The 258171-nt window shown below is 47.1% G+C and overlaps 10 protein-coding genes, 3 long non-coding RNA genes and 1 other non-coding gene across 32 annotated transcripts in view; 8 read left to right on the forward strand and 6 right to left on the reverse strand.

Annotated features, from left to right (window-relative positions):
* Window positions 1–1589, reverse strand: part of LOC118219392 — a 1949-nt gene extending 360 nt beyond the window's left edge. The window contains exons 1-2 of the long non-coding RNA XR_004763755.1: window positions 1457–1589; window positions 354–451 (exon numbers count right to left, since the gene is read on the reverse strand). This is a non-coding gene — a long non-coding RNA (uncharacterized LOC118219392). The remainder of the gene's footprint in view (window positions 1–353; window positions 452–1456) is intronic.
* A 16210-nt stretch (window positions 1590–17799) lies between these two features.
* LOC118219126 lies at window positions 17800–20713 on the reverse strand. The gene is made up of 5 exons (XR_004763663.1): window positions 20409–20713; window positions 19932–20020; window positions 19292–19437; window positions 18680–18754; window positions 17800–18116 (listed from the first exon to the last, which is right to left on the reverse strand). It is a non-coding gene; the product is annotated as an uncharacterized LOC118219126 (long non-coding RNA).
* Window positions 20714–40278: 19565 nt separating this feature from the next.
* Window positions 40279–85905, forward strand: LOC118219125 (protein O-mannosyl-transferase TMTC2-like). 2 transcript variants are annotated; one of them, XM_035402040.1, is made up of 12 exons: window positions 40279–40699; window positions 62547–63123; window positions 69797–70622; window positions 72397–72511; window positions 72821–72906; window positions 73241–73425; window positions 73902–73980; window positions 76164–76285; window positions 78217–78298; window positions 79868–79982; window positions 83284–83347; window positions 83677–85905. In XM_035402040.1, exons 1-12 carry the CDS (start codon window positions 40617–40619, stop codon window positions 83854–83856), a joined length of 2514 nt encoding a protein of 837 aa, XP_035257931.1. In that variant the 5' UTR covers window positions 40279–40616; the 3' UTR covers window positions 83857–85905. The 2 variants fall into 2 exon arrangements, with proteins under 2 accessions (XP_035257931.1, XP_035257932.1); XM_035402041.1 differs by lacking the exon at window positions 40279–40699 and adding an exon at window positions 49375–49431.
* Window positions 85906–100711: 14806 nt separating this feature from the next.
* LOC118218823 lies at window positions 100712–112299 on the reverse strand. 2 transcript variants are annotated; one of them, XR_004763556.1, is made up of 10 exons: window positions 112165–112299; window positions 110722–110844; window positions 107527–108632; window positions 107345–107416; window positions 106634–106717; window positions 106256–106316; window positions 104976–105076; window positions 101755–101872; window positions 101317–101433; window positions 100712–100747 (listed from the first exon to the last, which is right to left on the reverse strand). It is a non-coding gene; the product is annotated as an uncharacterized LOC118218823 (long non-coding RNA). The 2 variants fall into 2 exon arrangements; XR_004763555.1 differs by lacking the exons at window positions 110722–110844; window positions 112165–112299 and having other exon boundaries at window positions 101704–101872; window positions 107527–107749.
* Window positions 103584–108322, forward strand: ankrd16 (ankyrin repeat domain 16). Of its 2 annotated transcripts, none has more exons than XM_035401520.1 (7): window positions 103584–104235; window positions 105695–105915; window positions 106285–106327; window positions 106624–106732; window positions 106864–107025; window positions 107369–107447; window positions 107743–108322. In XM_035401520.1, the coding sequence occupies exons 1-7, from the start codon at window positions 103898–103900 to the stop codon at window positions 107922–107924; spliced, it is 1134 nt and encodes a 377-aa protein (XP_035257411.1). In that variant the 5' UTR covers window positions 103584–103897; the 3' UTR covers window positions 107925–108322. The 2 variants fall into 2 exon arrangements, with proteins under 2 accessions (XP_035257411.1, XP_035257412.1); XM_035401521.1 differs by having other exon boundaries at window positions 103586–104235; window positions 107764–108322.
* On the forward strand, window positions 104563–104648 carry trnay-gua. The gene is given in 2 exon segments: window positions 104563–104599; window positions 104613–104648. It is a non-coding gene; the product is annotated as a tRNA-Tyr (tRNA).
* Window positions 108578–118731, forward strand: LOC118218818 (rab GDP dissociation inhibitor beta-like). The gene is made up of 11 exons (XM_035401519.1): window positions 108578–108734; window positions 112740–112847; window positions 112932–113031; window positions 113292–113426; window positions 114066–114264; window positions 114365–114496; window positions 115051–115150; window positions 115775–115946; window positions 116332–116476; window positions 116730–116784; window positions 117090–118731. The coding sequence occupies exons 1-11, from the start codon at window positions 108690–108692 to the stop codon at window positions 117237–117239; spliced, it is 1341 nt and encodes a 446-aa protein (XP_035257410.1). The 5' UTR covers window positions 108578–108689; the 3' UTR covers window positions 117240–118731.
* Window positions 118732–119728: 997 nt separating this feature from the next.
* tasor2 (transcription activation suppressor family member 2) lies at window positions 119729–143364 on the reverse strand. 5 transcript variants are annotated; one of them, XM_035401517.1, is made up of 23 exons: window positions 142696–143364; window positions 141104–141252; window positions 140638–140733; window positions 139527–139599; window positions 136222–136313; window positions 135828–135959; window positions 135511–135641; window positions 135170–135225; window positions 134748–134847; window positions 134488–134582; window positions 133617–133720; window positions 132638–132710; window positions 132226–132294; window positions 130196–131935; window positions 129160–129862; window positions 127971–128505; window positions 127186–127851; window positions 123880–127140; window positions 123507–123632; window positions 123008–123161; window positions 122311–122416; window positions 121740–121921; window positions 119729–120770 (listed from the first exon to the last, which is right to left on the reverse strand). In XM_035401517.1, exons 1-23 carry the CDS (start codon window positions 142736–142738, stop codon window positions 120664–120666), a joined length of 8793 nt encoding a protein of 2930 aa, XP_035257408.1. In that variant the 5' UTR covers window positions 142739–143364; the 3' UTR covers window positions 119729–120663. The 5 variants fall into 5 exon arrangements, with proteins under 5 accessions (XP_035257408.1, XP_035257407.1, XP_035257405.1 ...); XM_035401516.1 differs by having other exon boundaries at window positions 123880–127851; window positions 135209–135222; XM_035401514.1 differs by having other exon boundaries at window positions 123880–127851; window positions 135170–135222.
* Window positions 143365–146634: 3270 nt separating this feature from the next.
* Window positions 146635–151086, forward strand: LOC118218821 (ankyrin repeat and SOCS box protein 13-like). 2 transcript variants are annotated; one of them, XM_035401524.1, is made up of 6 exons: window positions 146635–147630; window positions 148278–148465; window positions 148679–148835; window positions 149111–149245; window positions 149449–149640; window positions 149836–151086. In XM_035401524.1, the coding sequence occupies exons 1-6, from the start codon at window positions 147582–147584 to the stop codon at window positions 149961–149963; spliced, it is 849 nt and encodes a 282-aa protein (XP_035257415.1). In that variant the 5' UTR covers window positions 146635–147581; the 3' UTR covers window positions 149964–151086. The 2 variants fall into 2 exon arrangements, with proteins under 2 accessions (XP_035257415.1, XP_035257416.1); XM_035401525.1 differs by lacking the exon at window positions 149111–149245.
* Window positions 150422–155629, forward strand: LOC118218822 (ankyrin repeat and SOCS box protein 13-like). The gene is made up of 6 exons (XM_035401526.1): window positions 150422–150560; window positions 152222–152409; window positions 152686–152842; window positions 153097–153231; window positions 153865–154056; window positions 154271–155629. The coding sequence occupies exons 1-6, from the start codon at window positions 150518–150520 to the stop codon at window positions 154396–154398; spliced, it is 843 nt and encodes a 280-aa protein (XP_035257417.1). The 5' UTR covers window positions 150422–150517; the 3' UTR covers window positions 154399–155629.
* On the forward strand, window positions 154475–159412 carry LOC118218820 (ankyrin repeat and SOCS box protein 13-like). Of its 2 annotated transcripts, none has more exons than XM_035401523.1 (6): window positions 154475–154548; window positions 156307–156494; window positions 156826–156982; window positions 157338–157472; window positions 157885–158076; window positions 158175–159412. In XM_035401523.1, the coding sequence occupies exons 1-6, from the start codon at window positions 154533–154535 to the stop codon at window positions 158300–158302; spliced, it is 816 nt and encodes a 271-aa protein (XP_035257414.1). In that variant the 5' UTR covers window positions 154475–154532; the 3' UTR covers window positions 158303–159412. The 2 variants fall into 2 exon arrangements, with proteins under 2 accessions (XP_035257414.1, XP_035257413.1); XM_035401522.1 differs by lacking the exon at window positions 154475–154548 and adding an exon at window positions 155091–155229.
* Window positions 159413–160585: 1173 nt separating this feature from the next.
* Window positions 160586–165392, reverse strand: LOC118218724 (E3 ubiquitin-protein ligase Hakai-like). 5 transcript variants are annotated; one of them, XM_035401357.1, is made up of 6 exons: window positions 164952–165392; window positions 163977–164096; window positions 163759–163856; window positions 163506–163589; window positions 163106–163179; window positions 160586–162172 (listed from the first exon to the last, which is right to left on the reverse strand). In XM_035401357.1, the coding sequence occupies exons 1-6, from the start codon at window positions 164962–164964 to the stop codon at window positions 161149–161151; spliced, it is 1413 nt and encodes a 470-aa protein (XP_035257248.1). In that variant the 5' UTR covers window positions 164965–165392; the 3' UTR covers window positions 160586–161148. The 5 variants fall into 5 exon arrangements, with proteins under 5 accessions (XP_035257248.1, XP_035257247.1, XP_035257252.1 ...); XM_035401356.1 differs by having other exon boundaries at window positions 160586–162187; window positions 164952–165389; XM_035401361.1 differs by lacking the exon at window positions 164952–165392 and adding an exon at window positions 164560–164945 and having other exon boundaries at window positions 160586–162187.
* Window positions 165393–192122: 26730 nt separating this feature from the next.
* On the forward strand, window positions 192123–231112 carry LOC118219149 (plasma membrane calcium-transporting ATPase 1-like). 6 transcript variants are annotated; one of them, XM_035402093.1, is made up of 22 exons: window positions 192124–192772; window positions 201910–202411; window positions 209260–209457; window positions 209977–210234; window positions 212225–212350; window positions 212753–212914; window positions 214349–214387; window positions 215893–216042; window positions 216333–216547; window positions 216896–217138; window positions 217275–217516; window positions 217866–218103; window positions 219741–219920; window positions 220194–220281; window positions 220383–220489; window positions 220633–220824; window positions 221479–221692; window positions 221981–222192; window positions 222372–222479; window positions 223055–223243; window positions 226069–226216; window positions 229246–229408. In XM_035402093.1, exons 2-22 carry the CDS (start codon window positions 202222–202224, stop codon window positions 229269–229271), a joined length of 3525 nt encoding a protein of 1174 aa, XP_035257984.1. In that variant the 5' UTR covers window positions 192124–192772; window positions 201910–202221; the 3' UTR covers window positions 229272–229408. The 6 variants fall into 6 exon arrangements, with proteins under 6 accessions (XP_035257982.1, XP_035257984.1, XP_035257986.1 ...); XM_035402091.1 differs by lacking the exon at window positions 226069–226216 and having other exon boundaries at window positions 192123–192772; window positions 229246–231112; XM_035402095.1 differs by lacking the exons at window positions 226069–226216; window positions 229246–229408 and adding an exon at window positions 223712–223858 and having other exon boundaries at window positions 223055–223283.
* A 12403-nt stretch (window positions 231113–243515) lies between these two features.
* LOC118219030 (protein BTG1-like) lies at window positions 243516–250885 on the reverse strand. The gene is made up of 2 exons (XM_035401826.1): window positions 250464–250885; window positions 243516–246909 (listed from the first exon to the last, which is right to left on the reverse strand). The coding sequence occupies exons 1-2, from the start codon at window positions 250606–250608 to the stop codon at window positions 246554–246556; spliced, it is 501 nt and encodes a 166-aa protein (XP_035257717.1). The 5' UTR covers window positions 250609–250885; the 3' UTR covers window positions 243516–246553.
* Between the last annotated feature and the right edge of the window lie 7286 nt (window positions 250886–258171).

The following is a 258171-nucleotide window of genomic DNA, read 5'->3' on the forward strand; positions in this document are numbered from 1 at the left end:
ATGGACAGAGGCATTGGTCAATCAACCTGATGAAAACAGTCACTGAGGGCTGGGAGACATACACGTGTGTGAAAGGATGTAACAGCATCAGGACATGGGTCACCTGTAACATGCCATGAGAATATCCCTGCAGAATACATTTCCCTTGGCCTTGCCTTTGAGTTGAACAGAGCTTACCAATGCACTAATCTGTGTACAGAAACTATTTCAAAATTCAAGTGCAAAGAATCCTGGGTGCATTACAGGACTATTTATGATGGATACTGCAAAATAACACAGTTGTTTGTAATAATTCTTCTTGTAAAGTACACAGTTTACAGAAATGAGCAGGATTACGTTCATGTGTGTCTCACCATCAACATGTTGATACCACAGTCATTCCGTACTGTTTGCTTTGGAAGTTCCTGATTCACAAAAAAGCATCTGCTACAGGCCCCGTTGTACAGACAGTCTGAGTAATACAAGAGTGGCAGCATAATCAGCCACAATCTTCTGGGAAAAGCAACAAGCAACATAAAAAAACTAATCACTGGTATATGATGAGGCCTATTGGTAGTGATAGTCACACTTACCCTGCTTCTGTTCCCTTGAAAAGCCAATTTAGATTTCGTATGAAACAATACATGTAACAAAGCATGCACAACTTTGCAAAAGCCACAGAAACATGGCCTTTTAGTTATAAAATACACAACACATCGCTGACCAAAGGAACATGATCTTATACATGCGTGACACATGCACTCTGTCAAAGGTCAGGGGAACAGGACACTCTGATTTTAACATTAACATAACATGGCATGACATAACATAACATAACGATGAGAACAGGCCATTCTGCCCAACAATGCTCGCCATTTATTGACTAAATTGTGCCTAGTGCTCTTATTTCCTACAGACTAGACAGTATCTAGCACCGTATCAAGCCCAGTCATGAAAATCCCCAGAGTTTCTGCCTCTACTACGTGACCTGGCAGGCTATTCCACACATTGACTACTCTCTGCGTGAAATAATTCTTCCAAATGGCTGTACGAAATTTACCTTTTGCTCATTTTCATGCATGTCCCCTCGTTATACTAACAGAACTCAACCTGAAGGATCTAGTAGTTCATTTTGTTAATCCCCTTCAAAATTTAAAAGCCTCAATCAGTCATTTCCATGCTTAACACAGTGCCTAGCATCTTAACTAGATAAATTTGTTTCACTGTCTAAAAGACGTGCGTTTAAGATTTAACCCAACATGAAATCTGAAAATGATGTTTACATTCAGACCATAAACGGAAATCAAAAAAAGCACAAGAGTAGCACTTGACAACCAAAAGCCAAAGTATTTTTTTGCAAAATACACATACACCGATCACATACAAGAAGTCTTTACGTAAACACAACAATGTCACTGCTTCAAAATCAGAGCAACATTAGAACAGATATCACGTGCATAGATATATTAATACTTACGATTAAATGAGTCCGGAATAATCGAGCATCGTCATTATTAACCTCTGAAAGCCAGTATCAGTTTATTTGCCAGTCAGAATCTATGACTACGCGGCTATATATCTTCCTGGCATTAACTAGGGACATTAGTATTAATCGGGGGTTTGGAAAGCAAAGCAAAGGAATGGATTGGCTGAATTGGCGTTGTGCTCTACAATTAATAGATTTGGCTCGCTCTAGTGGACATAAAACTTATTTGCAATAAAATTACGTTATTGTATCAAATCACACTACACATAGATCTGACTTTACACATTTTGATTTGATTATCAGTTTGTTTATTTTATCATTTTTAACGGCATGTTTTAATTGGGCCCATTTTTGCTTCACTGAGTCAGAAGGAGTGCTATGTGTAATGATACGCAATATGCCTTGCTGTAGGTGATCTGAACATGTACATTTACACGGCTATGTACACTATCTGTTCGACTTTAACTAGGGCGATCAGTATTAATCGGGGGTTGGGAAACTATGAATTTATAAATTGAACTGTCCCAGAGCATTGCAGTGAATAGATATGGCTCCCTCTTGTGGACACAAAACGCATTTGCAACAGAATAAGTGGTTGTGTATGATCCAACTAAATTACATATATTACGTTCAGTTTCTGTAACAAAATACAGTATACGTATATCTGACTTAACACACTTATGTTTTATTGTCAAATAGTTCGTTTTAAAAATGTTGAAATGCTTGTTTTAACAGGAACCACCATTTGAGTGCATCGGTAGAATGAGTGTAGGTGCTACAGGTGTCTCCCTCTTGTGGACAAGAAATGACATTACATCAGTATAGGTTGAAAAAAAAAATAACAGCACTTACTGTGTTAGAAAATGTTTTTGTTTCTTTATTTTTTTGTATGGTTGTCAAATGTAAACGAATCAGAAATGTTACACACAATTTTTCCTTCGGGGACAATAAAGATCTATCCAAACTAAACCTGCTCTTATTGCATATTATTTTTGTTGAGCAATGAGAGCACAATTAAAATTTTCAAGGCAGATATTTAACGTTGGAATACAATTCCAAAGTACACGCAGCACAAATCATATGGGGTGCATTGGAGATTCAGAATCCTTCATATTCTAGCAAGACAAGATCCAGTATTCCCATGTTCAGGCGAGTGGCTGCATACTTTCTGGGGAAACGTGATGTTTGAATGGGGAAGAGGATGGGCACCACAGGATTTGGCCTGTTCAGACTGAGCGATGTAAACGAACCCTTCCCTGGGAGTGATAGTTTACATTCTCCTGCCAACATCTTAGAATGTTTTTCATTCAGAGTAAGAGTGAATGGAGTGTTTGCTGAGATAAACAGCATGGTGCCCTCCTCAGCCCCTGCCTGTCATGCAGTGAGGAGAGAAGTGAACTGGGACAGGTACCATCCCCAGCAGCTCTGTTTCTGCTGCTCCCCTGCATGCTCACGGGGTAAAGGAGAATAAGATCACACCTACACACCCCTTAATTTACAGTTTATCACACATGCTGTGTGTGCGCATGTGTGTGTGAATATGTTGTGTGTGTGCATATGTGCGTGTGAATGTGCTCTACGTGTACACATAGGAAAGGAGTCACATAGGGAAAGAGTATAACACATACTGACACGCATTGTCACAGGGCAAGTGTGTAACACACTGAGACACAAGGAAACAGCGTGAAACAGAGAACAAATATTACAATAGAGCAACTATTAGTACATGTTGTTGGAATTTTTTTGTTTTTCCTGAAATGTGTGAAACTGCAACACCATGTAGTGACTTCCTGCTGTATCCTGTGCCCTGTAATTCACAATAATGAAGATGTTTAATGGCATAGTTGCTCCCAGAAGTTCTGAGCATATTGTACATCTGTCATGACGACAAGCCTTGTATTAATGACCGCCATTTGGGAAGGATTCTCTTGACATCTCTCTTCTCCAGCAAATACTTAACAGGGTTATCTTATTTTTGTGGCTAACTGTTATGAATATATATGCATAATTTGTTCTGATTCACCACTATGCTTTTCTTGTTTATCACACACCATGAATGTGATTGTATGCCATTTTATGCATATGCCAAAGAGTCAAACTCAACTCAATAGCAAAGCAACAACAATGTTTGATGCCTAGTTGAAAGATGTTATTGAAAATGGGCAACATAACAAAAATAATTGTAGGTATTTAGGATCATTTCTTCAGGGGGGAAAAAAATGTATGTGTATTATTTTACCAGAAGGCATTTTGGGCATTTATCGCACAACCATGAATGAAACCTACAGCATTTTCGGTACATGCCAAAAAGTGATATTTTCCTGTTTATTTTGTCACTCTAGTGTACTGTCTATATTTTCTATTTTGCTTGTTTACTAAAATAGATTTCTGAAAGACACAAATTATAATAACTTTAAGATGTCTGTTTTATAGTTGAATCACTTGTTTTGTATGCAAAAAAAACAAATTAGAGGATATCAGTATTTTTTTTTAAGTTAAAAATTCACACAATACCACATGTCAAATTTTGATTAGACCATGAACAGCAGTGGCCCCAGAAAATACTATGGAGAATCACTTATTGGGATCCCTATAAAATACCATATTGTTCCACCCATGGTTTTGCGACAAATACCCAAAATGCATTTTAACTAATATACATTCAATTATTCCGATTGGTTTATTTTGAATGTCCACAATGCATTGTGTATATTCTCACACAACCATGGACAGAACAATATGGTCTTTTTTAGGGATCTCACTAAGTAATCTTTCACAGTATGCTTGATAAGTTTCCCTTTTGTGGGGCTACTGCTGTTTGGTGTCTAATAAACAATAAAGACATCAATGGCTGCATTAAACATACAAAGTTAATTGTGGATATTCAGAACAAACCAATAAGAAGAATATTATGCATAGTAGTTAAAATGCATTTTGGGTATTTGTCACACAACCATGGATGAAACAGAAGGGTCTTTTTTGGGGTCCCAATAAGTGATCTTTCACATTATAGTTAGTCAGTTCCATTTTCTGAGGCTATTGATGTTTGGTGTCTAATAAACAATGAAACCATCAATGGTTGAGTTAAACATACAGAATTAATTGTGGATATTCAGAACAAACCAATAAGAAGAATATTATGCATAGTAGTTAAAATGCATTTTGGGTATTTGTCACACAACCATGAATGGAACAATATGGTCTTTTTTAGGGATCCCAATAAGTGATTTTTGAAAGTATGCTTGGTAAGTTCCATTTTGTGGGGCCACTGCTGTTCAATGTGTAATCGAAAGTAGATAGGCTATATTTTGAGGATCCCTATTTTCAAAAAATAAGGATATTCTCTGTCCTGCTTATTTATCAAAACAAGTGACTTCATTCTAAAACACTCATCTTAAAATTAACTTAAGATGTCAGTTTTAGAGTTGAATCATTTGTTTTAAACAAACAAGCAATACAGAGAACATCCTTATTTTTTGAAAATAGGGATCCTCAAAATATAGCCTATCTACTTTCGATTGCACATTGAACAGCAGTGGCCCCACAAAATGGAACTTACCAAGCATACTGTGAAAGATTACTTAGTGAGATCCCTAAAAAAGACCATATTGTTCCATCCATGGTTGTGTGACAAATACCCAAAATACATTTTAAGTATTATGCATAAATTGCTTCTGATTGGTTTATTCTGAATATCCACAATGCTTTTTGTATATTCTCATGCAACCATGGGTGTAACAATATTGCATTTCATAGGGATCCCAATAAGTGATTCTCCATAGCAGTTTCTGGGGCCACTGCTGTTCACAGTCTAATCAAAAGTAGATAGTAAATCAAATGATTTAATGACACTAACTAAACATATTAGGCAATATTTAGTGAATATCCATCAGAATGCTCTAACTGGAATAACTCAAGACATTTATTTTTGCATAAATAAAAATGCTCATTTTTACATAAACAATTAAAACTGTTTGTGCAATATAGATTGACAAAATAAAGTTGGCATTTTCTACATAATAAAAATACTCCAAAATAATTTAACACACCTGTTCTTTTTTCCATGACATTGGTTGCTCTTATTGCAGAATAAGAATCAACCAAATGTAACACTGAATATGACTTGTTAGAGTGCCTATAAAATACTATATAATATCATTCATGGTTGTGTGATAATATACAAAAGGCATTATGGGTAGCAACTTGGCATATATAATATTAGACCAGTTCTACCCACATTTTAACAAGCTCCCCATTGCTTTTCTAACACAAAAGTAATAACAATTACATTAATACACCCTACAGACATTCTGAATCATTATAACATAAACTTCTTGGTTACACTTTTTTTTTATTGTATTGTAATCACTACAAAACAGTTCATAATGATTTTTTTATAAGTGGATCACAAAAAGTAATCCAATAGCTATTGATTAACATGACATGTTGAAATGCATAGAAATGACTAAGAGAATCACATTCATGGTTGGGTAATACACAAATGCATCATGAGTACTTCATTAGATTATGTATATGAAAATGCTTGTATAGATCATCAGATGTTTCAATATGAGCACACTGGGAAATACTCCTCTTCTTGTACAGCAGGGTATATGGATGTATACTTCTGTATGAGGATGAGATTCATTATAACCACAGCACTGTATCAGAACAATAAAGGAAATCGCATTTGCAACCCGGAGTGTCAAACCACAGCTAGCTTTGCTCGGCTATATTATCTGGAGGTAATGGTCCAGCTTTCTGAATTCAGACATTTGCAATATAAGGCCAACTGATTATATATTTATTTACTTGCCATTAATTTACCTGTGCATCTTATAAAGCTTCAACTGTCATTTCCCAGTTTTTATAAATACACAATTTTTCCCTTACTCACACATTAAAACCTTGCTAAAGAAGTACTGACCGATAAATGTTGGTGAAGGCCACTGGTGTGTTGGGTTAAAATTCAAAGAAAACTATGGTGTCACCTGTTTCCCAGCTTCTTATCCCCAAATAAATCAGCTCAACACTTGCACTTGCTTCCTGCTTACATTACACACTGCAACAGAAATGCATTTAAAGGATCCTCAGTGGCTGAGCAAAACTCCTGGCAGGACTCCTGTTCTTCCTTGCATTTGTTGCTTCTGGTGATGTGCTGGTCAAAAGACACTGTCTGAAAGAAAGACAAACACTTTCCGATTTCTGGGTCCATGGACAGAGGCATTGGTCAATCAACCTGATGAAAACAGTCACTGAGGGCTGGGAGACATACACGTATGTGAAAGGATGTAACAGCATCAGGACATGGGTCACCTGTAACATGCCATGAGAATATCCCTGCAGAATACATTTCCCTTGGCCTTGCATTTGAGTTGAACAGAGCTTACCAATGCACTAATCTGTGTATAGAAACAATTTCAAAATCCAAGTGCAAAGAATCCTGGGTGCATTACAGGACTATTTATGATGGATACTGCAAATATAACACAGTCGTTTGTAATAATTCTTCTTGTAAAGTACACAGCTTACAGAAATGAGCAGGATTACATTCATGTGTGTCTCACCATCAACATGTTGATATCACAGTCATTCCGTACTGTTTGCTTTGGAAGCAGGCCCCATTATGCAGACACACAGAATAATATAAGAGTGGCAGCACAATCAGCTGCAATCTTATGGGCAAAGCCACTAGCAACTGAAATAAAACAAATCTCTGGTATATGGCAAGGCCTATTGGTAGTGATAGTCACACTTACCCTGTTTCTGTTCTCTTGGGAAGCCAATTTATGTTTAGAATGAAACAGGACTATTGTCACAAAGACATGTAATAAACCATGCACAAGTTTGCAATAGTCACAGAAACATTGCCTTCTAGTTATAGAACATGCAGTACATCGCTGGCCAAAGGAACATAACCTGATACATGCACGACACATGCACTCTGTCAAAGGTCAGGGGAACATAACATTCTGATTTTAATACAACATACAATAATGAGGAGAACTGGCCATTCTGCCAAACAATGCTCGCCTTTTTCCAGGCTAAATTGTACCTAGTGCTTTGATTTCCTACAGACTAGATGTTATTTAACACCATATCAAGCCCGGTCTTGAAAATCCCCAGAGTTTCTGCCTCTACTACATGACCTAGCAGGCTATTTCACACATTGACTGCTCTCTGTGACCTCACTATATTTTTTGTTCTGCATTGAATCAGGAAACAGTTTTACTCCCTGGGCTGGTTTCGCCACATATCTATAGATAAATTGGTTTCCATGACTAAAAAACGTTCCTTTGGGATTTAACCCAATACGAAAGCTCAAAATGATGTTTACATTCAAACCATAAACGGAAATGTTTTTTAAAAAGCACAAGAATAGCACTCGACAATCAAAAACAAAGCAGATTTTTTTTAATTTTTTTTTTATATAATAATACCAATACCACTGCTTCAAAATCAGAGCAATATTAGAACATACTCCGCATACATAGTACTTACGATAAAGACAGTCTGGAGAAACCGAGCATCATCATTATTAACCACTGAAAACCAGTACAGGAAGAAGAGTGATTGTTCAATATTTTGCGTATAGGCAAACAGGACAACCACGTTTGCGGGTTGGTAATGCACAAATGCGATTGTCGTAGCTAATTAAAACGTTACATTCAAATGCTAGTATAGATCATCAGATGTTTCAAAATGAGCCTGTTGAGAAATATTCCTCTTCGTGTGCAGCACAATATGCATTTGGGTGGTCAGAACACGTAAATTTACACGGCTAGTTCCACTACCTGGCTGGCTTTAAGGGCCGCCAGTATTAACAGGGATTGGAAAGGTAAATAATGGATTATTTGAATCAGCACATGGCACTACAGTGAATAGATTTGTCATAAAACACCTCTGCAAAAAATAACCGGTTGTGCATGATGCACTGATTTTTTGGGTTAATTTATTCTGTTAGCAAAATGTTTTACTCATAAAATTCAATTATCTGAGCAAACTCTTAAATACAGGGTTCTGGTTAAATTAAATAGTTATCCCACGCCACTGCAAGGTATAAAAAATAATAAATCTGCGTAGTGCATAAAACTAAAAAAGCTTTCTGTGAAGTGCAGCTGTATATTGCAGTCCCCTAGTCGTTGTTCTATATTGTTTTTCTTACGTTTTGTATTTTTTTTTCCTCTGGCAAATGTAATTTAATTGTTTCCGTATGTGTTCTTGTTAAACTATGTTTTCTGCAATCAAATATTTTTTTCTAATTAAACGGGGGTTTGGATTAGCTGAATTGGAGCAGGGCGCTAGAATATTTAGAATATATTAGATTCCTCTAGTGGACATAAAACTCCTCTGCAATAAAATGTGTATGATGCCAAATTACACATATTACGTAATTGTCTGTACCAAACTACAGCATACTTAGATCTGACTTTACATATTTTGATTTGTTGATTAATTTGTTTATTTGATCATTGTACGGGCTTGTTTCAACTGGGCCCATTTTCGCTTTCCGTGAGTCGGAAGGAGTACCTCAGTGGAATGAGTGTAGGGCGCTACAGGTGTCTCCCTCTGGTGGACAGAAAATTGTAGTGCAGCAGAGTAAATTGGATTAAAAAAAGAATCGCACTGCTATGAAGTATTTTGATTTGATAACCAGTTAGTTAATTCTATAATATATGAATGCATGTTTTAACTCGGCCCATTTTTGCTTTCAGTGAGTCGGAAGGAGTGCTATATGTAATGATACGCAATATGCCTTGCTGTAGGTGATCTGAACATGTACATTTACACGGCTATGTACACTATCTGTTCGGCTTTAAGTAGGGCTGTCAGTATTAATCGGGGGTTGGAAAGCTATGAATTTATAAATTGAACTGGCGCAGAGCATTGCAGTGATGAATAGGTATGGCTCCCTCTTGTGGACACAATACGCATTTGCAACAGAATAAGTGGTTGTGTATGATCCAACTAAATTCTATATATTACGTTCAGTTTCTGTACCAAAATACAGTATCCGTATATCTGACTTAACGTACTTACGTTTTATTGTCAAATAGTTAGCTTTAAAAATGTTGAAATACTCGTTTTAACAGGGACCATCATACTTTACATATTTCGGTTTGTTGATTAATTTGTTTATTTGATCATTTTACGGGCTTGTTTGAACTGGGCCCATTTTCGCGTCTCGAGTTGGAAGGAGTGCAGCAGTGGAATGAGTGTAGGGCACTACAGATGTCTCCATCGGGTGGACAAAAAATTGTAGTGCAGCAGAGTAAATTGGATTTAAAAAATAATCGCACTGCTATGAAGTATTTTGATTTGATAACCAGTTAGTTAATTATATAATATATAAATGCATGTTTTAACTCGGCCCATTTTTGCTTTCAGTGAGTCGGAAGGAGTGCTATATGTAATGATACGCAATATGCCTTGTTGTAGGTGATCTGAACATGTACATTTACACGGGTATGTACACTATCTGTTCGGCTTTAAGCAGGGCTGTCAGTATTAATCGGGGGTTGGAAAGCTATGAATTTCTAAACTGAATTGGCGCAGAGCATTCCAGTGAATATATATGGCTTTCTCTTGTGGACACAAAACGCATTTGCAACAGAATAACTGGTTGTGTATGATGCAACTAAATTCTATATATTACGTTAAGTTTATACAGTATCCGTATATCTGACTTGACATACTTAAGTTTTATTGTCAAATAGTTCGTTTTAAAAATGTTGAAATTCTTGTTTTAACAGGAACCACCTTTTGAGCGCATCGGTAAAATGAGTGTGTGCTACAGGTGTCTCCCTCTGGTGGACATAAAATGGATTTACACCAAAACAGGTCGGAATAAAAAAAAAGCAGCACTTACTATGTTAAAAAATGTTTTTGTTTGTTTTTTTTTTGTATGGTTGTCAAATGTAAGCGAATCTGAAATGTTGCACACAATTTCTCCTTCGGGGACAATAAAGATCTATCCAAACTGAACCTGCTCTTATTGCATATTATTTTTGTAGAGCAATGAGAGCGCAATTAAAATTTTCAAGGCAGATATTTAATGATGGAATACAATTCCAAAGTACACGCAGCACAAATCATATGGGGTGCATTGGAGATTCAGAACCCTTCATATTCAAGCAAGACGAGATCCAGCATTCCCATGTTCAGGCGAGTGGCTGCATACTTTCTAGGGAAACGTGATGTTTGAATGGGGAAGAGGATAGGCTCCACAGGATTTGGCCTGTTCAGACTGAGCGATGTAAACGAACCCTTCCCTGGGAGTGATAGTTTACATTCTCCTGCCACATCTTAGAATATTTTTCATTCAGAGTAAGAGTGAATGGAGTGTTTGCTGAGATAAACAGCATGGTGCCCTCCTCAGCCCCTGCCTGTCATGCAGTGAGGAGAGAAGTGAACTGGGACAGGTACCATCTCCAGCAGCTGTTTTTGCTCACAGGGTAAAGGAGAATAAGATCACACCTACACACCCCTTTATTTACAGTTTATCACACATGCTGTGTGTGCGCATGTGCGTGTGAATATGTTGTGCGTGCATATGTGCGTGTGAATGTGCTCTACGTGTGCACAGGAAAGGAGTCACATAGGGAAAGAGTATAACATAATACTGACACGCATTGTCACAGGGCAAGTGTGTAACACACTGAGACACAAGGAAAGAGCGTGAAACAGAGAACGAATATTACAATAGAGCAACTACTAGTACATGTTGTTGGAATTTTTTTGTTTTTCCTGAAATGTGTGAAACTGCAACACCATGTAGTGACTTCCTGCTGTATCCTGTGCCCTATAATTTACAATAATGAAGATGTTTAATGGCATATTTTCTCCCAGAAGTTCTGAGCATATTGTACATCTGTCATGATGACAAGCCTTGTATTAATGACCACCATTTGGGAAGGATTCTCTCTTGACATCTCTCTTCTCCTGCAAATACTTAACAGGGTTATGTTATTTTTGTGGCTAACTGTTATGAATATATATGTGTAATTTGTTCTGATTCACCACTATGCCTTTCTTGTTTATCACACACCATGAATGTGATTGTATGCCATTTTATGCATATGCCAAAGAGTCAAACTCAACTGCGTGCCTAAAAATAGCAAAGCAACAACAATGTTTGATGCCTAGTTAAAAGATGTTATTGAAAATGGGCAACATAAAAAAATGAATTGCAGGTATTTAGGATAACCTCTTTAGGGAAAAAAAATGTATGTGTATTATTTTACCAGAATGCATTTTGGGCATTTATCGCACAACCATGAATGAGACCTACAGCATTTTCTGTACATACCAAAAAGTGATATTTCCTTGTTTATCTATTCAGTGCAGTGCACTGTCTAGTCAACAGAAAATAAGAAAAGTTTTGTGAATATCTGTTTATGAAATAAAAGATATTTTCTGTTTTGCTTGTTTATTAAAAACCAAAGGATTGAACTCTAAAAGATAGCTTAAAATAACCTTAAGATGTCTGTTTTATAGTTGAATCACTTGTCTTGTACACAAAAAAAAGATTGGAGAATATCTATATGTGTTAAGAATTCACACAATACTACATGTCTAATTTTGATGAGACATAAAACTGCAGTGGCCCCAGAAAATGCTGTAAAATATTACTTATTGGGATCCCTATAAAATACCATATTGTTCCATCCATGGTTTTGTGACAAATACCCAAAATGCATTTTAATTAATATACATTCAATTCTTCCGATTGGTTTATTTTGAATATCCACAATGCATTTAGTATATTCTCACACAACCATGGACGGAACAATATGGTCTTTTTTAGAGATCCCAATAAGTAATCTTTCACAGTATGCTTGGTAAGTTCCATTTTGTGGGGCCACTGCTGTTCAATGTGTAATCGAAAGTAGATAGGCTATATTTTGAGGATCCCTATTTTCAAAAAATAAGGATATTCTCTGTCCTGCTTATTTATCAAAACAAGTGACTTCATTCTAAAACACTCATCTTAAAATAAACTTAAGATGTCAGTTTTAGAGTTGAATCATTTGTTTTAAACAAACAAGCAATACAGAGAATATCCTCATTTTTTGAAAATAGGGATCCTCAAAATATAGCCTATCTACTTTCGATTACACATTGAACAGCAGTGGCCCCACAAAATGGAACTTACCAAGCATACTGTGAAAGATTACTTATTGGGATCTCTAAAAAAGACCATATTGTTCCGTCCATGGTTATGTGACAAATACCCAAAATGCATTTTAACTACTATGCATAATATTCTTCTTATTGGTTTGTTCTGAATATCCACAATTAACTTTGTATGTTTAATGCAACCACTGAGGTCTCAATTGTTTATTAGACACCAAACAGAGGTAGCCCCACAAAACTGGAACTTACCAAGCATACTGTGAAAGATTACTTATTGGGATCCCTAAAAAAGACCATATTGTTCCATTCATGGTTATGTGACAAATACCCAAAATGCATTTTAACTACTACGCATAATATTCTTCTTATTGGTTTGTTCTGAATATCCACAATTAACTTTGTATGTTTAATGCAACCATTGATGTCTTTGTTGTTTATTAGACACCAAACAGCAGTAGTCCCACAAAATGGAACTTACCAAGCATACAGTAAAAGATTAGTTATTGGGATCACTAAAAAAGACCATATTGTTCCGTCTACGGTTGTGTGACAACTACCCAAAATACATTTTAAGTATTATGCATAAATTGCTTCTGATTGGTTTATTCTGAATATCCACAATGCTTTTTGTATATTCTCATGCAACCATGGGTGTAACAATATTGCATTTTATAGGGATCCCAATAAGCCAGCGTCTACATTTTCTGAGGCCACTGCTGTTCGATGTCTAATTGAAAGTAGATGCTGTATAAAAGGATTCTCTATTTTGCTTATTAGATGTTATGGTTATATTAAACAAGTTTAATGTATGCATTTTAGAATAAATCATTTGATTGTTAACCCAGTTTAACAGAACAGCAGTTGTTGGTGTTCCACATAAGCAACCAAATACACTATGAAATGTGACTTCTTAGAGTGTACATAAAATACTAAACAATCACAGTCATGGTTGTGATAATATACAAAATGCACTGTGGGTAACAACTTTACATCTATGCATTTAGACCAGGGAAAATAAAAATTGCAGATTGTCAAGATTAGTATGTAAATGTTATGTATATGTTTTCATTCTACAAAGACATGCAAAAGCAAGAACTTGTCAGTGTACAGATAGAATCTGCAGAGTTCACCTATGTATACTGTTTATAATCTTAGCATGCCTTTTTAGCCTCTGGAAGCTTTCAGTGCATGCTTTAAACCACTGGGGCCTGCGTTGTCCGTACAGCCAAAACACACCAACGCCAGAACACCAGTATCAAATCCACCATACTCAGAGCATGGGATTCTGCCACACTGTGAGAGTGCCAGGCGGTGCATCGAATGCGTTAGCAAACCTGTTCGTGGTTGTCGCAAAAACTAAAAATGAAAACTACACAAGCTGTGGAAACGTGGTTACCCTTAGCAAATTTCTGTTCCAAAACTCCTAAAGAACTTGAAAGCAACTTTTTTTTTTTAGTGCAGATGGTTAATTTGCACTCTTCACTCTGAAAGTTGCCAATTACAGAACCAATCAGAAGTTAGTTCACCCAAGATGAACATTGTTGCTTTGAAAGTATGGACATTTTCCACATAAGAATTTCAGTTCTCTACCCTTCACAGCATTGTAACTAAAACAGAGACTACACACATTAAATACCAAAGGAAAAACAGAAACTCAACTTCATTTTAGTGCAATCACAGGACATTACAATAAAAACATTTTTAAAAATTTATATATGCTGTTATTGATACAATAGATTCTGCCTTTAAAGAATTCACCTTTAATTTCAACCAAGCCACACCATTCCTAATTTTTAGATGCTCACTCATAAGAGCTTCGAGGAGCTCATGGTGCATGTTTTGGACCAATACAGTCTGAGAGACCCATACAGCAGACGTACTGAAAACCAAACTTCTAGACTAAATACCACACCCTTTAGAGAACATGGAATTCTGCCCTACTGTGAGGGAGCCAGGCTCTGTTCATGGTTTCAATGCAAAAACTAAACAAATGCATTGTGGGTAGTAATTAAAATGTGCAATATGAAAATGCATCAATGTTAAATGTGCATCTCTGCAAGATAACAGGTTGTATATGACACCAAATTACTTATTACACAATTAGCTATATCAAAATACATATCTGACTTTAAATATCATAGTTTGAATATCAATTAGTTCATTATTGAATTCTTTACATGTTTACCATGGTCCATCTTTGTTTTGAGTTGAGGGGGCACATCGGTAGAAGTCTGTTGTTTGTGTTAAGTTTGTAGCTGAACTGAACCTGAGCCTGTTCTTACTGTATATTTTTGAGCAATGACCACACAATTCAAAACTTTAATGTCACAAAGTTCCAAAGCACACACTGAACTCCAGCAATATACATCCAAAATTATACAAAAAAACTCCAATAGGACCTCCAAAACCACACAAAATAATCTTTTCAAAAGCCAGTAAACACCATACAACAACCCACAACCAGTAATAAAACCACACTAAAAACAAAAATAAAAGGACAGTACATATCAAACAAACTCTGTTCTTTCCCACTCCATCAGTTCAGCAAAGTCCAGTCCCATCATTCTCCACAGTTTCTCTCCATTTGTGCTTTAGCAGTCTCAGTCCCCCACTTTCTGCGGTCCCGCCCCATGTAGTCCTCAGGCAACAGTGGCAAGGAAAAACTCGGTGGCAGATGGGAAGAAACCTCAGAAGGAACCAGGCTCAAGGGGGGGGGGCACCCAACCTCTGGTCGGCTCAGGGTGCAGATCGGTGGATGAACACGGTCAGTCAGTGTTTACCTCGTTCATATTGCGGCTCAGATGATGGGCGGGGCCAGGTGGCGGTGGTGGGGCGCAGCGGGTGGCGACAGATGTGGGCAGGGTGGAGGTGCTTCGGAAAGAGGGGCTGGACCGCAGTGGTGGGGGAGTCCAGACAACTCAATTTGGGGCAAAAGCCCCGCCGGCAGCATGGGGAAGAAGGTATAAATGGCGATTAGGGAGTGCGCAGTAGAACAGACAGTGGGTAAAGTGGCAGTGGGATGAATTGGGGATTACAAAGTGGCCCCAAAAGATACCAGACCAACCTCCCCCTGCTACCTGGGACCTGTAATCCCCTAATCCAGGTTTTGAACATGCTCTATTTATTATTATTATTATTTTTTTTTTTTTTTTTTTTTTTTTTTTTTAACTTTTTAATGGTGTGCGATCTTGGCCAGGTCTCCCTCGAAAAAGATATTTTAATCACAAGGGATTTCCTGGTTAAAGGTTAAATTAAAAATAAATTAAAATTAAAAATCCCTTCTCAGGACAAGCAATTGGTTCTAGACAGCGCACAAACGGCAGTGGGGATAATGGACATCCCGGGCAGACACCGCAGGGTACACAGCTTTTGTTTGGTACCCATTAAACAGAAACACTCTACCCCAGCATACAGAACTCCCACCTGAGCCAAGATGTCAATATGTGGACTAGCCTGCCAGGTCACATAGTAGAGGCAAAAACTCTGCAGGTAATCAGAGCACTAATTTAGTCAGGAAAATGGCGAGCATTGTTGGGCTGAACGGCCTGTTCTCGTTACCTTATGCAACTGACTGCACTGAATTGTCAGCAGGCAAGCTTCTCCACTCTGATTGGGCGAAGCCGTAACGGGGCTGGGCTTCTGTACAGGTATTAAACATTACCAACCAATCAGCAATCCCTCACAGGCATTCCGATCTTCATTCAGGAAGACACAGCCATTTCAAGGTACACTCCTTCTTCCTTGACAGTCTCATCCTAAAATAAGTAAATGCATACCCGTATCAGAGAGAGGCCACACGCTTACAGCTTACATTTTAGTACCTCAGCTCAGCATTAAATCAGCATTTTCAATAAGGACTAACTGCTGAGATACTGATGTATACAGACTAAAGTAAATCAAACTCTGTTGCTGCACAACATGCTTCAATGATAATGGTGATATCGGACTTACCATCAAATGCGTCGGCCAACCTAACAAACCAAAATAACTTCCTGTGTGATACAGCTGCCCATAAATACAACAGAACGTAGTTTTAGTGACAACCCTGCTGAGAACAGCATGAATTGCTGAAATGTCAGTCTAAAACTCAAATTTTTTTTGTATAGCGTATTTTACAGCAGTTGCCACAATACGCTTTAGACAACCCTGGCCTAAACCCCCACAGGAGCAAGCCTAAGGCAACAGTGGCAAGGAAAAACTCTGTGGCAGATGGGAAGAAACCTCGGAAGGAACCAGGCTCAAGGGGGAAACCCATCCTCCTCTGGTCGGCTCTGGGTGTTGACTGGCGACCAGCATGTCAGTCAGTTTTACAGAGTTTATAATGTGGCTCAGATGATGGGCGGGGCTGGGCGGCAGTGGTGGGGAGCAGCAAAATTCATTCTGTGACAAAATATGCATCAGAGAAATAAGTGTGGTAATCCATCGGGGGGGGGGGGGGTCACAATTATGACAATTACCACACAACCACCTACAATTTTATACTGACTACTACAAAAGATAAGCGAACCTGCTCCATGGCTGCCGTGATGTCGGCCATTTTGCTTCCTGCAGATCCTCCGTCCTTCTTCATGAACACTTCACTGCGCTGTGTGGACTACACGGGTCACGCTGTGAAAGGAACTTCGACAGCAGGGGGACTGCAGCAATTCTTAAACTCTGAAAATGAGTTTCCACCTGAAAATGTTCAATGTGTACACACAGAGTTATAATGGAGGGAAGACTAGGATAGTGAGTTAAGTTTTACATAAAATTGAAGTAAAATACACACAGCCTTGCTCAATACCAGGACCCACCTCCCTTTCACTAGGCTAGAGAGTAAAGACCCTACCATTGTTCCTAATGGGTCACTCCAGGAAAATGAATCAACTTCCAACAACTGTGAAGAGTAAAGCAGCCCATCTGCTGCAGACTGCTCATAGTGCTCATAGTGCTCATAGTGCTCATAGTGCTCATAGTGCTCATAGTGCTCATAGTGCTCATAGTGCTCATAGTGCTCATAGTGCTCATAGTGCTCATAGTGCTCATAGTGCTCATAGTGCTCATAGTGCTCATAGTGCTCATAGTGCTCATAGTGCTCATAGTGCTCATAGTGCTCCCTGTCCCATGGTTACATTTAACCTTTGTGCTGCCCTCCGGTTTAAAAAAATAATAAAAATAAGACTTCAGTTTAACAGCAGTACACAAGGGCGATGGGAGGCAATTAGTACACAAGGGTGGCAGGAGGCAACTATCATACACAGGGGTAACAGGAGATAAGCAAGTGCTGAGGCCTTATGCTAGGGGTACAGAGTGCTAATTCAGCAGGTTACTCAATACCTTCTTATGTAAGGATCTCTTAAATGTCACCATTCGAATGGGTCCAACGAAGTAGTCAGAAGGTACTGGATACCCGCCGGCCAGTTCAGCCGTTGTCATCAGGAGAATCATACCAAACTGGACATGGCTGCAGACTGAAGGCCCGGCAGTGCGCCCTAAACCAAGCAGAGCGCCTCTTGACAGTGAAATTCCATTTGTTCTGCAGGATACATACTGTAATTATTTCTCCATATTCAGGTAGCCCTTCAGTAAATCCACAGAACCATCATTCCTTTTCTATAGGGGGTGCCCTTGTAATCAGCACATGTAGCTAGATTTACTTTTGTAATGTTTAGGTATATCTGATGACATCCTCTTTCAGTACCTCCACAGGAACTTCAAATTCAGATTTCGCAGGACCTAATGAAAACAAGTGAAAACCAGTTTACACTGCCACATTCAAAACTGGGGGGTAAATAAAGTTCCAGTAAATAAACAGTGACTATTGTAAAAGAACAAAAAATGTTTCCAAACATCTTTAGATGACGTTGATAGTGAATATCTCTAATGGGCCAAAGCAGGCACAGTAGCCAAAAAGGAGAGCCAAGAGCAGAAATATAATCAATTCATAGATTAATTACAAGTAAATAAACTAAAGAAATAAAATCAACAATACGAGTCTATACAAAACCAGGAGATGGGGGTAAAGCTGTCAGCTAGACTATTTTACAAGAAAACAAAATTCCATTAGAAACATGTGGAAAGGGTGGATTGTCATCATACCTCTTTTGAGGCCAAAGTGGAGTCCATGTCCAAGAGGTGAAAACAGGGAGCTGAAGTGCCACAGCAGGATCGCTTCTTTAATAAAAAAAAATAATAAAAATGAACACATATATACACACACACACACACATATATATATAAACTGCAGGTAAAGTGGGGAAATCCCCATCTGAGACTAACTGCACTTACAAGTGCTAAGCAACGAAAAAGTTTCAAACCGTAGCTAGGTAGGCAGCTAACAACTGTGTTTTCCAACCCTGGTCCTGGGGACCCACTGGCCTGCATGTTTGACATGTTTCCCTGCTCCAACACACCTGATTCAAATGAATGGGTCGGTCATCAAGCTCTGCAGAAGCCTGATTACGACCCATTCATTTGAATCAGGTGTGCTGGAGCAGGGAGACATCTAAAACATGCAGGGCAGTGGGTCCCCAGGACCAGGGTTGAGAAACACTGATGTAGCCCTACCGTTACGCTACTACATGAAAACGGTTGTATTTAAGAGCACAGGACCAACAAACATTTACATATTAAGCAGCCGTATTTGAGCTTTCACACCATTTAAACATGTTTTTCTTCTGTCAAACCCGACGTTAAGTTTGCCACGTGCACCTTTGCAACCAACAGCAGGAGCGACCTCCTCGCAGGCACGTGTAGTTCTGTGTAACCTCATTTTATAGGCCAACCTGGACGTTTCTTCCGCCATGCGTTCCCCTCGGAGGATTTCCAATGATCTCTACCCACAGGGATATCGATTTCTGCAAACAATAAAGCTTTTGTGGTTAATACAATCTTCAGAGTTTCACGTTCTCTTAAAGCACGTAACAGCTTAATTCACAATTGAAACATTAAAAATGTGTAATTTATGTCGTAAAAATACACGTCGAACTCCCTTAAGCTTCTATTAACCACAAGCCTTAGGGGTGGTCAATAATAAGTGCCCTCACTCGGTTCATAAACGACGTTTTTGGAAAAGGCTAACCATTTATATTTTAATTCTTATATTCATCAAAACCGGCTAGCCAGCTAGCTTTAGTGCCGTTTGCGCCTCCGTTTCGATCACGAGTTTTGTCCACCAAATCTAGCTAACGTTAGCGAGCTAGCACATCACGTTGCAAATGTAATGTTTGAAAGGTCAAATATGTTAAATATGCCATGCATTACAAAGAACAAAAGTATATTGTTAAATGGCACTACAGTTCTCACAAACAAGTTAACGGATGGTACAGATAATTCATAGATATAATCCTACCTTTCACAATTGCTTAAAGGAGAACGTTGAGTCAAGTTCAGGAAATGGTCACTTACATCCGGTCGCACTTGCGCAGTATAGGAATAGAACTGAGAAATAAACATTAGAAAAATATTTTAAAGCAACAAATGTATTTTTTACATAATCTGAATACAAACATTTTAGAAAAAGGACAGTCCCCAAATTTCACTTTTTTGCATGTAGGCCTACATGAAGACACTGTTCCAAGTTCCTTTAAATCATTTCGGGAAAATTGGGTAGCAGCATTGCTATGAATTAACTGACTTTCCACTGACTCCGGTAACATCGATAGCTAACTGTTAGTTAGCAAGCTAGCTAGCTAGCTAACCTCCTTCCATGTAGTCAGCGAACATCAAAGCAAGTCAGGTAGAACTTAATTAAATAGACGTGTGATAAGCACTTCATGGTTTAGAAAATATTTTGACTAGCTAGATATAAAAATATAACTTCTCTTACCTTCGTAATGTTACAAACACAAATATTCATTGTGTGAGCTGTTTGACGCCGCTTCGTTGCCTTCTAATCTTCCCTCAAAAATGCAGATCAGTGCGAAACCGTCGGAAGGCTTGTAGTCGTGCAGTCTACTCCCACGCACAATCTACATGGCTAAGGTAAGGAAAACCAATTAGTTCACCCTACAGAAACGGATATTATAATATCAGCATATTCCGGGTTAAAACGATCCTTAATGCGTTTGATTTTGGGGGGTGATTTCGTTCGCCCGCCATGCTTCGCAGCGCTACTGTTCAGCACATCTCATTCCACAGCTGAAGATGTCCGTTGAGCTGCTAATTAGTTGCGCCAGGTGTGCCAAATTAGGGTTGAAATGAAAACCTGCAGGATGGTAGATCTCCAGGAACGGGGTTGGTAACCACTCATTCTTCATTTACTCATTCTTTAAGAAAATCTCTGGGTCACGATAGAAAAATAAAAAATCTTGGAGCTAAACAGACTGATGTCAGATTTAGATAAATTGAAGAATAAACTATATTCACGTAAATCAAAGTTTTAGGGCTGTAATTCTTTTAGGCTTGACTCAGTGCACTTTAATTTTTATTTTTGTCCTTGACCTTATGTCTAGCATAGAAGAAACTATGTCCCCCCCCCCCCCCTGGCGATCCTCAGGCAAGTCTTTGTTAGCCCTGGGATCTACTCTGAGGCACACTGCCTGGCCTCCTCTTTATTGCAAAAGCCTTTCAGTGAATGGGTTACCATAAAAAATAAAAATAAAATTATTATTATAGAACTTGGACGTTAAGCAGCCGGGAGTGTTTCACTCCTAACTCGAGGGACTTTCTTCTTGGCATTGTCCTTTTCTTCTATTTTTGGTTTTATGCAATTTTATGTTTTTCTAGGCCAAGGTATTTGCTGGCTCGGCCTGGGACACACAGTTACACATGGTGCAGTGCAGCTAGGCGTGTGATGCGAGTGCGCGATCCAAGAACAAGTCAACGTGTGAGCCTCACGCCGGATTGGCTGTGACAGGTGTGAGTGACGACGGCTGCTTTCACGTCCTGCCCACGGCCAGAGTTTCCCCAGTTCCTCTGCCGACACCTCGGATCTGTGACATCATACATCCACACGACAGTGAGTCATTTGATCGCCGCTCATACATATTTCCTATATTTTACTATTGGATCTGTTTCGAATTGACAGCATGATGTCATTAGTGGAGGATGAAAGGGATTCTAGATTTCCATGTCTCATAACTAAGACTCTTGAGTTTGGGTGGAGTTGTAATGTTAAATAGTACAGCACTTGGGACAGACCATTTAGTATATGAGTTATTACCTTTAAAATGAAGTATCATTGGTATAATTAAGTTAGAAAGTAATAAGTAATAGTATGTGTAAAGTGTTTTTAAAAATCTTAAGATATTTCTTGAGTGCAGATGTTTCATCCCAGTCAAAATGGAGAAGTCTACAGTGTTGGGTTAGAGATGGAGAAGTCTACAGTGTTCGGTTAGAGATGGAGTAGTTTTTAATATCACAGAAATGCACTTCCTGGAGCTTTATTGTCATGAAAGTAATGAAACAATATTACCCAAGCCATAGAGTCGATGTACATGAATAAAATAAGATTTAACGTTTGAGTGGTTACAATAGTGAGATGTAAAGATTATTTTACAAAGCTTATTTACAGGTACCGGACTCCCTTGCTCTGTGTTATTTCATGACATATCAGAAGAGGCATTTATTTCCTTCACCCACAGCAATTTAGAGTCTCCTTCAGCGTTTAGGTGTATTTTTGGTGTGTTCTTGATTAGCTGTGCGGTGAGTTAGTGCTTTTCGTATTATTCTGATGCTGTAGCCCTATCTGACCCTGCTGTTACATCACAGCAGAGCTTTGCGCGTGCGCTATTCTCACGGTGTCTTTCTGTCGCATACGTGAGTGATTTTGACTTGTGTTTCTAGGTGGGTGTGTTAGCAGGACCACACGGTGCTGTGGGTTTGCACTTTTATGGTTCCTGGTCACAGAGTTTTGCTGCGGATGACATATGGTATATTAATAAGAGGAGCACGTAAATAATGTGATGTCACGGTGTCGGAAAGCAGCACTTTTGGGAAGAGGATTATTCACACGTCTGTACTCTCAGTCCCTGTCCTCTCCTTTATAAGTCCCCCTTACATCAGCACGTACGACAGCACAATGATTTGCACCAGTTTTTGTTTCTTTGCGTGTGTGTGTGCGTGCAGGCTTTGACCTTTGACCTTCGGCACGCCCGACAGGCGTGGGCTGGGTCCGTTTCGGTTCCTTCGGCCCTGTCAGCTGACCTGGAGAGACGCTCAGCATTACGCTTACTTCCTGTCGTACTCATGAAAATGTCAGACAGGAATGTCACAGCTATAAATTCTCAAATATGTGTGACCAAATTGGGGGGAAAAACCCTTATAGTTGTACTTTATTGTTAGAGTGTAGAAATGTCTGCTTTTTTGTGCTTTGGAATACCTTCGTGATTTACTGTATGATACAATGATGGAGCGTTTTTCCCTTTATAAATTCTTAGTAAAAAAAAAACAGGCGTCCAGACTGCCTTAAAGTTGGAAGCTTCATGAAAGGAAAAAACTATTTGACTTTAACATGAACTGCAAGCTGTTCCAGGAAGGGCTAAAGCAGGTGAGCTCTTACAGGTGCCTTTACCTGCTGGAGTTCCTCACCTTCGCCCTCTTCTGAGGACACAGCAGACATAAAACCTTATTTCATTCTCTTAGATGGCTTTTACCTGGTTATTTAAATCTGCGCTGAGCAGCCTGTTTAAAATGAAAATTCACACAATAGTTATAGTTTTATCTTGCATTATTTTCCGGTAAGATACAATTTCCTGGATTTATATATATGTATATATTTTCCTCATAGTAACTGCAAGTTGGTTTGTGTTCAGTGATTTTTAGTCGAGCAGTTCTGCATGATTTATTGAATGGAACGGTTACCCTGGAGTTTTGGCAGTTGGTGTGCAGCAGACAGGCAATAATAACGTATATTTAACAGAATATATTTATGGTTGGGGACTGCAGAGTGACCCATCCTGGCTCTGCTAAGGCACTCTTCCAGTGTGTGGATCATCTGGATCATGAGAAATGAGAAGAATTGCAGGGTGGTGGCTTACTGGTTGAGAAGAAAGCCACAACTGATGTTTTCCATCTGTTTTTTGAATAAAGCATTTCATGCAGGAAGAGCTAATATTTTAGTGGCCTATGGCTGATCAGAATGCTTTGAAAGCATTTCTTTTGGTCTGAAGTTCTAAAATCCCAGTCCAGTAAGGCACTCAAACGTCAGTGTTTTAGGATAGACAATAAAACTGGACAGAAACATACTTTCAGAAACGGTTCCAAAGTATTGGGAAACATTTGAGGGTTTGAGGGCAAAATATGCATTCATCTTTATTCTGCGAATGCTATGATGTGTTGGAAAAACTTTCAACTTATCTGAAACTTGGACAAAGTCGAAGTTTACCTACAAATGCATATAAATGCATTTGACATGCGATGCCTGTCTCTCTGTTTCGTTCACTGTCAAGATCGGCAAATTAGACTTATTCCAAAAGTGTGTTTTCACCTCAGAGGAGAGAAGAGAACTCAAGAGTTATAGAAGAAGAAGAATTGTAGTGTTAAAATTTCATTTTGAAGCCACAGGATGTTGTTCCATAATCAGAATCTCAATCCACGGGGTGCCGGGCTTCTGTTCTGAAATCCTAACTGGGAAATGTGTAACTACCAAAGATTGTAACGCTGCAGAGTTACAGTCGATTTAGCTGCTCCGGCTGCCTCTGGGAGAGGCTGCTGCACGAATGTGCACACTGTTCATTCAACTAAATGTAAAACATCAAAAAAAAAAACTATTTCTGTCAGCATGTGTTTTGCATTATTCTCTATGCTCCGCCGGGTAGTCCTGCTCTTGCTCATTGGCCTAATGTGTTTCTCTGAGAGAAACTGAGTGCTTTTCAGCTTCAGACGTTCCCAAAAGGACTAAAGCGAGCTTCAGAAGGCGTGATTCAGCGCCTGCTCTGGTGTGAACTCGGTAGGTCCTACACTCGCAGGGACACGAGCCTGAACGGCTGCTTCGACAATATTTGACGTCATTTGCAGAGGCTGAAAATGTTACCATAGGAGACTGCTAGTCCTTCCCATAACCCTATCGCTTTGAACTCCAGCTCTAAATATTAAACCTAGATGACATCTCCCCCAGTAGTCTCAGTAGTTCACGTAACTCAAAATGTGCTCTTGGGGTTCAGTTCTGGTCCTAAAATACTTTGCCGGATTCAAACACCAGACCACAATCTCGACTGCCAAACCCATATATTCCTTATTTCGTCCCAAAACGTCCTTTTCCCTTCAGAGCTGTAGGTTCTGCTCTGCGACGGCTGTTTCTGTAATTTGCCCTGAAAATATACAGAATCCACATCAAAAACACAACAGACGCTTAGTGGGTTGCTGCATTAGGAACTTTAATGCAAGTAGCATGAATTCTGCATTACATGTTTTCCCCCCAAATCTCCACCTTAATTTTGCAGTTTGCCAAGCCTCACGCTCTCAGTACAGCTCACCTCTCAGTACAGGTCAACTCTCAAAGCATAGGTCGAATGTTTCAGGAGTATAAATGTGCATTTATATTTTGATTCTTAAACATCTGATCCTCCTCCATATGTAGTTAGTGTGTTACACTGAAGCCCTCAGTATGGCTCTCTGTGTTTAAGGGGGCTGTGTATGGCCTGGCCCGGTGGTGTGTGTTGTCTTGTGTAAATCCACACGCGGCTCATGACTGCGGCTCATAACTGCGCACGGTGTGGCAGATTGATGCATCGGACCGATGACACGCGGGCCGGGGGGAGGGCAGGAGACGGGGGGCCGCTCGGCCGGCTGCCAGGGGTCCATGTGTTTCCAGGCTAATTCTGGGGTTGGGTTTTTAGAGAAGCGATGGAAGGCCACTGAACTAGCACAGGCCCGTCCATCTGACAGAGCCAGCTGAGTGGGCTTAGATCAGTACCCGGGCACACCACGTGGGCGTGAATCTGTACCCGTGCTCATCGGTGATGGGTACACACTCCTCTAACCCACTCTGACACCAAAACCCACCCCCTCTCCCAGAGATAACCCACCATGGAAAACATCATGTGGGTTTTAAACACTTTTTCCTCATCCTTTCCTCTGTAGAGCTCGGGAAGTTTGGTTTTGGCTCGCATCCAGTAAAACTTTATTTTTGCTTTATAAGAGTTGTGGGGGTCACACTGCACCATTTTGAATAGGAACTAATGAAACCCCTTATCAGCGTATGTGCTATAATTATACCCGTGTGATGAAATTAGATGTAGTGTGACTGTATTAATCCCCCTGGGAAAGATGGGTCTGGCAAACATAGTCACAGTGTGTAAGTAACTACAGTAAATATATGAGCATGGACACGCATACAAATTCTAATCGATTACAGAATAAAAATGAGGAAGTTCTGAACTTGACTAAACTCACGAATCTGTGCGATAGTAATAATTTAAGCCGTTCCAGCTGTGCCGGGATGGGGTGCATGTTACAAATACTCGTATCGCAGAAATAATAATTTCTTAAAGGTTCAGAAGCAGATGCGGAAACAGGCTTATGGGTTCTCTGCAATCTCCTGGGCAGACCCTTGTTATAAAAAAAAGTATCCCCCGATATATAATAAGTATGATGACAGCTATGGATTGTTGTGATGTATTTATACATTTAACCGCAGGCTGACCCCTCCCACCCCTGCCTTAAGATTCGAGCCTGAAACCCCTCAAGGATCAGCAGGCTGTTTTTCCCTTAATGAAAGGCAGCCAGCTGAATATGAGCACGATATGTGATCATAAATATATGAATAGAGGATCTTTTCAGCCTGACCTGTACATGTAATCTGTTTTTCATTGGAGTGTTCTTAGGGATTAGTGTGCACTGTATTCTGATGTTGTGTGTGTGTGTGTATCCCCACAACCTCTGCATATATCTGCCTATATGTATTTATATTTGTATTTTAATATGTATTTAGCTATTCTTCTGTATATTTATTTTGACGTTGCTGCACCTTGCAAAGCGTATTGATAGATGAAAAGTGCTCTATAAATACTGTAGTTTGATTTGCTTTTGTGATGTATTTGTATGTGTTGTCTCGTGTGTGCTGTCGATGTGGAAAGTTAATTATTGATTATGGAAAAAGTAGTCGTTTGAGGTCTTTTAAAACCATCCCCACTGGCTGTAGGCTGTTTTTTACCCTCATTATCCTGGCTTCACACCCTGAAAATATAAATGCCTTTGATAATAATACAATACGTTATTTTATTTGAATGAGTAATTTACTAATATGCATAATTATTTAATATCACAGCCCCAGAGCTCTGTATTTAACCATGTAAACATCAAGCTAAATCACCCTCAGCCATAGATGAACACATCCAAAATCCACATGCTTACATTAACAGTTGAACAATGATCCCCTCGATCTCATTACAAAGATGTGTAACTTGGTGCATTTTGCAGGTATACAAAGTGCATCACAGACATTTTAAAACCACACAAACAACACAGAAGGCACAAATGGTTTTATTAAACATTCATTTAAAGAAATAAACTCACCTAAATAACAGTAAAAGAACATTCAAGAGCCAATAACACAGTGAAAAGCATGTTTATAAAAAACAGAGTAAAAACCCAATTTGGCTCCTCATCTCAAGTAATACTGAGATGGTGTCTTTTCTGGACATTAGCTTGGTCTCTGGAACAGTCAGAGGGACTATGTTTTTGTTTTCTCTAGATATTCTCATTTAAATATGTATGTATAATAAGCTTTAATCCCCATTTTCATAAACTCCCTGTAGGGTTAAGTGTGCATACTGCCTTACAGGAGACTGATTAACTGGAATGTTTCCAGGTGTGTCTAATTGTGGGCCTAAGATCAGCTGTGTGGATTAATAGAGGGGTGATCTTTTTGCAACTACATTTGGACTGTATGCTTTTGCCAAAGGATCCATATAATTTAGATGATTTAAATGTCCAACAAATATGTAGAGTCTCAGTGCTTGCATTTCTGGCTTGTGTGTAAATAAACTGTTTTATATATTTCTGAGAGGTCATTTTTTAAAAACCTTTGGTTGTCCAAAGAATCGGTTGGCTTTGTGACAGCGCAACATAAATATTTAACCAATCCCTTTCCTTTAAAGTAATAAATACGTTTCTGAAATCTGCTCCAGAAAGCAACAGTAAGTCATACGGTGTGTATACTGTAAATGAATGGGATCCATGGTTCCCCGCTGGAAAGACCTTGGCTGGCGTTTTGGAAGGAGTGCAGTCGTCCGTGTGAGGGTGAATACAGAGAGGATGAGTATGACGTAGCCTCTGTGACCCTAACCCTAACCTCTGTGACAAGCTCTAGGTGTCTGACGGGGCTCCATTTTGCTGAAATGGTCTGATTTTAAACTATAAAGATATTCTACGCATCGAAGCTTGAGAGTGCAGCAGCCTCGCTTTATTTAGTATGTGCTCCATTTTGAGTGCCCTGCTTTATGTATTTAAGTGTGACAGTTGCATTTCAAATGCATTTCAGATGATTCCAGAACAACACGCTGGGTGCCTGCTGAAAACATCATGTAAGGCAGAACGCTTTTATCCAATCAGAAGTGCAGGTGGAATGCTTTTGTCCAATCAAAAATGCAGGTGGAACGCTTTTGTCCAATCAGAAGAGCAGGGTGCCCTGTTTCTCCCGTGCCAGTCGTGGTACGAGGGGATCTGGTGTAACTCAGTCTGGGGTAAACGTGCGGTTATTTGAGCAAGCTGAATGGGGGCAGGGAGGCTGGAAAAGCAATCAAATAAAAACAAAACCAAATCACCGTTCTTTCTTCCAAACTGCTCAGAGCAGGTCAACGCAGCACTTTACCAGGGAGTCTAGACTGCAATTTATCCGTGTCTGTTGTGCATCGACGTGGTTACAATATTGCAGATTTTATTTCATGTAATATATGATATTAATATAAATGTGTTATTTTTGGATCGTTTCTCCTTCATCTTTTTAATCTTTTTAGTTTATAGAGTAGCACATATATGGTCGCATTTGAAGCGGGAGTTCAACATTGTGGAATTTTAAGTAGGCATTAAGATTGCATGGCCTGGGTAATGTTGGTATCTGGTGATATTGCTCTGCATCTGAAGATATCCTGCGATTATGGAAAGCTGTTTTTCTTCAGTGTTAGCAGCGTGCAGGCAGACAGTGGATACAGAGGCATGCGATGCTATGCTCAAAGCCATGAGAGCTTTCAGCAGAGGATTTATTCAAGGCAGGAAGAATCGATTTCTCTTTGCATGCTGTATGTGAAAGGTTTTTAGGCTAAAGGGAGGTTTTATTCACTAAAAAACATTTGGTGGTTTTTCTAGCATTACCACCCCCATTCCCCCCCCCCCCCCCCCCCCCCCGCCGAAATGGAGGTATGTGATGCGATGCAGACACACTTGATGTGTTTCTGAGTGGGCTGCTCAGAGTTTGGATTTCTCCTGCTGCCGCTTTTGCCATCAGGCAACTTGAGACAAAATGGCCTCTGGCCAAGCCCATTACCGTCTTCCCCTGGTACCCTGGTAGCACGTGCTCGTACGCTACGGCTAAGAGGGTCCGTACTTATCTGATTAGCTCCGAGGTCATCCTGACGGACGTGGCTCTATGGAGGGAAGTGAGTGACTCTTTGATTTAAGTGGGCACTTTAATGGCTGTAACCAAAGTGGAGTTTTCAAGGCCCGCCGCACCCCGGTGTAAAATGTGTGGATTTTACTCAGGTGGCCTGAAGATGTCAAAGCATGAGGATGCGTGGCATGCAGTCTGCGTTTGCAGAATGAGATGTTTCATTTGGCCGGGGGGCTGTTGAGATGAAGGGAGGTTTTGGCGTGACCGTGTCCTGTAGAGCGGGACCTTCTCGCTGAGGGGTGTGTGGTCCCCTGCTAGATCAAAGCAGCCACATTTACCCAAAAAAAAAAACAATGACTTTGCATGGACTGTGTGTCGGTTACTGCTCAAGTCTGTAGGTATATGTATATGAATATTTACACAGGAGGCCTGTGTCAGAACCAGCTGCTCTCTGTTCTGTCTCACTGGTTACGGTGTCAAGCGGTGATTTCAGATTAAAATTTTATGTCAGGGAAAAATAAATCAACGCTTTGCTTTGATACCGGGTTCTCCCACCGAGCACTTTAAACACCACGGCAACCACATGGGTCAGGAATTCCAGATATGTCCTCCAGTCCGGATTTTTGCACGAAAAACCCAAAGGACCGGCGTAGTTAACCAAAAGATGATAAAGCGCTAATATTTCTTTTTCAAAGATTAACATGGGGGGAAATTTTTGCGATCCTTAAAAGCTGGATAGTTTCCTCTACATTTGGTTGGAACTTATATGGAACAAAAATGAAAAACTAAGAAAATAAAAAAAGCAAAATTGTAGCAGGAGCAGCAGTATCAGCAGGAGCAGCAGGAGCAGCAGGAGCAGCAGTATCAGCAGGAGCAGCAGGAGTAGCAGGAGCAGCAGGACTAGTATCTCTGTACAGGACAGGCAGGTTCATGCCTCCCGGGGATTGCATTTCCCTCATTACGATGCCTCTGAATTTCAGCCTCGACTCAGGAGAACCCTCTAAATGGTTCTGCGCTCCAAAAGGTTAAAGTACTAAATTTATCATTTTTCCATTAAAAAAAAACACAAAAAAAACAAAACCACCGCTGATGCCGTAGGCATTCCAAATGATTTACGCGTTTGTCTTCTCATTTCTGTGTTGGAGCGTAACTGCTTCCACATGCTATCTCCTGATAAAAACGTGTTCCACCGCAAAGTCCCGTGAAAACGTTCGAGAGGCAGCCAGATTTACCGATGCTGTGCTCTCTGACGGTACTGCTGCAGCTGCTCTCTGACGGTACTGCTGCAGCTGCTCTCCCGTATCTATGAGGACATTCGGCTGGAGACACCACAGACTTAATATTTAATGCTGAGCCTCATAAATCCCCCCCAGGCCGCTGAGGGGTCACTGCGTTGCGTTTGGGTTTGATTTTCAGAGGCTGCTTTGCCGTAAATAAACAGCGGGTCGTTTTCGGGCCTTCCACTCAGAAGGTCAGAAAGGTCTGAAAAACAAAGACCTTCTATGATATCTGGTGGCAGAAGATCTACTGCTCCACGTTGTGGGACCCCTGTCCTCCTCCCGAAAAGCCAGCGTTGGGGCCTCTTTGTGGAGGGGGTGGGGGGGTCCAGGGCTGGGGCCTTCTTCTGGAGGGGGGGGTTCCATCGTTGGGGCTTGTTTGTGGAGGGGGGTACAGGACTGTAACCTCTCTATAGAGGGGGGGGGTCCAGTGCTGTGAACGCAAATGGTACCGACATTGACAAACGTTACCCCAACAAGTGGTACAGGATCTGTGCATTTCTGATGTGGGCTGCATCCTGCTAGATTGCAGGTTCTGTGCCATGTTCCAGACAATGACGCCATTGTACGCGTTAAAACCTCCATATAAATTAGCTCCTGTGACAGGGCTACTGTTTTCATTAGCATTAGCCGCTATTAGGTTTCAGCTGTAATTCCCATTAAGAGTAGCATTAGCCACCCATAAAACGGCAGACGGCACTGCTGTTTGACCAAACCATTCATCCTGGTGAGAGTTTTATGAACTTGAAATGCTTTCGATGTAGCTGCAGATTTGTAAGGAGCAGTTCTAAATGGTAAAACCTTTCGGGTTGCTGGTCTCAGGTCGCAAACGTGGCTGCACCTGCTTATTGTTTGACTTGTAATTTGAATTGCAGCTATTCATCATAAATGAGCTGGCTAACTTCTGCAGGTGTGTTATGTTAAGGAGTGAAATTTATTTTAAATTCCTGATTTCCTGATGCTGGTTGTTCTTATGGTTATAGCAACGGTAATAGTCACAGTAACAATGTAACTTAGTACAGGGCTTTAAATGGCCTTTTGTTTCCATAGTGATTTTGTAACTGATTCTAGGTGGACATTTCAGTCATAATTCTAGTAGAAATAGCAATTATGAATGCACTCATGTAAATTGAGTAGTAGACATTTCCAGAAAAATGAATGAATACCTCATGGTTTTGGAATGATTCCAGGTGTCCTCCCCAGCGTTGATACTGTTTTTACTGCCTTGCTTACATCCAGATTTGGCTTGTGATTTGCAATGCAGTGACTATTTCTGCCTAAATGAATTATTAAACGTGCGAAACGCGTATGTTTTCCAGCACTGAAAGGTTTACAATAAAATCAGTCATTTGCAGGGAGCTTATTGTTCTGGTCACTGTGCTGGGGTCACAAAGGCTCACTGCCAGAGACTGGGAGTGTCTATCTGCTGTGGGGGACTGAAATATTGGCCCTTTGTTGGATTATCATGGTTGTGTTTTGATGCGTACGGGGTTCTGCACCCCAAAGATCAAACCCCAACTCCCTGTTTATATGGAAATAGGGGCCTGTTAGTGATATCCCCCCACCCCACACAATTATAGTCAGGGAGTTTACATCTGATTCGTTTCTTTTTTTCTTCATTGTATTACAATAACCTGGCAGGCGGTCGTATCCAATGTTACTTGCACAGGTCAAAAGTACCACTGTATCTAATTAGAACTACAAATGAATTTTAAGATTTTCATTCTGGGTGTGTACAGACCAGACCTCAGGGACTTGTGCGGTTGGAAGTATGTACCCAGAGAATGCTGATGGGAGGCGACAGAGAAACATAAAAGTATCAGTGGTGGTTTATGCTGTTGTGTCACACGGTAATATAAATGCTTGGGAAGGTGTCCTCACCTGTTAAAGTGATTTCTGCTGCGTTTCACCTCTCGGTTGTATTGAGTTCATTATTTACACTGACCCCGTAAGCACATTAGTCATGCTTCAGCATCCAGGGACTGTTTTTAAATTCAACCCCCCACCCCCACCTCCCCACATCCCCACCTCCCCCTCCACCGCCCGTCTCAGGCTGGAAATGCAATCACCCATGGCCTTTAATTCTGCTGTAATCGCCCCACCCCACTTCCTGTTCTAATCACGGAAAAGGCTCTGTGACATCACAGACGCCCGTTCTTGATGGGAGCTCAGCCACAGGAGCCTGTGGCAATTACACACGCGTCTTAAATTCATCCCGTCGACTCTGGCCGCTGAGTTTGCTCTGTTTAACAGATGATTTCGTAATTTTAGTCTTGATTGATTGCCTTATTAGAGCATCAGAAGTGTGTAAAGTGGCTTTGCGTGTCCAAGGAAAGGGGTTCCCAATTTCAGGAAGTCCCCCCAGTCTCAACAAATGAATATAAAAAAATTCCGGTCTGCTTCCAAATTTTATCTGTGACTGGTACACACAGTATGCATGTGCGTTTCACTATGTCTGTGCGTGTGCGCGTACCCCACACACAAATTGGCCTGGATTCAAGACATTTGTACTTATCTCTCAAGAGCTACATACATGTGTTTTCTGTTCACAAACATCGCTGGGTGAATCCAGCGATCACCAAAAATGAACCCGCAGCTGCGTTTGTGAAGAAAAACATTAGCAGTAAATCATGGGTCAGAATTAAGGGCCAGTGATGAATGATTCCAGGCCATTCCTGGGTTTTTTTTCTGTGGCACCAGGATTCTCTTCATTGTTCCTAAAAATCTGGCATATACTCACTTTAAACATACCAAGGTAAAATTAACTATGGTTTTCTCCCATAGTTTTCACTGGTCACAATTTATTTTGTTCAAATCATGAAAATAAAAAATTTTCCAAACAATATTCTCCATTTATACGACTACATATGAATGGCTCTAGAAGTGTATAAAATTAAAAGTGTTTGCATGCAGTGTTCTAACAGCAAAACATAGACCTTGGCAAAGCATAGACCCTCGATTTCAGGAGAATTTCAGTGTGTACTATTTCAGAGTTAGTGCGCAGAGTTTTAGTATGTACTACTTCAGAGTTCATGCATGGAGTTTTAGTATGTACTATTTCAGAGTGTGTAGAGTTTTAGTGTGTACTACTTCAGAGTTAGTGCGTAAAGTTTTAGTATGTAGTACTTCAGAGTGCGTAGAGTTTTAGTATATACTACTTCAGAGTGCGTAGAGTTCTTCCCGTTGAATGCCAAGTGTGATATACTGCACCATGGGCTTGTACATGACCTGCAGTAGTCGGGTCAGTGTGTCTGAGAGGAATTTGTAGAGATCAGATCCATGTGTTGGGAGGTATATGGCTGAACAGTGGCTGTGTAACGTGAGTGTGTGGGATGAGAGCTGCGAGTTTGAATCCGTCTCCCTCACTGCATGCCTGGGCCCAGGTGTAATGTTAGCTCCTGACCTGAGCCGTTATGTCATGTACATTTACTCAGGAACTTTGACAGCTATACCTCCCTGTACCCTTCTGATAACGAACTACTGAAGCCAAGCAGCCATACCACCCTGTACCCTTCTCATATCAAACTGCTGAAGCCAGGCAGCCATACCACCCTGTACCCTTCTCATATCAAACTAGTGAAGCCAAGCAGCCATACCACCCTGTACCCTTCTCATATCAAACTAGTGAAGCCAAGCAGCCATACCACCCTGTACCCTTCTCATATCAAACTAGTGAAGCCAAGCAGCCATACCACCCTGTACCCTTCTTATATCAAACTAGTGAAGCCAAGCAGCCATACCACCCTGTACCCTTCTGATAACGAACTACTGAAGCCAAGCAGCCATACCACCCTGTACCCTTCTGATAACGAACTACTGAAGCCAAGCAGCCATACCACCCTGTACCCTTCTCATATCAAACTAGTGAAGCCAAGCAGCCATACCACCCTGTACCCTTCTCATATCAAACTAGTGAAGCCAAGCAGCCATACCACCCTGTACCCTCCTCATATCAAACTAGTGAAGCTAATCAGAGCTGGACTTAGTTAATACTTTAGTAGGAGAGTGCATGGGAAAGCCCAGTCGTAGCTGGAAGAGGTGCTGTTTTGGCCGGTAGGGGGCAGTCTGCAGTGGCATTCAGTTTCTGCTCAGTCCAGAGGGCAAAAAGATGGACACTGTGCTGTAGGAGGTGTGGCGCTTGAGGGATGAGACTTTAAACCAATGTGCTGACTCATTGCGGTCACAGTTTCCATGGTTATTCTCAAAAAGTATGCGGTGTTAACCGCAGTGTCCTGGCCAGATTCCCAAAGAACTGCGTCTCTGGTTGCATGCATGTTTTTTTAACGCTTGAAACAAATACCAGCCTGGTTTCAATCACAATTAGGTTTTTTTTTTTACTTTAATTCATCATGAAATGTTTTTATATTTTTTATATTTCCCCCCCACACAGTTTGGTTCAGCAGTCACCACCATTAACTTGCTGAATTGCATTTTTTTAAAGGAATAACAACTCATTCATTTCTGTGACCAAAAAAAGCCACTATCGAGGCCACTATCAGTAATTCAGGCAGTTATAAAAACAGCCGTTTTCATGCTGTGATTGAAGATTCCTACAGGGGGCGACATTCATCACAGATTGGGACGAGAGAGCAGGGGGCTGACTGGCCTCAGACAGGCCTGCTTTCGGATGCTCTGGGTCTGGGTGCATAGGTGGGGGAGTGGGACCCCAGGCAGACACCCCCCTCCCCAACGCACCCCCCCTCATAAAGCCTGAATAAATAAAAAGAGACTGGTTAATTTAAGCGCTTCAAGATGCTCCGTTTCCTGTTTGTTTAACGGGAAGCAGACGCTCGCTGCTTTCTGTCATTATTTGTCACGTACGGTCGTTCTGTTACACCGCACGCGTGCACGCCTGCACCCCCCCTGCATGCTCATTAGTGCACACACACACACACACACACACACACACACACACACACCTCCACCTCCACACGTATGCACATGCACACGCATGCTCATTAGTGCACACACACACACACACACACCTCCACCTCCACACGTATGCACACGCACACGCATGCACATACGCCCGCACAGGCACACACACGTCAGCGGATGCCACAGTGAATCACATTCCCGCTTGTTATGGACCCTCTTGCTTGGCAGTCGATACAGGTTTATTGTGAAGGATGCACATATGGACACCTCCAGGCCTTTTATGGGACAAAACGATGCTGTCCTCGTGTTGCTTCTGGATCTGTTCACTGGCAGAGGACTGATAATGGAAAATTAACAGAACGGGATGGGGGTTGGGGTAGGGGGCTGGGGGGTACTGCACATGTTCATTTAGCTGCCAGAATAATTCATACTCCTGTTATCTTTCTGAAAAAGTTTCCGTTTCGGAAGCCAAAATACGAGCCCGTGTCATCCCTCGTAGAACCGCACCTGTTTAGATTGCGTCCCAAGGCTGCTACGGGACCTGGGTGATCCACACTTGAATGCTGCAGATTTGGCCTCTGTGTTTCTACAAATGGGCTCATATCTGTTTAAGTACTGTTTATTTACCCGGGGGATCCCACTGAGATACAAATCTGTCTCTGATCCTTTTATTCTGAGCGAAGAAGAGCCATATTTAGAGCTGTATTTCCTTCCTTCCTTCATTACACAGTGTATTGTCTCATATTTAAAAATGCATTTTTTAAAATCAGCTTACTGACATATGGACAGGCTGAACAGTAGCAGCTGGGTACTTATGCACCTTTGGTACTTTAATGCCTAATTTCTTGATAAAGATCTTTGAATAAAATCTCATCACTCTAAAAAAACATGTCTGTCTTTATGATCTGTTGTATTAATGTGATGTACAGTCTCAAACAGTCGGGTGTGCAACGCTGAGACTTGCAGACATTCTAGGGACAGACTGTCACTCCAGCTGGTTTTAAAAGCTCTTCCCTCCAGTATCTCATTTCTCATGCCACGCCCGTTTCCTGTTTATTGCCTAGCACATGGGTGGCTTGACTAAACGAGACTAAAGGAAAAAATTAAGCTTGATGAATGACATTTGTCTTGGTGGTTTTGACTGAATCTTTGCCAAGATCTCTTCTCAGTGACCTGTAAGCATAAACATACCCATTAAAATGTATGGATTAACCCCTTTCTGTCAGGGGATGTTTTCCCAGTTTAGCTGCGATGTGATAGGAATGCAGTTGTGTGTGCTTGTTTGGGCCTGCAAGTGATTATCCCATTTTAATGGTCCCGTTATGAAATCCCATAGAACCTCCATGCCACGCAGACTTCTACTCGATAACTGTTCCACAGAATGGAGTGTTATAGTCCGTATAGAACAGAGTCCTGGAGTATGCTCAAGTGAATCCTTTTCATGCTTTATACTCACACCAAGAAATAATATTTCCAGCATTTTATTTGTGCTATTGCACGCAGAAGGCATGCATGTAAAGATACATTTACAAAAAATCAGTTTAAAACAAATTCAGGATTACAATGTTGAACGGTCATAAATTCTCACTTAATGCCTGAGTTGCATTGAGTTTTAATTTGAAAGCTATCGTTGTGGTGTTGCGTATGAAGACTATGGAGTCTCAAGAAGAGACTAAAATCTGAATTGCAAATTAACCAGTGATCATTAACCCTAATATCTGTGACCTGTACAAAAAGTAGAAATGTTATAATGACTCAAAGGTGTGTTATATTAAGTTAAAAGGGTGCAGCTATCCCAGAAAGCACAGCACTTTTACCAGGTAAGATTACGACTAAACGTTTTTATGTACGTGGTGGGAATTTATGGACATTGTGTTCTGAATTTGTTGGGAAGCGTACATTTTAAATGTTAAATGTTTTCCTGTGGAAAACGTACGTGTGTCCTGGGGCCTGTTTACAGCCTAATTGGAAAAGTGTGTTTTTAGGGGTGATAAAAAACGAAATGTTGCAGGAGAGAGTGTTGTGCTTTACCGAGATGCTTGTGCTAGCATAGAAAACTGAGTTTAAAAAATAGTCTGAGCTCAAAATGCTGAGCTGAAGAGCAGTGGGTCTGTGGTTGGATCGAAGCTGATCGCTGTTCTGCTGCTTTCTTTAAGAGGTCATCAGCGGTTGGGCTCAGTGCTTGTCTCCTGGATTATAAGAGCAGTCGAAGGTCGGGCTCAGCGCGCGGGTTTTAGAGAATGCTAGCCGCCTACTTGCAGCAGGTCTGAATTCCTTGCGGTTCTGTGCAGCCCTGCCCTGATTCTGTTCCATTGCTCTGAGAAGCCAGATCCCTCTGCTTCATATGGAAATGGCATTGACCTTTTCCCATGTCTCGCAAATGCGCGTAGGTGTAGTCATTGAAGTGGGGGGGCGGGGGGGGGGGGGACTGCAAATTCTTCTGGGCATGAAAGACATTTCAAAGTCAGTTTGACAAGCCCTGACCCTGGTGCATATTGATTTGCACAGGGAGTTCTCCCCCACCCCCCCCCCCCCCCACCCCCACATTCCACAAATGGGAAATTTCGCTGATTGTAGGGGGCCTTGAATTCCACACACATTTCGTGACCCAGAAAAAGCAATACCTGCTGCTGTTATGTAGGTGCAGAGTGTGCGTTTTGGGGAATATGGGGGGCGGGGGGCGGGGGGGCGGGGGGCGGGGGGTGGGTTTGTGAGTGATATTTTTAACCCGGACGGTGACTACACTCATCAGTGGTGGCACACAGGAGGCCTCGTCCTCGGCACAGCCACGCGCGCCGTGTTTAGCGGAGTACGGCGACACTAGAGCCTCGCATCCTCTCACCTGCGTCAGGCAGGGCCTCTTACCTGCGTCAGGCAGGGCCTCTTACCTGCGTCAGGCAGGGCCTCTTACCTGCGTCAGGCAGGGCCTCTCACCTGCGTCAGGCAGCGCCTCTTACCTGCGTCAGGCAGGGCCTCTCACCTGCGTCAGGCAGGGGCAGCGTAGCCTGGTTTCTGGGTGCTCACCCATAACTCTGCCTTTTTCTCCTAGTTGCAGCTGGACCACAGCGAGAACGTGTGCCAGAGGGAAATGGGCTTGGGAGTAATGTGCACTTATTTTTACTCATTTGAGGAGGAAATGCAATCGGGGGGGTGGGGGGGAACGGCACGATGGTCTCCAAGGACATGCGCAGGGGTTGATTCAGGGACGAGGATTCTTTAATTAGACGGGTTATCGGTATAAAAATCATTTATCTTTAAACCGGCATTTCTGTTTATGAAAGGGCAATTAGCATCTGGCCAACATTTGCTTTCGGATATTCTGTCAGAGACGGCCTAATTGGATTCGTACCATATCTTACATTCTTTGTTAGTCTACGAATACATTCCTTTCCTCAAGCTATCTTATGAACTATTTAGAAAGGGGAAAAAATACTGACCAGGGAGCAACACAAGTTAAAAGAAATGAGTTGGTAGTTTGCAGAAAGGATATGTAGACTCAGTTAATTTTTCTCTTAGTTTCTCTCCTGGGAGGGAACAGGAATTGTTTTTTGGTCTTGGACAAAAAAGACTTAAGTGCTGTGCTTTATCTCATTGTCCCCTGCTGTAAGGTCAACTGGATATTTCAGCTGGTCCAATTACTTTCTCTGCTGGACAAGTGGACAATTCAGCATGTTATTTTTGCCTCCCGGATTAACTACCATAGTGTCCTTCTGAGAAAGCCCTTGCGCTTCAACAAATCACCTGTATTTTCCCACAAATCACTTGTGTTTTCCCACATGGCCACATCCTTTATAGCCCTTTATAACCCTTTCAGTCGTAAAAGTTATGTGATTTTTTTTGTCCCACACTCAGGCTGTTTGTTTCCTGGCCTACAACCCTAAACACTCACCTGTCCGATCCAAAAATTGATTTTTGTTGCCTGTCAGCCGCTCAGCCAAGTGGTAAGCAAGCTTCAGCAGACCCTTGCAGCTCTGTCTCACAGCTTTGTCTGCTCTCAGGAGGTTTAGTGACAGTGTATTTCTCTGAAAGCAGCCTCATATGCAGTGCATCATCCACACTTCCCTTTGCTTCAGCCAGTCTGCCAGAGGCCTCATGTCTTATACTAAATGTGTATTCCATTGATTTTACACTTCAGCGTGTGGACGACTTTAAAAACGCTCTTATGGCAGGAATGCGTAATGTAATTCCATGGCGAAGAATGAATACGCACGTGAGTGTCTGCCAGCTGGGACAGAGCAAATTAAATGAAGCACGAAATGGATGTTCATCGTGTATCCGTTCCCTGGATGAGGAGCGTTTCCCTGTCTCCATGTCGATATGCGGCCTGTTTTTAATGGCAGATCCAAGGACCCACACCTTTTTTACTGCACCATATGGACAGCGTAAAGAATGTAATGAATCTTTTGGAAAATATAAATTGCAATGTGCATGACAGGTATATTGCATACCATTTAACCAATTAGTACATTATTATTGTTTCATCATCATCATCATTATAATTAGGCTAAAATATTATTATATATTTTTATGTTTGGCCGGAACAGATTGAATTCTCACGGCTAAAGTCCTCACAGCCGGCTGTTAGCATCGTAAAGGTGCTGTTCTGAACACCTTCAGGGACGTTTTCCATTGGCAGAATATGCAGGACATTAAATAATTTAGTTTGCTTTTCATGCACAACCCATCCTGTATCGTTTCATTATGTAAATGCTGTGGAATGGGAAACATTATGTACAATCTACATATCTCACGCGCGACATTTACATTCCCAAACTGAAGGGTGTAACATTGTACCCCCTTAAATGTATCACGAATATTCTGCACAGTGACGTCCCAACATAATTTAAGATTTTCGCTTTGAATATAGGCCCCATTAAGTTCCTGTCTGTTCCTTTAATCTGTATGGGCATTTATCTTCATAAGTGCAGTAAATGTCGTGGACAGAACTGCGCTATTGTCTCTCAGAAATACAGTAAGAATTAGAAATGTAACGGACCTATTTGAGATTCAGCAACGCAGGAGGGAGGAGCTCTGCGCAGGCGCATGGAGACGTTTTGCCACACGCGGATCAGCGCTCGGCATAATACGCACTGAAGGTTCACGAATCCGACACTCGAACAGTTAATCCTTCCAAATATTGTCTGCTATAATGTAAATGTTGTATACGGTCTATCCGAAGCAGCGACGACCGCTACGACGTAGCGATGGGTTAGATCCGATGCTTGGATTATCCACTTTGAACACTTTGCAAGGATGGGAGCTGGGATGTCTGGTTTTAGCGGAGACACACTGACAAAGGGGAAAGAATCCTGAGACAGACTGAGAGGGAGAGAAAAAAGATTTTTCTCCCTCGTTTTATTTTCATCCTTTATTTGTTTTTCTTTTATGAGAAATGATTGAGGAGTTGGTGTGCAGCGCAGTTGCTTTGGTACTCTATCTCAATACTCTGGGTGCCGATTTCTGCTACGATGACAGGTACGGAGCGAAACGATTCAGTCCTTCCGATCCTCAGTATAATTTCACTTTTCTCTAATGAAAGTGTGATTCGTTGTTGTCATTGAATTCCCCAGGGGAGCACAAATTCCGTTACCCAATGCATTCTACTTATTTGGACGACCTCGCGCGGCAGCCTGTATTGCGTTGATCGTGATATTAATTTTTAAAAGGGATATTTGAAATACTAACGGTAAGTCCATCGTGAATTGAAGCATTAAGTGACATAACGGCAGCAACTGCGAGCTTATCTTAACATCTCTGTGTTTTGTTTAGTGGTCTTTCGATGGCTCATTATATACACATGGTGAAACGTTTTTTTGTTTAAAATGACCGGCGAGTGTGAGGCGAAAAATATTTCTTAAAACGTGTATGATTTTTATACATAGAAAGGATTTGGCTCCTTTAAGGAAGGCTGGCAATAATTCACAGTTCAATTATGATTGTTGTCTGGACACCCACGATCGGTCTTTGTTCCAATTGAGTCAGATCTTGATCACTTGATTAGAGGGGAAGTTGCTAATTGAACTCCAGTGTTTCAGGTGTCAATCATTTGCTCAGTGAAACGTTCTCAAAGCCTTTTGGCTATTTTCTTCTGGGCTATCGGTGAGACTCGCTGAAATTGCTGTACGCCTTGCTGAACGTATTCGCTACAAAATCACCTTGGACCTCAAGCTCCGTTTGGAAGCAACTGTCCGGCAAGTGGATGTCTCTCCCTTGAGTTTCCATTATGAATCCAAAAGGCTTTTAATTGAATTCGGGGAAGTTGTACGCGTAGGACACGAGTTTACATAAGTAATGTGTAATAATAATAATAATAACAGCCAACTGGTTCATATAAACAGTTGCTAGAAAGTAATTGAGTTTTAATGGGTTAGCTGGCTCTGCTCTATTTGTGTAATTTACCAAAGGTTTGTTTGTCGAAATTTGTTATTTCGTGTTTCGTTTTGTAACAGGTAATATTCTTATTGTTAGAATTCAGTTGTTTTATCGGAGATAATAAAAATGTCAGGTGAATTTAAAACAAGATGGGCTAATGTTGGCACAATTCACAAGTCACCTCTTATTTAGCACAGTGGTTCTCAAACTCGGTCCTGGGGGACCCCTGTGTATGCTGGTTTTCATTCTAACCTCAACAGCAATCCCAGAATTTTAACAAGCTGTTAATTTTTCTTAATGAAGTGCTTTTCATGTTTTAGAGCTGGGGTTCCAGAAAGAGCCAGCCTGGGTGCACTCACCTGATCCTGATTCTACTAATCAAGGTGCTTAGCAACGACTCTAGTGATTGATTAGTAGAATCAGGTGTGTGCACCCACACTGGCCCTTTCTGGAACCCCAGCTCTAAAACATGAAAAGCGCCTAATTACATCTACTTTGAAATGGTTTTCTTTCCCATTTACGTAGCCAGTCTGATTTATCATTATCAAGAAACCCCTTAATATATTAAACAACACTCGTGCATGTATAGAATCTGAACTTTATCCATCAGCGGTGAGTAATTTCACTTGCTACAGTATACAGTAGTTGCATTTGAACTTTCATTCCTATGATAATGATGAATAAATCCCAAAAGGAATGCGTTAATATCTCCCCGGTATTGTCTCGTACTGTGTGCCGCGGTGTGGAATGTGGCCGGTGGGGCGCGCGGCATGTCGGTCGGGCTCGTGCGGCTTTCTTGCTTTACTTTTAACCGCAACCTTTCCGTGACCCCCTTTCTGCACGTGTGAAGAATTGCGCTAGTGTAGTGAGCTGGTGCGCAAATGGAGCCATAGTGAAAGGCCTTTCAAGACGAGCAAGACCCCAGGTTTTTGGAACACAAAAGGCACTAGCCAATAATTCTGCGGGAAAGATTAAGTGCCAAAATCTTAATGCTGGTGCAACAAAGAGTGTGGGCTCAGTAGAAGAGCGTATTACGCAATGGAACAGCGTCGTGTCAGAGTTCATTTTACACTGGATATTTTACTCTGTGGTATATTCTGACTTAATCTGTCTAATGATTAAAAGCGGGGGAAAAACGGTCCTGTCAGTCTGTGGAGAACAGCCAGCAGCGGCAGTACTGCCAGACCGCACCTGACAATGTAGTCTTGAATTTAGGGTTCAGTTTGCCTGCGGATTCCAGCCGTCGAATCAGAAGAGGAAATGTGCCATTGCATTTGCACTTTAATTACCCCCGAATACAGAGAACCTCATGAATCAAAAAAATAATGCTGCTTGGTTTTCATAGGTCAGATTTTTTTCTAGTGGCTGTTTTAAAAAAAATATATTTCAAAGTGAATGGCTTTGTACTTCCTTGATTGTTTCGCTGAAGTGCGTATCCACGGTGACGGCGAGGAGAGGGAAGATTCCGCTGTGGGTGCAGAGCGTGTGGTGTGGAGCAGTGTGTGTGTGATGTGAGCGAGCTTTGCCTGCTGGACGCTCTTGAATGAGCAGCCGTTGTCATATTAGTACAGTATGGCTGTGGATGATAACCCTGCTGAGATCTTTTGGCCTCACAGTTATAGTCTTTGTATTGTATTGCAGTTTTCCCTGTGATACGCAGCATGTGCAGAATCTGTCTGAGAAGGACACTATTACAGGTGTCCCATGTGTTTTTATAAAGGGCAAAGGTTTTCTCCACTGCGTCTCACCTGTCGCTGGACAACTACCTGTCTATTTACCTGTGACCATCAGTTTACTGTAAATCCCTCGTCTTAAATGTGTGTCATCTGCATTTGCTGAAGTCCTGTGTTACACTTCACTTGCTTAACACACTGCATTATTTAAACAGCTTTGTTACATTTTTGTTATTCTGTTTTTCCGTCGTTGCTTAGATCTTTCACCTGGGGAACGTCTTGAACTAAATATATAAAAAGAACTAAGTGCTTCTCGTATATTGTTATTATTGTTATCATTATTATTGAATTGCTCAGCGCATTCCACAGGAGGTATAATCAGTTTCTTAACTGCTTTATGATTATGATGGCAGGAGTTCTGGACATAATAGCTTTCTCATTATTGCACAGGGATCTTTTACATACACTGAGGAGAATGACTCATCATGGCTTTCATGTCTTATTGATGTGCTACGCCCAGAGTTTGGCCCAAAGATCAGTGAATAATGTCAGTAAATGATAATTACCTGTTTAAATCTGTGACCTGTCCAAAGGCTTTTGTGATACTTTTCTCACTTTCTCCAACCAAGGAAAGCACATTTATAGATTAATGTTTTTGGGAGGAGCCATATTATTTTTTAAATGTTATAATTTGTTTGAGTTACATTGCCGCTGTTTGTGACCTCAGAGTAGAAATATGCATGCGTGTGTGCATGTCTGTATATGTGGATGCATGTATGCGTGTGTGAATTTGGGTGTTCTCTCTGGCCTTCTCAGTGTCACTCTGTCTCAGTCTCCCTACAAGACCCTGCCTTTTTAATCTGAAGTGGGTCAGTCTCTAAAGTAGGAGGCTATTGGATGCTGTTGTAGGGTTAGGGTTAGGGTTAGGATGCATTATTGGATGCTGTTGTAGGTCTCTCCCTCGCGTACCAAACAGTGTTTTATTCGCTCCTGTTTATGAGGAGTGCAGTAAATGTCAAATGTTCCCCTGCAGTCATGTTAACAGGCCTCATCTCAGTCCTCTCTTATCCAGATAAACTAATGGAAGGCAAAGGATTCATCTGTTTAAAATCTAAACTGGGACTCGTTTGCAGTTGTCTTTTAAGATGTATCCATATGATTAATTTGTTACAATTTCCGATGCATGTATCATCTGATGGCTTTTGTTTAAACGCAAAGACGTCCGAGTTGGATTGGATTTTTCCTAATCCGATTTGAATTGCTTTTGAAGGTACCTTGGGGCGGGAATTCTGTTACTACTGTCTGCCTGCTGAAAGATAACATCCCATAATAAGCATTCCGGAGTCTACCCCTTCTGCAGGGCTGGCCTTGACGTCTGATGAAACATGGAATTGAATGAGAAGTGCGTTCTCAGCCTAATGCAGACTCGGGTATGCTGCGCATTAGAAATCAAGTGTAAACGGATGACTGCGCTGTATTGAATAAACAGAAATGTGATTTGTCAGCTGTTTTGCATACAAGTGCGAACAGCACCTTGGACTGTGAATTTTCCACAGGTCCATCTGTGAAAGCCTTCAGCCTGTTCTTGATGGAATGCAGAAATGTACATGATATGGAACAGTACTCCTATATTTTGCCAACTTGTGATGTAATCCGTTCTTTGAGGTTTGGCAAATTTATTTCTTTTTTTTTAAAGAAATGAAAAATAGTTTTTCAGAAGTCTTTGTTCTATGTGTTTGTTAGACGTTGTTGAACCTCAGTTGGTAGATCAGGTTCTGTCATTAATCAAATGGTGGGGGTGGGGGGCAGGGGCTGCTTTCACTTTAAATTGTGTCCATAAGTTCTGAATGAGGAATGCTTTCAAAATATCTGATTGTTTGTTCCACTATCGACTATGTATTTTTTTGTTGCTGCGTTAAAAGATATTCATTACTTGCGTCACAATTACAAACGCGCATTTCCCATGAAAACTGGGAATGCAGATTTGCCCTGTGGGTATAAATTCAGCGTTACATGCATCGGGAATCCATTGGACTGCTATCCTCACAGATGTGGAATGTACTGCTAATGCATAAAAATATATTTGGATCACAAAATATATTGCAGTTTTTCAAAAGTTGGCAGCAAATATCCAAAGTATTAGGAAATATTCAGATATTCCAATATATAGTTTAAAAATGCGTCACTGTAAAATTTTGCATATTTTATATATGATTTTATAATTATATAATTTTATTTCATAAGTCAGCCTATTGGCAGTATATTGCAGTATTTTTCCATTTCTCTCGGGTGGTATTTAAAGTGGATGTGCGCTTGGCTGTCAGGGTTTTACACACAGCTGCTCCTGCGCTGTTACTGTACTGCCTGACAGTGTGATTAATGACAGGGATTATTGAATGGTGGTGCTAATGAATTCCTCTTGAGTCGCTGCGCTGAGTTCCTGTCTCTGCTGCGCTGAGTTCCTGTCTCTCTGCGTAATCAAAGTCGCTCGGTCTTCCTCCGCCAGGCTCTGCGGTTTCGTTCGGGAGCGAGGCGAGCCGCCGCTCCACCCGTAAGACAGAACAGATTTATTTATGTGGTTTAGTAACGTTCAGTTCCTCTCCTCTCTCACGCACTGACCTTTCCAAGCTCGTCACGTGTGTGTGTGTGTGTGTGTGTGTGTGTGTGTGTGTGCGTGTGTGTGTGCGTGTGTGTGAGATGCTCGCAGCTCCGCCACGCTGTCTTGGGTGATGGATGTCTTCCCCTGTCCCGTCTCGTCCCCGTTGCTTATGTTATGAGATGAAAACCGCCCAGATTGTTGTATTTTTGGCAGAACCGCGATGCCACAGGCGTGTTTGTTGCTAAAAATACCGCTAATGAGATGTTCCAGGGTGCCCTGCAGCTGCAGCCGTCTCCCCGCAAACCCACGCAGCCAGTCCAGGCATTTCTGGTCTCGCAGTCAGCGGGATCATGGGAAATCGTTTCAGACGCCGTGCAGTGTTCTCAAAATCTTCAGCCCCCCCATTACCTATTTACCTATTTTTTGACTTCATTTTCATAGTCTATTGGAACAATATATTGACTCCTCATTAATCGTATGTAGTAGGACCTATAATATAATGTTGTATTGTTTGAAAATAAAATTTTGAACCAATTTCTCTGAGCGTTGTGCTGCAATGACTGAGTCTGTCTTGGATGACAGGTGTTACGGGGAATAGCTGTTCATTCTCTCAGGTTTCAGGCTCTTGTCACGCTCTTATGCTGTAGTGTTGTGTTGTATTGTTAGCTGTGTGATACAGAACAGTTGTGGCTCAGAGCTGTTCATGAGTCAGTACTACCGTATGTGAAGTCCTGCTGGGAGGTTTTTCTTTCTGAAGCCAAAAATGGGCGGGGCTACCATATGCTCTCAGTCATTGGTCTGAACCAGTCCTTGTTGTGTTTTGCTTTGGAGAGGGAAAACGATAAATTTGATTGGTTCAAACAACTCGGTGATTGACAGCTCATTATAACATGACTTTCTGTGGGAGGTGCTGTAAATGAGGAAGCCCTTGGACCCCATTAGGCCAGCAAGCCGCTCGGCCGCCAGCATTTCAAAGCCGGCTTTACCGTCTGGCAGCCACACACTGGTGCTGGCGGGAAGCCCGCGCGGTGCTGCTGGGGTGCTGTTCACAGCGTGCGCGGCTAAGCTAGCTTTAGCCGTATGTCTGTACTGCTGGTGTGCTGTTCACAGCGCGTGCAGCTAAGCTAGCGTTAGCATATGTCTGGCAGTGAGAAGCTGGTTTGCTAGTCTTCTCATCTGAGCGTTTGGGCGCTTGCGGTGTGTTTTCAGTGCCCTCCAGCCTAGCTGTTAGCATGCTATTTCAGCACAGCATCGGGCCTTGGCTTCCAGATTGTTTAATGTTTGGTCTGAACGTGGTTGTGTAAGATGCACAAAAGCAAAGCTGCTTCCAGCTGTTGTGTGTGAGTGCTGCTTGTGTTTACATTTCGCTCTCCTACCCAGAGTGACTTGCACAAGTCTGGAACATTGGGTGTAAGCAGCCAACAGAGTCGATGATGTCATCCGTCACACGCTCACAGCCAATGGCTACATAGCCCAGTGCTAAAGCCAAACGAGGGATGGTGCAGTCTGCTTGTTAACGGTAGGGTAACCGTGGGGACCAGCGGGAGGGGCTTTGATGTGGATAGTTAGCGTTAGCTGGTGTGTCTGTGTGTGAGCAGCCCCTGCTCCCCATGCCTCTCGCATTAATGGGATTAACAGCCAGCGACACGCTCGAGTGGGCCGGTGCGAGTGCAGATTGGCTCCGCCCCTTTCTCTCCCGGAGAAGCTCCGCTGTGAGTGTGCGGTTACATGAGTGGTGCCCATGGGTGTCCAATCATATTCCTAGTTTCTGTGTGTGTGTTCATGCCCAAACGCAAGGACTCTTTGTCATACTAAGCAGGGTCTTTTTCATTTTGCACAATTCCAGCATTTGTGTGAAGAACTCATCAGCACTTAGTGTAAGCCGGTGATAAATATGTCATTTTATGGACTGTCTGTTACTGGTGGCACTGTCTTTGTGCATTATGATCCTGTCATCTTAATGGTGGTAAGCCCTTCTGTGCTGTGCTCAGGGATTATACCTTTGAGTTGGTTTCTGAAAGGATAAGGATTGCCTCTGTGTTCTCCGTTTCTGTGCTGAATGTTGTCCAATGCCAGGGCTGTTCAGCTCCAGTCCTGGAAGGCTGCAGTGTCTGCTGCTTTTTCAGCATGTAAGTGATTAACCTTGAGCCATTGATTGGCTGGACAGCCCAGTGCACACACCCTCTTTCCGAGTCCTAACTAGCGGCTGATTAAAGGGAATCCGCAGGAACCTGCGTGCACCGCTCCAGGTCTGGGGTTTTACATCTCATCAGGCCTCAGACATTTCCTTTGACAGCACGCACTGTCCCTTTAAGATCACCCATGTGATCAGTGTGTTCTTAACTGAACATTCTAATGCTGATGTCACAATCGCTGCTGGTAACTGAAAGCAGTGGAGTTCTAGAACATTGATGTAGAATTTATTTTTAAAAACATACTCTTCAAAGGGTTAAACTCTCTAAAGAAAGGGAAGCAGGCTAATACATTTTGAATCCTTCTGCCCTCGTGCTGTTTTTTAAGCTCCGACATTTAACCAGTCAGCCCGGCCCTCACTGCCCCCGTATTGTGTAAATTGTGGCTTACTGTGGAGAGCTGTGAGCCTGCATACTTTCACAAGTAGCCCTGCTGGCTCTGACGCATGTGTGTTGTCTGTGCCTATGCACTTGTTAAAACAGAATAAGTCATGTTGTGGTGCGGCCCTTGCGTGCGTGTATGGGCACTGTGAGTAGAGCTTGCGGTAGGAGTTGTGCTGAGGAGAGAGTGATCCATGAGTGGCTCATTGCAACTCTTCTCTAAGTGCGTTTCTGTGTTGGAGCAGCGGTCAGTGAGCGATGGACATCCCCAGCCAGGCCAAATTTTGGCAGACAGTGCTTCACGGGAAAAGAAAAGGGGGAAAAAAAGCTAATTGCAGTTGCTGCATTATGCTTTCATCTGATGTGGGGGAGTGCCCTGGTTTACGCAGCTGTGTGTGGAACTCGGTTGTCCGAAATTAAACATTAATCAGTGAAATTGCTGTTTTCTTTTCGCTTTGCCGATCTTCCCTTTTAAGTCCGTTGGACTGTTTGCGTAGTGCGTGTTGGAACTGAAAATCGGTGATGAAGCAATTATTCAACGTGACACTGATGCTTGAGCCTCAGATTTTCACATGAACGATTTGTCTGATGATTTGTAATCAGTAAACTGCTCTCATACCGCTCAATCAACGTTTCGCAGGGTTTTTTGCATTTTATGTCCGATGGACAATGAAACCTTGTGTTTGTGTGCTCGCACATTTCAACATCCAGCAGGAAGTCATGAAAAGGAGAATGTGTTTCAAAAGTACACTTGAATACAGCGCAGAGAATGGAAAATCTTCAATGACTGAATGACTTTATGACCCGAAACTTTACTGAAAAACAGGAAAAGGAAAAATTGGGCAGGACTGAGCCTGATCTCCGAAAATTTTTTCAAGGGAGTTGAGCTCCCCATCGGTTGGAAAAATCTGACATGCTTCCCAATGGGAAGAAACCTCAGGAGGATATGGAGGAGAGCCCATCTTCTGCTGGCCAGCCCCATGTCAGTAGGTAAAGATGAGCTCAATGGTCATAGAGCTGATGGGAAGTTTATTGACAAAATAGACAAAGTTGTCGATCTCAACGTCTAAAAGCACTGTCAGATTTGTTGTTTCCCCCCCCCCCCCCCCCCTTTGAAGTGTTCTGCTCCCATGCGGCATGACTGAGTGTTCCAGAGCATTGATTCTGTCTCACTTACTGCACTTAAATCCCTCTGTTCAGCTGCTCATCTGTGGGGCCTGTCTGTCAAGAGCAGGCTTCATTTGATGCTGTAGTTTTGAGACGGTCCCCAGCGGACGTGTCCAGTGTATGTAGCTGCTCGTAATGAAATGAGCCCTGGAGTATATGCAGTTCTTTAAAGATCTCACTGCAGTAATCACGTCTTTGTTTTCACGGATGTTAGTCTTTTAGAGATTTTGGATGAGCGTTTTGGGCTTTCCCCATGAGTGGCAAGTTGATTATGGTCTGTAGTGAAGGACAGTGGTCTCATGGTGTACAGTATTTATGAGTTTGTTTCTTCTGCGGAACAATGAAGACGAGGATATCCCAGTGAAGCTTTAGACTGATTAGTTGTGGATTTGTCTGTCTTTAGAGACTTTGGGGTCTGGCTTTGTGTAATTGTCCGCAGATTGACAAAGGGGTCAGAACTGATAACTGGGGGGGGGTGGGGGGGGTCTTGCCCCCAGATTAATGGTTAAGCCTTGCTGTGGCCGTGGAGGGGAGCTTGTGTGGTTTTCACCCCTGCTTCCTAAAAAATGCTACAGGGACACACACACTCACACACACACTCTCTCTCTCTCACACTCTCTCTCTCTCTCACACACACACACACACACACACACACTCTCTCTCTCACGCACACGCACACGCACGCACACACACACACACACACACACACACACACACATACTCACACTCACACAATCTCACACACACACACACACACTCCCACGCAGTGCAGCGTGCGGGTCTGGCAGACCCTTTGTGCCCATTGAGGCGCTTGCTCTTCAGGCCCTTTTGTCCAGCGCGGGTCTGGGAGCTGGTGCAGTCATGGTCCTGGGACAGCCGTGACCAGCGGGCCCGCGCAAAACAAACACCACAGTCTCATTCTGCCCCCGTGTCAGGTCCCTAATTAGTCTACACCGGGGGGGCAGGAGGTAAACGTGTCCCCCCTCCACCCTCCAGGGTCCGATGCATACAGAATTTTAGCTTTTTTAAGCTGCTTGTTTAAAGTTAACAGAACATTTAAATTTAAGGACGTTTGCAAGCATTGCTCTATAACGTTACTATTTATATATATGTGTGTGTGTGTGTGTGAGATCTCACATTTATGTTTGAGATTAAATAAACCTTTAGAGTTTAATTATTTTTGGTAGATATTAGTATGCATGTGTGCATGAGCGTGTGTGTGTATATGTCACATTTAACCTGAGTTGTATTATACAGGTTTGGGAATGATTGGGATAATGTAGAATTGATCTTTTATTTTGTGGGGTATTTTAATGCAGCAATAAGAGTTTAATTTTTAGTTGCATTGTTTCAGATTTTAATCTTCATTGGATTAAGAGCTGTTGGAAGGATCACAATGTAGTTTTTGTTAATGTGAACAAGGTTTCCTTATAAAATTGGCTTTCCATAGCCAGCAAGGGGTGGCTCTTGTTTATGCTGATTGATTCTGTACATACCGGATCGAGTGCGCTAAGTTTGAAAGCATGCGTTCGCCACTGTGTGGGGGCAAGGGGCACACATGGAGCTGTTTGGACTGTAATTGGCTGTCGGGTATGTCATGTGATAACGGTGGGGCTGAGTTATTGGCTGCAAGGTGTCAGCTGAGTGGGGATGTGTGCTGATGGAGAGGGAGCAGGGTTCAAACCCTGACCCCGTGGGCCCAGGTTTGGGCCGAGACGGTTCATGTTTGATGGTGTCCGTCTGCTGATAAGCAGAATCCAGCGAATCCCCAGGATATCCTGGTTTCAGAGAGCAGTGTTCCCAGCACTGTCCTCCTCGCATAGCTAATAAAACCCTGCAGTGCTGGGGTGGTGAGAGGACTGGCACAAGGGCCTCAGCGGACTTACCTTCTGCCATTGATATGAAAGTGAAGATCTTCCACAGCTCAACTGTTATTCCTGAACAGCTCTCCTCTTCGGTTTCCTCAGGGATCTGAATTATGCAGCGTGCGTGTTTCTGATCTATGCAGTAGGAATGCCACTCAGCGCCTCAATGGGAGCCATAATGGGCACTCCTCCGTCTTTGAGAGAGCGCAGTTGCTCGTTTGTGTGTGTAATTTTAACTGCAGGCTGTGTAACTGGAGTTCTCATAGACTTGGAAAGTGCGCTCCTGTGCTTCGCTGGTCTGTGATTCCAGCCAGTGTAAATGGTAAATGGTAAATGGACTGCATTTATATAGCGCTTTTATCCAAAGCGCTTTACAATGGATGCCTCTCATTCGCCAGAGCAGTTAGGGGTTAGGAGTTAGGTGTCTTGCTCAAGGACACTTCAACATGCCCAGGGCGGGGTTTGAACCGGCAACCCTCCGACTACCAGACAATCGGTCTTACCTCCTGAGCTACGTCGCCCCCAGTGTAGCCTGAATGCGCACGGTAGTCCTTCGTAGCTGCGATGGAGGCCTAGATGAACACGGTAGTCCTTCGTAGCTGCGATGGAGGCCTAGATAAAGGGCTGCTGCTTTGAGATTGCCTCCTTACTCAACAGCCCAGAATTATTTATGTTGTTGTAAACTCAGCTGTTAGAAGTTGGGAGGGGCAGCTGTTTTTATTTATTTTATTTATTTATTAATTTATTTAAACAAAGATTACTCCAGCAGAGGACCCAGACAGAAAGCGGCTGTTTGGAGCCGGCTGGGGGGGAGTCACAGCTGCAGCGACGCTGATCAGGACGTGAATCATCTGCGTCTTTCTGAAGTGGCTGGCGGTGTCTGCATCGCTCTGAATTTTAGTGCCCCGGTAAATAATGCCCGTTCCTGTCCCTCTCGGGGGGGGGGGGTGGGTGGGTGACTCTGCCGTTTGGGGTGATGCATCCCTCCGGTGTCCTGCTGACTCTGCTCGTTCGCCGGTCCTGTGGTTGACTGAGCCGTGGCACCAGAGCCAGTTACGCTCCTCCACATGAACACACGCACGTATGAATCATTACTATTGCAAAACACCATATAGTCATATCCTGTTTCTTCAGTCTCAGTCTCACCCTCAGCCGCCCCCCCCCAGTGCACAGCCCCCATTTCAGTGCTGCCCCCTGTCTGAGGAGTGAACTCAGCCCCATGCCTGACTGAGTGAGCATCAGCAGTGGTGCACGGAGGGGTGTGGGGAAGGCTGGCTGATTCTGTCCTTCAGTAGAAAGCACGTTTCCGCTTCTTCTGTTGATCTCTCCTTCCCTCCTGTTCTCATTATCACCCCAAAATGAGTGAGGGTTTGTGTGATTATTGCTGCACCTGCGCTTGTATTATAAGAAAAAGATAGTAAATAAAGGGGGATTAGTTGTGCAGTAAACTGCAGCTTAGATAATAAGGTGGCTGAAGCCCAGCGGTGTGTAATGGAGGAGTCCCAGCCCTAATAATGGCCCAGCATGCATCTGTGCTGCATTTCACTCCACTGAAGAGATTTAGCAGAAAATGCCGCACAGACATATTTATGTATTTCACAGCTGTGTATTTATTTTTTTAGAAAACTTACACAATCTAAAAATGGAAATCGCCATCGTGTCTGGTAATATCTTTGTAGTGTGTTATTTCGGTATGGTTTCCATTTTCCGTATCCAAGTAACAAAGACAGCGTGTGGATTGGGCTTTGCGAGCTCACCCCTCTCACTTTCTTTCCCTCTCTGGCACATCTGTAAGTGTGTGTGTGCGCGCGCGTGCCTGTGTGTGTGGCGCATTTGCAGCTTGATGTCATGTGGTACATTATTTGGGTTGACTGAGTGCTGAATCACTGTGGATACTGAGGCTTGCTGAAGGCTCAGAGGGTGGAAGTGCTCAATTGTCTGAGCACAGCAGAACCTTTCTCTGTTTGATCCAGAGTGCCGCCTTTCAGGTGGAAGACTAACCGTGGTGCACACAAAGGAAATGGTGTGGAAAGGGTGTGATTTACTGAAACCTGCAGAAATGTCAATGCTTTTATCTCTCATCCAGTCTAGTATATTTCTGTAAACCAAAACTGAGTTAAAAGATGCAGTAGCATGCTTACATTTATCTTGGATTCTCAGGGATTCACCATATGGATATCTTCCCTGTGAGGATGCAGGATACCTCCCCTTACCTTGATCCTGTGGAATGACCAGTTTTGGCTAAGCAAACGCATTTCCTGCTTCAGTGTAAATGGATTAGTGTTCATTCGTGTAGGTCTTTGTAAGCATAATTTAAGCAGTGAAATTGGGGGGGGGGGGGGGTCAGAGCAGTAATAGTATGAAGCACTACACTGGCCTGCTCTCCCAGACCTTAAACTGCTGTAATTCAGTGCAGGTTGTGTGATTGCACAGCCGAACAGGAAATAGCGGGGTTTTATTATGGGGCACTGTGACGTTTGCCTCCTGATTCGGAGGTCGTGGGTGCATATTTTAATTTATTTTTTGGGCTGCATCTGGTCACTGATGGGGCTGTAAAAGGATAATCTTTGATCACGGTTCCCTAAGGCTGATCCTTTCATCCAAAACTTATTTATTCCGGGACAAATTCAAGCAGGGCTTTGCGTCATTTGTCTGATGAAACTTTGGCTGATTGCTTTAAAGGTTGGGGTGATGGGGTTTGGGGGTGGGGGGGGCGGGCACAGAAAGCCCTTGTGCAGGGAGTGCACTGTGCACTGCGTGTTGTAGGTGTTCTTTGTGATTTTGGGCAGGATTTCTGTTCTCTCACCGCTGGATTATATCCAACCGCTGGTGTGACTGGCTTCTGCTCTAACCCATAAACCCATGAGGCCTCATCACTGCTGGGCTCCTGTCAGATGAGTGCAAGTCTCCATTTTAAACTCTTCATATTTTACAGGTGGTTTTGTCACCCTGTTCTCATTTTATTATTAATAATAATAATAATAATAATAATAATAATAATAATTAGAATGATGTGTCCATCAGATCTGGCTCTTCTCTTCTCTGGTGACTTTGGTTTTATGGAAACCTTTTGTGTGATTCAGTGCACTTCCTCCTCTAGGCTGCTCCAGACCAGAGCAGTGGCTGAATAATTGCTCTGTCAATGCTGTACTAATAGTTATTTGAAGATGTCCGGGCTAAGGTAGCCTTTAACATGCTAGATGGTGGTTGCTGGACACAGGGTCCATTATTCTGTGCTGCGCTGTCCAAGGTCAGATGCCCTCCTCCACCTGACCTTGGACAGTAATCCTGATGGAGAGCCTTTGGGCTCTAAAAGGTTCTGCAGCAGAAGAGATTAACTCTGCAGTCCACTCTCAGACTCTTCACGAGGAGGAGGAGGAAGAGGGGGAGGGGATAAGAGACAGATTAGCTGACCTCTGCCGTTAATGGCGGGTGTGGTTTTGATCGAAGGGGTCAAGGCTGTTGGGCTTTACCATGATGCACTTATGTTCCTGTGTTTGTTAGCTCTGTCAGTCCATGTGGTTCTGCGCAGGTGTTCTTCTCACTAATGACTGAACACAGTGGAGGTCAGAAAAGCCTGTTCCATCGTGCTGGGGGTCGGCGTGCTGGCTGTGTTCTCATACCTGGGGGGGGGGGGGGGGGGTGTCTTATGGGCTGTTTAATGCTCAGCTGATTTTACTGAATGTAAAACCTGCTTAGCATTGAAACCGGGGACAGTGGTGTGGTTAATTGATGGTGGTCAAATTTATCTAAAACTCATTACAATGAAACATTTTACAATGAAAACACGTAAAGAACACGTATAACATCATGTATGTGTGAATTTGATTCCATCATAGTCACTGTATTAAGAAGCCATTGACCTGTTCTGTTTTTTAAAACAAGATGAGCCAATACTGAGGGCATTCCCTGGACACTGGTGTGGAAATGATGAACAGGGGGGCGGGGGTGTGATTGAGGTGGAACCTCTTTCAGGGTCCAGACTGGCCTGCGTATATCACAGGCCTGTGCTCCCCGTAGCTCTGCGGTTACTGGGGAAACGGCCCCAGGGCGTCAAAGGCAGGACATTCTGGGAAATTCTCTCCGTGTGACTGCTGATCCCTGGCTCATTTCCGCATTAACCCTGCAAGGTGTGAGATCGCAAACAGAATGTGATTAGAATGCGATTCGCTAAACATTCTAATGCTGATGTCACCATCACTCCTGGTGGTTGATCGGAGTTCTAGAATGCTGACATGGAGTGTTGGATAAAACCTACACTTCATAGGGGTTAATAAAGAGGAGTTCATTGTTTAAGGAGAAGAGGAAATACGATGCCGAATACAAGAAATTTGCTTAATGAAATTTCCTCCCACTTTCTACATTTTGTGGGGCTGTGTGGCAGTTCATAAAGTGGCCATGTGTTGCATATCTCACAGATAGTGGACCGTGAGCCAGTAAGCTTGTGTGTCTGTAAAAGAGATTTGAGTCTGTAAAAGTTGAATTGCAAACGAGCCCTTTCCCTAAAAGTCTGAGTGACAGCATGTGGAATTGAGTGGTTTGTTGGGGTCAGCGATGCGTTTATGAGGCTGTTGGGCTCTTGGAGATGTAGTTTGCTTTGGCTCAGGAGGAGAGGGGGCTTGTTTTTAAGGTGAGGCCGCTCGGATATTCCGTCCTGATTTTTCTCTCTGGTTCTTCGTTCTCGGTAGTTCTCCTGTCATCGACCATCACGTAAATTTACGAGCATCATTTCTAGCAATCATGCTGAAATGATATGATTTAGTGGATGGATTTTAATGGAAAAATGTAGCAGCCTGTTTGCGATTAGCGATGACTGCCCGGTGGTTAAATGCAGACTTCCTGTGTTTCGGTATCTCAGTCTTGCTCGGCTGACCGTTAATTCATGACTTTTCCCTCCGGACCAATTTCATACTCGATTAGTGGGCCTTGAGCTGGATTAAGACTTCCACAGCTGAGTGGTGCTCTGTGCTCTGTTTGTCTTCTCCGTCTCTGTTCCTCATTGGCCCTGACTATCTTAACAAACAGCCAATTGGGACGGCCTTATCTGGTGGAGCAGGAAGTGGTTCTGGCTCGCAGCCGTACGGAGGGGAAGCTGAGGAACCACCGGACCCTGCAGCCTGGGTAACAGGTCACCCAGACCACAGAGAGAGAGAGGAGGGAGAGAGTGCAGGAGAGAGGAGGGAGGGAGTGCATGTGAAGCAGAGGAAAGGGAGAGTGGGTCAGAAAGTTCATGAAGTGAGAGAGAGGTGGAAGGAGCGAGTGAGTGGGTGAGAGAGGGAGCGAAGGAGTGAGAGAGGGAGTGAAGGAGTGAGAGTGGTTGAGTGAGTGAGGTGAGGGGTACAGCAGCCCCAGAAGTGCGGGTTTATGAGCTGTAATGTTGGGGCATGACCCTGAGTCCCCTCACACAGCAGGGTCTCTAATTGCTTTTCTCACCTGGTTTTTTTAAAACAGCCAGTTCGTTACATGCAGCCGGGCTGGGAGTGACAACAGGGCCGTGCCCTTTGACCCTAGAAATACAACACTTCCCTTCCTGCTGCCCCTTCTCTGGCTTCCAGACTGCGGCTTTAAACTAATGAACACAGGGTTTTCATTTTAAAATAAACCGCCTTGATTAAACACACCACCCAAAACACAACTGGGGCTATCGTACTGGAGGCTCTCTGTGTCTCTGTCACCCTCTGACTAAAATGGGGTCAGCGAGCTGTCCCGTACACCAGATCCCCCCCCCCCCACTTTGATTATCCACCATGGAATTAAAATGAAGCCCTGGTGTATAATCTGAGGCTTATTACACGCTGGATTCCTGTGCATGCTTTAAGGCACCTGTATCTATGAGCCTGGGCTCTTCAAAGACTCCTACCTGGGGTCACCTCCCCTTCCCCCAGAATTTAATCAGTTCGGCTTTCCTTCAGTGCCTCAAAAGCTGGAAGACTGTGACCTCCCTTTAATTAGTTTCATATGAGATGACATGGGGATATTTTGTCATCAAACAGCAATGATCAAAATGACTTAATGTGAAAAAGGCTGTGTCTGAGTCTTCTGGCAATTACGTGTGTATTGCTGAAATCTGTGTTTAGTCTAGAATGCCAATGCTTCATAATGAATCTTTATTGTGATTTAATGTAGGAACAAGACCCAGGGAAGCTGTAATGATAAATTATGATTTCATCAGTGGAGAAAAGTGGTTATTCAGATGCCATTGCATTATGGTTGTTTTGGCTTTGACAGGTTTGTAATAATTTTTGCTGTCATTATGAAAGATGAAGTGGTTGCTGGAGAGGACTCTGCTGGGGTTGTTATTGGCTGCAGGATGAGGCTTCATGTGCTCTCTAATGGAGTATAATTCTCATGATTACCAGACATGATTCCCCTGGGACATCAGAGTCTTTTTCACACTCCTGTGAATGACAGTGTATTAAGGCTGTGTAATGTGACTGACAGTCAGGGCTTTTTAATGACTGTGGCTTTATGTGAAGGACAAAGATCCAGGTCTTTCACAGGGCCCAGTCCAGTCACAGGTCCGTGTCCTTCCCCCTGCTTGTGTAGGGTGGTGGACTGGTGTGGGGGTCCTAATGGCTGCACACACTACTGTTTAGATTGTTTACCGCGGGCCCTGACTGTTGTCTGGTTAATGACTTGTTGTCAGAAGGATTAGGCCGCTGCTCCGCTCCCACAATGCCGATTTCACGGCGTCTGTAGCGGGGCGGCTGGGTCTTCAGTGAGAGCGGCCGCTGACCTGACCTATCACAGGCTGAGACCTCCAGTGTTCCAGCATGATCTGCTAGTTTAAGACTCACATGCAGTCTGGGCTAGCCATTAGTGCTGTGCTCTTAATATTTAGCTAAATTAAGGTAACTTATTTCTTTTGGTGGTGATATTCATGAGAATGTTGATTGGCCAATGAGGCTGTATAAGTGTGTTTTCTTGTGTTTTTACTACAATAAATATAATGTTGCATGGCCAATGTACAAATTATTTCTGCTTTCAGATATTTTCAAATATACTTAATTTCATATTTATCTAAATTTTTTAGGTCTGCATATTTGCAGACAGAATGCTGCAAATGTGAGAGCCAGAATGCAGAGGTTTGGCATTTGTGTGCCAAACCTCTCTGGAGAAAGTGGCCCGTGTGATTGGGTTTGAGACCTGATTTCTGGCTCTGTGTGCCAGCCTTTCCTCTCTGGCTGGGGAAGCAGGTCGCGCTGCGGTGTCTGGGTGGGAGGGGTTGGGGTGGGGATGTGACAGCGTGCCGTATTGTGACCTCACATCTGGGACCTCATTGGCCAGACGCCGCCGTTGTTTCTCACGATTGTTCCATCCAATGGGAAGAGCTGGTGTTTCTCTGGCTGTAGCTGGTGTGGGCTAGCGTGTGTGTGTGCGCTCGCGCGTGCGTGTGTGCGTGCGTGCGCGTGCGCGTGTGCGCGTGCGTGTGCGCGTGTGCGCCTGCTGTACCTTGTTAAATGGCGCTTTTAGGGCCCTGTCGTCGACGTGCGGAACACATCACAGCCTCTCCTGTTTTCCCCATCAGTCCCGTAAGTGTGCCTTTTAGTCTTCAGTCTCCCGCGTGTGACTTATTGATCAGATCAGATTACATCAGACTGCAGAGAACAGGCCCTTGGGAGTAGGCCCTTAAACACACACAGTAACATCTTTAAATGCAATTACCCAGTGACAGCAGATTAGAAAAGCAGGGCATTTCAAAGAGATATATTACAGTGCATTTAAAAAAATGCATATTACAGCATCTTAATGTACCAATACATTTCTCCATATTGGGCTGCTGCCATATATTGATAGTGTATTTTAGTTCACTGTTTTCCAGAATATTCCGTTTGTAAGTGAGCGGGAGGGTTGAATGAGCTGGCGTTGCCGTGGTGACCGCACAGCAGAGGGGCGGAGCCATATACCTGCTTCAGCCGTGATGGGTTTAAATCTCTCCTCAGAGGGGCGTCCCACCCTGGCCCTGTTCCCGGCCCCCTCTGTCACAATGCCCCACTGCAGCGCCCTTTTCTTTTAGGCCCTTTCACAGGGGTGGGGGCCCGGGGTGGGGGTGGGAGGGGAGGGGGCTGTAATGAATGTGCATTTCCTTTCAGTGCCCCCCCCCCCCCCCCCCCCCCCCCCCCCCCCAGAGAGCCCAGTGAAGGGCTTCCACTGCCCATTGTTCTTGGGACGTCAATGAAAGTATGAAACTGCAGGGCTCTGTGTGAAGAATAATAATCTTAATAATAATAATGAAATGTGAAATCCGGTGATAAAAATGCCACAGGGGGGGGGGAGAGTCGGGGGGGGGGGGGGGTTGGATTTTTCTTCTTTATTGTGCTGCTGGCAGGCTTAGGGGGGGCGTGGACAGGCGCAGAAGACTTTTGTGCGAAGCCGATTGGCCGGCACCCAAGACCACAGAAGGAGCGCCGCACGTACAGTGGTGGTGTGGCAGCGAGGATTGTGGGACATGGGAGCGAAGCTGTGGCCGGGCTTGGCAGAGCAAGGGTCACGTTTTTGCCCGTCTGCCAGAGACTTCGTTTCCCAGCATGCACCCTTTTCCCCCCACTGACACGCATTCAAAAATCGCTGGGATTGTGGTTCTGCCGTATTCAAATTCAGCCAAACTTGGGTGAGGAATTGAAATTTAAACTAATCACTCTGGGGGGGGGGGGGGGGGGGGGGGAAGTCTATCTGTTCTGCTGAAATGAGCCATCAGTCCTGTGTAAACTAGGCTGTTTAAAAAAATTAATGTTAGTCTCATAGATGCCTAATATGGATTTTGTAACTCATTAATTCTTGTGAGGATTAATAATTAATTCACTGCAGCTCGTTTCTGGAAGTTAATGAATATTTGCTCGACTTCCTGAAGTCATTTGCATTTTAAGTGTCTTATCTAACCGTGTCTATTACCCCTGGTCTATTTCTGTTTTTATTTTTACTCAGATCAATGCTCCAAACGAGGGCTGTATAATAAAACTCTGATAGTTAAAACCGCGAGCCAAACAGCTGTTTCATTAAAAGCGTTTAATGCTCTGATTAGCTCCCTCAGCATCCCCTCCAGGGGAAGGGAGAGGGAACCCTTACAGCCTTCAGCCTTCCCAGGCCCAGACGGCTCGTTTGTTTGCAGGAACGTTAGCGGTGAGGTCACAGGCTTATCCGCGCCGCGCGGTGCCTGTATCACGGCAACGCGCTGTCCGTATCACGGCAACGTGCGTCGTCCGTTTCTGGGCAGCGGGGCCAGGAGCCGCGGGGGCAGTTAGTCACAGCTGGGGTGTGAGGAGGACGCGTCATCCCCCGCCCTCCTCCCGTGTGACTGCTCTCACTGGGCTGCTCTCGGCTCGCAACAAGACGAGGAAGCGAGCTTCAGAAACGCAGCCCGGCTTTGGCTGCTTGCTCTGAACACACACCACATACTGAGCAGGTACTGAGCACATGCCAAACACTCATCGAACACACACTAAGTGCATACAAACATTCACCAGACGTGCACTGAACCGCCACCAAACGTGCGTCAAATATACATCCAGCACACAGGGCCTGTAGCTCTGATTACATCTCTAAGATGTTTCTGTGAAGCAATTCCAGTCCTCTCCAAGGGATTTTTGTGGTGTCTAAAGGGTTAAGTCTTTTAAAACGGGATTATTTGACCCAACTTTGTCTCCCATACCTGGAACCACAGAGTCTCTCAATCCAGCGTGAAGTGGCATTGGACACAAGAGCAGCTTTCCTAGAAATGTGATATAATATCTGAGACAGAATAACAGAGAGAAGTGTTGTTTCCAGTCTTGGCTCTTACCTGAACTGGCTGCATGCTTTGTTTTCCTTGGTGCCTAAACTGGAGGTGCTCAGTTGTACCTATTCTGTGGAAAAAGGGAAAAGTCCCAAAAGCATATTAATACCTAAATTGAAACAAGGATGTTTTTTTTTTTGTTTTTTTTTCCAAAAAAGAATGAAATATAAGATCTTGCCTCAATTGAAACAAGGGTCTTTCTCCTAAAAGGAATAAAAACATTTTTTTTTAAATATGGTATTGCTTAGAAGATTCTGCTATTAATGTAATGGTTCCTGTTGCTATTGGACATTTTGAGGCTGAAGTAATCGGTATGCTCTGCGGTTGTAGGTGTTTCGTGCGAGTGGTGTTTTAATCTGAGGGCCCTTGGGTGTAAACGCAGCCTGGCGCTCCCTGTGTGATATCGCAGCTCTCCTCACGAGCACGGCAGTTTTAGTCGCACGCCCCCCGCTGCTCGCAGCTCGTAATGGCACCCTAATGTTCGGCCCTGCCGTCGGTCGCATGCTGACGCCCGGTGAAAATAAACTCCTCGCAGCCTGAGCAAGTGTGAACTCACTCAAGCCCACGGACAGAATTAAAGAGCTGGGATGTGTGCAAACAGTCCAAACCAAAATATGTATGCATATCTGGTTCCACGGTCAGTTGATTTGGAGGTTGTGGCTCAGGCCTGTGGGGTTATAAAAGGCCCAGGAAGTCTATTCAGCCTCTGGTACGTGTAGGCCTGTGTTACTAAAAAATAAAGCCAAAGAAATGGCATTGTTGTACAGCCTGGATGCGTGGGTGAGTGATTTTCACACTGCCGAAAAGCATGAGGTGATCTTTCCTGCTGTTTTCTTGTCACCTTGGTCTCATTAACAACAGAGTTCAGACAGTTTAACTTGTGAAGCTGCGAGTGTGTGTGTGTGTGTGTGTGTGTGTGTGTGAGAGGCGTCTAGCTAAATGGAGTAGGGGAAATGAGATGCAATATGACAGCCAGGTCGTCATGGATACCATGTCAGCATATTTACTTGCAAGGTGTTTTTTTTTCTGTAAATTATTTGTAGGTTCTTGTGGTCTCATAATAGCCACCATCTTGTATTTATACATGATGCAAGCAGGCATGTATTCTAGCTCTGATTTAAATAGAATGGCTCACAATGCCGTTCGGAGGTGGTGGGTTCAGTGCAGTCAGCGGGGTGCTCGTCTGGACATCATTCCATTAACTTGAGCCTTATTTTCAGCTGTGCTTTCATTTGGTGTGAAATGTCCTAACCTGGTGTGCCTCTCTCTGACCCCCCCGCTCCCCCCCCCCCACCCCCAAGCCGTGTGATCAAGACCAACCAGGACCTGCTCCCGGAGACCCCCTGGATCAACATCTTCTACGACGACTTCTGGGGCACGCTGCTGACGCACAGCGGCAGCCACAAGTCGTACCGGCCGCTGTGCACGCTGTCCTTTCGGCTGAACCACGCGCTGGGCGGGCTGCAGCCCTGGGGGTACCACCTGGTCAACGTGAGCCTGCACGCAGCCGTGACCGGGCTGTTCGCCCGCCTGTCCCGCCTGCTCCTGGGGGGCGGGCGCTGGGCGCTGGCCGCCGGGCTGCTCTTCGCCGCGCACCCCGTGCACACGGAGGCGGTGGCGGGCGTGGTGGGGCGGGCCGACCTGGGGGCGGGGCTCTTCTTCCTGCTGTCTCTGCTGTGCTACGCGCGGCACTGCGCCTTCGGGCCTGGCCCCGCCCCCGCCCGCTGCTGGGCGTGGCTCCTGGCCAGCCTGTTGCTGGCTGCCTGCAGCATGCTGTGGAAGGAGCAGGGTGTGACCGTGCTGGGCGTGGCCGCCGCCTACGACCTCTTCATCTGCCACAGGCTCCGCCTCCGACCGCTCATCCACCTGCTGCGCAAGGTGAGTGCTGCTGCCTGCTCCCTCAGAGAGAGTGTGTGTGTTTTGAGTGCGTGGGTGTGTGTGTGTGTGTGTGTTTTGAGTGCGTGGGTGTGTGTGTGGGCGTGCGTGCGTGCGAGTGAGTGTGTGTGCGTGCATGTGTGTGTGTGTGTGTGTGTGTGTGTGTGCGTGCGAGTGAGTGTGTGTGTGCGCGTGCATGTGTGTGTGTGTGTGTGTTTTGAGTGCGTGGGTGTGTCTGTGTGTGTGTTTTGAGTGTGTGTGTGTGTGTGCGTGAGACTCTGAAGTGCATCAGCCCTTGCTGGCTTTGCTGGGAGTTTCCAGCCCCTTTGGCTGTTGGTCTTCCTGAATCTATTAGAGGATTTTATGGGTGTCTGGGGGCAATATGTCTGTTCCAGGGATGTTTTCTCTTAGCTTCTCCCCTCGTTTCTTCTTCTGTGAAACCTCAAAGGCACCGCGTTTGCTGTGAGAACTGTTTTAATAAACTCTGCTACCCAAACACACTGACCTTTTCCACGTCTTTGCCCACCATGTTTGTAGTAAAAACAACAGGGAATTTGGGCCATAATTTGGGTTACAGCGGCAATCTTTTAGCAGAACAGTTTTATGCTCGGTGGCATCGACCAGTCAGAAGTCACAGAACCCTCGTTAAAACTTGTTTACGGTGCGATTAAATAATGTACCCGAGAGCTTGTGCTGTAACACATTGGTCAGGGGTTGTAACTCAAAGGTTGCGAGTTCGATTCCCAAGTGGGGCACAGCCATTTTTACCCATAAACCAAGGAGATCCTGAACTGCTTCTGTAAATATCTAGTTGTACGGATAGATTCTCTTTATAAAGACGTGTTTCTGCTCAATGCCTGAACGGAATGATGCTGATCTGGGGTGCTGTAGTTCCTCATTTATGGAAAAGTTCAGTCTGTTCAGAATTTTCTACAGGGACATTCATGCACTGCAGTGTGATCTGGGGAACATACTGAATATATGCTGAATGTTAATTATGTTATCAGTTATTTTTATAAATTATTGTGAACAATTTCCACAATTTATTTCAGTTTTATTTAAATTTTTTAATTTAATAGTATATTCCATCTCCATAGGGGACACTAAACGCCTGTAATGTGAGAGTAGATGAAAGTGTTTTTATAACTCTTCAGCATTTAATCTCAATCTGTATCAGAATAAATTAAGATGCAGCTTGTTGGTAAGGTACAGCCATGCTAAAAATAAGTATAATCAAAAGCAGATTTAGAATTTAACATTAGTTATAAAAACGGAAATTGGATAAAATAGGAAGTTAAGTCTGTTGCACTGTGGCAAATAAACTTGGGATAACCCCAACCCCCCGTGTCCATTGTTAACCCTTTCCTTACTTGAACCCCCTTCTTTCTCTTCAGTTTTCTTCGGTTCTTCGGTTTTCCTCAGAAACCCCAGCGCACCCGTCCTAAATCTGCCTTTACCTCCACCCCGTGTTTACCTATGACCGGAAAAGCTGGGAGTATTGGCTCATTAATTATGTGGAAGTTTTATATTTGTGCGGAAGGGGCCCAGTGATGCTGTAATGAGCATGCCCTGTTCAGTGTGGCCCCCCCACATGGGTCCAGCATTCCTCCCCCCAGTGCCCCTCTGGGGCTCTCCATTCTCTCCCATAAAGATATCCCAGAGTGCCTTTTGGTGACAGTTGTGAGGTTTTAAGTGCATGTGCGTGCGTGTGTGTGCCTCCGTTTGAGGGTGTGTGTGTGTGTGTGAGAGTGAGTGTGTGTGTGTGCGCCTGTGTGTGCGCGTGTGTTTTAAGTGCTGTGATGATTTGATTCATGATGGAGACGTTTCCTTATGTGACTTATTCTCCTTGTAGAGCCTGTATGAGAGGTACTAAAAAAAGAGGCACTGAAAAATTAACTTTCATTTGGGGACGTGTTACTCGGCTACGGTTCATGTTCTTTTATTTTAAGGAGCCATTCCGTTTACACTCTTATTCACCCCAGACACAAGACTCATTCCTGCATAGCAGTAACTACCGGCATCTGACCTCTGACCTTCAAGATTCCTTTGCCCGGTGACTGCTGAGTGCATCCAGTTCATGCATAATTACACTGACTGGTGTGGAATAAGAAAAGAATACGATTAAGTGATTTATCCATAGTCTTTGTTAGATGGGCACTTTTTTGGCGTCATTGTATGTTTCATGGCATGAAAAATTCAGTTAATCTATCCATGAAATACAGCTGAGGTTAACTCTGTCCATGGGTCTGAAACTCAGGTGAGGTTAACTCTGTCCGTGGTGCTGAAGCTCAGGTGGGTTAGCTTTGTCCGTGGTGCTGAAGCTCAGGTGAGATTAACTCTGTCCGTGGTGCTGAAACTCAGGTGAGATTAACTCTGTCCGTGGTGCTGAAACTCAGGTGAGGTTAACTCTGTCCGTGGTGCTGAAGCTCAGGTGGGTTAGCTTTGTCCGTGGTGCTGAAGCTCAGGTGAGATTAACTCTGTCCGTGGTGCTGAAGCTCAGGTGGGTTAGCTTTGTCCGTGGTGCTGAAACTCAGGTGAGATTAACTCTGTCCGTGGTGCTGAAGCTCAGGTGGGTAACTCTGTCCGTGGTGCTGAAGCTCAGGTGGGTTAGCTTTGTCCATGGGTCTGAAACTCTAAGACAGGGTTTAAACATGCTGCTCAATGCTAGGAAAGTCTGTCTTAGAGCAGCTGGAAATCTTATGGAGGTTTGTTCTGGAATTTCTGTCTATGGTGATGCATTAAATTGTCTGGTTTGGGATTGTGTTTAATGGACCTTATCAGTGAAACTATTTAAGAGTCTATTTACATTATGCTTATCCTGTAGCAGCATGTGTAATAGCAGAGTTAATCACTGCTTCAAATGAAAAGTGTGGTTAAATCTTTAGCTTGCTTAAAAATGAACTTTTAACAGTGAACTTAATTTAGGATGTTCTTATGTGTTTGATTTTCAAAGCAGTTTCCAACTAACAGTGATGATGATGCAGAACAGAGGACAGAGATGAGAAAATGATAAAAAATGAGTTATTCGTATTCAGATTAATTTGAAATTATGCAAACTAATATGAAAAGTCAGCTCGATTAACCTATTTAGTTTGGACAGGCAGTTAGAAGTACAGTAGTGTGAAACAATCCCAGGACTTAAGGCAACTGTGAGTAACTGCATGAAGTTAAACTGTTCAGCAAGCACCAGATGTTTTTTTTTTTTTTTTTTCTTTTCTTGGTTTTGAATCGTTGTTCTGAAGCCTGTCTTATTTGATTTCCCTCCTGTGGATTTCCACCTAGAGCGTCCGGGAGAATGGAATTCTGCCGACAAAGACCGCCACCCTAATTAGTCTGGAAGAATTGTGTTCCGCGAACAAAAAAAGAGCTTCTCTAATTGGTCCGCTCGGTCTCCATGGAGATTTTATCCACATGTCCGATTCATAAAGGCTAAAGTGTTTCAGTTCTAAACTGATTTGAACAAAGAGAAAGAAGTACCCTGCAGGCCGCCTGGTAGGATTGTATTAAACCACTTATTTCAGGCTAAAGTGGATTATGGACAAAGCCCGCATTCCTGGGGCCGAAAGCGGCCCCCTGGCGGGGTCCTTAATGAGACGCATGCGTCAGAGCGCGGGCCGCGTGCGCCAGGAGGGCTTCAGGAGGAGGCTCTTATTTGTTTACTTGTGAGATAATGGGATTGGGGCTTCCCGTAAGCCGCGGCCCCTGAATGCGCCCTTGTGCGTCTTCTGTGCGTCTGGAGGCCAGTGCGCTGTCAGAGGGCCGCAGAGGCGCGAGTACGCTCCTGACGCAGGCCAGGCCAGCAGCGCAGACTCACACGTTGAGAGTGAGAGTGCGAGGTCTTCTTTTGGGTGTGTGTGTGTATATATGTGTGTGTGAGTGTGTATATGTAGTCGTCTTGTGGAAAGGTCTGTTTTTGTTTTAGTAATTCATTTGAGAGGCGGTAATCCACGGGGGTCTGTAAAACACCCGGACGCAGGTGTGGAGATAAACAACCTGCGGGCGAGGCCGGGTGTGGGATGGGCACTGAGTGAGTTTTGGGCGTGTGCCCGGTGCTCTTATCGCCTGATGTGGTCTCCCTTGCAGCGGGTGGGTGGTCTCCTAACCCTGCCGGGCCCTCACGGTCGGCTTGCAGACCCTAAACGCATCTCCACCATACATGCAGCTCCAGATTTCATCCTGATCATTCTTAACTGCTCCTCATAACTGCAGATTGATAAAGATTTATGTCCTGTAATATGAGACTTTCAGGGTAATAAAATATTTTATAAAGGACAGTATTTCATATAGCATCTCGTATTTTACCTTGTTGAGCAGTTTTATTTTATCGCCTGTGTTAACTGCTCTTCTTTTCTGACTGTCTTTGTCACAGCGTGTGATTTATAATAATTGTTTTTTATTAGCATGCTGGACTACTGTCCAATGCTATAAAAATGAATAAAATTAAAATTAAAAAAAAAGTTGAATTCGAAGCCTGGCCTGAGCCTCCATAGTTTCCAGTGGACCCAAATTCTTGAAATGATTTCGTTTGAGGCCCATAGCCCTCGCCCTCTCAGTAGAGGGGGCTTTTTCTAGGGGTGCTTTATCATGTGCTTTCATAAGATTAGAAAGGGATCGGGAAATCTGAAAATCAAAGTAAAGCTACTGAGGTCTTTAAAAGGGAAATATAAAGCGCGTATGCGTGTGGGGTAGAGCTAAGCACCTGGCCTGATTCTGAGCAGGTCTCTGTCCCAGGCCTGGGCTGTGTCAGACCCCCCCCCCCCCCCCCCCCCCCGTGCTGGAGCTGTTTTCACCGTGCTGCAATACCGCTGTTAATTCCCCCTCTGCCCTGGGTGGGTGGGCAGCCTGGGGAGGGAGCAGCCTGACAGTGGGCTGGCCTGTCTTTAGTCTGAGTCCCTGTGCAGCCTGACTAAATCACTGACACGGGGTATGTTAAAAACCAAATCCAAGTGTAAAATCCACACTAATAATTAATGTCCTTTTTTGTTTTTTTATTATCTTAATTCTCAATGTCACAAGATATTAATCTTTATCAATCTGCAGTTATGTAAACACCTGTATGCTTGTGCATGTGCTTTTTTGTGTTTGGGGGGGGGAGAGATTTGATTAGAGTGGTATTAAATATGATGAATCATATTACATATGTAGTGTGGTTAAGGCTTTTTTGAATTGTGATTAATTGCAGTTTTAATCATGTTAATGTGCTGCAGGAATATTTTAATTCCTGTTTTAATTAATAATGAATATTTTAATTACTTTAATTTAAACTTATTAAACCGCTTTGCTGCAGGTTATTACAGTCTGGCTGGCTGGGAAATTGTAGAAGGTTTGCAGGATATCAAAGCTCAATACTTTCTAACAAATATTATATAAAATAATGTATCAAAATCAGTGTTACGTAGAGCAGTCACACCTTGTACTGCTAGTTGTTACCCAGATATAAACGAAACTGAAAAAAATGGTTCCTCCACAAAGAAGAAAAGCTGGGAACAAAAACAAGAAATTCTGAAATATGGGCTTTCCTTCGAGCAGTGAGTTAGAGGCGTTCCCTTTGACTGTCCAGAAATCTTTTTCCAGTATTCTGGAATGCAGTCATCAGAAAATAGTAATTCCATACCTTGTTTATGTTTCTAGTTTATTCAGAGTGCACACATCCCTTTAGAAATGTGTACTTCTGTTCAGGGTAAATTAATTTAGGGTAACTAATTGGAGTAATGGCTGTGTGCAACATGGATGTTGGGTTTTGTAGTTTGCAGTAGCTGCACTTCAAGTTGCGCTGTAATACTGATTGACTGTTGATGCACCTAACTTGCATCTCAAAGTTTATTAATGTTTTTAAATCTATTTTTTAAATCGAACCTTCTGCTGCCTCTCAGCATCCCCCCCCCCCCCCATCAGCAGAACCTCACTTCCACTCCGAGCAGGAAAATATCAAACTTTACTGGCCGTTTTTAATGACGGATAATAAATGCAGTTCTCAGATCCGTTTCAGAAATACATGTTTTTGTTAACCTTTTTTATGCATCTGAACATTGACCTGTTGGAAAGTAAATGGTTTAAATGTATTCACTGGAGCATTTGAGCTTTTTTTTTTTAGTTTTTTTAATTCCGCTGCCCCTGGTCAACGCGCAGTGCTTTCAGTGAAAAAGATCACCCTTGGCTTTCGTCAGTGAGAACCATAAAAACTCTGCCCAAACCGGTGCGTTTGAGCCTGAAGTGAGAAGGTGCTAATGTTGAATAAATGATGTCTAATGTCTGTGCGGGTCTTTACTCACACGCATGACTCATCTGCGGCTTCTGGCTCCCCGAGCGCTAGGCAACGGGCCTTCATTATTATTTCTGGCCTGTGTGGTTGCTCTCTTTAACGGGCTTGCCAGTTACTGTACTCTATAAAACACTCTGCGGGCCAAGCTGAGCATGAATGAATGAAACTTTGTGTTCTGAGTTGCATTCATAGGGCTTTATGCTTCTTTCCTCTCGTTTTGGCTTCTTCCATCCAAGTTCATCTTCAGGAATGGAAATTTAAGAACCTGGTCCAGATTAAACAGTCTTCCTCTGGGGAAAAAGAGAAAATCGCAGACCAGGATGAACTGAACAGGATGTCTGCATTGTCTTTGTGGTTGTGTGTAATAGTTGTACCTGTGTGCTCGACCTGTGGTCGTCTGCTTTTGCCTTGCAGAGGAAGAACACGAGCTTGGTCCTGCGCGTGAGCTTGCTGGCCACTTGGGGCGCTGTTCTCCTGGCGCTCCGGCTGTACTGGATGGGGAACAAACCGCCCAGCTTCTCCAACTCAGACAACCCAGCGGCAGACTCGCCAAGCCTCCTCACCCGGACGCTCACCTTCCTGTACCTGCCCGCCGCCAACCTGTGGCTGCTCCTGTGCCCCAGCACGCTGAGCTTCGATTGGTCCATGGACGCCCTGCCCCTGCTGAGCTCGCTCTCTGATTGGAGGAACCTGCACACTCTGGCCTTCTACTGCGGGTTCCTGCTCCTGGCATGGGCGGGCCTGCGGGACCCGGCCGCGGTGGGCGAGGCCAACGGGAAGGCCCATGCGACCGCCCATGTGACCAACGGGAAGCCCAGCGCCAACGGGCATGCCTGCCACGCCCCCCCGGAGCCGACGGGCGCCCAGAACGGCACGGAGGCCCGCGGGCCGGCGGCGCCGCGGCGACCCTCGCTGCCCGCCACCGGGAACATGGCGGTGTTCTCCCTGAGCCTGCTGTGCATCCCCTTCCTGCCCGCCTCCAACCTCCTGTTCTACGTGGGCTTCGTGATGGCCGAGCGCATCCTGTACATCCCCAGCATGGGCTTCTGCCTGCTGCTGACCGTGGGGCTGCGCTCGCTGAGCCTGCGCCTGCGCGGGCGGGGCCGGGGGCGGGGCCTGCTGCTGCTCGCCACCGCCGCCCTGCTCCTGCTGCACGCCGCCAAGACCCTGCTGCGCAACCAGGACTGGCGCGACGAGGAGCGGCTCTACCGGTCCGGCATCCCCGTCAACCCCGCCAAAGGTAACCCGCCCTGCTCATGCCCTGTACGCTACGCCACGCTACGCTATGCTACGCTACACTATGCTACGCCACGCTATGCTACGCTACACCATGCTACGCTACGCCATGCTATGCTACGCTACGCTACACCATGCTACACCACGCTACGCTACACCATGCTACACCATGCTACGCTACGCTACACCATGCTACGCTATGCTACGCTACACCATGCTACGCTACGCTGCTGGGTTGGTTTAGGTTTGCGTTAGCGTGTTTAGCGGACGCTCTTATCCACAGCGACTCAGGAGCGCGCGCGTGTGCAGGTTTAAGCCGTTCTTCACTCCTCACAGGAAGTAAAGTCTGTGATCCAGCCAGCTCCTGAGAAGCTGTGAGAGCACAAAAGAGCAGGTTTCCTCCGCTCACTGCCAGGGGGGGATTGTTAATGCTTTAATGCATTTGTTTTTCATAATGATTCATCTGGGAAGGTCTGTTTTACTCCTGGCTGCCGGTTCTGAAACACTTTACGCAAAGAGAAATTGATTAAATGCAGCACGGTCTCTCTTTAATCTTGGCAAGCTTGTGAGAGGTAAGTGGATCCCTTGTCAGTAATAATTATTTTTTTTAAATATGTTTTTGTATTTTTTTTCCCCCACTGGTGATGTCATTTTTTGGTTGCTAAGCAGGAGCTCTCCTCATACCCCCCCCCCCTTAGTGTGTGTGTGTGTGTGTGTGTAACGAACGGACACGGAAGATTCAATTCAATGTTATTAGTACAGCGCTTTTTACAGAGAACTGTCACAAAGATGCTTTACAGAGTAGCAAGGCGAGAAACAGCAGGATGGACGCACAGCAGGATGGACGCACAGCAGTGAGCACCTCCTCTCTCTGCCAGGGCCGCTGTTTGTTCCGTTGTTGTGGTGCTTTTGGCTTTGTAACAGGCAGTGACTGCCCCCCTGCCCCCCGCCCCGCGGTGCACGCTGCTCATCCTCCTTTGTCTTTGATAGAGGGCAAGCGCTGCTCGTTCAGCCGCGGAGCAGAGCTGTGGAATTAGCCGCACGCTAAAGCTCTGGCTGGGCTGGGTAATGGTGCATCAGCGCTGTGTAAATCCATTTGTTTTGGAATATGACTGTCCTATCTTAAATGCAGTCTACTTTATTGACCTTGGGGGGAAATGAATTAAAGGTAATATCTGTGCAGTTTAACACCCTGTGTGAACATCCCAGTTTGCCTTTCATTGATAGTCATTGCAGTGTACCACATGATTGCTCACAGTAGCAAGGACATTGGAGTTCATGGAGGCCATTTTAATCCCATTGTGATTTCCGTCCATTTTAAAAGCCGCCTCCTGCAATTTAAGTGCCATACACAGCTGCCACCAGGCATATGGAGACCTGGGAAAATTAAGAGACTGCTCGTCATGCCTCATTCCAGTCATAACATTACTGACTTAGGCTTACTGTGTGAACTGGACTGTTCATGGCTATGGATAAGTGTCACATAAATGTGTATTGTAGCTTAATTTGACCTGTGTTCTGCAGTTGTTCCAATGACCTTTATTGTACATTACATTTATCTGGCAGATGCTTTATCTAAAGCAATGTAATTGTTTAGCTGCTGGTTAACCTTGGATCACCTGCTTGCAGCTTAAAAGGCAGATGCCCCCATTTCAAGTCCCAGAAAACCCTTAACACAATATAAATATTTTTCTCCTGTATTCAGTATATTAGGCGTTCTTGATATGTCATGTTTATATCAGTTAAGTGCTGACAGTGAGTGTGTGTCTCTCTGCCAGCTTGGGGTAACCTCGGCAACGTGCTGAAGAACCAGGGCAAGGTGCAGGAGGCGGAGCAGGCCTACAGGAACGCCCTGCATTACCGTGGCAACATGGCCGACATGCTGTACAACCTGTGAGTATGCAGTTATTTTTGAAAGTTTTTATTTCTCTATCCATCTTTTTTGTGGCTTAATGTTAATTAGATTAATCTTTGGATGTTGCATGTCTGGTTTGCTTGAAGCCTGTGTTTTCTCCCTGGCTAGAGGTGTAGATTAGCATTCAGGACAAGCGAAAGGCTGTAATCCTGTACTCTGAGCTCCATTGCTTTTGACTGATGGGTCTGTTTTCCAGTTGGTGGCAGGAGTGTTAGTGCGTGGTGTACCCTGGGCTCTGTCTTCAGTCAGCAGTGTGATTTAGAGCCTGGAGCTGTCTTCTCTTCCAGGGGCCTTTTACTCCAGGAAAACAACCAGCTCTCTGAGGCTCTGCGCTACTACAGGCTGGCCATCGGAAGCAGGCCAACTCTGGCATGTGAGTACCCAGCACCTCCTCCCCCTCCTCCTGCTGCCAGGGGCTAGTGAGTACCCAGCACCTCCTCCAGATTTCTGGCATCACAGGGGAGCTGTGTGAGAGTTTGCGGCCTTTGGGTGCCTCATCCTGTTGGGGCGCTGTCCAGGTCTCATTGCACACCTGCGCCCCCCTCTGGTCAGTTAGGCACCCACAGTCTCCCTGCACAACAAGTGCATGTGAAGAGTCCTCCTCAGACTCCACGCTGCAGAGAGATATAGCCATGGTCATAACGAGCCTGCTGCGGAGGAGAGCGCTTACCTGTCCAGATTTCTCTCTGTGGCTCTCCCGTCCGCAGCTGCGTACCTGAACACAGGGATCATCCTGATGAATCAGGGCCACCTGGACGAGGCCAAGCGCACCTTCCTCACCTGCGCCGACATCCCCGACGAGAACCTGAAGGACCCCCACGCCCACAGGAGCTCCGTGACCAGCTGCCTCTACAACCTGGGGAAACTGCTGCATGAGCAGGGCCATCAGGAGGTGGGTAGGGCTGGGCCACCAGGAGGTGGGTAGGGCTGGAGGGCTGGACCACCAGGAGGCGGGTAGGCCTGGGCCACCAGGAGGTGGGTAGGGCTGGACCACCAGGAGGCGGGTAGGCCTGGGCCACCAGGAGGTGGGTAGAGCTGGGCCACCAGGAGGTGGGTAGGGCTGGGCCACCAGGAGGTGGGTAGGCCTGGGCCACCAGGAGGTGGGTAGGCCTGGGCCACCAGGAGGTGGGTAGGCCTGGGCCAAGAAACAGAGCTACATTTAGAATATTTTTGCATGCAAGTATACACACACAACTATCCAAATTTCTAGAAAAGAATACCAGACTTCTGAAAATGTCCGTTAAAGGACTCTGCTGTCTTAGCAAATGCATTTATTCTTTTTTTTTTTCCCTCCTTTAGTAATTCTCCAGTGATATTGCAGGAACTCCAGGAATTTCTCCAGGTTCTCATGTCTTCTGTTATTTGCAGGAAGCCCTCTCGGTTTACAAAGACGCAGTGCAGAAAATGCCCAGACAGTTCGCGCCTCAGAGTCTCTACAACATGATGGGTAAGGGCTCCTCCTCGGTGAACTTCTCTTTGTTTGTGCTCTTCAGTTTAAAGATGAATTAATTGCATCTCAGCCTGTTGTCTGGTGAACCTTCCAAGCGTTTTGCGTTGTCAGTACACTGTTATCCCAACGGCTTGTCTTTCTAAATATGGATTCAGTTCCACTCCCGTTGGCTGGAAGTGCCAAACTGCAGAAATGGCAGTGAAAGTACAGGTGTACAGTATATCAAATGTGAACTGAAATGTGGTTTCTGGGAGTGAGCTTTACTGACACCCAGTATTTTTGAAAGCTGCTGTGTTTTTGTAAGTTATTAAGACTAGGATATACTGCCAGGATGTGTTTTTATGAAATAACTTTTAACCCTGGGTGCCTGACTGCTGATGGAAAGCCTGCATTGAGCCCCGAGAGTGGAGCTTTCTATGCAGCTGTTGATCAGCTTTTTGGCTCTGAATTATCATTATTATTATTATTATTATTAAGATGAAGAAGAATAAACAGAAAATACAAATCTTTCTCCCTCCCCTATAATCCTATTCTGTCTTGGAGTTTTGTGGTGGTTAATGTAAAACTCTGGTAAAAATGGCCACTTTAAATAAAAACTCTGATTAATTCGGTGAGCTAAATGCAAGGTGACAGCCAGTCCTGAATTAAGTCAGAGCATTTAGTTGAAGTGCTTGAGTTCAGTGGAAGAGACTGGGCATGATGGCGGCATATGGACCTGTCAGTGTTCTTGGCTTTGGGCCGGGTAAGGTTCTGGCCGGGGGCATGTCTGGGTTTCTCTGTCGTTTCTGGGTCACAGGTTCACCTGCGCTGTGTTCTGCGTGGGAATGCCAGCCCACCAGCTAGCCGCCGCTCAACTCTGGATCTGACCGCAGATTTATAAAATTGTCAGACATTTCCTGACTTTACAGAAACGGGGTACACGCTGCCATAGAGAGTTTTATGACATTGGCTGGTTTCTAGTTTCAGTTTAATCTGGCCAGCGATCTTATCATAACACCTGCGCGATATCTGTGGAATTATCTTTTTCTCGGAAAATGCGCTTTTCAACCTCCACTGGGTTATTGGCGGATTTGATACTGATCCCCTATTGGTCTTCAGACTGTGTGCATTTCTGACCTTTGGGGTCAGCTCCTCAGAGGTCCGGTGCTTTGGCCTGATTTGAGGTTGGCGGCCAGTGTTCGTATCCGATGCGAACCTGTCCGCAGTGAAATTGGAGACCCTTTGGTAAATCGGGGTTAAAATATATAAATAATGAACTGTGCTCACAGGTCTGAGTGAAAGCTGGACTCGCGTGCCACGGTCCTTTGTTATTTTTTCGCTAATTCAGTTATTGCGCTGAAAAAACTTTGTTCTGTGGGCATTTCACCCGCATGAGAGGGTGTTTTTGCAGCTGGGCAGGAATAATAAACAGGGGCCAGGCGTCAGGTGACGCCGGTCACCCCAGCCTCCGCTCTGATTGGTCCGGTCATCCGCAGCACGTTATTACATCAGCTGTGCTGCCACCCGGGGCCTCTAGATTTCTCTTATGCCCCAGAGGAGTTTGGGTAATGTAGTGTCTGCAACATCTGTCCCCCTGACTTGTGTGCATGCACCGAAGAGTCACAGTGGTCCTGCCTCTCACTCCCAGCTCAGCTCAACCCCAGGGACTGCCTCTGCGTTCTTAAAAGGTTTTACTGCATCGAGGGGGGGAAGAAGCCCCCGAATCCTTTTCAGAGCAAGCAGGGGGACATCAGTCATCAGGCTCTGGCTGCACTTTGAATTTATTTTAAATTTATTTTACGCTGTGTTCGAGGCCTGGGTGCTTTGGTTCCCGTGCACCACGGCTGGACCCGTTCCCTGTAACAGCGTATATCTTCTGCTCTTCATAACGACCACTTTCACTGTGGACTACGGTCATGGGGGCGCTCTATTCCCCAGAGTGTCGTGACTGCGCTTGAGAACACGAGCTACAGTGCTGGAGACTCCTTCCCATTGGTGCACAGCATGATCTGAACACTGTCCTGGAAGCTGCTGTTTGTGGAAGAAAGTTAAGATTGTTAAGCACGCCCTAGAGACGCATCTCCCCCCCGTTCCCTCTGGTTACAAACTGGGCTCTGGTGATGAGTAACCACTTTTGACAACTGGCCTATAGGGATAGTGGGGATGTGTGTGCTTCCATAACCTTTGACCTTTAACCCCAGGAGAGGCCTACATGAGGCTGAGTAAGCTGGATGACGCTGAGCACTGGTATCGAGAGTCCCTGAGAGCCAAGCCTGACCACATCCCCGCTCACCTGACCTACGGGAAACTGCTGGCCATCCGGGTGAGTCCGACCCCCATACCCTTCCCCCCCGCTCCCATGGCTGTCTCCACTGAGGTTCCACTTCTGCTATGACACAGCGAGGCAGTCATATGTCTGCAGTTGATATGCGCAGACATTTTGCTTTAATGGAGCGGCCATGATGGACTGCCCATCGCAGGTGGAAAGTGCTCCCATATGGGCCCATTAAAGCAGGCTGATGCAGGCGGGGACGTGGAGGGTCAGCCCAGTTTAAGAGCTGCTTTTGTGATCAGACTCAGGGCTCCATATTGCCTGCATTCCTGCGATCATTAGCCCTTTAAATGCTCTCCCTGCTCTCTCTGTTTCAGACACAGTAATGGCACTAATGTGCGCTGAGGCTGAAATTACTACGTTGTCATTTCAGATCAGTCATTAAAAATGTGCTTGTCTATCCCTGAACCTCATGAAAAATGTAATAATAAAAGAGGGAAAGAAAAAGAAAATGGAGCCCTAACTCCTGGGCTAAATGTTCGCAGGTTTGTTTGGGTGTTGCACAGACCGGTCTGTCTCCTGATGTCTGTGATTGAGCTGAATCATATGCTGTCTTTGTCACAGAGTACAGGGACTGAGGAACGTTAGCGCTGTGTGTGTCTGAGGCACAGCAGGCACTGGTTTAGTCCTGTGCGGCGGTGTCTTAGGAAATTGCGCAGTCCTTCTGATTGATAGGGTCGCTCCATTCTGCTGCTGGTTAAGTGCATCAGTACAAATCTCAGTCTCAGTTTGCATTTTCATGATCCTTTTCTGCATGCTGAAATTGAACTTTTTTTTTTTTTCCCCAAATTGCTCGTTTTGAGGGGCATCTTCTGATGGGTGGGGGAGGGGGGACCAGGTAGATGGAGGTATGTGTGTGTGTGTGTGTGTGTGCATGCGAGTGTGTGTGTGCATGTTTGCATGTGTGCGTGTATGTGTCTCTAGTATGTCGGAGTGGGTAAAGCCCCTGGTGAACAATGGTGACAGACAGCCTCTGGAACAGCTCAGATAGACACACGGCGTCTGGAACGGCTCAAAGACAGACCTGCAAGCTTTAATCTTCCCCTCTCACTTCCTGTTCCTGCTTCCTCTCATTTCCCACCTCCCACTCTGTTCTCTTCCTGTCTCTTCCCTGGGCAGGCAGGGCTTTGCAATGAGAATACTCAGCACACCTCCTCCTTTTCCTTTACTTCTGTTACTGCTGTTTTTCAGGTTTCATTTGACAGCAGGCCCAGCAAGCGAGTTGGTTTAGTGACATGTTGCTACTTCGGCCCTCTGCAGCAGCTTAATTTGCGTCAGCAGTTAAGAGCAAAAAGCAAGAGGAGCAAGTAGAAATCTAGTGTTTGAAATAGAACTCAAGTCTGTTATAGATCTGCCTGCTTATGTAATCCACTCCTTTCTGTGTCCATATCCATCTGTGTCTCTCTGTCTGAATGTGTATTTTGGCTGGTTCCTGTTCTGTTCCTGCCCTGTGGTGCTGCAGGGGCTTTGTATGACAGCAGATGTGTTTGCAGCTGACTTGGGTTACGCTTAATGAGAAACAACACACGGGATCGTCCCCCCTCCCAGACCTCATATCCTGTCCCTGTCCCCCCCCCCACTGCTCCCCCAAAACCTGCAATCCCCAAACGCAGCTGGCTTTCAAATATTACCCGTACACTTTCATTCTCACTGCTGTACCAGAAGTCCTGAAGGGGGAGAGACAGAAAGGGCTGGAGGACGAGTCTTCCCATGAATCACTCTGAGAACTCGCCTTCATGAGGGCGTCACGGGCGTGACCTTGCTGTGACCTCACTTTGACCTTTCTATGACCTTGCTATGCTGCTGTCATATGCACTCTAGCACACTGAAGTGAGCAAAGCCAAACGCACCAGCGCTTAAGAATGTCTAAGAACTGTCAACTGAGGGTTTAAAACAGCGAAACGATCCTCTGTGCTCTTCAGGGGCAGAAGGCAGAGGCTGAGCGGTACTTCCTGAAGGCGATAGAGCTGGACCCCAGGAAAGGGAACTGCTACATGCACTACGGTGGGTACTGTGTTCTGTTCTTTATTCTGTATGTCTCTCCTCCAGCACCACTCCATCCCTTCTCTTCTCCACCACCGCTCCATCCCTTCTCTTCTCCACCACCGCTCTATCCCTTCTCTTCTCATCAGTCGGCCCACTCCAGGAGAGCGTTTTGCACACCGTGCACGTTTAGATTCCATCGCACAGAAATGATCTGGTCATGCCATTTATTTTCTAACCCGTGGGAGGCTATTTAATGCACGCAGTGGGCACAGGCATCACTGCGGTGGACATTGTTTTTAAATAATGAAAGTGCTGTTCTCTCCGTCCTGGGAGTGCATGCTGGCAATCCATCTTTAGTTAAGAAAAAAGCCCAGACACGCGCATATTGATTTTTTTTTTTTGGCACTGGCAACAGAGAGCCTGCAAAGTCAGTGAATGAATCTTATTTATCAGGTCACTCCATGACTTTTTATTTTCCCCAGAACACACTTTGCAGTTCTGCCTGGCCAGTGAGCTGCTAGCCCCAGACTGGTCTCTGCTAAATGGACAGAAATGCGATGAGACTCTTTCTAGATGCTTAGTGCCGTTACTGTGAACGATCGTGTGCACACAGCAGCATGGTCATTAGTTCATAAATTCTTGGATAGCATTAGAAAAATATCCTGTGGATTTGGTTCCCTGGAAATTCCATTGTTGCGTTGTGAGTTCATTCATCTTTATGATGTTAATGGGAAATAAGACTCCCCAGCCCCACCTTCCATCCCGTTGTAGATTATAGTTCTGCCAAAGCAATTATTTCCCTAAAGATGCCAGTAACAGTAGCAACAATATAACTACATTACAGATAGTCACACCATTTTAAAGGTCTGTAATGATTTTATGAAGCAAAGTTAATATATCATTGAGGACAATTCTATTTTGCAGTAATAGCATGTTAGAGTGGTCTGCTTGTCACGGTCTCTCTGGCTATGTACTGGAGAGCGAGGCCTTTCTGTCCCTCTGTCTGTCCCTCTTTCTCCCTCATTATGGTCTGTTCTGTTATTTTGGGTGTGTTGGGTCAGGGGTCTGGCAGGTGATTGGGGCCTGTCCGGTGTGAGGGTGTCCCCTCTCTCTCTGTCTCTCTGAGCAGTTTGTTGGGTCTTGGCTCGCTCTGACCGATCTGCCTTGTCCTTCCCCTGTTCCGTGTCCTCTCTGGACTGCCTCCAGGGCGTTATCGCTGGTGTTCGCTGGCTGACACAGCCCCCCCACCCCCTTCCCAGAATGCACCTCCCGCAGCCCCTTGTGACCCATCGAAACCTCTTCACACGAGAGCACGCGGCCCGGCGGAAATGGCGGGAATCAGAAAATTCACACGGGCGTGTAATGGGCGCAGATAAGCGGCTCTTCCTGCCATTGTTCCAGCGGCTGGTGGATAAGTGCAGGGAGCGCGTGCCATGTGGACCGTCAGCCTCCAGGGGGCGCACCATTGGTGGACACGCTTGTGCTTCACATTGTGACCTTTAAAGCAGGGCTCCCGCCATCGAGGTAAAGTGCTCCAGGTCTGATGTCGTGTCCCCCTCTCTCTCTCTCTCCCTCTCTCTCTCTCAGGGCAGTTTCTGCTGGAGGAGTCTCGGCTGGTGGAGGCGGCAGCGATGGCAGAGAGAGCTGCAGAGCTGGAGAACGGCGAGTTCGACGTCGTCTTCAGCGCTGCTCACATGCTCAGGTACGGGGGTGTGTGTGTGTGTGTTGTGTGCGAGAGCGTGCGTGCGTGCTGTAGTGTGTATGTATAGTGTGTGTGGTGTCTGGGGGACTCAGTCCAGTAAAGAGCAGTGGGATTTCTGGCTGCAGTGCTGTAGTGCTCAGTGGTAGTTCTGTTGATGTGATTTATGGCCCCATCTCCCGCAGCCCAGTTCTTACAATCTATTCATCTTATTCCCCCCCCCCCCCCCCCCCCCACCAACACACACACACACACACACACTGCTCCCACTCTCCGGCTGGCTCTGGAGTTCTCTGTGGGACAGGGGGTACAGCCAAACTGGCGATGGGGTATCAGGGGGATTGGGGCACTCTTAAGGGGCACCCAGTCCTTAGTGCCCTGACCGGTGTTCTCACTACCCACAATTCCCCTGGAAGCCTTTTCTTTAGACAGGAGCTGCTCATCTACCTTTCCAGCTTTTCTTTTTTTTACATTTTTATTCAAACCCTTTTTTAGCTGATTGAGGATGGTGCTAATTGAGCCTTCAGTATTGGCCCATTTAAATGACCACGATCTTTAAATAATATTCAGGATGCTCGGCCTCCTTACCGTTTAATATCATAAATCCTGTGATTTGATGCTGGCCTTGATCCCGTTCTTGGCATCGTCACAGATTAAATGTGCTTTCACTGCAGAGACACGGATTAAATAAAGTGTCAGTTAGTGCATTAAGATTGAGATTAAGATTAAGAAGCGCTCTGCAGTTACCAAAAACAAGTGCAGCTCCAGCACGTTTAGCCTCTCAAACGACACTTAAACACTTAACCTTACTGGCTGAGATTGCTCCGGAACATCTCTGCTCTTGACTTTTGGCGGTGTTGCGTAATGGCTGGGGGACTGGGCTTGGAGCTCGGGGGTTGCAGGTTCACTTCCCCAGTGGGGCATAGCCGTCGTTCCCCCGTGAGCGGGGTGCTTTAGCTGAGCAGCACTTCGGTGAATATCCAGCTGTGCGAATGGATGTGTGTGAGGAATGTGCGCTGTGTCACTCTGTAAAAAGAATGTCTGCTAAATCCCTGAGGCGTGCATGCTCCCCAAATGTAAAAACTGGACCTCAGGGGCGCATCTAATATGTGACAGAGGAAAGCTGTAAAAGTTCTAGGTCCTGGCTCGTATTACAGCATCATGTTCCACCGCCAGTGCGTGTGCACTTCGTCCCCGACTCCTGTCAAATTTAAAGGTATTTACAGAAAGACAAATGGTGCCCTCAGCACAACGTGGCTGTAAGATCTTTCTGTAAGTGGTTAGGCATGTTTTCACTGCACCCATCAGCTCAATTCTGTGTGGCACAAATGTATGACCCCACAAGGTTTTAAAAAATAAAAAAAGCAATATGCTTTTTACAGTCCTCGCATATGGAATAGATTTGTGTTTTGAAGTGAATTTGTACGATAGCATCTGAATATTTTTAGTCTGTCATCTTATAAAGATCTTCCCAGTACTTACTGAATGCTTACTGTCCAGCTGTAAGGACTTATCTTCAGCAGAAAAAGCGGATTTAAAATAACACAATAGCGGAGGTCTAAATTCAGATGTCGTAAGATTCACCCAATTGCGGTCTGCCACACCACATCGAAGGTGGAAAAAAAAATAAGGATGGGAAATATTGTAAAACAAAAGGCCAGAGAAAATAAAATAAAGTAAAATTTAATGTAAGCATTCAAAATCAGAATTCCTATCTGTCATTCCCTTTAGAAAGTTATTCATAATTCATAACCCGTTCATGAGCTCTGTAATCAGAAGTAAAGCGAGAGTTGACTGGCGAAACCTGGTTCTTTCTTTCTGCTGCTTCTCATATTGAAATGATCTCCTATGGTAACGTCATGGGGCTGATGTGCCTGGAAGAAGGACTCCTTCCCTAAACTCTGTGACCGTGAAATCAGCGTGTAGTCCACCGAGCCAGTGCCCTGGGCGTAATCCGATAAACCCATCCGTATGAACGTGATATCATTTGTGCTTTTCCTCTCTGCTGTGCACCACATTGGGGTACAGTATGACATATCGGTCTATAAATATAGCATTCTGTGACATTTATGAGTATCATGTCATAGTCTTACATATGGATGGATTAAGTAGCATGTGTGTGTAAATGTGAGTTCAGCTGTGGAGTTTACTGCGTGCGCAGTGTAAGAACCTGCTGTCCTTCCCCTAAAAGAACAGCAGGAGTATTTGGACAGATGCAGAAGTCTGACCACGGGCCAAAAGGAAGGGATGTTTTCTCTGACAACACCAAAAATCCTTTCAGTGTCTTTCACGTTGCTGTGGTTGGGGTCGAAGGTCGCGACCTTGGAAACATGAAGACGGGAGGCACCCGTGGTCGGGGTGCAAATCCGGAATATGTCCTCTGGGATAGCTCTTTGATCTTATCGCTCCTTTGTCTTTTGTTACTTGGTAACAGTTTCTTAGTAACTTCCCCTCCAAAGCAACCCAAAACCTTTCTGAGGCCTTGTACTGATATGTAAAACACTGGTAACAGAGAAACGCTTAAAGATTGCACTGAAAGGATGGCTATCAAATATCCTAAAGGTTCTGGATAATGTGTTTATGTACTGTTATGTCCCAAAAGCCAACCCAAGTTCTAATAACCAGGGACTACAATGGACACAGTAACACAACAAAATGTTACAAACCAAACAAGGAGTCGAAATCTACATGCAATAACACAAAATAAGTCTATAAGGCTATTCCTTATCTAAAAGAAAGCAGTTTTAAAACCTCACTACCGGGGCAGAGCAAAAGGAGTGGGTCTTCCAGCATATGTTCTTCCTACTCTGGCCTGCCTAACTAAAAATGTGTTAAAACAAGAAAGATACAAAACTGCCTGATCACCTGTATCCTACAACAGAAAAGTACCAACAGAAAACAAAACACAGTAGCTGCAAAGCAGAAGGAAACAGAAGGAAGCAAAGGGAGTCTTAAAGAAATCTAAAAGCCAAAAAATCTCCAAAAGAAAGCCATCCCAAACTGCAGTGTCTTCAGACCCTATCCACTGGACTGTCAGGTGGACACAGGTGCGCATCGTCAGGCAATCAAGCCCTAATCAGCGCCACCTGCAGGACTGAGACAGACTGCAGACTCCACAGAGCAAGGGAACGTAACATACAGTATATCTGTAGTCCTGTCTGAATTTTTGCTATCTGTCTAAGCCCTGGTTAAACTGTGGCTCCTGCTCCTGAATTTTAAACATGTACGATGTCTTCAGCAGGAGCTGCATGTATTTTTCATTTTGATATGAGTGTAATGTGTGTTTGTTGTTTTTGCTGTGCAGGCAGGCCAGTCTGAACGAAGCCGCTGAGAAGTACTACGGAATGGCGGCCGGGCTCAGGCCAGACGTGAGTGACGCCCTGGGGTCATTAGTACTGGTGCTGTGCTTCTCCATCCACTCCACACCACTGCTGTGCTTCTCCATCCACTCCACACCACTGCTGTGCTTCTCCATCCACTCCACACCACTGCTGTGCTTCTCTATCCACTCCACACCACTGCTGTGCTTCTCCATGCACTCCACACCACTGCTGTGCTTCTCCCTCCACTCCACACCACTGCTGTGCTTCTCCCTCCACTCCACACCACTGCTGTGCTTCTCCATCCTGCTTTACCCTGCTTTACCCTGTTTTACTCTGTTTTACCGTGTGTGTGTGTGTGCGTGCATGTGGTCCAGTATCCAGCAGCTCTGATGAACCTGGGGGCCATCCTCCACCTCAACGGCAAACTCAGGGAGGCGGAGTCTAATTACCTGCGAGCCCTGCGGCTGAAACCGCACGACGTCATCACCCAGTCCAACCTGCGCAAGCTGTGGAACATCATGGAGAAGCAGGGCCTGAAGACCGCCGGCCCGTGACCCCCCCAGGGGGGTGGGGGGTCGGATGCCCTCCGTAAACGCAGCCGGAGCCGGGCGGGGACACAGCGGGGGCCCTACAACCGGACGCTGGGCTGGGGGGGCCGCTGGGAGGCCCCTGGACACTGCTGATTGGCCGAATCTGAGGTTCTCCTGGGGCTGTGGAAAGAGTGGGGCGGGGGGTGGGGGATACTGTGCAGGAGGAGGAGGTGAGGCCTTCACTGCAGCAGCGGAAGTGTTACCGTCTCTGTGACTTCTGCTCGCGGGTTGTGGCGGTGTCCATGGTGACGGGAGGGGGGTTACTGGTCACCCGTCTAAGCGCGGTGGGAAGCCGCTACGCTAACGGGACGGGAGTCCTGCGGTGTTTTTAGAGCAGGACCCCAGAGCCGTCTCTGGTGCTCTGAGTTACACACGCCGTCCTTCATCTGCTGGATATTTCGCACAGACGCTGAGTGACTGTGAGGGGGCTTCCTGTGAAGCGTGTGTGTGTGTGCGCGCATGTGTGCGAACAGCCAATCACAGTCTGAGTACAACAGCAGTCAAAGCACCCCTGTGTGACCGGTTCTCTGAACAGGGCAGTGTGGAGTCCACCACTAACACCTTAAATACTCTGTGTGCCCTACTCTAAAAGTGTACATTACATTTTTTTAAATTCTGTTTCTAGGAATAAAAATAAGAGAGTGGTAAGATACCACCTCTTAAGCTGTCCAAGGACAGGCTGTATGTTTATACTGAATGAGACATTTTGCCAAAAGGTATTTTATTTATTTTAATTTTTAGGTCAGTTTGAGGGAAAAGTTAAGTGACACTTAACATAATAATTTAAATTAAACTCTTTAATGTGCCGCCACTTGGTCTGACCATTAAATGTGGTGCAAAATTCAGAAAGCATGGCAGAGATATCGTAGATCATTATATTTTACAAATATGGTTGCTGACTTATCAGTTTCAGTCATACACTTTAAGCACAGTGACCGTAGCATCAGAGCTCTGACTGACTGTAGTCATCTTTCCACTTTGTCTGCACAGACTGTACACTCCGCTAACCTTCTGACACAGTAGCTGCTCATTCGTTGGGGAGTTTAAATGCATGGCGCTCTTGCGTTCTGTTTTCGTGTGTCTGTGTGTCTGTGTGTCTGTGTGTCTGTGTCTCTGTGTTGTGTGTGTGTGTGTGTGTGTGTGTGTGTGTCTCTGTCTCTGTGTCTGTGTGTTGTGTCTCTGTGTTGTGCGTGTTGTGTGAGAGAATTGAGCTCTTTGCCGTTGCCAGATGGGCAGATTCAGAACATGTGTAATAAATAAGGACCCGTTTTCATTCCAGTATTTAGTGTCTTTGGGGATACTTAAAGAATTTCTGCAGCTCTCATTCTAATTTTAGGATGTAAGTGATTTCTATTGTTTTTATTTCTGCAGACTCTAATGTTTCTCTAGCATGACATTCATAACGTTTGGCCACAGTAATGCTCGATACAGTACTTGCTACTACTTTCCAGCTAAATTAGGAGGGATCTGAGAGGAATCTCTCTAATGCGGTTTCGTGAAGGTTCAGTATATCCTTTTGCCAGTTTTTCCATGTCATTTCCTGTTTATTAAACTAATTGTGCACTCTTATCTAGCACATCTGACTACACTGTGTCCTGTAGTCATGTTTCATTTGAAGTATGCCCCAGTCATACCCTGTCCACTAAATGCACCACCTGACTCTGCCTCGGTTTTTTTTTTTTAAATCAGTAACTGTCTACTCCAGGAATCATACACACTGCCCCCCCCCCCCCCCCCCCCCCCCCCCCCCCCCCCAAATGACCAATATCTATGGTAATAATTCAAAAAACATAAATACACACACTTCTTGTGGAAAAACTTTAATACAATAAAGTAAGCTAGATGTTAGGGGATGTCTCTGCTCAGGGATTCTAGGTAGAGTGTTTCAGAACTCTGCCAGTGGAGCACAAAGAGTGTTTAACAAAGTAAATGTTTTATTTTTTATTGTTGCATTTGTATAAATTATCAAGATTTGTACCATTTTTGTAAAATAAAACTGAATAATTATGGGACTCTTGCTGTTGCTTTTTCCCCCCGCATAGTGAAATGATAGTCATTCTTTTAGGTTTATGGCTGGTTTGTTTTTATGCATTTCATTTTATTGTATGTATTGAAGATTTGGTATTTTGACCAGTTTTCTACTTTTTAGGTGAAGCAGGTGCAGGTAATGTCAGTCTCTTATTTGGCTCTTAGTTAAAATTCTTTGAAAATTTACAATGCGAGGGACCATGAATCATTTAAAATGGTACTGCTCTCCTCCCTGATCTCTTCCTGCTGTTTCCATATATATAAATATTACAAGTGCACAGCTGTGGAATATATTGTGGAGGAATACCTGCATATTCCCAGTGTTTGAGTGTATTCTGTTTCTGCAGGCGTAGCTGAGGCAGTAAAGGCAGTGTGTGAGATGTATGGCTGCAGAGCAGCTGGAAGGCCTTGCAGACGGAGGAGGAGCCAGCTGTAATGCATCAGCCTGAGAGAGGCGCTCTGACTGACCGTGTCTGCTTTTGTCTCAGCGCTGCTAAATGGACGTGTAGTCTCTCCTGCACGTCTGGCTGAGCCGGCGTTTCCTCGTCCGTCTCGTGTGCGCTGGCGTGGAGACTGACGGACAGGCGTACAGACGGCCTGTTTTACGGGGTGTCCCCCGGGGGATTTCGTCTCCCCGCTCTGAGGTAATCGCTGCTGCACTCGGGCCTCCCTGTCCATCAGTCTGTTACGTGGGCCGCTCTGCTATCCATCAGTCCGTCACGTGGGCCGCTGGGCTGGTTGCTAAGGAATCCCAGCTCAACCGTCTCTCAGGAGTTTAAAGCCAAATCTACAGTTATAGCGCTTTAAAAGTGGTGAACATTGGTCAGTGCGTTGAGTCTAGCGGCTTTTCCCAGGCAACTGGTTCTGTTTGTGTAACTCTGGGTTTGTCTGAAGTGAGCAGTTTAACCACCTGCTTCACTTATTGCACAGCTTCAGCTAAGATGTACAAATTAAGTGAGTGTTTTACCATGACAAATGTGTACAACCTGACATTAAACTAAGATGGTGGGTAGTAAATGATCATCATCTTTCCAAGGTGGAGGGGGGGATTAAACTGCTTGCCCCAGGTACTATAACCACTGAGGACTTGATTTACACAATCGCTCAGAAATGTCATGACAGTTTAGTGGTAATCAGACAGTTACAACCCAGAGGTGATTTCTGTGATTCCAGTCTGTCTGGGCTCTTCCTCCACTTACTGCTGGGGAGTTTTTCCTTAAAGTAGAACATAAAATAAAGACTGTAAAAAGTAAGTGTTCTACACAGTACTCAACTCTCTTAAAATGAGATTACAGTACCTCAGGCAAGCAGACTTTGGGGAAATGTATTTCATTCATGGAAGCGTTGTTTAGACATGGTAACAAACTTGGTTACAGGACCAGGTTTGGCCACAAGTAGGTGCTGGAGATGCAGCAGACCTGCAATAACAGGTCATTAATATGAATAACACTGATTTTTTATACATTATTTCAAAAGTCCGGGCTGCAGCAGAGTCGCAGCCTGTTGGGCTCTGCTGGCCGTGGGGAAGCGCCGGTGGCTCTCTCAGCTCGGGGGGGGGAATGCCGTTTGGGCTCTGCTGGCCGTGGGGTAGCGCCGGTGGTGCCCTGTCCGCTCGGGAGGAGAATGCCGTTTGGGCTCTGCTGGCCGTGGGGAAGCGCCGGTGGCTCTGTCCGCTCGGGGGGGGAATGCCGTTTGGGCTCTGCTGGCCCTGGGGAAGCGCCGGTGGCTCTCTCAGCTCGGGGGGGGGAATGCCGTTTGGGCTCTGCTGGCCATGGGGAAGCGCCGGTGGCTCTCTCAGCTCGGGGGGGGGGAATGCCGTTTGGGCTCTGCTGGCCGAGGGGAAGCGCCGGTGGCTCTGTCCGCTCAGGAGGAGAATGCCGTTTCTGTGGACTCGGCAGAAACCCCCGCCCCTGAACCGTAACCAGCTGGACGCGGTTCTTACAGCCCTTTCATGGTCACTGGGCTGAATCGGAAGACCGCCTTCTGGAACATTCTCTTATTATTGCTCAAGGCCGTTGACAAAAGAGTCCTTGCCTTTGCGCGTTCTGCTGAAAGTGTGGACAAGCGTGGATAATTGGCTCTTGGTTTGGTTTCAATGACAAAAGTTTCCACACTTATTTCACATCGAGTCTGTCATTTTTTAAATTTTTTTCTCCCAAATAAAAAGGTTACTTTTCAAAAGGAGCCATTTTCCAAGTTGCACATTTGCACATTACAGAAAGTGCAAGCAGAAGTGGGTCTGGCAGATTAAGTGTTGATGTGAATATGGAACATTTTATTCTTCATGGTATCCCATATGAGAAAAATAATGCACTATAGTATACCTGAATTCTAATGACATTTTATTGAAAGTTTTCAGGCCCCACTACTTTTTGTATGACCTTTTGCATTTAAATGGATTCTAATGTAGAGAGTACAGACAGGAAGTCACAGTGGCACAGACCCTGACGACTGAGCTTGTGGAGGAAGGTGAGGAAGGTGAGTCACCTACCCGTCATGATTGAGTTTGGGATTGTCATTGCGCACACACACACACGCACGCACGCACGTGGCCCCACACACACACACGCATGCGCGCGCACACAGCCAGGTTTTCATCCTTCTGAGCTGTGAGTAGGAATCCTGCTGAAAGGCGAGACGAGGCGCAGTCCTTTTTCCAGATATGCCTCCGTTAAATCCGTTTAGTCTGCCCACTTCAGCTGAAAGCCCAAGGCCGGTTCAGTGTGTGTGCGCTCGCCATAAACGCCTGTCTTTCAACGCTGAGCAGGCTAGTTAGGGTCCGCTGTGCTGGGAGAACGCCGTATCAGTGTCTTATCAAAGCAAACACTGATCACAGAACAGCAGCCATGATAAAGTACACCCCACAACCCCACCCCCGCTGCTCTCTGCCAGCTTTCCACTTTCACATTATAACTCCAAATATTTCCATAATAAATGAATATTCCCCCGCGCGATGTCAAACACGGTTAACACATTGCAGCATATTAATTCTGCGTGCGCGGCAACGCTAATGCAGTTCAGTCCATTTATCACCACGGGAACCGGCTTTAGTTTAGGCTGAACTTCAATATTTCACCACTGTTTGTACAGTATGTTGGAACAAGCACGTTAAAAGGAAAAACCTACACCCCCGCTGGCTTTAAAGTATAATGGTGCTGATGAAAAATGCATTTAGGCTTCCATAGTGAATATGGAGAGCGGTTTAGCTCTGCACTGGTTGGGTGGATTTGTCTGTATTCTTGTCAGTGCCTTTGGTGTAGTATTATTGCAGATGCTTATAGGTGCTGTACTTACAGGTGCTTATTCACTGATGTCTCACACCACAGAACCCACATCAACCTGAGACCAGACGTGCCACTTACACAGCTCTTTCTGTAGGGATGCCCATCTCAAGGGATCAATCCATGTGAGTATTTCATTTATATAGTATTTCCGTTTTTTGATTTATCTTAAAATAAATTTTTCAAAATGTCCTTTGCTTACTGTTCATTTTTTTTCTTAAGTCCTCTTGCAAATAAAATTTCTGCTGCAGAATTAATAAGTGACCTTGCAGGTTGTATTACAGTATAGCGAGCTTGTGACATTGTCCAGATGGTTACATGAACTCCCCTGGGCCATCTGTATGCATTCCCAAAAGCTAAAGGACGTATAAACACAAAGCACTTTCAGCAGAAACCTGGAATAATGGCTTGTTTCTTTTAGCAAAACCTTGTTGACTTCTTCGTGAAAATATACCTCCATCTTGTGTTGCTGGGAAACTGACATTTCTGTTTTCAGAAATTCCCATCACACTTTGACTCCAGGAGTTTCAACACCTCTGTGCGATGTATGTTTTAAAACGTGCCACATGATCTGTAGGAAAGAAAATATTTTCCCCTCAAATTTTTTTTGATTTTTTAAAGAAATTTTCCTTACTGGCTACAGTTTACACCGTAACATTTTTACTCAATAAAAATATGTTGCTGTAAAATTACTGTATTTAGCCACTTAATAATTGAGCAATACTTCAATGCTCCCAAATAATTTTGAGTTATATTATTCATTGTAATATTTTGTTCTAAAGGTCTTATTCTTTAAATGCAGCGCTTGCTAATTTTCTGAAATCTCTGGCAGTTGGCATCCCTTGGTGCTGTTTTTGGTCCCTTCCAGCTCTGGAACACACAGTAAGTATTTATTCAGAACATTAGCACAGTGCAGTCTTCCCAGGCAAATTTACTTGACTTACTTTTAATAAGAATATCATCACAGAAATCTTGTGGACTGACCAATCATTTATTGTTACTGGCATGAAAGTAGAAATGTGGTACAACAACATTATCATTCATAATTATGACTGATTATCTTATTCTTTATTCTCGTTATTATTTATTATTATTAAGGAATGTGTCTGGTGATGTTCCAGTGAGCTGCTGTATAGCCCAGGAACATGGCCTTTAAGTGCGCTCCAGTAAAACCTTCTTTCCACATCGCATCATATTTGGCCCCAGCAGGAGTTCGCGGAGACTGATGAGGTGGGTGTGAAATTTAACATCCGCGTGGGGTGTGTTTATGACTCTCTCCAGTTCTTTACTACCATCCCCCTACCTGGCCTCCGGCCTCCATACAGATTTTACACGTACACACACACAGATACACACTGAGTCACTGACTCTCTCTCTCTCTCTCACACACACGCATACACTCACTCATACACATACACACACACACTCTTTCTCACACGCATACACATTCACACAATCACACACTCACACTCACTCACTCTCTCATACATACACAGTGTAACAGGGGTCTGCAGAGGCCCATTACCACAGCCTGCCTGCACCGGGGCAGCCAGAGATACCATCCATCATGCAGATCCAGCAGGGCCCCCAGCGCTCTGCTTTCTCCACACGACCCCGTCTACTCCAGAGCCGAAACGTGCCAAGTGCTCCCATAGGTGCTGCTGATGAGCTCCTGCACAGTTTCCCTTCCAATAAAAACGATGGAACTATGTGCTGGGCACGAGCTGAGCAGTTTCCCCTGAAGAGGTGCGTGGACATCCCTCCAGCGTCGCTCTAAAAAACCCCGCCCCTCTGGGTCAGCTGACCTGGTTGCCATGTGCCCAGCTGTGGTCTCCCGTGGCCGCCTTCCTGGTGCAGGAATTCATTTACAGATCAGCCTCAGAATTAGAATTTCTCATTTTGATTGTCGACCTTTTTTCTTTTTGTATTTGTTGATATTCTTTGATCTGTTCTTCTCTGTTGTAAACCCAAAGGCCTGTAATGAAAGCTGTCTAAGATGTACATCGTGCTTTGGATTAGCTGCTGAGAGTGCTGTACTTTTTAACACCCTACCCAGAAATAGAGGCTGTAATTGGTAGGTCTGCTCTACTTGGCTTAAAGGGATACAATTTAGATCCTGATTGTATAATTTGCTACATAATAGCATGTTCTGGATACATTTGTGTCTGGGTGTGTGTATATACATTGTGTGTCTGTGTGTATACATGTACATATATATACATAGTGCTTGTGTGCATACTTGTATACATGTGTGCGTGCGTTTGTATGCTTGTGTGTGTGCTTGTGTATACTGTATATGTGCTTGTGTGTGTGTTCACTCTCCTGTCTTCGCTCAGCATGATTGACAGTGTGTACCATGTGTCTCATTTATGACCAAAGAGGAAGCCTGAGACTCTCACCTTAAATGGCACTGAAAAGTGAAGGAGTGTTTCCTGTGGTGCTGGGCTGACTCAGAAACAGGCACAAACCCGCTTGCATCAGTTCAGCGGCTGAGCAGCCGTGACCTTCGGAGAAGCTCAGTTTGTTGAACGCTGAAGGTGAATGCAGATGTGCTCCTTTGTGGGTGTGTCTGTGCATCTACCCTCTCCACAGTTTCCCCCCCCCCCCCCCCCAATAAAAATGAGAAAGGGGCTCAGTTTCAGAGGTACACGTCTCTTACATAGACGTGTGTGCATTCAAACAGACTCATTTGTGTGCGGCGCAGAGCGGATGCTTCCTGGATACTGTGTGACTGCGTCAGGAACGGGACGTGCGGACCGAGCCTTCATTTGGGGGAGGGGTGAAATATCGATGAGTCCTGATTGGGACAGGGGACTCGTTCATAAGCTGCCATTCACTGGGAAGACAGTATAACAACAGTCTACTTTCTCCTAGCCTTTAGATGTAACTAACTCAAATATGCATGTTTTGTGCAAAGATTACCCTAACGCATAACGTAAGGAAATCAAGTATAGCAGTTCATAGTTTAAAAAAAAAAAAAAAAATGTAATTCACAAGGATTAGAATTAACGTATGTACTCGCTGTTACATATGAGGCTCCACCCCATATGTACAAACATAAACCTCATTCTTCATCTCTCATTTCTCTTGCATGTATGTGGTCTCACCTTCTTGGTCTGACCGCATGACCCCCTGCACCCGGGCTTCCGTGGCACGGTGGTATTGTCGTCGTCTCTGGGTGCAGCGCTTGCTGGTTCGAACCTTGCTCTTCCTCTTCTCTCGCGTTTCTGTGATCATGTCTTCTTGTGTCAGCTGGAGCGGTGTCAGAAGCTGTAAGGTGGTGGTGGCTCAGAGGGACGGTGTCTGACTCTCCCCGGGAGAGCCTGAGTTTGCGCCCCCGCCGTGCCGTTTTTCCTCCTTCGGCGTTTGGGACCGCAGACTTTAATGCGCTGAACGAGAGCACGGAATCCGGTCCCGTGGCGTGGCTGAGCGGGTAAGTGTGCCAGTCGTACCGTCGCAGAAATTGTGGGTTCAAGCCCCGCTTCCGCTGTTCGAGTGCGTCTAACCCGTTTCTCATTCCCAGGCGCTGGTGTGTGAGCTGGACCGGACGACGGTGGTGCTGGAGAGGAGGAGAAGGAGGCTGCTGTGAGGAGGGGGTGACCCTTCTGAGGAATCGGAGGGGGAGGGTGAAGGGGGGGCGCTGCCCCCCCGATCGTGGGAAGGAAGATCGCAGGGCCTGTTGGAGTGGAAAAGAAGGACGCACCTGGGGTTTTTGGTGTGTTCAAGGTTGCTAGTCTGCACGCTGTAGTTCCCACACTTGCCATCATTCTTCTAGAACTGTTTTAGTACAGTAGGGAGAGCCAGGACTATACTAAAAACAGTTCTAGAAGAATGATGGCAAGTGTGGGAACTACAGCGTGCAGACTAGCAACCTTGAACACACCAAAAACCCCAGGTGCGTCCTTCTTTTCCACTCCAACAGGCCCTGCGATCTTCCTTCCCACGATCGGGGGGGCAGCGCCCCCCCTTCACCCTCCCCCTCCGATTCCTCAGAAGGGTCACCCCCTCCTCACAGCAGCCTCCTTCTCCTCCTCTCCAGCACCACCGTCGTCCGGTCCAGCTCACACACCAGCGCCTGGGAATGAGAAACGGGTTAGACGCACACGAACAGCGGGAGCGGGGCTTGAACCCACAATTTCTGCGACGGTACGACCGGCACACTTACCCGCTCAGCCACGCCACGGGACCGGATTCCGTGCTCTCGTTCAGCGCATTAAAGTCTGCGGTCCCAAACGCCGAAGGAGGAAAAACGGCACGGCGGGGGCGCGAACTCAGGCTCTCCCGGTGAGAGTCAGACACCGTCCCTCTGAGCCACCACCACCTTACAGCTTCTGACACCGCTCCAGCTGACACAAGAAGACATGATCACAGAAACGCAAGAGAAGAGGAAGAGCAAGGTTCAAAGCAGCAAGCTGTAAGAATTAAAAACTCTGTAAACATTATTCTAAAGCAAAATGTAAAAAAGAAAACGTATATGAAGAGGTGGCAAAATGTGAACCCCCATCCTAACACATGTACGCTACTTTGTGAAGTTTCTGCTTCATTTAAGGAAAACTCTTGCATGTGATCTGAACAGCAGGTGTTTCAAAGTCCCATTCAATCTGATGACCGAGTTAGACTAGTATAGGTGGCACAGTTTACAGGTGTATCTGAAGGTGATTACTTGGTGAAAATGTTATGCCCTTGAATGACATTTTCTTTAATAATTATCAAACATGAGATAGACAGGTAATCTTGCTAGTAATATACTTCAGGGAAAACTCATCTCGGCTTTCATAAAGCTCAGTGGATGTGTGTTGGGGGGCTGGGTTTGGAAATGCACATTATTTTCATTTAAATAATGACATAATTCAGTGTGTGCGCTTTTCTATTTTATTTTTAGCCTTGAAAGCTGAATTTGTGCCGTCATTGCTCAATTAAAATAAAACACAAGAACAGGTTCAGTTTCAGTACATCTTTATTATCCTCAGAAGACAAATTATGCGCAACATTAAAAATCCAGATACATTACATTACAGGCATTTGGCAGACGCTCTTATCCAGAGCGACGTACAACAAAGTGTATAACCATAACCAGGAACAAGTGTGTTGAAAACCCTAGAGGGAAGTACAGTACCAAGTGCAGGGAATGACCGCGTAGTTTAACTTGGACCCTGCCGGTTAATCTGATCAACACAAACAAAATCATGAACAAAGCAGTCTATGCAAATAATACAAGCAATAATTGAGGAGGCAGGAGTGCAATAACTAAGTCAACTAAGATAAAGAGCTTACCTAGCTACAACTCTAAGCTAACATAGTCAATTAGAGACTACAGGGAGGTAGGGAGGGATGGGGAGAGATGCAGCCTGAAGAGGTGAGTCTTCAGTCATCGCTTGAAGGTGGTCAGGGTCTCAGCTGTTCTGACCTCCACGGGAAGGTCATTCCACCATCGTGGAGCCAGAATAGACAGGAGACTTGACCAGGAAGTGCAAGTGCGAAGAGGGGGAGGATACATTTGACAATCATAGAAAAACAGACTATAACATAACAATGCTGTCATTAAATAACATTTAAAAATAAACAAATTCATCATCAAACCAAAATAAGTAGGGTCATATCTATATATACTGTATTTTGTTAGAGTAATAGCACCTATTACCGACCACCCGAGGGGGGATATGTATCGACCACCTGAATATTTTCTTCATATTTATTACGGAGAACTAGACATCGTTACATATTAAAATGTAAAAAATACACAAACTGTATAAATGGGGGGAAAACAACTTCATACATATACATTTAGTTATATTAATACACCCTTATTTAATATATAAACTTCAAGACAAGCAACACGCTCGGAATTATTTCATCAAGACCCATTAAATGCAATGGCGCAGACGTTGCTTCATAATTTCAAATTGCTTTCCTAACGACTATTTTGCGTCCTGCGACTTGGGTTACATTTGAATGTACGGATTCCTATACGTGCTGATAGCAACCACCCTTTCTCATATTAACCTCAGATACCCAAGACAGGACACTAACACAGTAGGCTTACAAATTTATGTCAAGTTCCATTCATATATATGGGGTGGTCAATACACGTCCCCTTAGCAACCAAAAGCTAGCGCTGGTCGGCCTCTGACATAACCACAGCAGGATAACAATTACATTTTTTTGTACATAACTAGGTACAGGTTGTTGCCGATATTTCGCCGATTTCACAGATAGTTACAAATCTGTTTACGTTTTCCTGTCTGTCGAACGAAGGTGGTCGATAATAGGTGCTCTCACTCTACTGACAATTACGTAATCTGTGTAATTTAGTTCATATCATATACAAAACTGAAAGAAAGCAATGGAATGCGTGTCTGTGTAACAAAGTGATCTACAGAAAGCCCAAATCGTGTCAATAGCTACGTTTGCATGTACCCCGATTCTTGGGAGTAATTAAAGGCAATATTCTGATTATGGGTTCTGAATCTTGGCTTACGTAAATCCCATTAACAACTGTTTTAACAAGGCCTGTGAAAGTAACGTAATACTTACGTATACTTAAGACTTAAATTATTACTTGTATCAATGTTAGCACCGCTGCTCCTCACCCGCCTCTGTCTGTTGCTGTTCGCCATGTTTGAGTTTGAATTGTGCAAACAACATCCGGTTCACTGCCTGTTGTGACCTTTTTCTTCTTCTGAGGTTTAATGGCGGTTTACAAAACTGTTTTTGGTGCATTACCGCCGCCAACTGGATTGGAGTGTGGAGCAGTAGATTTGACTTTTCGCTTGTGCAGTTTTAAAAAGCCGAAAGAAACCAAGGTGTTTATATGCAACAATAAATCGAAAGATTGAGCATTAATCTAAGTGTCTTTATCCAGTTATGTTTAGTACGATTAAAACAATCAGACAGCTGCGTTTTTATAACAAGACATTTTCCACAGTCGGATAATTGACGTAGCACCCATGTCTTCGTTTGGATCACACTCGACGGAGAGTGGTGTTTTTCTGTGGCAAAATGATCATTAATGGCATGTGCGCTAGCAGGCCGGTCATTCTGTTGCAAAGGCGTTTTATGTCCACCAGAGGGAGCCACATTAACTAACTGTTAACTAACTAATCCATTCCTTAGCTTTCCAACCCCTGGTAAATACTAGTCGTCCTCGTTAAAGCCAGAGTATGTGAGCTTATTTTTATTTATTCATTTTTTTTAAATTGTTTTTGGTACTTGGACTGCTTTTAAATGGTTAATAATAATGATGATGCTTGACGGACCTATTCTGTACAACACTTGTTCTGATTGTGCTCTTGTTGACTCCTTGGTCTCAATTAACAGGTTGCTGCCAAGATCCACCCTGACTGCCCTATGCGTCCTCTACGGTCCTTCCACAGGCTGCAACACTCCTGAGCTCCAGCGTCACGGGAGGGTGATCAACACCATCAAACACGTTCTGTGGGAGGCGAGGAACATCAAGATCTACCAACAAAAAAATAACAACTACAGACCTGGTCACTCTTCAGAGGAGAATTCAAATCCTCCTCCAAGTCGCCATTGTGGTGGACATGCAAAGAAACTCAGAACTGGAGAGAGAGAAATGGAGGGTGCAGGATGATTGGAAAGAACTTATCATCTCGTCCACGCTCCTAATGATGGATTCCCACAAAATAGCTGCAAACCACCGAGAGCCGAGCTCAGGAAGTGAACTGTTTTTATAATGTTTGTGGTCTTTTTTACTGTCAAGTTTATGTCTGTTGTATAGGTGGGACAGCTTACAGGTGTGTGATCAGTTGGTGAACATTTTTATGCCCTTGAATTATATTTTCTTTCACAATGATCAAACATGAGATAGACAGGTAATCGTGCTGGTAATGCACTTCAGGGAAAACTCGTCTCTGCTTTCATAAAGCACAGTGGGTGTGAGTTGGGGGGGGGGGGGGGGTAGGGTTTGTAAATGCACATTATTTTCATTTAAATACTGACAGATAATTCAGCGTGTGCTTTGCAATTTTATTGTTAGCATTGAAAGCTGAATTTGTGCCGTCATTGCTCAATAAAAATAAAACACAACAAGAGCAGGTTCAGTTTCAGCAGTATCTTTATTATCCCCAGAGGGCAACTTGTGTGAAACATTAAACATCCAGATACATTTGACAACCATACAAAAACAGACTTTAACGTAACAACAGTGCTGTTATTTTTTAATCCAACTTGCTCTGCTGTAATGCCATTTTTTGTCCAGCAGATGGAGGCATATTACGTATCTGTGTAATTTAGTTCACATCATACACAAAACTGAGGTAAAGAAATGTAATGTGTGCGTGTAACAAAGTGACTTACAGAAAGCCCAAATCAATGGCTATGTTTGCATTTACTCCGATTCTTGGGAGTAATTAAAGGCAATATTATTCTGATTACGCGTTCTGGATCGCGATTTCTGTAAAATCTTGACTTACGTGAATTACATTAATAATTGGTTTAACAAGGCATACCAAATTAACGTAATACTTGCATATAATTAAGCAAAATTATTATCAGTTACTTTTAGCAATAATAGCACCGCCACTCCTCACTCCGCTCTATGTTCCTGTCCGCCATGATTGAGTTTAAATAGTGCAAGTGCAAACAACATCCGGTTCACTGCCTCTGGTGACCTTCTTCTTCTTCTGAGGTTTAATGGCTGTTTACAAAACAGCCTTTGGTGCTTTACCGCCGCCAACTGGACTGGAGTGTGGAGCAGTAAATTTGACCTTTCGCTTGTGCAGTTTTATTGTTGCATGTAAACGACTTTGTTTCTTTTGGCTTTTTAAATCGAAAGATTGAACATAAATCTAAGTGTCTTTATCTAGTTATGTTTACTATAATTACAGGAATCAGACATCTGCGTTTTTACAACATGATGGATACTTGGCGTAGCCCCCCATGCCTTCGTTTGGATCATACTCGACGGAGAGCGGTGTTTTTTCGTGGCAAAATGATCATTAATGGCAGGTGCGCTAGCAGCCCGGTCATTCTGTTGCAAAGGCGTTTTATATCCACCAGAGGGAGCCAAATTAGTTAACTGTAGTGCCCTGCGCCGATTCTCCTACTCCGTTCTTTTGCTTTCCAACCCCTGTTAAATATTGATGGTCCTACTTAAAGCCAGATGTCATCTTAGATTCTTTTTTTTTTTTTTGGTATTTGGACTGCTTTTCAATGGTTAATAATGATGATGCTTGACAGACCCGCCTATCTATGCATAAACTGGTATTCCTACTTTTAGGTGATTACTGATGGGTAATAACGCTCAGCTGTGAATGCAATGCTGTTGTATGGAACTTATCTGAGATGTGGTTTGAAAATAATGTGATGTTAGGGTTTTCGTCTTAAATTAAATGTGTCTTCCTGTTGCAGCTTGATAAAACCAATAAAAACATAACATAATAAAATGAAATAAAATAAAATAAGTGGAATGTGTGTATTTCTTCCTCCATATTCATATTGACACTGGTTTTCCTTCTTATACTAACGCTGTCTGTATGACACCACAGAATTCAGATGTTAAATTCGTCTATTTATTTCTTTATTTCTTTATTTATATATTTATTTATTACTTTACTGTACTTTACTGTACTGTACTTTAATTTACTTTACTTTACTTTCATTTCATTTCATTTCATTTCATTCATTTATTTTGCAGCTTTTCGAATGAAAACTTCTGCATTACCTTTTAGGGAGAATAATCTTGACAATCTACAATCTTCATTTTCACAAAAATCCTTAAAAACTCCTCTTGTCGGGGGGGAGTTTTGGAGCTATTTCCCCCCAAATGGGGGATTTTTACGGAAAATGTGGGCATTTGGCGTCCCTGACTTTCCAAAACCCAGGGACGCCAAATGCCCACTTTTTCGTTAAAAACCCCCCATTTGCGGGGAAATATCTGCAAAACTCCCCCCGACAGGAGGGGTTTTTAAGGATTTTTGTGGAAAAAAAGATCGCAGATTGTCAAGATTATTATGTACATTTTTACGTTTTCATTCTAGCTAGTAAGAGAACTCTCATTTCTCGGCTTTCATAAAACGCAGTGACTGTGCGTTGGCGGGGCATGGTTTGTAAATGCACATGATTTTAATTTAAATAGTGAAAGATAGTTTAGTGTGTGCTTTGGAATTTTATTCTGCCATTAAATTTTAGCCTTGAAAGTTTTTAACTGTGAGCTTATTGCTCAATAAAAATAATATGCAATAAGAACAGGTTCAGTTTCAGTAGGTCTTTATAATCCCCAGATGAAAAATCGCGCGCAGCATAAAACATATCATAGAAAAATACAGACTTTGAGTGTAAAGCGCAAGAGGTGAGTGCTTTGCCTCCCTCTGCTGGATAGAAAATGACATTACATCAGAATATGTTGGATTAAAAAAAATAAAAGCACTTGTTACGTTATTCTACCGATGCACTCCTCCCAACTAGCTTAAAACAACGATGCCCTATAAAAAACAAGTATTTTTAAAAATACAAAAATAAACTAATTGGTAATCAAACTAGGATATTTAAAGTGTATTTTTGAACATACAATTAAGTAATGTGCGTAATTTAGTGTGCTTTATAAACATCCAGTTATTCTGTTGCAGAGGCGTTCTATGTCCACCAGAGGGAGCCATATATATACATTGTGCTGCCTTTCGCCGATTCAGCCAATCCATTTTAAATCATTTTTATGAAAATGAAAGATTTCAGATTGTTAAGAGATCGCCATATACATGTTATGTGCACATTCTCATTGTAACTACTAATGCACCTCAGAGAACACTAATTTTCTCTGTTTTCATAAAATGCAGTGGGTGTGTGTTGGCAGTGAATGGTTTGTAAATGCATAATAATTGAAATTGTGAAAGATAGTTTAGTGTGTGCTTTGGAATTTTATTCTGCCATTAAATTTCAGCCTTTAAAGTTTTGAATTGCGCTGTCATTGCTCAATAAAAAATAATATGCAATAAGAACAGGTTCAGTTTCTGTAGGTCTTTATTATCCCCAGATGGAAAATTGTGCGCATCATTAAAAAAACCACATATATTTGACAATCATACAAAAAACCAAAGCCCACAACTGTGGCACACTACACTCATTCCACCGATGCACTCTTCCCAGATAGCTTAAAACAAAGATGGGCCCTGTAAAAACAAGCATTTTAAAATAAAATAATAAAAATAAATAAATAAATAAACAAACGAAATGATAGTCAAACTGAGATATCTGAAGACAGATATATATGTAAATTGCATTTTGGTACAGACAACTACGTGTAATTTAGTTTGCATCATACACAACCGGTTATTCTGTTGCACAGGCGTTTTATGTCCATCACAGGGAGCGTGCCTTGCGCCTTACTAGCTAGAATGAAAACAGAGTCATTGACACAGCGTCACCGCCGGAGGGCGGAGTCATGAACCCGGAGAGGCGGAGCCATGAACACAGCTTCATCACCGGAGGGGCGGAGTCAGTTATCGGAGGGGCGGAGCCATTCCGCCACACCACCTTTCCCTTCACCTTTGCTTCAGAGCAGCTGGTTGCCGTGACATTGGCCATTCCTGCAAAAGGAAGTTAACAAGCACAGAACAGAGTTATCAAATATGAAAATGGATGTATGGATATGTGTTCCAAAAGAAAATTATTTAACAAAAGACATTTAAAAAATATGTACAGCCCTTAATGACATGCCAGTATATTTTCTGCACTAACCAAGATATTAAAAAAGGGGATGAGACTGAGGGGAAACAGGTTACCTGTGGATTTCATTTAAAAGAACAAGGGAAGGTTCAGAATGAGAACAAAGGAACTAAAAGCCTTTCTGCAGTCACAACAGAGCCTGTCTAACCTCAGGTTTTACAGAAACTGAAAATACAATTCTTACATCAGCATATTTTACCAGAGGAAAAAACATAGCGCACACTAATAGACTTTAAGCTGCCGCATAGTTAGTATTATAAACTAAACCCAGCCCTGTCCACTGGGCTGTGTGACTGAAAATCAGTGGGAATAGTGACTGTGGTCATTCGAGTATCAATGTGCTATTTTTATAAATTCAGTGTTGATCCTACTGTAACAGAGTCACATAAGAGTCTATAAGTGTGAGATGCACTAACAGCCTCAGACGTACCGCAGCCTGTAGGATGAGTTCGCTCGAACCCAGCACTGGTCCCTCTGAGTGGGCAGGAGGTTCGATCCCAGCCAGGGCACCTCCTACACTGCGGCTGCTCCTCTGCCATCCACCTGTCTGAAGGAAAACAAAACAAATATGAAAGGAGCTGGCTGTACTTCTTATCTAAAATAAATAAATATATTCTATCACTTTAAGAAAAGGTACTGAAATACACCCACGACATCCGTAATCCCATTCATAATGTGCTTTGGATAAGAGTATGGCAGACTGCAAAGAATTCCTACAGCTGGGAGAGATCTATACATCACAGGGCTAATGGGGACATTCTTGTAAACATTTTTGTTAAACATGCAGAAAAGTCCGAAGATAAAGGTTTAGCTTCACCATGGGAACATGGCGGGGTGCGTTGCTCAGATTCCCCACAAGCAGCCTTACCGTGTGATGAGAAACAGGGCTGGGTGTTTGGCCGCGTTGCGTGAGATCCTTAACACGACTCCCACATTCCTGTCACGTGTGCGGTGTGCCATGGTGAACCCAGGGACCAGGGGGTCTGCTGCAAACATGCACAGGCAGTTATGAGTAATGGCAAGGCCTGCAAACCGTACATGCTGTACACCGCCTGCTACCCTCCTCCCCATGCTTTACTGCCTTTCAGTACAGCTACTTTACACGCCACCAGATACTCAACTGCTGAACTCCTTCTGTCCTCGCTGCTATTTAAATACAAGAGGTTCCAGCAGGTAACAGGAGTTCCTGGGGCTGCAATACAGTATGGAGTGTCCAGGGTCACAGTATTCTACTTACTCATGTCCCCTTAATGGGTTTTCAGAAGCTGCATCAAACTGGAATGTTCTGGCATTGCAGGCAGAGATACAGAACTTTCAGTGTTAGGACCTTAGCATCTGGTGAGTATAAAGAGTCTGTGGCCTTGCTCAGATGGCCATTAGTTAAGTACACACAGAATGACACAGCCTGGGGAAAGTTCAGTGCTGCTGCCGCTGCTGCGTCAGAGACGAAGATCATCTGATGAGTCTCCCGGATGAAGCCCTTCAGCACTCAGCTAGTCTAGATGAACCTCTGGCCCCAGAACCCATCTTTATTAAAGATCTACATCACGGCATGCATCACAACCATCTGCGAGTCCCGTGCTTTACGAAGACTGACTGCCTCTGGCTGTGCCTTTATTTACAAAGATGTTCAACACGAGAAAGAGGGCCTGTTTCATAACCTAAACCAGGTGCACATGAAAAGATGGTAAGATCTTTTATATCTGATGCACAGGTCAAATGTGAAAAGTTAAAGAACTCAGGTGGTATTCATTGTGTTACCAGAAACAGGAAACAAAACACATACAGTACCAGTGTAATATTACTGTACAAACATCTCTGAAGACTGTGACTTGGAGCCATTTACAAATAGGTTGTTTCCAGGAATTGTTTTTGTTCTTCAAACAGACTGACATATAGCCTTTAGAATTGGAGACAGATGACTGTGAGTTCACACAAATATTCTCAAATTGTAATTTACTGTGCTTCCTTGTAACAAAATTTTTAAAAAGTAAAAACTACCACAATGAAGTATCACACATCAACAAACACAGCATGAGAATAAAACCACTCAGAGAAACTGATACTTTGCTGTTAAAATAATTATATAAGTATATTGATAGAAACTATCTATATCATAGAAATTTTGTCTCCATGTTCTGTCATGTCAGAAAACACAAATATTTAAAACTATTGTGAAAGCTATTGACCCACCTCTTTCAGATAGGATTGAGGTTAGTGTCTTGCAAATGTATTCAGACCCTAGTTTTAATTTACTGCCATTTCAGAACTACTTAGCCTAAAAGTATTTTTTTTAAATCCACTGGCTGCACTGAGGTAATGACTTCCTGTGGTGCAAAAGGCTACCAAATTTCAAAATAAAAGAAGTAATTTTATTAGCGCTTCTACAAACAGTGGGATCAACATACAATGAGACAATCATACAGATCGTAACCAAAAATGTGCCTTATTTTCTCACAATATGTTTGACCATGACACTGTTGTGAAACTCAACTGAATTTAAGATTTTGTAAGAGCGAGACAAATTAAGACAATAAAAACGTTTTTCAAAAATAAGGAAAAGTATTTAGGTTTGTAAACTTTAACTGTGAGATAACATGCTGAGATTATGCAATAAAGTTCCGTTTTGTTTCAGGAATAACTTTCAAATTCAGAAGGCGAGGCCTCAACCTCCGTTCCGGCTTTTATTTTAAATATTTTCACCTGTTGGTCACCGGAAAATGCTTCCTGTTTATGGCTGATTGCTGCAACGAATCATTACACTGTCAATTTTTAAAATAAACTTTTCAGCTATAAAATGAAATGAATTACCTATTGAACGATGTATGCACGATCTACAGATACGTCGGAGTTATATCAACGTTATTGTTAATAATGACAATTTAAAATAGAATCTACGCTCCGTTTAATACTTGGTGCTTGAATTTAATGAAATGAAGCAGGCTAGATAGCTCAGTTGTCCGTTTCTGAAATCCGGTTTCTCACGAGAAAAACATCACTCCACGTGTGAAATGAATGAAGAAAGTGCCTTCAAACGTTTGATCAAACTCACTCAGGACGGTCAGTTGGACCTGATCAAGAAGGAAATCGAAGAGAATGAAACGGTTCTGCACTCCATCAAGAAAAAACATTTTGGGAAATCGGGCGATACGCTGTTGCATTACGCAGCCCGACATGGACACTTAAGTGTTCTGAGATTTTTTGTGGAAGATGCGGGGATGGACGTGGAACTCTACAACCACGATTACAAGAGGGCTTTGCACGAAGCCGCGTCCATGAGTCAGGAACAGTGCGTATCTTATCTCATCGCCAAAGGAGCCAAAATAGACCCACTGAAAAAGGCTGATTGGTAAGAACTGTAAATAATACATGTATGAGTGAACAATTCAGAGAACTGTAGAGAATGCATCGGAATCCGGTGATGTGTAGCTGACACCCCTGTTATTATTCGGTCACTCGTGTGAATATAGAGTGAATGACTTGAAATAGTAGTGTTTGTTTAAAGTAACAGTTAACTAATGCAAAAAAAATTGCAATTTTGTGGTACATGTTGTACGTCGCTCTGGATAAGAGCGTCTGCCAAATGCCTGTAATGTAATGTAATGTAATGTACATTTGAAAATAATATTATTACAATAATAAGCAGTTGTATCGTGTGGTATGTTTGCCATGCGTCCCTTCGATAGCTCAGTTGGTAGAGCGGAGGACTGTAGGTGATACGTTGATATCCTTAGGTCGCTGGTTCGAATCCGGCTCGAAGGACGTGTTTTTGAAATTAGTTTAATGGTGTATATCGGAGTTTGTACCGTGCGTAATTTCTGTCAAATGAAATTGGTAGGAATAATAGAATACATATGGAAATCGGTTTTCACCGTGTTTTATGAGATGGTTATATCTAGCTCAAAGAACAAATTTTTAATACCATTTCATAAAGTTACTAAAGTAAAAAGGATAGAAATACACAGTCTATGGATATTAATATATGCAACATTTTAATGTTTGGAAACATATACGTTTCAATTTCATCCACATATACACAAGATTAAGTATTCTGAATAGAGTGTGTATGCCATGTGTCAGTGAATTTACCTGAACTGTCCCTTCGATAGCTCAGTTGGTAGAGCGGAGGACTGTAGGTGATACATGGGTATCCTTAGGTCGCTGGCTCGAAGGACGTGTTTTGAGCAGTTCTGTAAAAGTACAACGCATAATTGTTGAAGCATTCTTGAAGGGTAAGTGTATGGCAATGATGAATCTTGTCGGTCAGTACTGGTAAATGAAGTAATCAGTACATGAAGGCATAAAATGTTTGGCTAAATTAAACTAAATCAAATGTGTGTTTTCTACTAAGTAGATTAAATGAGTGCTCAGTCTTAATGGTGCCTGAATTTATCCCTGTTCAGTCAATCGAGATTTTTTTTTGTTTGTTGTGAAAGTGGGATTTACAAATGCATTGGCAAACAGCAGTTCACAATTACCATGGAAACAGCTCAGTGAGAAAATTGGAATTGTTTTTATGTTTCTGCATGAAATTGTGTGTTCTGTAGGTATGCACTTGTTTTTGAGTATATGCTTATGTGGACTTTTGAGGGGATGACTTTTCAACCTGTAATAACGATTAAAAGCAATAAAAGACACATGGTTGTCACAGCAGATTGAGTTCCACGTCACTCACTATGTCTGCATCATTTTTAAAGAAAAGAATGACGCTTATGAAGGCTGTGAGCACAGTGCACTTGGAGGTCTGAAGGGAGTCTGACTTTTATTAGCATATCGAACTGGTGTTTTGTTTGATGCCCACACGCCAGGACGCCGCTGATGATGGCGTGCACCCGGAGCAGCGTGCCCGTCGTCAGCGCGCTGCTGGGCCACGGCGCCAATCCGGCGCTGCAGAACAAAGACGGCTGGAACAGCTTCCACATCGCCTGCCGAGAGGGCCACCCCGCCGTCGTACAGCGCCTCCTGGAGGCCAGTCCGGGCGTGTGGTGCACAGAGAGCAGGACCCTGAGAACGCCGCTGCACACAGCAGGTACGGGCCCGCCTGGCTGGGCTGAACGGCCTGCTCTCCTCAATATGCTATGCTATGCTAATGCTATTTATGCTATGTCATGTTATGCTATGATATGTTATGCTATGCTATGCTGTTATGTTACAGTGGTACGGTGAGACCCACGATAATTAGCACTTTATTCAAAAGGGAAAACACACTTCAGCAGCTGCACCAGTGTGTAGCACACACCTGGGGAATACACAGAGGATATTACTGCCCAAAGGCTCACCGCATGCCAGCTTGGTTGGAGGGGGAAGTGAGAACAGACTAAAAATACATTCTGCAGAAGATACGCACTGCTTTCAAAGTGTGCCCTTACCTTAGCGTTCGTTGCTCTGTTTTCTTCAGCTCTGCACGGCTGTGAAGATGTGGTTCGCATCCTGTTAGACAGGTAAGTGCAGCATTAAAGCACAGCCCATCTCCAACACCTTTGAAGAGCTCCCATTGCATGAAATATATTTCTTCCTGATGGCAAAAAATTATATATTTATATACCTTATGAACCAACAAAGATATGTATACGCTTGTGTGTGTGTGTGGAGTGTATGGAATGTGCAGTGTGTATGTGTCTGTGTGGTGTGTGCGGGTGTGTCTGTGTATGTGTGTTTATGTGTGCGTGTGGTTTTATGTGTGTGTCTGTGGTGTGTCCAGTAGTGCGTAAAGCTCATCACTGATGCCGTGTTTCAGATGTGGTTACCAGCCCGACTGCAGGGACAGCTGTGGAGTCACTCCCTTCACAGACGCTGTGCGGACCGGAAGCGTCGCGGTCGCCAGACTGCTCCTGGATAAACATCAGGTGTGCGGGTCAGACTCCACCCGCCAGACCTCACGGCTTTCATGCTAAATGCAAATATGTCCCTGAAGCATATTTATACCATTCAAATCAGCACTGTGTGCGTGCGTGCGTGTGCGTGTGTGTTTCTTCAGGCCTCCCCATCTGCAGCAGATTGCCTTGGAGCTCAGCCGCTGCATCAGGCCGCCCTGACTGCCCAGGAGGGGGCGCTGCGCTTCCTAGTGGAGGAGCTGGGTGTGGATGTGAACTCCAGAGCCACCGACATGCAGCTAACGGCCCTGCACTACGCCGCTAAGGTCCGTCCCACATCCCCCCCCCCACACAGCCCCACACCCAGAACCGTCTCAAACACGTTTTAGAATCACAAATACAGCTAAAGGTTCATAAATCTGGTGCGTAACGACAGACTGGCGGGGTATCACAGACATGCCCTAGCATGGTTATTTTATATTTTCAAGTTAAGAATCCTGCGTAGTATGCCTTTAAGATGCATTAATATCAGCAAAATCCAACAGTGCATTTAGGAGCTGAGGATGAGATCATCCTTCCTAAACCAGATGTGTGCATTTGAACAGTCATCACTAACAGTGTCCTGGTTCTGTGTTAAACTCTTACCTTCATTTGCGATCCTTCTTGTAGGAAGGTCACGCGAGCACGATAAAAACCCTCCTGGAATTAGGAGCCGACCTTCATGCAAGGGACAGAAAAGGAAGGACAGGTTAGTACCACTGGTGTGAAACAGTCTGGTGCTGAATCACAGTATGACTCAGAACACACTTGAGGTTAAAGCTGCTCACCTTGTTCCACAAATGGCGGTAGTTTTCTTTACTGTAATTAATCTGTGCTTGTGAAATGAAGCAGAAACTTAAGGCTGACATTAAGGCTGGTTCATATCAATGTGACTCACACAATCATAACTTTGGTTTTGAGTGAAAAAGAAAATGTGAAAATTGCAGATCATTAGGGAAACACATTTTTGTGATTTTGACGGGTTGTAAATGTGTCTGTAAAAGAAAACCCCATTTCTGTCCCAGCCCTCCACTCGGCCTGTGCGGGACAGCAGGCGGACGCCACACAAGCTCTCCTCCTGCTTGGACTCCGGGACACGCAGGACGCCTCCGGGACGACAGCCAGTCAGCTCGCTAGGAAGCAGGACGTGCTCGCGGCCTTCGACTCCCACGCCCCGGAATCCTAACGCGTCCCCACAAGCCGTGCCCGCCCACCGCAGTGGGCGCTGGGTACCCGGGCACAGACGCTGGCAAAAAACCTGCAAGGCGGCATGAATTCATAAAGAGGGGTTTACACTCAGCTGTGCTTGAACCAAAGTTGTGGACGCTGTCCATTAGTACTGGGAGAAACTGTATCTTTTAAAAGTGATCTATACTCCCAGTCTGTTCTTGTTTGAACTCCACAATTCACAGTCAAGCAATCACATGCATAAGCAATCGAAAATTGCTGCAACTGCTGACGTGTAAATGCCAAAGAAAGTAATGTAATATCATTAATTTCACTGGACTGGTATGTACCAGTCCATGCTTGTACAGGCAGTTCCCCGTTTCAATAACTTGAAAATAAAAGAAATGCAAAATCCTGGCAATCTTGGAATGTTTTGTAGAATTCACTAATCAGAGTATAGCTTACGAGATTAAAGGTGTCTCAGAGTAGGATTGTCCATATCCAAAACCCTGTCCATTACTGGCTAAAAGTTAAAAGGACATGTCAATCCTAGTCCAACAGAGACTATCACTGAAATGTGTGGATACTGGATGTGGATACGAACTCGAAACATTCTTTGCCTCTCATGATTGGTGAAGGGCTGAACGACTCCTCCCCCGACGTGGGTTGGAAGTTATTGACGTGGCCACGTCTCAGCGCTACCCGAGTACCATCGCTCTCCATTTTTCTTCGCATTGAGTTGTGCGCAAGTGGAAGAAATAAAAATTAAAAGCCAACAAGGAAAATGAATGAAGAATACGATGTTATCGTTCTAGGGACCGGACTTACGGTGAGAACATTGCAGACAGCTATACCATAGCATACCGCTAACTAGAGACAGCTTTAATATTTCATGAACATAAACAATCTCAGACAATACCATACCCATCTGATTGTTCCTTTAAGATTTAGCTGTTGCTAAACTGAAAGGTGAATGGCTGCACTGTAATTTACGGAATGTTACACTATTGCCATGATATGGCAATGTAGTTGTGTTGCCATCTGAACTATGTTATCTTACCGTGATTGCGAGTACATCTGACTGGTGATAGCCTACCTGAACAGAACTAAGCTAATGGGCCTGTTTTCGGCATGTTCTATAAAAACACACAAAACAGCTGTAATCGGTTAAAATCAGGCTTCCGCGTGAGAAAAGATTGGTCAGGCTGTTTAACTGTACACAGTGTTGAAATGTTAAAGCTGCCTCAAACTGTGTTCGGCAGCTAACGTTAAGTACTTCAATGCTGGAGGCAATTTATTTAAAGACAGTGCACTGTCAGACAATGGACAAGTTTCTTCCAAGTGTCATTGTTGAGTATTGGTCGGGCGATTGTCACTGTAGGTCGCTAATTGTAGCCTAAATCTACCGACTGTAACTAATCATATAAATGCATTCGTTCTGAGATGGATGTTCAAGCATTTGACCAAGTAATACGCGTAAACCCAGGCTGTTCGTTTCTTTCTCTGGGGCCCAAGCAGTAGTTTGGGTGGAGACGCTTTCCTCTTCCTCGCCAGTATTACGCACTGCTGACCGGAGTCGTTCAAATGGTCGCAAGTAAATAGACGGCCTAAATTTCTTACTTGCTAATCGTGTCACCTCTTAAACCCATTAGTGTTGACCTAACTAATTTAAGCAGCTAGCACGGCAGTTTAATTCACTGGCTGATTACTGAAACGTTACCGCATCACTTTACGATTGCCATGACCGCAAGTTTCGACAGGGTGCTAGTAGGCTACATAGTGGCTTTTGGTTGCTAATTTAATTGTATGGCGTACAAGCTACTATTGACTTAGGCGCACTTATTAAGTTGACTAGCTACAGTTATAATACTTATTTTTTTAATGTGCATATAATTTACTGAACCGTATCTCTTAATCGATCAGCTCCGAATTCTCTGCCATTAGTCTATTTTTTCCGGTTTGGGTTTATTTGCGGAAGCCACGTTAATTTGATTGTTTACATCAGTAGTTGCTAAATATTGCAAACGCATTGATTAGGCCATACGAAACGAGTCGTTTCCGTCCTTAAAAAATAAGTTTGGCGTGACGGGAAAACCGCATGATGGCTAATTTGCAGTTTAACGAAACATTGGGTTGTACAGTTGAGCCCCGGATCCAACTTCCTTTCATAGTAACGCGTTTACTGTCAGACAGACCAAATCCTTTGAGTAACTAGTCAGAATCCGAGTAATTTCTTTAAATTATGCAATTTTTGTTAACTTACTGCATATGGTTTGGCACATGGCCTTAGATGACCACTTTCAGGGCACGTGATTTGTCCGGGGCTCTATAGTTAACGTCACAGTTTTGTGTGCTTTTGCTGTTGGCACATTATTACAGACCGCTGGTTGCGGTCTGTAATAATAATCATCATAGCCTACAATTTCCCCTAAAACAATGCAAGGACACATGCATGTTTATTTATATTGATTAAATATTCTACAGCCATGCTTGAAGTGCGTGATAGATTGACTGGATAAACTAAACCAATAGCAGTTTGTCAAAGCCATCGCAATGCTACTGCACCAACATCAGCCACAGATGCACAAATGTTCATAAACGGCTGGCAGGCTACACCTGTTTCACGACGCTTTGGCTAAAAGCGTCGGCCAAATAAAATGTAACGTAAAAAAAAACAGGTGTGTTTTTATGGATAGCAGAGGTCAGTGCTGTCACACTGTTCTGGCAGAGAAATCACCTGACACGCTCCATAAACCTAGTTCTCCGGGTGTGTTAAAGTGTAACTTCGTTTCTTGTAAGGATGGGTCTTTGCTTACTTGTCGTTTGAGAGACAGCTTTGGGTCGCTGGAGAGATTCAGGAATGCAGTGCATGCCAGGAGTGGGAGGGATGTCCTAGTGCTTCCATCGCTGCTAACTCCAGTTTACACCTGCTGTAAAGACTGCGTGGCACACATGGAGAAGTGAATCTCGCTGGTGTAACGGGCGAGAGAAAGAGCAGTGCGTTTCATAGACTGTACTTTTATCATTCATCATGAACATTTTAGGATCAGAAAATGCATTCACTGTAGTCAGCATGTGGACAGAGCAAGAATAAATAAGCACTGTAAACTTCTGTTCATACAAACTTCCTTTTCTTTATTCTGCCAGACAATACCCATCTCACTGCTTGTAAGGTTAACACCACCTTAGTGAGACACATTACATCATTGTTTCCACGGTTTACTTTCTTATCCAGAGTGACCTGCTGGTGACACAGGCTGCCTGAAATTCATCAGTTACAGCTTCTAATCTGTACAGCTGGCCTGGACAGCACATGCACTGGAAGCAAATTAGCCTCCACTGCATATACCATTGAACCCCAATCCTTAAACAGTTTTGCTTAAAAAACATGTGGACGCCAGTTCTATGGACATGAGCCGTTCTCTGGGACTTTTGGGTGACCTCACAGATGAACACAAAGTCAGACCAGCCTGGGCCAGCCAGTCCAATCCACAGACTTCATCTTGGTGCACAATCCAGCTCCGAGTCTTCTAGTTGTTCACATGCTTCTGTTTGGCCTTGTTGTTGCCAGCAAGACACCGTGTCTTAAGAGGCTCATTAAATATTAAACTAAGAACAATAAGTCTCTTCTACTCTTTGCACCCGATCTTCTCCTAGACGAAGGCCAAATATAGCAGAGCAATCGCAACCAATGTTTGCTTGGGGTAAAGCGATTTCACTGAAATCTGTGAATCTGGCATTGCATGGACATTTATTCCACAATCCCACTTTAAATCCAAATCCAGCCCTGGTTTCAAGGGCTGTGATTAGAGTTACAGGGAGTCAGCACATTGATCAATAATAGCCATTTTTTGTTTATGTTACATTTAGATGAATAAAAGTTACTGAATAGGACACAGGGGTAATGCACTCACAATGCATAGCTTTGTTGTGATCAGGCAGCAAGACTAAATTGTATATAGCGGCAGTATGAATAGTGTGTTCTCTTAAGGACAAGAAGAGGAATTGAAATTAATATTTTTTTTTTTTTTTTTTTTTTTTTTGTAGTTCCAACCCTAAACCCAATGTGGTGTTCAGCCTTTGGGGCTTTTAGAAAAGACAGAAGCTGGTTTGTGTTGTTTGGCTGATGAGGTCATCCTGTAGCTGTGACAAGGGGAGGGGTGGGGCGGGGGGGTGACACACTTTGTGTCTGAGGAGGAGGGACCACGCCCGTTGTGTTTTTTTTCCATCTTTTAGATGAGCTGAAATGTTATACTCACTTGCCAGTGTGTCAGCCTAATGTAGGGCAGGGAGGGACAGTGGCACAGAGGAAGCAGACGGGTCAGAGGAGCACAGTCAGCTCAAACTGCGCGAGATTCTGTCTGTCCTGCACTTGTCCGTCAACCGGAGGAGGAAACCTGTACAGTGACGGAAAAATACACAGATTCCCGGGAGTGAGGCTGGAGTCATAAAAATGTGCTCTTTGTACAACTTGAGTTTCAGAAAGAAGAATAATAATATAAACTGTGAATAGTGCTAAAGTGCAGCAAATATTTTCACTCCTAAGTCCACCAGTAGTGTCCTGAGGACGCTGCTAACATGTCACCCACAGTTAGCATTCAGGACCAAGTTCTTCGTTTCTTAATAGGGTGTAATCTGTCCGGAGATAAAAATAAGATGACAGAATGTTTTCATCCCAGAAATACATGTGTTGTGGAGTTCAGTGCGGCTCCTCTTGAATAAAGTCAGATTTACTTATGGTGGTTCAGCGTGGCTTGCTGTTCTCAGTGAGGTTGAGGGTTTAGAGTTGAAGTGTAAGTGTGGTGGTGAGGTGTATGCTGGGACTTTTTTTCAGGAATGTATCCTTTCCGGGATCATGTCGGTGAAGGGGAAGAAGGTGCTGCACATGGACCGAAACTCCTACTACGGAGCAGAAAGCGCCTCCATCACCCCGCTGGAGGACGTAAGGCCTGCCAATCATCTGCCAACCGCCTGCCAGTCTATTCCAGTTATCTGGTGATGACTCTCGTTTGTCTGTCTGTCCTAGCTGTATAAGCGTTTCAACTTGCCTGGCAGTCCCCCAGAGTCCATGGGGAAGGGGAGGGACTGGAACGTGGACCTCATCCCGAAGTTCCTGATGGCCAACGGCAAGTCAAAGCACATCTGCAGGGCTGGGGGGTCATGGGGTCACTGGGTCAGGGGCCAGCAGCAGGCCTGGGGAATCAAGGCTGTGTTTCAGATCCTGTATGTTTACACAAGGAAACACAAGCACACCTGTGAGTAGCCTGTGCTATTCACAAAAAAGAGAGAGAGGTGTGTGATGGTGCAGGGTCATAACCCTGTGGAGTTCAGGCTGAGCGCAGGTGTGACAGGTGCGAGCTCTCCTCCCTGCGGCTCTTCCCTCCAGGCCAGCTGGTCCGGATGCTGCTCCTCACCAAGGTGACGCGGTACCTGGATTTCAAGGTCGTGGAGGGCAGCTTCGTCTACAAGAAGGGGAGCATCCACAAAGTGCCGTCCACCGAGACAGAGGCACTGGCGTCCAGTGAGTCGCACAGCTTCCTTCCCCTTTTACCTCAGCAGTTTCCCCGTTCAGAATCACTGTTTCTACTTCAGCAGTTATCCCCATTCAGAATTGCCGTTTCCTGATTCAGTTTCACAGTCAGACACACCTACGCAGTGAGCTCTTTAGTGAAGGCAGAAATTACCCATTAGGGACAGAGTATGAAATATAATGCACTGCATCCAATGAAAAAAACATCAGCACAAACAGATAACCATGACATGGCAATAGGATAGGGTAATATGATGTAATGAACACATAAAATGCATTAGAGGCAATGAAATCAACTCGTCACATGTAAGCCTGACATTATGCAGTGTCAGTGTGTGCTATTACAGAAATACACAATATCCAACATGGCTGCATTATTACTCCAAAAGGATATAGTTCTGCATTGAGTTTGTTTCTAGAAAGTTCCAGGTTGTACTATTAGTTTTCAGTGCCGTCTGTGTCACTGAGTTATGGATGTGGTTCACTGGTGATGCCTCTCTATGAATGTTCATAAAGTGGCAGCAAATGAAACGTGCCTGGCTGTTTAATCGCGCAATGAACAGAATACCTGTGGCAGTGATGGGTCCCTTAATGATGATGTCACAAACAGCAGTGTTCCATTTCTCCCAGGCCTGATGGGGATGTTCGAGAAACGGCGGTTCAAGAAGTTCCTGGAGTTCGTCTCCAATTTCGACGAGAACGATCCCAAAAGCTTCCAGGGCGTTGACCCGAAGAAGACCACCATGCGGGACATCTACAAGAAGTTTGACTTGGGACAGGACGTCATGGACTTCACAGGGCACGCGCTCGCCCTCTACAGGAAAGACGAGTGGGTGACCTTTACTCAAACTGCCCTGCTCACACGTGTGTGTGTTTTTAAAGTATCGAAATGGTTAAACGAGCCGTTTGTCTGTCTCTCTGTCTGTCAGCTATCTGGACCAGCCGTGCTTGGACACCATTAACAGGATTAAGCTGTACAGCGAGTCTCTGGCCCGATACGGAAAGAGCCCTTACCTGTACCCTCTCTACGGGCTGGGAGAGCTTCCACAGGGCTTCGCCAGGTAAGCGAGCCCTTACCTGTACCCTCTCTACGGGCTGGGAGAGCTTCCACAGGGCTTCGCCAGGTAAGCAAGCCCTTACCTGTACCCTCTCTACGGGCTGGGAGAGCTTCCACAGGGCTTCGCCAGGTAAGCAAGCCCTTACCTGTACCCTCTCTACGGGCTGGGAGAGCTTCCACAGGGCTTCGCCAGGTAAGCAAGCCCTTACCTGTACCCTCTCTACGGGCTGGGAGAGCTTCCACAGGGCTTCGCCAGGTAAGCAAGCCCTTACCTGTACCCTCTCTTCGGGCTGGGAGAGCTTCGCCAGGTAAGGGCCCAGAACACTGCTTTCTCTGCGCAGCTCAACACCTGCAGCAGCCAAACAGTGGGAAAGGTATCAGACCCAGACGCCATCTTGTATATTAGTCATTTTACCATTCCTCTAGACTGCCTCTTGTCCTACTTGTATGTTGTGTTTTAGGCCTTATAAAAGGAAACAGTCTATAAAGGGATATGTGTGCTTATAAAGGGACGCAAGTGTGCGTACACTCCTGATCCCCGCTCTCCGCCTCTCTCAGATTAAGTGCCATATATGGAGGAACCTACATGCTGAACAAGCCCATCGAGGAGCTGGTGATGGAGAACGGAAAGGTGGTGGGCGTGAAATCAGAGGGCGAGGTGAGGCGCACATTTTTAAAAATCCCTTTCAGGTTGTGATTAATGTACACAGCCAGTCAGCTGCACATTGTGAACAACAGTGATGGTTGACTCACTGATCAGCTGTTGAAAATTGAAAGTGGTGTCAGTGATACCTCCTCTCCAAAAATACATTTTGATGGAGAGAGACCACACCCTGCCCTGCAGAACTGAATTGCTATAGGAAGTCAGGCTAGCTAATAACACCTCGTGTAAATAAAGGTTTGGGTGTCGTTTTTAAAGTCCTGGACGTGTGGCACATCCACACACAGTAACCAGGAACTATACAATAGCAATAAGGTGGCTGTGATGTCACTGTACTGGAAGAAAATAGAGGACCATTTGTGGAGTATGTTGGCAAGACCCAACTAAAGAACATTGATGGCAATTGGTGGATACATTTGGAGACTTCCTGGTAATTCCAACAAGAAGTATAGCTAGGAGGTATCCACCAATCACCATTGGTGTTGTTCTATAGGTAGTTACCAATGTATTCTGTGATTGGTGGAGCCTCTCTCCGTTTTCTACCAGTAAGGTGAAACGGCAACCATCTTAACCGAACATGGACAGTAACTTTCAAACTTACAAAAATGATGTACCTTCCAGGTGGCCCGCTGCAAACAGCTGATCTGTGACCCCAGCTACGTGATGGACCGTGCCAACAAGGTGGGTCAGGTGATCCGGGTCATCTGCATCATGAGCCACCCCATCAAGAACACCAGCGACGCTAACTCCTGCCAGATCATCATCCCCCAGAACCAGGTCAACAGGGAGCACGGTCAGTGTGGGAGGAAGTGACATCACATGGCAGATGGGGGATGTTTGTCCGAGGTGGTTGAGGTGATCAGATGGACCAGCAAACACAGGGAGCAGAACACTCACCTTCGGTTTCATGAGTTACTTCTAGAAAACGTACGAGTCATCCTTTGTGATGTAAGCAGATATTGCAGAATTTTTGCCAAACTAAAGCACAGCATGGAAGCATAGCTCAACTGCAGGGGGTTTCAAACTCACTCCTGCCCACCCGCACTGCATGCCAACATGCAGCAGCAAATGCTGAATTCTAAACTTATAATTTATTAGACACAGTTGTGTGAACTGCAGTGATGGTGTGGAGTGTGTAGGATGGTAAACGTGCTCACTGTGTGGTGGTGCATTTGCAGACATCTACGTGTGCATGATCTCCTACGCGCACAACATCGCGGCCCAGGGCAAGTACGTGGCCATCGTCAGCACCACGGTGGAGACCAACGACCCGGAGAAGGAGATCAAACCCGCCCTGGACCTGCTGGAGCCAGTGGAGCAGAAGTACGGAGCCTGTGTGTGTGTGTGTGTATGTAAGAGAGTGAGAGTGTGTGTGTGTGTATGTGAGAAAGCGAGAGTGTGTGTGTGTGTGTGTGTGTGAGAGTGCGTGAGACCTGTGACGTCAGTGAGACACTCTTCAGTGAGATGTTGTGTGTGCCTGGATGTTGTGTGTGGTGGTATTGTGGGCGTGTGTTAGACGTGTGGGGAGGGAGCACTGATGCTTGTATAAGACACTGATGCTTCTGTTGTGTTTCAGGTTCGTGAGCATCAGTGATCTGTACAGCCCTGTAGATTTGGGGACTGAAAGCCAGGTTCGTATCAGCCAATCCTCACTGCTAAAGCTCATTAGCACCAGTCTCAAACCCCTGCCCTACCCTGGTTTTGGTACTGGCTGGTTTGCTGCACTGCCTCCCCCCTCTACAGAGATTGGTACAGTCCACTACACGTGTACTAGGGCAGTGCACGGTTAAAAACTGATACCTTGTAGGTTATTCTACTTAAAGCAACAAATTCACATGACATCCAGCCAACATGCTTGTGCTCCTTCAATTTTCTGTGATCATGTGTTAAATGAAGGACGTGTACACACACACCTGTACGTTTGTTTTCCGGACAGATCTTCATCTCCCGGTCCTACGACGCTACGACTCACTTCGAGACCACCTGCGACGACATTAAGGACATCTACAAGCGGATGACGGGCACAGACTTTGACTTTGCGGAAATGGAACGCCAGAAGAACGACATCTTTGGAGATGTGGAGTAGAAGAGCCGATTTATTCCATACTTACAGAAAATATTACTGGCTGATGATCTATGTTTTGGCCCCTACAGATCTTAATAAAAAGGGTATAAATTTGTATTGATGGGTGGGGGGGTGGGCGGCAGCATTTTATCATTGGATTTTGATAAGTATTGCACTGACATAAACACCCATCTCGACATCTACATTTCCAGGTTGTTACCGTTAGGAGGGGTTCTGTAGAGATGGCCGAGCTTGGCTTCATTACACCAAAAACTGGGTAGAGCAACTGCAGTGACACCGAGTTGAACAAATCTGTTCCATTTTGTTTGGATAGGGGGGCTGGCCTGATTTGTTTAAATGATTGACAGATCACTGCAGCTAAATAGCTCCACTCATTATGAGTGTATGACAGTGCTCTACCATCACTAGTGTTCTGTCCAAATATGCCAAAAATCCTTGGTTTTCATTCCAAATGGTTACTGTGGGAAAATGTTCAGTACTATTAAATAGTATTTCTCTTTTCTTCCTCCCCAGTTTGGGGGCACTGTGCAGAACGTCTGTCTCTGGATCTCTACGTGCGGTATGAAAGTGAACCTTGAGCTGTAATGTGTGCTGCCACTAGGGGGCACACTGTTCTTTCCTAATTCTTTAAACCGCTCACAAGCACAAAGATTATTGGGAGCAATCAGTTTTTGCCAGTATTTAGATTGTTGCGTACGCATGGAGATAATATGATTACTCAGATTTCCCCGTTTACATTATTCTGGCCATAATTAATGGAAACTACACGGCAGTCATACTTAGTTTCATCCTGGCATCTTCGGCTTCTGCCTGACAGTTAAAAAAGCTGAAATCAAAAGCCTGGGCAAAAACTCCAGGTGGCATAATAGGGTTTTGAACACACCAATTACGACCTTAAAGATAATTAGGTTAAGGTGTTCACATGACCATTTCAATAGTATTGCCATAACCGGCGTAAGATCTGAGTATTGCCTTGCATGTAAACGCATCCAGTGTTCATGAGTTTAAAGTCTTCACTGAGTATAATTTAACGGCTTTGTATTGAAATTGGAGCAGCGGTAAGACCCAGGGGTCCCTGGCCCTGGGTCCTGGATAGCTGCATGGTCTGCTGGTTTTTGCTTTCCTCTTCAAAAATCAGCAAACAAGTCAGAACCAAGAATCCAGGCGAGGATAGTTAACTGCAGTCAGCTGCTTTAACCGATCAAGTGCTGAGTCACAATGAAAGCCAAGCACACCCAGCACAGGGCCAACTGTATTTCAGGTAAAATTCAGAAGATACCATTTAGATTTTGACATAATGCATCACAGTAACGGTCTTTGCTTTTCACAAATTAACCCAGCGGATCGCAGCGGGTAGTGACGTGGGCCAGTTTGGCGTGCTCTGTAGTTTCAGCATCAAGCACTTTTACAGTCGGTTCCATCACAAGGGCATGTAGGTGTCAACACCACACTGAAACAAACTGTACTGCATAGTAAAAAACTTAAGACCACCCACCTGTGTCGTAGTTTCTGAGAAGTCTGGTTGTTGCTTGCCGTCCTCGTCTTGTGTGTAGCGTAGTTGGGGGAGGGGGGGGGGGAGGCGGTGTGTTCACTGGTTTCTTTTGATTCCCAGACCTGTCTCTTTGAATGGTTTAGACACAAAACAACACATGTAACCCCCCCCCCCCCCCCCAAATGTACAGGTCTGGCCAGTGAAAACAAACCATTTGTGGAAAACACAGAGCTCAGAAATGGGAGAACCAACGCTACCTGTCAAACATTTTTGTACTCCCACAATTTTCAAGCAATCATACATAATTCATCCCTTTAATTTTACAAAACAATTATCTACATCTTAGTTAATCAAAATAGCCACCTTCTGCAACAGTAACAGCTGTGCACATTTTCTTTCTACAAGGGCAATCACATGGTTCTGAAAGTTCACACCAACAGCGCTGCAGAAGGTCCAAACTTGTGGGTTGCTTCTCCTTGGCCCTTCTGTCTACATTTGTCCCAAACTAGCTTGCTTTTGCAACACTTAATGGAAAATGGAAAGAATTTGTTCACCTGTTCATGACTTTTTGTTTATGAATTCCAAGATTTAGGTCACTGTCCTGTGAAGTAAAATATACTTTTTAAACTTCTGACTATTCACTGAGTACTTTTGTTAACTTTTAACCGGTAGTGTAATCACACTTCCAACAATCTAAATTGATCAAGAGGACTGGATGAAATAAAAAGTAAGGTTAACACAGAGTTGGAAAACCCCTGCTCAAACCTGAGCCAACATGACATGAACTAAGCTACGCTGCACTGGGACACACACACGCACGCACACGCACACACATACATGCACACACGCACAGACGCACACGCACACATCCTTATTTCACCAGGGCTATTTCTGTGGTCAGGAATCAGCTTTGCTCAAGGACGTTTGCATCAGTATAAATAAAATTTTACGGTTAATTTCCCATACTAAAAAAAAACACACACAACAGACACCAAACTCCCCAAGTTTTCGAACATGTACTATATTTATCACCGACATGCCAGTGAAACAGAGGACCTGAGCGTCCTGGGCACATCCACAGCGAGAAAGAAAAAACACACACAAGTGATTTCCCCTGTCAGAAGCATCAGACGTACACACCACAGGGAACAGAAGGCCCCACACCTGTGGACAGCTGTGTAAATAATCCCCATGGTGTGCATTCAAAATGTAGTACGTGACACCCACAGAGAACATCATCACCCATGCAGCAGCACAAACGATCGACTCCTCAGGTGATGAAGTGCACCCGTCCAATCAGGTGCAGTCGTTTCTGCGCATTGGTTATTATTCCATCCAATCAGATGTTTTCAGCCACTTACAGGTGAGTGTCCAATCAGCACATCCTGGTGCTCAAAAGTGCACATTTTTTCCTAACTGCAGGCTAGCAAATTATTTACAGCAACATGAATTCTGTAAGATGTAAAAAATAAATATCTGTGAAATTACAGTACACTGAACTAAAAAATGTGTGTGAATTAGATCACAGAACTCTTTCAAGAAACACATTATATTGCAGGAGAAACTTGGCTTGTAGCCAAATGAACAATACCAATATGATCCCTTGTCCGTACCTCAGATTTGGTAATGTTTTATAAAAATACCCTGGTACCCTGTACATTAGTGAAAAAAAACTATGTAGAGAAGTCCTTCACAGTAACAAAACACATGTACAATTTAGCACTGCCGCAGGTACACACACCCGGATAAAACCAACATTATGCCAAATAAACAGTTGCCCTTTCCTGCCTGATATTAACCAGGTAAAAAGAATAAAATATATAATCAACATAAATATTAACAAATCTTGCTTTTTACAACAGGGGAAATCAAAAGGCACGGTAAGGTGAATGGTATAAGTAACTATGCTGAAGTTGAATACAGGTTGTGCTCTTAAAAATCAACTGGAGCAGCAGAGTTCAGGGAAAGGTGAACGGGTGAAAAGGTGTTGAGGTTCATGGCTAAAATCCCACATTTCTCAAACGAAACTTCAGGTGTGTCTGGGGGAAAAAGACAGGAATAAATTTATCTTCAAGCAATACCAGTGACCATTTAATGTTCTCTCTCCGTCTCTCTCTCTCTCACACACACTCACATACACATACACACAGCACACACAAATAACTCTATATACCTCTTTTAAAACCAAAAACGGCCATCAGAGTACACTGATGCTACATGCAGGAAAATGTATGTGATGGAGTGTATATGTGCGAGTATGCAAGTGTGCAACAGTGTGTGTGTGTGTGTGTGTGTGTGAATGAGTGTGTGAGCGTATGTTTGAGTGTGTGTGTGTGTGTGTGTGTGTGTGTAAATGGGCATGCGAGCGAGCGAGCGTATATGTTTGAGTGTGTGTGTGTGTGTGTGAATGAGTGTGAGCGTATAGGTTTGTGCGTGTGTGTGTGTGTGTAAATGGGCGTGAGAGCGAGTGTGTGTGTGTGTGTGTGTGTGAATGAGTGTGAGCGAGCGTGTATGTGTGTGTGTGAATGAGTGTGAGCGTATATGTTTGTGCGTGTGTGTGTGTGTGTAAATGGGCGTGAGAGCGAGTGTGTGTGTGTGTGTGTGTGAATGAGTGTGAGCGTGTGAGCGTATACGTTTGTGTGTGTGTGTGAATGAGTGTGAGCGAGCGTGTGAGCGTATATGTTTGTGCGTGTGTCTGTGTGTGTGTAAATGGGCGTGTGAGCGTATATGTTTGTGTGTGTGTGTGTGTGTGTGTGTGTGTGTGTGAATGAGTGTGAGCGAGCGTGTGTGAGCGTATATGTTTGTGCGTGTGTGTGTGTGTGTGTGTGTGTGTGTGTAAATGGGCGTGTGAGCGTATATGTGTGTGTGTGTGTGTGTGTGTGTGTGTGTGTGTATGAGTGTGTGTGTGTGTGTGTGCGTGTGAATGGGCGTGTGAGCGTATATGTGTGTGTGTGTGTGTGTGTGAGTGTGTGTGTGTGAGTGTGAGCGAGCGTGTGGCGCATACGCACCAGTGATGAAGACGGGAAAGCGGACTGTGGCGCGCTGAGCCTGCAGACGAAGGAGGCAGCTCAGGTAGTCGGGCCGGGCTCGAGAGATGACATCACACTCGTGATACGGCATGACCTCCGCAAGCCCCGCCTCCTGGCAACGGTCCACAACCTGCTTCAGACGCCGTGCCCCCGAGCTCCACCTATAACACAACAATAACACGCCTTTGAAGTGCGCCACGGGGGGGGGGGTTAAAGAGATGGGGGGGCGAGTGCTAGGGTTCGAGAGCACCCTGCAAAAAAGTGCCTTAAGAGCTTTAGTCTCGTAATGAGCCTTACAATCTTTTTTTTTTTCTCTCGAGGAAAAAATGCTAGCTTGTTTTAAGGTCCTGTTTGCTTGACAAGAGAAATTTCCTCCCCCATCGGCAAATCGTGAAATGAGTCAAAACTCTCACCCCTCACTGGCAACAGTTTTGTCTCATTAGCACAAAAGTAAAAGAAAGAGCGTTTTAAATCTTAACGTTGAGACTAAAATACTTGTGGAGGAGGAGTTGTTTTTTGGTTTTAGCAGTGCAGGCGAGCGTGTGCCTACCTGGCCCCCTCCCTCAGCTCTCGCTCGTCTCTGTAGTGCAGCAGCCACTTCCACCGGCTCCTCTCACTCAGCTCCTCCAGCAGCCCCACCAGCCTCTGCAGCTCACCTGCCGAAGGAAGCAGGTCACAGTGCCGTCAGCGCATAGACCACTGCACAACTAACCGCCACCCGCACAACTGTCCCAACTGTACAGCTTCATCCAAACGCACACCGTATACACTGCACACACACTGCACAACTAACCGCCACCCGCAAGACTGTCCCAGCCCCACAGCACAGCCGTGCCACAGTCAATACAGCTTCATCCAAACGCACACCGTATACACTGCGCACACACACACACACACACACACACACTGCACAACTAACCGCCACCCGCAAAACTGTCCAGCCCCACAGCACAGCTGTGACACAGTCAATACAGCTTCATCCAAACGCACACCGTACACACTGCACACACACACACACACACACACGCACGCGTACACACTGCACGCACACACACACGCACGCGTACACACTGCACGCGCACACACACACACGCGTGCACACTGCACACACACACGCACGCGTGCACACTGCACGCACACTGCACGCACACACGCATATGTGCACACTGCATGCACACACATACCCGCACTGCACACACACATACACACACATACACATACTCTGTTTGAGTCCAGGCAGTACTGACCCAAAGTGAAGGAGCGCAGCGCGTCTGCGTCACACACGGTGAACCCCCCCTCTCTGAACAGCTCCTGATGCGTGTGGTTGAGGACGTCATCGGGCCGGTCCACCCCGGCAAACAGCACTCCGGGGGTCCTCTTCAGCTCCAGCAGGCGTGGAATCTGAGAGGAACGTGTAAATTATGCCGTCACCTTACCTCCCATGGTCCACTCATGGTCCAAATCTGCTGGTATTTGAGTCTGACCCCACAGCGTGAGATTTGAGACTTAAACATACACCCAACCTGTGGCCTGAGACCACTAGTACAAATGTTCTCGGTTGTGAATATCAGGCACTTCAAGACCTTCGCTGCTATTAAGAAGGTAAATAATGTAAATAATCCCTTGACAGAGATTAAAAATTAAGTTCTCTGGTTGCAGCTATAGTTGGTAGGAACACTGGAACACACGGGACCCCAGAACTAGGCTCCCCTGCCCAAACGGACCAGCGAGTCCAGGCCACCTCACCCTGCTGATGTGCTCGGCGATGTCTTCGTTCCGCAGGATGACCAGGAGGGCAGAGGCAGAGCTTCGCCTCTCGAGGTCAAACTGATCGGGCTCCACACTCTCGTGACCCTCCGCCTCTAACAGCTCCTGACCAATGAAAAAGCTGCATCAGTACACACCAATCGGTCACCTCACTGACAGCACACCTTCACTGTGAGGTCTGGTGGAGTACAGATTCAGTTTCTCAGTCATAGTCTCAGTTTATTTCAAAACCCAACACATTTTCAGTCTCTTACATATCAAATAGTTTATCAATGTTGCATGAGAAGAGAAAGCAATATTAGAAATATAATTCACGTTGTAAATATATAACCTCTTTTTTGCGAATACTCACCCTTGTCTGTTCAAAGAAGGCGTCTGTAGATGTCACCAAGATGTAGAACCTGAACTTGTCTTTGTAGGACAGCCTGTTGGCAGCGTTGAGGTTTCGGTGTGGGCTGATGGCACAGACTTCCTTTATCTGCTTACAGGAGTCCTTTCTGTGCGGCTGTGTGGTCCCTTCCCTCTGGAGCCTGCTGGGTCGATGCTGGGGTTGCTTCCCCGAGCAGACATCGTTCATCATGGCCCGGTACGACTGGGCGCACTCGACGGCGATGTTCGAGACCGCAGGACAGGACTCGGGAAAGCTATTGAAATGAGTCAGCCTCCTGAGACACTGGGGCGATTCACTATCTATAGGGTAGCAGCTAGGGCTGGCTTCGGGAGCTTGAAGCCCCACGCGTTCACGCTTATCCCTCTTTAATCTCCGCTTGCTGGTGGGCTCCTCTGAGATGCAGTCCCGAGGGCCGGGAAACTGCAATGTCGCAGGGCTGCCACAGGGGGCGCTGTCCACGTCGGCCGAGGAGCGCTGCCGCCACGGGTAGCGGTGTGCGGAACCGCGGCGTTCGGCATCCGGCTGGTGCTTCTTGAGAATCTGGTTCATTTTTTCGGAGAACATGAGGTACTGCAGGTCCAGGGAGGACTGGGTGAGGTCGGGCTGCGCGTGTTGAGGCTCCACCCATTTCTGCAGGAAGCCGAGCAGGTGACTGCTCCCCGCGCCGCTGTTCTGAGCAGCCCCGACGGGCTCGTTCCACACCGTTTTGGTGATGGGGTAGTTTTCGTAAGTCCTTCGGTTTCCTTGGCAATCCAACACAGTGAAGATGGATGGTCTGACAACTGAGCTTTCACCCTCCTCCTCCTCTTCCATCGGCACACAATCTTGACTGGCACTTTTTCTCCCACCTCTACAATAAGAAGACCGTTCCCTTTCTGCAGTGTCCTTTACCTTGTGGGGAGCTGAACACGAGGCCCAGCTCCGGCGTGTCCCTTCACTCCGAGCAGAGCAGAGGCTAAGTGGGCCAGCCTTGCTGTAGTCCAACGCTTCATCAATTTCCTCTTCGTCAGAAGAATCCTCACCAACGGGACTTCCTCCCGCATCCTCTCCTGTAACAGCATCAGAGAAGTCTCCAGAGCTCACACTCTCTCTGTCCCCCATCATATTATACCCTTCCTCGTCTTTTTCCTCTTTCAGGGCATAGCTTTCACTGAAGCCCTCTGTTGCCGTGTGTTGAGCAGCAGGATCAGAGGACTCCTCCATACTTACAGGGCTTCTCGTTTTCCCTCTGTCCGTTGCCAGGCTGGCGTCACTTCCTCCTTGGCGCTCCTGGCTTCCGCAAGCCCTGCCGGATTCGCCCAGCCGCTCGGCAGGCGTGTGGGACCTGCAAGACGCAGGACTGATGCTTTTTTTGTAACTTCGATCAACGTGCTGTGAGCTTCCTACGGGAGCAGAGGTGCCCGTAATCTCATGTTCGCTGTAAACTGAGCCTACCATTGAGGGACAAGCGCTGTCGGAACCAGAGCCAGGTGGAGAGTCACTGCGCTTGGTCTGGCAGATGGGTTTGGAATGGTCGAGTAACTCATCTGCAGGTATATCCTTCCCATCTGAAAAAGGTTGGTGTGGCTGATGCGAACAATCAGCCTGTAACTTACTTTGGGAACTGGTTACTGAGTGACATGGTTCATAGTCAGAGTTCTGCTTCAAAAGATGGAGCTTACCATTTGGAACCACTTCTAAGCTACTGTTTAGTAAGTTTACATCTTTGCTGTCTGATGACGTGCTTTGGGGACTCTGCTGGAAGTCCTCAAGGGCTTTAGGGCCCTCTGAAGAGGTGCCGTCACTGGCTGCACGGGACGGAGAGATCTCTGCAGGGCTAATCCTACTGTAAGGACTGGGTGGGAGGACAGCGTCGAAAGACCGTAGTGGATCGCTACCGTGATCATCCTCAGCAGTCATGACTTCGCTGCCATTATCGGCTGGCTCAATGTCACAAATTGCTGAGTCATCCTTCGATGGAAGAATAGAATCATGCTGAGGGTTGGCTTCGGACACCTGGCTGCAGCTGAGACCAAGGCTGAGCTCACTGCGTGTGGGGCTCTGGCTACCTGCCGTAGGTTCGCTTTGGCTAACAGCTTCGCGATTCCTGCGCGGCGAGTCCAAACTCTGAGGAAGATCTGTCTCTTTCGATATGGTAATGCCTTCTTCGTTAGCTGTGCATAGTTCTTCACAGCTGTGAGGCCTGAAGAATTGCGTGGCCTTAATGGACTTGGGTTCTGAGCAGACTGAAACTTCTTCAGAGGATGTGCTACTGTTGAGGTTGGGTGTGTCTTCAGAGAGAGGCTGGGGCTCCCGACTCTCCTCTGAAACCTGGGGTGAAACAGGGCTGCTGCAGGAAAATGGCTTATCCAGAGAGGACGGTGCTCTTGGTGGGCTCATGCGCATGCTGCTGGGACAAGGTATATTAGCACTTTGAGGCAGGTAAGCGGAGGAATCAGCCTCGCTGTTTGAGCCAACAGGATCAACCCTGCTGCTCAACAGATCTCCTGTCGGCACAGAGAAGTGGTCGTACCTGTAAGATCCATGCTCGCCAGGTAACTCATCCTGCGTTGGCGTATCACTTCTACTCCCACGTGCTTCCCTCTTTAAGCAGTCATACACAGGAGTCCCACTTTGGCTGTCACTTAGACAGAGGTTGAGCTCGTAAGGCAATTCGTCGAGCGTAGGGGTAGGACTTCGATTTTCACTGGCGCTTTCCCCCACGTCAATGACGTTGCCGGACTTATCCCCATTAGAAAGTGCTGTTTGCAACTCAGTAACTGAATCTCTCCTGTCATCAAATACTGCTGTAGGCATCTCTTCCCCACTGCCATTGCTTCCATCATGCATTTCAATTAAATCACAGACTACTTTGTGCTCCTCCCCTTCAATGATGTCATTTCCATCATGCGCTGCTGTGAATTCTTCATCCATACTGAAATTACTCCCATCATGTGCTTCTGTGCATGTATCCTCTTTACTGACATCACTCCCATCATGCACTTCTGCACATGCCTCTGCTCTACTGAAATCACTCCCATCATGCACTGCTGTGCATGTATCCTCTTTACTGACATCATTCCCATCATGCACTTCTGCACATGCCTCTGCTCTACTGAAATCACTCTCATCATGCACTGCTGTGCATGTATCCTCTTTACTGAAATCACTCCCATCATGCACTGCTGTGCATGCCTTCTCTTTACTGAAATCACTCCCATCATGCACTGCTGTGCATGCATCCTCTTTACTGAAATCACTCCCATCATGAACTGCTGTGCATGCATCCTCTTTACTGAAATCACTCCCATCATGCACTGCTGTGTTTTCCTTTCCTTTGCTGAAATCACTCCCATCATGCACTGCTGTGCATGCCTCCTCTTTGCTGAAATCCATCCCATCATGCACTGCTGTGCATGCTTCTGCTCTACTGAAATCACTCCCATTATGCACTGCTGTGAGTTCCTTCCCTTTATTGAAATCACTCCCATCACCCCCGTCTGTAACAACAGTTCCTTCGGATTCATGGTCGGAGGCACCTATTGGCTGTAGCACTTCAGCTGTTGTGTGGCAGATGTTGATTGGCTGAAGTGTTTCAGCTGCTGTGCAGCAGACCTTGGAAAGCCTGCATGGCTGTATGCAGGGAGAGCCTTCTTTAGTCCTCTTGGTCCTCCTGTTCACTTCTATGTCAAGTGACTGCAAAGGGTAGTGAGAACGCAAGGTCCCATCACTCATTTGTCTCACAACTCTGTGTGTCCCGTTGAATAATGTGTCTCTGCTGATGCGCAAACTTGCAGTGCGCTCACACATCTGAGCGTAAATATCATCATTACTCAAGGGCTGATGGAACCCAGAGTCGTAGTTCTCCTCGCCATCGTCTTCCTGCAAAATGCTGCCATCATCTCTCTGTTCGCCTCCATCATCTGACATGTTGTCAGTGCTTGATCTGTACTCCTGGAGAAGGGAAAACAAATTTTAAAAAAGGCAAAAACAAAATGGCAAAACTACAGTACCAGGTAGTGATTTTCTCTGATGAGAAAAAGGTCTAACACCTGGAGAAAATGATTTCTTACCTTGCGAATGAACTGGGAGTATGCAGAGGGAAAGGGGACCGCATACATGTAGGTGCAGTTGTACAGTGTTGGGGGCGGTAAAGGGACCACAGAATTTTTTGGTAAAATTCTCTGGTTGCTGCCATGAGGACATGTCTCACTGCTGTGCTTGGAAAGGTCCAAAGCCTCCGAACGTTTCCGTGACAGATCCAACACCGCCGGCAAAGGATGCGGGGGATCCGCCATTTTCTTGCTCGCCTCCCTCAGGTCCAAAACCTCCTCCTCCGGAGGTGGAGGAGCAGCAGGAGGCGGAGCACAGCGCTGTATCTCAGCAGCGTCCTGAAGAACCTCGGAGTCGGGCAACCCGGTGGGCGTCGCCTCCTTAGTCCGCGACTTCCTTCGGGCCTTCAAAGCGAGGGGGCGGCCCTCCAGAAGGGGCCTGTTCAGATCTGTCTGGAAGAACCTGGTGGTGGACCTGCTGTAGAACAGGCCGATCCAAGTGTGCAGGATCAGACACGACTGTTCCGTAGTGTCCTCGATGCCGAAATCCCACGGCCTGAGTAGGAGTCCGGTTAGATGGAGGATGAGACAACAAAAAAAAAAAAAAAAGGCATTTTAGTACACCTCTACACAAACCAGCACCACAGCAACACAGTCCCAGCGCCACCACATTACATGGTACGTTAATCTGATGATACAGGTCAAAATTTTCAAGAAGAATTTTGAGGTATAGCAGCAACATCAACAAAACATGACTCAATTTATCATTATCATAAAAAATCTCTGGTATAACATAATCATGTTTTGATATGGGGAAAGGAAAGCATATTACCATGGTTTGATATAGCACAATAGAGAATTAGCTATCACAGAGGACAGAGTTGATTCATTGGAGAGATCATGGGCTCATTCCAATTGCTTATTTTATCCGTCCTTGTCTCTTGCCAGCACCTTTAAGCACATTCCAACCTGTTCAATGTTCCTTGAAGGAACTAGGAGCAAGGAGCTAAGAGGAAGCTTGAGCAAGGAAACACGAGTGCATCCTTTACGCAAGTATTTTTTTTTACATAATGTCTGATTCCTCTGTCCTCATATCCTTTCCTTGTGTCCTTGGAGCTAGCAAAGGATGCAAGGAAAGGAAGCAGGGAGGTAAAAAAAAAAATAAGCGATTGGAATGCGCCCCAAATATGGAGGAGGACAGTTTACGCACCCATGCAAGGCCCGCATGACAGCCTTTACCACAGGTTCATTGGTGTACTTGCTGTCGGGACCAAACTTGTACTCGTCTTTCCACGGTCGCGTCACACGGATTGTTTCACCCACTTGGACAATGTCCCGGGCCCATTTTGAACCCCGCTTCCGCCGTTCTGCAGCTGGGCACTGCGGGGATGGGTTGCCGGGCAAACGATTTGTTACATTCAGTTGGTCTGTGTTGTCCTGACCCAGAGGGCCCGGTTGGGCAGATGGGGGCGAGGTGTCCGCAACGCTCTGGAGGGAAAGCTGTCGGGGCCCACCCATCGAACCCAGCATACAGGAGGGGGGCGCTGAGTAATTGTGCTCCAAGGAGATGATCGAAATAAGCTCCCCGCTCACCACCAGGCCCTCAGGGGCAGGAGACCTGAGGGGGAGGGGCCGCTTGGCAGGACTTCCGTCTCTTGCCGAGGGATCTGACTCCAGGGCCGGGCTGAGGTCTGTTGGAGAATTGTCACTACTGGAACTGAGGGCCAAATCAGCTAGCAAGGTGAGAGCGTCAGCAGGCTGGCCAGCACTGGTGGAACCCTGCTCGGGAACAGGGCTCCCCCCACCTGAGCATACCCCACCCGGGGACACCCGGTGCCCATCGGGCTTAAACTCTTGGGACTGGCCTATCGCTGCACTGTACTGGGAAGCAGGACTGTCGCTATTCAATGAGTCTGTAGGAGAAAAGAGAAATACACAGGAAGGAGAAAGAGACATAAAGCAGCACAAAGCAGCAAATAGAATTAATTATTAAACATTGGAATTGATTGAGAAACAGGCATGAGGCACCGCTTTGTGGTCTGTTTCAAAGCTACAGAACGGGCATTTTGACAGTTTTGTGTCATTTTCTTTTAAATTTTCAATTCGCCAAGATGTGTTAATACCAGGGAGTGTACTAAAGTCCTAAAAGTAAAATGGGATAAAAACAGAGATCCATTTTAATAGATCATCTTCTCCTTGCACTACATTGATGAGCAACAACTGGACCTCAGTCCACATATACATACCATTCTCTGTGGTGCTGTCAATAATCCTGCTTCTCAGTTGTTTTTTGAATGGCTTGAGCTTCACTGGTTTTGCTGGGGTGGTGGGCGGAGCTTGGGTCTTCAGTGTTTGTTCAGGCGGCAGGGAGGACTTTGGGAGGTCCAGCCTCCTGGGAGAGGTTCTCCTTGGTTGTGCCCCATCCTGTCCATCTGTCCTCTGCGGTTTTCCCAACAGTGTTGGGTCTGAACCGGGGCTGTCTGTCATTTTGGGACACAGCTGCGGGACGTTTGCTCCCTTTGGGGAAACGTCCTTTCTACAGCTGATTTTAGAGCCCTGCGTCTCGTTGGCCACGGGACTGTTGCTCTTGCTCTTCTTCTGTTGAGGTTCATCATCAGCCAAACTGCCCCCAAAATTGTCCAACATCTGATCTGGACATTTCAATTTTCTTTTTATATGTTGAATAACTGTTCTCAGTTCCTTGAACGATATTAAGGCTTTGGACCCTTGAATTTCACCTGCATTAATTTTATCGGGAATTATTTTGGTCTCACTGTTGTTCATATTATTGTCTTCTGCAGGAGGAGAGACCACTGGTAACCCCGTCTCCAGTCTGTCAGCTGGATGCATGGATGGAGCTTGTTGGTCAGCTGTCTCACTGTTTGGGGTCGGTTGGTCAGCTGACACTGTGTTTGGGGTCGGTTGGTCAGCTGATACTGTGTTTGGGGTCGGTTGGTCAGCTGATACTGTGATCGGGGTCGGTTGGTCAGCTGTTTCGGCAGGCACGGCTGGCGCTCCAGCAGACCCCATTTCCTCAGTCGAGAGAGTCACAACCCTCTGCCTCTCAGCCAGTGATGCAATGTCCCTGGGGAGGATCTCTGAGCCGTGGGGGATGAACATCCTGCCACAGTCTGTGATGATGGTTTTGAGGCCATACCCAAAGCCCTTCCTCTTTGGAGGGAGCGGCAGAGCCATAACCGGCTGGCCCTCAATCCCACCACCTTGGCCCAGGCTCTTCTGATTGGCAGGCTGTGAAACCTTCTTCCTCTTACTGCTCCGCCTCTTTGAGGTTGCAGGTTTGACTGCTAGCTGGCTTTGCACACACGGAAATCCGACCGTACCAGTGGACTCAGCAGCGCTCCCTCGACGCTCGACGATGCTTTTGGCCACGAGGCCTGATGTCCAAACTCTTCCCTCCCTGATGATGACCAAGTTGTGGTCCATGGGCGGATCACCCGACATGGGCACGGTCGGAGTCCCCAGTGCCTCAGAGCGAGGCTTAGCGCAGGTCAACGCGGCAGCGCCAGGCGTCCCATGGTCCTCAGTCACCGCATTGGCACCCCCTGGCGGGATCTCCTCCAGAGGCGGGAGAAAACAGCAGGCATCGTCTCCTCGCTCCTCCCCTCTGACTGCCAACAGCTCCATAGTTTTGACCACAGGCAGGGCATAGGCCTCTGGCTGGCCCAGATAGCCCTGCAGGCGCTGCAATGCCACCGCCCCACACTTGGGGGCACTATTGCAGTGGCTTAGCGTCTCTGGTGCGTCATACTGTTCTTGAAGCTGACCAGCCTCGTCGGAGGGGTTGTCAGGAATCCTTGGCGGCTTTACGGTGGCATAACTTTGCAGGTGCTGCTCCACCAGATCACAGAGTGACCCCTGCTGCTTTGGAGGACACTTCTCAATCTCAGACTCGGCGTAGTTCAGGCCTGGGAGGACCTGCAGCACGTTTCGCGAAAGGGAAGTCCTGGATCTCTGGATCTCCAAACCTACAGACAGAAAACAAAGTAAATGCACCACCCAAAAAACCTGCAAAAATACACTTTGATTTTGACAAAGCTAACGTTTAAAATAATATCACTATAGTGCGTAACAGGTTAAGTGAACAAGCGCAGCAACAGTCTCATCTTTCCAAATAAACTCTTAAAAGCAGATACAGCACAAATTAGAAAATGATCTGATTTGGAGCATCACCGCTGTACTTGTCTGCCCCTGTACTGAGGTAATTAATATATGACACACAGAACTATGTACTATGTTAATGCAAGATGCCTCTTACCTTTCTGCACAGCTGAGTCCGGAAACACAAACATGGCCAGGAGAATCTCCGTCTTTCCTAACAGAGGGTCTGGAGAACCAACAGCCCACAAATGACATTACTGCCCCATTACTTACACCACGCACACACACACACACACACGCCCACACATGACATTACTGCCCCAATGCCAACAATCTGGCATTTTACCCCACGCACACATACACACACACACGAACGCGCACACACACACACACGCACGCATGCACGTACGCGCACATACACACGCACACACACACACACACGCATGCACATACGTACGCGCACATACACACACACACACACACGCATGCACGTACGCGCACGCACACGTGCACCCGCATACCATGTTCATGAGGAAGGGGCTGTCTTGATTATAGCCTAACTTCTTTACCTTGATACGTCAGAAAGTTCGAGGAGCTCAAGAGCACAAGCAACCCGCAGCCGTCCAACTGCAGCACGAGGGCCTGTAAACAGGAAACCTTTCTTTAGAGCGACAAAAAAACTACAAAACCCAGAGGTCCCCTTGGGAGTGTTCCAGTTGACCTAAGAGGAGAGCGGCCAGGGAACGCCATGAATGATTTACACCGTCGTCAACATCAACATCGTCTGATCGAGCCGTCTCCAAGGACACCGATTTAAATGGGTAACTTCTTCCCCTCTGGATTGCGCGGTGCGGCGGGGGAGAGGGGTACAAAGGTTCCTGCGCTGTGTATTCTGAAAGAATTTACTCCCAGCCAGCACAACGGCTGAGGCCAGCAGCACACCCAGCCTTTATCTGCTCCTCTGAAAACCAGTCATCTGGGGAGAGCCAGGCTGGAAATAGTGCTTCCCAAAGCACTGCTGTACACTACTCACTGGGAGCACATGTGCGTGACAACCTGTTCTGTAAATGTCTTGTTTTTATTCTCCCCTCCGCTACCACCATTTCTCCCAAGCAGCCAATAGTGATCACACTGCAAGGCTCATCACAACCCTGCCGTCCAATCAGGAGAGTGCAGACAAACATTTACTGTCTTCCAATGTTTAACTGAAGTTTAGACTGGTTAACAGCTGAAGCTTGGATTGGTTGACAGACTACTGAAGTTTAGACTGATTGACAGTTGAAGTTTTAACTGGTTAACAGCTGAAGTTTGTATTAGTCTATGGCTGAACTTTGCATGGTGTGGCAGTTTGCAGTTTGTGGTGAAAAAGAGGCCGGCAGGGTGAACAGAAGCAGCGGCTCGTTTGAGAGAAGAACTCGCGCTCGTCTACCTTCCCCTGACCTGCTGGCAGAGGCTGCAGTAGTGGGCGTGGCTGCTGAATACGACTGGACACTATGAACTATGGGGAAAAACTGGCAGGGAGAAATACGTATTTAAACAAACGCTCACCAGTTCCTTCTGTTTTAGCTCCAGGGTCAGCAGAGCCAATGAGGAGTCTTGGGCCAGTGATGTCACCACCTCGTACAGACTGCAACACTTGCCCTCCAGGGAAACTGAGGAGGGCACAAGCGATTACCAACCACACGCTCTCCAGAATGGCACAAGCGATTACCAACCACACGCTCGACTCCCGATCACATGCTCTGCGGCACTCACAAGCACACACTGCCCACAGGTATTGACGCGGATCAGCGACCTCCGGAAACAAAACCACTTCCAGAAAAATCTGAGAACAATCCAGAACAGGGGAGTACACCACCTGCATATCATGAGCTTAAATCTACAGCACGTTCCATTCAGTACAGTGATCTGTAATTTTCAATAATGGTGTGATTTTCAGAAGCACAGTGATAATGGCTTATCACCATGGGCTTATCACCCCTCAATGAGCGAGGTTCTATACAATTCATATACTTTTGTAAACTGAGAAAATCATTCCCAAAAAGGTAACCCTAACCCTAATAATATTGTTTGAAATATGCGGGAAACATACAGTTTAAGGTCACACACACAGTCCTTGTGGTGACTTCTTCATTACTTTAAGATCCTAAACTTTCTGGTTCTTCCTCTTTGTCTCTCTAACACCCACACAGTTGTACAGGCCCAGCCATGTTTAACCCTTTGAAGACTTTGAAGTCTTTGGAATGCTTTTCAAAAGAATTCCAAGTCAGTGTTCTAGAACAGTGCTGCTTTCAGTTGCCAGTAGCGATCGTTACATCAGCATTAGAATGTTCGGTTGAGAACATTCTAATCGCACATTCTGTGATCTCACACCATGAAAACGGTTAAAAGCGGTGTGCTCAAAGCAACGCTGACGCACCTTCTCTGCCAAAGCGGGTTTCAAAGACGCCGGGCGGTAAGACTTTCCTTAGGGCTGAAACGCTCATGACCCTGTCCACCACCAACACAGCAGGGCTGCAAGAAAACACCAGAAATTAAACACTCAAACACGAGAACAGGCTTCTTTAGTCAAAGACGTAAAAGCTTGGAAGTGGATACTGATCAACAGGATAGTGATGGGAGCGTTGGGCTGTGGCGTGTGAGGGTAAGGTTGTATGGGAGCGGCACAGACTGACTTACAGGGCTGCTGGGGTCTCAGGTTCAGTATTAGACTTCAGGGCCACGTGGTAAACCACAGACTTTATCTGGAGCTGGCCACTCCATGGGTGCCAATGGAACGCTACAATCAAATAACGGCATCAGTATAAAAACACACACACACGCGCGCACACACACACGCGCACACACACGCAGAGCTCGCCACTCCTCAGTCACCTAGTGTGACCCTGCCAACCGGCAGTATGACCACATGAAAGCCATGCCTCTTGTCCTACATACCTGCCTTCCCCACCCTTTACTGAGCATGTGCAGAACGAACACACCCAAGATAATGGGTTCTGCAAAAGTACACGCGTACGCACACACACACACACCAAACAAGCACGCATGCATGCACACAGACAGCTTGTGACTCCTCAGTCGCCTTGCGTAAGCTGGCCTACCAGTAATATGACCGGGTAAAAGCTCCACTTCCTGCTTACTTGGCCTCTCTGACCTGCTGAAGGAGAGAAGAAACACAGGCCACGATTACACATTTAAAGCCCTTTTCAGCATTACTGCTTCTTTAGAAAATACAACTTCTCCTTCCAAACAGCTATAAACTTATCAAAAACATCAATGTCACAAAAGGTTAAAATGACTTTGGCTCTCAGCAGTGTGCTATCCTGCCATATACTGGTCCCCCAAAGCAGAGGATTTCAGGGTTTATTTCTGGGAGTAAATTAGGGCTGTAGCACCAGGTTCAGGCAGAGGGAGCCGCGGTGCGTTAGAGGATTCCGCTCACCTGGTCGCCCGCGGGGCGGACGGGCGCGGCGCCGCCCCTCTGTAAGAGAACGCCACGAGCGCGAACGGCAGGACGTGTCTGGGACGCGCGGCCACGCCTTCCCCCGGCCCGCTCAGCTCGTACAGGTAGTACTGCAGCACAGACAGGGACAGGGTCACAGGTCACACAGGATTACTGAATGGTGAGATCGCTCCACTCTCCCTGTAGTGTGCTTGTAGGCATGATGCTGATAGGGAGTTACATCCTCATACCTTCACAGGTCAGATGCTACACCTGCATGAGCTCGTAGGTCAGAGGCAACGAGGTGAGGCGTTTACCTGCATGCACTCGGGAGGGAAGGAGCTGGGGGTGGGCTCATCGCTGATTGGCTCCACCACATGGCAGTCAAACCCCGTGGTGGGAGCGGTGAAGCTCTGGGTGTGGTTCTCCCTCACCGGCCTCACTCTGCCCTGGAGAGGACAGCCAGAGTACAACACAAGCGTCACGCTCCACCCACTGGGGTGGGCGAGAGGGGGACAGACAGTGTGCATGCGTGCATTCGTGCATTATAAGAGCTGGGCTGGATTCCCAATACTCCTCCACACCAGCATCAGTAACACCACCAAAGGAGAACTGGTTTGAACAAGGCCAGAACTGGTTTAATCCGGCTAATGTAAACAGGGTGAGCACTGGCCTTGTGAGCAGACCAGAGACAGCTCCTCAGGCGCTTACCTTGGTCAGCCTCAGGATGACGATGAAGCCGGACGTGCTGTGGCGGAGGGAACTGCAGTCCAGGCAGTCTGAGTGCTTCCAGACATAAACACCTGCGAGAAGAACCACGAGAGCACTCACAAGGGCTCGCACACTCACGAGGGCTCGCACACTCACAAGGGCTCACACACTCACCTGCACCACATTCAACAAGACCCCGGTACACCAAATACTACTCACATTAGGCCAAGATAATAAGGAGCGAGGACAAACTCAGACATGTACATATTTACCATGACAACACGGGTAAGAGCATGAACCCCCCCTCCCCCTCACGCCTCCCCACTGACACACTCACTTCCCTTCAGCTACACCGCCACCCACTCACCCCCCCCACCCCTCCCCCGACCGCACCCGAGAGGGAGCAGCTGAACAGTCACTGCACTGTTTCTCTCACCGACGCTCCTGAATAAAGCACAAGACATGTTCCCGGGCCAAAATCCTGAAACTGCAGCTCAGCAGGTCGCTCAGCCGCAGAGATGCAGATGTGAAAGATTTCTCAAAGCCGCTATGTCAGCTTGTCCCTCATTTCTCAATAGACTGGGAGTAAACAGAGGAGCAGAATACCTGAGACTGTGAAAGAGTATATTAAACAGGAGGCCTGAAGCATAGAGGTTATACTCTATATATAAAAAGAAATACATAAATAAAAAATTTAATTCAGAAAACAAATAGCTGTTTATCTAGAGGGGCTTCCAGGATCTGTCCCTGGTGTGCATTCAGTAAAATAATCAGCAGAAATTCAAAATAACAGCTTCTATCAAACAAGCGTTTTAAACAAAAAGGGGGTTGAAAACGATGCTGAAACACCAGCAGTGAGGTGGAGGTTTCTGTTCAGGACAGAAACTGCACCTGGTCAACAACATTTTAACCATATTTCCTACACCCTGCCACCTGGAAATGGCACATATCTATCTCTCTATCTCTCTCTCTCTCTCTCTCTGCAGTTAACAGCACACAGCCTAGCTCAAAACCTTTGTACTTCCTGTCCGGATGAGGTAAGTCTTGTTCTCCTCAGAGAGAGAGAGAGAGAGATACACAATTAAAGAAACTGTACATTTTGGCCTAAGGAAGCCTTCTTCTGCAGCATTCAGGAACAGGGCACAGCAGAAGGCAGGATCTTAACTAGCTGAAGCTCTGTTTCCGCAGCTGGCTAGGGAGAATTGCGCAATATTGGCACGGTGCCAGTATTCAAATGAAACTTCCCGACATCTAACCGCATTTGTTTTTTTTCCTTTTGTGAGGGCATTGACACAAAAGCACAGTGAAACTGTGACGGATTTCAGCCTGTATCGCAGGCCCAACCTCACGGCACTTCCACTTTCAGCCCCAGCACACACAGCCACTCACAGGAAGAGGCAGTTGACCCTCAGACCTGGAGTTTCAAACGCAAATCAATGATTGCAGCAGGATTTTGTTTTTACAAAAACAACTAGAACTCTCAAGTGTTAATATACAAAACCAAACAAAACAGCAGTTAAAATATGCCTGTAGAACTTAATCACAGCACTTTAGAATAAAACACGCTCAACCAAGAGCTACACAACTTAATCTTCAATTAAGCACGTCTGGAAGTTCATTTTTGTTACCGAGCAGGTCACAAAAACAAGTCTTTCAAGAGGATTGCAAGAAGTGGTAGCTCACAGTTTTATTTATTTTTGATGACAATGTGTACATTACCTGCTGTGGCATGCTGTAATAACTATTATATTTTCTATTGTTTCTTCCAGAGAGCCATGCCTTTGCAAGTTTGCATCATTGTTTTCTACATACAGCTAGTGCAGATAAAAGTAATCGGGGGTCAATGGGGGCCAGTATTAGTGGAGAATACAGACTCACCCCAGACATCCGATTGGCTACACAATCATCCCCTACATCTGATTGGCTACGCAACCCCATGCATTCTCTATCCACTATGAAGCCCCAGGCAATCACTGCTAAAAGAGAACAGACTTCTCAGGTGACCTTCCAGGTTAAATAGATCTTAAATATGGCCGTTTAGACTGAAACTTGTCCTTACCGAGCTGGCACTCGGTTGGCTGCAGATCATTCTCAGGCACATTTTCATTGGGCGCTTGCCTCCTGCCCTGAACACTTTTGTCAGATGTTAACTAATTAATGTGCAATTAGGTTCATGCACCATGCAGTGTTGGTACACACTCAATTAGGTAGCACTTAAGAAAGGCCAGTGTTCATCACCATTCGCAAAAGTTCAACATAGGACACTAATCTGTTAAAACCGTACATACACAATTGCATATAAATAAAATCCAAAATACCTCAAGATATTTCTCTCCACCTCTTCACCTTCCCCTTGTGCATTTCCTGGTCTCTTTGTCACTGCTCAGCACTTCCTCCCCCCACCTTCCCACCGCCCCCCCTCCTTGTGTTAAACCCAGGCCATACATTGCTTTCACTTTCAGTTGAGTCAAGAGGAGACATAGAAACAGCAGAGCTCATGGCTGTCCTTACTCTGTCCTTACTCTGTCTTTACTCCGGATCTACAATAGATTCACTCTGGATTTTCTCTGGATTTACTCCGGATTTTCTCTGGAGTCTGCTCGTCCGGGAGAAGATCCCTGGAGGATGAAGGGGAGAGCCGTGCTTGGATCTGCCGGAGAAGGCCCCGGGGCAGAGTCTGCACATCTGGCTCGGCTCTACCTCGGCCCCCCTCACTCCTGCACTCAGGTACGGAGCAGCGGCGGGTCGACACGCTCGCACGCGTTTAATTATTCTCTCCAGCTGCGGCAAGGGAGGAGGGCTGCTTCAGATTCACTTAGCCTAGCAGCACAGCAGCAAAACAGAAACTGATCTGCCTATCAGCACCGAGAACAGCTTTCAGTTTCACACAGAACGGAACAACACAGCACACACAGCACTTCAGTTTAGAGACCTCCATACTGGAACAGAATTTAAACTACATTTAAACGGGCAACAGTGTAGTATAATGGGCAGGGAACTGGTCTTGTGACCTAAAGGTCACAGGTTCGATTCCCAGCTAGGACACAGCTATTGTACCCTTGAGCAAGGTACTTAACCTGCATTGCTTCAGTATATGTCCAGCTGTATAAATGGATGCAATGTAAATGCAATGGAAAAGTTGTGTAAGTCGCTCTGGATAAGAGGATCTGCTAAATGCCTGCAATGTAATGTAAACATGACAGGCACTTGAATCTCTCTCACACACACACACACACACACACACTCGGACCAACAAAATGCAAGATCAGATATGCTAGTGCAGAGAAGAGATCAAATGGCAGTACCTTTAGAGGGGTCTCCCAATGTGGAGCATGCTCCATGTCCAACCCGCAGTCCGTTCTCACACACTTTCTTAGCCTGCAAACAGAAGCAAATATGAGATTTTAAGAGGTATAACTAGCAGGTCCAGACAATGATTTCACTGAGTTTTTTTTCAATTATTACAAAACTGACATGGTTAATTTGCAATAGCAATGGGAACGTAATTCCATAGCTGCAGAATCAACTGGGCTGCATAAATATGCTGGCCATGAGACACCCTGATCTTTTAAAATAATTACTTTACTAGCATGTCATAGAACTATGACCTCAACATTTGTCCTCACCTTCGACTTGCAATTAACCACTTTAACCTTAAAAGTTTTACCCTTCTTCAAAAACTGAGAATGGCAACTTAAGTTTTCAGTGATTACTGAACTTGAAAAACTTTGTTTGTGAAGAAGAAAAAAAAATCTGGCTTTCAGCCGTGTCCAAAATGATCTAACTCTGGTCCTGGAGGGCTCCGTGGTCTGCTCAGGTCTTTCTTTCCACCTCAAAACTCGCAACTGATTCAGACCCAAGTAAACACATGAGGTGAGGAAACTGTGCAACCAACTTGCACTTCATCTTTATATTGTAGCTTGTTGTCTTGCCTCCTAGTTTGACTTAACATTACTGACCTCTGACCTAGCCTATGCTCACTAAGTGAACTGGACATTCATGGCTATAAATAACTGTTACATAATGAGTATTGTACTTTATCGGACCTGTGTTTTGTAGTTGTTCCAATGACCTTCGGTACACACTTATATGTACGTCGCTTTGCATAAAAGTGTCTGCCAAATGAATGTTTGAACTGCTTTAAATGTTGAATTAAATGCAGAGTCACAATGAAAACCAACAGACCCTGCAGCTCTCTCCAGAAGCAGAAATGTGCTAGTGTTCTGGCCTATAACGGAGGATCTATCACATGGAACCAGTCACATGACAGTTTGTTTTTGAGCGTAACTTTCTCCATAACTTTCTGAAATGGTAGTGGGGATGCCCCCTTGAAAGTGATGATAGTGCTTTTTTTGATCGCACTTCTCATCCTGGCTGTAGCACCTGGTTGCAGGCAGTATTGCATGAAACCTTTACCTTCTCTTGCTGGTCAAACAGCAGGAAGCCAAATGACTCTTCCAGCTCCTCCTCTGTGTATCCCCTCTCCCTCTTCTCAGCATGGAAGGCCTGGTACTGACAGGAGAAGAGCATCGGTCGAACATGAATCCCCAAAAAACCATCAGCAATAAGCCTTGTTTGGCTAAAATCACAAGTTCACAGCCTACGGTGGCCATTTTTATTTATTTATTTTATTGCTACTCCTGGTATCAGCAGACTAAGGATGGGTTCAGTGGTCGAGGCCAAAGGCTGGTGTTTTCACAGAGATCAGCGGCATCATGGGAGATTTACCCGCCTTTACACTGTGTTCCGTACTTTGGCTGCAAACACATTAACATCGACCTCCAAGGTCATGCTCCATTGTGAAGCACACGTGGTAAAGTATCAAGTGCACACTGACCTCAGCATAACACTGAATGGGACTGAACGTGGAAATGGCACTTACATCTCTCTGCAGGGCAGCATTGTTGACCAGCTGGGTGCCGCTGTATCGAAAACAGCCCCTAGACTTCGCGTCCAAGTACGAGTTCTGCAGCACGGGGAGAATGCGCTTCTGGAATGTTCCAGAACCTGGAGATACCGGCTCAAAAAGACCTGGAAGGGTGACACAGTCAAGGTCTACGGTTAAACACATCATCTTATTACAAACCCTTCAAAACAAACACCCCCTTTCACTTGAACTTTCACGTCATCTTTGAAAATCAGGAAGAATCAGGAGCTCATATGAAATCAGTAAATCAGTCCTTATCCCTAGTCCTCGTCCCTGTTTTCAGGTCCGGAAGGAGGTACAGGTACTTGGTTTAAATGAAGAACCACAATAAATTTTCCATTACAGCACTACAATGCCTATTTCTGTTCTGCAGACAGCTGAACTGGGATATTCTACTCCACTGAAAGATGATTTAACAAACATAAATTATCATTGGCTCATCATTTAAAGGAAAAAATTTAGCTTCTGATTAAATTCCAACACGTTCCCAAGAAGGAGATTTAATGAGATCACTCAACTCAGTGTCTAACTGAACAATTAAAGGATCGGAGTTACACAGGTGACTCACCTGCTCTCTGTGGCATAAGCAGGTTGTTGAAGTGAATGCAAAAATCAGAAAAACCTGCAGCCCTGCCTGGGTTGGGGAGCTAAGAACTAAGCCTTTTTTTTAATTATTTGAATTTAACCAAGCTCGCATTGAGTTAACATCTTCAGCACAAATATTTCAACAACCTTCATTAGACAAGAGACCAGCTGTAATGAAATTCTGTTCATCCATAAACTATACAGTGCAGGGGTGCACAACAAAGGCCGATCCGTTTCAGGATTTTGTGCCAACGTCTGCTCTTAGTTATTTAATTGACTCAATCACATCTTATCTGAAAATCTGTATAAGCACCACACTTCAGTGTATACTGGAGATTTTACTGTGTGCTCTAACACAGAACAGCAGTAAACCAGCATAGTTTAAAGGGACTATAACTAAGGTCATTGGTTGGAACAAAAACCAACGTTAGACAGGACAGGAGTTGTGCATTACTGATGCAGCGGTTGTAAATCATAAAAATCACTGTTGTTGAGAACTTTACATTACTGCGTTAGTTCAGTTATCCATATGCTATTGCTCAATCTTCATGGAAAACTACTGAAAACACTGAAGTTATCATCATCCATTTTCTAGCCATAGTTACAATGTAATCACCGTTCGTAGTTGAAATGTTACTTAACTGCGTACACTTGTTTAAAACCACAACACATAACTAACATTTAAAAAGCTAACTGTGGGTCAGGTAAGTGACAGCAAGTAGCTATGTCTGAAACCAGGTGGAATGGCTAGCCAGCCCGATCCCGAATTTGCTTGCTGCCGTATCAAATGGCTATATCAAAATGGCAAAGAATCACTGGCTAGTTGTAGCTACAGAATAGCATACCATAACATTAAAGCGATATAACACTATGATATAACGCAAAGTTTGTGTAGCTAGCTAGCTAATTTTCACCTGCTCCGGCCGCGACATTCATGGCTTTAATCTGTGAAAATCGTTTACCTTTGGTTAGTCTTCTCGCTTTTTTCCTCTTGAAATACGGCATTGCTCAGTCCTTAAAAGGGATTGAATCAAAAGGCATTTGCCACAACTGGAAAGGAGCTGTTATAGCCACATCTAATTGTCAATGAATTATTCCACCAGGCGAGACCTAGAAGCGTTCCCAGATCTAATTATTTCATTCTGTGAAAAAAAAAGTGTTCTGTAACCAGGAAGGACTGTAAAGTCACCAACCCTCCGTCGATTGAGGGTGCAGTTTGTTTTCATAATTTTTTCACTCGCGCTAAAAGTTGGCCTCACATTAACAAATCGCCATGCTGTCCGACATTTTACCAGCTAACGAACGCAGCGGGGTGAAGAAGCAGCCTCGATTTACGAAATAGAAACAGAAACTTTAGGCGCATCCATTTTGAACCGCCTGCCTTGCTGCGTTTCTCCGATCGCTAGTTGACGCAGCTGAGCTTTTAACCATTTCCTGGAAAAACAGGATATTGCTGTTGAAATAACTTTAGTTTAAGAAAGATAAAATATTTGTTGTGTAAGGGTCCATATCCGAGGTAAATTTCCTATTTTGTTGTAGTGCGTAAAAAGAATTTTCAGAAGCTTACAATTTTGTTCTTTAGAATGTGTTGTAGAAATTATGCCATTGTGTAACCGAGGCCAGTATGGACATTCCAGTAACGTACTTCCTGTACAAAGCGGGACGAGAACAGAACATTCTTAACACCGACATTGTTGTTGTGTAAAATTGAATTAACGAATGCTCAGCCAACTCAAAATACTTTTTATTCAGTATTCCCGTTTCTGTTGGACATCGCGTGAAATGAGCGCTACATGGGACTTCACCAAACACATATAGCTATTATGATTATTATTTTTATTATTTTAATGCCAGTATACCAGAGATCTCACTTTTAAATAGGTTATTGTTCTAAATAAAGATCAATTTACAGTAAAATTATATAGAAGTACACAAATGCAAAGATTTCACATGTGCGTAGTCTTGAAATGCTGAAGACTTGTTTGCATTTTTATTGAACCAATGGTGTAATGTTTCACCAGGAAGAATACATTTGGAATGGGACCCAGAATTAACTGGGCCAACCCTTTTTTTTTTTTTTTTGAGGGGGGCGGGCAGGTTGTGTCAACTTTGCTGTAGAACAGGATTTCCCAACCCTCTTCCTGGAGATCAACTGTCCTGTAGATTTTCTCTCCAACCCTAACAAAGCACACCTCATTCAGCACCTAGATATCTATCTCATTGAGCTGTCAACTTATTATTGAAAATGAAATGAAAGCCTACAGGATGGTACATCTCCAGGAAGAGAATTGGGCAGCCCTGGTCTTGAATAGCAAGATTTAGATCAAAATTCAAAAGAAGCTACAGGTGACCATGTGGCCCAATAGGGTGTGAGAAGGGTGAACCAAATCTCAAGCTCAGGGCATGCGTCTGGTGTCCATGTTAGAATTTCAGGGAAGTGGAGGCCTGCGTGTCTTGTGTTTTGCATCTCACTGTTCTACTTTGGATGCACACGTTATTGGGGGAGCCATGGAAACCAACTCAACCACCAGTTCTATGGTTGTTTGAGGTTCTTCTTGTAGACTTGACTTTTGAAGGGATATTCCACCTGTACTCTAATTGGGCCATATTTTCAGCCTTAGATTGTGCTTTGGTTCAAGGGTAGGGCCATATGCTTTGCCAAGCCAAGATAGATTACAGTGGTATAACTTACTGCGCATTCTCCATATGTAGTGCAGTGAAAAAGTATTTGCCCCCTTCCTGATTTCCTCTATTATTGCATATCTGTCGCACTGAATAGTTTCTAATCTTTAGACAAAATAATATTAGACATAGGGAAACTGAATAAACACAAAACACATTTTAAATTATTTATTTAATGAAAAAAGTTGTCTAACACCCATATCACCCATGTGAAAAAGTAATTGCCCCTTATTTACAAAATCAACCAATTAACCATATTTAATTGATAATTAGATTCAGCTGATTGAACGCAGCAGGCTGGTTGCAGTGAAGTAGTCACCACAAAGTTTCCACAAGCACACTTTGCCACAATCAAAGTAAACTTCAGAATAGACGAGAAAAACAGTTGTTTACGTATATCAGTCTGGAAAGGAATGCAAATTTCTAAGGCTCTGGGACTCCACCGAATCACAGTGAGAGTCATTATCTCCAAATGGAGAACATTTGGAACAGTGTTCACTCACTCAGCTACTGCTGGCCTTTCTCAGAGGCTCATCCAAGAAGCCTCAGCTAAGGTCAAGTGTTCACGACTCCACAATAAGAAAAAGAATGGGCAAAATGGGATTCATGAGAAAGTAGCAAGGTGGAAACCACTGCTATCCAAGAGAAACATCAATGTCATAAAGCAAATGCAGCATTTCGTAGTATAAGCATCATACCAGCAATCACACGTGATGGTGTGCAAATGCTTTGCTGTCCACTGATTTGGGAATTTTCTTCAGCTAATGACTCAATGCAATGACGTGTTTTATTAATTTACAAAATCATTGCTTTGAGTAAGGAATTGGGGGGGGTGGGGGGGCGGTTTGTTGTATTGTGTTAAGTACTTTGTGTTACATTTAACTTGTATGAAAAGTGCTATACAAATAAAGTCTGATTGATTGATTGATTGACTTTCCGTGTTCGATAAGCCACAAAATGAAAATGTATATAACAGGGAAACCATAAAATCTCCTTTTGAGGCAAAGCTTTAATTTGGTTTATCCTTTAACTATTCAGATGAGTTCCACTGAGATATAAATTAGATCTGGACCTCATCGCAGAGCTTGGGGCCTGACACAGTGTGTCTATTCTGTAATGCATATGCACTGTAAGTTCAATTCTGACTGGCTGCTCATTTAACAGGGCACCCACCCAGGTGATTAAAATATGAATTGCCATAATATTTAAATAAGCTTCTAAACAGACCAATACTAGATCCTCATGTTCGGAGCTGCATAAGAAATGTGTTGCTTTCCAGATTTAAAAAAACTTGATTAAAGCTTTAACTGAATAAAATGGGGTTTTAAGTATAGCATACTCTCACGTTTCCTGAAAAATTGTCCAGTGGACTACAACTGCAGATATCATTTTCCATTGACTTGGTTTGTTTTTGCCACGTGAATCTTGTTATTTTCCATCACTATCTCGGGTTTCAGTACACTGAATTTCTAGTTGCAAAGAGAAAAAAAAAGTTTGCTTTAATATTTGCAACACATGTATACACTATTGTATCCAAACTATAAAAATGGACAAAGGAATCCATTAAGACCGCATATGGGTACAGTCCTTTCGTGTAAATACTCAATTTTTTACGCAGTCATGTCTATGTATAATTCTTATTGCAAGGTAATACGCCGCGTCGATAGCTAATAACCGCACATTGCACTCGGGTACATGCATGGAAAAAATGTCTGTAACATGGTGAAGATATTTTATTTAGTACATCAGACAGCTCAAGCATGTGATCCACTCACAGATGGTAGACAATACACGCTATCATGTCTCTCCAGCAAAAGTGAAAGTAGCAACGTAGCTACAAACGCGGATATGACGTAAGAAAGGTTAAATGCCATATCCCATAATCCTTGAGTAATAACAACCTGTCAAACTGAAAAGGTGAAATGATTTTACTCGTGAGCCAGGTAGCAGTAGGTAGCGATGGGTATGGGTGTATCTAATTCTGTAATTGTTTATGGTAATTTCAGTCCAAAACGTTAACGCTCCTATACACTTAAGTTACTTATATTACGATTAGTAATTTTACTGTACTTTCGGTTTTCAGAGATTTGTCAGGAGAAACTCCTGACAAAATATGGTGTGACTGCTAACTGTATCGAGGGATTCAGATAACTAGCTGGAATCCAGATCATCTGACATGTCTTGTATTACCCAGTTATAAAACGGATCGTATGAGCTTGGTAGCTACATCGATTTAGTAAAATACCTGGGTGACCGTGCGTAGATTTTACGCTGGGTATTTGCTTGGTAAAACAGCCTGTTTGTCGGCTAGTTCGTTTAAAATGACTCTTGTTATGTTCGACAAAATAAAGTATGGAGCTCCATCAGTGTCAGTCTCCTCTTTGAAGTTGTGTCTTGGATCAGAATGCTCATTGCAGCCTAAAGCAACGTGAATTTGCCAGAACTTTTCACTGTGACACACACCCTTACACTTGGAAGCAGAAAGAACTTAGTTGTCAGTCGACCAATGAAATCGTAATGTCTTATTTCTTAACCCAGTTCTTTCAACTTTGTTTTTAAATAATACGTTTGGTAAACTCATAACCCTAAACATCAATGTAGCTGTTGAAAAAAAAAATTCTGCCCGCTTGTTCTGACGCTGTTTACAACTGTCGAGTCATTGCAGGAGTGCACAGTTCGAATTACTAGTCTTGAGTTAAAAATGGACCAGCCCATCTGCCCTGACGTGACTTCATTACTGGGTAATGGGTCATGCCACTATATGAACTAAAGACCCGTTCTTGGAATTGGCGGGTATGCCGAACAGGTGTGAAACCCCTCCAACATTACGGTACAGTAGGACAAGCACATCGGGGGGCTGTTTACCCACAGTCTGGCCCACTGCCACTCACTGACCTATCGACTCAACTTATGTTTTATGTGGATTAAATCTAAATTCAGTGATACTGTATTTTCCGATTGCACATAGTGAAATGACGATCTGGGCATCTAATTTCGGGACACATCAGCGAATTGTGTTCATATAACTCCATCCAGCATAATTGGCCCTGGGAGTATGTTAACGGAGATATGACGCACTTTGCTCCAACTATAAATACCGCGCGGAAACGTGGTTTTGTTTACCCATTAACTTCTGTCCTATACCCTCAAAAGACAAGCACGCGGAATGGAAATGGACGTAGCAACCATCAGACCTTCGTTTTTTGGAGAAATAGGTGAGTGAATCGGCACGTATACGTTTTACAATATTGTTAAATGGCCGAGTCATTTTCTTCAGAACAATGACAGTCTCATTCACTTCAGTAACTTATCGTTTTCTGAATGAAAACGTTCCTACTGATTATACAAGTACAATATTAAAGCATTTCTCATAGAATAAACCTCGGGCGAAGAATGTGTTTTCAACTGTTTTCTTTTCTCCATCCAACAATAACTAAAGATAGAAATCAGCATGAAATAGATAAAGAAATCCTTTCTAAGGTCAATCGTAAATAAAACCATGCTCCGTATTACCCAGTCAAGTTTTCGCACAGGCTTAAGGTTACCTTGCAGGAATGGCAATAGTTCTTTGCGCAAGCGAATTTGCGCGTGCTGGGAACACTTGGCCCAACGGGGCTGCCCACTGGAAGAGGACCGCTTGTCCCATGTGGAGACCCGTACCCGTTTTTAGGCCACATTTTCAAGCGTATTCCCAGCTATTCGTTTACCCGTTCTTGTACATCTCGTTGGTCTCCCCATACATTTTTTCAAACCTATTAAAAAATAGAGAACATGCCCACTGTGGGAGGCCAGAGCGATGCCAGGCAATCTCGTCGGAGGATGTGCGCTTTACCCTCACAGTGATGACCTCTGACCCCTGCAGGGTTGTGGGCGGTCCGAACAGTGGTGCATGACGCCGCCTTCTTTGGACACACCCTGCTGCTGCAGCAGCTGATACAGAGCGGGGCACCTGTCAACATCGTTAACTTGGACAACATCACCCCCTTACATGAGGCCTGCATACAAGGACAGACCCAGTGCGTCAGGCTGCTGCTGGAGGCTGGAGCACAGGTAGGAGAGACAGGCCACATCCCCTGCACAGGTGAGACATATAGGCCACACCCCCTGTATAGTTCTGTGCCAGGGCCACACCCCCCCAAACAGGTAAGAACTGCGTAGGTCCAGAAGAGACATCAGATCCAGCTCGGAATTCACCCCTAAAACAAGCCAAAGCTGTGGTGCTGTTTATCAGACGGTGACCTGGCCCCCTCTCCCCCTGTGCAGGTAGATATACGCACCGTCCACGGCAGCACTGCACTGTGTAACGCCTGCGCTGCAGGAAGCCCAGAGTGCATCAGGCTCCTGCTGGAGTACGGAGCCGCTGCCAACCCCACTCTGACTGCGCTAACCGCTACTCCCCTCCATGAAGCCTGCATACGAGGTCAGAGCGCAGCGTAGCGCACGCGCACATACACACATGCACGCACACATGCACGCGCACATACACACATGCACGCACACATACACAAACATACACACATGCACGCGCATACACACACGTACACTGTGTGCACACACTCGCACACACACGCTGTACACGCATTCACACACCTATACACAGGTGGTAGCACACACACACTTCCACACGCACATGTACACGCACGCAAACACACTGTGTACGCATACACAACACACACTATGCGTGTTCCCCTGCAGGTAGCGTGGAATGTGTGCAGCTCATGATCGCAGGGGGAGCGCAGCTGGAAGTGTTCGACATCTACTTTGGGACCCCCCTGCATGCGGCGTGCATGAAGCAGCACGTGGACTGCGCCCAGGCGCTGCTCAGCGCAGGTCAGGGGGCGCGACGGCAGTCTAACAACATATAAAAATAACTACAGTTATAATTATACTTATAATAATAATAATAATTTTAAGGTGCAGTTTTCATATTTGGGACACAGATTTTCTCCTGCTCTGTTTGTTTGCTCCAAAACTTGAGATAATAGCACAACTGTGAAACCGTACGTAACATTAGCACGCTGTGGTTACTCAAGGGGCCAACGTCAACGCGGCCAGGTTCCACGAGACGGCGCTGCACATCGCAGCCAAAGAGAACAACGCGGATCTGATCGAGATGCTGGTGGCGCTCGGAGCGCACGTGCACGCCAGGGACAACCTCGGCAGGAAGCCCATCGACTACACCAGCCCTGGGTCTCCAGCGGCCCTGTGCCTGGAGCTTTCTGAATGTTAGTTCTTTTACTGTGGCCTTCATTACCCTGGCCTGGGAATACATTACTATTACACACAAACCATGCGCAGATATAAACCGTTAACAAGTGTGAACAATGTAAAGTAAATACTGACCATACAGATTCAGTGTACGTAGTTTGGGTTTCTTTATGGCGTCCTGTGAGCCTGTGTGGTCTCCTGTCTGTTTGCAGGTACCCCTCCGAGCTTGCAGCACCTGAGCAGGCTGGCTCTGTGGAATGGCCTGGGCAAAAGAATGCTGCAGGTGGTGTCCAAAGTTGGCTTACCTTGCCGCATACTCAGCTACCTCTACTGCTCCTGAAAAAAAAACCCCACCTGCAACAGCTTCCCATCTCACCTCAACTACCTCTACATCCACACCCGATCCTCTGTAGACGTTTGCACTTTAATCCTACACAATGAACACAGGCGGATTAACCAAGCATTGTCATTAAAAAAAACGAGGACTTTACCTGTCATAAATTGCCTGTACAAAAAGAATTGTTCAAAAGTGACGTTGTGATTACCTTGTAACTACAAAAAGACCTTAAGAAAATGGTTTCTTGTGCACAACATATCATATTGTGGTCAAAATGTGTTGTAATACAGATACGCTATACACTATTTTCCCACAAAACTTGCGTTAAAGTCGACTCAAGTAAGGAGGGTGGTACAAAAATAGGAAAAGTTGCCATGAGCGTGCACCAGAAAAAAACTCCAGTTCCCAGAATTAGTCTACTCGTATCTCCATCCGTCCAAATGAGCTATCACGTGACGGAGCAGCGCAATAACGATGAACGCGATTTAGTTATGTATTTTTCCATAGCAGATACTTTTTTTTAGCGTGCATCGGTTTGCGTAAACTTGACGGATACCATGGAAATCGCGACAAGCAGACCTAACTTCTTTGGAGAAATAGGTGAGTTCATTTAAGGGAACCAGTCGGCTCCGACCCGACTGTTTACAAATGCTATCGCCCATGACCTCATACTCGGAGAAGCTCGCTGGGGCACGCAATGTTCCTCGTTCACATACACGCCAGCGTTGATTGCCAGTAGTAAATCTCTACATTCTCCTCTCCTTTTTGGTGACCTAGCAGTTAATTATTCAGAATATGATCGGGGGTCTCGGATTTAATATGTGAGGGCATGGAGTATGGATTATTATAGCCTTGTTGAAGTAGGCTATTTGTCTGATACACTTGTTATAGCTATGTGAATACGCTCAATATTTATAATTCCGTTTAACTTCATAATTCAGTTTGAAGGGGCAGAAATGTAATTTTGTGTATTATGTAAAATTATATTCGAACAGTGATGCAAATATAGGTAACAGGAACGGCATTGCAATTTTATTTTAAAGCAGTGTCCTCTTGTGAAATAATTGTATCGAATTATTACTGTATTCCTGTATATAAATATACCAGTTATTGTGTATTACCGGTATGTTTTTGTCGCTTTTTTTACTTCATTTGTTTTGTGATGGGGTGGTCGGATTGGTATTGAAATTATGATATTTCAATTAAAAAGAGCAGTCTAATGTGATTACAGATTAGGTAATTTTACCCTGCTAGTACAGAGCTTGGCTATATTACATAGAATTCCGTATTGATATAAGAAAAGTGATATGCGTTCAATGTGCCTAAATGAAGGCAAACATCTTGTTCTTGACAATACATTTATAATTAAGTTAATATAAATGCATAACTAACTTCCACGTTTTATAAATCTTTAACTTATTTATCAAACCTGGCATGAGAGAACTCAGCTGGTGTCAGAGATATTTCTTAATGTATTGAAATTCATTAACTTGGTAGCTGTAAAAGAAGCCATGTAGTTCCAGGTCATGTTTTAGCTTACTCTCAGAGCAATTTAGCCTTCTGAAAAAATATTGTCTCTTATAGGCCTAGATCTTATGATCATATTTTTGTATCCACTTTAGTGCTTTATCATTAAAATCACAACAGTATAACTTAGCAAGTAAAATTTGAAAGATTAAATAAAAGGGGTTGGATTTTTCAAATATACAGTTTTTGTTTTTGTTTTCTACAGCAGACTTATCTAAACCCAGTGAACCAGGGTTTGTCTATCCTGAGAATGTCTGGGATGAGCTGTTATAAGCAGAAACTTTAAATGTACAAAAATGAGTGCTTTCTACCAGGGCGTCTCCAGGTTCACAGGAGCAGGGAAACCTCTACGCCAGTACTGTGGATATGCCTGACATTTTTGTGACACAACCTGGCATAGTGAATAACACCCGACATAATGACATAACCTGACATAGTGACATACAACTGGCATTGTGACATAACCTGACATAGTGACATACACTTGACACAGGGACATAACCTGACATAGTGGCATACACCTGACGTAGGGACATAACCTGACAGTGACATACACCTGACATAGGGACATAACCTGACATAGTGACATACACCTGATATAGGGACATAACTTGACTTATTGAGATACACCTGACATAGGGACGCAACCAGATATAGTGACATGATCTGACATAGCGACACAGTAACATAGTTAGCCTGTAGGTGATGGTTCTGGCACCCTCTGGTTCTGGCAGACTGCTGGGCAGAGAGGACCCCGCTGCACGAGGCCGCCTCCCTGGGCCAGGCCCTCAGGCTGCAGCAGCTCATCCGCAGCGGAGCGTCCGTCAACATCGTGGCTGTGGACTCCATCACCCCCTTACATGAGGCCTGCATACAAGGACAGACCCAGTGCGTCAGGCTGCTGCTGGAGGCTGGGGCACAGGTAGGAGAGACAGGCCACACCCTCTGCACAGGTAGGAGAGACAGGCCACAGCCCTTGCACAGGTAGGAGAGACAGGCCACAGCCCTTGCACAGGTAGGAGAGACAGGCCACACCCCCTGCACAGGTAAGCAAGATACATAGGCACATCCACAAACAGGTAGGAGAGACAGGCCACAGCTCTGTACAGGTGAGACAGGGCCACACCCCCTACAATGGCTAGGAAAGCTGTGGTGCTGTTTATCAGACGGTGACCTGGCCCCCTCTCCCCCTGTGCAGGTGGATATACGCACCGTCCACGGCAGCACTGCACTGTGTAACGCCTGCGCTGCAGGAAGCCCAGAGTGCATCAGGCTCCTGCTGGAGTACGGAGCCGCCGCCAACCCCACTCTGACTGCGCTAACCGCTACTCCCCTCCATGAGGCCTGCATACGGGGTCAGAGCGTAGCGTAGAGCGCACACATGCATGTATATGCACACACACATACACACACGCATACACATATACACATTCTGTGTGCGCATTCACACGCACGCACGCACACACACACTCATACGCACACACACTGTGTAGGCATATACACACACACACACACGCATGCATTCACACGCCTATACACAGGTCCATGCACAGTGTGCTACCGTGCAGTGGTAACACACACACTCATGTGCATGCTTGTTCCCCTGCAGGTAGCGTGGAATGTGTGCAGCTCATGATCGCAGGGGGAGCGCAGCTGGAAGTGTTCGACATCTACTTTGGGACCCCCCTGCATGCGGCGTGCATGAAGCAGCACGTGGACTGCGCCCGGGCGCTGCTCAGCGCAGGTCAGGGGGCGCGACGGCGGCTGCATGCGCTGGGATTGAAGAGAGGGGCTCAGCAGGGCAGGACTTCAAATCCCAGAAGTCTTTGCTCCTCGTCCTTGAATATTTACTGGAGTAGTCGGAAGTAAACAAGGGCATAATGTCAGAGGACCAGTAAATCCACCCTCATCAAAACTGGTACCTCACGTTTTATACTACATCACTGGCCCTCCAGTGCACAGCACACTGCAGGCCCACTACATCACACCACATCAGGGGGGATACTCTGACATGGTAGACATCCACACTGATGGAAACACCCTTCTGGATGACATTACAGCCAAGTATACATAGCCCTGCATGACAACTACCTCAGCTGGCAATAAAAAAGGTTTGGGTTTCGTACGAAAGGGTCCAGAAAGCGGATTGCATCATCTCACAGAAAATCAGTGCTTTTGCAGGGCCGCCCACTCCACAGTACAGTGAATGGAGACTGAGTTTAATTACTGAACAAAATGGGTGGACCTATCATAAGCAATCAGTCACTGTGCTTTGCTTTGCTGTGAAAACCCTTTCCATTGGCTCAGTGATTGAGGTTTCTTTTTACATTTCTGCTGTGAAACCGTACGTAACATTAGCACACTGTGGTTACTCAAGGGGCCAACGTCAACGCGGCCAGGTTCCACGAGACGGCGCTGCACATCGCAGCCAAAGAGAACAACGCGGATCTGATCGAGATGCTGGTGGCGCTCGGAGCGCACGTGCACGCCAGGGACAACCTCGGCAGGAAGCCCATCGACTACACCAGCCCTGGGTCTCCAGCGGCCCTGTGCCTGGAGTTTTATGAAAGTTAGTGATTATATTACTCTGTTACCCAATTACACGATTCACAAAATAAAATGAACGCAACAGTTAAGTATTTACAGTATTACTAAGACATTAAAAAATAAATGATTTGGTTATCCCCCTCTAAAGGTCCATCCAGTTCCCGATTAACGGTTTCTGAATCTGGATGATGGCATCATATCCCATGAGCCTCTTGCCTCCTCCTGTCTGACCACAGGTACCCCGCTGAGTCTGCAGCAGCTGAGCAGGGTGGCATTCAGGGGGCCCCTGGGTTCCAGAGCGGAGGAGAGGGTATCCAAACTGAATGTGTCCCCCCGCATCATTAGCTACCTCTCATACCGCTGAAGAACTTCACTCCTGCCTCATCTAACCACACCTGAGGACAAATAAGGATACAGAATGTCCTCAACGCTTAAAAAAAACAACACAGCCCAAAGTCCTGCTGGTGCAGGATAATCACTTCATTAACTATAAAAGCCATGAACGTTAAATACCGTAAGCATGACACAGGAATTGTAATTTATTTTTTGAGACTACAAAAAGAAAAAAACTTGGTCAGAATGGAGAATTGGTCTCCTTTGATGTTTCATGTTGTGATTAGAATCGCCTTCAGTCCCCAGTCCTCTGTGCGGTAATATTATCAGTTACCAAAAGAGGCAGCACAAGCAAAATAAGAGCAAGGAAATGGCCTGGGTGTTGCACAATCATGCAAATCACATGCACCTTGGTAAGAGAGACCACTTGTTCCATCACATCAGCTAAAGGGCACTTATTTTTGTTACCTTTTTGGATACTGGGTACAGTCCTAATACAGCCTATATGCATGTTGTGACAGGCATCACGTATTTTATTACACATCGTTCGTTAATATTTCCCATTTTATACGGGCACCCAGCTCGGCATTCCTTCATTTTTATTGCTACGAAGTGTGGTAATGCCGGATGAGTGAATAACCAGGAAAAACTGCAACTCCCAGAATTCTCTATCATTGGTGGAATGTGTCAAAACAAGGGCAGTCACGTGATTTGGCAGTGGCGCAACCATCCATAAATTCGTTTTAGCCCAATATGTACTGTACATGAGGTAACTATTTTGCTTACAGAAGGCACTGTTATAAATGATACATTATGGAAACGGATATCGAGCCAGACAAGCCTTACTTCTTTGGCGATATAGGTGAGTGTCCTTAAAGATGGAAAGCTAGCCGGCTAGCCCGCTAGCTCATTTACTGTTTACATCCATAGACTGTATAAAAATAGTTTACATCGTAGACTGATCTAGCAAATGCCGGAGATTTGTCCTTGTTCATGACACGGGTTCCTAAAATATTTTCCAAATAAGGTTTCAAATGTGTCCCTGACTATTTGCTGACGTTTGCCCTTGTTCAGTACACGGGTTCCTAAAATAATGTAAACCAGGTTCTCTGCATTTTCGAGATTTGTGCGGTGTTATACATACAACTATGCAGCTGTAGACAAACGATTTCGTGATTTTAATTCTATGATGAAAATTTAATAATGAGAAACGTTTGGAACTTATGTAAAGCAGGATTCAATAAAAACGCATTAATTATTTTTTTATTATTATACTAATTTACCTAGGTATCCAATTGATTCTATTTCAGAATTTTTACTGTTTTATGTTGAGGAATGTTTATACAACCTTGAGCAAACTTGTGTAGGTGAGTTTTTTGCATTTGTTCTTGGCTACATTCTATATGGGTTCCAAATGAAAATTATAAATAGAACATCATCGCCAGGGGCATGCATGCATAACTACTTCAGACTCACGGCACATCTCTGGTGAATTTCATGTGCTCGACCCAAATAAGTCTCCTATTACTGTTCATAAGAGACGTTCTAAAGCCGACCGCTCAGTTAGATAAGGTAAGATGTGATATAAATGATATGAAATACACAAACACAAGACAAGTGGAACATTTACCATGAACAATGGTACAGCCTATTAGAACAAATGTGGTGTATGGCCTATTTTAGGGTGAAGAATACATTTTGTACTGACTTGTGAGGGATCATCATGATGAGCTCAAGAGTAGCATGGGAAGTACTTTGGATATTAACTGCTGAAGTGGCGGAAAAATGTCCCAGTACTCCTCACTGACCTGGAGCGGTTCTGGACAGTATACGTTCAAGTTCACGTCGTATTTGGACATTATTTAGCGGGACCTTCATTGGGCCCCCTGTTGTTAGTGGAATAGGTGGGGTGGGACCCTCACCTGGGCTCTGCTGACAGGCTGCTGGGCGGAGAGGACCCCGCTGCACGAGGCCGCCTCCCTGGGCCAGGCCCTCAGGCTGCAGCAGCTCATCTGCAGCGGAGCGTCCGTCAACATCGTGGCTGTGGACTCCATCACCCCCTTACATGAGGCCTGCATACAAGGACAGACCCAGTGCGTCAGGCTGCTGCTGGAGGCTGGGGCACAGGTAGGAGAGACAGGGCCACACTCCCTGCACAGGTAGGAGAGACAGGGCCACACCCTCTGCACAGGTGAGACAGGGCCACATCCTCTGCACAGCTAGGAGAGACAGGCCACACCCCCTGCACAGGTAAGCAAGATACATAGGCACATCCACAAACAGGTATAGAAAAACCAAAGTCCAGATTGATTAGGTCCAGTCAGCAGTTGAAGATTGACTGTCTGTGACTGAGTGTTGGATAGTCAGGCGCCTGGTCGCATTGTGCCCGTGTTGTGGTTGTGTTGTGGCCACACTGCGGTCATGCTGATGTTGCGGCGGCGGTGTCGTTGGCGAGCAGGTGGACGCGCGGAACGTGGACGGGAGCACGCCGCTGTGTGAGGCCTGTTCGGCGGGGAGCCTGGAGTGCGTGCGGCTGCTCCTGGAGCACGGCGCCACGGTCAACCCTGCCCTCACCTCCCGCACCACCTCCCCCCTCCACGAGGCCTGCATGGGGGGTAAGTGCACCCCCGCCCTCCTCCCACCTTCAGCCTCCAGTGGTTCATTCCAATTGCTTATTTTATCCGCACTCATCTCCTCGGTCCTCGACTAACCAGGAAATCGATCAAGGTCCATCTTTAGGCACATTCCTACCTGTTACATGCTCCTTGAAGGATCTAGGAGGCTCCTGAAGGATGCTTCTGCAAGGAAACACGAGTGCATCCTTTGCGGAATTGCGTGTTGTATAAATGATCGGCTGGCTCCAATTTGTACAACACATTGGGACGAAAAAACGGCAGTCCCGCGGTTTCCAAACGCTTTTCAGCATGGAATGGGTGACGCCACATTTGCGCGGTCCATGTCTCTCCCCAGGGAACTCGGACTGCGCGCAGCTCATCGTGGCCGAAGGAGCCCAGCTGGAGGCGTACGACCTGTACTACGGCACGCCGCTGCACGTGGCCTGCGCCAACGCCCGCGTCGCCTGCGCCAAGGTGCTGCTGAACGCAGGTGAGACTGTGCACAGGTGAGGCTGTGCACAGGTGAGGTTGAACGGAGGTTCTGCTGAACGCTGTATTTCTGCCACTGATCTCCCATTGGACTGATGTCGGCTTGATGGCAGAATTTCAATTCCCCCACACTGGTCCAGCATAAGCCCGCTGTCGTATATATATTTACATGTATGGTATGTAACATTACCTTGTGTGTGTATATATACAGTATATATATACACACACACACACACACACACCATGTAATGTTACATTTACTGTATGTGATTATGAGGTAATGTTGCATTTGCTGTACATGGATGTGAGGTAATGGGGCATTTGCTGTACTTGTTTATGAGGTAATGTTGCATTTGCTGTACTTGTTTATGAGGTAATGGTGCATTTACATTTTCCGTGCTTTTATCTGAAAGGTGCGAAGGTGAACGCCGCCAGGCTGCACGAGACCGCGCTGCACCACGCCGCGAAGGCCAAGAGCCCGGACCTGATCGAGATGCTGGTGCAGTTCGGGGGCAACGTGTACGCCCGGGACAAACACGACAAAAAGCCCATCCACTACACCAAGCTGGGCTCGCCCCCGGCCCTCTGCCTGGAGTTCTACGAGCGTGAGTTATTCCCCCGGACCCCTCCTCAGTGCCGAACGTTCCCCTTCTGGTCATAAGGTCCTTCCCATGAGGCTTTGCTGCTTCCTGTCTGTCCACAGGAACTCCCATGAGCCTTCAGCAGCTCTGCAGGGTGTCCCTGAGGACGGCGCTGGGCACGAGGGCGCTGGACGTGGTCTCTAAACTGGACCTGCCGAAGCCCATCGTCAGCTACCTCCGTTACTGCTGACCTCAGAGCTACCCACTGCCAACCGCGGCGCGGTTCCAAACCAGCCCCTCCTCCCCCGAGCATCAGCACAAACAGGCTGGGGTGGGGGGGACCCACACGCGATACTCCCTCTCAATCAGTGTTATCTTTGCTTCATGACGCACACAGAAAACAGCGAGAGTCACCAGAAACATCCTCATTCTCATTTTTTGGTGAATCGCCTTCTCATGCATATGTGTGTATATATCCATTCAGGGTAGCTGAACATCCAGACAGAATGACTTGAAACAGCTGTGAGGCTAAAATAGCTGTGCTGTAGATGAAACGGAGAGGAGGACTTCAGTTGAGGGGACCTATCCCATAAGGCAGAATTTGCCAAGTCTCATTTTTAAGAATGCTCGCAAAACAAGTTGGACAGGGAAAAAACAGTAAGGCACCAGCAAATCAGTTTCCATGACAACAAGGGACTGGCACTTCCAAGTTCCATTTCCAGACGGCTAGGAATTGTGGCTCATCTTCCATATTCTGCTGCTCGCCCGATATTCATACAGGCTTTGATGACATGCAACAGGAATGGAAAAGGGGTTGTTAAACAAAGTCTTAAATATCACGTAGGAATAAATAGACAATTTTCCGTTGCTTTTAAGTTCGCTTGTAAATTCTCTGCGGTTTTGTAGCGCCCACTGAAGCCTCCATAATGTGAAATCCACCTGTGGTCAGATAACTGATCTGCACAGACAATTCATTTGTCAGACAGATTTGGGAAACTGCCAACTATTTTTTAATCTTAATTAGACAGGTCTTTTTTCATAGGTGGAACTAAGGCACAATGGCTTCTCATGAGATGGATTTACAGGCGTGCTTTCTTATTACATGTCAATTGTTCCTACTTCATTGCTGTGTTTAAAACGTTTAAATTAAAATTAATTATATTTATTTATATAATTTATTTGACAAAATATTTGTCACAATGTGCTCGGACCTCACAGTGGACTGAAATCTTGTCATTAATATTTCAAATTTGACTTTTGAATGTCTTGAGTTAATGCAACTTCACAATAGTGTGTAATTAGCTGGATCTTGAAGATCAAAATGTGATTGACATCTGACATTAAAATGAACCTGAAACAATTCTGTGTCCTGAGACAACTCAGTTCTCATAATGAATTGCAGCCAATGGTATGCAAACTGCGTACACACACACACAAACACGTACACACACCGATACATGCACTCACTCACATGCGCACGCACACACACATTCAGGTGGTGTAATTGTACTCAGAATTGTGTCACATTCCTGCGGTTAGGTGTGTGTGTGTGTGTGTGTGTGAGAGTGCGTGTGTGTGTGTGTGTGTGTGTGTGTGTGTGAGTGTGTGTGTGTGTGAGAGAGTGTGCGTACGCAGCACACACACTCCACGCTGAGATCAGCGGTTCTCCGGCCGGGGCAGGAGCGCACCGCAGGCCTTACAGAGCGCAGGATTTGGGGTGAACGGGGGCAGAAGCGTGAGCGCGCCAGTGTAACCCGAGTCGACGGCTCTAAATGCAGACAGACTGCTGCAGTCAGCAGCCGGGCCGAGGAATCTGTTCCCCAGACTGGGAGTCAGCTCAGGTGAGCGCGCAGCTCAGGCGAACGCTCAGCTCAGGCGAACGCTCAGCTCAGGTGAACATGCAGCTCAGGTGAACGCGCAGCTCAGGCGAGCGTGCAGCTCAGGTGAACGGGCAGCTCAGGTGAGCGCGTAGCTCAGGTGAACGCGCAGCTCAGGTGAACGCGCAGCTCAGGCGAGCGTGCAGCTCAGGCGAACGTGCAGCTCAGGCGAACGCGCAGCTCAGGCGAACGCGCAGCTCAGGTGAACGCGCAGCTCAGGTGAACGCGCAGCTCAGGCGAACGCGCAGCTTGTCTATCCCAGTACTGCCGTGGGCGAGACCCCGCCTGTCACCGGTGACACCCTGATGTAGTCGTTTCTCATTGAGCGCAACACACAAAAGGTACCTTGTGGACCCCGTGGACAGAACAGGGTCTACTTCCTGCAGTGCACGGATAAGAGGGTCCACTTCCTGTGTCTTCGAGGACCAGGGGATGAGACCTGCCCTAACGTGAAGTGAACGAAAGCACGACACACACACACGCACACACACTTCCTGCTCTTGGCCATAAATACACAGTCTCTCAGTCACACCAGGTCCACATCTATTAAATACATCATTAAAAGATGGGTATTTATATATTTTTTTGTACAAGAACCAAAGATATTTAGCACAAGATGAATGTTGTCAATACAATGATCACAATGTAACCAGAGATGTGCGAACCAGACAAGGTTTATTTTTTCCAAAAATCTAAAATACGTCATTTTTGAAACGTGGAACGATAAACAAAAACATCAATGAGAGTTGCACTGGGATTCCGTCATGGGCTCTGGTTTGGCGACTCTCTTTAAAATGGCTCCTCCCTCACAGTCACCAAATTCATTTTCCATTTTCTTGAGGTGCACACACTAACGGTAGAGTTCATTCCTGAGCACAGGAGGACAGAGAGCCAAACCCAGGCTCCGTAGAGCCCAGCAGCTCTGTACCACACTGAGTCTGACAGACGACTGATGATTTTAAACCGTAGGACGCACCCCCGTCACAGCGGGTAGAGCCAGGGCTCACAGCCTGCAGTGCACTGAGTCACACTCAGCTATGCTCAGTCACATACACACACACATGTACATACACACACACACACACATACACAGAGAGTGCATTTTTTAAAAATGACAATCATATAAAATAGCTTCTGTACATGGCTGTAAGGGGAGGAGCGGGGGTAGGGGGCGGGCAATTGGACATTCTCGCAGGTCACTGGGGGGGGGGGGCGGGTCCTACTGGTAATAGGGCCGGAAACGGGTCTGATCAGGGTGGAGAGGTCCCTGGGGTGGGGGGCCCTGCATGCGGGGCGGGGGCGGATGGGGGCCCCTGGGGGTGGGCCAAATCCCGGGGCTCATCCCCCCAGGCTGGTTGAAGGGGGGGCTGAGGGTGCCTTGGTCCTCAGAGAACTGCGGCAGGGAGCCGGGGTTGTAGTGGTGGGGGGGCGGGGCACCAACAGGAAGTGGCCCGGGTGGAGGGCGGTTCATGTAGGGGGGCATCGGGTTGATGATGTGCCCGGGGGGCGGGGTTATGGGGGGCGGGCCTGAGGCAAGGGGCGGGGCCTGGTTGTACATCATGTGGGGGGCCGCAGAGCCGGGGGAAGAGAGCTGTAAGGGGTGGCTCATGGGCGCTGTGGGCAGGGGGGGCGGCCGGTAATGCTGCTGCTGCGCCATCATGTGGTGGCCGTGTGTCACTACAGGCCCAGCTGGGTAGTCACCCGGGAGGGGGTGGTGGAGGGGCAGGGCTGGGGGAGGGCCCGGCTGGGGGCGGGGCTCCCGGGAGGCATCGGAGGAGGAAGAGGAGGAGGAGGAGGGGGCGGGGCCGGCCGAGTCGTCCTGGATGGGCACGGTGATGAGGTTGCTGTGCTTGCGGATGGTCACCGTGGCGATGCGGTAGGTCTCCCGAGGCCCGAGGTCGGAGGAGGAGGAGGAGGGGGGCGGGGCCTGCGGGGAGCGGCGCTCGTCGTGCGGGGGCGGGCCGTACGGGTCCTTGTGCAGGACGTGCGCTTTGGCCAGGTGCGCGGGCGGGGGCAGGAGGAACCGGTCCGCCAGGTCGGAGACCGAGGAGGAGGAGGAGGAGGAGGAAGGTGGCGGAGCGGGGCGGCCGGGGGCGGGTTTGGCGCTCCTCAGGTGGCGGTGGTTGATGTGGGCCTGCAGGTCTCTCTGGGACAGGTAGGTGCGCTTGCAGCCCGGCACCACGCTGCACATGAAGAGCGATCCGCGCAGACACTGCTCTATCCGCTGCACCGCGTCTGTGCAGCTGTACAGGGACACACTGTGCTTGAGATTTAGTAAGAGAAATAAAGCCAGCGACAGCACACCTTATCCACAGACAGCACACCCTATCCACACTGACAGCACACCCTATCCACACTGACAGCATACCTTATCCACACTGACGGCACACCTTATCCACAGACAGCACACCCCATCCACACTGACAGCACACCTTATCCACACTGACAGCACACCTTATCCACAGACAGCACACCCTATCCACACTGACAGCACACCTTATCCACAGACAGCACACCCCATCCACACTGACAGCACACCTTATCCACAGACAGCACACCCCATCCACACTGACAGCACACCTTATCCACAGACAGCACACCCCATCCACACTGACAGCACACCTTATCCACAGACAGCACACCCCATCCACACTGACAGCACACCTTATCCACAGACAGCACACCCCATCCACACTGACAGCACACCTTATCCACACTGACAGCACACCTTATCCACAGACAGCACACCCCATCCACACTGACAGCACACCTTATCCACACTGACAGCACACCCTATCCACACTGACAGCACACCTTATCCACAGACAGCACACCCCATCCACACTGACAGCACACCTTATCCACACTGACAGCACACCTTATCCACAGACAGCACACCCTATCCACACAGACAGCACACCCTATCCACACTGACAGCACACCCTATCCACACAGACAGCATACCTTAACCACAGACAGCACACCCCATCCACACTGACAGCATACCTTAACCACACTGACAGCACACCTTACCCACACTTATATCACACCTTATATACACTGACAGCACACTGACGGCACTCAGTGGCAACAGGTATACTACAGTTGGCACAGTTAGTGCATACCAGGACAACCAAAAGGGGAAAAAACAATAAAGGCGAGAGGAAGACTCTTACCCGGGACAGAGCTTGTCGGCCTTCTTCTCCAGCAGCACGGCGCACTCGTAGCAGAACACATGCTTACAGGGAATCTGAGCGGGGAAAACACCGGCGGCCATTTCACACAACATGGCCGTAGTCCTGCCCTTCTGACGTTTAAATATAAACGATCAATCAGGCTTGTTAATCTTTATCATACAAGTGGTGTGTGGATACGAAGACGGGTGAATCCCGTCTAAACAACTGTCAACTGTCACAAGCAGATCCTCACAGTCCTTACAGCCTCTACATGCCATGAACACAAAAGATGATGGGGCAAAAAAAATAAACAAAACCCATCAGCGGTGTGCAAGGCATTTTCCTTATGTACAGTACCGGAGCGCATTAACGGGCGATGTGTCCACGAGGGCCCACCTACCATTCGGCCATATATCCGTATGGGGAGGCCGCACGTGTCGCAGAAATGCATGGGCGACTCATCCTTTTCCCCAATCAGATTCAGCTGTGGAGATAAAAGTTCAATCTTCTGTTCCATCGTTCTATCCACGAAAATTACAAACCGCAGTTTTTGATTTGTTATAATTATCAGCTTAACATACAGGCAAAGGTTATACAGAGATGAAAGGAGAGACGTGATTTGTGTTAGGGTGATGGGTCCAGTCCCAACTCACCTTATAATCCCAGAACATTTGCTGGGGGTATCTCCGGTGACTTGCATAAGCATCCCCGGACTTGCACTCAACCCTCTCCTCCTGCTTGCAACCGAAACCTTCGGGGAAACCGGAAGTAGCGTTGGCTGTCGGAGCAGCACTGATCTAGCACTAGCGGTCAACTGGCTAGCGCTCAGCAAATGATGATCTTAGTAATGTCTACTCATTGCGTTACTCACTCGCGGCTCTGCCCGGTTTGCTCCGAATCGGCTGCTTGGAAATTAGCTTTAATGGGATCCTCCGACGGACGTCTGGACCCCCCAAACTCCCCGAACCGTCCGTGCCCTGCAAGTCATTGTCTAAGGGGAGATCGGATCAGTTATTTTTCAAAGAACGTACCGAATATGACAATTTTCTAATTTGACGATTTCGTTTTTGTGTACAGCAAAAGAAACAACAGTTCGTTACTGAAGGAAGAACAACTACCAAACTAAATAAATTAGGATGATTGGTTCATGATCTGTTTTATCAACTAAGCAGCTGCATGCTACTTCAACAGAAGCATAACTTATCATAACTTCCTGAACATCTTTGGCAACGAATAAATTAAATAGCTGACATAACCATGTGTTCTGTAACAGCTAGCATTCTCATTTTGAATTCGACAGTCTTAGCTACCTAGCCAGTTAGCGTTGATCTTGTGAAAGGTATTTCACTGACGTTTTTGAGCGTATCTGCCAATGCATTGCGATTACAGTGAAACAGAAGCAGCTGGCTAGCCACAGGTGAGGTCACTGGACGAACCCGCCATCAGGACTTAACTGTGCCGGTGGTGGATAACTAGCTAGCTGGCTAGAAACCAAACAACGAAAAACTTTTATAAAGGGCATCAAGGCAGAAACGATGGCAACAGTTCGCTAGCTATAAGCAACAGCTAAATAAAACCGAAACACGCACAGCACGGACTAGATATAATTAAAATGATTTCAAATAGCATTCCTAAAATAGTGTAACACAGCAAATTAGCTCAATACTGCTAAGAGAGGCCGCTGTACAGCCTCTTTCAAACATAAATTCCCCGGAGAGCATCTTAAACCTGCCACATGATAAGCGAAACTGGCACTGTGAAACTCAAGGGTGTCACATTCAATATTGACTTATTTCCATGTGAGAAAACAAATGAAACAAACGACACAGACTCGTTCCCTCCTTACCACTTTGGTCCATGATTCGAAGCAGTGCACGATGGGAACGGAAGTTACCGCAACTAGGGTGAGGCGCGTTACAAACAGATCGCTTCTGGGATGAGCATCACTGGCCGCTGAAGTGGTCCTGTGTCCTGTGTCCTGTGTCCGGTTCTAGAACAACAGTTTTTAGTTTTCAGCACATGGATTGTGCGGACGATGAAAGGAATGAGTTCACCTGGGTCAGATTTCGTGTTAACTTCATTTCTCTACGATGTACCGACGTACTCAGACCAGGCTGATGGCAACGAGTTTGCAGCATGACTCAAAAACCATAAAATTGTTTCAAGTTATTTTCCTCTGAAATTTTGTGTTCGACTGTTTTACTCTGATATGTTGGCTGAGTTTTGTCACTCTCGGCCTGATTAATATAGCTGGCAGATAAATTAATCAATAGTGTGCAGGTTGGCTCCAAAACTTCAACGCGATCATTTTATTTTAAAGGCTTTTACTTTGCTGCCCCCATCAGGAAATTCACACCATCTATGTTATTGTACAAAGTGTTCCCCACAGTGTTAAAAAAATACATTTACTGTGAGCGTACTGGTTAAAGGAGAAGGGTGGTATCTGCAGCACACGTAGTATCAGTTGAGGATACTGTCTATGTTAATGCCGAGTTTAAAGACTGCTATATGAAATTACGTGCAACATGGTCTGTGGTCATACAGCCAGGCACTGGTTACTGATAATTCAAGCAGCATCACTGCAGCCCTGAGATATTTCACACGTGTGTAATTAATTACTGGAGTAACTGCCGTGCTTTAACCTCGCGCATTCTCATGCCTTCCTGATGGTCTTTATGTCGCGAGGCACACAGTGACGAGCCAAAGTTTAAAGGCCTTCGAGTGCTGCTTGCTAACGTCTCCGCTACACTTTTTCAACATTGTTTATTCACTCAACAATTTACTGAATTACAGGTTATACTTAGGCCTATTAAATCCGCTTCTTTCGTTTCGCTTCTTTTTTCGTTGGTTGTGTAGCCTGTTCATTCGTGAAATTAATTACCTGAGGTGACAGCGGTTCTCATATTTTTCGTCAGGATGGCAGAAAAACTGCTTTTTCGTATTCAAAACAGGTAGCTACATTTTAGAGAAAATATTATAAGACAAGACAACTAAAATGTTCTCTCCAAACTAATGTATGACATGTCGCTATATAGCTATTAGTGTCGTTGACCTATATTTATTTTAGTTCATAGGTAGGCTTATCATATCACATCGGTTACCTGTGTTAAATGAATTCTTTACATAGTGACGTTGGCTACGGAAAAGTAAAGTCATACTAACTAAACAGCTAACTATACGTATCCATTATGTGTGTTAGAGAAACTGTGCAGATAATTCAGTATATGCATATTCGATTTAATACTGAATACTGAATACATTTAATAGCCTACTTTAACTGGTAAAAGAGGCAACTGATCAACACACCTGACCAAATTAGCTTTGGCCTTCTCGTATTCAAAATGGGTTTTTTGAGAAAATTCTCTGGATCTTTGACGCTTGGTCGTATTGTTATCTGTGCATAATATTTATTTCCATAGCCTTAAGCTATTTAAGGCAAATCATGCAGGCCAGCATAGTTGTAGGCTATGCAAAACAATAGCCTAAAATAATGACAAACATTACTAGTGTTTGCTCAATATTTTTGCCAAAGAATGTTCTTCAGTTTCCTTGCAAGTGTGTTTATTTTTAAACGTGTTTACTTTTTCCTCTCAAAGGGATGCTCTTCAGGACATCTGACAAGCCAGCTTTTCGATACATATTATGAAGCAGGTATCCCTCCTCCCCAAAAAATAACATCCATTTATGCTCACTCACACATATCAAGTACTGCAGCTGCACATACAAAAGTATTTAATTCCATATGCATATGCGGTTTGCTTACAGAAGGTTATCTTCACGGTAAAATGTTCAGCATTAGAGCAACTCTTACAGAGTGCATATGGTTGCTATTGGACTCGCATGTACTCTGTTTAGAGTTGAATCGACACTGGATATTTTACTGTGGGGAGGATACCAGGGTTGCAAGATCAATACAAATCCTACTTAATCTATTTATGAATATCTATAATAGTTTTGAATGATGGACAGAAATGAGAAATGTGTAAATGAACTGAATATATATATAGTGTTTTAATCTGTACTTTAAATGGAAACAAATTTCCACTTTAAACCACAAGGTGGCAGCATCACCCCAAGTTCATGAAAAATGGGGTGATGCTGCCACCATGTGGTTAAAAGTGGAAATGATATAGTGTTTTAATCTGTACTTTAAATGGAAACAAATTTCCACTTTAAACCACAAGGTGGCAGCATCACCCCAAATTCATGAAAAATGGGGTGATGCTGCCACCTTGTGGTTAAAAGTGGAAATTATATAGTGTTTTAATCTGTACTTTAAATAGGAAATAAATTTCCACTTTAAACCACAAGGTGGCAGCATCACCCCAAGTTCATGAAAAATGGGGTGATGCTGCCACCTTGTGGTTAAAAGTGGAAATTCATCTTGAAGCGAGTCAAACACAAGGTGTCCGTAAAGCACACATCCTGTAAACTATTTGGATAAATTCTGAAAACTGGTTGAGTTTTTTTTACCCATTAATGCCCAGATTTTTCCCATAGATTTCTTTTTAAAGCGTCTATAGTCATCCAAAAAATATTCACAGATGGAAAAAGAATGGTAGAGACTTCGGCAACCTTAGTTGCCTGCAGGCGTAAATGGGTTAAAAATCCTGTGTCATTTTTTGCTTGGAAAACAAATTTCACATTGAATCCAGGCACCACTATGAATTCTGCACCTTATCTTTTGTTGCTTCCTATGTACATTTATAATGTTCTTTTAACTGTGGAAACAGGGAAGAAATATTTTGGAATAATTAGAGTAATTGGAATATACTATGCTTATAAATGCATGGTAATGATTGCTAGGCAACAGTGATTTACATGCACATAAAATGTCTAAATTATGTGAAAGTTCCCGACACAGATAGAAAAACACAATATGTGAGGACAGAAATTCTGTCATGTCATTGAATGCTCATGGCTAAGGTATCCAACTTGAATATAAGACCCTACGGATTCTTACCTTTTGAAACAAATGCTGAAGTGAACTTTGATGACACAACTGTGCTGTTTGAACACAAATCCTCCTGTCCAAATACTCAAACCATGCATTCTGATCATTACATTAGGTTTTTTTTTTTTTTTTCAGGACAGAGAAATGTCAAATGTGACAAGAATATTCTTGCTCAGAGGAGCACACTCTTGCTCTGTGCATTTCTCAGTGTCGCCACAGGGTGGCACTGTAGTGTCAGACTTGGTTGACAGGCACTGCTTCACCTCTCAGATGTTGGAAATTGTCGCTCTATATATAGATTTGTTGCATCTCCTGAGGAGCAGACCATTTGGGGGGGGGGGGGGTGCACTCTAGACAAGATTGGACCAGACTTGGGTGAAATATCTGCACTAAGCCTCCTTGTACGGAAATGGAATATATTTGAAAATATTTATGAAATAAAATGTAGTATCAATATTCTGCAACGATGCATTTTGAGTTTATTTCAAAGCAGTATAATATGCTTCAATATTTGAAATCGGCAATACTTTGTAAATTTGACTATATTTTGTGTAGTGCTGCAATTTATTGATCATATATTTTATTTAATATTAATACATTTTCAGCATATTCTGGTTTTAAAGGTTTTATATTTTTAGAGCAAAGCAGGTTTTTGGCTACCAATGTTGCCAGGTGTGCTTATATGTGCTTATTTTTTACTTTAAGATGGACAGTTAAGCCTGTATTTAAAAACAGGTTTCTGGCAGTCCTGGTCTTCCTGTGGGTTGGCAGTAAGTCTGTTCAGATGACAAAAGGGAGTCGCACTGATAAGTGCTGGAATGCTTAATTGGGGTCATTAAGCCTCTCATTAACTCTGTTAATGCATCTGCTCCCTGTGCTGAGAGAGTGTCTGTCAGGTGTCCAATCAGCTGTGGCCTGCTCTCATACTGGGACAGGAAGTGCACCGAAGTGCAACTTCCTGTTTGCTTATCTATGGAAACGCCATAAATCACTTTTCACAGGAATAACTTTCTGTTCGTGTCTGGGCGCGGCATACTTTTCAGAGAGCTAATTGCCTCGTCCAGATGGGTTCTGAGATTAAGGGGCCTATTCAATCAAAGTACAAAGTACACAGTGGCCAGTAATGTCACTCGGATTTGATTGGCTGAAAGTCTGAGGTTTGATCGTAGACTAAGGAATGCAGAAAAAGCATGGTAAAGCAAGCTGACCCTAATCACAGAGCTGTATATGGGACATTTGGGGTTACCCCTGTGGAAGGGCGAGGTGTGCGAGGGATGGGGGTGGGGGGCTGGAATTAGGACATGGGGGAGGGTGGGGCTCGCCCCTGGGATTGTGCAAGACTCGCCCTCATTAGTCTGAGGCTGGCAGCGGGACGGGGGCGGGGACGGCTTGCGAGCACCCCACTTCTATTTCTGTTCCCCGTCCCGTCTGACGACAGAGCGAAGGGAACGAGATTAATGGGCCGCGAGACTGTGTGGACGGCGGATCGCCATGGAGACGGGCAGGGTGAGGGACGTGCTGACGGGACAGCGTCGGCCGCAGCCTGGGGGGGGGGGGGGGGAGGGGGGGGGGGGTTGGTGCCGCAGTATGATGGAGACCCTGACCCACATAAGCTTCCGTGTCCTATCCTGCTGTTCATACATCTCACTCTTAACACAGTGAAGGGCAAGTACAGTACAGTAACAGTTCTGGTCTTGGTCCTGGTCCTAGTCCTGGTTCTGGTTCTGGTCCTGGTCCTGGTCCTGGTTCTGGCCCTGGTCCTGGTCCTGGTCCTGGTCCTGGTCCTGGTCCTGGTCCTGGATCTGGTCCTGGTTCTGGTTCTGGTTCTGGTTCTGGTCCTGGTCCTGATCCTGGTCCTGGTCCTGGTCCTGGATCTGGTCCTGGTTCTGGTTCTGGTTCTGGATGGGGTGTGTGTGTGGCCCACTCAGATCCTGTCTGGGAGATGTGGCGGTTTGTTTGCTGTCAAGGCTCTGTACTCGTTAATGCATGATGAGTAATCGCTGTTATAATCACTGTTAGCAATCCAGCCGGATCCCGGAGGCACAGCCAGGCAGAACTCAGCTTCTCTCCAGTGAGCGGTTATAGGGAGAAAGGTGAGGATGGTGTGTGAGACAGGTGAGGTGAGGGTGAGGACAGGTGAAACCTCACCGTGAGCCGCAGGGTTACTGCTCAAAGCTCCAGACGGGCAGCGGAGCGAGCCGCTATCATCTATCATTTCTTTTCTTCTTCTTTCTTTCCCCCCTCTTCTTTTCCCTCTCTCTCTCTCTCTCTCTCTCTCTCTCTCACTGTATGTATGAATGAAGTGGTTGCCATGGTCACCAAACACAAAGCCGGTCTGCGAGGCCTGGGTCTGACTGAGTGGCTGTGGAGTCGGTGAGTCAGGCGGGACAGACAGGACGCAAGATGTGTGTGTTGGGTTTGGACGCGAAGGCAAACCCGCGAGAGAGAAATATTCCCCTGCCTGTTCCTGGACTGTGCGTCGCCCTCCCTGCTGCTGCTGCATCCTGCTGCAGTCCTCAGTGTGCTCAGCGCCCACAGTGCCCACAGTACTGCAGGGGAGGTCATGCACATTCACACGGACTGCAAAGCACAGCGCTAGACCTGTGCGCAAGGAGCCTAACTTTTCTCTGTTACTTTTTACATTTTTGATACCAATATTGCACTGCAGTGAATGACTTCTGGCTAGATGTTCTTTTTAAGATGTAATACCATCAGACATGTTTTTTTTGTCAAGTTGCCCTAGTAACAAAAGAGCACCTAAGGTCCCTAAATATTGCAGAGGTAAATTTATTTCTGAAGCGGAAGATATTATTTCTCACATTTCACCACTTTTTTTTTTTTCTTTTTTTGGGGGGGGTGGGGGGGTGGGGGGGGGGGTGTTCCCCTTTTGCATTCAGCAGTAAGTTCTTTCCCTCTCTATGCTGAGCTGAGTGGTGTGAAGGCAAACGTGGTGACTGTGTAGGGCAGTGACTAATGTGCTCAGAGAAATGCCTCCTCAGTGTGATGGGGGAGGGTAAGAGGCCTGTCGCTAGCTGCTGTTGGGTTCGGCGCTGCGGCAGAGTGCAGGCTGCAGGATGGGCTGCAGTGTGGAGGTCAGTGGGATGGGCTGGCAGTGTGGGGGTCAGTGGGATGGGCTGGCAGTGTGGAGGTCAGTGGGATGGGCTGGCAGTGTGGGGGTCAGTGGGATGGGCTGCAGTGTGGGGGTCAGGGGGATGGGCTGGCAGTGTGGGGGTCAGTGGGATGGGCTGGCAGTGTGGGGGTCAGGGGGATGGGCTGGCAGTGTGGGGGTCAGGGGGATGGGCTGGCAGTGTGGGGGTCAGGGGGATGGGCTGGCAGTGTGGGGGTCAGGGGGATGGGCTGGCAGTGTGGGGGTCAGGGGGATGGGCTGTGACAGGGTGACACCCGGAGTGACTCAGCCTGTAATTGCAACCTTTCTTTAGTGACTGTGTTTGCCCCCCCCCCACCCCCCCACCCCCCTGCTCCCCTGCTCTTTCTAAAAGCCTTGTGCAGTCTCGCTTTATTTGCCAGCTAATAACACATCTGTGCTACAAGGGCCCTGTAGTGAATGGGACGGTACTTGTGTTCTGAAGAAAGGTGGGAGCGAATCCTGTTACTGACCCCGGCCACAGAGGGGTGCTGTGTTCCTGGGGCTTGGAGGATGGCCCGGGATTGGAGGGTGTGGTGGCTCTGGAGTCACTCAGCACCTGGGCCTGGATGGAAGAGAGAATGTTCGGTTGCACCTGGAATGTTCCGTCAGTTGAACAGGAACCAGTGGGGTATGGAGAGACTGGCTTCAGTCTGTGGCACTTCTGAGGAGAGGATTTAAGGAGCCAGGATGACGCAGTGGGTCTGGGCCTAGTGCTGCCCTAATAAGCATGTTTTGGGATAGCTGTCTCTGTTTCAAGCCTTTATTCAGGCCCGTATAGCATCAACAAGGTGACACTGAACTAGACAAGAGACAGTCTTGAACATTTCAGAAATTTTGCCTACCAGAGCTGGTATCTAATTTTAGCATTTATTTTGCCCAAAACCTTCAAGACCATGCTTAATTCCTCTAGGCTTCTATCCAGGAAGCAACCCAGCTAGCAGGTTGTTAGCAGAGGTTTTAGAAATGATGGACTCCTCTCCTAGTCCAGTTCAGAATCCTTAGCTTTTGAACCAAACAGGACAGACTCAGACTTGCCTCAGCGCAGTAAAAGCTAACTGTCTGGTGGCCAGGTCCTTATCCGCCTCATTAAGTAGCATTTCCTGTGTCCTATCTTTATCTTGGGGAATCGGTCTGGGTCAGAGGCTCTTCGGCGCGGTCCTGCGGCCTCCGTTTCAACACTGGCTTTTCCTCCAGATGTAATTGCAGCCCCCGAAGTGTAATGAGCTGTTAATTGTTCTAAATTAGACACTGCTAATGTTTAATGAGGGATGATTTGCCCTCCAAGGCCACATTATGTCAGAAATAGATATTCTTTGTGAATTAAAAAATGGACCAAGCCAAACCTGCGTCGTCTAACGATCTGCTCAAGGGCAAAATTATGGAATCAAGTGAACAATTAGGCACCGAGTAATTAATGGATCAAGCGATTGGCTGAAACACAGAAGGGGCGTGCAGGAGGTCCCGGAGTCAGGGGAGAGGGGGTTTGGAGAACACCCCGCTGCAGGGGTGCTGGCTAAGCAGATGTTTCAGGTGTTTAGGACGAGGGGCGGGGTGAAAATGTGTCTGAGTTAGCTGCCCGCCTTGCCGCAGAGATGCAGTTCGTACCTCCGGTTACACAGCCAGAGTAATGATCAGGTCTGATGAATGCGGATGCGCTGGTGTGAGAGATGCTGAGCGGTTTCTGCATTCGGGCTTCCTGGCTCAGACTCAGACTGACGGTGAGTCTGATAAGCGTGGCCTCTCTTAACTGTGCAAATACGGTCAGAAAAAAACCCCAGAAACATCTCTTACATTGCAGGACTAGGGGTGTCCACACTGCAGGACTAGGGGTGTCCACACTGCAGGACTAGGGGTGTCCACACTGCAGGACTAGGGGTGTCCACACTGCAGGACTAGGGGTGTCCACACTGCAGGACTAGGGGTGTCCACACTGCAGGACTAGGGGTGTCCACACTGCAGGACTAGGGGTGTCCACACTGCAGGACTAGGGGTGTCCACACTGCCTGGATCTGACCACATGTGCTCCCTCCTGCTCTTACAGCCGCCAGGAGGCCGCAGCAGTCCTCTGAGCGGGAGGACAGTTTCGCATTCTCTCTATTTTGCGTTTCGTTTTGCGTTCTATGTCTGTGCTGCCTCGCCGTGACCGCCAGGTCCCCGGCCGCCGCAGCGCTGAACGCTGAACGCTGAACGCTGGCAGACATCGCAGCGCTTTACCGAGCGCGTGCTGGAGTCAGGGAAACCGGCTGCAGCTCTGCAGAGGAAAATGTGCTGTAATGCGCAGTTGTTATGGAAATAAACCTATGAATATGTATGGGTGACAGGGACAGACACAGGCCGACGTTAGGAGGGGCTGCTGTTTGAGAGGCACGGCAGGGGAGCCATCCCTGATCTGCAGTCCGTAATTACAGCAGAGTTACACAAGAGAGCCACGCTCCACGCAATCAGGCCAAGTGTGATTTGAAATAACCTTTGAAAAAGTCCTGTTCATCTTAATTTAAGATGGAGACACTGACATTGGATTTCAAGCAGTCCCAGCCTGCCTGGATTCTCTTAGTGGCAAAAGAGGGAGCTCAGGGTGTGTGTGTGTGTGTGTGTGTCCGTATGTGTGCGTGCACATGTGTGTGTGTGTGTGTGCATACAGGTGAATGTGTGTGTGTGTGTGTGTGTTAGTGTCCAGGTGTTTATGTGACTCTGGGTGTGCAATACTGAGTTTCTGTCATACCAGTGAAGATGATTTGATGTGAATTTAATTGATCCTTCCTGAGCATTGTCCCTGTAATCATATGGGAATGGGTCAGCCTTGGCTTCTGAGAAGTAGAAAAGAACTAAAATTAGAAGTGAGACATTTCCGTAGTCAGATACTAAACAAACAGAGTCAAGGAGAAAAGAATCTCAATTTCTCTGAAGGAATTAGCTGTACTGCAAGTCACCGAGCTGTGAGTGTGCTGCTGAGCGTCCTTTCAGCACTCAACACCAAAAATACCACCAGCACTGTGCTGCAGGCTCTCAGATGAAAACTAATGGAAGTGTTTCATGATCACACACAATCACATACACACACACACACACCCGCACACAATCAAACAGACACACACACACACACACATACACATGCACACACACACACACACCCGCACACAATCACTCACACACTCACACACACACACACACACACACATACCCGCACACAATCACTCACACACACACACACACACACACACACACAGAATCACACACATACACACACACACAGAATCACACACATGCACACACACACACACACCCGCTCACATGTTCACAAACATACATTCACACACCAGATGGTGCTGTGGTGAATGAATGACACTAAATGAATCTGTTCAGAAGTGCAGCCACTGGGGACAGCTTTGCAGTTCAAGGTGCTTTGGAGTTACTCAGAAAAAGTGAACAGTCACTCTAACTGTGACTCATTACCCGATTCTGACCTGCGCGCGTGGTTGTATTGTGTAATTTGGGTTTGTTTCAGTCGCCCTGAAATCTGTTAGTTACAGAATATTAACTATAAGTATTTGAGACTATTAACAAGTATCTGGACACCCCTTGGTCTGGGGCTGTTTTTCATGGTTTGGGCTAGGCCCCCTAGTTTCAGTGAAGGCACATTTTAATGCTACAGCACACAGTCACATTCTAGACTGTCAAGTCTGTGCTTCAACTTCAACAGTTTGGGTGAAGTTTCAGCATGACGATGCCCCCAGGCACACAGTGGGGTCCATACTGAACTGGTGTTGTCTGTATGGGACTGAAGTTGCATTTAAACATCGCAAATAATTTTGATAAGCTGGAATGGCAGCGTGAGCATCTATCAGGGCTTTGGGCAGCCAGAGCACTGGGGGCTGTTGAAGGTAAATGGAAGTGTTGTCCGTCAGTGCTTAAATACACGTCTGCTGGACAGCAGCAGCACATATGAGGGCATCAGAGTCATTGAGCCAACTGCCTGTCCGTCCCTCCCTGCCCCCCTCACACACACACACACACATACACACTCACACACACTCACACACTCACACACACACACATACACACACACTCACACACTGACACACACACACGCACACACACACACACTATTTAAACTGACAGGATTGGGGTGAATCTCTGAAATCTGACTCACCCAGAGCAACTGTAAACTTGTACAGGGCAGACGGAACTGACCTTGGTGCTGAAGTCTAATTATCAAATCATCAAAGTGACGATAATAAGTGTTACCACCATTTTTTTTCTCTCTGAGCCCCAACAGAAAAAGGATCGTCTTCCCTCCCGTGTCACATTATCACAAAACCACACCTGCTGCCCGTGAGTGTCAAATAATTCTGGTGGTAACAATTAAAACGCGAATCATCTGGAGCTTGTTTGCGTAAGTGGAGGGAAAATGTAGTGCTCAGCACATCTGAGACTGTAGCTTTGTTGTTTTATTTGGTGAGGCTGTCCACTGCCTTTCTGCTGGGTAATAACTCAGGTTGTTCAGGCCAGTATTTCACTCTTTGAGAGAACAAGAGGGAACAAAAGAAGCTAACGTGTTCTGATTAATAATTTAAAAAGCACCAGAGGACTGACTCACATTTCTTCTGGTAGTTCTCCTTGTGAATGTTTTGTTTGTAAATTTTGTTTGTTTTCTAAAGTCTATTCCTAAATTTAGCTCGCTATAATTATGATCCCAAAAATGTATTTTTGCAGGAATAACCGTTTTTTGTTTTTGCTGCAGTGTAATGGAATAGAATGCAGGTGAGGAATGGATTTATGCAGCTGTGTTTGACAGTAGCTGTGTTTGAGAGTAACTGTGTTTGACAGTAGCTGTGTTTGAGAGTAACTGTGTTTGACAGTAGCTGTGTTTGAGGGAGGCTGTGTTTGACAGTAGCTGTGTTTGAGAGAGGCTGTGTTTGACAGTAGCTGTGTTTGAGAGAGGCTGTGTTTGACAGTAGCTGTGTTTGAGAGAGGCTGTGTTTGACAGTAGCTGTGTTTGAGAGAGGCTGTGTTTGAGTGTAACTGTTTGAGAGAGGCTGTGTTTGAGACAGGCTGTGTTTGAGAGAGGCTGTGTTTGAGTGTAACTGTCTGAGAGAGGCTGTGTTTGGCAGTAGCAGTGTCTGAGAGAGGCTGTGTTTGAGTGTAACTGTTTGAGAGAGGCTGTGTTTGAGACAGGCTGTGTTTGAGAGAGGCTGTGTTTGAGTGTAACTGTTTGAGAGAGGCTGTGTAGGCGACTGGCGGAACGCAGTCAGACAGAGGGCCGTTTCCGTCTGGGAGACGCTGCAGCCGCTTCTCGCCGGTAACTGTCGCCGCGGCGACTGCGGGAGGTAATTACAGTCTCGAGTTCCGAGCGCGGCGCGGGGGGCGGAGGCTCCGCCCACGCGGCGCTGCTGACTGTCTGCACGCTGACACGCCCGCCGGGGCGCTGGAGGAACGCCGCTCCTGCAGGAGCACAGAGTCTGACGCCCCGCGTCTGAGCCTCTGGGAGGGAGACATGTTTATATGTGTCTGTGTGTGCTGCCTTTGACTGACGCTGCTCTCGCCTGAGTGGCATTGTGCAGTATGGGGTTGCATCTGTGAAAAGCAATTTCCCCTTTTATACTACTACATGAAGCCTCTTTTACTTTTATGTGCGTCAAGTTCCTGACGCTGCACACACAAACACATAAATGCGCACACACGCACACACGCAAACACACGCACACACACACACACACACTCACACACACACACAGACACAGGAATGGCACACACTCTGAGGATGCTAAAAACTTCAAAATCATGACAATACATATTTAGTGTGCTTTTTCCTCAGATTTTAGAAGCATCATTTCCGTAAAATTGCTACAAAAATATACTATTTAAAGTAGAAACTGAGAAATGGGCCCCTTTGTGTCTGGATGGCATCTGTAGGTGGTGGGGATGAGGGATTATGTGTGTGTTCATGTGTGTGTGGGGGGGCTGTAATAATGTAATGATCAGCAGGAGTGTGTGTTCATGTGTGCGTGTGTGTGTGGGGCTGTAATGATCAGCAGGAGTGTGTGTTCATGTGTGTGTGTGGTGTCTTTAGTCCTTGCTCTTGCTTGCACAGTGGAAACACTCATTAATTATGAATAAACATCAATATTAACCCACACAGTCTGAGACACTATACTGTGACATGCCTGCAGACACCTTGAAAGCACCACCCCCCACCCCCACACCCCCACACCCCCACACCCACACACCCACACCCTCCCACACCCCCACCCCCGTGTCTCTCCAGCCTCTCCTCAGCTCCACACGCTCAGTGGCAGGTGGGAATCTCAGGTGATCTCAGGTGATGAAGCGGCCTGCGCTCTGGCTCCACAGCGTGTGCCCTCCGCCCTGTGTTTGAGCCGCTCACACTGTCCTGGGGCTCCAGGCGCTTATTTTACCTGTCCTCGCGTCCTGTCCTCGCGTCCTGTCTTAGTACGGAAGGACAGAGGGGTCATAATTACACGTAACTGACGCCTGGAATCATAAATTGTCAACGAGTTGTCAATGAGTGCATTCCAATCATTTATTTTTACCTCCTAAAAAATAAGAGAAGAATCACATCCTCGCTTTCAGGCGTCAGTTTAAAGTCACGTCAGTTACAGACGTGGCAGACGGAGAGAGTGGATCCACAGGTCGAGCGTTTGCCCCTCACACGTTCTGAAAAAATGCTTCTGCAGAGAGTGCACTCGAGGTTCCTTGCTCTGAGTCTCCTTCACGGAGCATTTAACGCGCTGCAATGTCCTTAAAGATGGCAGACCTCGATCAATTTCAGGGTCAGGCGAGGACCGAGCAGGCAAGGACCGAGCAGACAAGGACCGAGCAGACAAGGACCGAGCAGACAAGGACGGATAAAATAAGCGTTTGGAACGAGCCTCAGACGTCAGTTCCATGTATTTTTGACCCGTTTGGCCTTACATACTAGGAAAGGACAGATAACAGGAGCCCCAGCAGTGCCCTGAGCAGAACTCTCAGGTCAAAGGTCAACATCTGTGCAACAGGAAGCCCCTGCTCTGCCCAGGGTGGCAGGCGCCTCAGACAGGAAGTGAAGCAGCACATGAGGCTGTTTAACGAGACCCCACTTCCTCTTTTAATCTGATAAACTGTGATTGAGGGCTGTTGTGCTGATGGGTTTGCACGTGGTCCGAACCATTAGAAAGAGTGAGGGGTTATTGGGTAGCAGAGAGACAACAGATCCTCGTGGGGGGGGTGAGGGGGGGGGGTGTTGGGGGGTTGTTTGGTGCCTCCGTCTGGCTGTGCTGCAGGATCTCAGTGCAGAAAATGTGGAACGTGAGCATCTGTGCCGGTTCGAGTCCGTGCATGATGTCACAGGCAAGGCCTGCAGCAGCCCTGCCGGGGTCAAAGGTCAGGAGCTGAGGATGAGCAGAATGAAGCTAACAGCAATGGATGGAATGCCTCAAGCATTTAACTTGCCATGTTTTGATACAGTGGGAGAAGAAATCCACCTCACATCTGACCCATCTTTTCATTTTTGTTCTATGTATATTTTTTTCTTTTGTGGCTGGAGGTGACTTGTTTACCCAGCTGAGTGATGTCATCGTGGTGCTGCCCACAGTGTTGTCCTGAGCTGACCCCTGTGTGGTATCATCCCTGCCAATCACAGACAATCAGCTCCACACATTTGCTGTTATTGAGCCAATCAGAGAGCTCAGTCCTGCACACCTGCTGTTAATTATCCGGAGAGCTCAGTTATCACCCTGATGAGCCAATCAGGGAGCTCAGTCCTGCATCCTTACTGTTAATGGGCCAATAAGAGAGCTCGGGTCTGCATGATTGCTAACTATGAGCCCCCAAGGCTTGTTAAGAAGCAAAAAGAAAAAAAACTCACTGTTCCTTTCATCAACCAAAATATATGTTACATAAAACATCTGTATTCATATTTCATACTGAAAAAAACATCCAAAAGAACTCACAGAAGAAACTTTTTTGTGTAGCAATTAAGAGCCAACCATTCCCTGGGCGTGCTGACATCATGCTCTTTCTACAGGCTGATTTTATTATCCGCGGTTTCTCTTTCTCTTCCTCTCGCGCGTCACGACTCCTCATTTCACTGATGATGCGGGCCAGCCTGGAGATCTCCCGCAGAAGAGGGTAGCTGCGCTTGTTTCTTCATGTTCTCATTAGACGGTCTGTTGCTAAGAGACACACTTTAGAAGGACAAATTGGACAGAATGCCTGAAAGTGACTGTGAATGAGTTCAGTCTGCTTCCCTTAAAGAGAACGCGTCTGAACTGCACTGAACTTTCAGCTGAAACGCTGCAGCATTCACACGACAACACAACTCGCAAACCGGGGGGCATTTAGTGGGTTTAGGGGCGTTCATTGTATATACTGCAGTCCCAGTCTCCCCTAGCCCAGTGGACTCATTTTAAATCACCCAATCACGGCCTCTGATCCTTTGGGTCTTATGTAAGTCAGCCAATCAGGGCGGAAAGGGGAGAACAGGAGAGGGGAGCGATACCGTGGTGGAGCTGTGTAATTGTGAGCGAGCAGCACAATGCTGACATGAGGGTAATCAGGCCCGGTTTACCTCCGCCGCGTTGCCCGGCAACCCCTCTGCATTTCCGTGCCGCTAAAGCGATGAGGTCATCCCGCCAGCCGTCCGCGCGGCGCGGCTGACAGACAGGCGGCGTGGTGGACGCCAGGAGACCACGCCGCCGCCGCCGCCATGCGCCCCAAAACGGGCCCGTACCCCACCTGTCTCACAAGTTCTCACATGGGATGGGAGCTGCTGCCCCCCCGGTCATGAACGATGTTGCTTTGGGGTGGGTTCAGAGGTCGCTGGATTGCGCCCCCACCCCGGCTGTCAGACGGTCCTGTGTTCGCAGGTGTGAATAATTGATGCGCCGGCGCTTGTACAGCAGCCCCGCTGGCACACGCCGCCCGCTGGCACACGCCGCCCGCTGGCACACGCCGCCCGCTGCCCGCTGCACACGGCCTGGCACCGGGCCCGCCGCTCCGATGACACCATGGAATACGCCGCAGCGTGTCGGCTTTCAGGAGCCGGACCGGCCTGAAATATTCATCAGCCTGAGACACTGTTTCCACTGCCTGGGCCCGAACCCCACCTACCCCCCGCCTTCAGCACCTGATATGAGCGCAGGGCGGGCGGGCGGGGCCAGGGGGGAGGGGGGAGCCGGGTGGGTGTTTTTGGGGAGCAGGTGCATTGGTATATTTGGGCTGGGATGGTATGCTGCTGTTTTAGAGGACTCTGAGGGGCAGTGGGCTGTTGCTCGGTCCTGTGTCCAGCCTGCCTGTGGGTCTCACTTCCTCTTAAACCATGCAGCTTCTTCACATGCTTCAGGTCACCAAGAGGATGAGGAGTACCAGGGTTATGCCTTGGTGTGTGTTTGTGTGTGTGTGTGTGTGTGTGTGTGCGTGTGCATGTGTGTGTGTGGATACAAGCAGCTACGACAGAGAGGGGGTGCTGTACTGTTCTGAACTGTATAACTGTATTCCTCCTCTTATCCCTGTGTCTCTCAAGCTCATTGGCTCCGAGGTACTGCTAGAGTGTGACAGACAGCTTAAAGCCCCGCCTCCCAGTCTCCTGTCATAGATAGAGGAATTAAGACCCGCTCTGATAGGACAATAACAGCCTCTCACTCAGACCGGCTGCATGCTGGTGGTCTGCACTCTGCACTTGAGAGCACGACAAAGCACTCCACCACAGGCACTCCACTTATCTACTGCATACGAGCGGCCCTGGGTGACAGACACGAACCATGTGACCAAGTCCACAATAAGAGTGCACCTGCACATCTACAGTACAGAGTGCAAAAAAATTACTTTGTCCATAAATGGCTAAAATGAAACCCGTTTGTTCTTTATTAGAGTTCAGATTTTACCCTGAATGTCTTGCTGTGCAGCAGAATACTGTGCACTGTGTAGAATTTAATGTGGGAAAAGCGCTCTGGTTTTGTAGCTCTAAAAGTGTCATGCGCATCTGTGCCTGGTTTTGGAGCTTTTTTATTCGCCAGTCTCTGATGTGGCGTGATCTCTCTCTGTGTGCCCTGGATTGGAGAGCCGTGTGCTGTCGGGAAACTGGGCAGAGCCAACAGGGAGCTGTGGCACAGTTTCCAATGGCCTTGCGCATCCACAGTTTCCACCTATTGGGTCAAAGAAAGTGAACTTCTCTTAAGTGGAGTGCTCCAGTTATCATCTCTCAGAACAGCTTGTGAAAGCTCTGCAGGTCAGCCGCAGTCCGGAGTGGCTTGCTGGTTAGAGGCGCTTGCCACAAAAAAATGTCTTGTAACCTAGGCAGTAAAATGAACAGCATTAAATCACCTTTTATAGGGTGTGTTTGTCTATCGTGGAGTACGTTTGATAGCCCTTGGGCTCATGTAAACTGTGCTGAAGGTGCATTAGCACCGAAGGCAGTTCTTCCGATGGGCTGGAAATATTGAACCAAAGTATGACATCATTACACAACTCAGCACGTCTTCAGACACACTGTGTGTGTGTGTGTGTGTGTGCGTGTGTGTGTGTGTGTGTGTACATGGCACGTGACTCTCTGTGCAAACCGACAGTGCAGATTGACAGGGCAGTACAGACCAATCCCTCTGGCCTGTCTTTTTTGGGGGGGTGGGCGGGGGTCACCTGGGCATTCCCGGGCTCTGTGGGCAGGTGGGCTGATGGCTGTGGCATGCTGTAGCTCAGTGCTGTAGCTCAGTGTCGTAGCTCAGTGCTGTAGCTCAGTGCGGCTAGTCCTAGTGCAGCCGGCCGGATCTGCGGCTCTATTTATAGGTAATCCTGTTTTAGCAAAGTCCTGCTTTCTGCCATCCCTGAGACAGAGCTGTGAGGTTAAGCCCTGCTGTTAGAGAAGCAAGGGGCAGGCCTTAACCTTACTCACACACTACACACACACACGCGCACACACACACACACACACACACACATACTCACGCTATACACACACACGCTATATACAGGTTAGGCTTGGAAACCAACGTTGTGCTCTCTTTAGCTAATTAGTGATTTGAATTAATTACTTAAGTGCTGAACCAGACGGACAGGCAGCAGACACAGTGGCCTCCTGGGCTAAACCATATTTGATGCCCAGAATGGCTTGTATACAGAAATGCAACTGGTCACACTGAAACTGGCCTCTGAGGATCAGGCCATTATACCCTTTGCCCTTGTGTGTGTGCATCCCTGTTTCCCCAGGGCATGATGGGATATGAGTAGTGGGATGCGACAGGGTGCTGCCGTTGCCGTGGAGCTTGGTGAGGTGTTTGCAGAGGCAGAGATGCAGGTCTCTTATTGGACGGCTAAGAGTACAGGTGTAAGATTAGTCTCCCTGGGATGTGTGTTTGTAACATGCTGCTCTACTGGAAAGAGTACTGTCCAGTATGCACACTGAGGCTCAAAACAGGTTTGCCAGTGGATATTCTCTATTTTTGGAATCAGGGAATAGTGATGTTTTCAAATGCAAAGTGTGACTGTGGCAAGGAAACACTGTGGATGACATGCAGGAAGAAACGTGGGGAAACTCCTTACTGAGGGGAAGCCCTGAGTGTTCGTGAAATGAAATAATGGGTTATTATTGCTCCCATTTATAACAGCGTTTTCTTTTGGCATGTGGGCATTAAAGGAGGCTGATCTTTATTCATAAGTGTGCGATGGCGGTGACACCAGCACCCCGAGGTTTGGTGAAATCAGGTCGCTTAATTTTTCATTTTACCCTCATATTTCTATTTTCAGAACGCGTTTGTTCATCTTCCCTGAATTATGTGTCAGACTGATTTATTTGTCCGCTGGAAAACAAACACAGGGTCATTCCCCAGCCTGACTGGAAGAAACTCAATTATCATTTCACTGCATTACCCGCTCTTCTTTAATGACGTAATTATGAATGCCTCTGCAGGGGGATGGTTCTGCTGTCTGATAGTACAGTGCTGATGTGCTTCGTGATTCCCTGAAAGCGTGCTACTGCCCCATTGGCTGTTTCCTTCCGTTGTTCAGCGTCAGGTTTTCCGCACACCTCGCGCTGTTGAGACGGCGCTCTTTGGAACACAATGCCGAGGTGTTATTGTTGCTCTGCGGCGCTCTGAGAGAGTCCAGTGGAAATGCCTTCTGCTGAAGGCCTGACCGCCGTCCTGCTGCGTCTGTCCATGAGAACACTTCCTGTCCCCTTCGAGCAGCCGACATCCTTCTCTCTGAATGACGTGAGAATTATTTATTTGTGTTTAAATTCTCCTGTGGATGTCTGTCCTTGCTTATGCTACTTCAGGATTGTGACATTTGAAACTTTGTCCTTGTGACTAAGTTACTGTGGGTCCCTCCATGCTTAAGCCAGGAAGTAATTTTCCCCGTTACTTTTGTTTAGTAGTGCTGGTTTCATGGCCAAATTCACCCAAGAATAAAAATGTTGTGTTTTGCCCAAGCAGTGGATCTCCTTTTGTGAATTATGTGTTGTTTCTCATAAATGACATCATTTGAGAAAGCAAATCAGGTATCAACTCAAATCAGGGCGCGATGTCCCATTCTGTAGGGGACGTTCACAAGCTAACACCCTTCCTCTGACCCTGCCACACTTATTCTCCGTTCCGTTTCAGCACCCCAACGCCCCCCCCCCACTGAGAGAAGTGTGATGGAGACCGACGCAAAGGGGCTGTCAAGGCCAGGTCAGATTCTCATAGAGGCCGTCAGTCGGCCAGATCGTCTCAGCGCACCTGAAAAGCTCTGGTATGAGCCAGGCTTCTGAGGGCCCATCCCCCCCCATTCCTCCCCTCCCATCCCCGCTCCGTCACTTTAAAATTAATTTTCGCAAATGTGTCAAATGTGCCTTGTTTTCACAAACAAGCCTCCTGCTGTAATTAAGGCTGAGGCAGTGTGAACCCAGAGCTGTGTGTTTGACAGCACCCACGGTGCCTACCCCACCCCCCAAAACCACCCCCCCACCCCCCACACCCATCACCTTTCTAACAGGACAATCTTGTCTCATCAGTTCACAGGCCCAGCACATCCACATGAGCTTTTCTGTGGGGGAGAACAGGCCCATTCTTCCCAATGTGGCACAAGATGATTATGATAACACGTCACACAATGCTGCAGAACGTTGAGTAACCGCAAGACAGACGCTGACAGCGGCACGCCGACATGTTTTCAATTTCGCGCGTGCCTCAGAAAACCCGGGAATTACACGCTCCATTCTGCGTGCTCTGCTCTGGAGCTGCCTGCTAACCAGCGCTGCTCTGCTCCATTCTGCGTGCGGATCTCTCACAGCCCGGCGATTCGTCCCCCCCACTCTGCCGTGTCCAGAAGGAGAGGGATGTCTTTCCCTGGCGAGCTGAGCCATTATCAAACTGGCTACTGTGCTGGGCTGCAGGCATCATTAAAGAGATGCTTTAAGTGCAATGAGGGTTTCTGCCGCTCTCCCGTATGGATGTTCCTGTCCTGTGACGAGGTGCTGGAGAAGTCTGGTCCCTGTGCCCTAACTAGGTTTGAAGATGACCTCATTGCTTCATTGGCGAGGGGGGGGGGGGCGTTGACCTTTGACAACGGGAAAGGTCAACGCCCCCCCCTCCCCAATGAAGCCTGGCGGAAGTGACTGTGTTTGCCCATAAGGACTGAGCTCTGTCCCTCAGGCTGTTGCGTTGTCCTGAGGGCCCATGGCAGCGAACTGATGACATCACTAGCATGCGCCCACTGTGTGAGAATTGGACACGCCCGTTTCGGTCACTTTAGCATTATGATCAAATCAGTTACGTCACACCTTAACAGTGGACGACTACAAGACTGTTAAGGAATGAGAGCAATGTATATTTGTCATTAACTTTCACTCGTTACATGCAAGTTTTAGTTGTTTTATTTTCCTTCACAAACATTGCAGTAAAATGAACTTGCCAACCTTTGTTTGCGAAGAAGATAAAAGTTACACTTCAATGTATTTGTAAGACATAGATCTGTGGCATTGTGAAACATGTTATTATAATCCTCTTGCGCAATGATATGACAAATGTTGACACAATCCAGGGCTGTATGCGGTTCAGTTTGAGTTTGTGCATTGAACTTTCCTGCCCACAGACTCTCATTCTGCTGACAACTCCCATGATCCTCTCTGAGTGTTCCTGTGCTCTCCTGTGTGCTGTCATGCTCTCCACAGGCACGGGCTGTAAAGCCCTGGCCCGCAGTTACCTGCGGCTGATGAGAGTGGCTGTACTGCCGTAGGTTCAGCCTGCGCACCTGTAACTTTACCTATGGTCCCACTCCCTGCCACAGGAACGGGCCAGTTTCAGTTTTCTGGGCCACGGCTGGGCTCTTTGTGTCCCGAGTCCTTCTGCACCAGGGACTTGCGTTCCCTGCATTTGTCCCATTTCGTAGAATCTGCGCTTTGATTATTGGCCAGTGTGATTACCTGGCACCAGCTCTGCTCTGGAGCTGCCTGTTAACCAGCTCTGCTCTGGAGCTGCCTGTTAACCAGCTCTGCTCTGGAGCTGCCTGTTAACCAGCTCTGCTCTGGAGCTGCCTGTTAACCAGCTCTGCTCTGGAGCTGCCTGCTAACCAGCTCTGCTCTGGAGCTGCCTGCTAACCAGCTCTGCTCTGGAGCTGCCTGTTAACCAGCTCTGCTCTGGAGCTGCCTGTTAACCAGCTCTGCTCTGGAGCTGCCTGCTAACCAGCTCTGCTCTGGAGCTGCCTGTTAACCAGCTCTGCTCTGGAGCTGCCTGTTAACCAGCTCTGCTCTGGAGCTGCCTGTTAACCAGCTCTGCTCTGGAGCTGCCTGCTAACCAGCTCTGCTCTGGAGCTGCCTGTTAACCAGCTCTGCTCTGGAGCTGCCTGCTAACCAGCTCTGCTCTGGAGCTGCCTGTTAACCAGCTCTGCTCTGGAGCTGCCTGTTTACCAGCTCTGCTCTGGAGCTGCCTGTTAACCAGCTCTGCTCTGGAGCTGCCTGCTAACCAGCTCTGCCACTACTGCTGAAATTAATCAGGTGGGATTCTGTTTCCTCTGCATTGTGTGTTGTGCTCTGGATATGAGTTTGTTGACAATAGGCTTTGACTGTTTTTCTGTAAAGCACACCTTTATTCCTAGATTTCTCACCTGCCTCTCTCAGCCGTTACCTGTTGCTCTGTCCAGGTGCCAGGGCGGCTCAGATTCCTGTCACAGGTGTGCTATTCCATTCCATTCCATTGCATTGCATTCTACTCCATTCTAATCCACTTGACCGCTGTGCCAGGTCTCACGCATAACGGAATGAAGTTCTGCCATGATGGCTCTAATGCACCTGGTCACCCGATCGCGCTCTGCAAATTGCATTGCCCTGCATCTGAGCTCTGCAATGACGCCGTGCTTTAATGAAATTGGTTTTGTGATTCTTGCGAAACAACACTCCTGCTTCCTTATTCTTGCGGTTCTTGCATAACGAAGTGGAATACAGTGCAGTATATTGACATAAGATATATTATCAGGATCAGAGAACACATTGCCAAACTTCATAATATGTGGGCAAATTCACAAATCATTGCCACTCTCAGATATTGCACAATATTTTTTTCAGATATACACTGCTGTGAAAAGTCCCCATATTCAGAGTGTACTGCAGCATATTCTGTTCCCAGTAGAGCATGAAGACAGGATGTAAATGCCACAAAAACTCTGGGGTACAGGGCGGGTTGTGGCTTGGGTACATGGTGGGGTACAGGGCAGGTTGTGGGTTGGGTACAGGGCGGGGTACAGGGCGGGTTTTACAGGGCGGGGTACAGGGTGGGGTGTGGTTGGTACGGATGCGGTGCAGTGTGGGGTGTGGGTGGTGCGGATGGGGTGCAGGGCCGTGTGTGGGTGGTGCAGATGGGGTGCAGGGTGGGGAGCAGGGGGGTGCAGGGTGGGGTGTGGATGGTGCGGATGGGGTGCAGGGTGGGGAGCAGGGGGGTGCAGGGCTGTGTGATTGTTTTTCGTGTCAGGCCGTATCGTTCTCTGAATTCGCAGAAAGGCTGCATTTAGAGACGCAGGGGTGAGAACGCGCCCTGTCTCCCCTTCCCTCCTCCTGTTTCCATCCTCATCTATTATTTCTGCTCTCATTGTCCCAGTGTCTGCTGCTGCAGGCCTGCTGGAACAGCTCCAACAGCTGGGAGGCCTGCTGAACATCACTCAACACTGCACTCAACACTGAGCTGAGCCCTGCTGAACATCACTCAACACTGCACTCAACACTGAGCTGAGCCCTGCTGAACATCACTCAACACTGCACTCAACACTGAGCTCAGCCCTGCTGCACATCACTTAACACTGCACTCAACACTGAGCTCAACCCTGCTGCACATCACTTAACACTGCACTCAACACTGAGCTCAACTCTACTGAACATCACTAAACACTGCACTTAACACTGAGCTGAGCCCTGCTGAACATCACTCAACACTGCACTCAACACTGAGCTGAGCCCTGCTGAACATCACTCAACACTGCACCCAACACTGAGCTCAGCCCTGCTGAACATCACTCAACACCGCACTCAACACTGAGCTGAGCCCTGCTGAACATCACTCAACACTGCACTCAACACTGAGCTGAGCCCTGCTGAACATCACTCAACACTGCACTCAACACTGAGCTGAGCCCTGCTGAACATCACTCAACACTGCACTCAACACTGAGCTCAGCCCTGCTGAACATCACTCAACACTGCACTCAACACTGAGCTCAACCCTGCTGCACATCACTTAACACTGAGTGTGCATATGTGTGACATGGCTCTTAACTGTCATGGTCAATTTCTTTCCCACTGCTTTCCCCCAATTAATTATTCAGCCCTATTCTTCACCCCCACCCCAGCCCCCCCACCACCACCCCCACCCCATCCCATCCCCCACCCCACAGAAACTATTCAAACGGAGCTGAGCGCTCAGCTAGCAGGAGGGTGGTTTATAACCATTGAGCTCAGCGCTAAAATGCATGACTAAGCAAGGTGAAAATTGTGTGTAATTATGCAAGTTGCAGCCGATTCGCGAAATATCAACCCCTTTAAAACACCAGGCCCATCGCAGGCTGGAACAGGCAGGCGGTGCCCGGGACTGCTGTCCCGCTTGTGCTGGTTAATACTTTCATCCTGTGGGGGGGAAAATGGCAGCTGATTTTTGGCTTTTTTGTGTGTCATGAAAGTTTGCAGCAGACTTCATTAGGGAGGCAGGGTCCCAATCATCCCGTGCGGCACTTCTGGAAAAAGCGATTACTGTAATTATGTCATCCTGATTGCAGGCTCGGCGTGATGAGTATCTCTTATCTAACGTCCTCGCAACATAAACTCTGTGTCATTACTCCAGCTTTCTGGCTTCCTGTGCTACCCTGCGGAACACTGCATCCGCCCCACCCAAAAACCTGCGTCGCTTTGACTCCACAAACATACAGTACGCTAAAAAAAAAAGTTTCAGTGGATAAACCTAAAATTTTTCACTTCAGTGTGTTACACCTAGATTTTTTTAGGTTCACTCAAATGATTGGTAGGTGTGTAACTGAAGGTTTTGAAAAACTCTTTTGTCTGAATTGCTTTTAACTGCTGGCTTCAGTGAAAGAGCTTTGAGCTCCATGCGTCTGAGGTTACCCCAAGATAGATTAGGTATAATAAGTACATTTCGGGGGGCCTCCTCTCACCTGTCCATCACGCTGTCAGGTTGGACATGCAGGTACACGCCTTCAGATGATAGTTAGGGTCTCTGGTATAAAGGATAATGGCTTTCCAAAGGGCACACTGTGCACAATGCCAGTGTGCTGAAGCTGGGGCGTTCAGTCATGTCAAACGCCGTGGTTACAGGGCGCCCAGGGTTACAGGGCACCCAGGGTTACAGGTCACCCATGGAGACAGATCACCCATGATGACAGGTCAAACATGGAGACAGGTCAAACATAGTTATGAGGCACCCAGGGTTATAGGAGTCATGGAGGGGGGGGAGAACTTGTGAGGAAGCTTCTGAGATTTCAGTGTAACGCAGGTTTTCTGTCCCAGTGAGCTGTGCTAAGCAGTCAGTTTGGGCGAGACTCCCACAAAACGTGATTTATGACAGTGTTCCCAGCAGATTTAGCACGGGGTGCAGGAGCTGAGGCCTGCATTTGGGAGCCTTTGAATTTTTGAACACACAACTTCTCATTCTTTTGAAAGACCTCTCTCAGTCTTTGTGTTCAACAGTGATGTTCTCCAATCACAGACCTGGTAGCACAGCCAATCATAGCCAGTTCTGAAAAACAGTATAAATCTCTCTGGTGTGTGTACGTTTGCATGTGTGTCTTTCTGTGCGTGTGCATACCACATTTCAGTTTTCCTGACCTATTAAACATGCTGTTAGGGAGGGCATTGTTTACTCCCCAGAGCTAATAAAATTTGGAGCTCCTGGTTGAGCATTTACAGGTTTAACATTAATTTTGCAGAAACTTTATTTAATGTTTAAACCCATTCAGTCAATTTATAACAATTTAAAACACAGTCCTGTGTAATGAGCCTCAGAATGGCACCTGTTTGTTGAAAATAGCCACATGACCACTATTAACCCTTTAAGGTGTAAGGTCACTATTAACCCTTTAAGGTGTAAGGTCACTATTAACCCTTTAAGGTGTAAGGTCACTATTAACCCTTTAAGATGTAAGGTCACAAATATGTGATTACAATGTTCTTAACTGAACATTCTAATGCTGATGAAACAATCAATACTGGTAATTGAAAGCAGTGGAGTTCTAGAACACAGACTTTTGAAAAAACATTCCAAAAAACCCCACTCTTCAAATGATTCAGTTCCAGGTTTTCTTTCTTCCATCCCTGTTTGGAATACTGAACTGTATTTATCAGAGCTCAATACTGCACAGGCAAGCGTGTGCTCTCCTGCGAAGCACAAGGTGTGCAGTGCAGTCCAAGCTCAGTAAAACTGCTGTTTGAGTGCATGTTTCTATCCTTGTGCAGCTGAAGTCTCGAACCTGCAAACCAACTAAATACAGGTTATTTACACTTTCTAATTGAAATGGGTATGTTTGCACACAACTATAATGGATACTTCAGTCATTATAATTCTAGTTTAGTTGTTGTTTTGGTCATTAATGTTGAAATGTTTTTTGGCGGTTCTGTTTATGTTGAGCCTGAGAAGGTCAGCGAGTTCCCATTACGTGGCAGATAAGAGTACCTCAGTGTAAAGCCATGAGTAAGCTGTGTGTAATTGCGGTGGAAGATGGTTGTCTCCTTTAATTCACAGCTTGCCACGGCTGTAGAGGACGTTATGTCTAAGAACAGGGCCAAGGATTTGATTAGTGCTATATGATGCAAAATTACACTGATGTGGATTACGTCCGGCTTTTTATATATTACTGTGCAGATACAATGCTACTGTCCATTATGTAATTACAGTGTCATTATCCCATTGCAAAAATATCCTACCATCGTGGTTTACGGGGTCCTTGAGTGCTTCCTATGGGCACTGGTGTGTTATATACGCCAGCCTTATTTTTAAAGGCTGAGGCTGAATTTGCGTAGCAGGGCAGATGTCGGGTTTGCCATGACGTTTCCTCCCAAGCGCTGATGGGTAATATGGAAGCTGTGGTGCAACAGGGAAGCTGTGGTGTAGTACGGATGCTGTAGTGTAAGGCATCCCGGCTGGGCAGGCCCGTGCTTGCCTGATGTGCAGTGGGCAGAGTGGAGGGCAGGCCGTCTGCCACAGGTGAGACCCTGTACAGGTGAAGCTTCAGCCTCTGATGGATTTGCTATGCAAACATAACCCACACAACCCACGCCCCTTCCAGAAAGCCAGTGCATGATGCCATTTCCCCCTCCCTCCCTCCCTCCCTCTCTCTTTTCTCTCTTTTCCCTCAGAAATGTAATGGGCTAAATTACATGTATGAATATGATATTCATCTGTACATTTTTTTAAACCACATTATTAGTGGACCATCAAAATGTGATTTCAAGGGTGAATTTTCGGGACTGCATGAGAACTAGTGCGCTGTTGTCCTGAAAGGCAAGCTTAAACAATAATAACCAGGACGATACCATTACATGCCTATCGTACATCCAGTTAAGTTCTAACTGCCAGAGTGCCTGCCTGAATAACATGTATTTAAACAACATAAGACATTGGAGTAGCTGTAAATAACATAAAAACATAATATGAAAATTTGGGAAAGAAAGAAAGAAAGAAAGAAAGAAATATTCCCAATTTTGTGAGAATGGAATTTAGTGCAGCGTTGCTTTAACGCACACGTTTGAGTGACAGTCCTGAATCATCTAGGGCACAATCTGGCAGGGAGCAATCTGAGATTCAAATGTGCACGCAATATGCGCTTCTACTGAGCCGGCAGGAAGTGTTTTTGAGATTAAAATTCATTTTTCAAGAGTGAATAATAGGTGACTGTAGATATTGGTGTTATCCACACATGCATGTGCATCCTGCAATAAACAGCCTTTATGAAAAAAAAAGCATAGCCCAAGAATGTAACGGTGTTCTCAAGCCCAGTTTATTGTAATACAGGTGTTATGCCGATGCAGTCCATCTGTGACAGAAAAACTCAAAATCGAGAAGAAAAAAAACCAAAAAAAAACCACAGGACGTCACGGAAAGAATGACGTCAGGTATAATTAGCCGACGATTTCTGTCAAACTGTATTGGGAGTTTGTACAATGGAACAGACTGAAGCGTGTTTTACACGTGTTTCTGCGACCACACTTAGGAGCAATTGTAAAGCCAGGAGCAACAGTCATCTCTATATAAATTATGTTAATAACAGATAAACCAGAGCGAGGAGGCAGAGAATCCCTATCCGGGTATGAAGTCGGTGACGTCTCCGTCTCCACAGGCAACTGGTATTTTCGTCGAACCAATAGGGATCCGAATTGATATCCAAGCCCTTCCTTTTGACGCGAATCACATGTTCCAGGGACGCTGCGGAGTGGGCGGGATTTCTCGTTGGATGAGGGAGGGGGTGCCGTTGAGTGCGGGTGGTTAGACAGCGGGGTGAGAGAGGGAAACAGGCAACGGTGTCGGAGCGGAGTAGGTGCTCTCACACCTATTTTGTTTTTTTATTTTGTTAATGCTCAGGTTGAGTAATATAACTTGACAGCTAATAAAGGGCGAGTCAGTTGCACAGACCTCTCACTTTAGCTGAGCCTACCTGTGTTAAAGCAACGTTGCCACTGCCTGCTCGCTGACTGCTGAGCTGCAAGTGTATATTTCTTGGGAATTAAAAAGGAACAACAGGGAAGTGTTTCTCTTGAGATTTTTTTTTTATTGGTTTGAGTATATAATGGGAGACACTGACTCGGCCAGTTAATTTACTGCAAGCGGATTGTATGAAGAGCGCGCAGCCCTGCCGAGTGTGCGCGCGGACACTGGAAAGTTGGTGGGTGGCCACGGTGAAATCGCGCCGCAGTACTGAAACGGACCGTGGACTGGTTGGCCGGGACGGCTTCTGGACTGATACTCTATTTGGAAAGGGCGAATCAGCCCCCGTGTCTTGGTGTACGGAGTCGAGCTAAAGAACAGAGAACATTTGTCTCCCGGATTGGAAAATATTTTTACGCCTCTCACAGGTTTGCACCGAGAGGACCGACACGCCAGTCCGCTAGGTAACGTTAGCTTATAATACCGGCATACTGTAGGCTGTGTCCTGGTTGCTCTGTCACATGCACGACACAAGGATTAAAGCCCTCAAAAGGTGATGCTCATTCTAAAAATAATTAAGAAAGTCGACCAAAGCAGTCGGGAAGCGTATTTTCCTCAGGCAGTTGGCATGCAATGTGTAGCAACTATAATTTTGGAAAAAAAGAAATATATATATATATATATGGACGTAGTATGAATTAGATTGATTGCATAGCTTGCTTTGGAGATTAGCTTGGAAGCTGCAGTTAAGGAAAAGCCACAGCTAGCTGGTCAATGAATGGAGTAGCCTGAGCTAGTTATGACTGTTCGTAAACATCTGAATAATCCGTAAACACAGACACTATAAACAAACTCACGTTAAGTAAACAGCGAGGGACCCAGCTGCGCAATTTGACAAATTGAATGGAAAGTTTGGTTTTGAACGACATCGAGAACAGATAGCCGGCTACTGAAATATTAATAAAGCACACGAGCCATCTATTGATTAATGACACTACGCTATCTATCAAGTTGGACATCAAAGACAATCGATGTAATTGCTTGCTAGCTGCTTGTCAAAAGCCAGTGATAACCATCGATTTATATTTTAAGATTATAGCAATCGCTTATTATATGAAATAGATGGCTAACCAGTCACATTCAGTTGGTTAACTATTCTTGGACTGTTCATTACTGATAATATGTTCGTGATTAGCTGTCAAAGACTAAGGTTTTAAAATGCAATCACCGAAAGACGAGTAGGTAGCTCTATTAGATTCGGCTTCTCTCACTCCTACTTGTAGCTTGTACAAAATCATCTAGGCTACTTCGCTGCTGATAGATAACCCTTTTAATAGGTTTTTGGAATGTTTTTATTTTTCTTCTAAATTCTAAGTCAGTGTTCTAGAACTCCAATGCTGTTAATCGCCAGTAGTGATTGGTTCATCATCATTAGAATGTTCTTCATCTTTAGAATGTTCAGTTAAGAACATTCTAATCGCATATTTGTAATTTTACACCTTCAATGTTAATAAATAATGTGGATTATTATCATCATTAAGCAAGCAAACTTCCTACATTCATAGAAAGGTTAAGCTTGCGCGTTGTCACTTGGCAGTGGCTGTTAGATGTGTTAGATAACGTTTGAGGGACACGTCAAAATTAGCATCCGTCAAGTGCAGTATCCCGACTTGAAGCGGTTAGCGAGCAAGTCGGGATACTGCAGTTAGGTGGTGAAATCAGAGTGTTTTTGCTTGACGTACAGTACCAATAGAGAGCAAACTATGAAGGTGGATTGACCCAAATCTGCAATTTTTTATTTTCCAAATGTCTGCTTGCAGCCAGATCCTCTTCTGTTCATTTGCTTGCAATATGAGAAGCCGTGCGCCGCATGACCTTGAATAGAAATAGTCCAAAGGCTTTTTCCCAGTAATTAAAATAAATGCTCTGCTAGAAACAATCCTGCCGTGTTATTCACAGACGCTCGATTCAGCGACTGGCAAGTTTGTCCTGAATACGATCCAATGGCAGTTGGGGTCGAGACAGTGTTTTCTCTCTATTTGAGTTTAATCTCAGTCTTCCTACCGCGAGTGATGTTGCAACGGGGGTGATGGTTGCTCATTTGCATTTCATACTCGTTAAAAAATACCATTTACCTGTTAGGCCGTTAAAACGACGTCAGTAAATCTTGCAACACTAAATTTGCTGACAGCTTTAAGTAAAAGATTACGTCAATATGTCACTTGCCTCTGGACAAAGCTGTCATAAATCTTATGAAAAAACTTCTGCGCGCTGGTGGCTGAATTGTTTGGTGGAACTTTTTTATTTGCGGCGTAATCGCGGTTGCGAAAAGGAAAGAGGACTGACCTCACGCGCACTAGAAAGGGATTTGTGAATTAAGCCTGTGGTGTGTGGATTATTCCCAGTTGTTCAGTCAGGAATCAAATGTATATCCATGACAAATATATTTTGTGTAGTTGTTTCGGTTTCCTTCTCTCTTCATAAACTGTGCCTTTCTGTATATAGATTTAATGTTTTTGGAAGCCGAATTGCATTACATTACATTACAGGCATTTGGCAGACGCTCTTATCCAGAGCGACGTACAACAAAGTGTATAACCATAACCAGGAACAAGTATGACGAAAACCCTAGAGAGAAGTACCGGCCCAAGTGCAGGGAACAACCGCATAGTTCAACTTGGACCCTGAAGGTTAAACTGATTGTTTCATTATTTACCTCATTTATCCAATAGAGTGACCTTTTGACTGTATGTTAGCTGAAAAAAATGAGTCAGTGACAGCTTGATAGTTCCCGCACCACAAAACATGGACGCAGTTATTCCTGACAGGGAGTACAGGATCGTCACCATTTATTGAGGTTCAGCATATTGAAAGTGCTCTATTTGCATTGCGAAGTGCCACTTTAATTTTAGTTACTGGAATATTGAGAAATAGGTTTGAAGACAGTCATATATCAGGTTGTCTGCATGTCAGTGCTTTACTCTTATTTGTGTCTGTGTCACAGACTGTCTGTATGTTAAAGCTTTACTCGTTTATTTGTGTCTGTAGCTGTTGTGCGTGTAACAGGTTTTTTTTTCATCCACAGAATTCCCATGCTTTGCAGCGTTAAATGAGACTGTGTGGTGCAGTGTCTGATTAAAATGGAGAACTGCACATAGGGGCTGTTGGGGCGGCTATAGAATCTCCCTGCATGACTAACCCATTCATTTAAGCCATTTACCGATGCCTGTATTTACAGTAACGTCTGTATTGGGCCTACAGTACTAATGCAAACTCGGTATGTTAATGCAGAACACTGTCTTCAGTTAACCGAGATTAAATTGTGCTGCTGGAATGTGCGTATTTATCTGGTTTAAGAGTGAGTGGAGTCGGTAATGGCCTGTTTAACTGTAGTTTAACTGTCCTGATGTACCTTCTGGAAAAAGTGATTTCGATTTATTTTTCTTCTCATTTTACACACAATTTTTTCTATCTGTGTACTGGTGTCATATTGCCAGTGGCTGGATTTAATATTATAGTGAGACCTGCTTACTGCTCTGTGCTTCAACAACCTAGTACTGCAAACAAACAACAACAAACAAATACAAAAACCCAGCAGAAATCAATGAGAGAAAATGAGAATGCTCCACTTGTTTGCTTACTGTGTGTTGAAGACAGGGCTAATTTCTCTCAGACTGAACAGAAAGAGCGCTGAGTGCTATTTTACTCAGACTGCATGTACCAAAGCCCTGTTAAAAAGTGCAGATTCATGTGAACTGCAAACCCCAGATCAATAATGCAGGAGATGTGCTGTAAAGGAAAGAAATGAGCCGTTTTTTTCCCTGAAAGCCGGGCGTGGAAACTGGGTAATGTATCCTCCTGGCTGCTGAGGTGGTTTTGTGTTTGTGTAAGAGGTACCGGCGTCTTTGTGTTACATTAATCTGAGGTGACATTCAGCCACACATGGGCTATCATGGCCTGCTAAATATAGGCCGCTGCTGTGTTTCAGTGGGCCAGGTTTTAACGATGCGGCCCGCTCGCCGGCTGTGGCGCCCGGTGCGCGTTAGCCCCCCCCCCCGCATCGCCAGGCGGAGACAGGTCGCGTAATTTGGGTGAAACTTACTGAAGGCCGGGAAACTCATCCGCGATCCGTCAACCCGAACGTGAGGTTTGCAGAGCCGCCGCTGAACACTCAACCCCTGAACGCTCGGCCCCTGAACGCTCAGCCCCTGAACGCTCAGCCCCTGAATGCTAACACCTTCCAGGACCGCGGTATTCCTCAGCGCTAACCTGTCGGGTGTTCCTCAGCGCTAGCCTGCCGGGTGTTCCTCAGCGCTAGCCTGCCGGGTGTTCCTCAGCGCTAGCCTGCCGGGCGCTCCTCTGCCGGGTTTGCCCCCCTGCTCATGCTCGTGTCTCTCTGCGCCCCTTCCCCGACCGTCCCGCCTGGTGCACTTGCGCTTTTACGCGGTCTGACGTGGGCCTTTAGCAGGAGTTTGAGCGGGAGAGGCGATATTTTTAGTTTTATTTGTTGAAACCTCTCATGTTCTAAAAGCATATGTCGGCTGTGCTTAATCAGTTTGCAGCGTGAGCGTCGGGGGGGGGCTGGGGAAAGGAGCAAGTGCCCTCACACCCCCACCCCTAAAACTAGACCCGCCATCTGTCCCGGCACGCACACAGCCCTGGCCCAGCTGAACCTGTTGATCGGAGGGGACAGACACGTGCTGCCGCAGCGGCTGTGACGCTGTTGCTTTAGCGATGCCAGTGCGGAGGTGAACCTGTTTCCTGGGACAGATTTAGCAAAGCTGGCCGCCTCTGCTCCTCTGCCAAACGCGTGGGGCTCCAGAGAGGCTGACAGCCAGAGCTGGTTAGGGCCCCTGCTGTGGGGCTGGTGAGGGCCCCTGGCTGTGGGGCTGGTTAGGGCCCCTGCTGTGGAGCTGGTGAGGGCCCCTGGCTGTGGGGCTGGTGAGGGCCCCTGGCTGGCTGTGGGGCTGGTGAGGGCCCCTGCTGTGGGGCTGGTTAGGGCCCCTGGCTGTGGGGCTGGTTAGGGCCCCTGGCTGTGGAGCTGGTATGGGTTTGTGTGTTGAGCATCTTGGCTGAGGGAGCAGTATTTTGGGTGAGAGCTGTCCCAGGTACAGTCACCGTTGCCTGTGAGGCTTGACCATAGCAACTAGGGCACCACTGCTCTCCTGCTCTCCTGCTCTCCGCGTTTATACGGCGTGGCATAGGTCCACCAGAGAGGGGGGAGGGGGCAGTCTGGGGCCACAGGGGCAGCTATAAATACCCCCTTGCAGGCAGCTCTGACACGGAGGGATCCCTGGTAAGGTTGCTGCTGGGAGGGATCCCTTTCGCCCCGGGGTGGCTGGACCCTACAGCGGGGTGTTTCCCAGGCCCCAGGTCATGTGACTCACATGCACCCCCTCCCCCCTCCCCCCTCCCCCACTGTGGGTGGGTCTCAGCTTCCCCCTGCCCTGAACTGAGGGACTTGTAGACTTTGTTTATCGGATTGGAGTCCATTTCCCTGCTGGTACACTTTGTGCTAGTCGTTGGCAGGGGGTAAAATGCTGGCCTTGCCGCTTGGGGTCAGTGTTTGGGGAGGTGGCAGATGTGCCCCGTGCTCACGCTGGGTCTTGTGCAGCGGTGTCTGTGATCTCTCTCTGCTTCTGCGCTGGAGTCTGGCGCATGTGCTCTGTGTCTGTGTCCCTCAGCGGTCTGCAGTGCTGTATGTCTATTTCTGAACCGCGGTTCCAGTGCTAGCATGTAGCCATGTTAGCACATGGTCTTGTGTTAGCGCCTTTACATGCCGTGTTTATTAGCACATGACCGCGTGTCTATGTGTGTGTCAGCATGACGTTATGTCAGCGTCTGGTCATGCATATTACGGCTACTTTGTTAGGCTGTGGTCCTGTGTGTTAGCATAGAGCCCTGTAGGTTAGCATATGGCCACGCATATTGAAACAGCTTCTCTCACAGTGCGCGCCAGCTGGTTGATGGGAGAGCAGGTCAGTGGGTGACTTTTCCTGTTATGACATGTGACCTGTTCTGGAAACGGAAACTGTCACCACGCAGAAAGCCATGGCAGTGTCCTCATCCATCCTGAGTAGCGAGTCACGCCACCATCTTCTGAGAACTTCTGACAGCGCTACAGCACACACAAAAAGAGAAGATCACAGAAACAGTGCCAAAGACCAGGGTTCAAAACCAGAAGCTCTGTCTCCAGAGACAAAGGCCTTACCACTACACCACCATGATCTTAACGTGCTCTGGAAAGTGCTGAGGAGATGACGAGACCACAGTAACGCAAACAAAACAAAGACAGAAGAGTGGGATTTGAATCCTGAATCATCTCCAGGTTTAGCTCCAGTCATTAAATGAGCAGTAGAGTGTGTGACTTAGCATTACCGCCCCCTTGGTGGCAGCTGTGCACACGACACGACGTGACTGGTTCAGCCGCCCACCTCTGTGTCTGGAGGGTCGGGTTCTTACTCTTGGCTGGAAAGCGGATTCACTGGGGTTCCTGCTTCTGGGGTACAGGCACCCCCGAAAAGCAAGTGCTTCTGCATTCCAGCACCAACAGGCCCCCCCCTCTCAAATTCTCCTTCTCGCCGTCGGGGGGTCAGCGCCCCCCTCGTACCCTCCACCCCCCCGATTCTTCCCCAGGGAAATCCCCCCCTCACAGCAGCATCCTCTGCTGTGGGGTGGGGGGGGGTTCTTAAATTTTAGTTTTTAAATGGGTCATATTAACAGTTTGCATGGAAGTCTGTTGCATTAGCGTGCTAGCCCAGTTAGTGGCTATTTTGGAACAAAATTTGTTTAACCAAAGACATTCAGGCAGAGCAGTGAACTGTCATCCTCTGTGTTTATACTACAGTCGTGGCACTGAGTGGTCTGTCATTGGAGGATAACCGTGAAGTCCTCACACTGACCTCCAGATGTGTGTTATTCAGAAAGGTGATGTCATCACATTAAGCTTTGACGAGTACATTGACAGATTACTAAGGCAACCCCAGAATCGGTTCATACTGTGCCTGCCCACATTACATGCTATTGGACAAACCAAGATCAAATGAGCGACTTAGGTCAGGATTAATAGATGTACATCAATCCATTAGTGATTAGTGCATCAAATTCACGTGCATGTCAATAGAAAAGAGAATTAATTTTTATTCCAACGCAGACTAATTTTATTCCGTTTTTGGAATGGCTTGATGGTTTTTAATTGTACAAATGCAAAGCCTCAGAAATGAAACTATATTAAACAATGTGTAATATTTAAAGAGATGGAGAGAGTAAAATGTACAGTGTCTTCAGCAGAGCATTGATCTTTGATGTGAAAATGAAAAAAAGGCATGTAGGATTTCATTTCGGAAATTAACTGCAGAAGAAGGGATTACATAAGTGTCAGATCATGTTTGATCCCGACGGATGGAAAGATATTGCAAAATGTCAGCCTGGAAATTTTTATAGCCAAAAATGTTTCTGAAAGCGAGGACCTTCACATGAAAGCAGAAACCTTTCTCTGAATTACCGGCAGGTGGTTGATGAAATTGAGGTTTTGCTCTGTGGCCACCTTGGGTCAGTCCTGAAGAGGGTCCAAAAACTCTCTCACACTGAGCATGAGTCTTCTCCCTCTGTTTGCCTGAACACACCTCCCCATGTGCATGTATATGAATTTAACTGGTTACACCCTGTACTCTCACCACTCTAGATTGTCGCTTTCCAAACGTTTGGCTTCACCCCGTTTTGGACGCCGCCACCCCGAATCCCCCAATCCCCCCGTTGTGTAACCAACATGGTACATTCCATAGCGTCCACTCCAAGAAATGAATGGAATGGAATCCTCTTTATGCAGAATGAGCACGCAGTTGCCCACGGCACAGTGGAGTGGGAGAGTACAGGGCTGTGTGTGCTAGGGGTAGTTTTAGGGGTGCGGAGGGGGGGGGGGGGATGGGTGTCGTGCCTTGCTTTCTGCCCCCCCCCCCCCGTGTTGCTGAGCCGCGCGCGAGGGGCTTAGCGTGGAGCGCAGCACAGATCCTCTCTGGTGCCGCAGATTGCCTGATTAGATTAAGCGCCAGGCTTTCCTCAGATAATCATTCAGCGGCGGCCCTTCCGCCGGCGACGCTGGGCGGGCGTGAGCGTGAGCGTGAGCGTGAGCGCGAGCGCGAGCGCGAGCGTGAGCGTGAGCCTGAGCGTGAGCGTGAGCGTGGGCGTGAGCGTGAGCGTGAGCGTGAGCGCGAGCCTGAGCGTGGGCGTGAGCGTGGGCGTGGGCGTGGGCGTGGGCGTGAGCGTGAGCGCGAGCGCGAGCGTGAGCGTGAGCGTGAGCGCGAGCGTGAGCCTGAGCGTGAGCCTGAGCGTGAGCGTGAGCCTGAGCGTGAGCCTGAGCGTGAGCCTGAGCGTGAGCGTGAGCGTGAGCGTGAGCCTGAGCGTGAGCGTGAGCGTGAGCGTGAGCGTGAGCGCGAGCGTGAGTGTGGGCGTGAGCGCGAGTGTGAGCGTGAGTGTGAGCGTGAGCGCGAGTGTGAGCGCGAGTGTGAGCGCGAGCGTGAGTGTGAGCGCGAGCGCGCGGCAGGTCACCTGCTCTTTAAAGGAGGCCTTTGGGTTTTCCCCCCGGCGACAGTGAAACTCGCCCCCAACTGCTATGGATTTTCAGTTGGAAGTGTGCTTTTTATTTATTTATTCTTTTTTTTTTTTTTTTAAAGAAATGGCGCAGAAATAATTTTTATACTTTCCCATATGTTGTTTTAAAAAAAATCTTGGACATATATTTTCGATACGCATTGTGTTCTGTAGAAGTTGTTGGACTCAGGTAATAGCGCCTGGTGTGACTGTGTTATGCTGTCCTCCTGTTCAGGTGCATATTAGCAGCTGTGCCTTGGCGCTGCGCTCAGTGTGCTCAGTGTGCTCAGTGCCACACCAGCTCTGTGAGAAGTGTCAATCACACGTGCACTTTACCCTGAGCACGGCTCCCTCGGGCCACGTGCACGTGTCTTGCGTCATATAAATCTAATTATAGCCCTTCATGACCTACACTGACGTGGCAGATATTTCCTGTGATCTCTTTCTGTGAAAGAAGTGCCTCGTACATGTCTGTGTGTGTGCGTGCGTGCGTGTGTGCATGTTTGCGTGTGTGTGTGCGTGCATGTGTGTGTGCATGTCTGTGTGTGTGTGTGCGTGCGTGTGCGCATGTCTGTGTGTGTGTGTGTGCGTGCGTGCATGTTTGCGTGAGTATGTGCGTGTGTGTGTAAATATGCGTGTGGGCGTATGTGCGTGCGTGCATACATGTGTGTGTGTGAGCGTATCGCTCACAGTCATAGGGAGACCAGAGGGGAGCTGAGCTAAGTGTGCTAGCATCCTCACTCGCTGTTTTATCCAGGGCTGTGTGGGCATTGTGTGACTGAAGTTCAGCTCTCTGTGCTGTACATGAGGTCAGTAAATCTGCCCCTTTCCAGGTTCTGGTTCACTGCTGACTTTTCTCCATGTCTGCTGCTATCAACAGGCTCTTATTACCCAGCTACCATGTGCTGGCAAAATATGCATTTCCTGGTTCTCATATATTGCGAGCCTAATAGAGAGAGACTGATGGTCAATTTCACAGTTTTTGTGTGTTTTTTTCTTTTCTGGTTTTCAGACCTTCACCTGTCGAGTTCTCCGCGGCCGCGAGGCTTCACCTGGCAGCATGAAAGCGTAGCCACACCCCCCTCGCTGAAGGAAATGGCTTCTGATTGGTCGAGCTTGCACTGCCTGGCGTGGGACGCGGCCGCACCTCTGCTGGGGATCTGAGCGGTTTATGGGAGACCCCCGGTTTTTTTCCCTGAGGATTCCCCCCTCCCTTCTGCCCCATCCCAGCCCACTAGCCCCCCACCACCACCACACCCCTAATCCGTCTTACCCCGCCCACTTTTTTTAAAAATTCATTTTTTTCTTGCCCGGAACCGGAGACATGGCGAAGAACTCGTACAGCGGGGTGAAGAACTCCATGGCGACGCCCAATCACGGCGGCTTCGCCGTCTCGCTGCAGGAGCTGCGCTCCCTGATGGAGCTGCGGGGGGCGGAGGGGCTGCGTAGGGTGGAGGAGGCGTTCGGCGGCGCGCAGGGGCTCTGCTCGCGCCTCCACACCTCCCCCGTGGACGGTAAGCATGCCCCCTCTCGCCTGACTGACAGGCCCTCTCACTGTACTTAACACTGCAGTCTGTTCTCATTCTTCCTCTCACACTGTGACTGCCAGAGATGAGGGGCTTTAGTGTCACTTCCTGTGCCCCACTTAGTGTTAGTAAATGACTCTGGGTAGGAATGTCCCCTAAATGGATGCCATTTGGAGTCGTGTAATTTCCCTGCTTTGGAGAATGGGGGCACCGCAGGGTGCCTCTGCTCGCAGAGATGAGCCTTTATGGTTTTGACCTTTAAAGTTGGCGATGCCAGTCCAGCGCTTTCCTCTCTGAGTCCATTATCAGAGCCTGAGGTGAGGTGCGGAGTCAGAAGCGTGAAGCAGGGTCTGCCCGTCCAGACCCGCTGGTTTTCGCTCTGGGTGTTCATTAAGGCTGTGCGCTCTTATTCAGAGCGATTTGGGTACTGCATGTAAAAATACGCATAAAACCTCAGATTGTGCTGAGCGACCCGATTAATTAGTAACTGAAGACCGTCCAAATTCTTAACGCTGAAAGTTCTGCCTCCCTGCCAAACATTTGCATTTGTTGCATCTTCTTAATTAAACTCAGTAGAGGGGGGGTTGGGGGGGTTGGAGGGGGGGAGGTGGGTAAGCGAGCTCAGCAGTGTGAAATGGACTCTCTGTACTGAACTGTACCAGCTAGAATCTCCTGTAGTTTATGAGCGGAGAGAACAGATGGAGCGTAGGAGAGAGAGGCTGAGAGAGAGGAGGAGAGAGAGGTGGAGAGAGAGGAGGAGAGAGAGGCTGAGAGAGAGGAGGAGAGAGAGGAGAGAGAGGCTGAGCAGCAGCTATGGGGTCTCACTGGGCCCAACGCTGGGGCTCATCTGGTCCAGAGGCTGCTTCTGCCCAAAACATCCACAAGCATTTTCATCCTGTGGAGTGGATGTTTTTCCCTGTGTGAAAGTTTCAGCGCCTGATGAGCGCTCACAGCACAGGTCTGTGAGGTAAACGACAGCGTGCAGGAGACTGCTGCTGTCTGAACCAATCAGAAAGAGACATTAAAAATATGTTTTTCCTAAATATTGTGAAAATTGGGCTGCAGATCAGCTGCATGGCATCCTGTGACACACGTGTGAACAGGCCGTGCTGGTGTATGTGAGTGTGAGACGTCTGGGGGAGTTCTGTTTCCCAGCGTTTGGGGGAGGGCTCATTCAGCAGCACGCTCTGCCCCCCCAGAGGGGCGCACGTGGGCCAGGCCCGGCTCGGGTACACCAGCCCCCCTCTGATTGGGCAGCTGGACCTGGCTGCTCAGGGACAGATGGGCGACAGGCTCCTGGCCTGTCCGCAGGCAGTGATGGGACACTGTGCGGGACGGTGTTGTGCTGTTTTTGTGGCGGGGGGAGGTGGTGGCGAATGAGGGCATGTTGTTACATACCCCCTGCTGGTTCATGTGCGCGGGCCTACAGCCCCCACCTGTGTCTGCCCCCACCCCCACCCCACCCGCAGCGGGGGCCGGGCTGGCAGGAGAGCCTCTCAGGCAGCGTGTCCAATCAGAACGCCTGTAGGGCAGGGTGGGAGGGGCCCCGCTCGGCTTAATCGCTGGCGTGACCTTCACTGAACTCCTGGGGGGAGGAGAGTTTTCCAGCTTGATCCCAGATTAAAACGGCACCGTTTCCCCCTCAGCTGCTGGTCATGTCAGAACGCTTACGCGCTGTAAAGTAGGCCTGCAGCACAGCCCGCTCCCTCCTCCCTCAAAAGCCTTATACCCCAAAATATATTCAGCTACATTTATGACTAATGTATATCTACACTCCACAATATGTTGACAATTATATAAATGACTGGCACTTTGCAATACATTTATTGAAATATATTCCACCGCTGTTAAATGCAGGCCTACATATCATATTTTCTAGAAGGTCCACATATTTACAGTATATTGCAGTATATGCATATATTTCCGTCAGGGTGCTGTAAATGCTATAGCTCTGCAGCCTGTGTGCAGCATCCGTCTCAAACTCCTGTGATGTCCGAATGCTGAGCAGTACGGCTGGCTGTTCCCCTCAGCGCTCTGTGGTCCTGCTTCCGCCCCCGAGGCGCCCGTCCTGCTGACACACGGGAGCACGCTTCGGGTCCATGAGTAAGCGCGATGATCGGGGCTGCCGGGGGGGGGGGTGCTCGGGTTTTGGGAATCGGTCTCAAACGCGGTGCGGCGGCAGAATGAGTGCGTACTGAGGAAGAGGGGAGCAGTCTGAATGCGGGAGGGAGCAGGAGGAGCACGGAAGTGCGTACTGAGGAAGAGGGGAGCAGTCTGAGTGCGGGAGGGAGCAGGAGGAGCGCGGCAGTGCGTACTGAGGTAGAGAGGAGCAGTCTGAATGGAGGGAGCAGGAGGAGCGCGGCAGTGCGTACTGAGGAAGAGGGGAGCAGTCTGAATGCGGGGGGAGCAGGAGGAGCGCGGCAGTGCGTACTGAGGAAGAGGGGAGCAGTCTGAATGGAGGGAGCAGGAGGAGCGCGGCAGTGCGTACTGAGGTAGAGAGGAGCAGTCTGAATGCGGGAGGGAGCAGGAGGAGCGCGGCAGTGCGTACTGAGGAAGAGGGGAGCAGTCTGAATGGAGGGAGCAGGAGGAGCGCGGCAGTGCGTACTGAGGAAGAGGGGAGCAGTCTGAATGGAGGGAGCAGGAGGAGCGCGGCAGTGCGTACTGAGGAAGAGGGGAGCAGTCTGAATGGAGGGAGCAGGAGGAGCGCGGCAGTGCGTACTGAGGAAGAGGGGAGCAGTCTGAATGGAGGGAGCAGGAGGAGCGCGGCAGTGCGTACTGAGGTAGAGGGGAGCAGTCTGAATGCAGGGGGAGCAGATGCTGGCCTGTAATCTGCCATATGTCTCACTGAGACAGTCGTGAGAGTCGTGCACCTAACGCCCTTCTGACCCCTCAGCTCAGGCAAGCGTCGTTTTTCTCAGTTTAGACCCGTCCTCCACAGACCTGGCGTGGTGATGAAACCGCTGTGTTCACAGGGTCCTTCCGTCTCAGACAGGGTGCGATCTTAAGCATGCGATTCCAGATAACATGTCTGGGTGGGTGTATGAAAATGCAAAAATTTGCCGCCACCGCGCAAATCCCATTTGTGGCCGATATCGTGCGAACAGAGGTCCGGGTTGCCTAGCTGCGGATTTTGATGCGAGTGTGGACACCTGTCACTTGCTACATGCCAGGACAGCGTCCTGCTGGGCCGGACTGAGATTAGCTCTGCTGTCAGCTGCATGGATGTTTTCTGGAACTAGACTAGGTTCACTAGCTTCACTAGCTCCACTTGGTTCACTAGCTTCACTGGCTTCACTAGGTTCACTAGCGTCACTCAGTTCACTAGCTCCACTAGCTTCACTAGCTCCACTTGGTTCACCAGCTCCAGCCCAGCCAGCCCTCGTGCTCCTGACACATTTTAATGAGCTAATTCAATTCTCCCGCACGCTGCCAAGCAGTCATTCAAGATTACAGGGGCTTTGGAAATTGAAAGGGGTTTCTAATTGAGAAGCAATTAGGCCGTTTCCCAATTCTGCCAAAATCATTTCGCTAATCTTGAGTATCTCATGCCCCCCCCGTGGAGCCGTGCAGCTCCCCTGCTCTCCCCAGATGAGGCTCCACAGTGGCCGGGGGGGTGGGGGGGGGCAGGTCTATTTCAGTGCTCCCTCACAGAAACAGAACATGCTGCAGTGTAGTACAAACATCTGCCTCTTGGACAGTATAATGAGGAGAAATATCATTTACAACTGTGTATTTTAAAAGGTTCATTTCAGTATCTGAAACAAGTGTGCACATGTGCTAATATATTTTGCAGTATTGCAGTAGTTTGATAATGCATTTTTCCAGTATTTTACATTACTGACTTTCAGCAGACCCTCATATCCAGAGTGCAAAGGTCAGGGGTCAAAGTGCAGTGATTCTCTACAGTAGACAGTAGAGTCCCAAGACAGGCAGCAAGTGCAAGTATATCACACCATTTTCCATTTTTCATTGTTCATTGTTCAAAGTTATTCAGTTTTGGAAATTTAAATTACGTTTGCAAAATGAAAGATGCCCAGTGATAATATCCTTTCATAATTTTCCAATTAATTAACTGGATTTGGATTAATTTCCTGAAATCTGCTGGTTTGAAAGGAAGTCGCCAGCACCCAGATTTCAATACATGGTTGAAATGTATTCCATCATTGACTCATCAGCTGTCATACACACAGAAAAAACATGTCCACTACACGACCAAAAGTATCGAGACACCCTTGGGCTGGGGCTGGTTTGGGCTCGGCCCCTTAGTTTCAGTGATGGCAGATCTTAGTGCTACAGCATGACTCGAGCAGTCTGTACTGATCTCCACTTTCAGATGGTTAGCTATTGACCTGTTGGCTATTGGCTATTTTAGCTATCGGGAATGTGTGTTCTAGTGTGAACTGCTAGTGAATAGCTCAAAAGAAATGTTGAAAAAATACAGTATCAACCAGGTAAGTGACTGTACCTACGCAAAACTACATATCAACTGCAGGAGCAGTTCTGGTAACCTACATGGAGCATCACTACCAGTGCAGAGACCACACTGACTATTTTAGCTCACAGTGACTGCTCTCTAGCTCCTGTTGACCCCTTATTAAATTCATCCCTGCTTCATGCCATGGTCCACCAGGAAGGGGGAGCAGAGGAGTTCATGGAAGCTGGGTGCTGGGTTAAATATGAGAGGCAGGCTTTCCCTCTGCGAGCAGAAGCAGTTTGTGTGGAGAAATGGCAGTGCTTCATGAGGGGGGTCATCTGAGGATAAAACAGGTTATTAGCAAAATAACAGCTAACATCTGCAATGAAACGATAAGTCTAATCAACTCTCTAAGGCTGCAGAGTTGTGTTAAATGCGTTTTGCTGAACTATGATCCTCGGTCGTGGGCTTTTAATTTTTTTTTTTCATAATTATGAATCTGTTTAGTTTCCCTAATGGAAAAGCTGTCTGAGAAATGAAATGGCTTCTCTGCTGCCAGCCGGTGCGTCAGATCTGCGGAGAATCAAAGTGAACGGCTCGGTGTGGGGGTGTGGGGGTGTGGGGGTGTGGGGGTGTGGCGGTGTGGCGGGGTGGCGGGGTGGCAAGGGCAGGGCCCGGGCGAGAGAGAGGCGCACCGAGCCCCCCTACACCCCCCTCCCCAAAATACTGAACATCACAGTGTGTGCCCCCCCCCTCTCATTTCCTCTCCTCCCATATTATAGTACCTCCCCAAAATCATTCCCTACGTCTGATTGGCTGCACAGTCCCCAGGCTGTCACTGCACAGGGGCATAGAGCTTACGGCAGACCTGCCTGTTTAAATGGAGGTAGCATAGTAAATAAATAAATTAGTAAATAAGAGAGAGGCTGGGTGTCTCTCTGTGTGTCGCGTACCGTGCTCTGTGTCCTCATTAGAGCCCCAGTGTGTGTGCATGTGCATGTGCGTGTGTGTGCACGTGTGTGTGTGTGTGTGTGCGTGTGTGAGTGTGTGTGTCACCTCCTCAGAGCCTCAGCGTGTGTGTGTGTGTGCGTGTGTGTGTGCGTGTGTGTGTGTGTGTGTCACCTCCTCAGAGCCTCAGCGTGTGTGTGTGTGTGAGTGTGTGTGTCACCTCCTCAGAGCCTCAGCGTGTGTGTGAGTGTGAGTGTGTGTGTGCGTGTGTCAGCTCCTCAGGGGCCTTGTTCTGGCCAGCCTGTGCCGTGTTCCTGTGCCTCCCCTGATGCCCGCACCTGTGCCCGCACCGCCGGCTCCTGGCAGGGGCTGTGCCATGCCAGGCTACCAGGCACGAGGGCTGAGCTTCCACACACGAACACCACAAACACCGCACCACACACAAATACCATTCTGCACGTAAGCACCACAAGCACACACCACACCACACAAACACTACTCCACACACACACACCACTCCACACACACACACACCACTCACAAACACATGGAAACTGCACTCCACACGCAAAGGCCAAGGGAGCACATCTAACAAGCCTGATTAACCTCAGCAAGGGCAGGCGGTCATGATTACGATAAAGGGAAGCAGAAAAGCAGAATACGAGACGATAATAAATCAGCTAATGTGACATGTTCTTTTGTTTGGCTGATCAATGGTGATCCAAGCAGCTCCGCTCTGAATGTGTGCTGTGACGGGCAGTTAGCCGGGGACTTCCTAGGTTCTTACTGCATCCACAGGACTCATACCTGTAGCGTACATGTCAAAGCAGCAGCGGAGACCGTCATGTGAAAGTGTCCCTCTTTGTGTTTTGTTTTGTTTTGGTGTGGTGTGGTGTGGTGCGGTGTGTGGTGTGGTGTGGTGCGGTGCGGTGCGGTGTATGAGTGTGGTGCGGTGCGGTGTGGTGTGGTGTGGTGTGGGTGACACTCTGCAGCCTCTAACTGAATTAGAACCACGTCCTCAGGGGGCTCTTGCCTTGCAGGAAGTCAGTAAACGCCACGTCTGATCCTGTTGTTCTGACGGCTGTCTTACAGTAATCCAGCAGTGCCACGTGTGTGTCACTGCACTGCAAGCAGGCTGCAGATCCATTTTATACCCACTGTAAAATCTGATCTTTCCCTCTCACTTCTGTGGAAATTTTTGAGCATTTAGGGGTTTTATTCAAATGTCTAGAGAAAATAGAAATTCGACTGGATTATATTTCCTGCATTTGATTGCTCCAGTAATCTTGTCTTTGGCACAGTACAGACTGAGATATTATACACCAGTCAGGATAGAGGTTTTAGTGGCAGTGGCAATCACTCTTTAGCTGTGAACAGGGAAATGAACTGCAGGATAACATGAATGTTAATGCCAATGTAACCTACCTCTCTCTCTCTCTCTCTCTCTCTCTCTCTCTCTCTCTCTCTCGCTCAGGTTTAAGTGGAAACCCCGCAGACATCAGTAAAAGAATAGAAGAGTTTGGGCAGAACTTTATACCTCCGAAAAAGCCAAAAACCTTTCTGCAGTTAGTGTGGGAGGCGCTGCAGGACGTGACGCTGATCATCCTGGAAGTGGCGGCCATCGTTTCGTTGGGTCTGTCTTTCTACAGACCTCCGGATGCGGAAAGAGAGCGTGAGTAGTGCTGTTTTATTTTAAGGGCTTCAACGCTGTCTGCAGGCCTGTGACTCATAACAAACCCGGAAGGGCCCGGGTCATGTGTAGAAAGCACAGGTGCATTCTGGGTAGGGAAGATGGAGGCGGCTGTGCTTACTTGCATTGACTGCTGAAGTGCACAGCTGTGCGAGCCTTTCCTGACTGTGCTGTGTCTGAACACAGTTGATTGACACCTGCGTAAGGCATTGCAACACAGCTGCTGGAATCTGTGCTGAATTTGACAGGCTGATGAGCACAGTAATAGGAGGCTTTGCAGGCTTTTATTGTATTTCTGAGACAACATATGAGCCAGGTGTCAGGTGTGAGTGACACACAGGTATAGTGCCTGTGCTGTGTCAGGTGTGAGTGAGACACAGGTATAGTGCCTGTGCTGTGTCAGGTGTGAGTGAGACACAGGTATAGTGCCTGTGCTGTGTCAGGTGTGAGTGAGACACAGGTATAGTGCCTGTGCTGACCGGCGGTTGCTGTGCGGTGCAGACTGTGGAAAGGCAGCAGGCGGGGTGGAGGACGAGGGGGAGGCGGAGGCGGGCTGGATCGAGGGCGCGGCCATCCTGCTGTCCGTGGTCTGCGTGGTGCTGGTGACGGCCTTCAACGACTGGAGCAAGGAGAAGCAGTTCCGCGGGCTGCAGAGCCGCATCGAGCAGGAGCAGCGCTTCACCGTGGTGCGCGCCGGGCAGGTCATCCAGATCCCCGTGGCCGACATCGTGGTGGGGGACGTCGCCCAGATCAAATACGGTACCGCCCTGTTTCCCTCCTGTCCCACAGTACACCGCCGTCTGTGTGTCTCCTTTCATCTCTACACCGCCGTCTGTGTGTCTCCATTCCTCTCTACACCGCCGTCTGTGTGTCTCCATTCCTCTCTACACCGCCGTCTGTGTGTCTCCATTCCTCTCTACACCGCCGTCTGTGTGTCTCCATTCCTCTCTACACCGCCGTCTGTGTGTCTCCATTCATCTCTACACCGCCGTCTGTGTGTCTCCATTCCTCTCTACACCGCCGTCTGTGTGTCTCCATTCATCTCTACACCGCCGTCTGTGTGTCTCCATTCATCTCTACACCGCCGTCTGTGTGTCTCCATTCCTCTCTACACCGCCGTCTGTGTGTCTCCATTCCTCTCTACACCGCCGTCTGTGTGTCTCCATTCCTCTCTACACCGCCGTCTGTGTGTCTCCATTCCTCTCTACACCGCCGTCTGTGTGTCTCCATTCCTCTCTACACCGCCGTCTGTGTGTCTCCATTCCTCTCTACACCGCCGTCTGTGTGTCTCCATTCCTCTCTACACCGCCGTCTGTGTGTCTCCATTCCTCTCTACAACCACCGTCTGTGTGTCTCCATTCCTCTCTACACCACCGTCTGTGTGTCTCCATTCCTCTCTACACCGCCGTCTGTGTGTCTCCATTCCTCTCTACACCACCGTCTGTGTGTCTCCATTCCTCTCTACACCGCCGTCTGTGTGTCTCCATTCCTCTCTACACCGCCGTCTGTGTGTCTCCATTCCTCTCTACACCGCCGTCTGTGTGTCTCCATTCCTCTCTACACCGCCGTCTGTGTGTCTCCATTCCTCTCTACACCACCGTCTGTGTGTCTCCTTTCCTCTCTACACCGCCGTCTGTGTGTCTCTATTCATCTCCATTAGTAGTTTTTAAAAATGATTTTTAGACTTCAAGAGGGTTGCACGTGTTTATCTGTGCGCATTGTTTGATGCAAACTTTATTGCTGATTAAACCACAGGAAAAAGTCACCAAGACAGTATAGTTTGGGGTATTGGGGTGCAAGGAGGGATGGAATGAAATGGGAAAGCATTTCAAAATGGCGTCACGTGCCACTGGAAATGAATTTCCAGGGCAGTGCGCATGGCTAAAATGACTTCTCCTTCCTTCTGAACCAAAGGCTGAAAGTGCAGTCGTGTTCTGGGCTGAGCCGGGCCCGGCTCATATTGGGTGTCCTACTGAAGGGTCCCATAGCAGCCAGCGTCCTGTCCTGGAATAATATCGCTTCATGGTCATGTGATCGATGGGGCTTCAGCCTGCAGTTCCAGAGGGCCGTGGGTGTCTGCTGGTTTTTGGGGGGTGTTTCGGCACTTAAGCGATTAATTCAATTCACTGATTGGATGAAACTTCCTCACACCTCCTTTCCAGGGCTTTGATTGGCTGCTGAGTGAAGGGAGGCCGTAAAAAACCTGCGGACGCTGCAGCCTCAGATCTGGAGGCCATTGGTCTGAGTGATTTCATTGGCTGTTTGGTGATATTTATCAAATTCTTGGCAGCTGCTTGAGTTTAGATGAAGACAGCCCTTCAGCCATTAATTTAACTTTTTTATACTTTTTTTTTTGGCTGGCAGAGTCTGGCAGTGCAGCAGAGTTCAGGGATGTGAGTGCTGCTGCTGCTGCTGCTACGGTTTCTGAGAAGGAAGAGTATTTCACGTTAGCCTTTTGCAGCCAGTGTCAGAAGATTAATGGCAGCGGACAGGAAATAGAAAAGCCAAGCAGATAAATGCAGTGCTGCAGTACTGTACTGTACAGCAGAGGAAGGCTAAAGAGTCAACGTGTTATTATAACTGGTGAACAAACGCCTCGTGTCTGTAATTTAGCATATCACTCTGGTCCCATTTAGCTGTGGGCCCTGAATGTGTACCGAACGAGGTGGCACGCGTGGTCTTTACAGCCAGCCTAGGGCAGAAACGCGTGAGATTTGAATTGTGGGATTGTTTGTGTTCTTGGTGTCAGGTGACCTCCTGCCCGCCGACGGCGTGCTGATCCAGGGGAACGACCTGAAGATCGACGAGAGCTCGCTGACCGGCGAGTCCGACCACGTCAAGAAGGTGCTGGATAAGGACCCCATGCTGCTGTCGGGTATGACCTCATTTCCTGTGACTCATACGACCATTTCCTGAATATCTGCGGCCCTAATCTGAGGGTCTGTGGTAACGAGCCTCTCGGAGAGTGTTGACGTAATGGAAGCTCTGGCTGAGGATGTGGCTGCCAGTGTGAAGCTGAAGGTCTGTGTTTATTTTGGTCATTCTGTGTTGCTGCAATTTTGGAAAATACTTTGAGCGCCATGTGCCATGTAAGAAAAGGGCTTTATAATATTAATAATAATAATAATAATAATAATAATAATAATAATATTATTATTAATATTTCTCAGAGCTCGGCTGGGAGGAGCAGTGTAGTGTATGAGCGGGCAGTGGTTTCCACGGGAACGCCTGTGCCCATGTCTAACCCCCCCTCCCCCCTGAATGTTCCGTTTCCAAGGCACCCATGTGATGGAGGGCTCGGGGAAGATGGTGGTGACAGCGGTGGGAGTGAACTCCCAGACCGGAATAATCTTCACCCTGCTGGGGGCGGGAGAGGACGACGATGACGAAGAGGAGGAGAAGAAGAAAAAGAAAGAGGAGAAGAAGAGAGAGAAGAAGAGTATGTATACACAGCTGGGGGATGTACCGCCCAGCAGCACATTTTAAATTTAGATCTGTTGTAAGCTTAGTCAGTTATAGTACAGTTGAATGTTGCACACCTCATACACAGTCACTGACTTTTAAGAAAGTTAATGCTCTGTTTTGTAGTACCAGTGAGCTTAATGGCCTGCTTTTATTTCCTCTGTATGGAGTTTATTCTGTAAATTGCTCTGGATGAGGGAATCTGTGAATTCAATCTTCTATGTAATGACTTAACTGTGTGGTTCATCAAGCTTCAAATCCACACGGTTTATCGAAAGTGTAAAGCAGTGAAATGTACGGCAGAGCCAGTAATAAGCAGGAGTCTCTCTGGATGTCCTGAGGAGGGGCAGAGGGGAGGGGGAGGAGGGGGCAGCGTGGGGGGGGGGGGTTGTTAGCGGACTCTCTACCCATCCAGCAGGTTCAGACAGAGCCGAGCTCGGTCTCCTGGAAACTGCTCTGTGGGGAGTTTGTGTGTGTTCCTATAAGCTTCCCTGAAACTTACTGAGTACATGAGCATACATGATGTGTGAGTGTGTGTGTGTGTGTGTGTGTGTGTGTGTGTGTGCGTGCGTGCGTGTGTATGTGTGTGTGTGTGTGAGTGTGTGTGAGTGCGTGTGTGTGTGTGTGTGTGTGTGTGTGTTCATATATATGTTTGTGTAAGTCTAGTCTAGGTTTAACCAGAGTGAAGCTCCAGTCATGACAGAAACCAGCCCGTGTTCGCTGGGTGATAATTGCAGGTTCCAGATTGTACAGCTAGCAGCGATGCCTAGAGTCCCAGTCACAGAGAGAGAGAGAGGGAGAGAGAAAGGGAGGGAGGGAAAGAGAGGGAGAGAGGGAGAGAGAGAGAGAGGGAGGGAGGGAGAGAGAGAGAGGGAGTGGGAGAGAGATAGAGAGAGGGAGGGAGAGGGAGAGAGAGCGAGGGAGGGAGAGGGAGAGGGAGAGAGGGAGAGGGAGAGAGAGAGAGAGGGAGTGGGAGAGAGATAGAGAGAGGGAGGGAGGGAGGGAGAGAGCGAGGGAGAGAGATAGAGAGAGGGAGAGAGAGCGAGGGAGGGAGAGCGAGAGCTTTGTCAGCAGCAGTACTGACAGAGCAGGTTCACTGAGGGATAATTTGTTCAAATGGGAGGGATGAAGGGAATTGATTTAATTAGGGAGATGGAACGATATTGTTTGTGTTTGTTGAGGCACAGAGCCATATCGGTTATGGGTGAAGTGTGAAGGGTGTGTGCGTGTGTGTGTGTGTGTGTGTGCGTGCTGAGAGTGTGTGTGTGTATCACAGACAGCTTGGAGCTCATTGGTGCTTTCAGAAGGAATCCAGGGCCTTTTGGGCAGTATTAAATGAAACAGGGCATTTACTCCAGCTGTGTGATGGTGACTGTCAGACGCGCTTCATCGCGCTTTTCCCTCCTCACAGACAGGAAGCAGGACGGATCCGCCGAAAACCGCAAGAAAGGTGAGTCAGCTGCCCGCAGCGCCCCGTCTGCAGGACCCCTGTCTGTGTGTGCGCCCCGCCCGCGCGGCTCAGCGGGGCGTCTGCAGGACCCCTGTCTGTGTGTGCGCCCCGCCCGCGGGGCTCAGCGGGGCGTCTGCAGGAGCGCTGCACCTGCGCAGGTACACGCTCACCTGGCCTGGGAGACGCAGAGCTGCAGTTACACAACACAGGTCCCCAGCAGAGCTCTGATTGGCCCTGCATTACTCCTGTATCCTGACTGGCCCTGTATGGCTCCTGTATCCTGATTGGCCCTGTATGGCTCCTGTATCCTGATTGGCCCTGTATGGCTCCTGTATCCTGATTGGCCCTGTGTCAGACTGGAGCAGGGCCGGCATGTGCTGCTGAATCCAGTTAGTGTGATTAGTGAGGAGGGATTACTGCGCGTCACCCCTCCCCCTCTCACTCTCTGATGCATTGCCTGTATTACAGGAGCACCTGCAGCTCAGCTAAACCACCTATAATCCAGGCATACAGTCTGTATATCAGAAGGGAATGTCAGGTACACGTCCTACAATGAGGGTAGTGCTCAGATAAACAGTTAGTATCACAGATGTCAGGTGCACAGTCTGTGTTACTGTATGACAGGTGTAGTCCAGGTGCATGGCCTGTATTAGCTGGATGGCTCAGGCACACAGGCCTGTATTAGCTGGATGGCTCAGGCACACAGGCTGCATTGCAGGTGTGTGACGGTGAGCTGCAGTCGGTGGCGGCTCTGTCGCTGTGCAGCATGCGCATGCTTACCGCTGCAGACGCAGTCGCTGCAGGAGTCCCACGCGCTCGCAGTCTCTCTCTGGCAGCGATGAGCCTTAATCCCTCAGACTGGGATTACAGGCCATGTAAGTGCATAGCAGTACAGAGCACGCCACCGCACCACCGCCTGCCCCCCCCCCCCCTCACCGGCGGCCTGAACCTCCCCCCCGCCCCCCCACCAGCCTGCCCCCCCCTCCCCTCCTCACCGGCGGCCTGAACCTCCCCCCCGCCCCCCCACCGGCCTGCCCACCCCCCCTACCCCCCCACCGGCTCACCTCTGCGGCCACTACAGTGACATCAGCCTCTGGCCGAAGGACGGGGGGGGAGGGGCTGGCGTGACAGCACTGTAATATGCTCCCTGCCTTCTTACCAAGGCTTCCCTAACCCTCTTTAGCTATTCTCTTATTTACTGGATTTTCTTTTTGGATAAAATGTTATAGGTACAGCTGTGTAAAAATAGGTTGGGTGTGTAGTGAAAGTTATATTTGTTTACAGTACTGTTCATTCAGCTAGCTTTGCTCTCACCGATTATGAATGGGCCTTCTCTGCTTTCTTGATGATAGCACACTTTCATAGAGACTGACGCTGATCAGCACTTTCATGAGCTGCTCTGATGAGGGCATCTGCTAAGCAATTGTAATGCAATGCGCTGTAAGGTCATGTGATGTGATGTAAGGTGTCCTCATTGGTCAGTGTTTGCCTCGGTTCCCACCCAGCTAAGGCCCAGGATGGAGCAGCAGTGGAGATGCAGCCGCTCAACAGCGAGGGAGGCGATGGGGAGAAGAAGAAAGCCAACCTGGCAAAGAAAGAGAAATCTGTTCTACAGGGGAAGCTGACAAAACTGGCCGTCCAGATCGGCAAAGCAGGTGAGCAGGGGGATGGAGACTCTTTTTCATCCCTTTAATTATGGAGGTGCATCCTGCTGACAGGTGTCTTCTTTTGGAGAGAGGAGGCAAAAATCACAGTTGAGTGTGCGTGTGCGTGTGCGTGTGCGTGTGTGTGTGCGTGTGTGTGTGTGTGTGTGCGTGTGCGTGCGTGTGTACGCGTGTGCGTGTGTGTGTGTGTGTGCGTGCGCGTGTGCGTGTGCGTGTGCGTGCGCGTGCGCGTGTGTGTGTGTGTGTGCGTGTGTGCGTGCGTCTCTCTCGGTTACGTCTAGGCCTGGTGATGTCAGCCATCACCGTCATCATCCTGGTGGGTCTCTTCGCGGTGGACACCTTCTGGATCCAGGGCCTCCCGTGGGTCAAAGACTGCACCCCCATCTACGTCCAGTTCTTTGTCAAGTTCTTCATCATCGGCGTCACCGTGCTGGTGGTGGCTGTGCCTGAGGGTCTGCCATTGGCTGTCACCATCTCCCTGGCCTACTCCGTTAAAGTAGGTGACTCCTTGAGTAGTAATAGTTGTAACTAAAGAGGTAGAGGAAGTAGTAATTCCTCAGTGAGTGGCAGATCATCCTCACGGCACTTTGGGATGGACAAGGGGGAGGCATTTGGTTTGTCAAAGGAAGTGTGGTGAGGTGGGCTTTATTCAGGTTGCTAAAGGAAGTACAGGACTCTACTAACCATGGAATGCTTGAGCACAGTTTTTTAAACGCAGCTGACTGGAGTTCAGTAAGACCGTTAAATGTAATGACCGTAGAGCAGTTGAGATGTTGCAAAAGCTGCTTTGTTAGGATGTAGAGCCTGCAGAACTGCTCAGTTCTGCACTCACTTCTCCCGACAGAAAATGATGAAAGATAATAACTTAGTGAGACACCTGGACGCCTGTGAGACCATGGGCAACGCCACGGCCATCTGCTCCGACAAGACGGGCACGCTCACCACCAACCGCATGACCGTGGTGCAGGCCTACCTGGCCGAGAAGCACTACCGCAGGGTCCCGGACCCGGCGCAGATCCCCGGCGCCATCCTGGACCTCCTCGTCCTGGGGATCGGGGTCAACTGCGCCTACACCACCAAAATCATGGTGAGCAGGGCGGTCCTGGCCTGGGGCACTGCCTGTTTGGTTTTTATTTGACCTTTACTTAGCCAGGCTGGTCGGCCGTGTCCTGGGTTATTCCCTGGAGTAGCGATGCCACCCTGTGGTCTGGTCCCCCCTGCAGGCCCCGGAGAAGGAGGGAGGCCTTCCCCGCCAGGTGGGGAACAAGACCGAGTGTGCCTTACTGGGGCTGGCCTTGGACCTGAAGAGAGACTGCCAGGCCGTGCGCAGGGACATCCCGGAGGAGAAGCTCTACAAGGTCTACACCTTCAACTCCGTCAGGAAGTCCATGAGCACCGTGCTGAAGAACGCCGACGGAAGCTTCCGGATGTTCAGCAAGGGGGCCTCAGAGATCCTGCTGAAGAAGTAATCACTCTCACGCTCTCTCTCACACTCATACACACTTTTTATTTGGAAAGTGCTTTGACAATAATGTATGAATAGTGATTCACAAATTCAGTTATTATTATTATTATTGTTATTATAAATCCATTCAAACCCAGATTCACTGAGTGTGCATCTCTACCCCACTCAACCCTGCCCCATCCCCACCCCCACCCAACTTTGCCCTCACACAACTCTGCCTCTCCCACCCCCGTCCTGCCCCGCCCCCACCCCCGCCCCCACAACTCTGCCTCTCCCACCCCCGTCCTACCCTGCCCCGCCCCCACAACTCTGCCTCTCCCACCCCCGCCCCGCCCCGCCCCGCCCCCAGGTGCTGCAGGATCATGACGGCGGGCGGGGAGCCGCGGCAGTTTCGGCCGCGGGACCGGGACGACCTGGTGAAGCAGGTGATCGAGCCCATGGCCTCCGAGGGCCTGCGGACCATCTGCCTGGCGTACCGCGACTTCCCCGCCTGCGAGGGCGAGCCGGACTGGGACGACGAGAACGGCATCCTGACCGCGCTCACCTGCCTGTGCGTGGTGGGCATCGAGGACCCCGTCCGGCCGGAGGTGAGGGCGCTGCGCGTGACCCGCCAAAATACCGTCCCGCCCCGTCCCGTCCCGCCCCGTCCCGCCCCGCCCCGCCCCGCCCCGCCCCGCCCCGCCCCGTCCCGCCCCGTCCCGCCCCGCCCCGCCCCGCCCCGTCCCGCCCCGTCCCGCCCCGCCCCGTCCTGTCCCGCTCCGCCCCGTCCCGTCCCGCTCGCACCGACCACACAAACTCCCACAGCACGACACCTGCAGCCTCCCGGCCTGAACAGAGCCGAGGATTTCTCCTGGAATCCATTACGCAAATACCAGTGTCCACAGGTGAAAAAACACACTGTGAGCATTTACTTCCTGAAGCAAACTGGCTGTGTGCTCTGTGTGCGCTGTGTGTGTGTGTGCACTGTGTGCGCTGTGTGTGTGTGTGCGCTGTGTGCACTGTGTGCGCTGTGTGTGTGTGTGCGCTGAGCAATAACGTGCTGTGGAGGAGCGCAGCAACTGTGTGTGCAGGTCGGAGGGAAGCCTGGCCCAGCCCTGTTTGGCCCACTTCGGCCCTGTTCGGCCCACTTCGGCCCAGTACGGCCCAATTGAACACACACCCCATGTGCCCTAGGGCAGGCCCTGGGAGAGACGCAGGAGGACCGCACTGAGACATGCGGGTGCATTTAGCTTCGCACTTTCAGATTAAAAGGCTCAGTTCAATCTAATCACAAAGGGAGACGCGGGAGCCGTAACTGCCACCAGCCCATTAAAAAGTGACCTTTTGTCACAACTTTAGCATTTACCCTGTCGTGCCACTGCTGCAGACCACTGCTGTTTGAACCCGATAAATGTATTTTGGCGTTAAATGCCATTTAAATGGCCAAATGTCAAACATGGACGGCATTTAGAAAAATTTATTTTTTTTGTTGACTCAGCAGTTTGTCTTAGCTTGGCCCCGAGCAGCTCGGACGCCTTATCGATCTCACGGGCTGCCGTCGTGGTTCGCGGCATCGCGGCATTTCACAGGGAAACTCAAACGTCTCGTCTCTGCGCTGTGCTGGGTCCTCGTGCAGGAGCTGTGGAGGTCCACAGGGCTTCAAATGAGGGGATAAAAGCCACAGTGTGTCCTTTCTTCCTTTATCACAGACTGGGCAAACTGAAAAACACGCTTGAGACGAATGTACCGTGATGCAATTTACCCAAGCAGGCGACCTTTCAGTGCTAGACGGCATTATATGGCCCTGCAAAGACAGTATATTACCCTGTAAATCAGTGCATTGCAGATAAGGCAGAGAGGCAAAGATAATCCACTGTAGTGCGATGAACGCGTGTTATTTAGGGCAGAATTTACAGGCCGGTTTCCACTCTCCGCTGTCTCCTCAGTGCCTTGGTTAAACACACACAGTGGATTATCATGCTGATGAATAGCTGCATGCGAGGCTGTGACTCTGGTTGGCCCCGAGAGGGTAATGCAAATGAGAAGCCTGCACAGCCCAGAGGCTGAGAACGTACCGGAACAAGTCCTCGTGTTCTTCACCAGGGCTCGTGTTCATCAAGCCTTTTCAGGAGTATGCATACAGACGGGTAACATGGAGCTAGATCTCTCCTGTGTCTGTTATGCTTTATGAATAATTAGAGACCTGCTGTGATGACATCACACACTGGTCTCCACCCCCCCCCAGGTCCCAGAGGCCATAAGGAAGTGCCAGCGAGCTGGGATCACCGTACGGATGGTTACCGGGGACAACATCAATACGGCCCGCGCCATAGCAACCAAGTGTGGGATCCTGCAGCCGGGCGGCGACTTCCTGTGCATGGAGGGCAAGGAGTTCAACCGCAGGATCCGCAACGAGAAGGGAGAGGTGAGCAGCAACCCCCCCCCCCCCCCGAATCTGGGGCGGGTGGGCGGGGCATAGCGTTCACAGCGGGGGAATCTGCTGCTTATGTATGAACATACTGAAGCACTTCACCATTTCATTTAAGTGTACGCATTACTGCTGCTTCCAGACATTGCAATATATTTTTAAAAGAAAAACATAACTGTGAAATGAATATTTCAAAAAGTTTTCAAATGTTTGGAATATATTGGCGGCGTATTGGGTTTTCCTTCAGGGAGTGGCCTGTTGTGGTTTCAGATCGAACAGGAGCGCATCGATAAGATCTGGCCCAAACTCCGCGTGCTGGCAAGGTCCTCCCCTACTGACAAACACACGCTTGTGAAAGGTACAGTGGCCTTTGTGCTCCTACTGGGTATAATGGACAGACAGGCTGTGTGCTAGCGTAGTGTGTGTTAGTGCAGTGACAGCCCGTCCTGTCTCCTGCAGGTATCATCGACAGCACTGTTCTAGAACAGAGGCAGGTCGTCGCGGTGACAGGAGACGGCACCAATGACGGCCCAGCCTTGAAGAAAGCGGACGTTGGGTTCGCCATGGTACTTTATTTTCATTTCATCCTTTCAGACATTTGAGTGACACACTGCACACTGTCCCTTTTCTGCACCTGAGGGAGGAGCCTGTTAGTTCCTGAGAATTCAGAAATTTTGAAACAGTATTAAAACATTTTTTGTACGAACAGGGCATCGCCGGGACGGATGTGGCCAAGGAGGCGTCTGACATCATCCTGACGGACGACAACTTCTCCAGCATCGTGAAGGCGGTGATGTGGGGGAGGAACGTGTACGACAGCATCTCCAAGTTCCTGCAGTTCCAGCTCACCGTCAACGTGGTGGCTGTGATCGTGGCCTTCACCGGAGCCTGCATCACACAGGTCAGACTCTGAGCCAACCCTAACACTAACCGCACACAGGTCAGACTCTGAGCTAACCCTAACCTAGCCGCACAAAGGTCACGCCCTACACTAACCCTAACCTAACCGCACACAGGTCAGGCTCTGAGCCAACCCTAACCTAACCGCACACAGGTCAGACTCTGAGCCAACCCTAACCTAACCGCACAAAGGTCACGCCCTAAACTAACCCTAACCTAACCGCACACAGGTCAGGCTCTGAGCCAACCCTAACCTAACCGCACACAGGTCAGACTCTGAGCCAACCCTAACCTAACCGCACACAGGTCAGACTCTGAGCCAACCCTAACCTAACCGCACAAAGGTCACACCCTACACTAACCCTTAGTGCCTCTCTCTCTCACTCCCTCTCCCTCTCCCTCTCATTCTCTCTCCCTGTCTCTCTCTCTCTGTGTATAGTGTGTAATATTGTGTGTATGATGTATATTATAATGCTCTCTGTGCAGGACTCCCCTCTGAAGGCGGTGCAGATGCTGTGGGTATATGCAATGTGTATAGTGTATAATATAGTGTGTATGATGTATATTGTAATGTCTCTGTGCAGGACTCCCCTCTGAGGTGTGTATAGTGTATAATATTGTATGTATGATGTATATTATAATGCTCTCTGTGCAGGACTCCCCTCTGAAGGCGGTGCAGATGCTGTGGGTGAACCTGATCATGGACACCTTCGCCTCGCTGGCTCTGGCCACTGAGCCGCCCACAGAGTCTCTGCTGCTGAGGAAGCCCTACGGCCGCAACAAGCCGCTCATCTCCCGCACCATGATGAAGAACATCCTGGGCCACGGCGTCTACCAGCTCACCATCATATTCACCCTGCTGTTCGCCGGTCAGGAGTGTGTGTGTGTGTGTGTGCGCGTGTGTGCGTGCGTGTGTGCGTGCGTGCGTGCGTGTGTGCAGCACAGATACAGCCAGACGGATGTGATAAATTTTGAGCTGCAGTGTTTTCATAAGAACAGTAAAAGAATACTAAGAGTCTGTCATTTAGCCCCTGACCGCCTGCAGTAGCTGCCATTGGCCGAGCATGTAGGAGATGGGTGTTCACAGCACTGCTGTGTTTCTGTGTAAGGAGAGGTTTGGGCGGCTCAGTAACCCCTCCCCCTCCCCCTCTCCACAGGTGAGCAGATCTTTGACATCGACAGCGGACGGAACGCCCCGCTCCACGCCCCCCCGTCGGAACACTACACCATCGTCTTCAACGTCTTCGTCATGATGCAGCTCTTCAACGAGATCAACGCCCGCAAGATCCACGGCGAGCGCAACGTCTTCGAGGGCATCTTCAACAACCTCATCTTCTGCTCCATCGTCTTCGGCACCTTCATCATCCAGGTCCGCCCCACTGAACACGAGTCACGTTACATTTGAAATGCATTAGGACAGAAACACTAATGGCTTTCTGAATACGGGGCGGGGGGGCGAGGGGTGCAGGGGGGGGGGCGGGGGGGGGGGGGGGTGCAGGGGGGTTGTGGCGGCCGTACCAGACCTGCAGCTCCGCTGTGTGTTCGCAGATTGTCATTGTTCAGTTTGGTGGGAAGCCGTTCAGCTGCGTGGGCCTGTCTGTGGACCAGTGGCTGTGGTGCGTCTTCCTGGGCATGGGCTGCCTGCTCTGGGGCCAGGTGAGCACACAATCACACGTCCATTATCACCAGTGTGAGCACCATTATCACCACCACCGTTATCACCAGCGTGATCACCATTATCACTGCCTTTACCATTATACCCAGCAGTATCACCATCATTATCACTATTATCACCACAGCCATTATCATCATCATCACCACAGCCATTATCACCATCATCACCATTCTCACCAGCATTATCACCATCAATGTCATCATCACTACCAACAACATCATCACCATTATCACCATGGTTACCACCCAATTATTCCAATTAGCACCATCAAGAAGGTCATGATGAGCATTATACCGCACCGGTAGCTCCTTGCCTGTTTCTGAGGGCAGAGCATTCTGTGTCCTATGGACCAAGTGCTCCCCCTGGAGGCAGAATGTCTGTAATTACACCCTGTGGATACAGCCGGCTCTCAGTGGCTCAGACGATGAAGTGTTACTGAATAAACTCAAAACCTGTTCAGATGGCAGTGGGACAAAAATGGCGCCTTCATGCTTTGATACGACGCGCTGCAGTAGCTCTTGGAATCCTGACTCCCTGGCCTCTCGCTCTCTCCCAGTTCATCTCCTCCATTCCCACGAGCCGGCTGAAGTTCCTGAAGACGGCGGGGCACGGCACGCAGAAGGAGGAGATCCCCGACGAGGAGCTGGAGGACATGGACGACCTGGAGGAGATCGACCACGCCGAGCGCGAGCTGCGCCGCGGCCAGATCCTCTGGTTCAGAGGCCTCAACCGCATCCAGACCCAGGTACACCCTAACCCTAACCCTCAACCGCATCCAGACCCAGGTGCGGTCCCTCTCTCTCTCTGCCACGCCCCTCACACCCTAACCCTAACCCTAACCATAACCCTCAACCGCATCCAGACCCAGGTACACCCTAACCCTAACCCTCACCCTCAACCGCATCCAGACCCAGGTACACCCTAACCCTAACCCTCAACCGCATCCAGACCCTGGTACACCCTAACCCTAACCCTCACCCTCAACCGCATCCAGACCCAGGTACACCCTAACCCTAACCCTCACCCTCAACCGCATCCAGACCCAGGTACACCCTAACCCTAACCCTCACCCTCAACCGCATCCAGACCCAGGTGCGGTCCCTCTCTCTCTGCCACACCCCTCACACCCTAACCCTAACCCTAACCCTCAACCGCATCCAGACCCAGGTACACCCTAACCTTAACCCTAACCCTCAACCGCATCCAGACCCAGGTACACCCTAACCCTAACCCTAACCCTCAACCGCATCCAGACCCAGGTACACCCTAACCTTAACCCTAACCCTCAACCGCATCCAGACCCAGGTACACCCTAACCCTAACCCTAACCCTCAACCACATCCAGACCCAGGTGCGGTCCCCCTCTCTCTCTGCCACGCCCCTCACACCCTAACCTTAACCCTAACCCTCAACCGCATCCAGACCCAGGTGCGGTCCCCCTCTCTCTCTGCCACGCCCCTCACACCCTAACCTTAACCCTAACCCTCAACCGCATCCAGACCCAGGTGCGGTCCCCCTCTCTCTCTGCCATGCCCCTCACACCCTAACCCTAACCCTAACCCTCAACCGCATCCAGACCCAGGTGCGGTCCCCCTCTCTCTCTGCCATGCCCCTCACACCCTAACCCTAACCCTAACCCTCAACCGCATCCAGACCCAGGTGCGGTCCCCCTCTCTCTGCCACGCCCCCCCTATCACTGACCTCACCCCCCTATCACTGACCACGCCCCCAATCACTGACCTCACCCCCCCATCACTGACCTCACCCCCCATCACTGACCACGCCCCTGATCACTGACCTCACCCCCCCATCACTGACCTCACCCCCCCGATCGCTGACCTCACCCCCCAATCGCTGACCTCACCCCCCCATCACTGACCATGCCCCCCTATCACTGACCTCACCCCCCATCACTGACCACGCCCCTGATCGCTGACCACGCCCACCCGATCGCTGACCTCACCCCCCATCACTGACCACGCCCCCCCGATCGCTGACCACACCCTGCCCACTGGCCCCAAAAACAAAATGGTTTTATTTCCACATTTTATTTTTGGTCATTCCCACATCTACTTTGTTTGCTGGAGTCCAGATCAGGTGCATTTGTCATTAGCATCTTACTGGCTGTTTTTTCCCCATATTGTCATTGGATGCTCTGCCGAACCGTAGTGCCTTTGTGTGAGACGTTTGCACCTCTCAGTGCCACACATGCCCGCTGACCAGGTCTGGACCGCGCACCGCCAACGATGTCATCGCCTCACCCCCTCACGCGTCCTCCATCGCACTTCCTGTGTGGAAGCGGATCAGTCCGCGCTGCTCTCTCCCCCAGCTGTGACACGGGCTGCAGATCAGTCCGCGCTGCTCTCAGACTCCTTCACGCCCGCACACGGTGTGGAGTACGGTTCTCACGTCTGTGAAAGGCTGTTATTTTAAAGGCCAAACATAGTTTGGTTCGGGAAGCACCCTCCAAGCGAAGGGTGTGAGAGCCTCTTTCAGCTGAGCTGGGCCCTGTCCTCCTCCTGCTCCACACTTCCTGCTGCTCTCTCTGTGTCCTGCTGTTCCCTAACCCTGAGTCCAGCAGGTTTCCCCTGCTCCACAGCCTCAGGCCTACCTGTGCTGACAGGTCACGCCATTTACCTGCTGCCCTCTATCTCCCTCAGGGTGTAGGGTGCATGTATAGGGAAGGTAATAGCGTGTAGGGTGTAGGGTGCATGTATAGGTAAGGTGTTAGGGTGTAGGGTGCATGTATAGGGAAGGTAATAGGGTGTAGGGTGCATGTATAGGTAAGGTGTTAGGGTGTAGGGTGCATGTATAGGTAAGGTGTTAGGGTGTAGGGTGCATGTATAGGTAAGGTGTTAGGGTGTAGGGTGCATGTATAGGTAAGCTGTTAGGATGTAGGGTGCATCTGTAAGTAAGGTATTAGGGTGTAGGGTGTAGGGTGCATGTATAGGTAAGCTGTTAGGATGTAGGGTGCATCTGTAAGTAAGGTATTAGGGTGTATGGTGTAGGGTGCATGTATAGGTAAGCTGTTAGGGTGTAGGGTGCATCTGTAAGTAAGGTGTTAGGGTGTAGGGTGTAGGGTGCATGTATAGGTAAATGGTAAATGGACTGCATTTATATAGCGCTTTTATCCAAAGCGCTTTACAATTGATGCCTCTCATTCGCCAGAGCAGTTAGAGGTTAGGGGTGTCTTGCTCAAGGACACTTCGACATGCCCAGGGCGGGGTTTGAACCGGCAACCCTCCGACTGCCAGACAATCGGTCTTACCTCCTGAGCTATATCGCACCTTATAGGTAAGGTGTTAGGGTGTAGGGTGCATCTGTAAGTAAGGTATTAGGGTGTAGGGTGCATCTGTAAGTAAGGTGTTAGGATGTAGGGTGTAGGGTGCAGCAGGCCTTTCTCTCTGCTGTGCACTGCTCTGTGCGCCTTTCCTCCTCTCTCCCCCTCTCTCTCTCTCCCTCTCTCTCTCCCCCTCTCTCTCTCTCTCTCCCCCTCTCTCTCTCTCTCCCCCTCTCTCTCCCTCTCCTCCTCTCTCTCTCAGGCTCTCCCCCTCTCTCTGGTTCTTGCAGATGGATGTAGTCAATGCTTTCCAGAGTGGATCCTTTCAGGCGGCTCTGAGGAGGCAGTCCTCGGGCGCCAGCCAGCAGCAGCTGGACGTGCCCCCTGCTGCTAGCCCTGCTGCTAGCCCCGCGCACGTAGCCTGTCCCGCCGCGGGGAGTGAGTGCTCTTCCTGAGTGCATGTCCTCCGCGCGTCCCGCCCAGCCGCTCCCATTCTGTCCGCAACGCTCCTCGCTCCTCAACGTAACGATGAGAAAAATAATGCACTGAAGCACGAAAGAGAGAGCCCACTCATTGCTACCCCCCTCCCACCCCCCGCACAGCTGGTGTGTTTATGTAAGTGTGGAGTTTGAAGCCAGGTTCTGTCGGCCGTTCGTGTGCATTTCTCTTGTGCTTTCTGCGTTGTTTCCGTGCAGGCGTTGCTAGGGGAGTCTGGGTGATTGGCGTGATTCTTAGCCCCTCCCACAGTTTCTTTACCGTACACCCCCCCCCCACCCCACCAGCGGCTGGTTTTATCTGCGTACATATTTGAGCATTAGCCCATGACCACAGCGATCCGGAATGTTCTGAGAGTTGAAATGGCCGTCGGTGCTTTGATGCCGATACGTGTGTCTTTAGTTCTGTGTGCTTTATTGAACTTACCCTTCAGTCTGCAGGAATGCTCCGGCTGACACACCGGGTGGGTGCGGGGGGGTCTGCAGTCTCATCCCCCTGTCAGGCGCCCGAGAGATGGTGGACTCGGGTTCGACGTCTGGCTGAGGGACTCTGTTCAGAAACAGCCTTTCTCCCCCCGTCTCCAGGAAAAGGGGTTTTCACAGTTCTGTGTGTGATATCAGTGTTCCAATGATACCTGTGTGATATCAGTGTTCCGATGATACCTGTGTGATATCAGTGTTCCAATGATACCTGTGTGATATCAGTGTTCCTGTGTTACCTGTGTGATATCAGTGTTCCTATGTTACCTGTGTGATATCAGTGTTCCTATGTTACCTGTGTGGTGTCAGTGCTGTTTCCTTGTGAGTATGATATCAGTCTTATTCTGCTGTTTGTGATGTCCTCTGCTCTTCCTGTGTTAACACTGACCCCCAGTCTCTCTCAGGGCCCCCCTGTATCTCAGAGGGAGAGCGAGCACACTTACACACTTACACACTGACCCCCAGTCTCTCTCAGAGGCAGAGCGAGCACACTTACACACTGACCCCCAGTCTCTCTCACTTACACACTGACCCCCAGTCTCTCTCACTTACACACTGACCCCCAGTCTCTCTCACTCACACACTGACCCCCAGTCTCTCTCAGAGGCAGAGCGAGCACACTCACACACTCACACACTGACCCCCAGTCTCTCTCAGAGGCAGAGCGAGCACACTCACACACTCACACACTGACCCCCAGTCTCTCTCAGAGGCAGAGCGAGCACACTCACACACTCACACACTGACCCCCAGTCTCTCTCAGAGGCAGAGCGAGCACACTCACACACTCACACACTGACCCCCAGTCTCTCTCAGAGGCAGAGCGAGCACACTCACACACTCACACACTGACCCCCAGTCTCTCTCAGAGGCAGAGCGAGCACACTCACACACTCACACACTGACCCCCAGTCTCTCTCAGAGGCAGAGCGAGCACACTCACACACTCACACACTGACCCCCAGTCTCTCTCAGAGGCAGAGCGAGCACACTCACACACTCACACACTGACCCCCAGTCTCTCTCAGAGGCAGAGCGAGCACACTCACACACTCACACACTGACCCCCAGTCTCTCTCAGAGGCAGAGCGAGCACACTCACACACTCACACACTGACCCCCAGTCTCTCTCAGAGGCAGAGCGAGCACACTCACACACTCACACACTGACCCCCAGTCTCTCTCAGAGGCAGAGCGAGCACACTCACACACTCACACACTGACCCCCAGTCTCTCTCAGAGGCAGAGCGAGCACACTCACACACTCACACACTGACCCCCAGTCTCTCTCAGAGGCAGAGCGAGCACACTCACACACTCACACACTGACCCCCAGTCTCTCTCAGAGGCAGAGCGAGCACACTCACACACTTACACACTGACCCCCAGTCTCTCACACTCACACACTTTCCTCTGCAGGCGCTGAGCTGCTAACAGCCACAACCTTTCTTTTCAGACACAAGGCCGTTCCTGACCGTGCAGCGAGCCTGCAGCTTAGCCGGTCGTCAGATCACGTTAGCGTGTCATGGGCTATGCTGACGTTAGCGTGTGTCATGGGCTATGCCGACGTTAGCGTGTGTCATGGGCTATACTGACGTTAGCGTGTGTCATGGGCCATGCTGACGTTAGCGTGTGTCATGGGCTATGCTGACGTTAGCGTGTGTCATGGGCTATGCTGACGTTAGCGTGTGTCATGGGCTATGCTGACGTTAGCGTGTGTCATGGGCTATGCTGACGTTAGCGTGTGTCATGGGCTATGCTGACGTTAGCGTGTGTCATGGGCTATGCCGACGTTAGCGTGTGTCATGGGCTATGCTGACGTTAGCGTGTGTCATGGGCTATGCTGACGTTAGCGTGTGTCATGGGCTATGCTGACGTTAGCGTGTGTCATGGGCTATGCTGACGTTAGCGTGTGTCATGGGCTATGCTGACGTTAGCGTGTGTCATGGGCTATGCTGACGTTAGCGTGTGTCATGGGCTATGCTCAAAGGCCCGGTGCGGTTTGGGCGAGGGTACAGGTGCACTGCATGTCCCAGACTGCTCACCTGCGCTGCTAAGCTTGGTCCCGCTCGGCTCGGCTCAGGGTTTGTTTGTCCACGGCCCCCCCCGTGTGGGGATCGGTTAACCCCGCGCGTCCGGCCTCGTCCCCCCCCCCCCCCCCCCCCCCCGTGGATGCGCTAATACACGTGGTCTGCGTCGTGTCCCTGGCGCTGTGAGTGACGGGTGTGTCTCAGGCTGTGCTGCTCTGCAGCTGTGGGCTTTGCTTTGTGTGGTGTGCAGCCCTGCCGCCCCTCCTGTGTGTCTGTGTCCCCATCAGGAGGGGGGCAGAGCGGCAGGGTCTGTGCTCTCTGCGTGATGCACGCTTCCTCAGGCCTGTGCTCTCTGCGTGATGCACGCTTCCTCAGGCCTGATGCTCTTGTCTGTTAAGCTAACTTAGAGGACGCGGTTAGCGTGTGTGGTGCTCACTGTGTGTTTTGGCTCCGCCCCCCGCAGATCCGGGTGGTGAACGCGTTCCGTAGCGCCTCCCCCTTCGAGGGGCTGGAGAACGCGGAGGCGCGCAGCTCCATACACAACTTCATGACCCACCCCGAGTTTCGGATAGAGGACTCCGAGCCCCACATCCCCCTCATCGACGACACGGACGCCGAGGACGACGCCCCCACCAAGCGCAACTCCTCCTCCCCCGGCACGCCCCCTCCAGAAACCACAGCTCTGGCCCCGCCCCCGTCCCCGCCCCCATCCCCGCCCCTGCCCAATCAGAACAACAACGCCGTGCACAGTGGAGCCCAGCACTTCCTGGAGAGCCGGGTGTTGGGCCTGCCCCCGGGGAGCCCCCTTCACAGCCTGGAGACCTCCCTCTGAGCCCCGCCCACACCGGACGCTTGGCCCCACCCCCTCCCTCTGAGCCCCGCCCACACCGGACCCTGGACCCCACCCCCTCTCTCTGAGCCACGCCCACACCAGCCGCTGGACCCTGCCCCCTCTCTCTGAGCCCCGCCCACACGGGACACTTGGCCCTGCCCCCTCCGTTTGAACCCCACCCACATCGGACGCTTGGCCCCGCCTCCTCCCTCTGAGCCCCACCCACACCGGACACTGGACCCCGCCCCCTCTCTGTGAGCCCCGCCCACACCGGACACTTCCTGCTGGAACCCAGAGCCAGCGTCTGAGGGGGAGAAAAAGGAGGAGGAGGACGACAAGGAGGAAGAGGAGGAGAAGAAGAAGGAAAAAGAAAAGGAGTTTATTAGGCTGTCCTCAGGACTGGATCGTGAGCAGTCATTGGTCAGAATGTACGGTTTGGTTTTGTGGGATATATACACATATTTTCCATTCTCTTTAAGACTGTATTCAGAGGGCACTCTGCCCCTTCCTACCTCTCTGTGGTTGGCTTTGTGGTGAAGGGGGGAGGGGCATAAACATGAAAAGTGACCTGTCTGTTTGGTGGGGAGGGGGGCGTTAGAATCCTGTCTCTGAATCAGGGGTGTTGACCTCTCCTCTCAGCCCTCACCCAATCAGAGACTTTTGCTGTATAATATTAATTATGAATTATTTATGTAATAATATATATAATATATATATCTCACAAAAGCAGGTCTGTTTACATGGGTTTGTAGATACTTTTATTTTCCTGCATGTAGTGGGTGAGAAATCTTCCTCACCCCTGGGATGAGGTGGGTGGGTGGGATGGGATGGGGCAGGACAGGGCGGGGCAGGGCGGGGTTGGATGGGGCAGGACAGGGCAGGGCAGGGCGGGGTGGGACAGGACAGGGCGGGGCAGGGCAGGTGGGGGGGTTTAGAGTGCTGAAAAGCAATGAAATAAATTTTTTTCAGATAATTGCTGTATTTTCGGGGAAAAAAGATGTTTCTATCGGAACTGAACTTTTTATTTATTCGAAGATTTGTTAGAAAAATAGAACCTAATAGAGAACACTAAGGCTTGTTTCATGAGGACTGGGGTGCTGTAGTCTGGCTGGGGACATTCATTCACCTTTATTATAAATATTTCCTACCTTTTGGCTAAAGAGATTTTTAGAGTTAACTTTGCAGTGTCCAAGGGAAACCTTGTTTTCATGTGTCTGGTGTTTCAGGACGAGGAGGGGGAGACGTTATTTAAAGTCAGGATGGGAACAGTGACGGGGGCCTCCCGGAGTCACAAGGCTCTGCGTTAAAATGGCCGCCAGCCTCAGAGCGGTGTCTGTCCCTGACGACGTGGAACTTTTTCTTTTTCGTTTGCTCTGGCAGATTCGGAAACTGGGTCACATTAAAACCAAAGGAAGACATCTTTTAAACCTTGCACGTTCTCCCTAGCAACATTGTTGGAGTGACTTATTTTTGGGTTCTAGGCTGGTGACATTTTTTTTTTAAATCACAGATACATGCACGCACAAAAAAAGGTGAAATCTGTTTTTGAATCTCCTCTTCCTCCATGCGACTGGTAAAATGTTGCCAGGTTAGATGAGTATGTTTTTTTTTTTTTGGCCTGATGATAAACTGGAAATATTGCAGAGCTGAGACACGTGTGTACATATGTCCACGCGTATGTACGGTGATATGTCCACACGTATGTATGGCGGTATGTCCACACGTATGTACGGCGGTATGTCCACACATATGTACGGCGATATGCATGGAAGAACGCAACGCCGGCAGAGCTGCGCAGGGTACTTTACATCGTCTCCCGTGAGAGAACTTTGACACGGCAACTCTTTGTATTTTTTAAAATGAAAAACAATAGCAGTGAATGAGCTTGACTGCGGAGCTGCGGAGTTTTTGGACTTTAAGCAAACTACACTGTTGGGAGGTGGGAGGGGTTTGGAGTGGGTATGGGCGGGGTTTGGGCAGGTAGGGGCGGGGTTTGGGGAGGGTAGGGGCGGGGTTTGGGGAGGGTATGGGCGTGGTTTGAGGCAGGTAGGGGAGGGGTTTGGGTGAGTGGGGGCGGGGTTTGGGGGGTAGGCAGAATGATCCATGCAGAAGAAACGAGGAAATGCTTGTCCATCTGTTTTATGCATTTTTTATCTTTACATTTGGAAATTAAGTACTTCATGTCTATTTATCTTGAGCAATGTAAACTGTTATTGTGATTCAATTTACATCTGAAACTTGTCGAGTACTGTGTATGGTTTTTAAAAATAAAAAAAAGAATATTTAGCCTATCCGCAGGGCCGTGGGTTTATTGCACACTGTTTATTAATGCTTTACTGGGGAGAACGCTGATGCCTTTTCTTTTTCTGCCTGACAGCTGACAGTAGTGCTGAGCAGGAAGCGCAGGGAGGTGCTCCAAGTGCATTATGGGCCAGTGGAGGACCCACGTGCCAGTGACAGTGTAGTGGATAGGGGGAGAGAAGCCAGGAGAAGGACGTCATCTCCAGCGAAGACGAGGCGCTCCACTGGGATTGGCTCCCTGCGGCCGTCTGGTGGGCGTGGTCAGGGATTTGAGTGACAGGAGGAGGAGAGAGCGCAGGCAGGCAGAGGTGAGGAGAGAGGGGGAGGAGATGGAGGGAGGAGAGAGGGGGAGGAGATGGAGGGAGGAGAGAGGGGGAGGAGATGGAGGGAGGAGAGAGGGGGAGGAGATGGAGGGAGGAGAGAGGGGGAGGAGATGGAGGGAGGAGAGAGGGGGCTCGTTCCCATCGCTTATTTTACCTGCTTGCATCCTTTTCTCACTTCCTTACCTCCACCCAGTGGAGGACGCAAGGAAAGGACGTGAGGACGGAGGAATCGAGGAAGCGTGTATTAGGAACATCAAGCGTCAGACTGAAGCCACGTCAGTTACAGACAGGGCAGGTGGGGAGGTGGGTCCACAGGCCAGTCATTATACGCCACGCGTTCCAAATAAAAAATCCTTCTGCAAAGGATGCACTCATGTGTCCTTGCTCAGGCATTTTTAGGGGCCTCCTTGGACGGATAAAATAAGCAACAGGAATGAGCTCAGGGTTAGGAGGGTGAGAGAATTTCCACTATGACACTACCTGGCCTAGCTGTGTTCACTGAAATGCACTCAACCATCAGGGAGAGAAACAGCCCCTCAGTGTGTTACCATAAACGGTCATGAGAGGGGTAAAATGATCTGTCCACCAATCAGGTGGTCAATAAAACAGGGCAATCACAACGTTGAAGTCTGAGGTGTCCATCTCCTGGATCTCCTCGATGAGGTGTTTGTTTCATATCCTCTGGGTAACTGCGTCTCATGATGTGCAAGGTAAGATATCTGGATAACTACTTTGGAAAAAGATAATGGTGAGTCAGGCTGAGCACGGAAAGATTCCGCTTTGACTCGTGAAATTCAGGGAATGATGACACTACACACCAAGTGATGACAGTGAGTGGAGGGAGTTCCCTTTGAACACACAAGCAAACTAATATTCTGGGATCCCTGCATTGTTTTGATTATCCAGACCAGAGTGTTAAATTTAAAAAAGGATGGATTTATTACCCTTCAGACAGCAGCTATGGGAACAATATTCATCATGCAAATTTCTAATTAATCTTCGGTCACAACCTCTGGCCTGTAGACCTGTGAAGGACCCTACAGCGAGAACAGAGATCAGGTGAAATGGCCCTTCAAAGCATCAGACAGCGGTCCTGTAGGCCGCCATTTTGTCAGACAGCAGCCAGTTTAGTCAGTTTTTATTAACAGTAACTAAGTCACTGAATTACTGCAAAAACAGACCTAACGAAATTAAGCCGCGGCAATGCCTAAGTATGGCCACTGGAGGGCAGCATATACCCACAAATGAAACCACAGAACACAAACGAGGCATTGAATGATGTCAAAGCATTTCAAAAACGAATTCGCATTAATAATCGTAAAAATAGTCGTAAAAATATCAATGTGAAATCTCTGTTCCTGCATCTGAGCTGTTGAAAGACATAAGACACTAATGGTTCAATAAAGTCTGAAATAACAAGTGTTTATTTCATTAAATTTCAGCATGTGTCCAAAGTGACTTAAACAGATGGCAGTTTTGCATACAGTCCATGTGTGCTGCTGGACATTTTACTGTAGCACTGCAGGTTAGGTGTGTTGCACAGGGGGCTACAACTGCAGTGCCTCAGCTGGGATTCAAACCTGCAACCTCTTATGGGATTTAGCATTATATTACACTGCCACATCGCATACATACAGAGCCCATGTTTATCAAAGTCTGCAGTGTTTTTGAAATATTTATTTGACTATGCGTACACATATTTATCCATAACCTTTTACTTAAACATGCTTCATGCTTCCAAAGTAATTATTGAAAAAAAAAACAATTATTGGCATTGTTTCGCAGGAGAGATAAGAGGGAATATCTGCTGTGAAATGCATGCAGAAAGAGAGGCACACATTTTCTATTCACTGCATCTGACTGATTTTTCGCAGTGCTTGTGCAATGCAGGCACATACGTGCGCAAAGGGGCGCCGTCTGATTATCAGACAAACATAAAGAGACACACACAAGTGTCTAATTAGAGGAAATCGTTGTTGTTGTGCAACAGTCAGCTTACAGAACCGACTTAATAATGAAAACAGTGGAGTTCAGTCACAAACAAATGTGAGTTTAATTTCTGAAGTCCACCCAGGTTAAAATAACATTTCAGTAATGATGGAATCTGTAAAGCGGTGGTTGCTCTGCAAGTGAAACCCAGACCTCAGCAGCGTGAGCTGTTCCAGAGCTTGTTGACAGAGCAGAGATAACTGCAGCAGTTCGGTATGTTAAGCAGATGAACTGCCATAAAGTTCAAACTGCAGATTGGTGTTTGCTCTCAGACACACCCCAGCGTGTTCACCTTCCATAGAACACAGACACCACTGTGCGCACTTCTGATTCTTTAAAAACAACCGGGTACATGTGCGATGGTGTATGTGTGTGCGTGTGGGTGTGTGTGTTTGTGGGTGCGTGTAGGTGTGTGTGTTTTTGTGTCTGTGTGTGTGTGTGTGTGTGTGTGTGAACTCATTTTGTACGCTTGTGGGAATGTGTACATTTGTTGTTGCAGAGCTTTCTGTAATATGTGATTGATTGCTTCTCCTTAAAGGGGACAGAGCAGTAGAGAGTGATTCACAGGAGCCCTGAGCGTGAATGAGGACTGCTCTCTGTCCTGTCTCAGTGCCCTGTGCTCTCTGTCCTGTCTCAGTGCCCTGTGCTCTCTGTCCTGTCTCAGTGCCCTGTGCTCTCTCTCCTGTCTCAGTGCCCTGTGCTCTCTGTCCTGTCTCAGTGCCCTGTGCTCTCTGTCCTGTCTCAGTGCCCTGTGCTCTCTGTCCTGTCTCAGTGCCCTGTGCTCTCTGTCCTGTCTCAGTGCCCTGTGCTCTCTGTCCTGTCTCAGTGCCCTGTGCTGTCTGTCCTGTCTCAGTGCCCTGTGCTCTCTGTCCTGTCTCAGTGCCCTGTGCTCTCTGTCCTGTCTCAGTGCCCTGTGCTCTCTGTCCTGTCTCAGTGCCCTGTGCTCTCTCTCCTGTCTCAGTGCCCTGTGCTCTCTCTCCTGTCTCAGTGCCCTGTGCTCTCTCTCCTGTCTCAGTGCCCTGTGCTCTCTGTCCTGTCTCAGTGCCCTGTGCTCTCTCTCCTGTCTCAGTGCCCTGTGCTCTCTGTCCTGTCTCAGTGCCCTGTGCTCTCTCTCCTGTCTCAGTGCCCTGTGCTCTCTGTCCTTTCCAACACAGAGCTGGGGGAAAAACTCAATTATTCAAAGTTGTTTTCTGTATCATTTGAATAAAACATTAGGCAAATTTTTCAAAGATGTATGTCTGGGGAAAACCTTTTTCATGTTTCAGTGTTTTCCAGCCCTGGAAATATAATCCTTCTTAGCAGATCAAAGGCTGATTGTGTGACAGTGACGTGGACTGGAACAGGCCCCAAATGAGCAGCTGTCTGTCTGTCTGTCTGTCTGTCATTACATTTCATTACATTACATTTATTTGGCAGACGCTTTTATCCAAAGCGACGTGCAATAAGGGCATATCAAAGTTCATTGGAACAACTACAAAACACAGGTCTGATAAGGTTCAGTACTCATGAACACAGTAAGTCACAGTAAGTCTATGAACACTGTCTGTCTGTCTGCCTGTCCGTCCGTCCATCCGTCCGTCTGTCCGTCTGTTTTTCCCTCTTCTTGCTGCTCTTTGTTTCCCTGCGGGCGAGTCACATGACCCCCTGAATACCCTCTAGCCATTGCTGCCCACCTATTGAATAATAAGACTGGCCATGCTGGGCTGGAATAACATCCCAACTCCATGTAGAGTCAGAGCATTATGCTGTAATCCGCATAGACAGCGTGGTCTAGTTTTCTGCCCCCTGGAAAAGCTCTACCTTTTCAGATTAATTTCTGCTTAGCAGGCATTTGGAGAGACTATATGAGCATGCTCAGTCCTGAGATGATTTGTTGTGTTGGTGACAGATGGACTCTCAGCTGGCTGGGGCTCAGTGCACAGAGCGCTGTTCTCAGCCCCCCCCCCCCCCCCCCCCCCCCCTTTGTGACCTCACTTCCTCTTTATCTGGCCATTGAAACCTGTGGTGTTCCTGCAACCTCAAATTCAGAGGAGGGTTTTCACACGTCCCACGCATTAATGTAGCCTTAAAATGTGTGCGTGTGTGTGTGTGTGTGTGCATGTGTGTATGTGTGTGTGCGTGCGTGTGTGTGTGTGTACATGTGTGTGCATGTCACTGTGTAAAATAGTGAAAAAAACTGTCTAATAATAATAATAATAATAACAATAATAATAATAATAAAATGATAATAATAATAATAATGATGATGATGATGATGACTATGAATGGTGCAGCCTCTCTGAAACTGTACATTCAGCAGAAAGGTCTGATCATCTGATCTCTTAAAGTCTGCCTACAGATCTGCAGTCTGCATGGAGAATAATGCAGTGCTATTTTAGAGAAAGATCATTACTATTATTCAGTGGGCTCTTAATAAAATATGGAATATATCGCAGCAATATATTGAAATAAATAATATTATCTGGATCAGAGAATGTAATGCAGTGCCTCACAATGTACAGTATGGGAAAATATTCAAAGTAGTGCTGCTTTTTATGATATATATTTTTAATAAAATGCATTGCTGGGAAATGTACTTATAATCACATTTTCCAAAGAGAGCACATATTTAATTTCAGCAGAATATTCTGTTCCTATGAAGGGAGAGCCTGATGGGACGTAACGGTGCTGCCTCCCCCAAACTGTCTGTGGTCCGTCTGGGAAGGGGGGGAGCATATTAATCCCCTGGGGGAGACAGACCCCTGCTGGGAAGGAGGGGAGCATATTAATCCCCTGGGGGAGACAGACCCCTGCTGGGTGGGGGGAGCACGGGGTTAAAGAGGCAGAACTAATGAGGAGGCAGTGAGCTCAGCAGCTAGCTCACAAGCGCACGCAAGCACAGCTACATACAGTTACATACTCCACACAAACAGTTCAGCATACACACATGCACAGTCTCACACACATACACACATGCACAGTCTCACACACATACACACATGCACAGTCTCACACACATACACACATGCACAGTCTCACACACATACACACATGCACAGTCTCACACACAGTGTCACACACATACACACATGCACAGTCTCACACACATACACACATGCACAGTCTCACACACATACACACATGCACAGTCTCACACACATACACAGTCTCACACACATACACACATACACACATGCACAGTCTCACACACATACACACATGCACAGTCTCACACACATACACACATACACAGTCTCACACACATACACACATACACACATGCACAGTCTCACACACATACACACATGCACAGTCTCACACACATACATACACAGTCTCACACACATACACACATACACACATGCACAGTCTCACACACATACACAGTCTCACACACATACACACATACACACATGCACAGTCTCACACACATACACACATGCACAGTCTCACACACATACACACATACACACATGCACAGTCTCACACACATGCACAGTCTCACACACAGTCTCACACACATACACACATGCACAGTCTCACACACAAACACACAAACACAAAGACACACGTGCACACTCGCACACACACAGTACAGGGAGACTCTGTGTTTAGAGACTCAGATGTGATGCTGAATCCACATACACACCTGTTCTCTTTTCCTGCTCCTGTCTTAGAGTTCTGAGCCATCCTGGCATTTTGCTGTGTGTGTCCATCACTGGCTTCAGCACCAAAGGGGTGGAGTCACTGACATCAGCACCAGCACAGAGATAACAGGATCCTCACCTGGCCAACAGGTACATCTGAGCTCACACACACTGCATTCAACTTTAACTGTGTGTGTGTGTGTGTGTGTGTGTGTGAGTGTGTTTTAATGGAATCATTTTCGATGATTTATGTAGTGTGGATTTATACAGTGGGATAAAAGACATCCAGTAAAACAATATTTCAGAGCACAAGTTCTCTGACCTGTCCTTCATAAGACCCGCATAACTCATTCATAAGCAGCAGGTATCGCCTTCATTAGCTCTAGGTCAACATTCATAACTGCTTATGTCTGCAACTGCATTCATAACTGCTCATATCTGTAGCTGCATTCATAACTGCTCGTATCTGTAACTGCATCCATAACTGCTCATATCTGTAACTGCATCCATAACTGCTCATATCTGTAACTGCATCCATAACTGCTCATATCTGGAACCGCATTCATAACTGCTCATATCTGTAACTGCATCCATAACTGCTCATATCTGGAACCGCAAACGTGCGTATAGTGTGTGTCACTCGCTGTGTCATGGCACCAGTTGCCGATCCCGCGGTGGTCTCTTCCAGGGAAAATGTTATTTTAAAAAGGATGTTTATCGGGCTCTGATTAGCTATGCTCAGCCAAGAGCAGTGAGTCAAAAACAGCACTTCCTGGAGCGAGAGCGGGGAGGACAGATGCTTTCCCCATTAGTCAAATCCCCCAGCTCGGCCTGTAGCTCTCTGCATCCCCCTCGGCCCAGAGAACCACTGCTTCCTGCCTCAATATCTCCAGCTGTTTATTTTATAGGGTGTCTCATACTCTGGAGGGGGGGCCGCAGAGTATGAGACAACATCTACACATCAGGGCCATCGCTGCCCCACCCACCGTGAGCCGTCCAATGGGGGCACATGCCCATGGAATGCTGGGAAAAGGAGCATGATTGCGGGCATAAGAAACGGCATCACCTTCAGGCCCCGCCCACTATGAAACCCTGAGTTTAATTCTGTTAAAAATTTGTTAGCAACATTTCTCAAGAATGATCCTTGAATCCTTGATTTTCATATGAGTGGAAAAAAGCATTGTGCGTGAATGCATTGTTGTTGCCTGGTCGGAGTGCAGCTCAAGCTTCGTTCTGCTCAGCAACAGATGATGATCCTTGATTTACTGCGTGCGGATTGGTGGACTCTTTTCTGTATGGTTTGCACCTTTTCCCCAGTTTTTCAAACTACACACCCGTCGCGTTCTGATTGGGATATTTTCCAACACCACAAGAAGCACGAGTCTGCCTTTCTCAGCAAAACAACTTTCTGGTGTGTCTCGGTGTAAGAGCTCTTATCTGGGACCTTTTAGCTAATAATGGATATGGTTAGAGGTTAGAACACGAGTAGAGGAAAACTGGTCCTTAATGAATATGTATGAATATGGGCCCTGGTCTGTTTATATCTGAAGCGAAGTGCAGTTTGCTTTGCCATAGAACGCTTTGAGGAGAATATGGGTGGCATGCGATAACGTAACCATGGTGACTGTAATTAGTGGTTAGAAAAAAGCCCCAGGCGTTCCACAGAATCAGAGAATCTGATCTGATACCAGGACCGTGTGTGTGTGTGCGGTGTGTGTGTCTGTGGTGCGTGCGTGTGTGTGTGTGTGTCTGTGGTGCGTGCGTGTGTGTGTATGTGTGTGTGTGTGTGTGTGTTTCCACAGCCGAGCATGGAGGTTCACAATAGCTGCAAATAGAACCTGAGCCCCCCATCACTTCCTGAGTAAGAAAGGCACATTCTGTGTCTCTCCTCTTTCAGTCTTCCCCTTTTCTTTTTCTCGCTCACTTTCACTTTGTCTCTCACTCTCTCTCTCTCTCTCTCTCTCTCTCTCTCTCTCGCTCTTTTCTCTCGCTCTTCTGCGGTGCACTATGTGCAAGAAAACAGGAAACAGCTGACATGTTCATCTGTACATCTGATGGGCTCCTCATCTTCAGCGAGAGGAAATGAAAACGAGAGAGAACATCATAACCGCACGAGAGCGGCTGCTCCACATCGCTGGCCTGCTGGGAAACTCCAGGGGCCTGATGTGTTACATCAGCCATGAACACAGACGCTGCTCGCTGTGCTCGCTGTGCTCGCTGTGCTCGCTGTGCTCGCTGTGCACCGCTGTGCTCGCTGTGCACCGCTGTGCTCGCTGTGCTCGCTGTGCACCGCTGTGCTCGCTGTGCTCGCTGTGCTCGCTGTGCTCGCTGTGCACCGCTCTGCTCGCTGTGCACCGCTGTGCTCGCTGTGCTGACGGTGCTGACTGTGCGGACTGTGCTGGCTGTGCTCACTGTGCACCGCTGTGCTCGCTGTGCTCGCTGTGCACCGCTGTGCTCGCTGTGCTGGCTGTGCTCGCTGTGAGCGCAGTCATTCTGATCCAGTCGCTGTGACACTGACAGTCAGCCTTTTGCCCCAGTGCTAATTACGGCAGCTTCTTTTCAGCCTTCTCACATGAGTCAGTGATTGACAGCAGTGATTGATTGACAGTAGCTCCTCCCACTGTGAGGTTTGTGAAGCCTCAGTTTTTCCGAAATGTTCCGTGTAGCCCTCTCCACCACAGGCTCCTCCTCTGCTTCCCATTTTTCCCCTGAAGCCCTGGACCCAGAGATCTTAAGCACGCCTCTGGCACAGAGACCCCCCCCCCCTTTTAGTGACAGCCTGGCAGTCCCACATGTCTCAGACCACAGGGCACAGGAATCTGATGAGCTTTTATTAGATTATGCTCTGCACTCCTGAGACCAGTCAGGTGATCCATCCAGCTGTAAAACAGAGTCAGGGAAAGGGTGCACTGACCTTTGGGCCCTGAGACACACACACACATACACATACACATACACGTAGTCTCACACACACACACACACACACACACACATAGTCACACACACACGCATATGCACTCTCACACACTCTCACACACACACACACAGAGCCTCTAACAGGCTTTGTGGTTTGCGGTCACAGCACAGTCGGGTTCCTCTGGGGGGGGCGGGGATGGTGGGGGGCAGGGCAGGGTAGGGTAGGGTAGAGGGCTTATTTTAGGCTTCCTGCTCTGCATGCTGGGCGTTGTGGAATGATGGGAATCCTGCGGCTCAGAGAGCAGGATGTATCAGGCAGGGCGTGTCGCTCTGACGTGCCGCCGTCGGCCCGGCCGTGTTTACTCACTGTGCCCCGGTTACGGGTCGCTCCGGTTACGGGCCGCCCCGGTTACGGGCCGCCCCGGGCCTTCGGAGCAGACGGGCGCAGCGCAGGGCAGACGCAGCGCAGGGCAGACGCAGGGCAGACGCAGCGCAGGGCAGACGCAGCGCAGGGCAGACGCAGCGCAGGGCAGACGCAGGGCAGACGCAGCGCTAATGGCACTAAGCGCTAAGCGAGCGCAGTCCTGCGTGTTTAAGGGGCTGGGTTTGGGCGTATGGGGATGGGATTGTTGTGTTTTGGGGGGTCGGTGTGAAAGTCCTCTCCTCTCCTCGGCTCGTGAGCTGACGGGAAGCACGTGCAGGTGAAGCGTCTCCAGCGCGTTTCGGCTCGTTCGGCCTCACGGCGCAGCTGCAGCTCTGCCCTGTGTGCGCGTCTCACCTTAGCACCTGCTTCTCAGCAGCGCACGCGCAGAACTATAAACTATAAACTGGGTTCAGACTCTGGACCCTGGACCCGCCTGGTATAGCCAGCTAACAGGGCTCAGCTAACAGGGCTCAGCTAACAGGGCTCAGCTAACAGAGCTCAGCTAACAGGGCTCAGCTAACAGGGCTCAGCTAACAGGGCTCAGCTAACAGAGCTCAGCTAACAGGGCTCAGCTAACAGGGCTCTGCTAACAGGGTTCTGCTAACAGGGCTCAGCTAACAGGGCTCAGCTAACAGGGCTCTGCTAACAGGGTTCTGCTAACAGGGCTCTGCTAACAGGGCTCAGCTAACAGGGTTCTGCTAACAGAGCTCAGCTAAACAGGGCTCTGCTAACAGGGTTCTGCTAACAGGGTTCTGCTAACAGGGCTCTGCTAACAGGGCTCAGCTAACAGGGTTCTGCTAACAGGGCTCAGCTAACAGGGCTCTGCTAACAGGGCTCAGCTAACAGGGTTCTGCTAACAGGGCTCTGCTAACAGGGCTCAGCTAACAGGGTTCTGCTAACAGGGCTCAGCTAACAGGGCTCTGCTAACAGGGCTCAGCTAACAGAGCTCAGCTAACAGGGCTCTGCTAACAGGGCTCAGCTAACAGAGCTCAGCTAACAGGGCTCAGCTAACAGGGCTCAGCTAACAGAGCTCAGCTAACAGGGCTCTGCTAACAGGGCTCTGCTAACAGGGCTCTGCTGACTCTGTGAGAAACAGCTCAGCTCGTGCGTCTGCCGTTTGGAATTTGGCACCTGCGTGGAGGGCGTGTGGGCGGGTGCATGTACCGGTGTTGATGTAGGACCGATGCCACTGCATGGGATCTCAGCCTAAATGTTCACTGAAACGGATCAAGATCAAGATCCACGCCAGTGTCACACAATCAGATAGATAATGAGAGCCGGTTCATACCTGTTTGCTGCGTTTGAAAAGTCAGCCAAAATAGCTACGGTGCCAACCTGGAGGCGGGCATGAGGGAGAACATGGGCAGCAGGGCGGTGCTGGCAGTGCTGACTGTGCTGACTGTGCGAACTGTGCTGGCTGTGCTGGCGGTGCTGGCACCACCATACACACACACACACGCATGCACGCACAAACACACACACACACACCATACACACTCACAAACACACATACCATACAAACACACACACACACATACACACACACACGTTTGTAAGAACAGTATAGAGATCTGTGTGTATAAGAACAGCACAGGGGTCTGTGTTAGTAAGAACAGTATAGAGATCTGTGTGTATAAGAACAGCACAGGGGTCTGTGTTAGTAAGAATAGTATAGAGATCTGTGTGTATAAGAACAGCACAGGGGTCTGTGTTAGTAAGAATAGTATAGAGATCTGTGTGTATAAGAACAGCACAGGGGTCTGTGTTTGTGTCAGTGCAGAGCGCCTGTTTTCTCAGCTCTGAGTGTGTTCTGGCCCTGTGGTTATTTGGGGTTATTATGTTACCATTTTCATTTCCCGAAAGACTATTTCAGTGTCCTTAGCTCAGCGGCGAACAAACTCGAGCCGTGCCCACGTCCGCCATTTCCTGAAACTGAAAAGGCACATAAAGCCCTCAGTCACATGATAAGCGCCTCACAGGCCAGAGAGGAGGGTGGCTGAGGGATTTTTATGACAGCGGCCATTGCTATCATGCCAATGTTATACATCCAGATACTTTAATTAGTCATTTATTTGGTGATTTGTTTTGGAGACATTGTTTCATTACAGACTGTAGATCCAGATTCATTTGAATCTATAGAATGAACGAGGCCAGTATGTAACAATGAACTGTCTCAATTTGAGGACAGCACTCTGCGCTGGTTGTGGTGTGGACTGAATGTGCAGATGCGTGTGTGTGTGTGTGTGTGTGTGTGTGTGTGTGTGTGTAAAAACTGTCTCTAAGGGCAGAACCATAGAGAAGAAGAAAAAACAGACCCTCTGGGAATTTTGACAGAGCAAAAGTTTTAATAAAGAGGAGAAAAACTATTTTCTTCCAAAATATAGAAATCTGTACAACTTCCTCACAATCAATTTACACCAACTGTACAAATTTACAGCAGTTCATCATGATTCACCCACTGAGGACGGGGTAGAACAGTGGTGCACAGGCACGTGACATCACAGGTGTATGGTTGTGACATCACAGAGGTGTAGGAACATGACACTTCTTCAAGGGCAACTTTTTTTCCCCATTTTATCAGTTTTTTTTTTTTTAAAGAAAAACAAAACAGAGGGCAGATTTAATCAACAAAGAATGGAAACTCATTTTTCTACCTTAAGAATACAGCTTTGGTCCTGTGCCAGCATAATGTCTTCTCTTAAAAACAAATAATAAATCAAACCACAGAATGAAATGGATTCCTGGGATCACTCTTTTACGATGGCTGAATGGCCAGTTCTCACGATTAAACACAAAGTTATTTTATGTGATGATAAACATTTTCATTAGCGCACTGATCATAAATTTTTATGGCCGATTCCGGTTGCCGATTTTTAAAAGCCGAATCAGTAAATTGCGATGGCCGATTTTTTTTATTTTACAGGTAACAAAGAAAACATAAGATTGTTCATTTGCCCTATGGGCTACCAGTACATTCAGATATTTTCATTATGATTATAATTTTCAACAGCATTATTGTTATATTGTTGTCGTAGCCACCAGGCCAAGGCAGAAGAATGTGTTTAGATGGCTTCACACCATGATGTGTGGCAGTGCTTTATCATAGGAGATTCAGTGCAATGAGACATCTGCTGCAGTTGCTGCAGAAGAGTCCATTTCTCTAGTAGGCCGGTCCAAAGATGCAAGTAGAGTCCATGTATTTTTCCTTATAATGTTGATAATGTTGAAAATTCAAATCCTGAACTTGTTGCACTAGCTAATTATTCATCAGACTATTACGAGGGTGTGGTCAAACCTCTCCACTTTGATGGCCGACTATATTTATTTGAATCAGAACACACAGACAAAGAGCTAAATTGAATTTGTGTGCGCACAAAATTGTGTAGCTTGTGGTCAATTCTGCTAGTTCAGACAGAATTATTAAAAATTGTCGACAAATTTAAAAATGTACATTTTCACTTCCCAATAGTTTTAGTAGGTTTAGATAAACCGGACTTGTTTGAGGTAAACTGAACCTGTACTATATCCTGATGTGCCCCATAGATGCGGTGGTGAAGCTACTGGCATAGAGGGGAAAAAACACATCTAAAAAGCCAAAATCTGACAATGAATCAGTTACATAAAATAACATCAGAACTGATAGGATTGATGAAAAATATTATGAAAATAAGACCCAGGTTTTTTTTTTTTAAATGTCTGCTTCACACACTTCGTATCACTTCCAGACGGCGGACATTTTGTTGAAAGACAGAGTGGCAGCGTTCCAGTGCATCTTGCAAATGGCCTCTGCTCTCCTTTCTTACATCACAAAACCACAGATCGGCCAAAATCCACTGGTCACCGATCGCGTGTTCTGGAGCAAAAACTGGCGGGTTCCAACCCCACGGCCGATCGATCGGTACACCCCTAATTCTCATATAATAATTTAATAACAGTATTTGAGTGACTTTATAAAGGTCTGGTCTCTTGGCCTGAGTTTGGCAGTACATTCCTGGACAGATTCCTGTCTTTTTCACGACAGTTTGCCTTCATATGTTAGTGCATTTAATCTGCTTAGCCCCTCCCACTCCTGTGGCCACACCCACCTAAAGGCATCCTTAGAGACCATTTGTGCCGCGGGGACAGAAAGAGTTTTTTTTTTGGGGGGGGGTTAACAAATCTGAGTTTTTGATTAATAGAAGATTTAGAAAAACTTCGGAGCATTCTCGATGAATCACCAACATTTGCTAAATTACACATGGGAAAAATATGAAAACTCCAGATGCTGCACAAATGCTGCACACCAGACATAAAAGGAGCACTAATAATTGCAGAGGGGTCAAAGTTCACATGTAGAGGGGGGTGCGTCCAGTTGATCAATAGTGTAAGAAAAGAATGAGCTTTCCTCTGGCTTCAGTCTCCTGGCATCTGTGTCAGCCATGAGGTGTGTGTGCATGTGTGTGTGTGTGCGTCTGTGTGTGTGTGTGTGTGTGTGTGTGTGTTAGTGTGTGGGGGGGGGGCAATCTGACCTGTGGAAGATCCACTGATGTTCACCTTGACCCCGCCCACCGCCCCGCCCATCTCTCTCTCTCTCTCTCTCTCAGTGGGGGAGGGCTGGGCCCTACAGAGCGTGCTCAGTGCGCGTGCTGGCTTCGCCCTCCAGCCAGCAGGAGTGCTCCAGGGGCCGGAGTGGATTTAGCTGCCCTTACTGGTGTCCGGCCCCCGGCTCCTGGGCTGGCGAGAGTGATATGGGGCACCACACGCCCTGCAGCGCCTCACCTGTCCCACAGGTACACCTGCTGCAGGCGACGGCTCTGTCTGAGAGAGAGCCAACGCTGTTCTGCTCTGGTCTGATCCGTTTAAATGAGCTTCCGTTTTAAATGGGAAAGATAAGCTTCCAAAACGTAGTGCAGAGTCAGGTCACCCCCATACTGCTTTTCCCTGTTAGCCAAAAAAACCCCACTAAATTCATAGCAATTGAAATATCTATAAAAAAAAATAACAATTTATGCTTATCCTGAAAGTAGTTCTGTACATGCTGGGTTGGCGTGTGTGTGTGTGTGTGTGTGCGTGCGTGTGCATGTGTGTGTGTGGAAGTGGTGGCAGTGAAGGACATTAACATTATTTAAAAGTGCAAAGTAATATTCTGGAATCTCTCCAGCAGGGACAGTTCACCTTCCGTCCCCAAGGGGGGGCACTTTCTCTCATCCAAAGTCCCGTCGCTGTCCCCACGTCCTCTGCCCCACGACAGAGTCCCTCCAAAAAGCCAAATCAGGAAAAACACAAACCCAAAAAACCCCAAAACCCCAACGAGAAGTCCACCCCCCTCGTTTCACCTCCTTCCTGGTCCCCTGTCCCGATGGGCCAGGTGGGCGGGGCCTCTAGCTGGACACCGCCATCATGCCGAAGCCGGCAGCTCCTCCGGCCCGGCCCAGGAGCAGCTCCTCCTTGCAGCTGATGCGGCTGTCCAGCAGGGGGGGCTGTGGCGCGGGGGCGGCGGGCTGGGACTCGTACAGGACGCAGATGGAGCCGTCCTCCCCTATGCGATAGGACACCTCGAAGGGGTCCACCCACAGCGTGAGCTCGCTTGGCAGCAGGCCGTACAGCCGCTGCGTGCTCAGGCCCACGTGCTGGCCCGCCTGCCCCACCAGCGGGTCCATCTTGTGGTTGATGCGGATGCAGCGGTAGCCCGAGCCCTTGCAGGGCCGGTCGGGGAACCAGTGGTGCCTGTATTGCTCTGCAGAGAGAAACGGGGACAGGGGAGGAGCAGTTAGCCTCACGGCTTACAGAAAGAGTAAAAACATCCACGCTGTGGCGCTAACCATGCTAGCTGCCACTGCTAACAATGCTAGCTTCCACCGCTAACGATGCTAGCTTCCACCGCTAACAATGCTAGCTTCCACCGCTAACGATGCTAGCTGCCACCGCTAACTATGATAGTTGCCACCGCTAGCTAGCCTGCATACGCGCAGAGCAGCAGTTTGCAGTTTAAGCAACGTGCTGTGATTGCAACGGTTCAGCTGAGTGCTAGCCAAGTCGTATGTACGCACACAGACACGGCCACAATCAGGCGTTCCCTCTCCATGCGAGCTTGTGTGCATTCTAGTGGGTGTGTGTGTGCGTATGTGTGTGCGTATGTGGGTGGGTGTGCATGTGTGTGTGTGTGTGTGTGTGTGAGTATGTGGGTGTGTGTGTGTGAGTGGGTGTGTGTATGTGGGTGTGTGTGTGTGTGTGTGTGAGAGTGGGAGTGTGTATGTAGGTGTGTGTGTGTATGTGGGTGTGTGTGTGTGTGTGTGTGCATGAGGGTGTGTGTGTGTGAGTGGGTGTATGTATGTGGGTGTGTGTGTGTGTGTGCATGAGGGTGTGTGTGTGTGAGTGGGTGTGTGTATGTGGGTGGGTGTGCATGTGGGTGTGTGTGTGTGTGTGTATGTGGGTGTGTGTGTGTGCATGAGGGTGTGTGTGTGTATGTGGGTGTGTGTGTGTGTGTGCATGAGGGTGTGTGTGTGTGAGTGGGTGTGTGTATGTGGGTGGGTGTGCATGTGGGTGTGTGTATGTGGGTGTGTGTGTGTGTGTGCATGAGGGTGTGTGTATGTGGGTGGGTGTGCATGTGGGTGTGTGTGTGTGTGTGTATGTGGGTGTGTGTGTGTGTGTGTATGTGGGTGTGTGTGTGTCATGCGCTGTAAAAGTAAGCGCCTGCCTGTCTGATAAGCAGCCCTAAACGGTCCCAGCAGGGCTGCGTGCAGGACGAGCTGCTGATTGCACAACCGCTCTGCCTGTAACAGTCCGCCAGCTGCACTGAGAGACGGCCTGTTTATAAAGAGAACAGACCTGTGCTGCACGCACACGTCCCTGTAAACAACCACAGCGCACACGTCCCTGTAAACAACCACAGCGCACACGTGCACCAGGGCACATGCACTCTCTCCCACATACGCACGCACATGTCCCTGTAAACAACCACAGCGCACACGTCCCTGTAAACAACCACAGCGCACACGTCCCTGTAAACATCCACAGCGCACACGTCCCTGTAAACATCCACAGCGCACACGTGCACCAGGGCACATGCACTCTCTCCCACATACGCACGCACATGTCCCTGTAAACATCCACAGCGCACACGTGCACCAGCGCACATGCACTCTCTCCCGCACACACACGTGCACACTAGCAGTACACTCACAGCACCTGCACATTTGTAGCAGATCAGGGATTTAATTCATCCCAACACCTTCAACACTCCTGAAAAAACAAGCCCATCACAGCCTATCACGTGCTGTTCACACAGCGGCCCACAGGTCTGTGAGGGTTGGCACAGGCCAGTGTGTGTGTGTGTGTGAGTGTGTGTGTCTGTGTGTGCATGCGTGTGTGTGTGTGTGTGTGTAAGTGTGTGTGCGTGTGTGTGAGTGTATGTGCGTGTGAGTGTGTGTGCGTGTGTGTGTGAGTGTGCGTGTGTGTGCGTGTGTGTGTGAGTGTGTGTGTGTGTGAGTGTGTGTGAGTGTGTGCGTGTGTGTGTGTGTGTGTGTGTGCTGGTCTAACGGGACCCTAACCTGCTGAGGACAGTGAGGGCAAACTCCTCTGTTTTATTAAACCTGTAAAAGCAGGTCAGTGGAAGCACAGCCTGTGGGGTCAGTTTGACCCTTCTCCACCTGAAACAGGGCACTGTGCTCACTTAACCCCTCCACATCACTCAGCCCCCCCCCCACTCTACCCACAGTGCAACAGGACCTGTCAGTCCCCCTGTACCCAGATGTCGAGGTGCTGCCTCTCACCAGACACACTGATATTCACTCATCGCTCGCCCTCAGAAACACCTACCACAGCAACACAGCTCCGTGAGCCTGCTGCTACCCCCCCCCCCCCCATCTTTTATGCTCTCAGTAACAACCACAGCAACCGCAGCAGCTCTTCCGTCATCCGTCCCTCACATCTACCTGTCGCACTTCACTAACAACATCCACAGAAAACTTCCCACTTCATGGCTGCCCCAGTTTCTTTGTCAGTTTGTCTCCTAATGGTGATGATCGGCCTTAGTGCCCCAGTGGCTTTCCCACAGCAGGGCGACACAGGGAGAGTGCAGAGATGGACTGACACGGCAAGGCCTGCCTGGGAGTCCTGTGTGCAGTGACCTGTGTGCTTATGGGAACATTTGGTCTCTGGCTTTTGTGAGAATTTCTGTGGGTGCAGGAAGACTGAATCTGCGGTGGGTTTACAGTTTGTATCCAGACGTTTTGTAGAAGTTATGAATTGCACTTTTAATGAGATGCTGAAAATGTGTTTAGTGCATTGAAAGAATAATGATGGTAAATATCTCACTATGAACTATTGCCCCTGATTGTACAGACCAACTTGCAAAAGACAATTATGGCAAAAGGAGCTGACTCGAAACATATTTCTAGAAATCAATAATAAATATAGCAGTAGTCTGTGTCTGTATGTGTGTGTGTGTGTGTGTGTGTGTGAGAGAGAGAGAGATTGTTTTCAGTCCATTGCTTTCTAAAATATGCTATAATCACCGGGGTCACCAGGGTGCGTAAAAATTAAATATTCACACTTACACACACACTTATTGCCGTTAATGAACAAAACAAAACCAGAAAAGGCCCGTCATTGCGGAAAACCTACACGACCATGTAACCAGCATAAGGTTCAGCCGTTAATCAACAACATATAATGAGTTGATTAATTATTAATCTTTCAATTATTTCTTTTATGAGGTCTGTCTAAAGGACGCGCTCACAGCGCAGCAGGAAAGTGAATATAAACGCTTCATGGTAATAAGATGTGCGGTCCACAAGCTGTACTGTACTTACTCTTTTTATGAGATGTCAAAACAGGATGATAGTCCGTTAAAAAAATGCACTCCCACATTTTCGCGTAGGCAACTGTAAGCATTACGTAATTCATTACGCCTCTGGGGCTGATTTGATCGTTCTATGAGCACCGTCGACTAGGAAAAACAGCCATACGCTCCACCGAGAAATTGTAATTTGGTTTCAACAATTTAAAAACTACACGGTAATTTACTAGGAAAACGTATCCATTATTCCACTGTTTCACAAAATACTTTGAACTCAGCCCAGTGAGCTAAAAATAACAGGCATTGTGTGATGCACTAATTCTTCACGCTTAACCCAAACGGACTGCTGTTTACTTAGCGTGACCCAAATTGTTTTACAATAGACGTGACGAAGGCTATACATTTGGATAATTAAACAATGCGTGTTGATTACACACCGATGTTATATGGTCACATTCCTCTTTGTGTACGAATTATCTGCGTACCCGTACCTGTAAGGATTTCCTGGAGAGACTGGCTGAATATTTGAACCTGGCGGTCGTTGACGTTTCCTTTAATCCGCAGAAATCTGGACAGAAAGCCGACGGCGGCGACGATCTCCGGTTTCATACTGCCCGGGGTACAAAGGGGATGCATGGAAGAGAGAGTAGGGAGAATCCGTGCCTCGAATTTCGGGTTTTTCTCGGACCAACGTTATTGTTCCCGATTGGGAAATTATCGTGTTTTCTTTTATTTCTCGCACGCCTATGCAGGGCATTTATTGGTTCTGACGGAAAGTTTCGGAGAGTAATTGTGCCAAGAACGAAAAGGTGTGGAGGTCCTGCTTTTGGGTTGTAAAATAAAGAAGCGATGTGCCGTGAGGCTGTACACGCCCCTATTTTGCTTTCTTTCATCTGAGTGAACGAAGAAGCGGAAGAAATGGGGTTTTATACAGCCCTAAACCACCTCGCGAAAGAAACGTAAGCAAAAGCAACAAAGCAGAACCAACCCGGGGCCTGAATCAAAGTGACGTAACGTTTGGAGGCGTGGACTTTCGCGTCACTCCTCAAAATAAACACACCACGTGAGAACAGTGTCCCATTCAGTGGACGCTCACTGATCTGGGGTCCACTGCGGCACTGTTTGGATTATTTTCAATATTATTTATCGGGCAATTATAGAAAAGCCCACAGTTTACCGAATATTTACATTTGGATCCATACAAACATTTTGGATCCATAAAGAATATGCCACAGACATCACAAGTTGGAAGTGGTTGTATAAACTGCTGAAGCTCTGGCATGATGTCGTTTCTCAAAGCCTGTTCTGCAGAATTGTTTTTTGGTAAGATTACACAGAAAAGTTTTGGCATGTGGCCTTTATCAGTGAGATGGCATTGTATGCTGCTGCTCATTCTCCCATCATTTTATACATATATATATATTGTGTGGACTTGGTTACAGCACTGACTGTTCTCTGAATTCCTCCCAAGCAACTCATTCATCTCCCCCCTAATATGCAGCGTCCAGGTCTTCAGGTTCGTCTAGCGTTCCTTTGCGGAAATTCCCTGTGTGCGCGCGGTTATAGAGAACAACCTGTGCCCAATAACTGGAATGCTGTTCACCTGGGAGAACAGCTGTTTCCATCATCATCATCATCATCAGCAGCAGCTCAGCCTGAGCAAGCAAAGGCTTGATTCAGCTGGCAGACAGGGAGAGTGCTCAAGTGATTTCATTTTCTGAAAAAAAAAAAGATAAAGGATTTTAATAATTTAATTGGTGTTGCTATTTGAACCAGCAGCAGTTGTAGTGCATAGCTGCATAAACTATCAGTAAGGGTCTGGGACTGGAAATGAGCTCTGGGTATATATACATGTACAATGCATTGGGTCCTGCTTTGGCCTAGTATTAGTGTTTAACTAATACTGTCTGTCCCCAACAAATAAACCAAAAAAAAAGATAAATTGTGACTACTTTGGCCTCACAGAAGGGTGTAGTGTGTGCACCATCATGCTGAAATGGGGCAATGCAGGACTGAGTGCACTTTCACGCGAGTGAGCCGAGAGGTACCGGCGGGGTCCCAGGTGGAGTCCCTGCCAGAGAGATTCAGGGGATTTACACTTGTGCAGAGATGTGATGTACTATTCCGGCACTGGACCGCCCAATGAGGGCCAACTGGAGGGCTTGTGATTGGTGTGGACTGAATGTTCTCTCTACAGTGACCACTGATAGCCTCTTTCAGGTGTGACATCATGCTTAAAATGAGGTTCTCTCATTCAGAGAGTTTCACAAACAAATTCACCTGTCTGAGAATTTTCTCACATACAGATGCTGTGCTGCTGAAACTAACAGCAAGGCACACGTATACTGCACGTACCCATAGAAAGTAATACTGTGCTAATAACACTGCCCTAGCATGACAGAGAAATGTTTCTGCATTTTATATAACTGAGAAATAAGGGAGGTCAAAGATGTTTTTAAAGAATATGACCTGTACATTGGAGAGTGTGAAATAAACACTTTTCTCAGTTTGTTTGTTTCCACGTTGCTCACAGAGCCAGTCCTAGCAGGCTGCTGTGCCCGGTGCATTGGCCAGGCTGTGGACTCTGGGACTTAATTAAGTCAGGATCTGTCTCTGGCTCATGTGTTTGATGGAGGCCCAGTACCGTGCTAGCGTAATGTAGCATAATGACTGCTCTGGGACAGCAGCAATCTGTTTTGGTTTTAGTGTCTGCATCCCAATGGTCCAGATAATAGGATAGCATTGGATAATTTGGTTTAATCTTAACTGAAAGAAACTTGCATCTTCTTGTTTTCTCTCTCTTACTCCCACACACTCCATCCCACACACACACACACACACACTACCTCCCGCACGCACTCACACACACACACACACACACACACACACACACACCCCTGCATACACACATACACACACACTACCTCCCACATACACATACACACACACGTGCACACACGTGCACATACACACACACACACACGTGCGCACACGTGCACATACACACACACACACACACACAGGCAGGTCATGAAGCAGAGTGGGATGAAACCCTCCAGTCTGAAGCACTGCCTTTGTTGTGCTTTAGATTTAGAGCTCACTCCATCTCTGGACAAGGCTTTTATTTACGACAGAGCAAGTCTGTGTGTTATGGCTCTACTCTCTGTGGAGATCCATGCAAAGGCAGCCGTCAGTGTGGAGGTCAGAGCCTGAAGAGAACAGACACCAGCAGCTCGCTGGTCTTCTGCGGGGGTCTTCCTGTCTCTTGTAAAGCTGCTTTGTGACCAGTATAAAGACTGCTACACAAATAAAACTGAATTTAACTGAAAGACAGGATTCCGTTTCAAGTCCTAAAGGTCACAGGTCAGGGTTTAGGCAGTCGGTCACACATTTGTTTTCAGTGTCATTGGGTTGTAGTTTAGTCTGTTGTTTTTACCTGTGAGTTTTGAAAGACTCTCTTCTGTGGACCCCTCTTGAGGTAATGGGCATGAATACTGTCCACCTGGAAGAAGGAAAGTAGAATTGAAATAGAATGTGATGGATGGCTCTAATTCAGAGCTGGAAAAATACCACAGTCCAAAACAAGAGCTATTTTCTCTGCACAAATGACTGAGTCATCACCTCAGCCCCACTCCTGCCTGCCAAAAAAGAAGACACCCACTGCTTACCGATCCTGGAGCAGCTGACCAATCCTGGAGCAGGCTGACCACTTATCTGACCAATCCTGGCACAGTCTGTTCACTGATCCAATCAATCCTGAAGCAGGCTGGCCACTTATATGTCCAATCCTGAAGCAGGGTGGCTACTTATCTGACCAATCCTGGGGGGATCTTGTTCTCATGCAGTATTGATTAAACAGGTGACAGGCTGTTCTGTACCTGCATTCTCTGTGGCCATTACGCATACTGCAATGACCTTTTAAACCCTTTAAAAGCTGCTTCTTCAGTACGGGCGCAGCTTCACGCTCCCGTACCTGTGGGAGAGATGCACACAGGCCCAATTCAACAGGACCCCAAATTCAATTAGGAAGCGTTTATCTTTGAGAGAGCTCAGTGTGAGATTACAGAGCGCCTCAGCAGCACGTCGCTCACACGCGTGAGTCATTGGCTCCTCACAGAAGACCTCTGTGGTGTCTAAGAGCTCAGAATAAGTGGAGGGGGTGTACAGTCTTAAATGGGAAAGAGTCTTAATGAATGGAAACTCCCATCGACCTCTAATGCAGTGGCCTTCCTGAAATCCTCTACAGCAGGGCTATTCCACTGCAATGAGCAGACAAACACTGGTGAGCCTTACAATGCTATTGAATGTTCTGAGAACACTAGTCTATCATGTAGGACTGTGGAACTTTCAACCAACACTATCCTACACAACTTTCAAAGCTCAGACTTTGCAGATGTCCTGTTTCATGAGAGAAACTCCAGTGGATGCTAGCACTTCTGTGGCCACGAGCTGTCCAATCAGAGCGCAGTATCTACAGAACAATGGAGAGCGTGCTACAGGAGGGGAGGAGGTGGCCCTTTATTTAAGAATTCATAAACACTGGCCTCCTCCAGGGAATCTGGGAAGGCTCATTGTGGGTACCGGCTACAATGGGACGTGACCTTGGAGGGGGTTGGGGGGGAGGTGACTGTTCCTCCTCCGAATCACTGCAGAACAGTCTAACTCCACCCTGCAAAAAAAACAAGAAACTCCCAACAAACAGTTGAGCCAATGTAGCATCTGACTTCCAACAAACACAAACAGCCCCCCTCCCAGCCCCAGAGGGGAGGTCAGGGAGAGGACTCCACTGCTTCTCCTGATGCGGGCTAACTCTCCTCTCCTAATTACATTTCTGTCCAGCCAGGTTTAGATTAGATTCCAGGCTGAAAAGTGTTCCTTGTTCTTGCAGGATTCTTCTTGTGAAATGTGCAGGTGGAATGTCATTGGCTGATTTGACGTGAGCCGTGTTCTGTATGGTCAGATAAGGAGAAGGCTCTGATCCACGCTGGACACTGCAGCAGCAGGCTGTTCATCTCAAGGTTAAGCTTCTCTCATTGGCCTCTCTCTTATTGCCGTTTTATTTCTTTGACAGGGACATAGTACAAGTGAAAAGCCTCCTTGGAAATCCATTGTACCCAAACTAATCTACTATACACTGTGAGTCCCAACGTATTGCACAAAACACAACACACAAAATCAGATCGTGTGTTGCAATTTTCTTTACTTTAGGAGAAAAGCCTCTGGTAAATGACACTTTGGTAAATTATTCCAAAATATAATAGCCTTATTAGAAAAATATGTCTATGCAAATCGAGTGCGTCTGGAAGGCAGCACTCTCGCTATGTATGGCCCTGTTTAACAGTCAGTGCCCCCCACCCCCCTCACTCTCTAACCCCCCCCCCCACCCACCCAAGAGCCCTTGCCAGAGCTCAAATTCCGCTCTTAACCGGGTCAGGGGGTCATGTGTCAAATAGATACGACTCTCTGTTCTCACTGCCCTCTGCAGAAACAGAAATCAGAGAGACAAAACAAAGAGGACATTAATCTCAAGTTCCCCCAGCTGCTCCCAGGGACACCCCTGGGGGTTAAAGGTCATTGGCTGGGATACCAGCGGGGTCAGGGGTCAGGAGGGTGTAGATGGCATTCAATGCCAAAACAGTCTGACATACCAACAGGGGAAAAGCACAAAGGCATTGCTAACAATCATAGCAAGCGCAGGCATATTAAATTTCCACAAACGCATAACCCTGTCTTTGATTTAGTCCATATATACACACACAGACACTGCTGAGTGTCTGCAGTCACACCTGCTGTCGGCTCTCTCCTTTTGTTCAGCCAGCGTTAACCCCTGTGCTAATTACCCAGAATGCATCACACGTGCAGGAGGTCTGTCGGGGGGAGATGCAGATTCAGCTGCAGGAGCTGTCAGAGAAATCAGGCCTGCCTTGATCTGGGTCAGGAGAGAGCACAGAGCTGCAGAGTCCTCCACAGGAGATACCCCTGGGACTCCCAAAAACCCTACACCCCTACACACTGCCCACTGCACTAAAGCAGGGTTGTGTGTGTGTGTGTGTGTGTGTGTGTAGTTTCCCATTTGTAATTTGTAGTTTGTATATGTTTGTGTGCACGTGTGCGTATGTATGCAATAATCCATTTGCACATATCTGTTGCAAAGTGTACATTGGTAATTATTTTGCAATGTTGCAAAACAAACAGTCTTATACCATGCCAACGGGTGTAACTGGCAGAACGTCCCCCCCCCCCCGCCCCCACACACACACGCCCACACACGCTCTCACACGCACACACACACACACACAAACAAACATGCTTGCAGATACAATAGTGCGAGGTAGACTCCCAGCATAAAGAGTCCAGCCCATTCGATCTCCAGTCAGAACCTCCATTACCCTTTTCTCCCCATCCACCGGAGTGCGATGAAGCTTTGAGGGCTAAAGCCCGTTTCCCAGTGAACGTGGCCTCGCCCGTTCCCCTCCACTGCACTAGAGCTGTTAACTCTGGGAGCTGTGAAGCACCCACAGGCTGTAATTACCAGCACAGATTCATTCTGGACTGGCAGAGGCAAAGCCATCCGCTGGCACTTATTCAGTATCTTTAATTAAGTGCAATTAGCCAGTGTTCTAGTTGCTAAATCTAATGAATAAATCCAGCAGGGCTCACGTTGGATTTAAAGAACAAACAGGAAGTGCGCAAATATCGACACCCTGTCCCATCCATAAAACACGATGAGCCGGTCCCTGAATGCCTGTTTGGTCACCGACATAAACAAAACAATGGCATGAGAAACAAAAAACAATAGTGATGCTTGCTTGAAATCATGACGGAGATAAATGCATATGGTGCTGTGGCCAGATATGGCCACTTCCTGCTAACATTAGGCCACACCCACAGTCAGGTTGGGAGACTTGCTAACTGCCTCCAGTGCAGGTAAAGCTCAATTTGCACAGCTCACACCCGTCACTGTAACAGTGACACGCGTTTGTTCCACAGTCATGTCCGGGGAAGAGAGAGTCTGTGTGAACACCAGGGACAGAGCCCGCACGCTCAGCAGGGCTGTGTTGGGGCAGGGGACAGAGCGCTCGTACGCTCAGCAGGGCTGTGTTGGGGCAGGGGACAGAGCGCTCGTACGCTCAGCAGGGCTGTGTTGGGGCAGGGGACAGAGCGCCCGTACGCTCAGCAGGGCTGTGTTGGGGAAGGGGACAGAGCGCCCGCACGCTCAGCAGGGCTGTGTTGGGGCAGGGGACAGAGCGCCCGTACGCTACGCTCAGCAGGGCTGTGTTGGGGCAGGGGACAGAGTGCCCGTACGCTCAGCAGGGCTGTGTTGGGGCAGGGGACAGAGCGCCCGCACGCTCAGCAGGGCTGTGTTGGGGAAGGGGACAGAGCGCCCGCACGCTCAGCAGGGCTGTGTTGGGGAAGGGGACAGAGTGCCCGTACGCTCAGCAGGGCTGTGTTGGGGAAGGGGACAGAGCGCTCGTCCACACGCTCAGCAGGGCTGTGTTGGGGCAGGGGACAGAGCGCCCGTACGCTCAGCAGGGCTGTGTTGGGGCAGGGGACAGAGCGCCCGTACGCTCAGCAGGGCTGTGTTGGGGAAGGGGACAGAGCGCCCATACGCTGAGCAGGGCTGTGTTGGGGCAGGGGACAGAGCGCCCATACACTACGCTCAGCAGGGCTGTGTTGGGGAAGGGGACAGAGCGCCCGCACGCTCAGCAGGGCTGTGTTGGGGAAGGGGACAGAGCGCCCGCACGCTCAGCAGGGCTGTGTTGGGGAAGGGGACAGAGCGCTCGTCCACACGCTCAGCAGGGCTGTGTTGGGGCAGGGGACAGAGCGCCCGCACGCTGAGCAGGGCTGTGTTGGGGCAGGGGACAGAGCGCCCGTACGCTCAGCAGGGCTGTGTTGGGGAAGGGGACAGAGCGCCCGCACGCTCAGCAGGGCTGTGTTGGGGAAGGGGACAGAGCTCCCGCACGCTCAGCAGGGCTGTGTTGGGGCAGGGGACAGAGTGCTCTGATCCACACACTCTTCAGCGTCTCCTCTCCTGCGCTGCTCAGAAATCGCGGTCAGCGACGGACTCGTGTTCACACCCCCTCCATAGCGCTCGTCCCACAGCCAGCGGGAGCAGCGTGGGGGTGCGGGGGGGTGTGGGGGGGCGCAGTCACGACAGAACTCCGTGTTCTCAGCTAACGTGAGTCACAGCTCTCTCCA

Source organism: Anguilla anguilla, chromosome 19 (assembly GCF_013347855.1).
Source record: "Anguilla anguilla isolate fAngAng1 chromosome 19, fAngAng1.pri, whole genome shotgun sequence".
In the NCBI taxonomy this organism is placed as follows: domain Eukaryota; kingdom Metazoa; phylum Chordata; class Actinopteri; order Anguilliformes; family Anguillidae; genus Anguilla; species Anguilla anguilla.

Bases quoted from the DNA above. Each gene is read 5' to 3' on its own strand.
- LOC118219125 (XM_035402040.1), top strand. From the start codon at position 40,617: ATGATTGAGGAGTTGGTGTGCAGCGCAGTTGCTTTGGTACTCTATCTC. The intron at 40,700-62,546 runs GTACGGAGCGAA...CCCACCCCCAAG, and splicing joins GATTTCTGCTACGATGACAG to CCGTGTGATCAAGACCAACC. The intron at 73,426-73,901 runs GTGGGTAGGGCT...TGTTATTTGCAG, and splicing joins ATGAGCAGGGCCATCAGGAG to GAAGCCCTCTCGGTTTACAA.
- ankrd16 (XM_035401520.1), top strand. From the start codon at position 103,898: ATGAATGAAGAAAGTGCCTTCAAACGTTTGATCAAACTCACTCAGGAC. The intron at 104,236-105,694 runs GTAAGAACTGTA...CCCACACGCCAG, and splicing joins CCACTGAAAAAGGCTGATTG to GACGCCGCTGATGATGGCGT. The intron at 107,448-107,742 runs GTTAGTACCACT...TGTCTGTAAAAG, and splicing joins GGACAGAAAAGGAAGGACAG to AAAACCCCATTTCTGTCCCA.
- LOC118218818 (XM_035401519.1), top strand. From the start codon at position 108,690: ATGAATGAAGAATACGATGTTATCGTTCTAGGGACCGGACTTACG. The intron at 108,735-112,739 runs GTGAGAACATTG...ACTTTTTTTCAG, and splicing joins TTCTAGGGACCGGACTTACG to GAATGTATCCTTTCCGGGAT. The intron at 114,265-114,364 runs GTGGGTGACCTT...TCTGTCTGTCAG, and splicing joins GCCCTCTACAGGAAAGACGA to CTATCTGGACCAGCCGTGCT.
- tasor2 (XM_035401513.1), bottom strand. From the start codon at position 142,738: ATGCCGTATTTCAAGAGGAAAAAAGCGAGAAGACTAACCAAAG. The intron at 136,314-139,526 runs GTACTGCCATTT...TTCTTCTCGCAG, and splicing joins ATTGGGAGACCCCTCTAAAG to GTGTTTATGTCTGGAAGCAC. The intron at 122,417-123,007 runs GTCAGTACTGCC...TTCCTTCGGCAG, and splicing joins GCTGCGCTCCTTCACTTTGG to GTGAGCTGCAGAGGCTGGTG.
- LOC118218821 (XM_035401524.1), top strand. From the start codon at position 147,582: ATGGAAATGGACGTAGCAACCATCAGACCTTCGTTTTTTGGAGAAATA. The intron at 147,631-148,277 runs GTGAGTGAATCG...TGACCCCTGCAG, and splicing joins TTCGTTTTTTGGAGAAATAG to GGTTGTGGGCGGTCCGAACA. The intron at 148,836-149,110 runs GTCAGAGCGCAG...GTTCCCCTGCAG, and splicing joins CCATGAAGCCTGCATACGAG to GTAGCGTGGAATGTGTGCAG.
- LOC118218822 (XM_035401526.1), top strand. From the start codon at position 150,518: ATGGAAATCGCGACAAGCAGACCTAACTTCTTTGGAGAAATAG. The intron at 150,561-152,221 runs GTGAGTTCATTT...TGGTTCTGGCAG, and splicing joins TAACTTCTTTGGAGAAATAG to ACTGCTGGGCAGAGAGGACC. The intron at 152,410-152,685 runs GTAGGAGAGACA...CCCCCTGTGCAG, and splicing joins TGCTGGAGGCTGGGGCACAG to GTGGATATACGCACCGTCCA.
- LOC118218820 (XM_035401522.1), top strand. From the start codon at position 155,181: ATGGAAACGGATATCGAGCCAGACAAGCCTTACTTCTTTGGCGATATA. The intron at 156,983-157,337 runs GTAAGTGCACCC...GTCTCTCCCCAG, and splicing joins CCACGAGGCCTGCATGGGGG to GGAACTCGGACTGCGCGCAG. The intron at 158,077-158,174 runs GTGAGTTATTCC...GTCTGTCCACAG, and splicing joins CTGCCTGGAGTTCTACGAGC to GAACTCCCATGAGCCTTCAG.
- LOC118218724 (XM_035401356.1), bottom strand. The intron at 163,857-163,976 runs GTGAGTAACGCA...GTTTCCCCGAAG, and splicing joins CAAACCGGGCAGAGCCGCGA to GTTTCGGTTGCAAGCAGGAG. The intron at 162,188-163,105 runs GTAAGAGTCTTC...TCTCAAGCACAG, and splicing joins GCCGACAAGCTCTGTCCCGG to TGTGTCCCTGTACAGCTGCA.
- LOC118219149 (XM_035402096.1), top strand. From the start codon at position 202,222: ATGGCGAAGAACTCGTACAGCGGGGTGAAGAACTCCATGGCGACGCCC. The intron at 220,282-220,382 runs GTACAGTGGCCT...TGTCTCCTGCAG, and splicing joins CAAACACACGCTTGTGAAAG to GTATCATCGACAGCACTGTT. The intron at 222,193-222,371 runs GTCCGCCCCACT...GTGTGTTCGCAG, and splicing joins TCGGCACCTTCATCATCCAG to ATTGTCATTGTTCAGTTTGG.
- LOC118219030 (XM_035401826.1), bottom strand. From the start codon at position 250,608: ATGCATCCCCTTTGTACCCCGGGCAGTATGAAACCGGAGATCGTCGCC. The intron at 246,910-250,463 runs GTACGGGTACGC...TTCTCTCTGCAG, and splicing joins TCTCCAGGAAATCCTTACAG to AGCAATACAGGCACCACTGG.